The following is a 246,262-nucleotide window of genomic DNA, read 5'->3' as shown; positions in this document are numbered from 1 at the left end:
GGGCAGACCAGCGCGGCGGCCGAGGCGGGCGCGGGGCACCGCGGACGGGGCCGGCGCCGGCGAGGGTGGCGCGAGGCCCCGTAGCGGGGGCGCACGCGGGGCCGGGCGGGACCCTGCAGCCACTCAGAAGCGCGACGTCTCCTCCGACTGGGCGGAGCAGGCGGCGCGGCGCTGCCCCCCCACCCCCGTCGCCGAGACCGGGAAGAAAGAAAAGAAAACACAGCCCTCGTCCCCCCGCGCGCGCGAGCGGACCTTTCCCCATCCCGAGCCCCCACCGCGCCGGGCGAGCTGGGGCCCCGTGTGGACGCGGTGCCGCCCGCGCCCCAGGGCCCCGGCATCGCAGCCGGGCTCTTTTAAGCGATAAAGGAGGAAACGTGAATGTCGCGAAGGTTCCTCCGGACCCGGAGCTTGAACTTGAACGCGCCCGGGTCCTCGCACACTACCACACCGCCACCTCCCGGCGGAGAACCTACCTAGAGAATCCCTGTAAAGAGCTTCAGGTTGTGGTCAATTTTAGCCGCTATCCGTGATCAGATCAAACTGTAACTCCTCATTCCAGCCCTCGGGGCCTCCCCTGTTCCTTTACGGACCCCCTCGTGCTCCTCCATACATCTCTGTGTTCGCCCCCCTCGTGCAGAAACGTTCTCCCTCCAGCCAAACCCTTGCATCCAGTTTTTGTTTTTCGGAGCCATTTCCAGGGAGGCCAGCCAGAGGTCAATACCTTTCTTCCCTGCTTGATGAGGGATTAGAAACCGGAAGGTGAAATACAATCCAAAATTGCCTGTCATCTTTTTAACATATTTGCCTGCTCCTTTCTTCCTCGGGTAAGCAAGTATTATCTGACACCGTGTACCTGTGACTGTGTTCCGCTGGCCTAGGATGGTACAAAGACGAACGGGAGTTCTGCCTGCAAGCGTCCAATAGGTTTGTTTCTCTCTCTGCAATTCTCAAGGACATTCTTAAATAAATGCACGAGAATCCACCTGCCCTCCAGAAAGAAACGTAAAAAGGCTTCCATCTTCACCGAGTAATCTATATGAATGAGGGGGTCCCATGGCATCAGCCTCAGAGATGTCCATTCTTCCCCATCTAATCCTCTACCCACCACCCCCACCCTCATAGCCACCCAGACCACCTCTCCACCTGACCCTCATGCTGTGGAAACACAAATCCACAGGTGACCCTAGGCAGCTACTCAGCTGAACATGTGTTTAGGAGCCCAGGTAGCCTGGGTAAGAAGGTATGCCAGGATGGGACTGGGTACCATCCGGACGTGCCATCAGCCGTAGAACAGGTGATGAGAAGGATGTTTGCTCACCAGGTGGAATCTAGCGATGGAAATGAACACCCTTCATGGAAGTAGGACAACGTAGATGAATCTCTCCAAGGCTGAGTGAAAAAAGCCAGAAACCATATTGCATGAGTCCATTTATAAAAGTTCTAAAACTAGGCAAATAGAACTCCTTCATTCAGGGAAGCATCATTGAGCAGTAAAATGCTGAAGTAAGGAAAAGGTGGTTCCCTAAGCATCAGAACGGGGGTCCTGCTGGGGGTAGGGGTGCTGAGACCACCAGAGGCCTGGGGCTGTGGGCTGAAGCTGTCCTGCCCCTGACGGCGCTGGTCATTATGCAAGTCTCTTAAGCTGCCCATTTATTTTTATAGACTTTTCTGTACCTTCGCTATATTTCACCATAAAGACATTTAAAAATCATAATCATAAATGTTGTCATTCTAGTTAGGAACCCTTCACGCCCGGTACTGCTCCTTTCAGCGCGGCTCCCTAGCGTTCCCACCGCACTAGTTTCCTCTTTCCTGGCCTCACCACTTTGCTACAATTGCCGCCTCCCTTTGTTTCAGCTCCGCCTTCCGCTTCTTTGATCGCTTGTGTTTAGTAACTTTGTTGCAAGGGCTCCTCTGAAAGTCCGGCCAGACCAGGTCTCCTGAGCGCTTCTCCGCAGAGAGTGCGCAAGCCTGCCCACCGCTCCCACTCCTCGACGAGGGGACCCCCTCGCCCACCTCTCCCTGTGGCGGGAATCCGGCTCTCCTTTCTGCTCTCCTTCTCCCACTAGCTCCAGGCCTACCTCGTGAAGCCACGTCCCTCTCCTATCCCCTCCTCCCAGCTCTTTCTCCTGTGTCCCCAGTATGCCAGTATTCACCATCCATGGGAAAAAAAAAAAAAAAAAAACAGGCCCCTCTGCCTTCTGCCTCTCCCCCGAGGAGTGAGTTCACTTGACCCACTTAGTCCAGTCCACTCAGCTGTGTGTGAAACGCCTCTAGGCCCATCTCTGTTCCTCCAGGCTTTCATCCAACATTTGGGTGTTGACCACATGGGGTGGATTTGCAGGTCTTCTGGGGCCCAGTCTTTCTCCCTGATGTAATTCACTGCTCCGTACATACTTGAATCCTATATGGATCCCCCTGCCTGGCTAGACCTGCAGGGCTGTAGTCACAGCCAGGGGTCCCCCAGGTCTGCACGTGGGAGTCACTGGATCTGGAGCAGTAACCCCACAGGAAAGTAAAAGACACTCGAAAACACTAGGCTTGCTGCTGTGGTCATCAGGTCCATAGGCGCTCAATGTAGGGTTCCTTTGTCTCCTCAAGACTAAAGTGTGGGCACTGAAATTAAAGTTTCCAAAAACATGTTCTGCATGTGATAAATGAGGGGTTAGGAGGTTACATAGACTAAGAAGTACTGAGTTAAACAACACTGAATAGATGCGTTGGCTGCAGCCCTTCTCAGAGCATTTAACACAGTATTGAGTTTTGATTCTAGGGATTTCCCTGGATCCTATCATTTCAGGAACAAGTGAAACACATTGGTTTCATTTTGAGGGAAAATGAACAAATGAAACATTTCAGGAACAAATGAAATACATTTTTTTCATTTCAGGAAAAATGTGCCTACACTCCTAAGCAATTTCATCACACTAACCCGACATTAAACAGAAACCAGTTAGTGTGAATACATAAATCACTTTTGTCATTTATGCACTCAACAGAGGCTAAGTCAAGAATCCTGAACACACAAACAAGCAGGGCCACCTCCTTGAAGCACCCACTGCCAGCTGTCGTCCCCTGGAACCCGGAAGCCTGGGGTTCCTAATCTATGACCTAATCTATGTGCAGGAGACCCAGTTTACTGCGGAGTGTGTCTGCTCCTCCATGTAATGAGGAAAGAGCAGCCAGGATGCCACTGACATGAAAAAAACTCACTGAAAGTAAGAGGAAGGATTTAAATGTAAACATAAAGCTATAAAACTTTAAAAATAATGGAGAGAGAAAATCTTTGGGTTCTATGGCTAGGCAAACAGTTCTTAGGGACAATCCATAAAAATAAAAGTGGATACCCTAGACGTCATCAAAATTAAAGCTCTGTGAAAGCCTCTGTTAAAAGCATAAAAAGAGAAGCTATAGAGTAGGAGGAAATATTTGCACAGCACACATCTGACAAAGGCTAGGATCTAGAAATAGAAAGAAATCTCAACATTCCACTGTAGAGGAGCAAACAATCCATGTGGAACGTGGGCGATAGAAATGGAGAGACGCTCACGACAGAGGCGATGCCCATGCAAAGTCACGCGAAAAGAGGCTCAACATCACTGACCACTAGAAAAATCTGAATTCAGACCACAATAAGATAACAGCATGCACCTATCAGAATGGCTGGAATCAAGAAACAGTGACAGCAGCAAAGCTAAGGAGAACTTGGAGAAACTGGATCAGTCCTGCTTTGCTGGTGGGAACGTCCAATGGTAGAGTCTTCAGGGAAAGCAGTTTGGCAGTTTCTCAAAAATCAAACATACAGCTACCACATGACCCAGCAAGTCAAACTCCTGGGCATTTCTCCCAGAGATGTAACCACTCATGTTTACAACGTAAACCTGTATACGAATATTTATAGCAGTTTTATTTGTATAACCTAAAACTGGAAACAACCCAAATGTCCTTCAATGGATGAATGGCTAAACTAACTGTGGTTGGTCCACACTATGGAACACTCTTGAGCAGTAAAAAAGAGCAAATGATACACAACCACTTGGATGAATCTCAAAAATTATGCAGAAGAAGAAAAAGCCAATTCCAAAAACTTACATGTTGTATGATTGCTTTTATATGCCACTCCTGAAATGACAAAACAATAGAAATGAAGAACAGATTAGTGTTGCTGGGAGCTGAAAAGAGATGGGTGGTAGGGAAGATGGTGGGTTATGAAAGGGTGCCATGAAGGACCCTTCTGGTGGTCGAAAAGTTCTGCATCTTGACTTTGTCAAGGTTAATATGCTGGCTGTGATATTGTATGGTAGTTTTGCAAGCTATTACCCTTGGGGAGATGGATAAAGGGTACCTGGGATCTCTCCATTTTATTTCTTACTTAACTGCACATGAATCTACAATAATCTCAAAGCAAAAGGTTAATAATACAAACACTCTTGTGTGCTAGAAGCCCACCCCTGCAAACACACAGATACCATAGGACAGAATTATTAGATTAATGCCAATGCATCTTGCAAGAAACTTCTCTTTCCTGCCTGGAGAAGTCAGGTCCCAGACTTAAACCTCTAAAAAAAAAAACAGTTTCTAAGATGTTTGAAAGTACTTTATGGGGAGTTACAATACAAGCCGAACTCCCAAGCAAGGTCATTTTCCCGGAAGCTCTGTGCATGTCACCTGTGTGGTCCCCCTCAGGTTCAAGGTGGGGGCTGTAGGTCAACTACCAACCCTGTAACTCCCATTCTCTGTAACCCCTGTTCCCCACTGCTCAAGTAGCCAGTTCCATCCCTACCATCAAGGACTGTCAGAAAAAAAAAAAAAAAAACAGGAACATACGTGCACTGGCAGAGCTCTACCTGTTTATTTGTTGGTTTCCTTCATCTGTCATTGAAATACTAAACAGACACATTGAGTGTCTTATGGGATTACCCATTGAGTGCAAACTACTGATCATCTGAAAAGAGCTGAAACACCACGGAGATACCATGCACTCCTGGAAGAACGAAGTTAATAGCTGAGCTGCTTGGCGATTCAGGTGATGTTTGGCACATGTCTTTCTTTATACATGACATCCCAAAGTGTCGTGTGGCTGGCTACTTAGTATACTGTGCAGGCTGTATTCTCCTGACTGCCACCTTTATTGGGGAGTAAGAGAAGAGGCCAAAAGACAGCCCAGAGACAAGAGGGTTGGCGGTGGAACGGGAGCCTTCCAGACCCCTCAGCTCTGTCCACCCCACATGCCTGGAGGCGAGCCAGCAGGAGGGCCATGGAGGTGAGCACACGGTGTCATGGTGACCTGATGAGGGCCTCTTTCTGACCTGCCACCACCACCCTCTAGGGGTCTGATGGCCTGGCGCCTAGCGGGACGGGGTAGAGGGCTTGCATGTCACACTCTGTCCTCTGTGAGCTCACATTCTGCTTCCCCAGGCAAGGTGAGTCCTTTTGGTTTTATGAACAGTCTCTCCTTCAGCTGCTGCATTTTTGTCGTGGGCCTTGATCTTCGCTCATGTCCACTGATGTCCACTGACCTCCACCTTCCAGCAGGCACACTTACTTGACGCCCCTTCAACTCAACACAAGATCCAGGTCCTCCTTGAAGGACCCCAGGTCCCACCTGCCAGGGGTGGGTGACCCTGCCTCCCTTAGTCCCAGCCTGAGGACAGCCCAGGTGTCTGGAGAGGACTACCGCGGCCCCACCAGGCCACCGACTCCTTTCTGCTGCAACTTCTCCTGATGCATGTTCTCCCGAGACCTTGGGGGTGAATGAGGATGTGTATGCAACCTGCAGCGTTTCCTGGAGTCAAAAGAAACAAATACAAGCTATTTTTCCTATAGGGAGAAGCCATTAAGCAAACATGAAATCATATAAAGTGCTAATAAGTATTCATTTTTAACACAACAATAGCTTTATACTGTCATTCTTATCATTTAGTGTGATGTTTCTTCGAAATAATCTACCAATGAACTACCATTCACCAAGGATTTTGTCTGTAAGGTCAGTATTTTTAGATTGACCATAATTCTATATACTGGGTACAATTTTTAAAATTAAATGTAAGCAGAATGAAACAATAAAAAATCCAGGAGTTCATGTATTAAAAGATGTGCAAAACACATCAGAAATCTATAAAACGTTACTGAGACATTTAGTAAGACCTAAATAAACCAAGAAAGAGAGCATTTGCTAGACTCACTAATGTAAAGATGTCACTTGTCCCCACACTGGTCTATACATTCACTGCAGTCCCAGTGGGTTGCTTCTGTTGTTGCTGTTGGGGTGGTGGCAGGGGATGGGCCTCGACAAGCTTACTTGCAATTTGTATGGAAACACTAAGGGCACAAACAGCCACGTCACTCTTGAGAAGAAGAACCAGGTGACAGGGTTTGCTCTCCCAGGTCAGGACTTACTACGAAGCCGTAGTGATTAAGACAGAGTGGCACTGCCCTGTCAACAGACAGAGACGGATGGGAGAAGACAGAGGGCAGAGAGCAGCCATGCATGTGCAGGCTTGACTGATGAGGAAGCAGGCACCACGGAGCACCGGGCGACCACGGCTTCCTCATAAAAGGCGCTGGGGCAGTTAGGGATCCACAGGGAAAAATGCATCGCAGCTCAATTCCGGGGAGATTCCAGGCTCAAAAGAAAGGTGAAACAATAACAACTTTGTAAGACAGCACAGTGATGTTGGATGGCCTCACCGACTCGATGGACATGAGTGAGCAAACTCCGGGAGGTGGTGAAGGACAGGGAAGCCTGGCGTGCTGCAGTCCACGGGGTCAGAAAGAGTCGGACACAACAACACAGGAGGCTGCTTTCATGGGGTAAAGATTTTCTTTCTTTTTTTTTGACCACTCTGCACGGCTTGTGGTCTGTTCCCAGACTAGGGAGCAAATCCAGGCCCCCAGGGTGACGGAGTTCTAACCACTGGACTGCTAGGGAATTCCCCTAATGTTTCACATGAGACATTCCTCTCCATCACCGGCCAGCCCATCTCCGTGACCGAGGAAGTCAGCTCTTCAACACCAGAGAACTCCTGGCCTACCTGTAGACATCGGCCCCCGAGGCTCCTGGGCCTGCCCTCGTCCAGTCGCCACACTTTCCGAAGCGTCAAAAGCTTCACACGCCATCCTGTTGCTGGTGGGGGTAAAGACACAGCCGGGTGTGGCCTGCCTCCTTGGGAACAGCCCTCAGCCCTCCACCCTGCTCTGCCTGGTGCCATCCTGACTGCCTTCACCACTTGTCCTCATGCTGCTCTGAGCCTGGTGTGAGGGAGTTAGGAAAAGCGAGCCCAGAGGTAAATCTGGGTGTTCACACTGGAGGAAGTCACAGGCCCACATGCTTGTCTTCTGCCCACACCTAGAACCTCACCTCTGCTTCTGACTAGAACCAGGCTCTTTGTCAATGTAAAAGAACTGGTAAAGAATCTGCCTGCCAGTGCAGGAGACCTAGGTTCGATCCCTGTGTTGGGAAATTCCCTGGGAGAAGGGAATGGCAACCCACTCCAGGACTGTTGCCTGGAAAATTCCATGGACAGAGGAGCCTGGTGGGCAACAGTTGATGGGGTTGCTAAGAGTCAGACGCGACGGAGTGACTGACACCTTCACTTTCAAGCCGTGCTGGGGTTTCTGTCTCGGGAAGGTCATCCTGGTGAAGCTAGATGGCCTGTCTTCTCTGAAGAGGCTGTGCGTGGAGCCCCATGGACCCTGAACCTGCTGGGATTAGCATGGCATCCCCGTTGGGGCCTCCTGGGCTGGTGTGGTCAGTGGCGAGAGGACACCGTTCTTGTGCCTACTGTGGGGCCTGGAATGCCACTGGGTGCTCTGTCGTGGTCCCCCGGCACCCACAGATGGCCCTGTGTCCTCCTCTCTCCACGGCTGTGCACATCGGGCGACCAGAACTGAGCCACGTCGGACGCAGTACAGTCAGCAGAGGACGGGAGGGGGGACTCAATCCACCTTCTTGCTGGGCCTTCGAGTTGAGAAGAGTCTCCTTCCGCCTTTCCTGAGAAAGCAGAGCTGAGCGCAGCTCTGTTGTTCACCTCCCGGTATTTCGAGCTTCCCCCAGCCCCAGGGTCTGTTCTTGGCACCACATGTATCTCCTCCTTCAGTCCTCAGGCCAGGCTTGAACTAAGGGCTTCATCCGATCCTTGACAGCTGCCGCCTCCCGATCAGGCGTGGAGGGGCTGTCCCGCCGAGGGGTCCGTAACCGGTCTCCTGGTTTCCTCTGACCGTGAGGTTCACTGACGCACTGGTCCCCAGCTTTGTTCACATACTCCCTAAAGTCATTTAAAATATGTTTTATCCCCCTCACACATTAAGTTGACACCTAAAAGACTGCATAAGTTTAAATAGCGACAAAGAATACAATTTCTGGCATACTGTAAATATTGACACTTAAAAATAAAACTGTCGTATCACTTTTAAATGTAACCAGATGGGATATGAATACCATATCGATTTGACATTCACTACGATACGTTACAAACAGCACACGAGGAACCTCATCATCACTGAGACCCGCCACATCTTTGTCACCCACAGAAATCACCTCTACCATTTGAGAGTCGCATGGGTCACTCTACGACTTACTCCTCTACAACACAAACGTGTATATTAATTGAAATGTTGCATTTTTTTTAGTTCCTGTGAGGCTCTAAGTGTTAAAAAGAAACACACAATTCTTCTGGATTTATTGATCATCACAATTATCAGTTCACAACTGATCAAAACACAAGTATATCATACATTTGGAGGAGTAATTCTTAGCCATGAAAAGGAAACACGTCTTTTAAAGCAACGAATGGGGCTTTCCTTTGGGAATAGCTCAGGGACCCAGGAAGGACTGCTGGCCCGATTCCTGGAGACAAGGCTCGTTCCTGGAGAGGTCAGTGCCGACACTGCCCATGTCAGCGGTGCGACTGGAAAGCTCTCTCTCAGCAGCGTGGCGGCTCTGACCCCTCACAGGTGACATGCCGAAGTCGAGCAGTGACCTCCCCGCGACAGTTCTGTGAGATGGTCCGCGGCTGACCCTTCAATGAGCTCTGCCCTCAGGGTGAGGAAAGCCCCGGGCTGGAAAGCACCTGGCTTTCACAGGGGCCTTTACAACCCTGTCAGCAGAGGCTGCACGTAAGGCCTGGCAAGTCCAGACACCGACTGGAAGTCAGCACTCCCGGGCCTTCTCCCACGGGAACGGGGTGTTTCTCGCTCCGTTGAGGCCAGGCTCAACCACGTGACCCGCTTAGGCCACCAGGATGTCAGCAGAGCTGCGCTAAGAGGCCTGAGGTGCGGCTGTGGGGTTCGGCCCAGAGCTTGACCCCTGCCCCACCACGCACCCAGGTCACTGAGAGGATTGCTCCTCATCCTGGCCCCTGGGTGGCCGAGGAGCCTCCAGGCCAAGCGGAGATGGCTCAGCTGGCCGCCAGCTGGTGTGGAGCTGTGTACTGAGTGAGTGAGGTTCCACCATGAAAGCTGACCCAAAACCCCAAGGGGCTTTGTAAAAATGGGAAACTGACAAACTGATTTCTTTTTTTGGGGGGGGGTGGAGGGGCCACACCATGCAGCTTGCAGGATCTTAGTTCCCTGACCAGGGACTGAACCTGGGCTCTCGGCAGTGAAAGCCCAGAGTCCTAACCACTGGACTGCCAGAGAATGCCCTCAGATTTTATACATAACTGAGAATGAGTTAGAAGAGCCAGAGGGAGATACCCGGAAAAAAGGAGAACAAGGTTAGATGACTCACGCCAGTAACTCCAACACTGATTATAAAGTGAGAGTCATTCAGGTGACATGGCCCAGGCAGATTTTCTTATGAATGTAAAGAAAGAGAAAGGCATGCAGTGCTTAAAAACAATCAGTCTACCAGCTCACGTGCTGTGTTTTCTTTTTGCTGTTGGAAATGGGAAATAGCAAGGTTGGAGATAATGAAATGAGGTGAGGATTGATCAAAATTAGAGCAGGTCTTGAAATGATTTAATAAATTGGTTTTAGCTACCTCATTGACTAATGCCCATTCACGATGAAAGAGACTGTGCAGACATCCTATGCAATGGATCTTGAAAACTGGGATAGTTGCAGAAAATACTCCAGCTTAATCACAGACTGTCCCAGCTCTGTGAAGGGGCTTCTCTTTCCGCCTAAGGACATGACAACTGAGATGAGTCCTGAGGTTAGCAAAAAAAGAGAATTGCTAACATACACCTGCAAAGGCATTTTTGGCGTTTACACTCCTTATCAATGTCTTTGCTTTGCTTTCATGAGATGCCCCTCAGGGCATGTTGGGGACACCAGGGCAACAGTCCAGGTCATCCCTTCCCCAGCCTCACTCCACCACCGCCCTGGATTCAGAGCACCCAGACACAGCAGAGTCTGGATCTCAGGGCCCCCAGTCCTGGGCTGGTGGTGAATGGTCTCCTGAGCTCAGGTCCAGGCCCAGGGTGGACCTGGGGCTGGTGAGGGGCCTTCCTTCTTCACAGGGAGAAGCGTCTGGGGAAGTGGAGCCTCGGGAAGGGGACTTCAGAGCGCTGCCCCCCAGCTCGGAGACTGTGGTTCATCCAGGTTTTGGGACACAGACTAACGACGCCCTGCAGACACTGGACGGGGCTCCCTGGGTCAGGAAGCGCAGGAGCCACATGATGAGATGCAGGCTTCCGAGCCATTCCCACATCGCTGCTGGAAGGGACTGTGGTCCGTATCTCCCACACAAGATGTGAAGAGGGCACTTGTGTGTTGCGATGACCCACATCCAGGAAATTTAACTGCTAGCTTTCCGCCTCCAACTTTATCCACAGGACCAGACAGGGCTGGGACAGCTGTGCCAAGCGCTTCCAAGATGGTGGCGGACAGAGAAGGGGCCTGGTCTGGGCCACGCAGATGGGTCGGTTCCCCGGTCAATCCCTACGGGATACCCGAGATCGTGAGCCTCAGTGCCCCGCACTTGCTCTCTTTTTCTTATTGTGGTAAAGTGCACAGTATATAAAAGCTCCTGCTTCGAAGTCCACGTCCAGTGGCTTAGGCACATTCATCACGTTGTGCTGCCATTACTCCGTCTAGGCCCAGAACTCTGTCAGCGCCCCAGACGGGACACCCTGTGCTCAGCAGCACCCGCTCCAGCCCTGCAACCGCTACTCTGCTCTCTGGGTCCGGCCTCGCAGAGCAGGTGTGCAGACGGAGTCGTGGAGCGTGGCCTCGTGTGCCTGCCTCCTTGCACTGACCATAACTTGACCCTTGGTGTCCTGAGGGTCCTTTTTATCTCTAGGGTGACGTGCCCATCGTTGGTTTCCAGGTGCGGCTGTGATGGAGGTGAAGGTGGGTCCAGCACCCAGAGCCCCTCACCCGTCACACGCCCAGGACCTCCAGCAAGGGCACTATCCAGGGGCTGGGAACAGCTTGGCCCCAGCTCTGGAGTCTCTCTGGCCTTTGTGAGGGAAAACGATGCTGAATGAGCCAGCCTGAGCGCTCAGGTTTTCAGCCCCAGGAGCCAGGGATTCCCGTCATTTCTTATTCAGGGCCTGTTACTAATAAGACCCAGTGTGGCAAGTGTCAGGGACATTCCTGCTTGGATGTGGATCAAGCAGCTGCAAAGCAGAGCTTCCATCCCTGAGAGTGGAATCTGGGCCCAGTGAGCTTGGGGGTGGGGCTGTCCTGGGTCCACAGTCTTGGTAAGGCCGGGCCTGGCTTGCTCCTGCCCAGAGGAATAGGGACCTAAGTCTGGCCGCATCTGACCTGTCCTGGGGTCACAGGAGGTGAAGCCCCTCACCTTTGAGCAGTGTGCACTGGATATGACGCTGCCCTCTCCAGACCTACCCCCGATCCCAAGGGACCCCAACAACAGGGGCAGTGGTGGAGCCCCACAGGCTCCAAGATCACCCTTGTCCCCTGAGACACCTGCCCCTGAGGGTTGTCTTAGAGAAAGATCCCTCAGAGCTGAGCAGCCGGGTCCATCAGGCAGGGCCAGGCAGAAGGGAGAGGGAGGCAGCGGCAGTCTCCGTGGCCTTGAACGACATCTCAGGACCACCAGAAGGGAAGGTCCTGGGAAGTCTTTCAGAGCAAGACTGGGAAAGACTTGACATGGAGTTCAAAAAACTAAGATTCCAAGTAGGAATTTTGAAGCTGAGTAATATCTGAAAGTAATGGAAGAATAAGTAAACAGAAAAATCAATGATTTTTGACCTTAAAGAGCTAAAAAAAAAAAAAAGATTTGGGACTTTGAATTCCAATAAATGTTCCACCAGGAGCAGAGAAAACAGCGCAAAAGACAGACGACGCAGCAGAAGGAAGAGGCACCGCTCATGTGCTCACAATGACCCACTCATGCCCTCACAGCTGGCATTGGGTTTGCAGTGACTGCGTGTGTGTGTTTGGGGGTCACCCCCCGACTCCCCGCACCTCGTTTCCGGTGACTCACTTTGGCAGCAGACTTCTCATGATTTCCTGGGAAGTGACTCATTAGCCGTCTTCTCCAGATTACTTCCCAAGGTTGGGAAACCGACAAGCCAGGGTCCGAGCAGGAAGCGGGGCAGTGGAGGTGGTCTGGCTGAGACCAAGGGAGGTTGACTTATTCTTCCATTACTGAGGCTTCTTGCAAGAAAGGCAATTTGCCAGGAGCCCCCTCCCTTGTCGGGACAAGTTGTTGGAGGTCTGTGACTCTAGCTGAGGGTGAGATGGGAAGACAAAAGATGGAAGTGAGGTCTCTTTTGAGAGTATCTGAGTGTCCCTGGGGGATCCCTGGGGAGGTGAGGGCTTGGGGATGGGGAGGTTTGGTCCTTTGGGGACCGGGCCTGGAGAAGGCACAGCAGGGAGGGGCTGGGCTGCACTCCCCCCACCAAGGGTGAGGCTGGTCCAAGGGCAACTCTATTCATCACTTCCGCTGTACAGTCATAAGGGATTTGATTTAGGTCATACCTGAATGGTATAGTGTTTTTCCCTACTTTTTTCAACTTAAGCCTGAATTTTGCAAGAAGGAGCTCATGATCTGAGCCACAGTCAGCTCCAGATATTGTTTTTGCTGACTGTATAGAGCTTCTCCATCTCTGGCTGCAAATATAATCAATCTGATTTTGATACTGACCACCTAGTGATGTCCACGTGTAGAGTCTTGAGAATCCCTTGGACTGCAAGGAGATCAAACCAGTCAATCCTAAAGGAAATCAACCCTGAATACTCATTGGAAGGACTGATGCTGAAGCTATAATACTTTAACTACCTATTGGGAAGAGCCAACTCATTGGAAAAGACGCTGATGCTGGGAAAGATGATTGAGGGCTGAAGAAGGGGTCGACACAGGATGAGATGGTTAGCTGGCATCACCAACTCAACGGACATGAGTTTGAGCCAACTCCGGGAGATAGTGAAGGAAAGGGAAGCCTGGTGTGGTGCAGTCCATGGGGTTGCAGAGTCAGACACAACTTAGTGACTGAACAAGCCCATGTGCCTTAGACTCCACGTGCTGCTGGCTTAGACCACCACAGGCTTTCTCCAACAGCGCAAGCCAGCAGTCTGCGCTCGGTCCTGCGGGAATGCAGGCCAGGCCAGCAGGGGCCCTTCGGGAGGCTCAGGGGAGAACTCACCCTCAGCTCTTCCAGCTCCCAGTTGCCCAGGATGCCTGTGGGGGCACCACTCCAGTTCCTGCTCTACCTGTCGCACTGGCTTCGCTCCCTCTCTAGACAAGCCCTCCCTCTCGTAAGGGCCCCTGGATTACACCAGGTCCAACCCCGCAGTCCAGGGTAATAGACCCGTATCAATACCTCTAACTTAATCGTAGGAAGAGTCCCAAGTCGCTCTTCCTTACAAATCACAAAATCACATGCAATCTCTGTGGCCTCCTGTCTGGCTTCTTTCACAGCCTGATGTGGTCTAGGTCCGCCCATGTTGTGCCTCTTCTTTCTATGGCTGAGTTAACACCCCACTGTGTGGATACAGCACGTGTGGATTATCCATTTGCTGAATTTACTGTCTTCAACAGTCCTTGCGGGCCTTTCAGGATGTTCTGTGTCTAAATCACCTGTGAGCTGGAGTGGCTTCCCCTCTCTCCAGCCGGGACGCCCTGTATTTCCTTTCTTGCCCAACCACTCTGGCTGGAACTTCTAGCCCCAGGTTGACCGAAGTCATGAAAGTGCCATCTTTGTTTTGTTCCTGACCTTGAGGCAATTAAACATTTTTTGATTTGGCTGAATTTTCTCATTTTCTTCAGTGCACATGCACCGCTTGTACACTTGTGTAATAACAAAAAAAGAGAGATGAATTTCTAAAAAGAAGTCGACGCCTAAAGTTTGGGTAAATCGAAAGACTGTTCTTCCCCCAGAGGGGAAAAGAACCTAAAAAACGACTGTCTGTTTTTATTGTCAAATTCAGCAAAATAACAAACTAATGTCAAGTATGATTTAAAAGCTTTTACAGATGTACAGCCCTCATCGGTGGTACACAAACCTGGCCAGACCTGGGCTCGGAACATGGCAGGCAGCCCCACCGAGGGGACCCCACATAGAGAGGCTGAGCTGAGCCCGCCTCCTCTGAGGGTGCCCGCTCTCTGGTCCGTGAGGACCAGCACCATTCCAGGCAGGGGCAGGCACTGACCCACTGAGGATACAGGGTGAATGACTGCGCACGTGTGAACCCAGCCGCCGACAACTGCAAAGTCCATGTGTCGCCACGTGGACGGGCCTAGAGATGATTGCTCTAAGTGAGCTAAGTCAGACAGGGAAGACCAACACCAGCAGGTACATGTGGGATCCCCCAAAATGATACAAATGTACTTATTTACAAAACAGAAACAGACCCACAGACTTGAAAACAAAGTTACGGTCGCCAAAGGGGAGATCGATTAGGAGTTTGGGATTAATAGAGACACACTGCTGCTGCTCCTGCTAAGTCACTTCAGTCGTGTCCGACTCTGCGCGACCCCACAGACGGCAGCCCACCAGGCTCCCCCGTCCCTGGGATTCTCCAGGCAAGAACACTGGAGTGGGTTGCCATTTCCTCCTCCAATGCATGAAAGTGAAGAGTGAATGTTAAGTTGCTCAGTCATGCCCGACTCTTAGCGACCCCATGGACTGCAGCCTACCAGGCTCCTCTGTCCATGGGATTTTCCAGGCAAAAGTGCTGGAGTAGACAACAAGGACCCACTGTTATCTGTTAGTTATACTCAGTATCTTATAGTAAACTGTGATGAAAAAGAATCTGAAAAAGAACACATATATAGTGATAAAAGAATCTGCCCGGCCAACGCAGGAGATGTGGGTTTGATCCCTGGGTCAGAAAGATCCCCTGGAGGAGGAAGTGGCAACCTTCTGCAGTATTCTTGCCTGGAAAATCCCATGGACAGAGAAGTCTGACAGGCTACAGTTCATGGGGTCAAAAAAGAGACACAACTTAGTGACTAAAAAATAACAATGTATGTGTATATATTGAATCACTTTGTTATACACCTGAAACAATGTAAATCAACCATACTTCAATTAAAAAAGGTAGAAAACACTATGTGCACACCCATGTTAAGTAAGAATAAGAAAATTTTAAAACAATAGCATCAGAAACATAGAACAGGAATACACTAACAAAAGATAATTTAAGACCTCTATTCACACTGAAAACAGCAACGCATTACTGGAATCAAAAATTTAAAGAAACAGAGATATATTAAGTTCACATTTTTGAAGACAAAATTCTCCTCAAACTGACCTATAAAGTCAATAAAGTTCCAATGACAATAATTCTTTCACTGAATTTTTGGGTAAGATGACACTGGAGTACAGTTAAGAAAGTAAACAGCCATGTCCCAGACTGGGAGAAAATGTGCGGAAAACAAGAATCTAACAGAGACGTGTATCCAGGACACCCGTGAATTCCTACTGCCCAGGGGCAGAATGACAAATGGCCTGATTTTAAATAGGGCGAAATATCTGAGCAGAGACTTCCTAAGAAAGATATATAAATGCCCAGTAAGTATAGGAAGAGACTGTTCGACATTATCGTACATGAACACAAATTAAAATGAGACGGAACACATTCACTAGAAAGTCTGAAAGCATAAGAGACTGATAATACCAAATCCTGGTGAGAAGGTGGAACAGCAGGAAGCCGTGCATGTATCTGGCTGGGGTGGAAAACGGTTTCTACACGGTAAACAGACTGGCAGTTCTTAATAAAGTTCACACTTAGCATCAGTTCCAGAAATTTCACTCATAGTTGTCTGCCCATGAGAAGTGAAAACACACGTATGTATGTATGAAAACACACCTATGTTTGTATGTAAACATCCACGGCGGCTTCATTCATAGTAACCAGAGACTGGGAGTTCCCTGGTGGTTCAGGTTAGGACTCCATGCTCCTGATGCAGAGGGCACGGGTTCCATCCTGGTCAGGGAACTCGGGCCTCACATGCCGCGTGGTACAGCCAAAAAAAGAACTGGGAACTGAAAACAACTCAGATGTCTCCTCCACCAATAGGTGAACAGGTGAACTAGCTGTGAGGCTGTCAGACCACGAAGCATCATCAGAAATAGAACAAACCCTGATGAATAGCGACAGGAGTATCCTAAATCACAGTTCTGAGGAAAGAAGCCAGGGACCTAAGGGCAAGACATGCAGGGCAAGACCAGCTCTCCGGTGCGGGAGACCCAGCCAGCCGCTGCCTCAGGGGTGTGGGGACCGGCTGCACGGGGGGCTGGACATGCTCGTCTGAAGACAGTGCTCCAGTCATTCCCTCAGTGGGCTGACAGTGCGCAGTTGTCTCAGTAGAGTCGAGAAGGAAAACGGGGCTGTAACCACTCTCTAGAGGCAGTGGCTGGGGGGCGGGGGGCTGGGACTTTGGGGTGCTGTCCTGCTCCCGAGTCTGGGTGTCAGTGACACCAGCGTGCTCCTTTGTGAAGAATTCAATAACCTCAATGTATTTGTGCCCTTTTCTCCATCTAAATTACTCAATTAAAACAGCGTTAAAACACACGCATTTGGAGACAGATGGAGGGTGACGTTGTGAGCAGGTGTGTGTTCACTTCTTTCACTGCTTCTCCTGCCCAGTGTGGACCAGCGTCAAACTGCCTGCTCAGGCAGCGATTGCCTGCAGCATGGTGAGGCTGAGTCCCAGGACAGGCCTTCCGACCTCAGGGCCCCAAGCCGGTGCCCAACACATCCACTGTCTGTCTCCACCCACTCTCACAAACAAGATGGATCTCCTGACCGAAAGGACCTCTCCAGACTCACCTGCAGCTTGTGGTGCCGGAGGGACGGAGAGTCAGGCCAGGAGGTGGAGGACAAGCACTGCAGCCGGGCTCACAGCCCCGCAGCTGAACCCAAGATGCAGGCAGGGCAGCTCACTGACCACCCCAGAGTGTTGTATTCAACCTTACAATCACCAGCTTAAAGATGAGGACGCGGGGACTCAAGATCCCAACAAAGACTTGGGAGGGCAACATCCCCGACCTTCCTTCCAGGTGCGGAGGCCCAGAGGGAGGGGCTGCGCCCCGGCCTTCGGGTCCCTGCACTGGGAGCTGGGCTCTGCCTTCCCCCTCAGGGTCCCTGGCGGTACAAACCCCAGTCTGGCGGCCCACAGGCTCCAGGAGATGAGGCTGGGCCTGGGGCCTCATGCTGATGGTCTCCTTAAGAGAGCAAGGCTCCCGACTCTGCTAACCAGGTAGCAAGCACGGCGCGCCTGCAGAGCTTGATTTCCCATTTCACCGTGAAGATGGAGGGAAAGCTTGACTTAGGCTGGGCAGTTCTTCTGAGTGGTGTTCTTGACTTGTCAAGAGGACAGAGAGTAAGATGAGTAATTTTGGGGAGCTTGTCTATATATTACTTGATCTGACAAGTTATCTTGAGAAATTTCAAATGATCTAAAGGAACAGAACCAAAAGAAAGGATATTACGCCAAGAACTTTACTGGCAACACCTTTTTAATAGGTCAAAGTAACTGTACAGTTCATTATATTCTTCCTGAGAATAATTTATATCCCCCAACAAACTAAAGGGAGGGTGTATTTTTCAAAATTATTTAACAGAATGGATGGTAAAACTGGACATCAAAGGAAAACCAAATCTGTTTCGCCCAATTCTCTCCTGGGAAGACAGACACAATGAAGGGTTAGTTAACTCCAGTGGCTGTAAAATAGTCAACATGGCTTTAATCTTTCTTTATAAATTATATAAAAATGGAAAACAGGGATGGTTCCAGAACTTCTTCTCAATGCAGTTTGGAGGTGCTCTGGTACAAAGCATTTCTGCTTCCGAGAGAAATAACATCGCTACAAAAAACTGGCACATTATTCTGGTGAAAAAAGACAAAAGTTTTTAGTGTGTTCTACAGCTAGTTTCCAACCAAATGTTTCACACACCCACATGAAAGTAAAAGGCAGGAAGGAGGAGAGGGTTGTAGTTTTTTTTTTTTCTGAAATGACTCAAGTCTTCAAAATATAGCTTTTATATTCTTCCTCTGTAAAGTGGTATTAGCATATTGCAACTGAAGAGTGTTCTGACGACAAAAATTCCAGTCTGGATCGCAAGTCTGCGGTTGGCAAAGGGATTCTCAGCCCCGTGGTTCCTGGAACCCTCCGCTTCCTCCTCTTCTTCCAAAGCAAGGTCTGGCCAGTTCAGGAATCAGCACGTCACCGCCTTGGCCATTTCCACGAAAGCATATCCTGACAGAAGCGCAGCCTGTCCTTCATCATTCTTTAAGAGCTTCTCACGTACGGCTTTTACTCTCAGAAAAACGCCACACTGTGGATCCCGGACTTTTCTGAACACCATGATTAAAGAGCCGAAACAAAAACAACCCAAATCAAAACACAGTTAAACTTATGTGAGATTTCCAAGCAGCCGTCAGTCAAAACGTTGGCGCTGGGCCTCGAGGCGGGTGGGGCGGGGGTGGGCCGCGCTCAGTGCGGCCTCGGCTGCCCCAGGGCTTTCAGTCTGGCCTGGTCGATGACGTCGAGCAGGTTCTTGGCGTCCACGGCCAGCGCGTGAGCAGCCGTCAGCATCTGTTTCTTGTACTCCTGCTGCAGGCTGGTCATGACGTACTGCTGGGCCAGTTTCATCTTGTTGATGAGCTCCCCCAGGTCGGAGTTCAGCAGCTTCTGGGCCATCTCGATCTGCAAGGACAAGAGGGTCAGGAAAGCTGCCTGTGGTCACTGCTCAGGGGTCTTAGGCGCTCTTCTTAGCTGCCTCCTAAGAAAGAGACTCTCTTCCCTGGAAAGAAGACAGAACTGGGTCTCTACCTCTAGGCCTGCATGCCTCTACTGCACCTGCCGCAGGACCTTCCTTCGCTACACGGAAGGTGGTTCAAGGGTGTCAGGAGGCCCCGCCCCACTTGGATGTCAACTCCAGACCCTTCCAAACAGATCAGAGGGCGAAGTGGGGGTCGCTGTGATCTATCTACCTGCTCTTTAAACAGTCAGCGAGCACTTCTGTGTACAAGGCCCCCGGAGCTGTAGACACAGAGATGATCAGAGAAACTACCCCACAGAGACGGACCCGGAGAAGAGCAGGTCACAGCTCTGAAGAGCAACAGAGATGCCACGGGGGGCACGCCCCAACAGCTGGCCGGGACCTCACCCGCTCGCTGGCTTCCACCGTGAAGGGCCTCATGGGCCCCCCGCTCACCGTGCTCCTGTGAAACGCAGCAGGGGGAGGCCCGAGGGGTTTCAGGAAGGGGAATGCCATAACCCAGAAGGGGCGCTGGTATGTGAAGGGACTGAACCGAGGTGGGGAGAGCTTGGAGGCAGCGCAAGCAGCTGAGAGAGGCTGTGGTCCCTCAGGGAAGAGGGGCGAGGCCATGATGATGGAGAAGCAAGGCCTAACCTGAAAAGTGACAGCAAACTGTGCGTGCGTGCGTGTATGTGTACATGTGTGGTTCATGCTGGGCAGGGTGGTGGGTACACACTGGTCCCACTGACAACCGCAGGAAGAACGTGCGGTAGGGGTAGACTCCCGCAGAGAGCCGGTGCCCAGGGCTCAGGGTGAGGGCCACTGACAGCAGGGGGGCGGCCCTGAAACATCGCGACCTGTAGGTGTTGAGAGAACTGCGGTGGAGAAAATGTGTCTGTGAACACTGGGGGGCACCTTGGGGTGGTCACACTCAGGGCAGCAGAGAAGAGCTGCAGGGGGTGGCAAGGGAGGCCGGAGGGAGGTTGGTTCTGAAATCTGGGGTCCTCACCAGGGAGTGAGGACTTGGGGTGGCCTCCGGGACCCCTGGCAGGAGAAGTAGAGAAATGCTAACACTGGGTCCAGAGGGACCCGGCCAGGGAGACGGGTGAGAAGGCGGGAGGAAGCAGGAGAGCAGGAGGCAGGGAGCCGTGCGCAGGAGAGCCAGCGACAGGGCGGGGCTGTGGCAGGCCTGGCAGCTACGGCTGCGGTCAGACCTGGTCATGCTCAGTCGGTAAAGAATCTGCTTGCAATGCAGGAGACTCGGTTCAATCCCTGGATGGGGAAGATCCCCGGGAGAAGGGAATGGCCACCCAGTCCAATATTCTTGCCTGGAGAATTCCCATGGACAGAGGAGCCTGGCGGGCTACTGTTTCCTCACTTCTGGTACCTGGAGTTTCCTCATTCTGGTGCCAAATTGTTAATTGTAGAAAACCAATTTAAGTTCTAATAAAGCAGACAAAGGCACTAATCTCCTAACTGGAGAGAAACATAAAGCTACACGGTGACAACCAGGCAGAACCATTTTCCAAAATGACGTTAAGTGGTGTCGTGCAAGGGAATTGATGTCACATACAGAAGACCCGCGCAGAAGCTATGCCCAGCTGCTCCGCGTGTCCCGACACTGGCTGGGCGGGCTGCCCAGGACACGGCCTCCCGAGGGGATGCAGCGGGGAGGGGGGACCCAGAGCCTCGTGGCCTGGTCCCATCGTGGGGGACAGCGAGCGCCTGAGCAGCTGGCCCAGAAGAAGCACAGAGACACGCTGGTGTCAGGGGCCCCGTGAGCCCTGGGCTGTAGCCCACCAGAGGGAGAAGCCGGAACATGACCCTGCCAGTCGGTGTGAAACCCCAGTCGTGGTGACTGTGCCGAGTAAGAGAACAGCCCCGAGCGGAAACACCACAGGCAGGGGCATGACAAGCACAGCCCCTCCCAGGGGGCACCGGAGATGCAGATGCTGGTGAGCAGACACAGAGAGACTGCAAACATGGCCCAATGGGGCAGGCGGCAGACTGGGGCGGGGGGGACCTGAAAACTCATGGTGCTGTTCTGGAAACTTTCTATAAGTCTGAAATCACTTCAAAATAAAAAGTAAAGAAAAAAAAACTAAGAAAACAAAAGCAAGGCCTGCTGGGCTGCAGGACAGACCATGGGCCACCAGGGAGAAAGCAGCAAAGTGGACGCAGGAGACAGGGGTGGCGAGGCGAGGGAAGTGAGCAGGGCCAGGTATGGGCTGCAGACGCTAAACTTACTTACTGGTCACAGGTTTTCATAGCACTGCTTTCAGTGGGAATTCGGGGTTGCTCACAGAGGAACTCAAGGAAGCGAGCAGGAGGCCTCTCTCAACCCAGCCCGCTGCTCCGTCCATGCTCCCGAGGACTCCACGGGGCCCGCAGTCCCACACCCATGCTCCCACCTGCCCTCAGGACGCCCTGTTCTTCAGGGCACGGGCACCATTCACCCCACGCGGGCCCCAGGGTGGACGGCTGGTCCTCAGAGTCCCTGACTGGGGCGCTGGCCAGAAGGTCACACCCAGCAGAGCAGTCACCGCAGCCCCCAGGGCCCACACACTGCCCCCTGGATGAGGCCCTACCTCTCGGTGGGTGCTGGCGGGCAGGACAGGAATGGTCTCATCCACCGTGGCCAACAGCGTCCTCAGGGCCAGGCCGACTTCCTAACAGACAGGAGACCACACCAGCGTTAGGACGCACACCAGGCAGCTCCATGCCAGCCATGACAGTGTCTCCTTCCAGCGACAGGACTTTCATTTCCTTTTCACTACTTTGGGGGAAATTTCTGTATTTCTTTTCCACAGTCCTGAGCCTGATCTCGTTATGAGGCAGATTCAGATCTCTGGACACCCACTGCTCTCCTGTCCGGGGAACAGGGGATCAGGCAGGGAAAGCGGGCTGCGTGTGCATAGAGACTCTCTTCTCTCTCTGGTGTTTTCCGCAGCCTCAAGGGGCAGCTGGGAAGGCTGTGGCTGTTGCTACATGTGGGAGCAAACGCCAGGTGGCACCAGCTCTGGGGCCCACGCTGACCCTGGGGCTTCGTCCACTATGCACACGGGGCACAACAGCCCTCCCCTGGTCACTCAGGGTTTAAAGGGACCAAGTGTAATTAAAAATGGTATGACGCCATGGGGGTCAACTATGTAAGGACTCAGGTGCTAAGTTATGCCTGCAGCATGGATAAGACCAGTAAGGACAAGGTGCTTATTACCACTTGATCAACTGACAAAAAGTATCATATAGTTAAAAAAGCAGCTTCTGTAAAGTCACCCTGAAAAGTTTTATTATGTACAAAATCCTGACTGCTTTTGTATACAGTTGAGTTTATTAGTATTTAGAAAAAAAAATGCCTGTGGTTCCTGCAAGTTGACCCTTAAGAACTTTGGTTACAGTTGCTATGGGAGTAGGCTGCAAACTCAACCAGAATGGATTAACTGGGCTGTCCACAAAATAGCATGGCTTCCGAGCAGCTATTCCACACTGGGGTTTAAAAACAGCTGTTCCAGAGATGGCTCACTGGTACACTAAAAAGGTTGTTCATTCCTGCAACTCTACAGAAAAAGGAATAATCCTGTTGAAAAGACAAATCGGAAACAGGATGACCACGTAGTCAAGCAGTTCCGCTTCTGGGTGAACGCCCTGCAGAGCTGCAGGCAGGGTCTCCCCGGGGTGCTACAACCCAGGGAGACCCTGCCTGCCCTTTCAAACATAACTGCCTCCCCTGCCCTGGCGGCACCAGACTGTTGGCGGTCTCCTGCAGCTGTTCTCACCCGAGACCACCTGAACCAGCCGCCACCGTTGATGGCTCTCCTGCACAGGACACTCTGGGACCGAGGTCGGGAACGGCAGTGGTCACTGGGAGGCGCAGGCCTTCTGAAGCGGCGGGATGGACGGGCCTGAGGGGCGTGGGGACCCGAGGCCATGTGCATGACGGGGCTCAGCTTACCTTCACCATGGGGACGTACTCCTCTGGCGGGGCGGGCTGGATCTTGCTGGACATTTCGATGACCGCTCTCACCAGGCCCGTCACGTTCTCATACACCCTGTCGTTGGACCGGTCCAGGTTGGCAGTGGGAGGGGGGCTGATCTCCTGAGGCTGAAGCTGCCAATACAGAAGCCGGTTATCTTTCCCTCGTCCAGCAGATGGCGACATATCACCGCAACGCGGCTAGGAAGGGTCTTTAAGAGAGATCAGAGTGGATCACTTAAGGGGTCTTGTCTTAGGGGACACACTTCAGTCTGAGGATGACGGAAAGCAGTTCATCCAAGTGACAAATGACTAAGGCACAACTTTTTCTAACTCTGAGCTCAGTTAAAGGAAATGAGAGGGAATCGCACGTGCTGTACTCGAAGGCCCGCTTCATTCAGAGAGGTGATTCACAACTCTAAACCCCCAAAATCATTCAACAGAAGAGGAAAAACCCAGGAACCCCACGCCTCTCTGAGGACTCATGGTGTAACAAGTGGACAAGTGCAAGTCCTCTTTAAACGGACACCCTCTGTGTGCTGGGCGCTGCTGCAGCGGGGGCTGCGCGGGTGCTGCTCTGTGCGGGAGGCCCTGCTCCCTCACCCACAGTCGAGATGGGGTGAAATGAAGGAACACATGTGAAGGTGCCTACCGCAGGGCCTGGGCACACAGGCTTCAGCAAGTGCTACCCAAGACAACCTGAGCCCTGAAGGCTGCACCGAGGCCCCAGAGCAACCGCCAGTGCGTTAACAAGTCCAACTGGCCGCCCAGGCATGAAAGGACAGCATGCCTCTATCCTGACAAGACCCAGGCACAGCAGCAGCACTTGTCCTTGTGGACCTGCTGCCAGCGCTCAGCCTCAAACTCTGGGGGCCATCTCTGAGCCCTGGGACAGAAAGTGACAGGAGTGCTCCACCACGGCACAGACGCTCGTGGCCCCCTCTGCGGCAAACACACGTGCTGCCCTGGGGAGAAACCAACCAAACGTGTCCTCCCTGGGCTCCCTGCCTCCTGGTCCAGCTGTGCGTGCAGAGCAGGGTGTGACGGAGAGCTGGACAGACACACAGACACCATGTGCTTACCCTCCATGGCTATTGTCGAACGGAAGGTGAGGACAAGTTAGAGGAATTTGTCAGAGAAAGGGAAAAAAGAAAAACAGTATTAATAAAGGTAGCAGACAAAACCCCCATAAAAACACACGAGCAGAACAAGAGGAGCAGGTTTCCGCCTGTTGGCTTGGCTCGCTGGCCAGCCAAGCGTAGCCGCCGGGCGGTCTGTTCAGGGCACCCGCGTATTCAGCAGGGGTCTGCCATGCACCATGCTTGTTTCCATGAATGAATGAGGAAAACAACATGCAAAGCCCGAGCGTGACAATCCAGCAGCCGTGCAAGGATCCATAGAACCAGGCTCTTTTATAAAGGAAGGAGGCCTATCTATGCTGTGTTCACACAACACTGCCCACTGGACTCCTGAGGTTCAGGAGGAACGGCACACCCTCAGTCCCTGAGTGGCCCCCAACACCCGACATCCTTGGAAACGGGCTTCAACCCAGCCATCCCGCTGTGACAGAGATGCCTGGCTGGGGGCTGTATTTAAAGATACCAGGAGCTTCATTTAAAAACAAACGAACAAAAAAATACCCCTCATTTGAACCAGTTCTTATGGCTGGGTTCTTCCTTTATTTTAAGCCTAGAAATTTTATTTAATGTTTTCTTTTCTCTATAGTTTTAAAGCTATTCTACTGTAATATGACCGACAAAGTTAACTGAGAGAAATATGGGTTTCTTGACTTTTCTTTAGAATTGTCTGAATTCTATATCCTTTGGTATAGAAATTTCGCGGAATCCTAAATTCTGAGGTCCAATCCTCCACGCTGTGTGTGCTGGAAAGGGGGAAGTTGTTACTAACAGCATCACTTCTGAGAGCAGAGGCACTGGCACTGAGATGCTGAATGTGGCGGGAGAGCCGGCTCAAAGGGCATCAATCAGTGTGGAGAGGGGGGCTTCCTCAGGTGTGGCGGCCGGGGCTCCGACAAGGAACCACAACTGGACTCCCGGAGGAGAGGGTGGTCTGTCCTGTCTGAAGCTCTTTCTTCTGTGTTCATCCTTTGCCAGCTCTTGTGAGGGTAGCACCACGCTGCCAGGGGCCACTCCCGGGGACCCTCCCAAAGCACCAGCTTGCTTTGCAGACAGCTGACACTGGCCTCCTGTTTTCTGGAGCTTGACCACTTGGAGGCCCCTGGCAGAAGGTTAGGACACACCACCAACCCACAGAGACACAGGTAATCCAACCACTCGTGGTGGGAGGGGTCGTCCTGGAAGACTTGGGTAGTTCAGAGCCGAAATGTAAAGCCACCAAGCAGAAACTGAGACTGGTTTCTGGCTATTATTTGGATGAATACCAATTATACCAGGTAAAGGTAAGCGTTTCTGTATTAAAGAGAGCGCTTCTTTCAGACTGGATTTGATAATAGAGATAAATACTTCACACTTATCAATCAGAGTGTATTTTAAGTAAGCACACTCTTTCCACAAAGACTTCTACTTGTTCAATATCCTATATATACCCTGTAACAAGGGTATTTCCCCATTGTATTTATTCATATGTTAGTCCACATGTTAAAAATGAACACAGGTCAGAGGTCTAAGCTGGTATCTGATCTACTTTTAAAGTTGGCTTTTCACCGCAATACAGACCATTTTGAGAATTTCTTGTTTTGCTTATGAAAATGAAAAAATGTCACTAACCCAATTTCTCTCTTCATTTTTAAAATGTATGTGAAGAAACCACATCAGGAAAGGGTTTGTCCTCTTCTGCTCCTCTGTGCTGCTAGCAGAGTCACAGGCCCGGAGGCCTGGCAGCTGGGAAAGCCAAGCCCCACGCCGTCCCCAAGACGAGCACTCTGGTTTCTGGGAGCTGGTGACCTGCTCTTGGACAGGGGTGCCTCTGGGCCCGTGCTAACCTCTGTGCTGCCCCTGCAGGGGCCAGGCTGGTCTCAGAGAGCGGCCTCTGGGCTGCAGGCTGATGCGTGCCTGGACATGACATTTTCTCTGCCTGGACAACCTCTCTGACTCTCCTGCCTCTATGAGGAATCAGCCCCTTGGCTTCCAGTGTGAACCTGAAGGGGCAGCACACAGCATGTGGACGGAAAGCCAGGTCTGCGGCTAAATGCTGGGTCAGCTACAGGGAAGCTGTACCTTTGAAATGCCCTTTAACCTCTGGGAACTGGGGTGTCTCATGTGAAAGCTGAGAAAAACAGTAAGACCACCAATCCCGTGAGGCTGATGTGAGCTTTAAACTACACAGGGGCAGGTTCTGCCACAGCAGCTGGCACTCAATAAATGGTGGCTGTCAATGAAACACAGCTTCTCAGTACTGATCACAGCTACTGGGTTCTATCATGTACCTTTTTCTAGGCACCATGAAAAAGAAAAAAATACCAATCAAATCCACACACCATCTTGATTTTAGAGACATATTCTGAGAGAACTGGCCTAATGAGGAGTGGAGGTGCCCTCCCCTTGAGTGCGCACACAGCAGGGGCAGCTGGAGCCCAGCACATGCTGCTGGGCACACCCAGTTGCGGCCGCAAGGGGAGGGTCGAAACCTGCACCCCTGCCCCAGCCACGAGGCCGGACTGGGAGACACTGCGCCTGCTCAAGGTCTTGGTCCCCCAGGCGTCGGGCTCAACCCACCTGTATCATCAGAAGGTGTCCTAGCACTTCACCTCAAAGAAACATCCCGTCTGATTAGAAAACTCTCTTCAGATAGGATCTGACTGAGGCCCTGGACTATCACGTGAGAGAACACAGGCAAAGAGCTCCCAGTAAGGCTGGTCCTGACTCCAAGTGGGGTCTGGAGCCGACGGAGGAGCCCGCCCGCCCCACCGCACATCACTGCAGGGCCGTCACCTGGGATGGAAGGCGCTCACCTTGATGCCCTCGTTGTAACTGTCCCCGGGGCTGCCGAGGCTGGCCAGGCTGCCCAGGTGCCCGGGGGCTCCGGGACGTGGCGGCTTCTTTGGTGGCGCTGCAGGATCTGGTAAAGGAATAAGCCCCGTTGAGTAACGTCTGTTAATGGAAAGGATGGAAACGACTCCCAAATAAACGGAGTTATTACAACAGGCGCTAGTCTCAGAGAGGGCACCCTGCGGGGGTGGGGGCGGGGCATTTCTGGTGCATTAGAGCCGTAACTGCTGTTTTCCAGTACTCTGGGCATGGGCTGAATTTGGTAAACATCACACATGCTGTGGTCTGCAGCGGGAGAAGCGTGAACACATCACGAGGCATTCCAAAGCTAAGAAACTACACTCCCTCCAAATTACACAAACTGCGTGATGTGCCGGAATCCATTTCTTAACTTACCTGGTTTGCCCACAGGCTGATATATGTGCTGGTTTCCAGTCTGTGGGGAAAAAAGACACGGGGTCAGTGCAGTAGGGCGCATCACAAGGCAACAGCCGCCCCGCCCAGGACACCTGCGCGAAACACTGGGCTCAAAAGCCAACGAGACAGGGGAGGGGGCTGCCTGCACGGCCTCGGGCGGGGCGGGCGCTTAGGCTAATAAGCACAGAACACCCAGGGGGTGTGGGGTCAGGGCCGTCACAATTCCAGAATTTCTTTAAAGAAATTATGTCCACAGACGTCTCCAGTTGGCTCACAGGAGTGTGAAATCTGTGCCTGCGTCTGGATGCGCCGCCACCCCACCCCCATTACAAGAAGGGGAGCCACTGGGGACAGCAGCGAGAAGAGGCTTCGCAGCACTGGGACGTCTACATTGTCACTATCGCCTGAAGGACCTGGGGTGACACCCCCTCTGATCTGCACTAGCCACAGGCCAAGCCAGGAAGCCAGAGCACCCCAGGCAGGCGCACAGACGACTAGCCCTCGTCTAGGCTGTCGTGCCTACAGCTGCGATCAGAGCCGCCTATCCTAGGCTGACTGAATGAAAACAACTATGTTCAGAACCCTACCCTACTTTTGAAGAGACTTGCCTTGCTTACTCTAAAACAATAAACTGGTTAAAATACAAGTATTTTAAGGTGCTTTACTTTTTACTGAGCAGAGACCCACTTCTTTAAAACACAAGGACCATGAGACAGCACACACAGACACAACTGCTCCTTACCCAGGACCACAGCGGCTCCCACCAGGTCGCTGAACACTCCCTGTTTCAAAGACTATTGATCACAGTGTGGGGGTTTATCTCAGGGTACTCTATTCTGTTCCACTGACCTATGTGTCTGTTTTTGTGCCAAGACCTTACTGTTTTGATTACTGCAGCTTTGCAGTACAGTCTAAAGCCAAGAAGGGGGATTCCTTCAGCTCTGTTCTTTCCCAAGACTGTTTTGGCTATTCAGGGTCATTTTTATTTCCACACATATTTTAAATGTATTTTCTGTTAAAAATGCCATTAGTATTTTGACAGGGGTTGCGCTGGTCGTTTTAGCAACGTTACTTCTTCCAGTCCAAATCCACAATGGATCTTTTTGGGGATCTGTGTTGTCTTCAGTTTCTTCCATCAGCATCCTATAGTTTTCAAAGTACAGGTCTTTTGTCTCCTTACATTAAGTTTATCCCTAGGTATCTTATTCTTTTTGATGTGGTTGTAAATGAGATTATTTCCCTAATTTCTCTTTCTGATAGTTCATTCTTAGTGTATAGAAATGCAACAGATTTCTGTATGTTAATTTTGTATGCTGTAACTTTACTGAATTCATTGATAAGTTCTAACAGTTTTCTGGTGGCATTTTTAGGATTTTCTATGTATAGTATCATGTCATCTGCAAACAGTGACAGTTTTACTAATCTGAATTCCTTTTATTCCTTTTTCTTGTCTGATTGCTGTGGCTGGGACTTCCAATACCATGTTGAATAAATGTGAGCAAAGTCAGCATCCTCGTCATGTTCCTGATCTTAGAGGAAAACGCTTTCAGGCGTATGGCATCTTTTCAGCATAAGGAAGGAGCACTGTGTGTGGAGACATTAAATGGGGGACCGTGTGATTCTGCACACATGGACTAAAGAAGCCCAACACTCTGTCCGTAAAGCCCACCGTGTGCGTGTGTGTGTGTGTGTGTGTGTGTGTGTGTGTATGTTTGAACACCGAACACTCTGTAGAGCCCAGTGTGTGTGTGTGTGTGTGTGTGTTTCTGCGTGCAGGCATGCAGGTGTATGATGGGAAAGGTGATGGGAAAGGCCAGACCCTCACATGTGTGTGTGTGCACGCGTGTGTGTGATGGGAAAGGTGATGGGAAAGGTGATGGGAAAGGCCAGACCCTCATGTGTGTGCGTGTGCACGCGTGTGTGTGATGGGAAAGGCCAGACCCTCACATGTGCGTATGTGTGCACGTGTGTGTGTGTGATGGGAAAGGTGATAGGAAAGGCCAGAACCTCACGTGTGTGCGTGTGCACGTGTGTGCGTGTGTGATGGGAAAGGTGATGGGAAAGGCCAGACCCTCACGTGTGTGCGTGTGCACGTGTATGTGTGTGATGGGAAAGGTGATGGGAAAGGCCAGACCCTCACATGTGTGTATGTGTGCACACATGTGTGTGTGATGGGAAAGGTGATGGGCAAGGCCAGACCCTCACATGTGTGTATGTGTGCACACATGTGTGTGTGTGATGGGAAAGGTGATGGGAAAGGCCAGACCCTCACGTGCTGGTGACTGGCCACGTCTTCCAGGGGCCAGGTCTTAGGGGAGCTGGATTTTATAGCACAGACTATGGAAAGCTATGCATCCTGGAGCTGGCTGACAACCTGCTCTCATGTATGTATGTTTTAACGTATGTATGTACATATGTATGTAGGCAGGCATGTGTGTCTAGAAATGAAGTGGTTTATATCTACCCAGGAGCCTTATTAGGGTGGAAATGTATCTCCTTAAGTCCATTACCCAGCAAGTGGCAGTTTCCCTTTTTTACTGGCAATTTAAGTTTTTTCTTTTTTTATTATTTTTTTCTTAATTTATTTTAACCAGATATCCATTGATGGAAATCCTAATAAAATAATTTTAACTACTCTCACCTAAAGAACAGGGAATATTTCTAGCAGGCTTTAAATGTATTTAGAATAATAAGAAGCTAGGTCTTCAAAGAGAATTTCAGGCATTTTCTCCTACAACATCCAGGAGAAAAATCTGCTTGAACAAATTTTCTGTGAGTGTGGAAACGTTTATAAAACATGAAATGAGAGCATACAAATGCGGCTGGACGACAGCTTGTACGTGTTTCAATATTTCAGCTTACTACTGAAAAGACCATGTTAGTAATGGGGGAGAAATTTTGTGTACTGTATGTTTTAATAACCTTGGCTGGAATGCCGGTTTCAGTTATGGAACGAGTTATTGTGTTCTGTACGACAAATACTAAAAAGTATGGACATCCCATGACACAAAGAGGTCCAGGTCCTGACGAGGATGTGAGCTGCTTACCGGGGCCTGAGGACCTCCGTCCTCCCTGTCAATGCTGCCTCGAGAGAGCCGCACATCAGGTTTCTGGAGAAACAAGAGCAAACCATACAGTTTCATTCTTGGCTTGAAAACCACTGATGTATTTCTGTACTAAGCATCTTGAAGAGGCGAAAGTTCCACAGTTTCAGAAACACTCTCAAAGCCCAGAGGTGACAAGTGCAGGTCAGCGGGCCCAGCAGAGGCCCCTTCTCCGCACGCATGCACAGCTAGCAGAACTGGCCTGTGCCCTGCCCCACGTGACACACGAAGATGGGCCTCACCTCTCTTCCTAGCAGCACGCTCTCTTTCCTGAGAAACCCCTGCCCTGGGAGCAGGCACCGATGCTGTCTTCCCAGCAGGTGGAGGCTTACTCCTACTTGGGTGTGTGGCCAAACCAGCAAATGGTCCGATGACGGGTACCCCCCTCCCATGGTGCATCCAGAATTCAAAACCAGACAGAGGAATCTCGACTTAATAAGAGTGGGCAAATTTCACTAACAGAAGACTAAACAAAGTAGGCAGCATGCTGTCAAGGTGTGGAGCTTGGTGGGCTTCCTCCTCATGAAAACAACACCAGGCAGTGGCCCCAGCCTGCCCCACAATGGTGCGGGTTTCACAGAGCCCACAGGCAGCCACACCAACACCTGCCTCTCCGTGCCAGACACACTGGCCAAAGCCCATCCCAGGGTACATTCCCCTTGCCCTCTCCAGGCTGACCACTCATTTCTTGGTCTCCGCCAGTGAACCGTCTCTTTCAGAAACCCTGTATTTGGCAGAGATCACACAGGAAAATGGCAACCCACTCCAGTGTTCTTGCCTGGAGAATCCCAGGGACGGGGAAGCCTGGTGGGCTGCCGTCTATGGGGTCACACAGAGTCGGACACGACTGAAGTGACTTGGCAGCAGCAACACAAGAAAAACTACTCTTGTGAGGGAAAGAACGTCCTGATGAGGGCCGGGCGCTGAGGACACTAGCCACAAGCGCCTGTTAGAGGTGGCGACGGAGGAATGAGCTTGTCCCTCACTTTACTTCAACGTGTTTTCAAAAGTAAAACCATCTCATATAATTCCGTAGCCTACCTATGGCACCACACCATGGAAACAGGCAAACATGGGATGATGTCGCACAGTATTCCAGAGCGTGAATGCTGTCACACACCGAACAAGGTGGAGGCAGCCCGGGGGGCTGGCACTAGCCATCTGATGTGCAAGTTCATTCTCAAAAGGAAAAAAGTACTCACCCTCCACTGTCCTCAGGGTAGAAAATGCCACCAAAGCAGAGCAATGCAGGTACGTAGGGTGTGGGACTTGGGTCAGGCCCCTGCCCTCACGAGCTGTGAGACCTGTGCCCCAACCTCTTCATCTGTAGCACGGGTGGTAGGTGACACCACTCGCTGCGTACCACCCCAAGCCTCGTCAAGATTAAGCCGGGTAACGCTGGCAAAGCACTGAGACCGCCACGCATGCGTGAAGCACAACAAATGGCTCACCTGCCGTTTGGTGAACATTTGGGCCGTTTTCAAAATTTCACCTGCATGAGCAGGCTCTGGGTGAACAGCTCTGTGTACAAACCTTTGACTAAATTCCTGAGCACTTCCTGGGCACATGTTTCTAAGAGCCACAGGGTTTGAACACGTGAAAAGCTGTACGTGTCAGCCACCAGGCTGCCTCTCTGTCCCGCGCCTGCCTCTGTCCATGAGGCCCTGTGCCTCAGCACCGCTGGACTTCACTGAAAACCCGCAGCCAGTCAACAAGCGAAGTGCTACCTGTTGGGACTCCCCCGCCCCTTCCCTACATGGCATAATGCCTGTTTCTTCTTGCCACAGAGGTGCTAAGCTGCCGTGGACAAGGGGCTTCACCTCTCCTGATCCAATTCCTCACCCATATGATTATTACAAGGATTAAGTAAGTGCCTGGCACAGAAATGGTTTTTCCAGTAGTCATGTATGGATGTGAGAGTTGAACTACAATGAAAGCTGAGCACTGAAGAATTGATGCTTTTGAACTGTGGTGTTGAAAAAGACTCTTGAGAGTCCCTTGGACTGCAAAGAGATTCAACCAGTCAATCTTAAAGGAAATCAGTCCTGAATATTCATTGGAAGGACTGATGTTGAAGCTGAAACTCTAATACTTTAGCCACCTGATGTGAAGAACTGACTCCTTGGAAAAGATCCGGATGCTGGGAAAGATTGAGGGCAGGAGGAGAAGGGGACGACAGAGGATGACATGGTTGGATGGCATCACCGACTTGATGGACATCAGTCTGAGCAAGTTCTGGCAGTTGGTGATGGACAGGGAAGCCTGGCGTGCTGCAGTCCATGGGGATGCAAAGAGTTGGACACAACTGAACTGAACTGGCACAGAAATGGGCACATATGAGATGTTTAGCAAATATGTGCTGAAGGAAGGCTTCCAACTTGAAGTCCTCTCCCCGTGCACCACCCTGTCTTCAGACCTGGACCATGGAGGAAACTCGGAGGGCTGTGGCCTGGCTGGGAGCAGAGTCCCGTCTGAGACCCTCTGACCCCATCCTGACGCTTATCTTTCACTCCCGCTAGCTGACTCTGCCACGAGGGGGAAAACAGCTCCAACATTCATTTCCTTTCTCAGAACACAAAGTGGCCTTTATATACTCAAAACGTTCTCATTTTAAAGTTAAAACCCTGCCTTCAACACAGCCCTGCATTAGAGAATGACTGTGCGCACAGCAAGCAAAATAAACAGGGAGCAAAGCTTCTCTCCTTGAAAGCAGCACCCAAGAGGAAAGCAGGACCGCCCAGCGCACTGAGGTACCAGTCAAGGCTGATGGCTCTCTCTTGCCAGTTTGCAGAACAGCTTTCATCGCCGTGGAGCCATCTCAGAAACTGCACGGGCTCATGACATCAGAGAAGGAGGTGGGGACACGCCACCAAGATCCCACTGTAGGTCGCGGCCCTGTGCTCCAGGCAAGAGCCTGCCACCCTGACAAATGTGTGCCGACAGAGGGAGAGGGACCTGAGGGATGCACCACTCTCCAAAGTGCTCGAAAAAAAGTCACATCACACAACGAGGTAGGGGCCTAAAATTGGATGCTTCGATAAACAGCTGCTGATTCTGATCTATTAGAAAAAAATCTGGGAATCACTACTGACAAATCAACGTTAAGTTTTCAAAGAAGAAGGTGACTCCACCAGGATGCAAGCTGACCTCCCGAATGGCGTGGCAGCTCTGCACCCAGCACAGCCCAAGGACCAGGGCGGGTCAGAAAAGACTTGTTGGTACCAAGGCGTTATGAGACAGAAGCAGAGGACGAGCATCTTTGGAAATTTCTAGAGCAATCTAAATAGTAATTTTTAGGTCTTTTGGAGCTCATAATAAAAGTTTCTATATCTTTAAAAATTTTTCCTTTTTTCTAGCAACTGCTTTTTATTTTACTAGAGTATCAGGTCTATAATGGTTTAGAAGAAAAAAAAAAAAGGTTGGGAGCGGCTCGCAGGTATTCTGGCTGAGGTGCACAGTCCAGACTCTCAGCAGCACTGCCTCCCGGCTGATAGAGAGAGAGAGAAGGCCTTGGAGAGACTAACGGTGTACTCCCCATGCCCCTACTGTTTACAGGTTACACATTTAATCCTCAATTCCACCCAACAGAAAAGTGCTCTCGCCCTTTACAGAGGACATTATAACTACTTCACAGATGAATACATTAAAGCATAAAGCGGTAAACAGTTATGTGGGTCACGACAACTAGGACTCTAAGCCCTCACCCGGCTGACCCCGGAGTCTGGGTTCGTGCACTGTGTGCCCTTGCCCTGGAACGCTCTTCAGCCGCTAGGCCGGCCCCGCACGCCTCCCTGGGCTCTGTCCTCTCTGCCACTATCGGGGGCTGACCTGGGGGGTAGGCCCGGACGGCAGGAAGGATGGAGGGCCCCGGGTGGTCAGCCGGTGGCGGCCACTGGCAGAGTCTGAGTCAGAGAAGGACAGGATCAGAGCCGAGTTTTAGAAACGTCACCACAGCTGGGGCAGAAGACACAGCTGGGAGGGGACAGGACTGCAGAGAGGCCAGGCGTGGCATTCACTCCCCCACCTCCTCACCTTGCTCCCCAGTCGGTGGGGCTGCGCTTCGTCCACCAGTCACCCAGAATGACGGCTCGCTTGCTCTCGGCTCCCCCGCCCCGACCCTGGCTACCTGACCCAAACCTGATGCGGCAGCGGTTAGTCAACTTGTCTCATGGCACCAACACTGTTTTGATCTTGAAACCATAACAATGACAATGATAAACCATTCTTGCTTATGAAGATCAACAGGAAACCCCAATGAAACATCATGAACAAGATAAACCAGGACCTTAAAAGGATGTCAGCCATGACTTACTGGGGACTCCTCTCTGGAATGTGATTCCAGCATAAAACTAAGCAAAATGCTTCACACACTTCATCATGTTAAACCTTTTAAAAGGTTTTAAAAAGTTATTTTTTGAAATATAAAGCCAACAGTATACTTAATAAACTATTATAGACATTAACTTTAAAAATAAAAACAAGAAAAGCAGGCAAGAACTTATTTAATACCAAAGTTGGCAAGAGATGCTTCAGGGGCAATATAAGATACATAACTGAAAATGAAGGGAAAAAATGTTTTTAAAAAGTGACAACGGTGTATTCAGATAGGCCAAGGAAATCAGTCAAAAAGATTTCATGTGATAAATATTGTTGTATACAAGGTAATTTCCTAAAATTTAATGCATATTCATATATAAAAACAATAACTAAGAATGACTCAGATGGTAAAGAATCTGCCTGCAATGTGGGAAACCCAGGTTCGATCCCTGGGTCGGGAAGATCCCCTGGAGAAGGAAATGTATTCTCACCTGGAGAATCCCACAGACAGAGGAGCCTGGCAGGCTACAGTCCATGGGGTCACAAAGAGCTGGACACGACTGAGTGACTACAACAACAGTTAATGAGAATGAGACACCAAGCTGTCAGTGAGGGAAACTGAATGAACAGGCAGTGATTTAACGAGGGAAGAGGTGGACTTAGAGGAGATTACGAAGCTGTACGGGAGGAATAAGGGTCAGGAACAAACGACGGAAATGTCATGAGTTCGGGGGACAGGGACACCACGCCTGTCACAGGACACGGCACTGACTAGAACCCCGTGGCGTAGGTTACACAATTCATTAACACGAGTTGGAGGTTACTGGAGTGACAGGAAAGTTCTACATCCGGAGAGTAGGTTGTATGGACTCACACATTCATCAAAACTCATCCAACTGCACACCTAGGATCTCTGTGTCTGTGGTATGTAAGTTATCTCAGAAGGAACAAGCCCAACAGCTGATAGCCGGCAGAGTCTCCAGCCTTGATTCTGGACACCTGCCATCACTCAGACAGCGGAGTTGGGCTTAGGCGGTCAGTTTCCCCACAGACCAGCTCTTCGCGAGGCCTCCCGGGCCTGTCCACCTTGAAACCCCAATCTGTGTGCACCCGGGCACCACAGGCACCCAGCTCCACAGAGCATCCCCAGCTCCCTGCACTCAGAGCAGCTCACAGCCTTGGCCTTCCTCAACCCCCAGGAGCAGCTGCAGACCAGACACCGGTACTGCAAGGCGTTCAGCCTAATCTGGAGAGTGTGTGACAGTCACTTTTAAAATACAAGTCAATGAGGGAAAACAGGCTATCTGTCTTGTAAACCACTGGCTGTTGATTGAACTGTTTCTGTGCCTGAAGGACTCCCAGAGTCCTGAACATGGCTGTACCCCTCACCAATGGTGTCCGGTCCCTCAGCACAGAGGGTGACAAGAGGCCCCGGGGGATGTTTATGGCCCAAGGGACCAGCCCTGGCCCCCTGGGTGTGGGGCTGTGTGAAGGCTCCCTGAGTCCTGCTCCATCCAGCCATCCTTCCCTTCCACTATTTCAGGAAGGAGGGCTGACGGGGGAGGGCTTGGGAGACTGAGGACCCTGTGACACGCAGAGACCGCTGTCACCACTCCTCTGTCCCCAGGGACTTCTGAGGGGCTATCAGCAACAGCTGTCCCAAGAAGACACTTCCTGCCAGGAACCCCAGAGGCGTGTGGGCAGAGGGCTCTGCCCCTCAGACCGTGAACTCAAGGACCCAGGAAGGCAAGCCTGGGGCCTGCCCATCTAGCCACCGGCCTGTAGTGGCAAGAGGCAGTGTCTTGTGGGCAAGCGGCCACTTCAGTGGGAGTCGTTTCTGTATGAGCACGGCAGCCATGCAAAGCCACAGAAATGGTTCTGTGTCTGAGCCCACAATGCCACCGCTGACGTCCTAGAAATTTATCCGGGAAAAGTCAGTTGGGAAAAGCAAACAACCCACTACTACAAGTCTGAGGGAGCCAACGCTCCTGCTCTGGACAAGATGAACCCTGCCGCCATCTGGCGGGACAGCGGGTGCCCCGGGGCTCGAGGAGCGGAAGCACCCAGTGTGTGTCAGTTACCAGAAACCTCTCCTCCTTCTCCAGCCAGCGCTGGTCCTCCTCCATCTCCTGCTGCTGCCGGATCAGCCGCTCCTCCATCAGGTGCGTGGGCAGCGCCTGCCCGAGGCCGCGCAGGTCCAGCGCCGCCGAGTCCTGGGTGGAGGGGGGGTGGGGTTGAGGAGGGTCACTCTCAGGAGTCCACGTATGGTGCTCTTACTTTTTTTCTGTGTGTCTTTCCAAAAAAAATTGAGCAGAGCAGCAAGGGTGGTAGAAATAGGCTCTCGTAAGCTCTGCTTGTGGGAGCCGCTTTTCCTTGGGCTTCCAGTTAACATGGGTGACACAACTTTAACAGGTATACAACTGTTCTCTTGCAGGGATATGTTTAAAGAAGTAATTCAAGATGTGTGCAAAGAATGCATCACTAAACAGAGCAAAAAAAAAAAGTGGAAACGATCTGGAAGTAAAACAACGGGAGGAGGGTTAACTGTGACACATGCATGTTATGGAGTGTAAGGCATGTTTACTCCAAGGAAAAGACCACGAATAGCAGACAACAACAGACGTTCTTGGATTCAAAGAAGTGTTTTTCAATATCACAGGAATGGTTCTTGGTTTCACCAGGAAAACTTGGTAAAAATTAACACGGGCAGCTGAGCTGGAGGCTCTGTCTGTCCACTGGCCTCATGTAGGGCTCTGGTTTTCAAATGAACGGACTAATGATGGTAGCATCTCTTTATCTTTTAGTTAAAAAGATTCACAGACCCAGAGAGCATCTGATCTTAGAATCAGGTCATCTAAACCAAGAAATCTTAGGATTCAGAATGAAAGGTGCCTTGGGTACAGCCTCATCAATTAACAAGGCAAAGCCCAAGGATATCCAATTTACCTCCACGCTGGGCTGCCACATGGTTATCTCCTGTGGTCTGTGATTCCACGAATCTGTTTGGTCCAAGAGAGATGCCTGACCTGGGTAGATGCTGCCAGCCATGGCTGTGACTCCATGTGGGCCAGGGTAGCCAGAGACCTGCGGATGAGCGAAGTGGCTAGGTCACGCTCTGACACAGTGTGGCTTCTGCACAGTCCGGCTTCCAGGTGACAGGAAGTAACTAAGACTGCAGAGGACAGTGTGGCAGCAGAGAAACGGCTCTCCAAAGATGTCCAAGGCCTGATCCCTGGGACCTGTGAACACTGCTCGGCAAAGGGATTGCACAGACGTGATTATAAGTCAGGACTCCTGGGATGGGGAGGTTGCTCTGGACTATCCCAGTGGACCCAAGGAGATCATAAGGTCCCTAAAATGCAAGTGGGAAGCAGCAGGGAAAAGAAAAGGGGGTGTGACTACTGAAGAAGGGCCAGAGAGATACTGGAGTTTGGAAGATGGAAGAATGGGGGTCATGAGTCAGGAGTGCAGGCACCTCTAGAAGCCAGTAAAGCAAGGAAATGGACTCTCAACTATGGCCTTGAGAAAGGTCATCTGTTAGCTTAGACAGCCAGTGCAAATGTACACTAGGAAAGCACACATTCTCTACTTTGCACACTTATTACAATGCTGAGTGCAGACCATCCTCAGATGCAGAAGCAACAGGAGGCCAGAAACACGGCTAAGCTGTCGCTCTATAGGCCCCTTCCTGCCCAGCTCACCGTGACGCCCCCAGCGAAGAAGAAACAAGACCCCCGCAGGCCTGTCCTCTCATGAACCAGGGAGGTGGTGGGAAAGACACGGCTGCACAGTCTGACAGTGATGGTGCGGGCAGAGAAAGAGCGTTTAGTTGGATGTGGAGAAAAATGGCAAGGCAGAAAGGAAGTAGGAGGCGTTTCTCTGTACAGTTCTTGCTCAGTCAAAAGAAGAAGAGAGAAAGGAATCAGAGTTTGCTTCCCTAACTCATCAGGCTGCTTCTGGATGGCAGGACTGTCAGCTACTTTTTAATGAGATAAAGTGCAGTCAAGTCTGTATTTCCAAACATCAACACACCTCTCAGTGAAGCTCTCTATGCGCTGATTTATACCAGAATTCCATACTGATGACACACAGTAAACTTTTAAATAACTTATATAGACAGCTCTCACAGTTTATTTGAATATTTTAATCAAAAAATATTTTACTAAACATGAAATGCTATTATCAGTTACTATGTTTCAGTCAGAAGGGATATATTACTGCCAGAGAACTTTTAGGAATTTTCACAGCAAACAGATTTCCAACCATCTAAGGCAGTTTTTCTATGTAACTCCCAACCACGTGAAAGGATCAAATGAGCCTTTCAAGGCAAAAATGCCTGCGGGAAATGCCTTATCACTGTCCGTATCAAGGTGTGGAAACCTGCGCTTGACAGAGAATTGTTCCTGTTTGATGAAGACACACGTGTTGATTTATCAGTATCAGCATAGTGTTACTGCCCCACTCTGAACGTGAAGAACAAAGGAACACACCTTGCACCTGCAGCGGATACATACCTGGTAGTGGTTGGTCTGTACCATGTGCTGTGGGCTGGGGTAAAATCCTTCACTGGACCTCGGACTGGGATAACCAGGTCTGCTGGGCTGTAGACAGATCAACAGAGCATCATATGAATAGTGTTTTGATTGTTTTGGTGAATCTGCCTTTTGTTAAAAAGAATAGAAAAAACAATTTTCTCTAAGAGCTTAGCTGGAAAGAATGATACAGGGTGTGAAGACATTTCATTGGGGTAACAGTCTCAACAAATAATGCTGGACATCAGGATACCACAAGTGAAAATGAAGCTGGATCCTGTCCACACAACATACACAGAAATTCATTCTAATGGATCATATCTCTAAACCTAAGAGCTAAAACGACAGAACTCTTTGAAGAAGAAGGCTCAGGGGTAAATCTTTGTGACCCTAAAGTGAAAGTGAAAGTCACTTAATCACATGCGACTCTTTGTGACCCCATGGACTAAACAGTCCATGGAGTTCTCCAGGCCAGAACACTGGAGTGAGTAGCCTTTCCCTGCTCCAGGGGATCTTCCTGACCCAGGGACTGAACCCAGGTCTCCTGTGTTGCAAGTGGATTCTTTTTTTTTGTTTGTTTGTTTTTTGCAAGTGGATTCTTTACCAACTGAGCCACAAGGGAAGCCCTTTGTGACCCTGGGTTAGGCAATGGACACCAAAAACTAGTCAACAAATGGAAAAAAGATAAATTGAACTTGGTCAGAATTAAAAACTTTCGCATTATAAATAACTAGGTTAAGAAAGTGAAAAAACAACTCATGAATGGAAGAAAGCTTGTGGGATCTTAGTTCTCTGACCAGGGATTGAACATGCCAGGTCCTAACCACTGGACTGCCAGGGAATTCCCACAGAGTAATTTTTTAATCTTTTTGAGCCACAAAGTAACTGGACCACTTAGGTTCGACTGTGTAGGGGGACCTAGTCATGAATAAACACAAGGGAAGGGGTAAGTTCACACAATAAAATGAATTTTCATCAACAGAAAACAGGCAGTGGGGTAGTCTGCTGACCCATGTTAAAGGCTAGAACAATTTCTGATTACAGAAAAGAGCCTCAAAATATACACTTTGAAAATGTCCTAAAGAAACAAACGTGAGGCTATTTAAAATTTTAAGCTGGCTTCACCTTTGTTCTGTAATACAAGGAAGCCCAACTACCTCCACCTCCACCCATGAACTTATTTAATAGCAGAGCTTTCAAAACTCAGTCACATGAAAATTATTAAAAATCATAGAGATTGAGATACAAAGTCATGTTTAGATGGAAAAGGTTCTTCAGTTCTGTGAGTTTTAGGGGACTGCTATATCACTGGTGCTCACCACCAACCACACAGAGTTCCTCACACTTCTGGAACCAAAACACGTGCTGTGAACTCACAATCTCATCTGGTCGTCCCAATACCCCTAAGAGGCAGGGAACACTGGTACCCCCATTTCACAGATGAAGAGAGTGAGGCCGGGAACCAGCAGGGAACCTGCTCGGTCATCTAAGCCACTTGTGAGTAGATCCACTTGACTTCTGGGCCTGAGAAATGAACTCCGAGTCTCTCCAGTGCCAAACCATTCCACAGTTGTGGCTGAGAAAACAGGCAAACCTGTATACACGCAGGAGCCTGTGGAGGCCGCAGGACCTGGGGTTCATAGCTTTCTAGTGGGGACCTAGGGATTCTATTGTTGCTAAATGAGGAGAGACAGAGAAATGTTCTGCTCTCGTCACTAACTGGCTCAGAGACCCCTCAGAATAAATAAAGCACGTGGCCCTCCTTCCCTGGGCCTCAGTTCTCCCACTGGTGGAGGAAGCCAGACTACAGAAACCTTCACCTCTAAAGTTCTGAAGAACTTGGTCAATAACCTGCATTTACTCTAAATGCATAATAATACTTCCTGTTACACAGTTTAAAACAATGACCAAGAAAAAAAATGGGTACAATATTTAATAGCACTTTGTGTTAAAACAGATTTCTGAACACTTTTCAAAAAGGGAATGAATTGTCAGAGTTCTTTTAATATATTTTTAGTTCATCAAATGTCAAATAGCAGTTAGCCATTAACTGCAAAAAAGCCTTTTATGTATACTGTCCAGAAAATGATCTGAACTGGATTATTCTCTGCAAACAAGCTGGTGTGTGAAAACACCATCCTGTCCACGGCAAAAGGAGGACAAACAATCCTGACCTGAGGGGAACGATCAAGGGCCTCCCGGCCCCAGCACGGCTGTGCAGCGCGGAGGCCTGGCCACCGGCTGCAGGCCGGGAGGACGGAGGACAGGGCCGGGATTCTGCTGACCGACGTCAACAAGCGGATGTAACGCACTGCCTGCTCCACAGACAACTCAGCCGCTGGCCACAGGCGAGAAAAGGGCAGAAAATGTGTTCCAGGTTCTCAGCAGAAGAAAACCAAACCCCAAAGGACAGAGTCAGGTAGAAGCAGACTCCTTTCAAAACAAAACAAACAGTAAAGCATTTATGGCTTAGGTCCCCAACTTCTGCAAAGAGAAACCCCTGAGCCAGGCGTGTTCCTTTCAGTCTGATGATGGGGGCGGGGGGGGGGGGGGGCGGTTGTGGCACGGTGGGGGTCAGGGAGTTGGGAGGTCACATCTAATCCAATCATCCATGGCTTCAAACAGCTGGAGGCTGCAGCACAGATTAGGAAAATGAGTGCACAGGAGAGTGGTACTCAGAGAAGCAAATAAAAAACCAAAGTTGCAGTGGTCTTAGAATAACCTGCTGTTTGGTTTTCTCCACACAGATAGCACGCAGCTGCCTACACCAAACCCTCAAGAGTCAGCAGGAGGAATGCCAAGGTCGGGTGGGGGCCTCGCTACCTTGGGTGGCGCTTCATCGGACCCTCCGGAGTCCCAGGATGCGGTGACCTGCCTTCTGGACTCCATCCTCATGCGCTCTTCTTGCTGGACCTTCTCTTCCTCCAGGATTGTGCTGGGGAGACAACACAGGATGTGAGGGAGCTGCTGCCAGGAGCTGGAACACTCGGGACCCGCCCTGCCACCAGGAGCCCCAATGAGAAAGGGAGAGGGGATCGGGTTTCCAGCTTCCCAGAAGGACTCCAGAGAAGCCTGGATGCAAAGGGCAGGTCCGCTCACAGCCACAGCCCAGGTAAGGAAAGACAGCTGGCTGGGAAGGGAGAAGCTGAAACACCAAAGCGGAGCCAGGATGGACGGTCTGGACGCCCAGCTCCCTTCAGCAGGACCGTTTCCCAGAGCAAGCCCCACGGAGGCACCACATCAGCGCTATAGGAGACACGCCCCAAACGGCCCGGACTACCTTCCTGCCAGCTTTCACTTTAACCAGCACTTCGTCTCATCAGGAAGAAAGGAAACTCTTCTGAAATTCCTGCTGCCTTCACACACGCAGCTCACCACCAGGTCTCGCGGCTGCTCACCCACCAGGCAGCTCAGGGCTCGGCGCCCAGGCGCCGGCACCCACCCAACCCCAACCTGGGCCAGCAGGGACCTCTGTCCTCCGGGCGCAGAAAGCTGCCCCCACCCACCGCCCCACAGCTGCATACTGAGGCTGCCTCAGCCCCAGCCTCCCAGGGAGGCGTCCATGAGAGAGTGAGGTCAGCTGCCCCAGAGCCTCCCCTTCTAATCTGGGAATCGCCTGTTTGCAGAAGACGCTCTGGCTGCCGGAGGCAAGGGCAGGCTGCTTCTCACGCAGCTATAGCAGGAGATGATGCACAATCCATCTCCCGACCACCCTGAGTCAGCAAGCCCTCACTAAACATAGGAGGCTTTCTTTCTTTTTTTTTAAAGGGAAGGGAATGTTTTCCTCAATGACCACATCAGCACTTAAAGAAAAGCAAAATTTAGTCAGAATAGCCCATCCCCTTTTCAAAATATGATTTCGGTTTCCTTCCCACTCCATGTAGACAATCATGGCTGAGAAAACAACACAAAGCTTTTAAACGACAAGGCAGGACCGGTGGCACCCTCGAGGCAGCGCGCTGTGCCCGAGCGCCAGCACCGTGGGGACCTGGCGCAGATCCCATGATTCATGGGTCAAAATGTGCCGTGTATGCCTGTCTGAGAGGCTGTGGCCCCCACTGCACTGAGAATTGCCCGTTCCCACGCGCCCAGCATGAGCACGGACCCTGGATCACACTGCTCCAGTGACGACGGGACAGCGGGCACTGAAGCCAGCATGGGCCGAGCGTGCGCGTGGGCTGCCAAGGGAGACGGCGCGCCTCAGGCCCACTCCTCACAGGGGACACGGGCAGGCCAATGAGAGCAGGGGTCCATCGGCCTGAGAGAGGGGCCCCCTCCAATCACGAGCACCCTGCTCTCAATCACCTGACCCTCAAAATAAGTAACAGACTCCAAATCAGAATTTCCAAAATTTCTGTAGTTTTAAACAACTGAAAAGTCCCAAAAATCAAAACAAAAACTTCCTCAAATTGTTAAAATACAGGCAAGCTGTGAGGCGGCCAAGTGTGACATATTTTTAAAGGCAATGGGAACTCTACTTCAAACAGCCCCCATGAAGGCACTTTAACCCATATGGCCTGTCTTCTGAACTGGGTCACCCTGACCTGAAGGTGACTGGCCCCCACAAACACCTCCAAATGGATCACGGGAGGCCCTTGCCGTCGGGAGGCCCCTCGGGCTCCCCTAACCCCGACCCTTGCACCCACACTCACGGTGCCCCTCTTCTCTGACCCACTGACTCCCTTCTGAGTCTTCCTTCTCAATCCTTCATCACCTGCTACACTGGGCACGAATGCAGGGGTAACCAGGCAGCCTCACAGCCAAGATAACATGTCAGAATGTTTCTGAAGAAGTAATTTGTTGCTTAGAGCAGCTCAGAATATAAATAACTCATAAAGAATCTGGTTTTACAAGGGGAAGACTCTTCCATAGATGGAGTAAGAGTGCCCATGGAGACATTTCTGAGCTTTTCTCTTTACAATCACTGAGGAACCCAGAGCAAAAAAACTGGAATGTGCAGAGTGTCAAGGAGGTCAAATTTAAACATATTTTCCCAAACTACAAATATTTTTAGTAGCAATACATTCCATTTGAGAGCTTTTAGCTGCCTAATGTGAACTGGCAATGAGCCCGCATGGTTCTTCCTGGGACGGTGGTTTCTGAGTCTCAAACCCGCCGAGAGATAAAGCAATAGAAGATAGTAAGACTTCTCATTTAACAAACATTAGAGCACGTGGTAATCATTCTTTGTTTTATCCACGAGCCTTATTTAGGAAGAGAATTGGGCAGAGAGGGAAAAAACTATTTAACGTGAGTTTTGTTTTTACTTTCCTTACTTTAGGGAAAAAAGTCAAACAAGTCGTCGGCTCAGAGTCAAAGGACGTGAACATGTGAAAGCACGCTCTGATTCCGGCAGCAGCACCCCTGGGAACCTGGCCTCCCAGGCTCCGCAAGCTGCCGTGGAGAGGTTTCCCAGGATGTGACTTCATGTCTAAGGTATTTTCATGGAGAGCAAGAAAGAGGTCTGACAGCTTCTTCATTTCCACCACGAAGCAGAGATACTAAAGCAAATCTCCAGTGCAAGCTTTTGAGTGGACGGGGCAACCGGTCCTGAGGGGGTGACCAGCTGCTCCCACCGTCCCAGTAGAAGGGACAGAGCTGGGAGCTGGGTAACCACAGGCAGCCGGGCCATCTCAACTTGTGTCCTCGTGTATAAAGAACAACGACACTGTCCGTCCCATTCACTGTTAGGATGGAGAAATAAAGTAGGGGAAGGAAGCCAGTAGGACATTTCAGTAAATGCTATCTAGTTCTGTACTTTTAACATGCCTTGGGTTTTTTTTTTTTTAATCTATTTCATTTCTGCAGTGTTTTTCCTGATAGCGATTATACTGCTATTCTTTCCTTTGAAACCACACTTCTTCTATGCTTAAATAACTTAAAAAAATAAAAGAAAAAAGATTGTATTTTGATCACCCAAACATAGTGATTTTATGATGACATCACAAAATTTGCTTTGGATAGAAAATCAGTCTGGATTCATAGCTACTTAGGCTAATCTGGAAAATACCCAGAGAAACAGCAGCAAGAAACTGAAGGGAAAAAAAAAAAAAAAAAGCCAAGAGGGAAATGGCTTGTTTTAGCAAGTTCATGGGAATACCAGTTTTGAAACATGATCTCTTATAATTACCCAACACTACCTCACCACAAAGGAATGGAATTGACCTTTCAACAAGCACTCCCCCCAACCCCCGCCCAGGGATCTTTGCAGAAAACAAGTCTGGAGGCCTGAGACGAGGCTGGGATGGTGGGATGGTGTCTCTGCAGCCACAGTAACCTCCGTGCTGCAGCACAGGGTTCTCCCCTTTCTCTTATAAACACACACAGCAGACCCAGCACCTTGTTTCACGAACACAAAACCTGCATTTCTCTCTACTTACTATGTGTCTCAAACTTCAGGAAGTTATGCACTTCTGCTTGGCTACGGTGTCACACATCTCAAAATTATTTTTAAGTTATTTCTACTAGAATCTTACTTTAAAATGGTGACCTCTCTGGTATTTTGGGCAAGTTAGAGAAGCTCCTATGTGACCCCTCCTCTTGCAGACTAGGACAGAAGAGACAACCTAGACAACAACTAGGGCCTGAGACAGCACTGAGCAATCAGGCTCTGGGGGGAGGGGCACTAGGAGCAAAGAATGGCACTGGGCAAGGTCCCACTTTGATGGCCACTGGCCAAAAAGCTGGCAGCCATCCTACTGGTTTGGAGAACCAGAGGACTGAGTTTGGGTCACCACAGCTGGTGGAAAATGAGGGGGGAAAAGCCAGGAAGAAGAGAGCCAGGGAGGGGGTACTTCAAATTCTGAGTATAAATTCTGCCTGAATCACTTGCTAACCTCTGTACCATGCACATATAGGGCAGGCTCCAGGCGGCCCAGCTGAGACCGAACTCAGCTGAACTGAGATTGGAGCTCACAGAATGGAGACAGCTTGCAACTGAGACCTGCCTAGTTAGCTGCCTGCTAAATCAACCAACCAACCAACCAGTCTTCAGAGGAATGACATTGAATCCAGAGTTGCCAAGACTTATCAGCCACAAGTCAAGGGCATAATCTAAAACCGCTTGATACACAAACACGCAAAATGTAATCCAGTCTCAAGAGGAAGAGAAATCTAAAGGAAGCTGACTCCAATGGTGACTCAGAAATTGGAATTAGCAAGCAAGGACTTCAAAGAGCTGTTATTTTCAAGGACATATAGGAAAATTCGTTCATAGTTAATGAAAAGATAGGAAATGTCAACAGTTAAATAGAAACTATAACAAAGAGTCAAATGAGAATTCCATAACGAAAACCAGAATATCTGAAATAAAATCTCCATGGGACTGGATGATCAGTAGGATGGAGATGAGAGGAGAGTCAGGGAGACTAAGGATAAATATATCAACAAAACTTATCCGGTCTGAGGGACTTAGAGAAAAAAGACTGGGGGAAAAGAGAGGGAAAACAGAGTCTGTAGACTGTTGAAGGATGCTATCAAAAGATTTAACATACACAGAATGCGAGTTTTAAAAGTAGAGAGAAAAATTGGAGCAGAAAAAAATAGCTGAAGAAATGACACATTTACAGACTCAAGAGGTTCAGTGAAGCCCAAATATAGTGAATAAACCACACCCAAGCACATCCTAGTTATAAACTGGTGAAAACCAGAGATAAAGAGCAGATCATGGAAGCAGCCAGAAAAAAATGACACATGACATAAGATGAAGAATAAACTGAAAGGCCAGTGACTTCTTGGAAGACAGTGAAAGAAAGTTTTAAGGTGCTGAAAGGGGAAAAAAAAAAAAAAAGAAAAATGCCATCAGTTCAGAGTTCTGTATACAGTGAAATGAAGCTCAATTCATTTTCAGATAAAAAAAAAACACCACCACCACCCCAAAATAACCAATAGGTTCACACCACAAGAAATGCTAAAGAAGTTCTTCAATAGATAATTCAAGAAAGGTCTTCAGGGAAGAACAAAGAGCACTGTTGGGGGTTAAATATAAGATTACCCCCTTACTTTCCTTAAAAGGCTATTTAAAACACAAAGTGGAATCTTATAAGATTACTAACATATATGAATATATATGATATCTAGAGCAGAAAGGATTGAGGCAGTAATTTAAAGTGAAATACAAAGATTAAGTCTAAGTAGACAGCATCACCAACTCAACGGACAAGAGTTTGAGCAAGCTCCAGGAGATGGCGAAGGGCAGGGAAACCTGGTATGATGCAGTCCATGGGGTCACAAAGAGTCGGACACAACTGAGTGACTGAACAAGAAGATGGTGAAAAGTTAAAGATGTACAGTTTAATACTTAGAGCAATCACTAAAGTCTGACACAAATGGTATTTCTAAAGTGCAAGTTTGGCGGGGGTGGGGGGGGTGGTTAAACGAGAGGAAGAGGTGCAGAAGGTAAGCCCGTGGCTTCGCAGCACCAGCCCCCTTCACCGAGAACGGATTGGGTGCCCCAGGGGCTGCTGCGTCCTCCAGTCTAGGTGAGATGCCCAGGGACTGGGGACCCACACGGAGCCAGCGCTGCTCCCGTCGGTCCCGGAGCCCCCACACCCACCTTGCCTGCCCGCCCCCTTAACCTGCAGCCACTGGTCCTCCACTGTCCAGATGGGAGGGCAGCTGTCCACGTCTGCTCCACTCTCTCCAAGCTTTCAGGGAGAACCCTGAAGACGACATTCAGGGAAAGGGGATTAGGAACAGAGAGAGAACTGTGCCAGAAACGGGTGAAGGGAGGAGTGATGGCAGCTGCCTGGCGAGTGTGAGGATTTCGCTGTGGGCGCCGGGGGAGGCCTTTGGATGGTAACTGGCAAACGTGTGGATCCTAGCTGCAGGGGGAGCTTCATCCAAAGTTCTCTTACAAACAAGACAAGGCGGGGAAGCCAAAAGAATGAGGAGGAGTGCAGGGGCGGGACAGCCAGCGACCCCCCTAGTGGGGAGGGGCTACCCCGGAGTAGAGACCAGGACACTCGTTCTGGGCTGGGGAGAAGAGGGCTGGGGTCTTGCACCCACCCTGTGTTGGCTGCATGATCCAGGCAAGTCACAGGGTGTTTTGAGCCTTGAGTGAAAAGAGCAACAGTATCTCATCCTTGAGAATTATTGTGAGACCGGCAAGGTAAATGGTCTGTGAAGCCATGAAAGTACAAAGGGTTAACTTTTATGAAATTTAAGTTTAAATCTCCCTAGAAATTTGTTTACTTCATGCAAAACCAAGCTGCACAGCTGAAGGTAAAGCAAAACCACACCTGTAAAGGTCTCAACATCAGGGTCTGGGGTCCCCACAGGGAAGGAACAGGTATGAGGTAATTTTTCATGGAAAACAGTTTAAATTGTACATTAAGTTCCTATTAAATTTATACGCACTATTTATTTTTTATTACTGGGAAGGCTAAGGCCCCAAACATTTTACACTGTAAATACAGGAATAACTGAAACACAGGCTACTCTTCTAGATAAGATCGAGACCAGCAAGATGGCAACGAGAAGGAAAATGCTGATATGATGACTAAGGGGGAATTCAGACACCACCTTTGAGAGGAATTTTGGGAGCAGATACAAAACCACCTGAAAAATACAGCGAAGAAGCACAAGTAATCTCATGTTATTAGTCAAACCTAGAGTTTTTAATCTAGAGTTCACATTTTAGGATAAATGAAGAATCAGAAAGGATTAAAAAAAAAAAAAGCCCATAGAAAACGTCCATAAGATATCTACAAAATGTCAAAAAGATGTGCCTTGCATTTTGGTATCTGGACAATAATAGCAACCACTTTTAAATGTGAATAATTAGCTTTTTTTAAAACAGCAATCATTTTCTGTGCCCAAGACTTCCAGGTCCCCTGTGGATCTTCAGATGAAGCTTTGTTTTCATTATTACTTACCAAGTGTGTGTGCCCACCACAAGCATGAAAACTAAACGCATTTTAGATGACTTTATCTAGTCCTGGAGTGTAGGTAGGACTCATGATTCCACTCTTCCGGGGAGTCTAAGTCGTTCGCCCAAGGTCATGTGTGTGCTCAGTCGCTTCAGTCGTGTACGACTCTTTGTGACGCTATGGACTGTAGCCCCCCAGGCTCCTCTGTCTACAGGGATTCTCTAGGCAAGAATACTGGAGTGGGTTGCCATGCCCTCCTCCAAGTCAAACAGATTTCTCGAAGGCCAGTTTTGTATGATAAAGTTAAGAAGCAAACACGACACTATCAAGTTGCAACAACACACACACAACAGCCAGCACTGCCGCAGACCCAAGCTGAAGACAAGGCTCTGTAGTGCAGACACAGGGTGAGGACTCAGCAGGCAAGCCCAGGCCCTGGCTGACGCATGCTGGGCGGCCTGCCTCCGGCTGCCACAGGGCCCCTGGGAGACTCAGCCTCACGGAAACTGACAACACTGCTCCCACGGACTCGGGGACCACAGAGGGCCACAGCGGGCAAACGCAGCACACACAAGACGGACAGCACAACAGTGACAACCCTTCAAAGTCCCTGAGGGGGGCCCTGTGCCTAAGCCAAAGATGCTGCCTTTGTTCTGCAGGACTTTCTCTACCCGACATGCAAGCAAATTTAAGAAAACCAGCTGCAGAAATTCCATGTAACAGTGTTTTTCTTTCTTCTTTTTCCTTTTAAACTGAACAGTGTTGAGTTTGCCCACCAGTCATAATCATAGCCGGAGAGCTTACTGACTTTAGCTGGGTCTCAGATCAAAGTGCAGAGCGTGACAGTTGACAGCCTGTGCCCCGGACTCAGGTGGACTTGTCTTGAATCCCAGGTCGTAACCCGCGGTCAGTCAGCCACCTGGCCTGTTTCCATTTCCCCACTTGTAAACTGATGATGACAACATCATCTACACCTCCAAGGACCATGAGGGTTCAGATGAAGTACTGTGTGAGAGTTCACGGCACTCAGTCCACGCTGGTTTTCAACGCTGTGATTTCTACGGGTGACTGCAGAGGATGGAGACCTGCTCCCGGTGAACAGTGTCAGTTTACCGGGCTTCCTGAAGCGCCCAGGGACTGGGGGGCCTTCCAGGCAGACACTTACTAGGTCAGTGTTCTTTAGGATCGAAAAGATCAGGTAAATTGTTTACATTTAACCTACCCTTCACATGTGAAAACGACACGCTTAGAAACAAGGATCAATTCCCAAAGGTTTAAAAAAACCATGGCCGGAGCAACAGGAGCTTTCGTCACTGCCGGGGGTGCTGCACAGGCGCATCCACTTAGAAAAACAGGCGCTGTCGGTACATAAAGCTACAGCCTACACGCACGCAGATGCATGAACATGCACCCACCAGGCATTTGTGCACACATGTTCCCCAAAGACACATCTGGTATGTCCACACAGCAGCAGTCTTGATGCTGTTTGTGTTTCAAAGCTCCAAGATGCAAAGTAGTAGAGGAGAGAAACTACGGTAGTCATAATTGGTGCACGTACAGCAACGAGAATGAGGTACAATCAGCTGAATAACACAGTGATCTCAAACTAAGTCTTGTGCAAAAATAAGTCATAAACAAAAAAGTACACACTGAATGACAGCATTTACGTAAAGCTCAAAAACAGGCAGAACCAACCGATGGTGAGTGGGTACCCTTGGAGGGGGAGCACTAATTGCAAAGAGGTCTCTCTCTAGTGGGTTTCCGGGGTGCAGGCAATGCTGTTTTCTTGTTCTGGTTACTGTGCCCAATTTATGAAAATTCAATGAGTTTACTTCTTGGCATGTCTGTAAGTTCGCATCTTCGCATGTCAACAAAAAATTTTTTAAACAACAAAAACTAAGATACAAAATTTAAATGGATAACTATTTATTGCATTCATTTGTCTAAAAGGGATTTAAGAAGCCACATGTTAAATGTTTTCCTGAGATAAAGCTGACAATCTCTTCCTATAAGGAAGCACAGATGTCTTAAGTCACACAGAGCGCTGCTCAGCAATGCTGACTCTGAACATAACCTCCAAAGGGGAAAATACACCCGTGGTTTATGTGGTCTCCCTGGCACAGTATCTGCCACACGATGAACTGAATCAGCAAGGGACTAAATGATTCCTTCACTCAAAGAATATTCAGTGCACTCTTATAACTTGTCAGGAACACAGTATGAAACGCTAGCACACACACTATGAGAAAGTTCCTACTAAGGGATTTCTTACACTTGCCAACAGGCTGCTGAGAGTTGGACCTCATTCTCCTCAGTGAGGCACATTTACGAACAAGGACCAGGACAGGAGGGGGACTGGCCTTCCGGTCAGAGCTGACCCATCCCAGCAGGATCCTCTGCCAAGAGGAGTCTCTGGGAGCCACTATTCTTAGGACACAGTGAAAACAAGCGGTGGTCCCATCCCAGAGGAGAGGAGCCCATGAGAACTGAGTCTGTCTGCACTGTTTCTCTTGCGGCAGACAAGGAGAATGGGATTGGGGAACATTTTTAAGTGACCTGGGATGAGGATTCCCCAAAATTTATTATCTTCTTTGAATCTTGCATATAATAAATCTTTCAGAAAAGTCACTAAAAGATTCTATTTTCTTGTTTGTGATTCATTGTTATATATAGCTATCCAGGCAAGCTATTATGTTACAAAGTTATATTTTATTTGGTTTATTTGGTAGCCATATTCTACATGTTCAAATACAAAGTTAAGCTTCATTTCTGACTAATACAAAACAAACAGGATAAACTAATACTCAATGACCTGTGCTACCTGTTCACAAGAAAACATCTATAACCTAAGACCTGATGTTTTTATACGCGTGTGTGTGTGTAAATTACTTGCACTTTGCCCTAAACCCTCACCCGGGACACTCTGGGGAGCTACCCCACCTTCACGCCACCATCCTCCAGCCACGTCAGCACTGCCGTGTGCTGAGCATGGGCTCAGCGGCTGTGTGGTCCTCACTGGGTCCCGGCGCCTGGCCTGGGGGTCGGGCGACACCAAGGTGAGTATGACGATCCCTGTCCTCAAGGAGCTTCAGTCTAGTAGGGGATGAGACGTACTAGACTGTGAGCTCCTCGAGGGCAGGAAAAGTGTCTGGTCCTCCTGCCCAGTGGCCAGCACCGGCCCAGCCACGTGGTGCCCAGTGTTAGGGCAGCTGACTGGACCGGGCCACGGCCACCTGGGGCTGCGCAGGGCGAGCACGGCCAGAAGCAGCCAGAGCTCCGGGCAGCCTGCGGGCAGAGCAGGGAGGAGGCCAAGGAGGATGCCAGGGCCCATCTCAGCAGGTGCGGGCGGGCGCCTTCCAGGCAGAGGCGCAGGTTAGCGTGGCCACGGTGTGAGAAAGGGCAGGAGGGCACCGGCTGAGACTCAAGGAGCCCCAACTGCTACTCTGGAAGCCTCTAACTGACAGGGGGGCAGTAGGAACCCAGTGAAAGCTGTCCTGAGCAGGGAGCTCGGGTAAGACTGACGGGTGAGGCGTGCAGGGCTGGGGGAGTGGGTCTGCAGACACGGAGGTGAGGATTCCCTAGCGGGTCAGCTGGTGCGCGCAGGCAGGCAGGGAGTTACTGATGGCTTCCCGATGCTGGTGGAGACAAAGGCCCCACCATGACCCACAGAAGGCAAGGGCAAGAGCCAGGCAGGAGGAGCTGCAGCAGCTGTGCTCCAGGATACACAGTGTTGTGCAGCGGGAAGCCCAGGCCTGGGGCTGGTGAGAAAAGGTAGAACCGAAGCTAACAGCAGATGGAGCTGGGAGCAAAGCCACAGGGGGTTAAGACAATGAACCCAGAAGGGGCTGAGGGGACGAGAAGTTGGTCGATACCCCGAATGATGGGGAAGGACGAGCTGTGGCATCCAGCATCAAAGTGGAGAGGTTCAGGGACAGAAACTCAAACTCAGGAAAGGTCAACAAGGAACCAAACACACGCAGGAACAAACCATGAAATAAAGCATGCCCCAACAGGGGCAGTGCATATAGCTGAACTGTATGGAGACTTTCAGCCTGGAGAAAGCGGTCTCAAGAGACCTGAGGGGCCATCACAGGGAGGCCCTGCAGCAGGATAGAGGTGGTCGGGTGGTGGGTGTCGCGGGAGTCACGGTGCGGCCAAAGACATCGACCCCTGCCTCCTCTGCCGGACTTCAAGATCCGGGGTCAGGACTGTGCATGCTCCCGCTGGACCCACAGAGCCTAGCCTAGAACGAGGAGACGCAGCACAACAGCTGCTGACTGGACAACTGGCTCCCACCTCGCACCCAGGCCCTGCTCCCTCCTGGAATCATTTTCTGTGTTGAGCCGCCTGTGTTGAGCTGGCTGGAGAGGGTTCAAGCTCTGGGGGTGTGGGCAGGCTACAGGAGCTGCCCAGGATTCTGCACCCTGACATTCAGTGATTTTGTGAAATATAGCAAATAAAGAAACTTACCTAAGATCAGGGAGTACCCCAAATAGGAGCCAGGTGATTTGGCATATTAAACCATGGTACTGGCTGGCTGGGTTATGTATTATATTGAAGTGTCCTGCTGATTCAAGTATCAAGCCGCAATCTAGACTTAATTCAACAACTGGTTCCTGAGCACAGACGAGGTACTGGTCCTAAGCTCTGCCCCGGGGCTACAGGAATGCGTAACCTGGACGAAGGCCGCCCACTGGCCGGTCAGCTCTTTGCAGCGCCTCCGGACACTCAGCACACTGAGGAGCGCCGTGTGCTCTCTCCGGGGACGGGGCTGCTGCAGGCTTGGGTCTAGCGGTGCCTGGCACAGAGCAGGGGCCGCAGAAGGCAGTCGAGCAGGCGAGGTGGGCGTCTGAGCTACGGTCACACAAGCTCTGAGAGGGCACCACACGGATGAGCCTGTCTCTTTTGGGGGCGGGTGGGATTAGGGAGGTGACACCTGAACTGGGCTGTGAAGACTGAAGAGGGGCACCCCGGGGGCAAACGGGGCGGGGGGGGCAGGGGGTGGAAGGAAAGGCAGCGAGCAGTGCGGGGAGGTCCAGGTGGTCAGGGGCTGGGTGCAGCTGGAGCGGAAGGCGCAGTGTGTGCATAGAGATGGAGAGCTGAGCGGGAACCAGGTCAGGAAGGACCCGGGAGCGGCGCCAAGCAGTCAGGCCAGGGAGATTTGATCACCTTTTCAACTTTAGGAAGACTCTAAGACACGTGCTTCTTAAGACTAACGAGGTGTAAATAAACACAAATCAGTAACGTAATCATGCTTGCCCAAGATGTACTGAGTAGAGGATCTGCCAGGGAGAGGCGGCCAAGGCCTGCCCCCACCCCTGCCCAGGCCCGGCCCCCAACCCCACTCCTACCTGAGCTGAGCTTTGAGCTCAGTGAAGCGGGGCCGCCGGCTGGGGTCGTACGCCCAGCACTTGGTCATGAGGCTGTAGAGAGTGGGAGGGCAGTTGGGAGGCATGGGCAGTCTCTCCCCATTCTCAATGCGCCCGATCACATCATTGTTCTTCACACCTTGAAAGGGCTTCACGCCATGCATTAGGATTTCCCACATACACACACCTGTGGGGCGGGAACAAAAACACAGCCATGAACTTGGCAGGAGGAGGGCAGTTCCCACATTTCAGGAGTGACTTCAGAGCTGGCACACGGGCCAAGTAAAGCAGCGTTCAGTTAGCTCTGCTATCAAACAGAAACAGAAACACTAGTTTAGTAGGATGGGAATAATGAAACAGTATTATCAAGAAAAAAAACATCATTTGTCTAAGAGGTTTATCCTTTAAAAAAATCTACACTAGAAAACACACCAGCCCCCAGCTACGGTGATATTTCACAGCATACCTCAGTGAACTAATTTTAAAGAGGCTGAATGCATTTTAGATTCCCCTCCACTTTAGTCCAACCTGCTCACGATCACAGCAGCTGACCCAAGGCCTGACAGAGAAAACCCTACAGTTCAAGTCTTAACACGTTCAGACTCTCAGATTTCTCTCAAGGCCCCGTCACTTGGCACGCTGGCCACGCAGATGTGCCCGAGAACATGCCCCTTGGAGCTTCTGCTGGTGCTGAACTCTCTAGATTCAACACCGCTCATCATCTTCATCACAGCTCTCCTCTTGCAGGTGCCTTTGTGAGTTCCTTGCCCTGCCCGCCACCCCCGACCCTGGAAGCTCCCGTCTGCCCCACCACAAGCGTGCCCTGTGCACCTGGTGCCAGGGCAGGGGCAGAGGGGCTGTGACTGTCTTTCGGCATCTTCAGCACCTAAGCTGGTGTGTGCCTCAGACAGGAAGGCACAACTTCACGTCAATGTGAATTAGATCTGAAATTAGCCAAAAGCCAATGATTTCAAAGAGTGTATGACCACCCCAACCCCCCAAAAAACTGCCTTACTTCTGTTTTTTTTCTCACCAGTAATTATGACAATATCACTAGTAATGACAACACCAGGTATCATTTCTTGAGACTTCAATGTGTGTCTGGAACTCTTCCTTGAAATTTACATCATCCTTAATCCTCACACCTTACATCTTTTTAAAACTGTTGTTTATGAAATCTAAGATGCTATGGATTTTAAGATGCATTATTATTTTACATTACCAGAAAGGGAAGGAATATGCTGCCAACTAAATTATAATGGGATCCTTTGTTACCTCTTAGAATTATTTTACTCTTACCAAAGAGCTCTTTTAAACTCATTCAGACAAGAAAGTAGCACCAATATGAACAAAACCAAGTCTACACAAGAATGACACCAAATATGAGATGCCACTGATGCGTCACAAAGCCTAGCTCCAGAAATGCGAAGAGGAAAAAAAAAAACAAACAGGCATCGCAGACCCTGAAATGTGGAATTCCCCTGAGAGGTTAAGCAACCTGCTCCATGGGTCGCAAAGCAGACAGTGAGGTCTTAGGATCTGAAGCCAACTGGACTGCAGCCCCTTCTCCAATCTCAGGGCACCGTTTCCTGTCTGACTGAATTCCTTCTTTCACCTAATATGGGTTAAGGCACTAAGTGGTTGTTGAAAGGCAACAACAAAGAAGCAGAAGAAAAAATGAGAACACATACTTGAGGAACATAAAGTTGTTTTTCTTTACAGGAAAAAGAAGGTGCATAAACTTAACAGAGCATCTCCTGGGAAGCTGTCTGAGATCCAGCAGAGGAAATATGCACAGAGGACCACGCATGGGATCGACGTGGGCGTGTTGTGACTGAGAGAGGAAGTGCAGGGAGAGCGGAGAGAGGGAGCCCACGTCGGGGTGGCACACCTGCTGCACATGTGGAAAGGGGACAGTCAGGTGACGCTGAAGCTCAGAACCAGTTTCAACGGGAGGAAAGGATGTCAGGATGAGATGTCTGGAAAGTAGGGCGGAGACGGAGCATCATCCACACCAAAAAGGTGAGTCATTTAAAAATGCGGGTGGGAAGAGGGAAGAAGCGCAGCAGGATGAACGTCAGCCACACGCACACACGCCTGGGGGCTCTGCAGGGACGCAGAGGGAAGGAGGGGGATGGCAGGGGCCACCAGAGCTGGTGGGGGCGAGCAGCAGCGCTGCAGGACGCAGAGGGACAAGGCTTCCAGCCTTGAGACAGGCTGGGAAGGAGGCCAAACTCCAGAGAGAGGTGAAGGGCAGTCAGTCTCAGACACGCTGGATTTGGGGGCCATCATGTCACCTGACGGGCAGGTCAACCGTTTATATCACTCACGTAAAAGTGACGCCACACAGAAGGCTGCAGAGAGGAGGAAAGGGAGCAAAGAGCTTACCCCCGTGAGGGAGGAAGAGGCCCGCATTAGATGGGTGAGGACAGCGTGTGATGAGGGGGGAGGGCAGGGGAGGGCAAACCAACTTCTGACTCTGATCAGACAGTGCAAAGTTTATTCCGTAGAACATATGAACTGTAATTTTAACCACAGAAGTTCTCAAATACTCACCAAACATCCACACGTCACTAGCTGAGGTAAAACGTCGAAAATTGATTGACTCAGGAGCCATCCATTTAATAGGCAATTTTCCTTTGGAAGCTGGAAGATTAATTTCAGAAAGTAAAACCTCCCTGCTATCTGCTTAGGGACCTCACAGTCAGAGCCAGCTGAGATTTCCACTATGGGGTCTTTGGGAGAACCACTTTCCCCTTCCTTTCAGTGCTGGTCACGCCTCACAAACAGCTCACAAGTAACTCGCCTTGCCTCCTCCGTGTCCCCAGTGTTCCGTGTCGCCACTACTGTGGCTATGGCCACCCCAACAGTGTGCCCAACACCTCCCAGTGGCTCGCTCTGCACTTCCCCAGGGGTAACATGCCCTGTGCCACCGAACAGCTTGCGGAGGAATCTCTTTTCATATCTTTTGCCCCTTTTCTGCCCATGTTCTTTCCCTTTTCACCTGTGAGGTTTGAGCATTCTCTCTATAGCCCAGGTAACAGTCTTTTGTTGGGGATGTGGTTAGCAAATATCTCCTCCCACTCTGTAACTGGTGGTCTTTCCATCCATCTGCCCAGGTCTTTTGCAGAACAAAAGGTTTTAACTTCTGATGAGGAACAAGTTATTACTTTTTCCCTTTTATGCATGTTTTTGGTGTCAAATCCAGGGGCTCTTTACCTTGCCCTAGATTCAAAAGATCTGCCTCTATTTTTCTTCCTAAAATCTCACAGTCTTAGGTCTTATAACTAAGTCTATGATGGGTCTGAGTTAATGGGGAGTGAGTGTAGGTTGCGGGCCGTTTCTTGCCCAGGGATGACCAATTGCTCTAGCGCCTTCACTGAGAAGGCTGTCCTTGCTCCATGGACCTGACTACACACCTACATCAAAGCTCAGCCGAGCACACTAAAATGTAGTTTTTTTAAGAGCTAGAAATCACTGAACATACTTCCTACTTGACACTCTGGTTTCTTACCTTTGTAGTAAGTACTATCTTCCATGTATCGGGATAATCCAAAGTCTCCTAATTTTACGCAATCATTTGAGGACACCAGAACGTTCCGAGCAGCAATGTCCCTGAAAAGGAAGAATGTGGAACAATAAATTTTAATATGAGGGGAAAACCCCACAAATTGATCTGTATTATATAAAGACATATAGGTACTTTGAAAGACAGCTTATATATAATACAAACAGGAACTTTATTATACACTGAAAAAGAGAGATGCTTTTATTGTTTTATTTCAAATATATTCCTTTTGGCAGATATTTACTCACTCAATGATATGGTGATTAGTATCCTGAATAATGGCAAAGAAAATTCTTAAATAATGAAACCACTTACTACTTTTCATACAGTCACACTGCCCACTGCAATAACTGATGGACAGTATAGGGCCAGGGTGTGTAACCCTCTGGTTCTAACAAATCTCATTAAATACAATTAAAATGATCTTCAGAACACTAGCAACACAAAATACTAGGCAAATGAATTGTAAGGGCTTTCACTTGTACTCAAATGAGAGACCCAGATTAAGAACAGAAATTCTGCAGAAGGCCAACAGATAGTTACTCATGACGCTATGGTGTCCTAGAAAGTTCCACAACAATACGTTTGAGGTCCACAGTGCCACATAGAGGCTGTCAACAGTATCTCTGGAAGGAACCAGTGATCTGCTTCAAACTCCATGTGAGGAAAAGCCCTCAACTCCATGAGGTCCCATGCCATGGCACTACACAGCAGGACTTTCAGCGCTGTCTGTGTAGGAGTCAAGAGGGGCAAAGGGCCTCAGGCACCGTGAGAACCTCTTTCCGCCCACCCCCCCACTCAGAGGCAGCTCACCAGCTTCATGACTGGTCTCACCTGTGTACAAATCTTTTACTCTCCAGATACGCAAGGGCTGTACTAAGCTGATAGGCATACAGGATCAAAGACGCTAGATCCAAACTGTATTTCCTTACTTGCAGAAACGACCGCAGCTTTTTCAACAGTGACCAAAAGGAACAAGAGAAATAATTAGTGTCAGAGACTAAAAATCAATAGCAGAAGAGCTACATTCAACAATGATCTGGAAAGGTCCAAATGCATTTTTATGAGAATGCCTTCAATTCTATCCTAAAAAAAAAAAACAGCCATAATGAAAGAGACACATCATCTCAGAAATCATACTTAATTATTCTTCATTTGAGATCCAATTGCAAAAATTAAGAGTCCTAAAGATTACAGACACATTTCTGAAAAAATACAGAAAGATGGTTCCAGAATAAAGGTGTGGTATAAAATACCACCAGATAATGAGAGCTGGAGAACAAAAAAGAGAATCTAGTTACAAAACAAGCCTCCTCCACAACCACAGTCAGCCCACCTCCCCAGGCCACCCCATGCCCCAGGCCGACCTGAGCACAAGGGGATGAAGACAAAGGGGAGGCAAAAAACCCCCCCTTCGCCACCAGGGAATCTTGGGTGAAGAAGGGTAAAATGGTTACGTGTTTACAGGTGTTTATGCACTAGGCTTACGGGTCCATACTATGCCCATCAGGACTAATTCAGCTAAATGCTAATATAGCAAAGAAGGCAGATGAACTCCAATCCTACACAATCTCCCTACACATAAAGTGAAGTGAAGTGAAGTCACTCAGTTGTGTCCGACTCTTTGCGATCCCATGGACAGTAGCCAACCAGGCTCCTCCGTCCATGGGATTTTCCAGGCAAGAATACTGGAGTGGGTTGCCATTTCCTTCTAGCATTATTAATGATCTAAGCCAGAAGAATTAGCAAATTCTCCAAAAACAAAAGCAGAAAAATAATGTGAAAAAAACAATTTATGTAAACACTCCATTTTATTTGGAAAGGTGTGGGAGAGGAAGAAGAGAAATCCTAGAGGCCTTAAGATATTTCCTTCACCAAAAGTTTTGTCAGGACTGGAAGTGGCAGGTGACCAAGTGGTTATTTTTTCCCCTCTCTTGCTGTTGCCTAAAGAACATGCCCAGTGATTTGAGAGCAAAAGAAGCAATGTTAGAGAGGTTTGGGTAAATGAAGGCTGAATTTAGGTAAATAAATCAGAACCATTGTTTCACCTTTGGGGCACTTCACTTTGGAGTGTCTTTTAGACCATCTAATGTTCGCCACAGTTTCTTCTTAGAGCCTCACAGAGCTGTCATCAGAGCTGGGGAGGAGATCAGGGGGGCCACCAGCAGCGCCCTGTACCCAGAAGGCAGGGCCAACACCATCGTGAGAGGATGATGGGCCCAGGCCATCTCTGATTCCCCGATTCTCACTAAAAGCAAAACTGCCTGGTGTCCTTCCAGAAACAAGTAATGTGCACAATGTGTTAGACGGTTAACCTATTAGGTTTCAGCACCAATGTCACACGCAGACATCTGGAAGGTTCACCCCAAGAGGGCCCATGGAGCCACCTGGAGACGGACAGAGGGCGGGGCCCTGCCGGCCCACCCATCTATGACTCAGCGGCCTGGGTGGGGACCCGTGTCCAGGTGGCGGTGACACACCGACTTCTGCGCTCCAGAGAAGGTCAAATAAGGACATCTGCCCACACTCTGCTACGTTTTAAGAAACTGTGACTCACATTAGTTGGTCTGAAAGACACTGCAAAGTGAATTCCCCCAAAGATGAAGCAGTAGTTCTGATTTACCTGAATTCAGCACTCATTTACCCAAACTCCACTAACAGTTTTTTCACACTCAAATCAGTGGGTGTGTTCTTTAGGCAACAGCAAGAGAGAGGGAATAAAGAGAACCACTTGGTCACCTGCCACTTCCTGTCCTAACAAAGCTTTGGGGTGGGAAGACCCTGCCACCTCCACTGAGCTAGGGGACTACTTGGGAATTTAATGAGGACGCTATACTACTATAGTATGTATATGCACACATATACACACTCTATGTATACTATGAGAGTGCACGTCACACACTTCCCTGCGGGTGCAGGCGCAGCGGGTGGGGGGCAGGCACCTCTCCGAGCATGCACTATGTATATGCACACATACAGACACTCTCCTATGTATACTACGAGAGTGTAAGTCATACACTCCCTTCCAGGTGCAGGCGCAGCAGGTGGGGGGATGGGTACCTCTCCGAGCGTGCACAGCTCCATGATGATCCAGACTGGGTTCTCTGTGATGACTCCGATCAGCTTCACAATGTGAGGGTGGTCAAACTGACGCATCGTTACTGGGGAGAAACAGGTGTCCACCGTCATTGTTTTGAAGATCTTTCAGTTTCCTGAAGATGAGTTCAGTTAAGACTCGGGGCTAACAGGAGTTCCCTGGGGGTCCAGTGGTTAGGACTCAATGCTTTTCACTGGCTGAGAAAACCTCCTTTTCTTTTCCAGGGACAAATCTGACCTGAGGCTAACTGTCCAGGTTTTCCTCTGGAAGCTGACCGAGCTGGAATGTGTGATTCATTCTCTAAGAAATACCCTTCATGGTAAAACCACCTGATTGGTAAATTGCTGGTGGGGCAGCAGGCGCTTTCCTGAGTGTGAGTGCTGCTGGGCGTCCCCTGCAGGGCCCCAGAGTCCATGCCGGTGGCTTTGAGAGGATTTCTCCTTGACCCGAGAGGCTCTGGCACCCACCACTGTGGCCGTATCACCTCCCAGCACTTTCAGGGCTAAGGAAGCAGTTCCTGGACCACTGTGAGGACTTCCCTGTGGGGAAATGCCAGCATGTGGCTTCCAGTCCTGAACTCCTCTCAGAAAGTCTGATGCCAGAAGTGGCCTGTGGCCGTCATGTGAGTGTGACTGCTTTGCTGAGCCTAAGATGACCAAGAGGGCCCTGCACAGGTACACATACTTAGATGTGGGGACCTATTTTTAAGCATGTACACATTTCTAACATCAGGTTAAGGAAGTCACCTGCCCAGTACTCTAGGATGACTGAGACGCAGGACAACATTCCTAGAACTATAGAACCTCAAACCTGGAAGCAACTTTATAGGCAACCTAGTGCAGTGGTCCCCCCAAAGCACCTGGATTTCACAGACTACTGAAATGAAAAAAAAAATTGTTTTAATTTTGGGGACCAATTCAGGGTTGATTTTTCTGTTGCTAAGCAAGGACACGAGCAACAGCGCAGGAGAAAACATCTCGTCATACCCACTCTAGTACAGAGCCCAGTGTGGACTGCAGCTCAGTGCCGGGTCCATCCAGGGAGGACAGGCCACTCTGCTTTCACTCTAGACACCACACAGCTGACCCTCCACATCCACAGGGGACGGGGCCCAGGAACCCCGGGGGGAAACCAAACTCTGTGGACGCTCCAGCGCGTCTAAAAACAGCGCAGCATTTGCATGCAGCCTGCGCACAGCCTCCGTGTACTTTGACTGTCTCCTGCAACACCTAATACAACGTGAACACCATGCGTACAGATGCCAGAGTATAGCAGAGTCAAGGTTTGCTTTTGGGGACTTTCTGGGATTCTTCTCAATATTTTCAACACACGGTTGGTTCAATCTGTGGATGTAAAACTTGTAGATAAGGAAGACTGTATATCCTACCATCGCACCCAAGGACTACAGTAGCTCTTCTTGCAGACTGACCACTCCCTCACTTAAGAGAACTCAAACCCTTAAGGTATTCTCCCCTCAATTTTTCCCACACATTTCAAAAATAGGACCTGTTAGTTTAAAACAAAGAAACAAACAGAAAACACCACACACATCAATACCTGGCACAAAATCCAAAATGTACCACTGAAAGTCATCCCGTCAGTACAGTTCATCACTTCAGTATAGTGTGATGGCTTGGGATAGACATTCAGGAACTCAGTATATTTACTCTTATTTTCAATTGACTTACCATCACTTTCGGTTTTGTTACCCTTAACATATAGTTAACAAGCTTTTCTATTTCCTTGGGAGTAATTATTGAGAATACTGCACAGAGCAGGGCTAAGAGGAGACTGCGGCCGCCAGGAAACTATCTGCGGGACTGAAGCCCACCAGGCGCAGCAGTCTGACTCATCACCCAGGGCCAGGCGCACGGGCCAGGGTGGCTGCTGGCTTCCACAAACCAGAGCCACTGCAACACAGTCTTGCTCGCTCTTTTTGAGTTGTTTGTGGCTCTTCCACACACTGATGGCAGAGCTGAGCAGCCGTGACAGGGACCACCTGGCCTGCAGAGCCCAGGATATTTACTACGTGGTGCTTTATAGAAAGAGTTTAATGACCCCTGATCTAGGACATACTGCCACACTTACATATATAGCCTGTCAAAGCCCTGCAGGATTTTAGGTATACTGCCTGTAGCATGTTTCTCTGAAATTACAGCCTTTCAAAAAGAAAACAAGGTTAGTTTGACCTGACTACTTACAAAATGCTAAAACTGATTTTTGTAATGATGATTCCAAAGTCTTACAAAAATCACAATACCTACTCGGAAAAATTTTAGAGAAAGGTAAGCAAATTTTAAAAGTGTACATTTTTGAAATATATAATGCACTTTACCACCAAAGGAAAAGCACACAGGCTGTTAGGTAATGCTGGCTGATACACAGTCCGAGTTTTCTCAGCCTCGGCGCCCTGCAGAAGCACACTAGTTGAGGCGGAAGTCATCGCCAGGCCCTGTCTCGTACTCCAGTCAAAGACCAAGGAACAGGATCAGGACTTGCTCTGACTTGACTGATGAAGTGACCATCTGGTTTACTCCATGACTTATCACTTATTGGGCCGCTGGGTGGTAAATATTTATCGAAATTCCATGTACATGTGACGAAAGACACCAAGATTCATTCATGCGACCAACAGCTACAACCAACTTCTGTGAGTTAAGCGCTGTGCTGGCTCTGGGGCTGAGCTGTGAGCAAAACAGGCACGGTCCCTGTCCCCACTGAGACTTACAGTCTAGAGGGAGAGAGAGGCATCGTGTATTTAATTATGGACACTTGGGAAGGGAAAGACCAGGCTCCCGCGACAAAGCCTCTGAACAAGAGGCCCTTCAACTCTGCTGGTCGGGAGGAACAAGCCCCGTGGAAGCAGGATGAAGGACCCAGCCGGAGGCAGGGGAAAAGGAGCTGACGTGCACACAGGCAGGACCAGGGCCTGCTCTCCACAGGGCTGTCCTCAGGAGAGGACCTGCCACACACGACTCTCTACGGCGGCCCCTCAGGATGGTCTGGGCCCTGCTCCCCACTCATTCTCGGGTTCCATCCTGCAGGGACTGTGTCTGTCCTGCTCATCGCCCAACTCCAGGACCTGCGGGCATCACTACGTCTGCCCAACCCCAGTGTGGAGATAGTTACGGTACAAAGTGCCAGGGGATGAAGGGGCAGTAAGTCAATCTGCCTTCACACCCCAAATGTGATAGCCCCCCTGGAGAACTCTGTACCCATGAGCCTCGACAAATACAGATATGAACTGCATGGCAAGAGAATAAATGTAGCTGCCTCATAAAAGTCAAAACATTGTTTTTCTTCTTCAGAGACCGTTTGGATTTCATAGACAGAAAGTCAAAATGGAGTCCCACAGAAATGTCTACAAACTTACAGGCTTCTTGAAGGAACTTCTCTCTCACACTGTCCGAAGTACAGTTTTTACATGTTTTAATTGCAACCGCCAAAGCTGGATTCTCCTGTGATGGGGACACATGGAACAAGAGGTCTCTGTGTTAATCAGTGGGCACATTCAGGAAGGGCAGTTTATTCTGCACCTCTGTGGATTCTGGATCAGACAGAATCAGAACTATAAAATCTTAACAGTGGGAGGAACACTTAAAATCCTCTGTAGAAAATCCCCAGAAAGCAGACATGTAAGTAAAATGCTGCAGGTGACTCGTGTCCCACAAACACCCACCCCCCACCCGTGGTGCCTCCGGGACTCCTGCAGGGGCTCAGGCTGCATCGGGAACAAGGGCCGGCAACCCTGTGCACCGCCAGCTGATGTCCCAGCGGAGGATACGGACAGACACCGTGAGCGAGACACTGAGACGTCGCAGAGCAGGTTAGAAGGTAAGCTCCTGGAGAGAGAGCAGAGAGGGGACGAGAGCAAAGACCTGCAGGAGGGGAGGGGGCGGCCCTGTGGCTTCTACCCTGGAAATGTATGTGTTTATCCTATCCTTGGCTTTGGGTGGTCCCTTCCAGAACCATCTATTTCTTTTATTTCAGGTGCCCTATTCACCAAAAAAACAAACAAACAAAAAAAAACCACCTCATTAGAACAGCAACCTGATTCATAGTATGTGTTCAATAAATATTTGTGGAATTAACAAACACTTTCAATATTTTTCTTTTAAATGGAGAGGCACACTTACAAGTCATGGCCAGGGTGCGTCTTTATTTTGCGTATCTTAAAAGTATCCTCAATTGCATTAATTTGTTTTAGATTTCATGCTAACTGTACACTGTGATTCTAGGACACGCTCTCAAGCAAGAGCAACATAAATGGCCACAAGACTAACATAAGCCTGGGGGACTACAGTCCCTCTCCAACCCTGTGGGAGGTGTGCCCATGTGGCAGGACCACTCTGCAGGGAGCGGTCGCCAGGCCCCCAGAGGAGAGCAGCTGGCTGGCACAGAGGTCTGTCTGCTGAACGCCTGAGCTCGGGGCCCTCTCACAATCTCCAGCGACACACCACACTGCTCTGAATTTGAGATGGCAAACTTCTAGGACAGCACCATGACTTCTACCTCTGTGTGAACCTAAGGCTGACTGATGCATTTCAGAAATGACATAAAATGCCCATTTTTACAAGAGATCTGAATAACAACAGAAACTTCCGTAAGACCATAAATCAGTCGCTTCTGTCAATTCACACTCAAATATTGAACATGGTGCTTTCATAAGACAATAGAAGCACTGCTCTCTAAAGATGCATGGCTTCAGATGGATGCTAAGCCAGAGATTTCGGGGCACCCTGTGGGCAAAGGGCTATAGAATGGTTACTGATGACACAGGCTGAATGAAAGATGAGAACGAATAAAAGACAGACCAGCTCTCAGGAGCTAACTTTGCCAGTCTGGGTTTCTGAACATAGCAAGTGAACTGACGTATATGATAAGCCTTGCAGAGGACAACGGGAAACACCCTAAGGAAGCAGGGCCTCACGAGGACCGACAGGAGCAGGCCATGCAGGAGGCGGCGCAGGCATGGGGGTGCCGCCCGACAGGACCTACCGGGCTCGTGTAGGTGCCCTGGTGCACGTCTCCAAACTGGCCCTCTCCAATGCACCGGCCGAGTTCTATTCTTTCTCTCTGAATCTCATAGTCCCTGGCTGCAAAACACGATCCACACACCAGAAGACACTTCAGTGCAACATCCCCAGTGCAGAAAACATGGGACACATTTCATTTCATCATCATCGATGAGTAAGAGTTTCATTTGTGGCACGTCATTCTATGAAAATGCTTTAAACAGAGTGGAATTCTCTTAAACGAGTATTTTAAAAGGAATTTATGTAACTGTTATGGCACTGCTTTAATTATAAAAATGATGAGTTTTTTACAAGGTAGGTTTTTTTCAATATTTTTGAATGTCTGATTCAGTTGATTAATTCGACAGTCTGCTAAATAATTGCTCCGAGTTTGTATATTTAATTAATATATACTATTAGTTCAGGTATTAATATATGAAGTCTACAAATGGTTATTTAAAGCAATTATTTCACAAGTAACTAAAGTCTGTAGACATGGAGGGAAAAAATTGTGGCATGAGTAAGTTCGTGTTTTAAAAGTTTAAGAGTGTTCCACTTCATTATAATCCTATCTATATTATTCACGGAGCTAAACGAGTTTAAAGAGGTAGCTTCTAGGACCAGCTTTAAGTCAGAAGATTTGGGAACAAGGTTGAATGTATCACATAACAGATTACGAGTATTTTATATTTTTGAGAGCATCAGCCTCAAATTAATGTATTCAATTGTCATGATTTATACAAACCCAATTATTTGGAGGCACATGGAAAGAAACTACCCACTGGGACCCTAGGAGATGATTTTAATCCAATGACCTGCTTGGTATTTTGATTTCTTCTAATTTGTCAAATTAGAAATCACATGGAAAATTCAACCCAAATTTTAGATGGTCATTTTCCTCTTTAAAATCACTTTAGCTGGTAGTTCCATTGATTTAACAGCATGAGTAAACCAATGAAAAAGTTTAAAAATAAAAGTTAACTGGAAACTGAGACATCCCATATCATTCCATGGGTTGCAATTGCAAGCAAATGCAGTTATTTTAAAGGAATCCTGTTACCTTCATCTATTCCATAGCTTTCTGTATCGCAATTAAGAGAGAAAAAAAGTGAAGACCTTGCTTAGAAATAACTAATAGCAATCAGGTTAAAAACAACAAACTCGGAGAGTACATTTCTATATTTACTTTGTCAAATATTTTGACTACTAACATGAGTCAAAAAAGAGGACCAAACACAAGTGACAACACAACATCCTCAAGCTAACGCAATGTGATGTACAATGCTTTGCATTTCTATCCCATAAGCTCCTTATACGATAACCCATTTTTCTGGGGTTTAGATAAAAGTTAGCATGTTGGACATTTACTACTCAACTATGAATAATATTCAAATAAAAATATGGATAGTCTGCAAGAACGTACAAAAGACTAGGTGGCTAACCGAACCTTGAAACCAAAATTTAAACATCTCTCCAAATTGCTACTGTGAGTCACAGTAAACACATTTAAGTCTCAACTCTTGCCTCCGTTTCAAATCACCAACCCGGGAGCCCTTAGAAAGAAGTTCAGCCCCCCCACCCCCACCTTTTTCCCTGCAGGATACCCACGGGGTTGAGTTGGACTGGGCTATTTCTCTTTATTTTGGTAAATCTCAACATGTGTAGGAAATCTATTGAGAACAACTTTCAAAATATTTATACAACAGGGTAAAGAATCTGAAACATTTTACAAACACACAGAGCTTTACTAAAACCAGGATATTAGATGCTGAATTATTAGGCCTCGAAGGCTTAAAAGGAGGACTCCTAATCAGGCCTCTTTAAGAGGTAGGGTTAACTTTTTTTTTTAATTGAGACATGCCCTTGAAATTTTCCAGAGCTGGGACTATACACACTCCACCTGGAGAGCTGGGGCTCCCAGGCTCTCCTCACCAGCATGCCGCATGGCAGAGAAGTAGAGGGTGACACTGCCGGGCTGCTGGGGGGCGAGGGGTGGTAAGGAGTCCTGCTCTCCCCACACCTCCCACCCCAAGCTGGAAGGACTGGATGCAGGAAGCTCTTTGTAATTGCTTAGCCAAGGGCAATAAGAAATGAAACCTCAGAGGGGAAATGTGACTCATTAAAAGGTGTGCATTCAAAGAACTGTATGTGTGTGTGTGTTTAAATACTAATTTCCTACAGACAGGAAATGCTTTAATCATTAAAGGTTATATATTATCACAGAGCAAGAGCACAAGATTACAAAATCCCCATAACTGAACTGACTTACGATAGATATTTGAGTTTCAGGCTTCTGACCTGGCAGTGGGCACGGAAGGCTGCAGAGAGTATTTCTACTATGAACTCAATAAGGTAGTAAAATGACAATAAACATCTAAAACATTTAAACACAAGATATTTAAAACTCTGTCAAATCTGAACAGGAGCAAAACCAAAGCTACTCACTGGAGGGCATGGTGTAAGTGTCCTCTTCATCTATGATCTCGGCATAATCATCTGTTTCTGTAGGAGAGGAAACACGTATGTTGGAAGAGGTTAAATCTCCGACCCCCTGGCCTTGAACTAATTTGAAAAGGCAAAATGATCTGCCTGCATCCCCTGCTATGCTGACATATTTTTAAAACACTATTACTCAATTTTTGCTCACACATGAGTCATTTATGGAAATAAAGGTGACATCACGGTCCACCATGTCATAATACACAGACTTGTTCCTCGGAGAGCACACAGACTGACACAGAAAACCCTTGTGGAAAACAGAAGACAGGAAATGACTGTGTGCACAACTCAAATGCACCAAGTGGTTGGGGCTGACCGTGAAGCCCCGCCTCCCTACACGGAGCACACGCGCAAAGCCGCACCGCCGTCCACTGGGGCTTCTCCAAGCACAGCTCAGACTTCATTCGCAATCAGACCTCACAGCATATTCTGCATGTTCTTCAGAAAACAAAATGGCACGCGGACGTTTGAGATAACTTACTTATCTGTTCAGAGTGAAAGCAACCCAGGAATTGCTCTTGTAACTTTTCACTCAAATATTTGAACAGTGTCTATTCATGTCAAAAGGGTAAAAGATGTGTCAAAAATAATAAAATCAGAATAGCATAGAAATCGAGTTCTTCTCTGGTATAAATTCCAATGCTTCCACTAATTCCTCTCAGTAATGCAGGAACTTAACGACCCATCTCCATATTAATGGGGGGAAAACTCCTTTCGAGGAAAACACACACTCACTTGGATAATAATTACACTGAAAAATCACTCGGGTCTTCTCTGTTTTTCTCGTACTGGAAAGACAAAAACCTTGAGTACCTCTGTGCACAGGGTTTAAGCCGCTGGGCCAGCAGAGGAGGCTATAAGTTCTAAAGAATTGAAAGTTCTCTCTTCTGTGCTGCCATTATTACTTCACTCAGATATTAAAATTATAGAAACCAAAGACAATAGAGACTATATACTGTTTATGGCCACTAGAACGTCAACTGTTCGGCATACTGCTATGCTAACAACTGAGATCAAATGTAAAAGTAGTTCGAAGAATTCATTTCTTAATTTGTCATCATCATTAAAAGTAATTCAAGTAACAACAAATTCAACTGGCAGAACATAAAGTCCATAAACAGGCATTCCTTTAGGTATTTGGCAAATGTGACCTATTCCTAAGCCCTGTATGACAGGTGGATAATTTATGTTATTCTTCCGTGTTTATAAACATTACTACTTTCAGAATAAAGAAAAAAATTATTTAATCTATCCCACACCTTACATTCCTACATTTCTCTCCCCTATCTTGTTCTTAGGACATCCTGTTCTCAATGGATGCCAGGAATGGTGGTGGTTTCTAGGTCTGAAGCCTTGCTTTTGTATAAGGTGGCTGAGCAGAAACTGAAATGAAATTTGGGGACAGAGTGTGCCACCAAGGCTGGGGTGAGGAAGAGGACTAAGTGGGGGACCGTGTCAGGCTAAGGCCACACAGGCGGACCCTCAGCCATCCACACTGTCGGCAGTGTGGCGACTTGATCTCCTGCACCCACAGACCCACCCCCATGGTCCTCTTTCACATACAACACACACCCCCTTAGAGGCAAAACACATTAGCTGACCCTGAGGTGGCTGGATTCTGCTACAAAACTGCCCAGAACTCTGGCCATGCCTCCCTCCCCTAGCCGCCCTGTTACCAGAGCTGCCCTGGAGTCATCATCAGCCCCTGCCCTGGGCTCTCGGCTCCACTAAGATGTCAGGGGCCCAGGACTCAGCGGGCTTCCCAGGGCCACTGGGGTCACTGTCTGCCCGTCCTTCCATCTCCCTAAGTAACAGTGCCTGCCGCCTGGGTGCCACCTGCTCAGAGAGCCCTCCTGGCCCCCAGCCACTCTCAATCACGCTGCCCAGCGTGCTCTGCTCAGGGCCCGTCACTACCAGCTCTCTGCTGGTCCCCTGGCTCTTGGGAGCAGAGCCCCCGGGGCAGCGGGCCCTGCTGCAGCTCATCTACAGTCCTGTTCTCAGCCTGCAAACAAGAGCCGGCACTGGGGAGGCACCCGGTGAGTGCCCACTGAACAGAAAGAAGGCGTGCACTCCAGGTACGCAAGGGGGGCCGTGAGCCTGAGGCGCAGGAGCCAGGCCAGGCAGAGATGCACGCGGGCGCCCACAGCCCCCTGTCTGGGCTTCAGCGGTGCCCTCACGTGTCCAATGAGAACACGTCCGCCTGTGGGGGTTGTCAGGATCACAGAGACGCACGTCAAGCTGTGGTGGGCCCTGCAGATGACAGGTGACTGAGGGCTGCGATCTCCTTGGTGCCCTCTGCTCCTGAGGCCTCCCTGGCAGGAGCCCTCTGGGTGGAGCTGCAGCAGCTCCCAGGACTGCCTCTTTTTATAAAACCCTCAGCAGAGAGACAACCTCTGAACTGCTCGCAGGGAGAAAAAAGAAGATGGCTCATACATCAGGCTGGCACACAAAACTGATCTGGGAAAAAAACAAGCTGCATACACTTTAGTTTACACCATCACAAGAAAGAGTCTGCAGTTTCTGTCTTTTGGTGCTATGTGAATGCTACAAAAAAAAGCTCTGGGGATTATCCCAAACACCCGGGCGTCACTCGTGATCAATGTGGGTGTGGATACTGTGACGCCAGGTGAACAGGGAGTTCTTGCTGCTGTGTTCTTCTCAAGCTGGTTCTCACGTGGCAGGGTCAACACTGGTGAAGGCACGTGCACCTACAAAGGTTTACCGTGACCTTCTATAGATAGAAGGGCTTTTCAGGTGAGAATACTTGGCGTATTTCTCCAAGAACTCTTGATATGGATTTGGTTCTAGTTTCCATTTTTCTTTCCTGGTTTTTACGATGATGGGCTAGTACGACACTGATATCAGAGGTACTTTTACATACTCATCGGTCCCTGAACAACTGGAGTCCACCCTGAAACCACCTGTCCCCCAAATATGGTAGGAGGAAAACATAAGGGAAAAGGAGGCAGGTTGAAAGATCTCAGCACAAATGAAGGGAAGAGCTGTGTGTGCTCCACTTAATCATGGTGGTCACGACTAACGGAGACCTGGGCACCTGCCAGACACCATCACGAGCAACTACGCGCACCATTGCTTAACCTCAGGAAAATCGTACATGGAGGGTCCTGCTCTCATCATCCTATTTCCCAGGCTGGAACCCGAGGCCCCCAGAGGCACTGGAGGGCCCTGCAGTAAGGCGCCCGAGCCACCGCGCTCCGAGCTCTGCTCTTTGTCACCTTCTGCGTTTCTGGGGGCTTCATCTTGTGAGACCAGACCCCCTGCGTCTTGAGACCTCAGCACGCTCCCCTAAGTGTGCTCGGGGACTTCACCCCCAATGTGGGTCCAGCTTTGCTCTGGGCTGTGCCCAGGTAGGCTTTTGTGGGTCTGTGCACTTGGGAGACAATTTCAAACCATGAGTTGAATATTTCAAAATGAACACTCTGAAAAATGGAGGCCTCTGAAACCATGCATAACACTGTAATCTGAAAGGTTTTTCAGACCATGATTTGAATATTTCAAAATAAATACTTTGAAAAATGGTGACCTCTGAAACCCTGGATAACACTGTAATTTACAGTGTTTGGTGTCACAGTATGTGGTAGAATAAAAATGATGGGAAGACATGTTTTAAAAGGACAACTGAAATGAGGAGGGAAAAGTATCAAGTTCTCATTTTCAAAGGTGGTGAGCCAGACCTAGTAAAGTCGCTCCGGAAACCTGGACACGCACACGGGTTCTGCTCTGACACCGAAGGGCCTGATGCCTCTGGAGTCCCTGGGAAGGCCCAGTCTGCAGAGTGGGAGGGACGGAGCAGCGGACACTTGGCTGTAAATATCAGAACTGGACCAGGATCTGCAGCCCACCAACCTCCTGGGTGCCCTCGTCCCCTTGTGGGGAAGGGGGCGGGCGGTGAGAGTCTGTCCCCACCTCCAGGGTGGGCCTGCTGCCCTTGGCGGGCCTGAGGACGCACCGCCCCCAGAGCAGCGCATGCACGGGGACGCCACTGCCCAGCAGTGCAGTGCGACCAAGCGATCACAGCTCCTCACGCCACCTGGACAGGCGAACCTGCGGTCAGCCTTGGAGGCTGCAGGGACGGCAGGCGGAGTGGGTGGGGGCAGGGGGCGGAGGGCTTCAGGAAGCCAGGAAGGGTGCTGCTTTGCTCTGTGACCTGCGCCAGGGTCAGCACACTTTTCCTGTACAAGGTCAGAGAGTAGGTATTTTAGACTTGCTCCTCACAGTCTCCACTGCAACCACTTAACTCTGCCGCTTAAATTGCAGGGGTGAGCAGACTGGTCATGACCGAAGGTATGACTGTGCTCCAGTGAAACTTACTGATGGACATGGGAATTTCACATAGTTTTGATGCCACATTCTTTGATTTTCCTCTCAACCATTTAAAAAAATATAATAATCCTGTTTAGCTCAAGGAGCAATACAAAAACAGGTGTGGGCTATAATTGGACTTTGGGCCTTCGTTTGTGGATCCCTGCCTTATACTCAAGGATTAAATCCTTAGGGCTCAGCAGATTCACCTGTAAATGAGGATAATAATACTCACCCTGTTTCATAGTACTGGGAAATCCAAATGTGAGGAAAATGCAAAAAAAAATGTTTTCTTTAGATAAACAATGTGGTAATAACTACTTGCTTGTACTCATCTGTTTAAATTTGTATGCTTTCACAGTAATTCTTCAACAACCACCGAGGCCTTCTACACATGAAGACTCCAGGGAGCAAGTGCTTTGCTGCAGTTCACCCAACTGGTCAGCTGGCGAGGCTGGAGCCTGGGCCCTGGCCACTCACCCAGCAGCCCTGGGCAGTCAGTCTCTCACCCCTCTGCTCACCAGTGAAGACAACACCTAGCTATGCTCGGAATCCCTGCTGGGGGACTCGGCAGTCACACAGATAAAGGGCAGACACACGGGGAACCCTCCACGGAGGATCTTCCAACCAGCCTCCACCAAGCAATCAGCCGGGACACAGAGCCCAGAGCTTCCGGCTCCAAGTCCCGGGAGGCAGACACATTTGCCCCGTCACACTTAGTTCAGACCTTTCACTGCAAGTACTTTGCTCGTAAGGATCACGTCACTGACCCGACAGACAGGAGCACAGACGGAATCTTCAGTCAAAGTATTTTTCTCATTGAATAGTGAGGAAAGGTGTAATCCCCCTTAATTTTATTTTATAAAATCTCACTCCTTATTATAAAAGAGTACAAAGCTTCATGCAGGCAGCACACAAGGGAAATGAACAACAAGGCACTGCACGTGACTTTTAAATTTCTAGTTTATGGAGTGGTGCCCTCAACTGCCTGAAAAACAACTGCTGACAGCTCCTTAATTGCTTTCGTCTCTGTGACTCTTAAAAATCACTCTTCTTTCTTTCCTTCCTGCCATGCCACTCCCGACTAAAAGTCACTATACACATAAATGTGGGAAAGTGTGTGACTCTCTCCCACTTAATGAGGAATGAAACAGTTTTGACAATTTCCATTAATCTATAGTTCTAATAATGAGATCTCTAAAATTCTCTATGAATATACACGACTCAAGTTTACCAGTGAGACGTGGTAAAGAAACTGATGGTGACCCTTCTTGGGCTGAAACCCTGAGCAACTCTAAAGAGATCACCGGTTCACACCATCACTTGTTTCATACATACTCTGTTGGATCTAAGCCACATTTTGCCTTTCATTAAAAACTGAGTGGTATTTATATCCATAAATAATCATCTCACATTAGCAACACAAACGTGAAAATAAATATTACCGTCCCCACTAATTTCATCTGTGGATCCAGGTGGCATGCAAAGAAAGGGAGAGGAAGGGAAAGGGGAGGGGAGGAGAAAGAGGAAGGGAGGGGGAGAGAAGGGAAAACACTATTAAAATGACAAGCAAATCATAGTGTAAGGAAAACACAAAAACCACCCCCTCCCGGTCTAATTCAGAAGGTAAAAGAAAGACTGCAGGATGGAGGAGTCAGCATGTTTACTTGACTTGAGGGCATTAGTGCAAGTTTGAAGCCTCCTCACATTACCCCAGGTAAACAGCAGTTTAGGTGGGTTTCTGCCACATTAAGCAAGGCTAATTTGATTGCTTCTCACTGTTAAATGTTAAAGACAAGTCTACTATCCTCATAAGGAACGTGCATCCTCTTGGACAGAAATGAGAACCACGGGTCATTAGTGTGTGCACAGGGACAGCCCTCAGCAGGCCTCCTCAGGGGGCCCCGGGGCTCCCGCCGCTCCTCCTGGGGCTCTGCTGATGCACTTCCGCTCATCTACACAGCATCTGCAGAAGGACCGTCCTGGCTGCTACACCCGCATCATCTCCCTCTCCTAAATAACGCTTCCGGGGCCCTGGCTGCCCGTCCTCTGCAGCATCCCTGCATATCTGCCCACGAAGCAGGTGAGGAGACCCCGGGGCTCACTGGGACCATCCTCCTCCATCACTCACATGCCATGTTAGGAAACCCACAAGGGAAAGGTGTGGTACCTGCCGGCCCCTTTGAGAAAACACTGAGATCACACAGGAAGAGACTTCTCGCCCTGTCATGCATTGAAACACCAGCGAACAGGCAAACAAAGAGTCTTCTATCAGGACGGCCCACAGACAGTCACCTTGAACCCCAGCCCACAGGCCCTGGCCAGGCAGCACTACACTGACCCCGGGGCCGGCACCATCTACAAGCATCGTTAGACTGCCGCCTGGCCGCAGTGGTCAGCTGTGGTTAAGAGGAGAGCCTGTGCAAAAGCTGAGTGCAGTACCCGCAGAAGGAGGTTCGTGGGCACAGAAGACCAAGGGGAGGAAGCGCCTAGCCTTCTTAACCTTAGGTTGGCAGTGACTGACTCCTTATACAGAGGCAGGAGGAGGGAAGAGAAAAACAGAAACACATTATTTCAATACCAGAGAAAACTTATGTTACATTGTAAGGCATAGCTATAAAGACAAGTACAAAGTTGCAATGCTTTTATGTGACTACTGGTACACTTGATTTCTTAATATAATTGACTTGAGAAACATATTAATATTTTAAAATGCAGTTTTCCCTCTTAGGAAAGAGTAGCACTAGATATTGAAATTTTAAGCAAGACATGAAGAGATCAGCCAGCTCCACAAAGCCAGCGGAGCGAGCAAAGGTACAGATGCCTTTATGAAGAATAAAGCTGACACACAATGACACAAGTAACAAAGACCCATGGACACAGGCTCTCATGAGCAGCTAACGTCAACCGCAAAGAGAGCAGAGCGGACAGAGAGCAGTGCGGAGAGCTAGCGGCTCTTGATCTGTAAAAGAGCTTTATCAGCACTTTCCCCCAAACCATCAGCAAAGACGCAGACCTTCAGTGTACACCTCAAATAAACTGCTTTCACATAAAAAACTGCAGCCAGGGTAGCCGAAAACAAGGCTTCGAAGCCCTCCGCCTACCAGTATCCGCTCCTCATTCACTGTCATTCATGTACTGAAAACTCTCTTGAAAGCCAACTCTCTCTCTATTAGGCACTTGCTGGATGAATGAGACACATGCCAGCCCTCCTGGACCTGGAGACATGGCAACTGCAGCACGGTGAGGGCCACAGCAGACACGTCGCAGTGGGGTCAACACAAGGGCGGACCAACCCTCTAATATGCATAGGCGACACCACATGACAGAGAAGACGCAGCTGGCACACACAGCTCAACTGCAGACCACAGGGCACCGTCAAGAAAGCTGAGGACCCAGGGTGGGCCCGAGAGGGCAGGGCTCAGGGTGAGAATGGCGGCAGCTTACTGCCACGAGTCCACACTAAGAGCAGAAACAAGAAGAATGGAAACAACTTGGTCACATTTCCGCAGAGTGTGCTGTGATCGCAACAACGTGAGTTGTGTCATTGAGATCTGCCCACCTGCCTCCCTCAACCCACACCCAACTCCCTGACCAAACTCCTCTCAACCTTAACGATCAGAGTACAGGAAATTCAGGAATACAGGGGCCAGAGAGGGACCCGCGCAGCACAGTGTCACACAACTGCAACTGGCCAGACTCAGGGCATGGGGCACGGAGCGAGGGACACGATTTCCTCCACAGATAAATACAGATAGCGCACAGAGATTGGAGGGGCATACAGCCAAGCTCACCCAGCACCGCTTGTCTGACCCCCAACTGGACGATACCAAGTGTGACAATGCCTTAACCAAGGAATCGCAACACGGACTGGACAGTTGGCATTAAGGAATTACTGTTAACTTTCTTATAGCATAATGAAACTGCTTTTAAAGTCTTCATCTTCTAGCAACACTTATAGATGACTATGCCTTAGAGGTGCTTTAAGACAATCAGAGGTGATGGTTTAGTCACTAAGTTGTGCCCGACTCTTTGTGAGTCCATGGACTATAGTCTATCAGGCTCCTCTGTCCATGGGACTCTCCAGGAAAGAATACTGGAGTAGGTTGCCATTTCCTTCTCCAGGGGATCTTCCCGACCCAGGGATCGAACCCGGGTCTCCTGCGTTGCAGGCAGACTCTTTACCAACTGAGCTATAAGGGAAGACAATCAATGAAGAGTAAGAGGGTTGAGGCAGGGATGAAGCAACTAGATTTTAGTTACTGAATCTGGGCGATGAGTATCTGGAGATTCACTACATAAGTTCTACTCTCTCTACTTCGTATTGTATTTGGAAATTCCCAGGATAAAGAGTTAAAAAGCTAAAAATTCAAAAGTACAACAATATCCATTCATTCACATGATCCCTTGCATGTAAAAATATCATATACATTTTATCTTATGTCATGCAGTGTGATTTTTAATAAATTCCACAATTATTATGCATCCATGACACACGACTAGAAAGCCATGAGGTCAAATTCCGGAATTTATATTTTAAAAGTTTCAAGCCTTCCTTTAAAATTTTTCTCTGTGAATGAAAAAAAGAAAAAAACAACCAATCCCCAAAACTGGGTCTTCGGACAATATCTGTTTTTATATTTCATACGATGATACTTGGGCTTCTTGTATTAACAGCAATAAATTTTAAGGTTATCAAAGTTTATTCATTCAGTTCAGTTCAGTCGCTTAGTTGTGTCTGACTCTGCAACCCCATGGACTGCAGCAAGCCAGGCCTTCTTGTCCATCACCAACTCCCAGAGCTTGCTCAAATTCACGCCCATCACATCAGTGATGCCATCCAACCATCTCATCCTCTGTTGTCCCCTTCTCCTCCTGCCTTCAGTCGTCTCCAGTATCAGGATCTCTTCTAATGAGTCAGTTCTTCACCATCAGGTGGCCAAAGTATTGGAGTTTCAGCTTCAGCATCAGTCCTTCCAATGAATATTCAGGACTGATTTCCTTTAGGACGGACTGGTTGGCTCTCCTTGCAGTCCAAGGGACTCTCACAAGTCTTCTCTGACACCACAATTCAAAAGCATCAATTCTTTGGTGCTCAGCTTTCTTTATAGTCCAACTTTCACATCCATACATGACTACTGGAAAAACCATAGCCTTGACTAGACGGACCTTTGTTGGTAATGTCAAGTCTCTGCTTTTTAATATGCTACCTAGGTTGGTCATGCCTTTTCTTTCAAGGAGCAAGCATCTTTTAATCTCATGGCTGCAGTCACCATATGCAGTGATTTTGGAGCCCCCCAAAATAAAGTCTGTCACTGTTTCCATTGTTCCCCCATCTATTTGCCATGAGGTGATGGGACCGGATGCCATGATCTCAGTTTTCTGAATGTTGAGTTTTAAGCCAACTTTTCACTCTTCTCTTTCTCTATCATCAAGAGGCTCTTTAGCTCCTCTTCACTTTCTGCCATAAAGGTGGTGTCATCTGCGTATCTGAGGTTATTGATATTTCTCCTGGCAATCTTGATTCCAGCTTGTGCTTCATCCAGCCTCGCATTTCCCATGATGTACTCTGCATGTAAGTTAAATAAACAGGGTGACAATATACAGGCTTGACGTACTCTTTTCCCAATTTGGAACCAGTCTGTTATTCCATGTCCAGTTCTAACTGTTGCTTCTTGACTTGCATACAGATTTCTCAGGAGCAAGGAGAATAAGATGGCTCATCAGCCAAATACTCCCAAACCCTGGCCACCATGAGGGACACTTTCCTACCGACCAGAGCTCGGAACATACAGGTCAGAGTGCTCTTGAGGAAGAAGCAGTACACAGCCCCTCACTGACTAGGGCCAACAAGGAGCAGCAGGGTACACTCTACTCTGGAAACTATATCCAAAGGGCCTGAGTACAGATCTGTGGCCTGGAAGGAGTTTACCCGAGTAAATATCCTCTGTAAATTTCTGTTGCACTCATGATTGCTCTGATCTCATTCGGATTCTTTTTCATCTGAAAGTGTCCCCGCTGGGGGTCCTACATGTGTCTGCCCATCTCCAGCCTGCAGCTGAGGAGCAGGAAGCCAGCCTGGCTCTGGTGCTTCTTTAGGGCATTAGCCTAAAACACACGCTGTGGGTAGTTCAGAACCCATGGGACTCCTGTAGAAGCAAGAGAGGAGAGGGCTGCAATCAGGCAGCAGCCTCAAATCTCAAGAGAGGCAAAGGAGTCCAGACGCTGTAACAATGGTGCGAAGAGGGAGAGTCCAGATGCTGTAACGATGGTGCGAGGAGGGGTGCTGGGAGAAGGAGACAGCACGGGGGGTGGGGGGGGCAGGCGTTGAGGGCAAAGGTATTCTGCCGATCACAACTTCCTCCTTCAGGTACAACACGATCAGTCACCCTGCCGCCACCCAGCCAGAGACCGCTAAATGTCTCTCCTAACCCCACACTGACCACAGGACTCTAGTTATGATTGTCGGAATCAGAAGCGTTTCCACTAAGACAAGTACTGTGAATAAGTCAAACCCCCAATACTTACCACATGAGTGGGTGAGTGAAAGTCACTCAGTCATATCCGACTCTTTGTGACCCCATGGACTTCTGTACATGGAATTCTCCAGGACAGAATACTGGAGTGGGTAAGCCATTCCCTTCTCCAGGGGATCTTCCCAACCCAGGGACTGAACCCAGGTCTCCCTCACTGCAGGCAGATTCTTTACCAGTTAAGCCACCAGTGCACATAAAAACCATCAGTAGCATTAGTTTGATTAAATTATGTCATAAGGCACATAATTTACAAAAATTAGCCTCACATGTAATAGGCCAGCAATCTCCAACTTTTTTGGCAACAAGGACTAGATTTATGGGGGATGGTATTTCTATGACTCAAAGGGAGGGGGTGACTCAGGCGGTCATTTGAGTGAAGGGGGGCAGTAGGTGAAGCCTGGCTCCCTCACCTGCGGCTCACCTATTCCTGTGCAGCCTGGTTCCTAACAAGCTGAGGACCCAAGGACCGGTACTAGTCCACAGTCCGGGGGCTTGGGGACCCCTATACTAGGCGACAATACTCTAAATTAGGGCACTTAAACAATTCCTGAAAGCTTTCACTTAAAATCAAGCTTTCAGTATAGACGGAGACTACCTTCTAAATCAGTTACCAAAAGTGAAACTAGGCTGTAAACCAAACGAGAGAGACTCATTCAAACTTGAAGGCAGGGCAGATATTTGGATTCCAACAGAACAGTCAGAAATGAGTCAACACTATGCTATTGCTATTCCTGATAAACGGAAGAAAAACCACTCTGAAATCGGACTCAGACTCTTCCAGGAAAATACTCCTCCATTCTCACACCGACACCTCCTGCCTTCCAACATCTCCGTGTGGTTTGATGAGAAGACAGTGGGTTTCAGAGCCCAGATCTGGGTTTGCACCAGGCTCTCTGCTTTGGCTAGCTACGTGAGCCACACCTCACCACCCCAGGTCACCTGTGAAGTGGGAAAGGGAGGAAGACTGTCCTGAGGCTTAAACAAGACAATGCTTGTGCGTGTGCATAATCTCTGAGCCTCACTCGTACGTAGGTAACTACTTGTATTTACAAAGCAGTGGCAGCGCAGCCAATGAATAGCAGGCTTAGTGCTTCAGAGACCGTGAGAAAAAAGGAGAAAAAAAATGCAATTATTATAGATAGCATCACTGACTCAATGGACATGAATATGAGCCAACTCTGGGAGACAGTGGAGGACAGGGAAGCCAGGCGTGCTGCAGTTCATGGGGTCGCAAAGAGTCAGACATGACTTAGTGGCTGAACAACAACACATATACCACCTAATATTTTACAGAACTTCACAAACTACTTCTACATATATTAAGTAGCTGCTTTAGAATTTGTTAACGAAGCAGCTTAATGCAAATAACATTTATTTTGTCAACTTTTAGTTTAGGGTAATTTTTAGTCACTATATGTAATTTTGTTTTATTATTATTTTTTAATTATAAGACAATTTTTAAATAATTTTTTTTTTAAGATTTAGCATCCTCATTGACAATCCAGAAACAGTCTGTGCTCTTTGGATACACACACATAAAATGGTTAAAAGTGATTCCCCAATTTTCAATGACAAGGTAGGAAAAATGAACATGTTCACAGTTAGAGCTGAATTCTTCTGTCCTTTTTACCAAAAATCTTATTTTGCTACTAACACACTCACCAAACCATAAGGAAAGACAATTTTTCAAAAAGCTAACAAAACCCAAAAACAGGGATCTAGGTATCAAGCCAAAATCATCCCCTGAAACAGTGCTGATGCCAAAAAAAAAACCACGGATAGGAAAACGAATTTCCATAGCGCATTAGAGAAGCCCTTTTAAATAGCTGGAATGATGCTGCAAAGTTAACAACTAAACCAGAAGAATCTGTTACAAAGCAAAAAAAAAAAAATTTTTTTTTAAATTATAATAAACATCCCATCGCAAAGTATCACTACAGAGTGATACATGTGTTCACCACCAAGAGCTCAGCAGAGACAATCAAACCAAACATTTCTAACAACAGGAAAAGGTCATGGCCTTGGTTGTGGTGACGGACACAGGAGAGAGAACACGGTCTTCTGATCTCCAGCCCCGTCACCACAACCCAGACGTGCGACAGGAGCCCCGGGCACAGTGAAGTGGTTGTCACAGGTCACCAGCATTTCTGTCACACTTAAGGTCCCTCTGCTTCACTAGAGGCCTGGTTATTTAAAACAGACAAACAGAGCCTTGAAACACAAAAACCAACCGAAAACCAAAGTTTGTACCTTTGGAATATTTAAAATTCAGCTTCGTTCAGTGAACGAAGCACCTGCATTCCGGGGAATCTTCATCCACACAAACGTTGCTCAACCCCCCACCCACTCAGGGTGCCCCTCTCTGACACACACAGACCCCTTAGGACAAGCGAAGGACTCTCCAGGTACTGCTAACTGCACTCCAGAAGAAACACGTTTCCTAAAATCATACACAGAGGCTAGATAAACGAGCTCATTTCACGCTTACATTAGAGCGAAACTCTAGATCTCAGAGACAAGACTGCATATACCGGACATGGACTGTCAACTGGACCCTACTGAGGATGGTCTGAAACTCCCACTTCCTCACCAAGAGATACACAGGAGGGCCTGGAACCCCTGATCATGAGCTGGGGACTGTTTGTGCTGACACCCAGACTTCAGCCTTCCCACTGGCTGGCCTCCAGACCCCTTGCCCCAAACTGCCTAGGGGTGCATGCAGAAGGGTTCACCATGATCAGTGCTTGGAGAGTCTGCGAGCCCAGCGGCTCTCGAGGCCACTATCCACTCAGAGGGTCCCTGCCTTTCTCCCTCTGTTCCCCCACCAAAGCGCAGTCCTCCAAGCCCTAGCACCACTCCGCACCTTGCTCGGGCACCCGATTCACCTAAAAACAATCCCTGTCCCAGACAGTAACGACAAATAGAATATGTCTTTGTCTATGATGGAGTTGTGGTCAAGGGGATAAGAAGGTTTCTAAGCTTGTATCTATTTAAAGATTATCCACAATAGTGGCATGTATGGCAGGCGAGACAACTCTGAGGAAGGAGAGTCCTGGAATAGGCAGGGAGGGCTTCTAGAAGGGGGTGGCATCTGAAGCCAGCTTTAAAGACTGGGGAAGAGCTTCTCTGTTGTGACTGTATAAAAAATAGGAGAATCAGGCAAGTCCCAGTTTCTCCATCTTCCCAGCTGATTCTTCATCTGTACTTGGGGTCATCTCCCTTAAACTGTTACTGAAAGGCAACATAACCTAGGGGGCAATAATGACCTGAGCTCAGCCCTTGCTCCATCGTTTTCAAGCTGTGTGATACTGAACAAACCCTCTCTGAATTTCTTTCCTCTTGTCTGTGAAATGGGGAGATAATAAAGACCTTGGGAGGTCATCACAGGGTTAACAAGGTAACATCTAATACGATGCACAGCCCCTTGAGTGCCTAATAAGGAGAGAGCTGTCACCTCGTCGCTGCATGTGCCCTCCCCTGCCCTGCCCCAGCCTCTCAGAGCTCTCTGGCTGGTGCTGAGTTTGCCAAGCTCCTGCTGCAGGGCCTGGCGCTCACTGTCCCACAGTGTCTACAGGCCCCAAGTCTCATTGTATTCAGTCAACTGCTCAGAGGGACGTCCCTGGACCCCTACCCTCACTCTCCATCTGCCTGCTTGATTTTAATTCAGCGTCTCTGTCCCCTGCACAGAACATCAGCTCTACATGGGAGCAACCTGGCTCTGTCCACCAGTGCACCCCAGCATCTGGAACAATGCCTAGCACAGAGCAGGCACTCAGCAGCACCTGATGATGGAATTTCTAAGACTGGACTAATAGCCACCTTGCAGGGTTTGCTGGGGTGGGACAGGATGGACTATGACAGAAAAGCAGGTCACGACTGCTGGCCACAGTCAGTCTGAGCCTCAGCCACCACCCCACCATCCTGGAGACAGATGGCTTATGGCGTGGGGAACAGGCATGGCGCTCCACTGAGTCTGCGGGTGGCTGAGGTTAACCACAACACACCCAAGTGGTTTCCAGGCTACCAGATACGAAAGAATCTTGAGGTTTGGCAGAAGTCCTGATCATCTAGGTGTCACCTTAACAGCTTAAGAGCTAAGTGCAAGGCGCAGCTCTTGGCAAGCCATACTGCTGGGATGGCGTGTTCAAGAGTCTTTGCACACTGTGAGTCCAACTCCACGGAAGGGAGCAAGTCATGAGTGGGGTGACGAAGGAGTAACAGGAATCTAAGAGGTAAGTCCAGTCACTAAATATTCATGGGACATGGAACGTTCTTTGTGGCCTGTGAATGGAACAGCTTCACTGACTCTGAAGAATGGAAAGGTTCTGACGTGTGATGATGAAAAGACTGTACTGGCCGGTGGAGCAGTCTGAGCAGAACTACAGGGGGAAGGAGGTGGGCAGAGGGGCTGGACACCCGACAGAACTGTGCGAAGACCGTGTGGAGGATGGGGGCAGGCTGGATAGGTGGGCTGTGCAGAGACGTTGGGGAGCCTCGGGGCCGAGCTGAGAAAAGATTCTGCCAAGGGAATCGCCTACCTACATTCAATAAAGGGGGGAGCACCCTGAGAGCTGCTGTAGAGAAGGGGCTGCAGGGTGAACTCCAGTCCAGGGTGCCCGGGGAGGACAGTGAAGGCGGATCAGGACTGGGGGGTTGGGAGAGGTGACACCCACAGTGTCTTAACGGGCAGCTGTGGAAAAAACGCTGAGGACATGAGGAAATGGAAGAAATGAGACCCGAAGCTTCCGTGAGGCCTGTCGTTTTCATCACCACGCGGAGTCGCGATGAGCCCAGCACGGTGCGTCAGCTCAGCATCGCACAGAGTGGCTGCAGAGCATGGGGGCGCCCAGGTCGGTGAGGACCACCAGTGCCTCCCAGCCTGTCGCCCAGGCCCACTTCCAGTCCAGCGGGGGAGGACTGGAGTGCTCAGGAATGACTCAGCGCTGGCTTGATAGCTCCTCTTCTGTGGAGCACGGCACAAAACACCCTCTGATGCCAGCAACTGACAGAGTCCTCCACCACCGGGCCACTCGGGCAGGCGGTAGCCTCTCTCTCCAACTAGATCACAACCCCGGAAGGCCTGCTCCCCGCCTGCCGAATCTCCGGCGCCGCCGCAGACTGGAGATGCTGAGCTACTCAGCCCCCGCACGTCACCCTGGGCTGAGGGGAGGCTGCCAGCGTCCGGCACCACCCGGCAGCACAAGCTGTGGCACTGAACAGGCCTCTCCCCACATCAGAGAGGGGTTGACTCCTGAGCCGCAGGGCTCCCCCACACACCTGCCCCACGAGGTTCCTCACTAGAGCACCTCTGCTAAGCATGAAAGCATGAATACCAACACAAATATTTCTTGACAAGGGGGTTGTGGGATGTTTGTGGATGATTAAAAAAAATAAGCAATTATATTTGTATGCTGGAACATTAACAAATAATTCAGTCATCAACTAGGCAAATACATAAAACTAAATTATAGGTAAAAATTCACTCAAGGTAAATTAAACTAACAGGAATTAGACTTCTTTTAAGTCAGACTGTCAGACAGTAGAGTTTTAGGAAACTGTTATTTTAGAAATGTGACATAGATGAGAACATACTATATATATGTGCATATGAATATACATGTGTATATATACATGGATATATACACATGTATAGCATATGTATTTTAAGATGTCAAACCTGGGTCCATAGAAGATGCTTTTTCCCACCTTTCCTCTATTTTCTACATTTTTAAATGGGGGGAAAAGGTACATGTATTTTGAGAAACATATCAGAGAAAGCACACCATGCTCATCACACCAGTAAATAGTTAAGATAATGTTTATGTCAATATCTTAACTATATTTTTTAAAAAGCAATATTCAAACACCATTTTATGTTAACTGTTAACAAAAAAAGCTGTTTAAAAATATTCCACATCTCTTGAACTTCAAAAAATAATAAATATACAAAGCATATCACGTTAACTTCTGAATTGCAAGCATAAATTATAATGGCAGCTTTGAAAGCAAACATTTTCACTCTAAATATAATTAACATGGCATTAAAACTGAAACATAACTTGAAATTCTAAGTAATTTGTGAGTAATCTACTACTGTAAAATTATACAAATTTTAAAGTTATTTTTAAGTTTTAAAAATTAAATAACTTTAATCCTTAACGTTCATAAGCTAGCCTAGAAAGATGTAATCCTCATAAGAATGAGCAGAGGTCAGACACATGGGGCCCCCTCCCACCGCTGTGGGCACCCCCCTGCCACCCGCGCGGCCTCTTACCTGACACGGAGACCGCATGGGTGCGCACGCCCTGCTTCTCGCTGTTGGCCAGCCTGGAACAGAGGTGCAAAGCGTGAGCGCCCCACTCTCCAGACTACGCTGCTGGCATTCACGCGCACGCCAGCTGCCCAGAACCAGGACGGCTGTGCCCTCTCCCAGGGAGACAGCACAGTCCCGAGGGTGACTTTGTGAAATACCAGATTCTACCACCCGAGGTCCTTAAAGCCTGCTTCAATGTTTTAAAGACCAGAAGTGCAGACCGACGAGGAAGGAACGCTGAACCACAACACTACTGAACGTGGTGCACGTGGCTTGAATTACTTTAGATGCTGGGCTGCCAAGGGGAGACGCCCGCGACTGAGGAGTGCTCTGGACACAGCACTGGCCCTGCCGCCGTTTAGAGCGTGTCCAAGAGCAGGCAGGACGGTGACACATACCGTCATTATTTACAGACTGGCACAGGTAAGGTTAACACATCGGATTATTTGTTTCATGACATGGCTCAACAAAGGTAGTGTTTTACACATACATCCACATAAAGTAACATTTTGGCCAAAGGTTTTAAGCACATTAAAAAAAAAAAATCCAAGTATGGTTCAATTCAAACTTTTTGAAAAAGCATAAAACAGAGAGGAAAAAGGAACCCTACAGTCTTCAGGTGTCAAAATTATTTTGCTCTTTTCATAAAAGAAAACTTTTTTTCTGATACATAAACATTGACTCTAGAAGTACTGAACAGGAATTCTCCTTAGTAAACAGAATTTATATTGGAAATCTTGGAGCTTAATATATCCCTTTTGAGAACTAGAAATAGTCAATGTGCAACTGTACAACCTCTAGGAAGTGTCAGTCGCTCAGTCCTGTCTCACTCTCTGCGACACCAGACTCTGCTGTCCATGGGGTTCTCCAGGCAAGAATACTGGAGTGGGTAGCCATTCCCTTCTCCAGGGCATCTTCCTGACCCAGGGATTGAACCTGGGTCTTCTGCATTGCAGGTGGATTCTTTACCAACTGAGCGACCAGGGAAGTTTATGGCACAAAGCCACACACTTCAGTTCTTTTACTGAATTTGCCACACATTTGAAGTGGTATGTCCATTATGAAAGTTTAACCAGAGTGTTCTAACAAACCACCAGCTCCTCCTCCACTGCAGCCACCTGACTGACCGTAACTCCCTCTCAACTGCATTTATCCGGAGGTCACAAGTGCGCGTTCCTAACACACAGGCCACAGTCCTCTGCCTCTGTCCCACAGACAGCATGCCGGGTCGTCCTCTGCTGTGGGCTGAGGCACTCTTCTGAATCAACCTGCTCACAAGCACCTCTCTGATCAGTGGTAACAACACAATTCTGCTCCTTTCTAGTATCTGTTAGCACTTCTAACCTACTCCCTTAACTCCTCACTTTTACGTCTCTATTTACAATTCCTGTGCATTTAATCCACAAAGTCATCTCTCAAAGACTTTCTACAACTGAAGATATCATGAGCACCCTTGCCTGATTTTAATAATAAACATTAATAATTTTAATAAATTAATATTCATTAATTCATAACATTAATACATATCTATTAAATGTTGTTGGGTTTGTGAAACAATGCCTAAAAGCTGAGAGACATGGTCTCACCCACCCCACCACTCGCCTGCCCAGCTACTGTGTACTTACTGGGTGCCAGATACTGTCCCATGTCATGTCTACATGCCCTGTGGCCCCGGCCATCAGTGAAGCCCGAGGGTGAGAACAGCAGAGAGGTGACTGTTACTCCAGATAAGTTACGGAAAAACACAGGGCTGCTTCCGGGACTGGGGTGATGGGGGTTTTCAGATGAGGTGTTGCGGGGTGAGACCTGAGCAGGGCCCTGCTGAAGGAAGGACGTGGGCTCCAGGAGCCAAAGGGAGTTCAGTGTGGCTGAAGCTTGAGCGCAGGAGCAGAAGCGAGGCTGGAGAGGCCACACAGCCTCTCCCCAGCCAGCTGAAGGATGTGGGCATTTATCTAAGAGCAGCAGCATCCACACAGGGCTTTGAGAGGAACGCTCTCTCCCAATACTGCAGAGAAGACCGGCAGAGGCGTGCAGAGGATGGGAGCCAGGGGTCTGAGGCGCTGTCCTCTGAGGGTAGCCCCTGGCTGGTGTCAAGGAGGGCTGCCACCATCCCTACTCATCAGGAAGGCTCCCTGTCCTGAGACCAATGGTGCAAATCATATGGCCCATGATATGGGCACACGGCAAGCACAGGGTGCACACGTGACCAGGCCCACATGAAGGCAGGGCGCCGAGTCTCTCACGAGCTTCCCTGGGAGACCACTCTCTACGTGTCCTGCCTGCGCCCCTGAGAGTGGGCCCCTGGGGCTGCCCAGCCCCTCTGGGCCCCACGCTGTTGCGCTCTCCCTGGGCTGTCAGGCATCGCAGCCACAAGAGCCTTTAGGCACCGAGTCCTGGGCATTCCTTCTAGAGAATCCATGCAAGAGGTGGTCCAGGGGACCCCGACACAGGAATCTGCTAGCAGAGCCCAGACAGGTGCTAACAGCTGACAACCGGGGACGGCGGTGGGCAGGTGAAGCACGTGGGCCTGACAGTTCAGAAGCAGAAAGGGAGAGACTGGTAGGGACTGGCGGTGGAGGAGAGGGAGTGGCAGGTCAGAGGTGCCCAGGCTCTGCTCCCTTAGCCCTCATGCAGCTCCAGGGGCGTCTCCTCAGGTCCCTCCCTCTGAGCTCTCGGCACCCAGCTGCATATCTGACTGTGAGCGTGCTGCCTTTCATCTGCTCCCCAATCCCTAGCACACTGGCTGAGGACAGAGAAGCTCAGGCCTTCTGTACTTTTACAGATTAAAATATCTACTATGAAATCCGTGACACAAACACATTTTAAAATCAACATAAGTTGCATATCTTTAATTTTCTCACTTGTAAAATAGCCAGAATGGTGCTGACTTTCAGGTCTCTATGCAGACTGTCATCACTTACATAGTAACCACCTGAGAACAGACCTCTCTCCTGTTATCACTACTATTCTTGAGCTTCTTACTGAACTTCAGGGGAAGATTCACTTTACACTTCTGACTAAACCTAAATACTGGTAAAGCAATTATCCTTCAATAAAAAATAAATGAATTAAAACAACAACAACAACAACAAAAAACCTAAATACTTTAGATGATTCACAACTGATTTCTTTCTGGAAATACTTGTTTCCTGATTTCCTAATCATACATGTAGAAATTTGATTACTCAGGCAAATGTAAAATACAGCATGGAGACTTTCAGTCTCTAATGCAACGGAGTAACAAGGCACTCACAGCGGTACTTACTTTGGTATCGATGGCAAAGCCCGTTCACCTTCTGTGGGAAAAAATGAAAAGAGAGAGATGAAGCTCCCTTGGAAAAGACTGCATGTAGAAACTAGAGAAAGAAGACGAGTCCTCTCCCAGAATTTTAGCGACAACCCCTTAAAAGAAGCTGTTATATGCCTGTGATGGGTTATCACAGCTTTATTTTCAGTATTTATGACAAACATGCTGTCTACAGGTGCAGACTACAGGAAAGGCATTGCCTCTCAAAACCAGGCTAAGGGATAAACAGAAGAAAGCTGTTCTTCCCAGGAGATGTTAGAGAAGAAAGAATTTTTCATCATCAAAGCCAACATTCTTTACAAAGACTGAACACCCTGCATAGGTTTGGCTACTCCAAAACCTATACAGGGAACACAGAAATTCAAAGGAAACAAACCCACCGGCTCTGTAGCTGCCAGAGGAATGTGGGTCCCGGGCAGCCGAGGGGCCAGCAGCCTCAGAGCCTGAGGAGGCCCAGGGATGCAGCTGGGGGAGGTGCTGGGGCCCCTACATGGGGGCCGACCCCCCGCCATGATGGCTGGGCTCCGGCCAGGGCATCACAGGGGAGCTCAGGACTTGCTCAGGGGCTGAGGAGACATGCTCTCCACCCGTCCTTAGTGAACCAGGAAGCACGGAGCCCCTGGTTTAATCTTTCTTATCTGGATTAACCTGGTGGTAAAGCTGTCCCACCAGTCCCTTGGCTCCCCGGGAAAAGGGTTACTCTTGTCTTGGTAATATGAAATTATGACCCTAATTTGCATAAGTCTTTCCTCTGAGGAGAATTTAACCAAAAACTGAAAAACTGCCACTGAGTTTTCTCTAAATTAAAGGAAAAGTTAGATAAGGCCCCACAAGAAGGCCAGGGGTCACACAGCAACTCTGGTGGAAGCTGGTTCGGGCACGTGGCTTGTGACTCTTAAGAGTTTTCTGCCCCAGTGATACCACCTATAAAAGCACTTTCTAAATTGAAGCAATTATGGCGGATCACAGAGCCTTTTAACAAAGCACACCTGGGCACATCAGCACTCATCTGTCGCACTTAGACGTCACTTAGAACCGTTACACTCACAAACACATGCATGTTGCTTACCATGAAGCAGTTAATAACCTAGAGAGAACAGATGTGTATGTATGCAACTGTTCCTTAAAGCATGTACCAGGAAAATGGTGCTTTAGAGTTGTAGAAACATATTTTACACTTATTTGAAATTTTAAGAAACTAAATTACAAAGTGTACATGTGCTCCTGTCCACATATTTCTAATTATAATCCATTAAAAACATGTGACTTTAAATATTATTTCAATTAGGCAATATAACTTCACTTTAGGAATCTATTATAAAATAGTCACAAGTACATATGCTGTGATTTAGAATAAAGTAAATTATCAGGCTTAACAATTAATTCTATAAAGACCACATAAAATTGATAAAAGCCTCGGACCTACTAGATTTTTATGAGAAGCGATTTCATTTATGCTGTCTTCATCTGAATGAAGAATTTAATATGTCTCATTTCATGAGATTTGATATCAAAATATTTCTTCCAACAAGGGAAAAAAGTCAACTAAAAACCAACCCAAGAAGATGTTAAAGCTTCAAACATCTAATGCCTAATGTCTGAATGTTATTTTTTCATATACCAACAAATTGATGAACAATATTTTGGTAAATTAGGGTGAAATGAAACAATTATTTACCAAAAAGAAGACAGGTGCTATAGTACATTTAACATTTTTAACAGAATACTATCTTTATGTGAAGCAACTTTCCTAAAACATTTAAACAACGCTCTTCATTTAAAGCACAAAATGAAAACTCAAGAGCTCATGAATGCAAAAATTTTAAATGAGAGGAGTCTTTAGATATCTCCAAACGCAACTTCATTACTGTATTTCACATTAAAAAAGCTATCATAACACACACTCCATTTTAGGGGGAAAATAAATAAATAGATTTTATTGGTTTGATCATGGTGGAAAAAAAGTTCTGCCAGATTATTTATGTCCTAGAATTCATGTACTTACTGGCCTTTTGGCTGATGGCTTTAGATACTGTTCTCAGAGTATGACATCCTGACACTAACAAAGGTTTAAACAAAGGTCCCAGCGATGCCTCTGCTTCATCCCCCACCCCCACGCCCTCCACCTGCTGTCAGCACAGAGAACTGGACCGCTGGGCTGCAGGACTCTGCAGTGTCTACACCAGGAGTGCGGGGCCTCATCTGTGTCCCTCATGTCTCCCTGACTCCTCCTCTGATCGTCCTTCCCACGGCGGGGGTGGGGGAGTGCTGGCAGGGATCTTGCGTCCACCTGCCCGGAGCGGCAGCATGATGGGGGCGACTGTGGACCTGGACCCACCTCCCACGCTACAAAGCAGGTGCTGCTCCTCCTTAAGGACGAGAAGTCCCCAAGCCAAGGCTCATCCAGTGCAGTCACGATCACATGGGATCGAGCAGCAGCTCCGAAGTCTGTGACACTGTAGGTGCCCTGAGCCACCTCCAACAGGAAGCCATTCCCACCCTGCTTCCCGCGGAGACCACGGAAGCAAGTACCACTCTTCTCGCCTTCCTGGATGGAACTGAGGCACAGGAAGCTAAGTACTTAGCAGATGGCACGCGCTCATGATGTGAACCCATCGGTCAATGTAATTCCAAAGCCTGGTTTTTTCCTGCTTTGTTTCAGAAATCCAAACCCTCAGAAACACTGTGTCTTAACCCTCTGCAAAAGGCTGCAGAGACTCAGCCCCATTCCAAGGATTCAACACATCATGCTTCAGACAGTTTGTTCTCTGACTGCTCTAAGCTTTTGAGAGCTTTAACAAAAAATAGGAAAGAGACTTTATTTATGAGTCATAGGGACTTAAAAAAAAAATCCCTTGAACATAATCCCAAAAGTTTATTAAAAAAACACTAATGGTAACTGAGACAATACTTTAAGGCTGTCGCTCAAATCAAAAGGGTCTGAACACAAACCATGTGTCCTTTAAGCTCTATCCAAACCCAGCTCGTAGGCTGTGAGCTGAGTCGCTGCCCTAGAAAAGCAGGAATACAGATTTGCTCGGCTGAATTATTTGTTTGCTCTTCACGTTCAGAGTGACCTGAAGGAAGGGCTCGGGCTGCGGGCGAGCCTGGCAGCCGCGTGGAGTAGGCTAAGGCAGGGGGCGGCTCACCTTTCTGGGGCCGGATGATGAAGGACTGTGTGGCCCCGTGCACCAGGCGGCAGTACCCGTCGATCAGGTCGGCCATGTTCTCGGCGATGGTCAGGGACGGGGCTGTGACCGTCAGGGGCTGGACAGGGGAGAAGAGCCAGAGAGAGCGGTCATTGTTCCTTCCGCTCCTCAGAGGGCCAGCTGTGCCGTGACATCAGATCGAGACGCACTTGAGCCCAGAGAAGAGTGGGAGTGAGACGAGATCTGTCATCAGGTCTCAGTGAGAAGGGAGCGTGGTATTTAAGGATCTTATTCCTAGAATGTGTGACAGAAGGCAAAGCCAGACAAAAAAAGAAAAAGACACTTAAATCGCTTAGAGTCACTTTCTAGAACAAAAAGAGGTGGGGAAAAAAAATGTTTCCTACAGAAGGTCTGGCCCCTTAGGCATATTCTAATTAAGAATTTAGAAAATTAGTAAGCTCAATTATGGCTTCTTTTAGAAACTAGACAAGTGTGGACTAGATTTTTATCAACCATCCATCATAATTTTTCTAACCTTAAAGAAAATTAGTGGAATTTCATTATTTTGAGCATGCAGAGCATGCTCTACCTAAGAGCTTAGAAATCACCTTTTTCAAGGCAAAACACACAATTATGATACATTTCCTAAAAGACCTGTCATTAAATGTTATCCAGGAGATAATCAGAGTGGTATTTTTCCTTTCAAACACAATTATGTCCCAACTCACATAGTCTTCATAACTTCCTTCTAAAGGAACAACTCAGCTCGCCTGCATCATCCTAAGTACTGTTTGGGGGCAGCAAACAGAAAGGAGGACAGCCTGAAAATCATGATGTGGAAAGGAAATTACTGAGAGATTTTCAGGAAATTTGAAGGTTTCAATATTTCATGGCATCATTGGTTTAATTCTGAGAATCAGATGTACTGCCTGGAGCCTCAGAAATGCCAGGATTCCAAAGCAGGAGGGGCAAGAACAAGATGAGAGAAGCCTCGCGAACAAACCCGCCTCAGCGGGGGTGGCAGCAGTGTGGAGCCCAGGGGTGCGAGTGGGGCCAGGGGAGCGCCCACATGGGCTTCATGCAGAAGCAGCCCTGCGTGCGCCGCTCCCCGCCCCGCCCCCCACAGTGAGCGTCACATGCAACACCGTCCAGGAGATAAGGCAGTAGCACAGCTTACAGAACTTATATAATTTTAAGAGGCTGACTTTCATGATAATATTCGTTTTTCCACAGAAAGACTACATTAGTTTTTAAGTGAACTGACGCTTTTGAACTATGGTGCTGGAACAGACTCTTAACAGTCCCTTGGACAGCAGGAGATCAAATCAATCAGTGAATTCTAAAGAAAATCAACCCTGAATATTCATTGGAAAGACTGATGCTGAAGCTCCAATACTTTGGCCACCTGATGCGAAGAACTGACTCACTGGAAAAGACCCTGATGCTGGGAAAGATGAAGGCAAAAAAAGAAGAGGGCAGCAAAGGATGAGATGGTTGGATGGCATCACCAACTCAATGGACATGGATTCAAGCAAACTCTGCAAGACAGTGAAGGAGAGAGAAGCCTGGCATGCTGCAGCCCATGGGGTCACAAAGAGTTGGACACAACTTAGCGACTAAACAACAATTTGTTATGCAGGGTTTCCTAGGAGGTTCAGCAGTAAAGCATCTGCCTGCCAAGCAGGAAACACAAATTTGAGCCCTTGGCAAGATCCCCTTGAGGAGGAAATGACAACTCACTCCAGTATTCTTGCCTGGAGAATCCCCATGGACAGAGGAGCCTGGCGGGCTACAGTCCTTGGGGTTGCAAAGAGTCGGACGTGACTGAGCAACTGAGCACAGACACACACATTTGTTATGAGATGCTCATTACGTAAGAGAAAGCTGTGATTCTGATGATCCATGAAAACTTCATCTGTATCCTGAAACAGTCATTTCAATAAAGGGCTAGTTTAGAAATAATGATTGTTTCAGGATATGGCAATCCACTCCAGTAATCCTGCCTGGAGAATCCCATCAACAGAGGAGCCTGGCGGGCTACGGGCCTAGGGTCGCACAGTCGGACAGGACTGAATAGACACAGCATGGGCAGAGGCTATCTCCTTTATCCCCCCTTACCTCAGGTGCCCCTGCGATCTTCAGCTGCAGCGTCCCTTTCCTGTCCTTGTCTTCACTGTTTGAATACTGGATGGTCTGCACTTGGTTGAAGTCGGCCAGGTGCGTGGGCTTTGGGAAGAAAAGGCAAACATTTGACCACAGATGCCAGACACTCATGCACTATCCCGTGTAATTTCCGTGGTCCCCACCCCACCCCACTGACAGGGTGTCTGGGGAGCCTGACTGTCCACCTCGCCCAGGAGGAGGGGGCCTTTCTCGCTCTGAGGAGTTGGCAAGGACCTGCCAGGGCCGCCTGCTCACCTCACGGTCAGGGGTGTGTCTGTCCTCTGTGCTCGTGGAGGCAGAGGGGCGCTTCCCCTTCAAGAACTGGACGAGGGGGCGCCCGTGCCCCAGCACAAAGACACATAGAGGAGGAGGGAGGGAGCCCCTGACCTGACTCTCCGGCTGACAGTCTCGGTCTCAGGGAGCATTCTGCCCTGCTTCTCTCAGCAAGAGGGACCCGTGCCCACTCCCAACACACCATGAGCAAGGAACGTCTCTGACCTGTTCTGGGGTTCTTCTGAGGGTTTTGGTGCTAGGGAGACAGTGGGCATCTGAAGGACCCTTCCACATGGACACACCACCAGAGACTCTGCTCGTTTCCCAAGAGGAGTGGGCTTTTCTTCTCATGCAGACACAATGTGCCCATCAGTCCCCACCCTCCAGCATTTCATGACAGCCGTCAGTCTGCAGGGCCAAATCCCACTCATTTACTCAAGACTCTCAGCCCACACAGGGCCATCTCTCTCAGACACCACAAGTGCCAGCCCCTTCCTGCCGAACTGAAGCACACTTACATTGCAGCCCTTGTCTGTGAGGTAACTGATTCCTTCCTCAGGGCCAATCGCCAGCTCTACTGAAATAATCCAGCTTGACTTGAAGGTGAAACAGGTGACGGCAAAGGCACCAGGAAGAAAAAGAGGTATTTTAGAGAAAGAACCACTGAAACATTAAAGGACCGAAGCGGGGGCTAGACACGCTTCTATTCATCTATGTAATCAAATAATACAAAACGTGTACAACTCCAGGCTTTCCTGGTGGCACTAGTGGTGGAGAACCTGCCTGCCAGTGCAGAAGACACAAAGAGACTCAGGTTCGATCCCTCCAGGGAAGATCCCCTGGAGGGGGGCATGGCAACCCACTCCAGGATTCTTGTCTGGAGAATCCCACGGACAGAGGAGCCTGGTGGGCTACAGTCCAGGCACAGAGCGTCAGACACGACTGAGCGTGTACACGTGCGTGTACAACTCCATGGTGCAGCATCTGCTGAGCCTGAGCAGAGACAGATAGACTGAGCTTCCGGTGAGCCTTAAGCCAACAGTTTCTTTGGGAAGATTATCTGAGTAGGTAAACTAGCCCTGAGACAACAGTTAATCAATGAATCGCTGGGCTGGGATTAAAATAAATCTAAATATGAACACAGGCATGCTATTAAAAAAGGATTGTTTTAGTCTCACGTTGACACATTTTCTTTTTGTATTGTTTTCCCATTCTACAGTGGTAAAATATTCTCATGTTAAACACGTGAACAATTAGATTCCAATCAGAAACTGAGGTATTCATGGAAAAGACGGAGAGAGCCCACCGAGTCCCCTACTACAAGTCCCCATACTTACACCAAGGGCACACTTGAAGCATTCTTTATCAAATCTGTACACTGGGGAGAGGATCTCAAAGAACTTCAAAATACTTTCTTCTCTGTTAAGATTGGCAAACTGTCTAAATGTTTGTTGGATCAATTTTCTTAGTGTTTTGGCCTGTGTGATAAAATCACAAACATCTTTTCAGAGTCAACAGTAAGTGAAGACCACAGCAGTAACCCCTAACACCCAGGAACATCTCTTCCCCAGCACCACGTAATACCACCTGCATTCACCAAACATCATTATTTATCAGAGCTCTGTTTCTTTTTAAAAAAATAATTATAGTAAAATACACACAACATATAATATACCATCTGGTGGCTAAGATGGTTAAAAAAAAATGTGCCTGCGATGCAGGAGACCTGGGTTCAATCCCTGGGTCGGGAGGATCTCCTGGAGAAGAAAACGGCAACCCACTCCAGTATTCTTGCCTGGAGAATCCCATGGTCGGAGGAGCCTGGTGGGCTACAGTCCATAGGGTTGCAAAGAGTTGGACACGACTGAGTGACTAACACTTCACTTTCAGCTGTTTTAAAGTATACAGTTCAGCTCTGGCTCATCGGAACAGGGGGGTCCTGTGGTCAGCAGAGGAGGGGGATGAAAGCCCTCACACACCCCGCACTGCCCGGGGAGTCGACACGTCCTTTCTGAAGCAGTCTGGTAACAGAAATCAAATACCTTAAAACCACAACCTTTGAGAGGTTATTCTTCAGGAATAATGAAAGAACTAGGTGAAGACCCAGCAATGAGGAGGTTCCGTGCAGAAGTGTGCAGAGGACCCCAGGTCGGGGCACACACACACACGCACGTGAAAATAAGACAGCCTGGCGTGGTGGAGATGCCATCACAGGAGCACACAAGAGGCAGGCCTCACGCAGGGGGCCACACACACCACGCGTGAGGGAGACAGGGCGGGTCGGCATGTCCGTCCCAAGAGCTGTAGTTACAGGCACGGGGCCGAGGTGCTCCCACAGGTAAAGCAACTGTGGGAGAGCTGCGTGGGCAGAAGCCTGCACAGGAGGCCGACAGCTGGCTGTAGCCAGAGCCAGGGCTCGGACAGGCAAGACAGGGGTGGGATCCAAGGCGATCTGAAGAGACCACAGACGCTAAACTGAGGAGAAGCATAGTGAGTTTCAGGGCAGCAAGGACTGAATCTCAGATGTTGCCTAGAACGTGAGTGGTCAGCCAAGGACGCTCTGCAAAGAAAAATCCAGGGAGCGCATTTTGGAGAAAACTCGTCCAAGCTCTGGCCACGAACCCAGGGCCTGCAAAGGGCCGCTCTCACCATGGCTGAGATGGTGTCCAACCACCGTTCTGACTCCAGGCTGTGCAAACAGTCTCCGACTCTCCTCTGCAGGATCACATTCACCCACCTGAGATCTCCACGACACCTGAAACCTGATGGGCTGCCAAGAGAACCTCCCTCCCCCGTGGCCGGGCCAGCGAGACCGTGCTGATTGGCTCCGCACCCCGACGTCCCTCGAGGTGCCCAACCTCTCCAGCTCCACCCCTCTCGCCATTTCCGCTGCGGTGTCCCCATATCAGAGACACAAAGGGCCGTGCGCTGCCCCCGGCAAGCAGGGGTGAAGTCACCTGCCCCACACCAGAGCCCAGTCGATGGCTTGTCCTCTTTACCAAAACCCTCGGCCACAGGATGTGCATGGGGTCAACTAACAGCACACCTGATCACTGAGCCTGCAGGAAAACTTCCGAGTAACTGGGCAACTGAAAGTAGTAACTATGCAGTGTTAGCAGTCTGAGCTACAGTTTTACGAATCTGTCTCGTCCAGCTGAATCTGGGGGAAACACGTCACGTTTACTGAATGCCCATCCCAGTTTTCGCTTTGGCTCCCTGTGCATTTTACGTGCCACTAGGCTAAGGTGCAGGAAGGCACAGTGCCGAGCAGCAGCTGCAGGAGCTGCAGAAGCTAGCGTACCCGCTCAGGGCTAACTTCCTGGGACACAGGGCCACACCCCAGCTTCCCACCAGCCAAGTGGGGCACCTGGTCAGGAGTGAGTACCTAAGCTTTCTCAGGGTCTCTGCTTCAATGTGGCCACCCAAGAGGACCAAGAAATCTCACAGACAGCACCAGTGCTGGGCAAGAACTAGAAAACGCTTGCTGTCTGAGAGGAGCCCCAGATTCATTTCTAGAGAAGATGCCTTAGAAAGCATCAGTTCTTTCCTTCTTTCTCAATAGGGAAAAAGTTTTACAAAAACTGACTCCCTAGAGTCTCTTGATATTAATAAATATACCTCCCTATTTACAAGGTTTCAATATCCTCTCTGTGTTTGAAACAAGGCATCTATCAATGACAGCTAGTTGGTTTTCAACCAGTCCATATACAGAGAGAATAAGGCAGTATTACTAGGATGAAGCATCAGAAATTGTTGCTATTCAGCCTTCTGAACAACAGAAATAATCCCATGTTAGTCAACCTAACATTTATCAGATGCTGCTCTTAGTAGAACAATGGCCTCTGAGGGCCTCCTGGATGAAAAGGTCAGTATAATCCTAAAGAAAATATGCCAGAGAAGAAAAATACACTAAGAAACAGGAATCGAGGAGTTACGTTATCTCCCCCTCTCCCAGATGCTAACTGTAGATCTGTAAACAAGTGCGTGTCAAGTGTGTTTTTCTAAATTGAGTTGTAACTGACATACAAGGTTGTATTAGCTTCAGGTGTACAACATAACGATTCAATATTTGCATACATCTATACTGTGAACTGACTGCCACAATGTCTGGTTAACACACCATCTCAGTTACACTTTTTTTTTCTTGCGATGAGCACCTTTAAGACCTACTCTCCCAGAAACTTTTAAGTACGTGACACACTGCTAATAACTACAGTCAGCGTGCTTTACATCACATCCTTGGGACTTACTTGTAACTAGAAGTCTGCACCTTGTGACCCCTGCACCCATTTCACTCTCCCCATGTCCCACCACCTGTTCTCTGTATCTATGAGCTTGATGTTTTTTCTTTTTCTTTTCATATAAGTGAAGTTATATAGTATTTGTCTTCTCCGTCTGACTTCACTGAGTACAACGTCCTCAAGGACCATCCATGTTATTGCAAATGGCAAGACTTCCTTCTTTTTACAGCTGAGTCATATTCCAGTGTGTGTGTGTGTCTCTAAAGCATACCTCCTTTCCAGCTTCCGTGTGTGTGTGTGCGCGTGTGTCTAAAGCATGCCTCCTTACGGGGGTCCAGACCAGGGGGGCACTCTCCATGCGGAGGCCAGGACTCAGAGGCTGAGTGAGTGCTGAGCTGGGTGCTTCTATGCTCACCACCGGAACGAGAATGGTGACTAACTTAAGTGCTCCTGGGAGGGGCCTAGGAAATCACTCTATTACTCTGAAGTACAGATACTTAACTGTGGATCTCGTAACATTTCTAATCCTGAAATGAGATTTCTACTGTGAATTATACTCAAATAAGCTGAAATCTGGCTCTTTTATTTGTGACACAATTTTAGATTTACAGAAGAGCTGTACAGACAGTGCAGAATTCCCATCGAACGCCCCGCCCCAGGCCCTGAAGTAGACAACTCGCACAACACTGGCACATCTGTTAGGTAAGAAACCAGCGCTGCCAGGAGGCCCTCACTGAGATGCTCCCGTCTGCCCACGGGTGTTCCCGCTGCTCCAGGACCTCACGCCACACATGCTCACATCCCCCCACCTGCCCCCGCAGCTGCCACAGCTCCTTGATACTTCTGAAGAGTAATAATTACAGTTTTGTAGACAGTTCCCTCATGTTGCGACTGACTTAGTTTTACTGGTCCGGTGTTTTTAAAAACGTGCCTCTGGCACTAAGATCAAAGAGAGAGAAGTTTTACCTATCTTATAAATTATTCTTAATAATCAGGCACATACACCCCAATCCTATTTGCCATCAATCAATCAATCATAGCTTAAGTTCCATCAAATATAAGGTAAACTTTTGACACTTCAGGGTCATCATTAACTACAAAGGATGTTCTAGAATCCAGATATGAAGGGGAAAGGCATAGAAAACAAAGTGGCTCTTGGAGCAGCAAATATTAACTGATCAGGCCATCCTATAGGTTAGTCTGGAATAAATAAGAAGCTGCGTCACGGGGGTCTCTCACCTTGGCCACACTTACACCGCAGCACCTGAGGCCGGCACCTGGGGTGGCCTATTTTGAGTATGAGGACCCATTTTAAAAGTAGGATAACTTCTTGAACTCCCAAATGCCAGCAGCCATACCTCTTGGGGTAACTGCTCACCTGCACACAGCTCTGAGCACGCTCTGCACGATTCTGAGGCCGCCCCAGGACTCACACACGGCCACTGGAGGGCCTACCAATGTGACACAGCCGCTTTCACACCCCTTCCTGCTTCCTAAGGCTACACTGGGCAATGCGCTGTTCTGTCCAGTGACGGGGCAAACGCCCTGAAAGATGGTGTCTGACATTCGTGAGCGCCTCCCCTCCAGTCCACCCAGCAAAGGGCAGACGGGCGCACAGGGCAGGCTTCTGTGCCCACACTAGGGCCTCAAGCTCCAGATCAAACTGAGCCCCACGCGACTCAAGGTGTCAGGTCAGAACCTTCACCAACGCAGGCCAGCTCCAGAGCCAGCTTTCTGAACCACTGTGCTTGGGCGTCAGTGGACAGGACGGTGTACACGTGGCTGCCCCAGTGTGGAACGTGACCTCTGTGACACAAAGTCACAGCAGCAACAGCCACAGTTCCACAGTTTATAAATTAGACAGTGACAGGTGCTTGTGCTATGTGTGTGTAACCCCTGGGTTGGGAAGATTCCCTGGAGGAGGAAATGGCAACCCACTCTAGTATTTGCGCCTGGGAAATCCCATGGACAGAGGAGCCTGGCGGGCTATAGTCCATGGGGTCACAAAGTCAGACACAACTGAGCGACTAAACACACACACACATATATATGCACACACACACACACACACACACACACACACACACACACACACACACCCCGATGTGCTAAAAAGCCACACCAATCCTACCTACCCTATTTCCTTTGTTGTGGAAATAAGAAACCAGGTCCAAACCATGAGGCTAGGAAATGGCAGAGCTCTTCTGAGCTTGACTCTAACTTGACACAAAGCTGTATTCTCACAATGTACTCGACCGTGTTCTAGAAGGGCTGGGGAGCCACACATCACATCCCTGATGTCCCCTCCCCTGCGGTGGGAGCTGCAAACAGAGGCGGGAGCTGGCACTCTGCAAGAAGTTACTAACAGGAAGGAGCGTCCACCAGTCAAGAGAAGACAGACCTTCAGAGTGCATGTCTATGCAAGCAAGCACGCACACACGCACATGTACACACACACGCGTGCACACACACACACAGAGCATCGCCTATGGCTGCTTCACATGCTGCTTCTTTACTTCTCTGAGTTGAACCTGAGACTATAAAGACTGAGGTGATGCGTTCACCACTGTGAACACAATGCTCCTGGTTTTGTACTTAGCTGAGTACACACACAATCAAGACACAAAACCACGATTTTCTGGGAGAAAGCTCCATCTTTAAAAGCCTACTTCCCATGAATATGACTAGAGTAACTGTCAGCTTCTTGCATTAAGCCTTTTACAGGTAAGAGGGAAGAGCATGTGGCACGGGGGAGGTATCTGCCTAACACGGTCATCTGATTATGACAAAGACAATGCTAATTACCTTGACTGAATCCAGTAAACTCCTAGGGAAAAACCGCTTCAAACCAACATCTTTCCTGAAATACAGAAAGAAGTGAATTAACAAACAATACCACCAAATCAGTAAATATAATGACATTGTTGCTAGAACATAAAAGAAGTTTAAATTATCATTCCACACATTATTTGAGAAGGAAACACATATATTAAAGCTCCAAATGACTGGCATAGTCATGGAACAGTTGGGACAAGTATTCTTCTAGATGTGTGCAGAAAACATTGAGACAAGTTGGTTTGTGTAACCATTAACTATTACAAACCCTCTAAAATATTGCCTCTTTTACAATGTGTAAATAAACTGGGTTTTTAACACTCTTTGAAAGTTAGCCTTATAAACCTCAATTCCAGCTGTGTAATGCTATATTTGTATAGAAAGTAGGCTGGCCTGATTAGAAAAAGATTTGAGTTATACCAGGGATGCTTAAATTACCTTAATCCTAAAATCTGATGATCCTTAAAAATAAACATTAGTCAATGTTTAAAATCTAAGTTTCACATAGAAAGCAAAACAAAAAGAGAAATTAAGTGATTGGGCTAAGGTCAAAAAACTGAATGTGAGGACATGTTGGAAGTCCCAGTGATTTTCTTTAGATCAGGCTACAAAATCAACCATTAATAACAAGTGCTTCTGGGGAGGGAGGTGGGAGGGGGGTTCATGTTTGGGAACACATGTAAGAATTAAAGATTTTAAAATTAAAAAATAAAAATAAAAAAAAATAACAAGTGCTTCACGGCATTCTAAGCGACAAAACAGGTGGAGAGAATGGCTCCTTCTCACAGGAAAGACTGAAGGCTAAAGGAGGAGGGGATGACAGAGGATGAGATGATGGAGTGGCATCACAGACTCAATGCCCATGAATCTGAGCAAACTCTGGGAGACAATGAAGGACAGAGGAGCCTGGAGTGCTGCAGTCTCATCAGTTCAGTTCAGTTCAATCGCTCAGTCGTGTCCGACTCTTTGCGATCCCATGAATCGCAGCACACCAGGCCTCTCTGTCCATCACCAACTCCCGGACAAAAAAGTCTGACATGACTGAGCAACTGAACAACAACAAAGTTTCTACTTATTGATACTTTGGATATAAGTGAGCCAGGCTTTTGGCCACTAGGTGGCAATCATCGGCTAGTAAGATGAAGCGAAGCCCCTGGACATGAAAGATGATCAGGAGACACAGAAGATATAAAAGGATCATGGAAAAAAGTAAAATACAAGTATCTTTTACATTAAAAAAATAAAATGAATATAAAATATAAAAAAATAAAACAAGGATGACTTCCCCCTTAACTATAAGTGAGCAGGTACTACAAACAAAACCACAGAAAACAAGTCAGAGTTTATGTGGTTGACTCCACATCCAAACATTTTAATCCCCTATTTCACACTCTACTAGTCAGAACCTAAATCAGCGAACTCCTTGCTAAGTCCTGGTCTCAGATCTCATATCCTTTTATTATCCTATGATGATGATGGTGATGACAATGTTTAGCACATCCATACAAAATCCTTGCTCAGCTCCCATGACACACTGTTAACTGGTTTTACTGATCAGCAAATTCACGTAACTCTTGGCTTGCCATTCTTCTAATCACTCTTGCTTATAACTTCCCTTTCTTATCTTTTCAGATATGAACAAGGGGAAAGTGTCCACCCAAGTTCTTCCCTCTCTTGCTGCCTCCTAACAAGACAGGAACTTAGCATTCTAAGGATTTGGGAGCTAATCACTATGGGAAGTGGCAAAATAAGGACATAAAAGATAAACTAACACCCCAGAGTCTTAAGGGCATGGCTCCTGAGCATTTTCTTCCCCGTTTCCCTGGTCAGGAACTTGCTTTATGCAGATAGTTCTGCCCTGGAATTTCGGCTTTGCAGAAAGATAGATCTTAAAGGCTGTGATGTAATGCCTGTCAACCTCAGGTGACACCTATGTGTAACATGGGGACGCTAACTCCTACTGAAGACAGTGGTGTTGAGAGGAAATGGGGAGGTGTCAAGGACCTAGAACCCTATGGGGGCAGTTTCCCCTCCTCTGGAAATACCACGGCTACCCCTGCTGTCTGGTGAGAGTCTGGTCTACATGCCTGACCAGCCGTGGTCTTGAGCAGAGGCAGGTGTGACCTGATGCTGCCGTGAGCAGAATGGGGAGGAAGTGGGGACACAGGCAGGTGGGTGGGTGGACAGCAGACTCGGGAGGTGCTCTGGATGCAGAGCAGTGCTCAGGAAAAGGTGATAAGGGAAGGCTCATGCATGGAGATGGGGAAGGCCAGGGCCAGCTTCGGGAGGCCCAAGGCTGGAAAAACTTTATTCACACATATATATATATAAAAGTGAAAGTGAAATTGAAAGTTGCTCAGTCGTATCCAGCTCTTTGCATCCCCATGGACTGTATGGTGCGTGGAATTCTCCAGGCCAGTACACTGGAGTGGGTAGCCTTTCCCTTCTCCAGGGGTTCTTCCCGACCCAGGGAGCGAACTGGGGTCTCCTGCATTGCAGACGGATTCTTTACCAACTGAGCTATGAGGGAAGCCATTAAGCTTATTATAAATGAATTCTCATGTCAAGGATAAATTTGTTTCTCCTTTGCCACTACTTCTGAGAAGATTCAGACCCTGTCTGTTGCTTTAACTAATTAATACTTCGTGGACATTATTCCTCTCAGATTTAAAGCTCAGGCAAAAAAGCAAACCAAAATCAACTTTAAAATATAACTGTAATGCACGTTACCATACAGTATCCCTATCTTATCCTCACCCCCAAACTCTCAAGAATTGAGTATCATTAAGAATACTACTAAGGTCCCTTAACCTCTAGAACGATACCTTTCAGTCTCTTACAAACAGATAAATGTTAAAATTCTCTAAGTTCAGGAGAAACTGTCATTGCTTCCTAACAAACCTCTCACCCTAGGCTACCAGGTGGAATCTATGCATGATGGATGGGTGGCAAGATTCAAGGAGCCTGGCGCCCTGGTGATGAGGAACACCGACTGCCTGGCACAAAGAGAAATAACCTTCTATCCTGGTTAAGCCACTGTCCATCAATTCATGTCAAGTCTGTGAGCTTTCCCTTCATCACTGTATTATCACAGGCAACTAAAGAAAGCACTAGATCACTAATGACAAGAAGGACAATTAAAAAAAGAAATGAAAACAATGCACCATTGGAATCAACCTCAGCTAATTTTAAATCAATTTACTGAGGAAATACCAACGGAATATCTAATAAGCAGGAGATACTGCTAAGTGCCCGAAACATCAGGAGCTCCCTACATCAACAGAGCTTACTCTAACAGAGAAGAAACAGTTACACAAACAACTACAGCAAGACACCTTTCTTTAAAAAGCAAACCACTTCATGAGGAAACGAGCAGAACTGAAAAGTGACATGGTTTACTTAAAATACTTTCACAGTACAATTCTGTACTGTGGAGAAGAATCATCAGTACGTAACTCTTCCTTCTACAATGTCACGTTAGGAACCATAATTCTAACACTGTATTATTAGCTTATTTTGGTTTCATCTATCATCATTAGCAATGGCATTTTTAAGCTGGATAACAAAACATTTTTCTTAACACATCCCTTCTGACTCCTGTCTGTGATTTATAAGAGACATAAGTAAAAGAACCATCTGTGTGCACTCCAGAATGTGCCCTTGCACTGTGAGACCCCAGGAGGCCAAGTTTTGGGGTTGGGGGCTAGGGTTCCCCTCTGCCTACAGAAAACGCACCATGGTTCTTCCAGAGTGGGAAAGACATAGAAAAAAAAACACTGATAACTCTTTAGTTGATTTAAAAGTAAAGTACAAAAAGTTCTAGATAGTGTTTTTCCCACTCTCCAAAGTTGGGCTGATTTTTTTTTTTGCATAACTGAAAATAGCCATTTTGAAATGTGGTAAAGGTGAAGGTTCACTATATTACAGATTACTGATATTGTCCTTAAATTTTCTGGCAGAAACTAAGAAGCTATATGGACTATTTCAGATTTTCTCCTTATGGGCAAGGAAAAAGAGAACCCAGAATAAACTAATAAAGAACAAGTAACATTCTGCACTCATGTGTAATTCTTTTCCATACCGAGAAAAAATATTCACACTTCTAAGTGGCTCTAGGCTACTAGCAAACACAGTAGAAAGGACGGTGTGGACCCACTGGATGCCCTGGCTACCCATCCCCAGGCAGGACTGCCTCAGGGAGCACAGAGCACCACCCCCGGCCACACCGCGCCCGCAGCCCTGACGGGCCTTTCAACAGCTGCACCAGAAGACAGAACAGAGGGAAGACCACAGTTAGACTAGACTTGTGAACAGAGTGACGACACTGTGAAAGGCCTGCACTCAACACGCAGGCAAGTTTGGAAAACTCAGCTGTGGCCACAGGACTGGAAAAGGTCATTTTCATTCCAAACCGAAAGGAAGGCAATGCCAAACAATGCTCAAACTACCGCACAAGTGCACTCATCTCACACTAATAATGCTCAAAATTCTCCAAGCCAGGATTCAGCAATATGTGAACCGTGAACTTCCAGATGTTCAACTTGGATTTAGAAAAGTCAGAGGAACCAGAGATCAAATTGCCAACATCCACTGGATCATCAAAAAAGCAAGAGAGTTCCAGAAAAACATCTGCTTCATTGACTCTGCCAAAGCCTTTGACTCCGTGGCTGTGGAAAATTCTTCAAGAGACCACCTGACCTGCCTCCTGAGAAACCTGCATGCAGGTCAAGAAGCAACAGTTAGAACTGGACAGGGAACAACAGACTGGTTCCAAATCGGGAAAGGAGTATGTCAAGCCTGTATATTGTCACCCTGCTTATTTAACTTATATGCAGAGTACATCATCAGAAATGCTGGACTGGATGAAACACAAGCTGGAATCAAGATTGCTGGGAGAAATATCAATAACCTCAGATATGCAGATGACACCACCCTTATGGCAGAAAGTGAAGGAGAACTAAGGAGTCTCTTGATGAAAGTGAAAGAGGAGAGTGAAAAAGTTGGCTTAAAACTCAACATTCAGAAAACTAAGATCATGGCATCTGGTCCCATCACTTCATGGCAAACAGATGGGGAAACAATGGAAACAGTGACAGACTTTATTTTGGGGGGCTCCAAATTCACTGCAGATGGTGACTGCAGCATGAAATTAAAAGATGCTTGCACTCTGGAAGAAAAGTTATCACCAACCTAAACAGCATATTAAAAAGCAGAGACATGACATTACCAACAAAGGGCCTTCTAGTCAAAGCTGTGGTTTTTCCAGTAGTCATGTATGGATGTAAGAGTTGGACTATAAAGAAAGCGGAGTGCCGAAGAATTGATGCTTTTGAACTGTGGTGTTGGAGAAGACTTTTGAGAGTCCCTTGGACTACAAGGAGACCCAACCAGTCCATCCTAAAGGAAATCAGTCCTGAATATTCATTGGAAGGACTGATGCTGAAGCTGAAACTCCAATACTTGGGCCACCTTATGCGAAGAACTGACTCATTTGAAAAAACCATAATGCTGGCAAAGATTGAAGGGGGGAGGAGAAGGCAATGACAGAGGATGAGACGGTTGGATGGTATCACTGACTCGATGGACAAAAGCTTGAGCAAGCTCCAGGAGTTGGTGATGGACAGGGAGGCCTGGCGTGCTGTGGTCCGTGGGGTCACACAGAGCTGGACATGACCGAGCAACTGAACTATGAATAGAGTACAGATGCCCTCCAAAAGCAAGGCAAAATAAAGGAGATGACAAGATGGCAAAAGCAGAGTTTTACCTCCAAAGACACATTAAAAGAGAAATTCTAAACAGTGTGCTTTAAGAAAAAGGGCCCTGCTATCAGAAAACAGGCTGAGCTCCAAGACAGTGTTCAGGCAACACAGTGATAAACAAGCAGGCCTGCAGGGCTCCTGCCAACACACCCACAGAGCTGGAGGCGGAAGAGACCCTACAGGCGGGGATGCGGCGCCAGGGCTGAGCAGGCACCCAGGGAGGTCCAGTCACGCCGCTCACATCCTGGCTCCCACGGGAAGCCCCCACCCCCACTGGATCCCCCTCAGCAGCCACCTGGGGGCTTCAGGAAGCAGAGCGAGACAGTCCAGCTCCCCACAGTCACTATCAGATACAGAACACAAAACGGCTGGCATGAAAAGCTTGAAGAAATAAAGAGCACAATCCTTATCTGTCCTTATTTAATTTAAGAGGCACAACATATGGGACATGTGTATCCAAAAATACACAACCACAAATATTTAGTACACCATGTTAATATATTAGGTTCAGAAGTCAAGTGATGAATTCAAACTATAACAAGACAGACCGCTCGGGGTGCTAACTCACTTGTCACAACTGATACAAAAAAGGCTCCTGTAATTGCAAAAGAAACTATCCCATCTACTACCACTAGCTATCATCTCAAACGGTTCTACCTGCTCAAGATTAATTCCCCCAAACATTCACCTCTACTTTTTTTTAAATGAGCATGGCTCCCCGTAAAACCTTGTTTCCAAAATGATGGCAGATTACATTTTCACAGTGTGATACAGCTTGGCTGACCTGCCATGTCAAGTCTTATGGACAACCTTTCACTTCACTGCAGTAACATCCTCCAAATAGCACAAGAATTTCAGTAATAATAAGGCAGGAAAAGGTGCTGGCAAAAAGTTGTACCATTGCTAATGAAAATAAAACTGGAAACAACAAAAACCAAAAATTTTTGGTGAATTAATTATCAAGAGACAATTTGTAGAACTTTCAGTCTCCCAAGATATAAGCCCCACTTTGTCTTTTATGCATTTTAAACAGTCTAACAATCTAATGCCCACTAATTTCACTACTGGAAAAATGTTCAGTTATCCTAAATACCCTGATACACGAGCAACAAATAACACCCACATTTTAACTAAGCAAAAAAAAAAAAAAAAAAAATCCTCAATAAACTTAGAGAATATAAATAATAATAATTCAGTATAAATTAGAAGTGAAACTCCATCCCAATATGGTTAAATCTACAGAGCCAGAGAAGTTTATTATTTATGTGTTAACAAGCCAGAGACTATTAGCCTTAAGACATTTATCAACAAATTTAAATGTTCGCTAACCCAATTAATGATTAATGTCATCAAGAATTATTTTCTTAATAAAACCTTCTGTTTTCAGATACAAAGATTTTAGACAAGTACTGTTTAGATTCAACAATACATTTTTTTCTAAAGTAAAGATAAACTAATAAAATCTAAGTCTGAAAACGACTCAGCTCTGAACACGCACAGGCAGACCTCAACGCCACACTTACTCCAGCACTTCGTAGTTAGACTTCTTTTCCAGGGCGTTACCGCGCATCTCCCAGTACGACCGCCTGAAGCAGAGAAGAGAGACACTCACAGATCTGCGTGGAGAGCGTCTGCGATATTAAATGACTAAAAACTACTGCGCAGCTCAGTCACAAACATTCTGACAAACTACCAGTAGACAATAAACTTGATTCTCCACATTAGTCCTCCTTCATCAGGCAGCAGAAATCAGTTAACACACTGAAGGAAAGGGTCCAAATTCGCTTTCCAGAGAAAACTGTAAAGGAGGAGACCAGTGAGAGATGGCTTTTTCCCCCTCTGGGATATATAATTAAGGTTGAAAACAAATGTTAATGAAGTTGCTGAGAGTTATACTTAATGATCTGTGGGTCTTACAGGAACTGTTATTTCATAACCTTATACAATATAAAAAACAGGGATCTCCTGGGAAAATTATCACTGTTTTGAGTATACATAATCAATTTTTAGCTAATTTAACCAACTCATCTTAAACTGGCAGCCTGGGGTAAATTTTAATTAAAATCATAGCTGACAAAGGTAGAAATATTCTTTTATTCAAAGTTTAAAATGGTGACACAGAATACATGACAAATGCTACCAGAAATAAATGCATTCTCAGCTTCCCATTCCCCTCAATGGTAGCCATCGGACACAGGTGATGGTTCACGTTCAAGTTTATAGCAGTAACACTGCACGTCTGAGTGCTCAGTGTCTGCCTCAGCTAGTGGCTGGCACAAGGATCTCACAGACACTTCCTGCATCACAGAAGGTCCTCCTGGGGAGCTCAGCCTTAGACTTGCTTACACACTTGTGCTCTTATCACTGCATTCTAACTACCACAAAGTATCATCTTAAAAGATTCTAGAATCAGCGATTTAACCTAATTCAGAATATTCTTAAATTTTACCTAAATTTTTATTCAGTATTTTATTGATAATCTTTACAAGGAAAAGGAAAATACCTAGAAAAAAATAAAGGAAAACATTGCTAAATAAAGACCTCAATGTCTAGTTATCTTCTTACCGTATTTCTAGACAACCCAACTTCAATGCAATGTCCTGGTCCACTTGGTCAGCGATCTCTAACATATAATCGCTCTTCACCTACAACAGAAAGGAATGGGTAAAACCATGTCGTTGTAAGAGTACGCTGTAGACTTAGCAAATGTGTGCTGGGTGTCATCCCCATACTTCATATGCACTGTGTCCATAATGACACTCGATGCTGGGTGTAAAAATGAGCAATATCAGAGAACAGTGAGTCAGTCTTCTTTTATGAAGAACTTTTATCATCCATGAGCACTTAAACGTCATCCGAATCACGGACCCTCAAGCAGCTCTCTATACCCTCCCATGTTGTTGAAGGTCCCTTTCCATGCAAACTTGTGTTCAAATTTTCTGAACTCAGAGTGCAGCCCCAGCAGCATTTCTGGACCTCAACACAGGCACAAGGAAAACTGACATTGTTTCAAAATCCATTTAATCCTGCAACTGACATGCTTCCACCTAACCATCAATTGTAACTCGTGAACCTGCAAAGTGACAACGTGCTTGAAGTGGGACATAAAGAGAAGGCTCTAACAGAACATTGACAGCTGTCTTCCAAGCAATGACTGTGAAGGACTGAGGTCAGTATCTGAGGGTGCTTATCAGTGGGAAAGTATTTTCAAAGACCAGACATGTAAAATCTCACAGACGAGCATCAAGAGACCAACATCTGCAATTGACTTTGATGGCGGAGAGCACGGATTTTGAACCTCAGTTAAGAGAAATGTTCTTCTCCCCTCAAAAGGAACTCGTTCCTCTCGTTAGTAGGCCTATCTTACAAAAAACTGCACTCCATTATTAAATTATGAATTTCCCCAGTACAGAACTCAGTGTAAATCAGTCTTGTCTAGTTACACAAGTATTTCAGGATACCCTCCACTTTGCCTCTTGATCCTCAATCCTAAAACATTCACTCTGGCCCTTCCCAGAAAAAAGAGTGCTGATCTCTGCTCTAGGAAAAATGCCAAAGATCCTCTTCTTCAACGACTGCTACCCAGCCTGTCAGTTCACCTGCTCAAAAGATTTCTACTGCCCAGTTAACTACTCCGTCCACCTCGTACTGACAGTTCATCATGATAACTCCCCTTGAAAAGACCCCCAACTCCCCAGTCTCCCTTACCCCTTCATTTTAACTGCTTGGTAAAAACAGTGAATACTGAAGCCAACCACCCCCTCCCTCTCCACACTTACTGCTGTGCAACTAGAGAAACCCTGCTATGTGTTTTGCTTTAAATTCATGATGACAGACCTCAAATGGTCACCAGAAACTGCCTGGAAACTCTGCGATGCCTGCCCACGAAGCTTGGCAACACACAGATCTGTATTTTTTCCAGTCAGCCTGCCACATCCCTTTCTTACAGAGAAAACGAAAGTCTTCTCTTTAAAGCTCCAGAACCTACAACCTGAGGGGCGCCTATGCTCACCTACTCGCCCCCTCTCCCAGGACGGGAGCCAGGCCCACTCAGCCAGCGGCGCGCAGCCACCTGGCTCTGACCTAAACGCCATTTCTGCTGAAACCTCTGCTCTGTGTTCTGCCTTAGCACCCACACCTGGGTAGTCAAGAAATACTGAATGACTGAAGAGAGAGCCCATGAACAAAAGAATAAAGCCATCAAACTGGCATGTGGATACCTCTGTGTGTGAATGGTATTTTCCAGGTAAGAGTTACAAGCATTGATCATTTCTGTTCCTTATACATAGTAGGCATTTAACGATGCCTACTATGATTCAATGGAATGAATCAACGGAAATGAATTACTCAACATCTCACTAAATCAAGTAAAAAGCTGTGATTCTAGAATCACTCTACACTTCAGCTGTCTTCTTCTATACAGCAAAAAATAAGTCTAAATTTTAAAGCTAACTTTTTGCATCATAAAGAGTTTTATTACTGAACACAAAGAAAATGAAGAGATAAAAACGGTATCTATGTGAGTTAGAGAAACACCAGTTGTTCTGAGCGACGCGTTCACTGGGATCTCAGTTTACGGTCTGGCGCAGACCTGGAAGCAACCAGAGCAGAGCATCAGCTGCCTGCTGAAGAAAACACGCGGTTACAAAACTGCCCTAAGATTAACTACTAGGACTTTTAAACGCTATTCAAAGGTGGGAAAGTGTAATCACGTTTTATTCATTCATCAAAACCATGCTCATATTAGCTGCAAAAAAACAGAGGTAAAATTACTTTAACCATCTTTATGGAAAACCCCTTTATGTACAAACATGACGTGAAACGTCTGAGAGTTGTTTTTCCTACAGCAACGACCTACTACTCTTGACTGAGAGCTGTGTGCCCACAGCCTGAGGTCTGTTTGTGTCTGTGTTCTCTGCAAGGTGTGCTGATCCACACGGAATGAGCCGTCTCGGCAGAGCCTCCCCCTCCCCCACGCTCCAGAGGGCGTGTTCTCTGAACCACTGTGCACATCACGACCTGATGCTGTGCTCATGAAAATTTCTGCAAGATGTAGGGTTTTTAACACTCAGTGCTCATTTCTTTACAAAACATTTCTTGACTAACTTTCACCTCCTACTAACTACCGGGAGAATTCATTGCTTTCTTTTGTGAAATAAGTGCAATTTATTGAAGATTTACATGTGTGTGATATATAGTTGCTTTGAGTAAATATACTCATTGCCACGTCAGATAGATTTATGTATGACTCTCATTTAACCTTCACAGCATCACTGTGAGCAGGACAGAACTATAATCCCCAATTTAGAGCCTTAGAAAGGGCCTAAAAAGACTGACGGTGACAGCAGAGGTACTGTATTACTCAGGGGCTAGGTAGTACACTGTTTTAGATACATTATTTGTAGCCTGTACAATGACTCTTCCTTAAGACAGGCTTCGGTCCTATTTTATACATGAAGACCAGAAAACTTAATTACTCAAAATTAATGTACTCAAGGTCACACAGCGAACACTACAGTTAAAACGCAAAACCCATCCACTGACCCTCACTACTCAAGCTGCAGTGTGTACCTACACCTTCTTGTGAACTCTGAGAAAGTGCAGACGTTCTCCACCAGAAGGAAGATTAATGGCCAGTGAGGACCACAGCACATCGCCCCAGTAGCCCAGAGTCTAACACAATAGCTTCACACGCACCTCCTACTCCATCTTACCACTCGCTTTCCATCGTGTTCTCCTCTTATACCACGGATTACTACTGTTTACGAACGCCAAATCCAGCAAATCTGCAAGTGTTTTCCAAGCAAAGACCTTTGAAAGTTGTTTACTGTATTAAATTGTTTCCATACTGATGTCAATTTCCTACTTAAAAAATAGGATGTATCTGGACTTCCTTCTGTGGGCAAGTATTATATTTACATTCATGAGCTTTCTCATCATATTAAGCACAGGTTTTACTATAAAAACCTCTCACAGCACTAATAAAAAATTCTAATCCTAAATTACTCCATAATTTATTCCATGTGCCACATCAATGCTTTGGCTTTTGAGATTTTTTTGGTCTTATTTTGGTCTCATGAGATTTTTTGGTCTTATTTCGGTCTCTTCTGAATGCTTTGTCAGCTACATAAATTTATCACACAGACCTGAAAGTCCTCAGTAGTGTGTGTAAAGAAGATGGGGCTGAGGGCAGACAAACGTGTATATAACCATTATTGCCTGCTGCACATAATCATTTATATGCTACGCCACCTGAGTGATCCCAGGTCGTCGGGCAACTTGGCTCGACCGTCAAGCACTCCTGCCTGTGTTCTGCCAGTTCGCAGAGTGGAGAGTCTGTGTACAAAAGGAACTCAAAGGCAGTTCTCAACCAAAACAAACTCTTTGATCTTTCTCTTCCATACATAAGCTTTAAAAAAATATAAAGAATTATGCTATCTTATAAGTCAAATGCTTTTTCAACAACTCACTAAGTTATTTCACATAGCATTTATTAATAATAGGTATTTGTTCAAAAGGCAAGCTAAAAATATCAGCAGGGAAGAGTGACTGACCAAATAATCATTTCTGCTTCCTATTTGTAAAGTCTTATATAGAAAAGATAAACAAAAAAATATGGGTTGAATAGTATTGGGTTGGCCAAAAAAGTGCTTCAGTTTTAAACTAAAACTAAAAGACACATTTTCATTCTCACCAAGAACTTCACTGAACAGCATATTCACCCTTTTATTTCACAAACTTCTACCATTTTTCAAGCAACTTCATAATTCCATCTTCCCAAAACTTTTTATCTTTTTGCGCAAAGAACTGTTCCAGGTGCCTTTTACAGTCTTTCAGGGAATTAAAATTTTTTCCAATAAGGGAATTTTGTAAAGGCTGAAATAAATGGAAATCAATGGAAATGCAATGTCTGGTGAATATGGCAGATGAATGAGAACTTCCCAGCCAAGCTGTAACTGTTTTTGCCTGGTCATTAAGAAACATGCAGTCTTGTGTTACCCTGATGGAAAATTATGCATTTTCTGTTAACTATCTGGTTGCTTTTTGTCCAATGCTGCTTTCAGTTGGTCTAACCAGGAGTAGTACTTGTTGGAATTAATTACTTGGTTTTCTAGAAGAAGCTCACAATAGAAAAGTCCCTTCTAATTCCACCACATATATAACATCACCTTCTTTAGATGAAGACTGGACTTTAGTGTGGTTGACGATGTTTCATTGTGCATGCCCCACGATCTTGTCCATTCCACATTATTGTACAGTGTCTACTTTTCATCACCCATCACAATTTGTTTTAAAAATGGAACACTTTTCATTACATGGAGGGAACTGCACGTGGAAATACAGTCAAGGAGGTTACTTTTGCTTAATTTATGTGGAACCTGAACACCAAGTGATGAACATAACTGAGCTGGTACAACTGACTTTAAATGCTTTATTTGGATATTTTGAGTATGCTAGCTAACTCCCATGTGGTATAACATTGATTGCTCTCAAATAATGTCTCGATTTAATCACTATCAACTTCAACTGGTCTACTTGACCGTGGAACATTGTCCAGAGAGAAATCTCTAGCAAGAAACTTCACAAGCCACTTGTGACACGTTCAATCAGCCATAGTACCTTCTCCAGACACTGAACAAATTATTTTCTACATTTCAGTTGCATTTTTACCTTTCTTGAAATGATAAAGCATAGCATGCTGAGTGTTGCCTTTTTCCTTCCATATTCAATATTAAAATGGGTACACAAAAATTCACCAACTTGGCTATCTTTTTTTAAATGCATGCTGATATGATAGCTGTCACATAAAATATAACAAAAATTTTTCGAATGAAGTTAAAAACTACTAAGTGCTACTAGAGCCATCTTACGGAAAAAACCAAATGAACCTTTCAGCCACCCCAATATAAGCATGACAGAGTTTACCTAACGACAACAATAAAACTTTCTGAATCACCAAAAACATACAGGAGTGGAAAAACAGGAAAAAAACGTACGTTATTAAATCTACTTAAAAACACACATCTTTCACTTTCATGCACTGGAGAAGGAAATGGCTACCCACTCCAGTATTCTTGGCCTGGAGAACCCCAGAGACAAGGAGCCTGATGGGCTGCCGTCTATGGGGTCGCACAGAGTTGGACACGACTGAAGTGACTTAGCAGCAGCAAAGACGTACAGAAAATACATCTTCTAATGAGTCAGGCTTAGACTTCAATTTAATTTTAACTTCTTTCTGGAACAGGACAGCTGATAATTCCCACATTGAAAATTTCACATTTTAAACTAAAATTTCCCACTTGGAGCTGCCATTTCAAAACGTTTTAACTGACAGAAAGCTTTACACCCAAGAAAGTACAGTTAACGAAATGTTTCTGATAGCTATCTGAATAAAAATGTGTAAAAACTAAAAATTGGAGTAAAAATAACAGAAAGGTCGATCAACGAAAAATAAGTGCGTCTTGGCCCCTCACACCTTTCTGCAGTTTAGGTTCTAAGCCATAAAGTTACCATAAAGCTTCCCACTGCAACTCTTCTTGCCAAACAAGCCATGAGCTCTGTTACATTTAATGTTTCCTAAGAGCAACTAGATGGATACACTCATTTTAAATCTTAACATACTTGTAGGAAGAAACAGTGACAACAGACGCAGGCATCTCAGAAGCTCAAAGTGTCAGTGGTGCCAAATGGGTCCCACATGACTTCAGCATTGTTGATGCAAACCTAGTTAATATAACTTCTTGACCAAACGGGGACATGGCCCTTCAAACTAATGGCCACCACGATTTGCAAAAGGTTGCCGGTCAAATACACTTTTAACAAGTCAGAGAGATAAAGAAGAATAAAATGTTATATGGCAAAGGAAAAACTCAAACTCAAGGCAAAACATACTTTTCGTGCTTTATAATAAGTCATTAGCTTTGGCATCAAAAAAATTATTTGTTTAGAAATAAACAATAAAAAAATCTCTGGTGGGGTTAGGAGTCCACACTAAGATCCCATATGCCACGCCGGGCAGCCAAGAAAACTTATTTTTTCAGACTCCTGCTCTACAGTGAATAGGGTTATAGCAAGATTCTAGTTTATTTTTAGAGTGTGCTGATTAATATCTTTCAGAATGTTCTAAAATGGGTCAAAACACATAGTGGCTCATTTGTGACATATCTCACTTGTAGTCACATTTAGGACATCTTTAAATGTAACCATGTGCATCCACAGACCAATCTCCCATCAGAAAAGCGGCCCTCTATGCCCACTGACATGTCGTGTTCCTCACAACTCCACCCAAAATAAGGAGCGTGATGAGCAGGGGCTTGGGCGAGGCTTCAAAACAGGAATAATAAAATTACAGTAGTTTATTAGAAGCTTTCTTTCTCTTTCATGGGCTGGAACTGATACAGAGGAATTCTTAACAAAATTCTTTTCTTCCTATTCTGTTAAAAGAGCCAAAATAATTAAAAAATAATAATAATAAATAATAAAATAAACCAGACCACCTGACCTGCCTCTTGAGAAACCTGTATGCAGGTCAGGAAGCAACAGGTAGAACTGGACATGGAACAACAGACTGGTTCCAAATCAGGAAAGGAGTACGTCAAGACTGTATATTGTCACTGTGCTTATTTAACTTCTATGCAGGGTACATCATGAGAAATGCTGGGCTGGATGAAGCACAAGCTGGAATCCAGATTGCTGGGAGAAATATCAATAACCTCAGACATGCAGATGACACCACCCTTATGGCAGAAAGCAAAGAAGAACTAAAGAGCCTCCTGATGAAAGTGAAAGAGGAGAGTGAAAAAGTTGGCTTAAAACTCAACATTCAGAAAACTAAGATCATGGCATCTGGTCCCATCACTTCATGGTAAATAGATAGGGAAACAATGGAAACAGTGACAGACTTTATTTTTGGGGGCTCCAAAATCACTGCAGATGGTGATTGCAGCCATGAAATTAAGAGACGCTTGCTCCTTGGAAGAAAAGTTATGACCAACCTAGACACAATATTAAAAAGCAGAGATATTAGTTTGCCAACAAAGGGCCATCTAGTCAAGGCTATGGTTTTTCCAGTAGTCATGTATGGATGTGAGAGTTCGACTATAAAGAAAGCAGAGTGCCGAAGAATTGATGCTTTTGAACTGTGGTGTTGGAGAAGACTCTTGAGAGTCCCTTGGACTGCAAGGAGATCCAATCAGTCCATCCTAAAGGAGATCAGTTCTGAATATTCACTGGAAGGACTGATGTTGAAGCTGAAACTCCAATACTCTAGCCACCTGATGCGAAGAACTGACTCGTTTGAAAAGACTCTGATCCTGGGAAAGATTGAAGGTGGGAGCAGAAGGGGATGACAGAGGATGAGATGGTTGGATGGCATCATCAACTCAATAGACATGAGTTTGAATAAACTCTGGGATGGACAGGGAGGCCTGGTGTGCTGCAGTCCATGGGGTCAGAAAGAGTCAGGCATGACTGAGTGAATAAACTGAACTGAAATAAACTGAATTCCTGGAAAACACAAGAACAAAAAACACTCAGAAGTGTTCACTATTTCCCAGTGTAGACCCTAAAGACTCCCACACGTGAAGTTTAATAAAATACCAGGTTCATAAAACACATGCACGAAAACATGCCACTGTGATAAGAGCCAGCACAGGTCACACAATGGTCCCGAGTTCCTGTTTGTCACTGACATGTGCCAACAGCACCCCTGCACATATGCACACAGGTGCATCTTTTTTCTTTAGAATGAATCCCCCAAAGTGGAATCATTAGTTCCAATCTTATGAAACTGCCAGTATGCAACTTAACTTACAAAACTGTCAATGTCAACGGTGTCACATACAAATCTGAACCTATTTAAAGCTCTTGGTATTCTTGCCAATTCATTAGTTCCAACAAATCATAGCGTTTTTCTTTTTTCTTCCCTCTTGGTAATTCTGGCATATCTACCTGGCCCCACGTAGTGTCAGTTAAGCCTGATACATGGGCCAAAGTGAGCAGTAACACCGGCCATCAACACAGGAAAGGGACATTACTATGACTACACTTCTATTTTCCTTTAAATCACAGGTACTTGGTAGGACATTATAAAAGCATACAGGAAACAAAAGAAATTCTCAGGATCTTCCCGACCCGGGGACTGAACCCAGGTCTCCTGGACTGCAGGCAGATTCTTTACCACCTGAGCCACCTGGGACTAATTATTAGGATGAAAGTGAAAGTCGCTCAGTCGTGTCCAACTCTTTGTGATCCCACGGACCATACAGTCCATGGAATTCTCCAGGGCAGAATACTGGAGTGGGTAGCTATTCCCTTCTCCAGGGGATCTTCCCAACCCAGGAATCGAAACCAGGTCTCCCACACTGCAGGCAGATTCTTTACCAACTGAGCTATCCTGTGGCTTAGTTGGTAAAGAATCCGCCTGCAACGCGGGAGACCCCAGTTCAATACCTGGGTCGGGCAGATTGGCTGGAGAAGGCATAGGCTACCCACTCCAGTATTCTTGGGCTTCCCTGTGGCTCAGCTGGTTAAGAATCCGCCCACGATGCAAAAGACCTGGGTTCAATCCCTGGGTTGGGAAGATTCCCTGGAGAAGGGAAAGGCTACCCACACTCCAGTATTCTGGCCTGGAGAATTCCACGGGCTGCATGGTCCACGGGGTCGCAAAGAGTTGGACACGACTAAGCGACTTCACTTCACTTCAGGCTGAAGAGAAACTCTAGGAATGGATGAAAGCAGAGGAGGGTGGCGGGGCGGGAAGGTGTGCACGCAGAGCACACGGCAGGACGAGGTGTGTCCCATCCCACAGCAAGCTGTGCACACTCAGACCGGGACTCGCACGTGATGTGCTGAGTCCTCAAAGCTGGGTCCTGTCTACAGGCCGGAATTCCAGGGTGGCAGACAGTAGTGTCTCATTTCATCAACATAAAGACTCTCTTCAGGAGGTGTTATATACCCCCTGTGAAGAAACTCATGGAGGCACCTGGCACCATGGAGCTGTGACATGTATGACCAGCACAGCACACCTCCAAGACGCCTCACACCCCTTAGGCTTTACAGGGACCACTCGCCTGAGTCACAGAGACTGCACTGAGACACATCCCATCAGTAAGGGAAAATCTGGGATAGGCCGGCGCGGGTGCTAGCTTTTAATCATATACACAGAAGCAAGGGCTTCTGAAAGGAAAAACTAGGACAACCTAGTAACAGTGTGAAAGGAACAAAAACGTTGCTGACTTTCAGGTTAGCCTAGAAAGTATAAAAAGGAATAACTGAGAGCTATTTAGGCCCGTCTCAGGCATCCTGGAATCAATGTCACTAAAGCAGTCACAGATGTCTTCAGTGGGTGGATTTCTTTTTCAAAGAAATTACACCAGTGATTCAAATCATCTACAAGAGAGAAGAACAGAAGTATGTCGCCTATCTAAACCCATCAGCCTCTTCCTTCCTCACTTTCCTGCTCCAGTTTGTTCAGTCTGAGTCCATCAGATCCACCCACTAAATCTGCTTACTACCACACCATTCTACCTCCCAACTTTCTAACTTCTTGCCTAAACCCCTAAAGAGCCCCCAACTTGCTCGCAGCCTTTTTAAGATCCAATCCACCCCGAGTACTGCCACCTCATTAGGGTGGGCTTATTAAAAAAAAAAAAAAAATTCCAATCAAGACATTCCTTACTTAAATTCTTTAAATACTCTCAACAATCTGCAGGAGAGAACCTAAAACCTGCTCCTTACACGGTGTGGTCCCCGCTCTCTCGCCCATTTCCTTTCAAACCACTTTAGCACAGATCTCAATGTACTTTGTTTTATAAAGTTCATCTCTTCCTCAGCTACAAAGTTGCTTAGACGACATCCTGCAAGGGAGCCACCTGGACTCGACACCTCCCCTGTGTCAGCACCCCTCCAAGGTACGTCACATCACTTGTGCTTGCAAACAGCATAGGACCGAACAGAAAGGAACTGTTTACAGGAAGCTCACTAGATGGAGAATTCAGAATTTATGCCACATGTATTTACTGTCTAACTAAAACCTTACAGAGAATTTAGAATTTATGCCACATGTATGTATTATCTACCCTTATGGGTAGTAAGAAAGCTACTTTTAGTTTAAAAAGTCACTTCTGGTTTTACACAAACTGCTACTGAAATTATATGGGAACAGTTGGCTCTGGATAAACATCTGACAAGTTTGTTGATATTCAGGCATGATAATTATACTTGAATTAAAGATAGAGCAAAGGTTGTATCACTTAGGACTTACTGTTTCTACTTAAAGTAAGCCTTAAGATTTGCCCAAGTATACAAAAATTCACAAAGAAACAAAAACTCCTAATTTCTTATGAGGTATAAGAATCTCACTGCCATACAGTGACAAATTCATATTCTCCCAAATGTTAGACTTAATCTAGTTCTAAAATAAAACCATGAAATAAACAGGATTGAAAGAAACAAAGGAAAAAAATGCATTAAAGCACTGTTCTATACCTGTTGATAGAAGAAATTCAAAGTTGGCTTGTCTTCAGTAAACTGGTTTAGAAATCCTTTTGGCAAATAACGAATTCTCAATTCATATCTAAAAAATAATTAACAAAGGAAAACAATTAGAAATAAGTCATTTCTTCTTCACAGTCCAAACAATATTGAGTATGGCACTGCCAATTACTGAGATATTATTCTAAAAATAAGTTTAAATATAATCTGTAAATGTTTCCTTTTGCTGCAAAAAATAAAAAAATAAAATGTGCATGTGAGTGTGCTACAGCCCGAGGTTCCCGCAGGAGACAGAAGCTGACAAGATACCCAGAGTTTCGCCCAGAAGTCCCTCCAGCCCCACTGCCCGAGGGCAGCATCACGTTCTGCACTGGGAAGGCGAGCTCTGCCTGCCTGGAGTCACACAGGACATGTCTGGCTCCTTTCAGGAGACTCCTCTGTCTCTTCAGCCCTGCACTGTGCAACACACCCCAGTGACTCATCCACGTTACCCTGAAGGCTGTTGAGTGGTTTCCACCTTGGGGCTGTGAGGAATAATGCTATGAACACTTTTTATAGTCCTCTAAAAAGCAATTTTTCTCAGGAAGCCAAACCTCAAGAATGACCAAAACAAATTTCACCAGAGCACTCTCTCTGTTCCTCATTCTGTACGTATCTGTGTGTCCACCCATATGCACTCTCGCAAGCACGTACGCCATCTCTGCTGGGGGTACACCAAGAACACACCACTGGATCACAACACGCACACACGCTGTCCAGAGCAGACATGACCGAAAACAAGCTACAGGGCTGTAGCAGCGCACACTCCACTTCCACGCGCGGGAGCCGCACGGGCGCTCTGGTTCCACGTTCCTCACCTCTACTTGCACGTCCAGCCTTTTCGTGTTAGTCACCCTAATGTTCACTGCAAGAGCGCACACTTGCTTTAATCAGTACTTCCTTGATGAATAACAAGAATGGGCATGTCTCTGGCAGCCGGCCATTTTGGTTATCTTCTTTTGAAGTGTCTGTTAGACCTTTTGTCCTTTGTTTCTACTGAGCTGTCTGTCCCACCCCACCCCACAGATTGGTAGGTATTCTTTACAAATCTTGGATGCGAGGCCTTTGTTAGACTTAGTGAAGATATATCTTCTCCCACTCTATGGCTTGCCTTTCACTATTTTAACGATAATTTTAAAACCTATTTTTTTAATCTTCTAATTTTAATGGCATCTTTTGTTTTTATGCAGTCCTATTTATTTTTTTCTTTTCAGTAAATTCTTTTAGTGTTTTGTTTATAAAATATTTGCTTACACAAAAGTTAAGAGTTTTGTTTCTAAAAATTTCATAAATTGATCTTTTAAAATTGTATTAAGCTCATGAGGAAAAAAACCGCAAAGGAGTCGATACAATTCTTCTGGTTCAGTTAAGGGTGGTTCAATGCAAGGTACACATACACAAGTTTTGCTGAGATTTTCAAGGGTCTATCTTATTAAAATATACAACTGTCAAACAAAGTTCCACTGTACTTTGAATCTCAGGAGTTCAATAACTTTCTGTAGACATTCTCACTGGACAACTGTTGATAGACGCAGAATAATTTCATTTTGAGTTTAGGACTTAGCACGCACCTTACAGGCACCATTTCTCTTAATCAACATAATAATCAGAGAACAAGAGCATAACTACTCATATTCAGCAGAGTAGGAGAATGACGCTCAGCAAGAATAAGCAGTAGGCAGCCAGTTTCCAGGCTGGAAGCTCCAGGATCAACAGGCTGCAGGAGGCTTTGGTATTAACATTGCCCCATTTTAATGATTAAAGGAAAAAAAAAAAAACAAAACTGGCAGTCTGTTTTGGCCTGCTAAACATTTGGCAGCCTGGCTACACGTCCAGGCTCTTAACATCATCCCGACGATGATGATGATGATATCAAATAATGTTCAGGGACTACTCGGGATGTCACAGAAGTCGTGACAAGCATTTTAACCAGATGACCTCTTTTCATCAGCAACAACCCCCAGGAGAAGCAGAAAGAAAGCTCTACATCAAGACCACCTGTGCCTGGGTTCTGGCTCCACCCCTTGTTCTCTGTCTGCCATCACTTCTCTGCGCCTCAATTTCCTCACCCAACTCTTTGCAACCCCATGGACTATACACAGCCCATAGAATTCTCCAGGCCACTGGAGTGGGCAGCCGTTCCCTTCTCTGGCGGATCTGCCCGACCCAGGGATTGAACCAGGGTCTCCTGTATTGCAGGTGGATGGATTCTTTACCAACTGAGCCGTCAGAGAAGCCCTCACCAGGACGCTGGGAGAAGTGAAAGGGCTGTCACTGCACACATCACAGCCGTCTCGACGGCTGATCCACCGTATTAGCCATTACTCAACAAATATTTCAGCACCAGTCATCTACAGACGCAGTTCCAGAGTGGAAGACACTGGTGAATAAAACAGGCAGGAAGTACCAGCCTTCGGAAAATCCCTATTTTTGTGGTGGCAGCCAGACAGCAGATACGTTGAGTATCCCTGAGGTGGTAATGTGGTAAAGACAAAAGCAAGGTAAGGGGAGTAACAGACGACGAAGCAACATTCCGTCAAGGGCGCCAGGGAAGCAGGCCGACTCCGGACATCTGAACAGAGACCTAAAGGAAGACAGGAAGGAAGCAGGGCAGTATCGGCAGGAAGAAAACAAGGACATGCCCTGCGGCCAGAGGCTGCCTGGAGGAACGCAGCCACAGCCCCTGTGAGTAAAAGGGCTTCAGGGAGGTGGGGAACAGAGGCGGGCAGGCCACACAGGACCCTGCTCGTCACAATCCCGGGCTCGTCCTGGTGGGAAAGGGGGCCGCAGTAACAGCACAGTCCTGGCGCCCAGCCAGGCGGGCTGTGACGAGCAGACAACAGGGCCACAAGGAGGCCGGGAAGGGACTGGTAATAGTGACCAGATGCCCAGTTCACCCCATCTTCCTAGATGGGGGAGACCAGACTTTGAGGACATCCGCTAATAGCCAAGGTCCCACAGCTCTTAACAGGCAGCCCTGGGATTCCACTTCAGCAGAAACACGCCTGAAGGCCCAGAGGCAGCATGAACCTAAGACACCTATGCTTAGAACAGAGAGGAGTGTACGTGGGTTGGGTCTTGCTTGTGGGGTTGGGCAAGGTCTCTAGATTGTGATGGGGTTTCCTGGTCCCTGCTTCAATCCACTACAATCTAGCATTTCCTCCCTCACAGCCCTACTGGAACTCCGCTCAAGTCTCTGAGTTCAATTCCAGTCTAGTCACCTCACCCCAGTCCTTAAACCCCACGCCTGGCACCCACAGGGTCCTGGCCCAGCCGCGCCGGCATCCCCTCTCCCTTCTCCTCCAGGAAACTGTCCATTTTCCTCATAGTGAAACTTCTGCTACTATTCTAAGAGCCTGGCTGTGTCTTGATAAAACATTTCCACGTCTCTGCTCTAGGCCACTCCATGATTTCTGAACAGCGGCTAACTACAACACGCCCCAGATAAGATCATCCTTTCGCTTCTGCTTCTAAGTAATTGTTATTGTTCAGTCACTTAAGTCATGTCTGATTCTTTGCGACCCCATGAACTGCAGCACGCCAGGCTTCCCTGTCCTTCACTATCTCCTGTAGTTTGCTCAAATTCAAGTTCATTGAGTTGGTGATGCCATCCAACCATCTCATCCTCTGTCGCCTAAGTTAATATACTACCATTGACGCTGCCAACACCTAACTTCCTCAGTCTTATCTCCAACTATGAGCACCAAGATACCCACAAGTTCACCAAGATACCCATTAGTTCATTAATGAACTAATGATGGGGAGGAGTAGGAATTATTTTTGAAAGCTGAGTTGGATGAATATTCAGATAACCCTGATACTGAGAAGGCTCAGCTAGTCAGACTGTGTGTACTGAAATAAATAAAAGTACAATTTCAGGAAACTACACAGATGACCCTTGGAAACAGTGGGGTGTGGGCAGCTCTTCTTACACAGACTTTCCATTTTAAAAGCCTAGAAGGGAGGACAGAAATTCACCACTTGGCAGAAATTACACTAATAAATACTCCAATAAGAATCATCAATGATGTAGAGTGGGCGAAAATACAATGAAAGAGAAACTGCAGAGTCTCTATATTTCCTCAGAAGATATTACTTAATTACAAAGAGGGGGGAAAACAACCTTCTAGCAGAGAAGCCTGGCCACCACCTTAAATCAAACGATCCAAGTTAAAGTTAAGTCGCTCACTCGTGACCCCATGGACTGTAGCCTACCAGGCTCCTCCCCCCATGGGATTCTCCAGGCAAGAGTACTGGAGTGGGTTGCCATTTCTTTCTCCAGGAGATCTTCCTGACCCAGGGATCGAACCCACGTCTCCCGCATTCCAGGCAGACGCTTTAACCTCTGAGCCACCAGGGAAGCCCAGTAAAATGAATCTTATCATCATCAAGGACTCACTGATAAAATGCTAAGTGAAAACAACAGCTTGACTGTGGTGCTCTTCCCCAAATGCTTAAACTCAATATAATCATGGGGAAAAATAAAACACCAAACAAACCCAAACTGAAGAACACAGCACAACCACCAGCCAGCGCACTTCAAAAGGGCCAAGGTCACGACAGAGAGACAGCCTGAGGACCTGCCACAGATCAGAGGAGAGCCAAGGCGACAGGACACAGAGGTGCACGATGCTCTGGTGGGGATCCCAGGCTGGAAGACGGACACCCTGAACCCTGATGACATCTGTGGATCAGTTAGTACTACCGCAGCAATGCTAAGTTCCTAGTTTCAACAACTGAACTGTACGTAACTAAGTTTTTAACATTTAGGGGAGGAGGGCTGAAGGGTACACAGGATTTCTGTGTACTGCTTCTGCAACTTTTTGATAACACATTAAGAATAAAAATAAATTCTCACAAACTTAAGACTGACTGTCCTGTAGCTGTGTTAACAAAATACCCACCAGAGCCAGTTTTAAACCAGCCTGGTCAATGAACATCAGCTTTTTGTAGCCACAGACCAGCCAGAAATCTGTTCATTTTTGTGCTGTGTCTGGTGCAGATGTATCCAGTAAACGTTTAATTAACCAATCAGCAAATTTGGAAGTCTATCCTGTTTTTCTAAAAGGTGTCACTTCCAAACTTGTCAGAATGTTCCTCTATTTACTGTCTTACTGATTTAAATATTCTAAAGAATTCTTGTTGAATTCAGTGTCATAATAAAAAACTAGCCTTTCAAATTTAGGTATATGTGCACAGATAATATCATTTCAAGATAAAATAGGAAACTATCAAAATACAATCTAAAACTTCCTCAGCTATCATTAGTCATTTTCTTTTGTCATCTATGAAAAAAAGATACCTTTCCTCTAAATAAAGGACTTTTTTTTTCCCCTCCTGCAAAAGGTCTGAAAAAAGAATCATGTCTCTGCACATCGAGGAGCTGTTCATCAGCCGTGAACAGGAGAATATGAACCACATCTGATAACAAAGAAAAGGACTTTCTTTTTCACTCGCTCTGCAGAAGCCCCACAGTTCTCTCACAAAGGCCAACAGAGCCTCCTCTCAGGCCTGGCTCTCAAAGCCCTGAATCCCACACCAAAAGGACCAGGCTGTTTATCTGATTAACCTGCTCAGAAGTCAGACCACTCAGTGTAAGTGCTTTCAGAACACCAAAATTTAGCTAGCTAGAATTTAATTATCTAGGTACAAAACTTTTAAAGTTTAAATCTGCTTGGGGTAAAGCTCAAAACTGCATGGCACTTATGGCTACAGGACAAACTAGGAAGGGCACTGTATTCGAACTTCTCTGGCTGACTCCAGAGCCTAGCAAACACCACCTACTCAACCGGGATCTCCCAGGACCCCGGGCACAGGCGAGCAGACTGGGAAGGAAGCAGGGTGCATGCAGTGCAGGGGCTGTGGGCTCTGCCGCAGACCTGAGGCTCCGCAAAGGCTCCTGAGGGCCCTCACAAGGCTGGAGGCTGGGTGCGGTCCCCGCAGAAGCCCTGGACTGACCATCTCCTCCTGACCCTGTATCTACAGGTCCCATATTGTCTCACCCACCTCATGTGTTCCCAACAATATTCTTTTATGTTTGTTTTGCTTTTTACTTGTATATGATGCTGTATGTCATCCTCTGGGACTTACTTTTTGTTTTTTAACTGAGGTAAAATTCACATAAAAAGCAACCATTTCAGGGAATTCCCTGGCGGCCCAGTGGTTAGGACTTGGGCCTTTCACTGCCAGGGTCCAGGTTCAATCCCTGGTCAGGGAACTAAACTCTCACAAGCCACATGGCATCCCTAACTCCCCCCAAAGCAGCCATTTTAAAGTGTGCAATTCAACAGTATTTAGTTGCATCCACAACACTGCCCCAGGACTGCCTTTTGTCACACACTGTCACCTGGCTAAGTTTTATCCAGAGTTCCAAGTCTCGATGCTTTCCTCATTCTGACTCGCACAACATTCCACTGGGAATATTCTGTCACTGGCTATTCCATGAACGTCCTTGGGTCTCCAGCCTAGTATAGAAACGCAAGTCTCTCAAGGACAGAACCTGAAGTGGAACAGCAGGACCAAGGCCATGTCACGCAGAGGCTAAGCTGCAGGCAAGATCTTGAATTGTAAAGAGCGCAGCCACGCGCGGCCCTGAGCATGCAGCTGTGGTGACTGATGCTACTCTGCACCCACTTTCAGGCAACGGTTACTGGGCCCACTCAGCCATCAGTCAGTGCTTCAGCGGGCCCCTGCCCAGGTGACCAACCATCAGTGAGCGACCTCAAGGGCCTGCTCAGCCATCAGTCAGTGCTTCAGTGGGCCCCTGCCCAGGCGACCAACCATCAGTGAGCGAACTCAAGGGGTCCCGCTCAGCCAATGGTCAGTGCTTCAGCGGGCCCCTGCCCAGGTGACCAACCATCAGTGAGCGACCTCAAGGGGTCCCGCTCAGCCATCGGTCAGTGCTTCAGTGGGCCCCTGCCCAGGCGACCAACAGTCAGTGAGCGACCATTAGTGGTCCCGCTCAGCCACTGGTCAGCACCAGATGGTGACCTAGGGGGCCCAGGGGGCAGGCCACAGGCTGTGTCCTGCAGGGTTCCAGAGCCCTCGTCAAGGACACCCACTGGCCGGGCCCAGGTCTTGAGGTGGCAGCGACCCTCTCTCCCATCCCTGCCTCCACGACCTAATGGTAACAGCAGCCTGCATAGCAAGCCATCTGCAGGACCTGCCCCTCCCTGCCTGTTTGGGTGGCCTGAGGAGCCTGAGGGCCCTTTGGGTCCTGGGCACCTGGCTCCCTCAGTGATGACAGCTGGGCAGGGTGTGGGGGCCTGGCACTGAGGGAGCCACCAGCTGGGCTCACCTCCTCTTAGCCAGAACTGGACCTCGGAGAGGGAAAGCTGTGCCTGGGGACCTAGCCCTTTCTTGTCAGAACAGAGAATAACATTCGTTTGGTGGAGACTCACAGGAGCATCGTTACCTGGCCATGACCTGACCTTAGGAACAAAGGCTCTGACCCCTAGCAGTTTGCAACAGCTAGCCCCGCCCCTCCCTCACCTTTCCTAAAGAACAGCTTTGCTGAAAGCTCTCGTAGAGCTTGGGGTTTTAAAGGCTCGAGCCAGCCATCTCCTTGCCTCACCCTCAATACGCCTTCCTATGCTCCAAACTCTCTGACGTTTCAGTTTGTTTGGCTTCACAGTGCATTGGGCACCCAGACTGGTGTTTCGGTATCATCATCAGATCCTTAACCTTTCCCGCTATTAATACTGTTGGACAACGTATTAATACTTTTTGTCAACCAAACAGTGTAGATGGAATCTACTGGTCCAGATCCATACCTCCCTGAGCACTAAGGAAGCTGACGGTGTCTTCCTGTGATGACAGGTCAAACCTGTCTACTCTTTTATGAAAATACCTTCATGTTTCTTGCCCATCTGTTAGGGAATTTACCGTCCTTATGTTTATCAGCAGAACTCCTGACACCATCTTCTGTCAATTACACGAGTTGCAACTTGTTTCTGCATTTTTCCTTTTGGCCACACCTCATAACTTGTGGGATCTTAGTTCCCCAACCAAGGATTGAACCCAGACCCTCAGCAGTAAAAGCAGCTAAACCACTGGAACACTGAGGAACTGTCCTTTCTGCACTTTCTAAAAATACATCTTTTGATGTACAGAATGCTTTCATCTCATAAAGGGCAAATTTGCTATTCTCGTCTTTTAAGAATGAACGTTTCTGGGTTACTAAGAAAATCTTCCTGCTCTAGGGCCAAAGACACATTCACTGTATGTCCCATTAAAGACACATTCACTATATGTTTCATTAAACTTTTTTTAAAAACTTGATCCACCTCAGGTGGACTTCTGTGTATTGCTCAAGGCAGGATCTAATTCTGTTGTTCCTCTTCCTATGAGGACATGTATGAAACCAGCCCTTCCCTTCCCCAATGACATGTCGTGACAACTCCGTAGGGCCACCCTGCCTGAGACAGTTACTACCAAATGTGTGCTGTACGTGCTTACAGAGGCATTTGAAGAAATGAAGACTCAATTAAATAAGCTTAGCTCTCAGATTTACTTAACAATATGAATAGATGCTATAGCAGATAGTGTGAAAAATAAAAATCTACGCTCAAAAACGTCACAGGAGTAGAAACTAACGTCATTATTCTGATGAGTCCTGGCACTTTCGTTTCAGTGTTCATATCCTGCTCAGAACTAAAGCCAGAGCTGCAGCTGCCCTCACGGACTGAGGGAGGAGATCTCCACGTTCTGTCTCCTTGTAGTCACATACTGAACACAGGCAGGGAGAAGAAAGAGCTGGTGCGTGAAGCCAGTTTCCACTCTGCCACCCACTGAAGCTGTGTGACCGTGGGCAGGTTATCAAGCCTCTCACACAATGTCTGACATCCAATAAGCAGCAAGCTAATATGAGAAGACTGTTACTAAGTAGTACTATTTGGTTTCTAGTTGGTAATTTCATTATCACTGATTCACTTCCCCTTAAACTGTATTTTACCAGGTGCCTACTTTATCCCAGGCATGACCAGAACCCAGCAGTAGAGCAGTGAATACGATGGAGGCCCTGAGGGAGAAAGACTGTCCCAGGCAGGCAGGGGGCTCTGCAGACAGAAAGGCTGGAGAAGGCCCCGGGGAGGAGGTGACGGTGGAGCACTGCCCTAAGAGGAGAGGGCCGAGCCAGGCCGGCAACAGCAGAGCAGCATATGCAGCAGCGGAGCATCGAGTTCAGAGGCACTAGGGACAAGCCGCTTGGGGTGTTTAAGAGCCAGTGTGGCCAAGGCTGAGCAAGTGGAAAGCTGGAAAAGATAAAGGCAAAGAGAGAAATGAGACAAGAGCTGTTCTGTTCAACAAGAAGGCAGGCAACAGAGAAGAGACCATCAAATGAGACCCCAACCTGAGCACCTATGAAAACCGAAACTTCAAAGAGACCACAGCTGCTCCAGTGAAGGTAGGGGAGCAGGAGGTGGAGAAAAGACCAAGAGGTAACCACAAACCTGGAGTGAGCTCCGGGTGAGTTGGGGCCGGGGGAGGGGTGGGGGGTAGCTCCTGGAAATTTCTGAGTGGGAATGGTTTACACATTTCTTTGGATGTTTACATTTTAAAAGATTTGTTCACAAATTCTGAGCTCAACCTTGTAACGTATCTCAGTATAGCTCCTTCTCGCTCCTCCAAGTACTACTCTCCTGGTCCATCATCTTCTGTGACTTTTTCCTGGGTTATTGTGGTAACCTGTCCATTGGCTTCCTGAGGTTATCCAAGTAAAGTGTGAATTTGACGCCAAAGCCAGGTCTAGGGAGGCTAGGGAGAGGTCAGTGGAGCAGCCCCAAATATCAACGTCAGCAGAAGACAAGACAGTGATGGTCAATGAAGCAGGAGGAAAACCTTCACCAGAAGAGTCTGGTATCCAGAAGGCTGAGTGAAGAATGCATGCTTGGTATGCACAGGGGCTTGGTCCCAGAACCCCACAGACACCGAGATCCCGAAATTCTCGTGTAAAATGGTACATCTGTGCACAAAAGCTGCACGACATTGCACAAACTCTCATACACTTGAGAGCATCAGGATTATTTACAATGCAGTGTACAATGTAAATGCTATGTAACCAGTTACTGGCACAGCAAGTTCAAGTTTTGCTTTTTGGAACTCTCTGGAATCCACCCTCACACCCAGAACTTTGGATCTGTAGTTGGTTGAAGCCTGGTTCCCTGGCTGCGGAACCAGGGAACCCACAGACACTGAGGGGCGGCTGTACTTAGACAGGACTACGTGACTGGCTGTAGCCAGGAGGTTCTGCAGAGGGCAGACTGGACGGTGAAGGGGCAGAGCCCATTAAAGCCAGGCTGTCAGGAGGCTGGGCCTTTTCCTTTGAACCATAAATTACTTAGAAACATGTTTTTAAGTTGCTTAATATACAGTTATGTGCAGGATCCTGTATTTCTACATTAGAGAAAACAGTTAAATACATAACTTAAAAACTACTGTTTACTAACTATTGTTTGTGTTCTTCCCTTTATTAGAAAGGTGAGTCCTATTCCTTTAAGACTAGTTCTGCTTTATATATTTTGAGGAATTTATAAGTTTAAGAGCTACATCTATTTCTATGCTTATTAAATTATTGGTGAAATGAGCATTTTACTGTTACATGGTTGCCCTCTACATCCATAATAAAGCTTCTTTGCCTGAAAATTTATTTCACAGGGTGTTAACAGCACAATACTGATCTTTTTTCCTGGTTATTATCTGCCTGGTATATTTATACTCAAGTTTTATGTGAGTTTTTCAAATTGAAAGTCAGGACTCATTAGAAGGCAGGAAAATTCTTTTCACTATTCATTTATTAATTCATTTTACTAACGTAGAACAAAACAGAACATTGCCGAGAAAACCGTTTGACCTCAACGTAAATAATAACACTGATTATAGTTTGGTGAAATGTGTAGGTCCGGGACATATAAACAGCTCTGAGACACACATACAGGCATACACGTGTGCTAGATCTCATGGTAAAACACATGGCTTCCTCCGAGTCAAAGAAAAATGTTTGAACGTCACTGTTTCGGATACATCCTGTGAACAGCAGACAGCTTGGCCTCACGTTCTAATCCACTCTAGCAGCCTCTGACAGTCATCCACTGCTAGCACCTGTGCATCTCACTTGTGACTTCTATTCATCTTGCTTCCCCACGCTGCTTCTGCTTCTTTCCTTCTTTTTGATCCCTACATTTCTCTAGTATCTACTTGCCCAATGACCATTTAAGCTGTACTTCTAATGTTGGAGCTGTTACCCTCATATTTAGCTGACAAAGCTTTATTCTATCACCCCTGTTCCAACCTGCACCCAGTACTGAGCTCTACTTTTGTTAGTATAAAAAAATCTGTTCTCATTAGTTTTCCTTCATGAAGCCAGTGCTCACTGGTATCTGTTCTTGAGATAATTTAACCACGCAAACAAATATAGACTGCCAGTTACATTTCCTCACGACTTTGAAGATATTATACCACCGTTTTCTTGGCATTGATGATGCTGTGAGAAGTCTAATTTTTCTCTGCTTGTTTTTAACATCCTTTCATTTTCTTTTATACAACACTATTTTGCTATAATCTGCCAAAGTATGCATTTAGATTTACCCAATTTTTTTCTGTTAATCCTACATTTAAGGACTCATGTCACTCACTGATTCTAGAAAGTTCTCAGCTATTTTCCCTTCAGATTATTTCCTCTTCCTCATTCTTTCTATTCTCTTCTTCAGAGTTCCTGTTAGAAAAGGGCTGACCTCATTCTTCGTGTTACATAAATCTGCTTTCATAATTTCCATCTGTTCATCTCTGTGCTATGTTTTGGGCAAGTTTTCTCAGATCCACCTTCCTGTTTACTAACTGTTCAGCTATGTCTAATCTGCTGCTTTATCTATCCAATGACTTCCAGAACTTCTGTTTTGTTCTTTTTCAAGTATGCTTGATTATTTTAACAGCCTCCTATTCCCACTGTTAGAACAGTTTGTATTAATCCTCACGCTACTGAAGATATCACACATGTATCACCAGTATCTCTGATCACATTTCCTTCTTTCATCACCTCTACCGACAACCCATGCACCTTCACTCATCTCGTAAGCCTAGCTACACTCTCAGTTTTGAAGATCACATTATTCCCATGGAGATGGGCATGTTGATTTAAAAAACCCATACTGTGAAGTCAGATAGCTAAATCCAAATGGAAACTGTACCACAAACTATGTGAATGCAACTTAAATCCATTTTGTTGTGCCTCTGTCTTCATCTACAAAGTAAGGATAACAAGTCTTTACCTCCTCGGGTTTGGGTAAATGAAATACAGAGTTTACGAATTATAAACAGCACGCAGCTGGCACAATGCCTGGCTCCTAACAGCCACTCAATGGTGACAACACATCAATGTCATCATCTTCACCACCGCTCATTCAAGAGGGTCAGTCAAATCTTCCTTACTTATGAGGATCCAGGCTCCACTAAATAAAACAGTGCCTACATCCTTATTACTAAGGTTAAATAAGCTGGCTTAAAAGAATGAAAACAAAGCTTAGATACCCCAGGATGTGCATTCAACAATTTACTGAGGACTAAGACTATTGCTATAATGAAGGCTGCCTCTGACATGTTTCATAAATTCAGAACGTTAACAGAATTGTTTTAATTAAAAATACCTAGAGATATGTTCAGGTAACTTTTAGCTATTCTTAGTTTTTAAACACTTGCTTAATTAACTGAACAAACAGATGGAGGTCAAATCTTTTTCAGCCATTGTTGAAAAGTAACCAAACTATATTCTTACAGACTATTTTGTTAGGTCAGTTCCAGCTAACTTGACAAATTTGAAAATTATATTTCTCTGATAAGCTGTAATTGGGATAGTATTTTTATTCAACTAAAGATTTACTCACCTAAATATGTTTGTTTTTCTTTTTAAATGTCTAATCTTATCTATTTAGATCCTTGAAGGGAAAGTAACTGACATTTGAATGCTCTCTTTACGGGACAATCATCTTTATTTCTGCAGCATTATCTATAAAAACAGGGGCTCCTGTGGAAGAGCTCCCTTATACTTCTCGCAAACATTAAGTGTTTTAGGTGTACAATTTCCTACAAACACCATGGTTTACTGAAAAGTGAAAAATAATTATTAGGAGAGAACCAGGGAAAGGACAACTATAGGGACTTCTTTTATTTCACCTTGAATGACTTTAGTTTCATTAGAGTCAGCATGACTTCACTGAGATCACTTCCCAGCATCAATGCTGCATGTGAACATCACACAGACACCGCCTCTCTCAGGTGAGCTGCGATCACTGGGCATGACGGAGTGAGCTCTGTAGCACATTAATACGGCCATCAGGTATGGTCACTTCCAGGCACGAAAGGATGCCAGCAGCACAGGGAGCAGAAGCACTAGGACTCGGGAAGCGCTCAGCGCAGAGGCTGATGGGGCAGCACTGGCAAGAGAAGGGTGAGGGGCCAAAGGCCATCACAGAAGAGCGGAAGCAATGAGATGGCTCCAGCAAGCCCACACCGGGGGCGCCCGAAGACGGGCTACACCGAAGTGCAGAAGAGAGCGCTGGCTAACAAGTGCCGGCCACCTCTGTGTATACAGGAGTCCCAGTGACCATCAGTGAGAAAAGTAAACACAGATAATCATCCTCTCATGTGTGTTTCTAATACGCAAAACAAATCACGTCCGAGTCACCCCAAAGTAGGTTTGTAATCTTACTTCCACTCCTCTGGTGGGTGGGCAAGTTCATACTTCTCCCTCACATTGGAGACACCCATATCCAAATGGAGCCAGTGAACCTCCTCTGACCGCAGGTGACTCAGGCGAAATCCATAGCAGGCCACGTGCTTTACTTTGTGACTGTCCACTATCTTCTGAATGATGCCCTAAAACATACCCCCCACAGAAATGACTGTTATAAACAAAAACTGCATGCTAGAAATTAATGCAATGTTCATTTCTTTCAGTTAATCACCAGAAATCTTTGGTAAAAAGAGTATCAATTTAAATAAATCACTTAATTTTACTTAGGAATTTTTCACAAATAATATTTTTATAAACAAAGAAAAGTGTTTTTAAAACCACAAGAAGAGGCGCTGCCCCTTTCTTTACTGATTTCTGCAGCTCCACCACTGCATCACCCCAACTCATCCACCCACATAGGCCACCCCTTGGGGGGCTTCCTAAGAATGAGACCTGGGGAGGGTTACACTTTCCAAACCAACAGTATTGCTGAGAACAAGCTGCAACCTTAGTATCATTAAAAAAAAACAACACATACAATTAGGAATACAAAATTAAAGTCATGTTTCTGATAATATTGATGACATATAAAAAGCTACCTCAAGTTGGGCCTAACCATGTGCTCTCTACTGGTTAATATACAGCAATCCACAAGAGCCCCCAACCTAATGCTTCCAACATGTGTGTCCATGAGTTCAGAGGAGATGAGGGCAACCTCTGAAGGAGGGCATCAGAGAAGGCTCCCTAGAGAAGGTGGCATTTATCCCAAGCTGTGGCAAGGTGCTCTCAGAGGTGTGGTAGTCATGTGTACACGTCTGTAAGTGGGCAGCACACGTGGGAAGACCCACTTGGGAATACGACGGAAACCACAGGCCATCCTCCCGTGAGGGCGTGTGAATCATAGTCCACTGCACTCTTCTCAATCTTTTAGGCCATTAATGTTTTCTTAAATGATGCAGATATTAATAAGAAAATGTCTATTAAGAAAAATCAGTACTGTCTACTAGAGAAAGCACTGAATTCTAACAATTAGCAATTAACTGAAGTTATCATATAACTTACAATGTAAAAGTTCTGCACACACTAGTATTTCTTTTCTGTGACACAATGCTGTTGATAAACAATTAAGGGTGTTCCCAACCCTACCCCAAAGAAGAGATAAATAACGTGTCCTGTATACAAAACTGTCAGGGACCCAGGGAGTCCACACCACGGGCAGGGTATGTGCCATGCTCCCATGCCTGCTGACTGCCCTTGTGGACTCCTCAGTTCCCAGCACAAGGCTGTGTATGCAGCCCAGGAGTGGCAGGGGGAAGACGAAGAGAAAGGACCCGGCTGGAAGAGCCATCCGCAGCTTCAGAAGATGAACTCTCACTGGATCTATAGCCTACAGAACACAGGCAGGGGGACTAAAAGAGAAAATCGCATCCCACTCCTTGCGACTCCATGGACTATATGTTCCAAGGAACTCTCCAGGCCAGAATACTGGAGTGGGTAGCCTATCCCTTCTCCAGGGGATCTTCCCGACCCAGGAATCGAACCGGGGGCTCCAGCATCACAGGCAGATTCTTTACCAGCTGAGCCACCAGGGAAGGGGGACTGGGATGAGCATAAAGCATCCCTCTGGCTTCTGGATACAGGGCCACTGTGAATTCAGTGCAGGCTGAGCACTACCAGAGGGCGTCCTGCAGGGCGTTGGGGGGAACTGGGAGGACAGAACCCAGATCCAACCCCAAGCTCGCCTGCAAACCTGTACTCTGGGGTGTGAGCTCTGCCTACAGGAAGGGACATCTTTTTCTGCTAATTCTCTGAAAGGCGACTTGTGCAGCCTCTCCTTGCCAACATCCAAATCCCTGGACTGCAAAGGACAGGAGCTGGCGCCTCTTTCAAGCTCCCACAAAAGCGCCTTTGTCTCCTGCTGCTGCTCTGCCAGCTCACTACCGAGAGCACACAGACTCTGGTCACCCGGCCATCCCTCCTCGACCCCACGTCCCCCAGCGGCAAGAGCTCCAGAGCAGCCCTGCTCCTGCGAGGGCTCCACACCACGCCTGCGCCTCTCGTTCTGTTGCTGTGCTCCCGGTCGGGCAATCCCTCCACGCCCAGATGCAGGCAGGTAAGGCAGGTGCAAACCATTCCTTACACTCGTGCTTGCTGTCGACACCCCAGGAAGAACCCCACCTTCTCTGGGTGTCTGCCCTGGTGACCTCTCACACAGGTTACCCTCATGTCTCTGACTTGTGGGCACAAACTGGAGCCCACCTGTAGAGAAGCGGTGTAAATTACAGGGATTTGGTCCAAAAAATGTGGCGCTGACTAGGGGGGAAAGTAGGTTCCTAGTCTTGAGGTCTTAATGGAACAGACAGTATTTCTGTCAGTTCACTTGATCACACTGCCAGAAGACACCAGAATAATTTTAAGTCTGGGTTTGTGTAACCAGAGTCCCCATACTGTAGGATCTGGTACCTAAACCTGATCCTACAGTTAGCAATTTCACTCTCCACTAAAAAAAAAAGCAATAAACGTAGACATTTCCTTTTATTTCACTTTTCATTATGCTTCCATATTGATTTCGGTTCTACTTCTCATTCTCCAGGACTCTCAGAAATGTCACTTCTCACTCCATAGGGACAGCAACCAAGACTGTGAGTATAGGAGGTACTGAAGTATTTGATGCCGAGTGCACATAAGCACTCAGTAACAAGTAATTCTGAGAACCAACTATGCGGTCTGGAGAACTGAACAACTTGAGAACTAAATGCTCAAACACTGCCACATCCACAGAACACACGCAAACGTCAGTGTATGTCTATGATTTCTGGGATACGTATCTTTAGAAAAGGGACTGTCTCTAGAGCACTGACAGGATGAGGGCTTTTAATACGCCACTCATGGGATCCAAATTAAACTTCTCATCCTGGCTTTAAAGGCTCATGATAAACTATTCCTACAATACACAAAACAATACTTAGCTACTCTGTAACCTCTGCTGACTCATTTATATCACAGCCCAGGCCTTGGAAACACATAAGTTTTCCTGACTGAATTCTCACGTTAGACAGTCACAGGAAAGGGTTCTTCCCAAATTTGAAAGGAAACGGTTCTTCCCAAATTTGAAAATAAAAGAAGCCAGTGTCTGCATGGTGCTCACATCTCATCACGAACACAGCAATTCAGCCATTTTACTGCTGGGGGAGGCTTATTTTCTTTTTTAGCTTCCCTGTTCTAGGGCAAAATGGGGATGGAAATGCAGGTAATCCGGCCACAAGCACCCTTCCAGCTGTCATCACACATGTACAAGCGCTGCTCAGAAACAGATGTGCGGGGTCCAGAGCTACTGACAGTGTGACATTTTGATAAGTACAGCCAAACTGCACACCAACAAAACTATACCAACCACAACTGACAACACTACAGACTGTCCTTCATCTTATGCCAACACTGGATCTTAAAATGTTTATCAATTCATCTGTCAATGGACATCTAGGTTGCTTCCATGTTCTAGCTTTTGTAAATAGTGCTGCAATGAACAATGGGATACACGTGTCTTTTTCCATTTTGGTTTCCTCAGGGTATATGCCTAGGAGTGGGATTGCTGGGTCATATGGTGGTTTTATTCCTAGTTTTTTAAGGAATCTCCATACCGTCTTCCATAGTGGTTGTATTAATTTACATTCCCGCCAACAGTGCAAGAGCGTTCCCTTTTCTCCACACTCTCTCCAGCATTTATTGCTTGTAGACTTTTTGATGATGGCCATTCTGAGTGGTGTGAGGTGATATCTCAATGTAGTTTTGCTTTGCCTTTCTCTAATGAGCAATGTTGAGCATCTTTTCATGTGTTTGTTAAGTCATCCGTAGGTCTTCTTTGGAGAAATGTCTGTTTAGGTCTTTTTCCCACTTTTTGACTGGATTGTTTGTTTTCTGCATTGAGTTATATATGTATTTTGAAAATTAATCCTTTGTCAGTTGTTTCATTTGCTATTATTTTCTCCCATTCTGAGGGTTGTCTTTTCACCTTGCTTATAGTTTCCTTTGCTGGGCAAAAGCTTTTAAGTTTAGTCAGGTCCCACTTGTTTACTTTTGTTTTTATTTCTGTTACTCTAGAAAGTGGGTCATATAAAAAGGAATGCATTTGAGTCGGTTCTGATGAGGTAGATGAACCTAGAACCTATTATACAGAGTGAAGTGAGTCAGAAAGAGAAAGATAAATATCATTTTCTAACGCACATATACAGAATCTAGAAAAATGGTACTGAAGAATTTATTTACAGGGAGATACAGCAATGGAGATATAGACATAGAGAATAGACTTATGGACATGGAGAGAGAGGAGGAGTGAGTGAGATGTATGGGAAGAGTAACATGGAAACTTACACTACCATATGTAAAATCGACAGCCAACAGGAATTTGCTGTATGGCTTGGGAAACTCAAACAGGGGCTCTGTATCAACCTAGAGAGGTGGGATGGGGAGGGAGAGGGGAGGGAGGTTCAAAAGGGAGGGGATATATGTATACCGATGGCTGATTCATGTCGAGGTTTGACAGAAAACAGAAAAAAATCTGTAAAGCAATTATCCTTCGGTAAAAACAGAAAAAGAAAAAAGAAATTCAGAAAGGCAAGGGTGTAGTGTGAAGATGAGAAAAGAAACAGATTCTGCCAGAGAAGCAAGAGCAAAGAGAAACGCCCAGGTACACATTTTAGAAACATCACTCTGGCTCTAGAGAGGAGGAACAGCTAAAAAATCAAAGTTAAGGACACCTAATAAGAATAATTGCAGTATTTGGGGGAAAAGTAAATGGTTTGAATAAGGGGACTAGACACAAAAATGGATAGAAATAAATGTACTTTAAAAATATTTTGTAGGTAGAATAACCAAGATTTGGTGACCTTGAGAAGATATCCAATACGAGGATAAAAAAAAGGAGATTAATGCATTCTGCCTCAGATAGCTAAGTAGATGTTTATGTCATTCAGTGAAACACAAACTCACGTGAAAGCGGTTTGGAAACAGGACGGCAAAATGACAAGTACACTTCAATGGATTTTAGATTCAGCTTTTTAGACTATCCAAGTAGAACTGCCCAGTAAGCACTTGGTTATATGCGTCTGGAGTTCAGGAAAGTATGTTAATCGATTAACCACAGGGTAGCATCAGTATACTCTTATTAAATAGGTTAAATCAGGGCATTGCTAGTCACTCACTCATTTAATAAGCATTCATTGATAGCTACTTGGTCTGAACATTCTTGCAGATTTGGGGTTCTGAGGAAGGTAGACACAGTATCCATCCTTATAAGGCTTGGAAATTGGAGACAGAAGGTAGGAACCAATGGCAGTGGTACCTGAAGCTCTAACCATTTCAGTAAGTGGACTGAACTTGGTAGTGCACAATCAGCAAACAGCATTATTATTTAACCACCATTTCCTTCAACCATATTCTGTAAAATTTCCCTTATTTTTTTCTTTTACAACAGTGAACATCTTTGCTAGGTCCTGTGGCTTTTAATCATTTCCATTTATATAAGGAATTATATACTCCTTTAAATCATATATGGAGACTTTTTCTGTAATTCTATAAGTGTATTGTATTATGAATCTAACCTAAACAGTGTCTGCTTCTTATTACAAATGACACTGAGAGAGAAAAGAGAACACTGAAAAACTTTAAAAAAAAGTTTATCAATTTGATGGACCAAGATGGGGGGCGGGGGTGGTTTGTTGTTAAAATTTTAATTTCCATGGTTACTAACTAGTGAGATGAAGCTGTCATTCAGTTTTTTTCTGGAAGTTCCTGTTATGATTTGCTTGGTTCAATGTGGCCACTTGTCTTTTAGACAGTGCTCTCAAAGGAAGTGACCTTCTCCTTCCCTGGGTGGAGAGCACTCATGCAGCTCTGCCCTTCACATCCATTTACTCACGATGTGTGCCCCTGCCCTATCATTCAGTGACCACCTGCAGAGCCGGGTGATCTGGTCTGGTGCCAGCGATGCAACCATGGCAGGATGTGAGCCTGACCCTTGAAAGTCAAAAGCTGAGCAGAAGGACGTGACAATGAACAATGCAGCAAGAGAATTTGTCTGTGAAGGTGGTGAGGCAGGGGACAAGAGAAAAGGGATATTGGATGCGTTCAGCTATCTCCTCACGGATCACTGGTAGCACTTCGCTGTTTATTAGAGGAGATATCTGAGGCCATGAGCGTAATTCTCAACACTGTCCATCTCATCATTTCTATGAACATCCAAGTGCACTCATCAGGATGACGTGTCTTTTATTATGTCCAGGGGTCACTGTTCTCAGTGCGCTCTCCTTCAGATGCTCTTCACATTCAGGAAACCAACAGGTTCCTACCATCTTCTCTGAGTACACCCGTACAGGTCGGAACCTATCATCACTCAGTTACCAAAACAAGATGCAGAAATCCAGCCCTGCTCTGGGGAAGGCAGCACATCTCCTGCCCCTGGTCCGGCAGCAGACGCGGGGCCCTCCTAACAGTCCTCAGGACAAAGCAGGCACTTCTGTTTTCACGATCTACAGTCACCCTTGGTTCCTCGTTGCTGCCATAACAAATGGCCGCAAACTCAGGGACTTAACTAACACAAGTGTGTGACTGTCCAGCTGTGCAGACAAGTCTGAAGTGGCTGTCACTGAACTAAGACAAGGCATCAGCAAGGATGTGCTGTGTTCTGGAAGGTCCGGGACAGGTGACAAGGAGCCAATCCCATAGGTCCCTGGGGGCCCCTGAAGAACGGGGAGCTCCTGGGGCTTTTGAGCAGATTACTGACAAGGAGACTGGCATGTGAGAGGAAGAGACAGGAAGCAGGACGCAAAAGGGGGTGGTGCCAGGACAGACGGCCACAAGGCACAGTGGGAGAGGAGCAAGCGGGGGCTCCTGCAGGGCTGGCACGCTCACTCCAGAGAGGAAGGTGAGGAAGGCTCCGAGTGCAGGACTGATGCGCTCTGGCTCTCGTTATCAACAGGATGGCTCAGGTGGCCGGGCTGTGAACAGACGGGGCAGGTACAACGGGGAAGGCGAGCGTCAGTCAGGAGACCCAGGGCTCCGAGAAAGGTGTGCAGGAGAGGCCCTGGGAGGTGTGGGCTCCAGGTACGTATAAAGACAACATGGACAGGACAAGCTAACATACTGGACGCTGGGTGTGAGCAAAAGCACACGGCAAGAAAGACACTGCAAGGGGCCTACTTACCTAAAAGAAGGGGAAACCCTTCATTTGAAGCACGGGATGGATCTTCTGGAGGAACAAAAGTGAAGACAGAGAAGAGAGGCAGAGATACAGTGTGGGAGCGTCACGTCTTCAACTGAAGATGAGACCAGCCAGAACGGGGTGCCGTGTGGACTAAGCAGAGCGCAGGATGGAACGACGCCCATGGCTGCAAGGACTTACAAAGACCCAAGAGGCCAGAAGGGGCTGGCAGGTGGGGCCTGGGCCAGCCTCTGGCATTCACTACAGGACTTCCTTCCAGGTCCACATCTCTTTGCGCTCCAATATGTCATTTACTTGAGTTTTCAAAGGCAGCCTACAGAATGAACTTTCCACACCCTTAATGCTCTTACAGACACCTTCATCCCACATGTTGGTGGCTGACAATGTATCTGGTTTAGACTTCAGAGACACAAGGTGTTTCCCCCAGGGCCTCTGAAGACCCTGTTTCAGTGTTATCCTGCATCTGGCATCGCTGAGAACAGTCTGATGTAAACACCGCCCTTCTTCCTAAGCAGGAGACTTCTCCGGTAGAATCTGGATCTTCTCCATACACTAACCTTGGCTCTTCTGCACTGACCCCAAATTTGTCTCCAGAGCTGCCTGGAACATGGCGCTGACACTAGCCTATGGTCAAGAGGAGTGATGTTTGTGGCCATGGGCTACTGATTACAGGCAGGACACAGGAGCCTGGATCCCTGTTGAGGAATCATGACTGGATTTACGACTTGCACCTGATGTTGGTGGCATGTGGCCACAGGGCGAGGCTGGTTATGGAGATGGAGCGTGCCCATGTGCCCATCTCACAGATCCTACCTCCTCACACCCAGGCACTGCACACATGGCTGGTGACGGCCGGGAATGTAAAGGCCACGAGGCCCAGGCCTGCGATGCCCAGGGCCCTTCAATGAGCACGGTCCTCCTACTGCGGCTGCTCTATACACTCCAGCTATTCACAGCGGAGGCCTGTGAATCCTATCAGCAACCACTATGCTATTAGTGTGTAATTAGCATATATATGTAATAGGAGTAAAATCTGTTAATTAAAGAAAACTCTGTGATGAATTATAACAAGAATTCTGAGTTTTCTTGGTAAAAAGGAATCTGCAGAGGTTTTGGTTCTCCTGAGCCAAGCAGCCTCTCAGAAAACTACTTTCTACAGAGCACAGCTGTCCAGCAGGAACATAAAGCAGGCCACGTACACCGTTTAAAAATTTCTAATGGCCGCATTAAAAAACTATAAAAAGGTACAAGTGAATTTAATTTTAATGATAATTTCCTTTAACCTAGTATGCCAAGAACAAAACCAACAGATTCCTGATGAGGTATTTTACATTCCTTTTTCATACTAAATCTCTGAAATCCAGGGTTTATTTTTACTTTGTTGTTCAGTCGCGAAGTTGTATCCAACTCTCTGTCACCCCATGGACTGCAGCACACCAGGCTCCCCTGTCCTTCACTATCTCCAGGATTCTGCACAAATTCATGTCCATTGAATCAGTGATGCTATCTAACCATCTCATCCTCTGCCACCCCCTTCTCCTCCTGCCTTCAATCTTTCCCAGTATCATGGTCTTTTTCTACTGAGTCGGCTCTTCGCATCAGGTGGCCAAAGTATTCCAGTTACAGCTTCGGTCCTTCCCAATACACTTTTTTTTTTTTTTTCCCCAATACACTTAGAATACATCAAGTCAGACAGCTACACTCAAGTATTCAGTAGTGGCATACAGCTACATCGGGCAGTGCAGCAACAGGGTCTGAGACTCAATCTAATTACTAAGCAACTCTAGATAACGATAAGCTATCTCCTTTCAGAAAATGGTTGGCCTTTAGATCCGTCTTAATTTACATGAAAATCCTGCATTTTCAGATGTTACAGCACTAGATGAAAGTGGGTTATGAATAATTCCCACCTGCCATCACATTGATCCAGTGTCATGTGGATTTCATGCTACTCCCGGGGAAGGCTGAGGTCAATCCAGGCCAATCGAGGTTTCTTTGCCTCATGCTGAAAATCAATCACCAACTGCTAAGACTTGCTAAATTCTAAACACTGATCAATTACTGTGAAGTACAACAACTTGCTCTTTGGCCTCATAGATTTGCTAATATTGATCTTCATAGAAGTCTGAGAAATACGTTCTCATAACTTATGTGTTTTTATCTGATTTAAATTTTTCTTCACAATATGAATGTTTTGATGCCGGTAAGGTTCTGCTGCTGCTGCTAAGGTTCTAACACTGGCTAAAGGCCGACACGTGCCCAGTGATCACTGGTTCCGTCCACGGTATGAACCCTCTCATGTGCAGCACGTTTATTAAAACCACAGCACATCTGTCACGGAGCCTTCCCAAAGTGAAACTCCTGATGTAAGAAACTCTTAACATCTCCTAAATGTCTTGGGAAATTCATAACCTTTGAAAGGCTCCCCTCCTGCACAAATACTCTGAACTCCATTAAGGTTGATGCAATGGTTTAAAGAATTTCCTCTCTTGTATCTGAAATTTATACAATTGCAAAATGCCCTAACAGCCTTCCCATAAATGTTACATTTACAAGGTTTCCTCTCCAGAGATTGCATTTATAAGGTTAAATATGAAACAGAACTATAGATAAACTAGAAAAAGTCAGCAAGTGTCATAAAAAGTTTGTGAAAAGAGACTATTTCAAGTACAGCACATGGATAGATACTAATGCATATTTCAATCCTAAGTGAATGACTCTCCTTTTAATAATCCATTTGAAGAGTCAGTATTACAGTACCACAGAGGTAACAATATTACATATAATTTATATGTAATATATAGCCTTAAAGTCTAAGTTCTACCACTTCCTTTGTTGTGCTTAAAAATAGTTAAGGCATGTAAGTTAACGAGTAGTAAATTAATCTCGTTATAATAAAAGGGAAGGAGTATGTCTGATGGTCCTCCTCACTGGACGCCTGTCCTCCTTAAAGATGAATATGGACTAAGCAGAGGAGCAGCAGGGAGGAGGGGCTTCCTCAACACTGGATCAAATAAACATCCTGACCGCTTACATTCCGAACTCGGTTTTCTGAGATTCCTTCCTCCCAGCCCGCTCTGCCTACACAGTGCTGCCCCCACAGCTCTTCACCACCCACTCTCACCAGCACCGGGAGGAAGCCCCGACCAGCAACTCCCTTGTGCCCGTGCAGTGACGCCCCGCAGGCCCGGCCACTGGGGCCCGGGGAAGTGCTGTCCACACCGCACTGAGGTTAAGGCCCCTGGGACCCCACCCACAACAGACTGGGGGCTATCCAGGCAGGATCTTTCACATCCCCAGAACCTCGTCAGGCGTGTGTACACAGGAGACATTTGTTTTTTCAGAATCTGTCCTGTCTGGAATCGTGCAAACAGATTCAAAATTACACTTTCTAGAAAACAATTTATTTCCAAAGAATTTTAATTGTTTTGTTTCCTACATACTTCAAGAATTTTTTTCTAAAACACAGGAAAGAAAAACAAGTCAATGGCATTATATATGATGCAGTTATTTTTCTAAGAAATTTTACATAAAACTCTAGTCAGTCACATATTAACTCAGTAAGTACTACAGAGAAAAGCTAGCATCGCTGATCTACTGGAATAACAATTATTACCCTGCCTTTTCGGTGTGTGCCATGAACATTTAACCTAAACACACACTGAGGGTGTATCCTAGGAAAAGATACTCACCCTGACGTCGGTTGCATCTCCATGCCTGATAATACTGGCCCAAGTGGTTGGCTCACTGTTGCTTTCAAAATAATGAAAGACCTTTAATACTCGCTCCATGGTCCCAGGAGAACGCTCCACACCAGTTCCCAGGTGAGTCTTGGTACTTGAACTCGGCGTGTGATTCAAGTTTGGGTCAAGGTAAGCAGCAGCCATTCTTTTGCTCGATGCTAGGTATCTGTCATATTCTGGAAAAGAAAATAAGTTTTATCAGTGTACAATATTTGAAATTCACTGGTTAAAACGTATTGTACTGATACCCTAACATAACAACATTGTTCTTTGTTCTCTCCCTATAATGTGTTGTATGTAGGTGAGCCTGAGGAGACCTGAGACCTGAACCCGGATAATCACTGTTTTCCACCACCAGCCCCCTCCCACCACCCCCACCACCTCCACCCAGAGCAGCACCTGATTCACAGCAGCATAATAAATATTTGTTAAACAAATTACTACAAGTCTGGGAACCTTATTTCACCTCTGTTCAAAAGTTGCTGTTATCTATAAACAGTGTAACAACACCACCACCCCCTTTAAATCACAGACTCTAAATTTGTCAGAAATATCTCAAAGGAAAGCAAAATGTGTTAATTTTACTGCCTAGTTTCAAAATCTTTTATTTTAGTGATCTCTTTTGCTCCCCAAATTAGACAGTAAGGACGAATAAATATAGTATCAACTGCTTCCTGAAAAGAAACATTCCATCTTTGGAGTGGTCAGAAGAAATGATACACTAGTGATAAAAAATCACTACAGTTGACCCTTTAATAAGGCAAGTTTGAACTGCCCAGGTCCACTTCTATGCAGATCTTTTTCAATGGTAAATAAACACTACAGACCTACACAATCCCTGGTTGGCTGAATCCCCTGAAGTGGAAATGCAGGTACAGAGGAGCCCTCACACAGGGGGCTGAGCACAAGTTACACGTGGATTTTCCCTGCACGAGGGATGGCACCCTTACTCTACGCTGCTCCCGGGTTAGCAAGATGCGTGACAGGGAGCGTGTCAGGGAGGTGCTAAACCAGAAACAATGCACAATCCAGATACCCCTGTGGCCAAAACTCAATGGTAAAATCCTTCATAAACCTCTAAAAAAGTAGGTCTAAACTTTTTCAGAGGATAAACCATTGTGATGTCACCATAATAGAAGCTGCTTTCCATGACAGAATGTGGTTCTGCTTTATCAATTTGAGCTTTGACTTGCTTGTCAAAATTCCATTTGTGCTATGAACTCTCAAATTGGCTAACACCTCCACCTTATCAAGCCTTCCTTGACCTTTCTGGACAGTTCCATGTGCAAGTCTGTTAACCACCACCCACCCTTAGTGGTGGTGTTCCTATCTGTCTTTCTGCAGGACTGAGGATTCAGAGAGCCTGGCATGTGGGTTGGTCAGTCTGTGGGACGGTGTCCACTATGGAAAGAGAAGTCCTAAGTGCTGCTCTCTGCTATACTGACTCCTCTGCTTCCAAACAATTAAGAGAATTCTCTGCTGTTTGTGTGGTTCTCTACTTGGTTTTGGCCCATGGCTGAAGACATACAACTGGGGCTGCCAACTGTCTGTCTGCCTGCGCCCTCCTTCAGCAGAGAGGTGGGCTCCAACTGGAGTTTGTATCTGTAGCCTTCTGCAATCTGTGGCTGGCTGCATTTTTCAGACCTTTTCAAGATTAACCAGTTACAGGCACCTGCTACTTATACACACTATAGAATATCTTTTTTCAAAAAACTATCAAGGAAGAAGAAATGAAAAGGTTTTTAAAGTTGGCTTACTTGTGTAATTTAGACCCGTTCTTCAAACCATCAGTGGTAAATGACCAGCTCTGTTTTCATTTCCAACCTGTCACAAACCAATACTTTGTAAAATACAATGGGGAGGAATTTCTAGAAAAATGAAATTTAAAAATAGAAGACATACAAAAGCCAAGCACAAAACTCCTATCATTAGAGTCAATGAACATAAAACTACCATCAAGTTGCTATGGTTTCCAGATGCCTGTGCCAGATTCTGCCCTTACTTGGTCCTACACTGTGGACAGTCCCAGCAGAGCCCCAGTCTGTGGGCCACCGCCAGTCAAGTCCCCACTCATGCACCAGGCTGCCTGGGGCAGCAAGAAGCCAGTGCCCACTGGACTAGGAAACGGGAAAGCGGACAGACTGTCAGTGGCAGCTGCTGACCTTCCAGCTTCAGGACTCCCTTTCACTCGCACACTAACTTCTTTCTTGGGAGAAGCAAGGCAATCCCAAGGCAGGTAGGTGTTACGACACAGGAGCTGACAAGCCTTGGCACTGATCACGAGGTTCACTGCACAATCCAATATTAATGCTCCATAAGACAGCATAAGAAAAAGGAAGAAAAGTACGAGGACCACAAGAATCTTACTCCAGAGCTGCCTTGCTTATACTCACTGTACCTACTAAGATCCCACCAAGAGAGTAATCTCAGTAAGCTTGTGATGAGCTGGCCCTTTAATAAAACTGGAGATGCTTGCCAAACTATGAGAAGCGAAGAAGGCAAATTGCTACAGCTAAATTTTTTTTTTTAATTAATGACATCAACTAGTTTGAAGAGTTTTAAGAATTTGATAATAACCCTAAAGTAAATCCTTAAACAACCTAGACAAGTGTGAAAATTTTCTCCTTAATTTTGTTCTTTCACCCATGATTTGGGTTTATTTTCTCATAAAATGACTAACCTGAGTATCCTAAATGTCCCACAGTGATTTTACTAGACAGAGAAGCTAACATTATTTAAATGTTTGATACTGTAACATGGAAGGATATATATGAAACTCCAATACTCTGGCCACCTAATGTGAAGAACTGACTTATTGGAAAAGACACTGATGCTGGGAAAGATTGAAGGCAGGAGGAGAAGGGGACAACAGAGGATGAGATGGTTGGATGGCATCACTGACTCAATGGACATGAGTTTGAGCAGGCTCTGGGAGTTGGTGATGGACAGGGAAGCCTGGTGTGCTACAGTGCATGGGGTCACAAAGAGTCAGACACAACTGAGTGACTGGACTGAACAGAACTTGGTATTATAATGTCAGTGTGTTACAGTTTATATTTTCAAACTCACCCCTTTCCCAGTGCTCTTCTTCCAATGTGACTCTGACACCTCTTTCAAGAGGCATAGTCTATGTTCCTTCCCCTCAAACTTGAACTGGCTCAAGACTAGGCTAAGATACACCCTAAGCTAGGTCATTAAAGGCAACACCAAAAAAAAAAAAAAAAAAAGGGAAAGAAGGAACCGAGGTTCCTATGGTGCCCTTAGGATGTTCACTCACGAATTCCACCACCACACTAGACAGAAGTTCCAGCAAGCCAAGATCAGAGCTCCGAGAACCACAGCTCCAGCTGAGCTTCCCACTGATGGCCGGCATCACCTCTGGAAAACTGAGACAGAGCCACCTTGAAAGACCCCCATGAGCCAGCCCTGCTGAGCCCTGCCCAGACTGCAGACCTGAACAGAACAAAAAACTCGCGTCATCTGAAGCCATTACGCGTCAGATGTCTTGTTTTCAGCAACAGACAAGTGATTCAGTGTATGTTCAGCTAACGTATGCAGCAGTGCTTCTTCCTTCACCTGGAAGTATGGGACACAAAATGACAACCAGAAGCTGTGTGGACAACGCTGGCCTCCTTCTTTGCACTGTTAAAGATACAGAGTGAGCGTCTTTTCAGTGCCTGGGCAAACGCCACATGCCTTCCCAAGTCTGGGTCACTTTCCTTCTACATTTTATTCTTTGTAATTTCAATGTCATGAAACACCTGAGTTTCTCTAACACAAACTTTTTGCCACGTCACTTCCTTAGTGACCTCTGTTCCTGTCACAGTTCTTTTCTTCACTTATGTCAATAAGACATAAAAGACACCTACCTTTACTAAGTTCTGTTGGCTGCAAATCCAGAACATCTGGCTCAAAAGCAAAGTCAGCATTCCTAGAGTTGGCTGTTTTTTTCTGTAACTTCATGTATGTTCGATTAGAGTCCTACAAAGTTATTTCCACCGGGTAGTAAAAGTTTTTGCCACACTGTGTACTTAATTTCTAAGATCCCTAATTAGTTAGAGATATTGGAGACTTAAAAAAAAAAATCCTAAGGAAATCAAGAATGGCAAAATATAACATATATCTTCTTTATAAAACACAAGTTAATAGTGTGCTGATAAGATAAATGTATTTCAGATGGAAAATTAAGAGCATTCAGAGTATGATAACCTATTTGTTTATATTTTAACTGTGACCTGTCATGGTGACAGAAATCAACTCAGGTTTCCTTTCCGGGGGCACCGACTGCAAGGGGCCAGAAGGGAGGCTGCTGGGAGTTGATAACCTTCCAACACAGATTCGGAAGGGGGCAGAAAACCTGGGCCAGGCTATGTAAGATTTATGTACTTTACTGTATGGATGCTGTAACTTCAATTACACATCTTTATTTACAAATATGAGAACAAAAAAGGTTTGTCAGAAGACTCTTATCCAACAACCGACCAAAAGAAAGATGCAGTGCCAAAGCACACTAGTTAAAACTAATTGCCCAAGCCACCGTTACCAGCCCAGCACAGAAGCAGTTCACACAGACACACCTTATAAACGCCGACTGTTCCCGACATCTGCGTTTCTGCCTCTGCCACTCTCTTACTGGCACGTGCATGTGCTATTTTGAAAAACAAGTAAAATGTGTGATGTCTGCAAATATGAAGGTACTCATTTACCATCTTTTATGAAAGGAGTTTTTAACTGCATTTACGATATATGGCCATACATATGCACATGTATGCATACTCAAGACAGATGTCTTTTAAGACTATTGAAAAATATGGGACATTATCGCCAAAAAATGCAAAGACACTAATAAGCACAAATTTTTACACGTGGCTGCAAAATTCATTTTTCCTTAAAACTGACATATGAAACCTAGCTCTAAGATTAACAGTCTAGCCAGTACCAACATTCATTACAAATAATTAAAACTGCCACTTACTGAGTGGCTCTACATGCAAGGCATACACACACACTGTCTCATTTAATTTCACTTTCACCACAACTGTTAGAGGCGCACAGTCCTAACTACATTAGCAGGTGTAAAGTCTAAAATAAAAGTCACTATATTCCAGGAACACAAAGCTACTCAGTGGCTGGGTTGTGACCGTCTGAGACTGAAGCTCTGAAAACTCTTTCAGGTCAGGTACACTGCAGGGGCCCATCAGTCTGGCCTGACGACATTCTCTGCCCCAAAAACCCTGAAGCTCAGTGACACGGCCCACTGCTCTCAGCACGCGTGGCTCTTCACCACTGCGTCCCAGCAACACCGGCAAGCGCTGAGTGCACACGATGGATCACGAGTGACAGGAAGAATGCTGTGTGAAGCAGGTCCCCGGCCTGCACAGGGACTGTCAGGGAGAAAGCCTGTGAGCTGCACGTCCTGTCGCAGGCACACGTCTGCCTCAACTTCTCTGGCGTTGACTGGCCATGGTGGAGTCACACGACAGGAGGAGGGCCATCTCCCCAGCGTTGCTGGTGGCACTCAGTAAGCAGCTACTGGGATGAAAAGAACGGACGGCAGTGTGGCTGGCTGGAACGCTGGACAGAATGGGTGCCTGGGTGAACCTGGGCCACACGACACAACCCCCCGCAGGTCTCCTGGGAACACCCTGTCTCCCTGGAGCCAGGTGAATCCCAGTTACGAATGAACACATTAAACACGATAGACTTTCTCAAACACTTCTTTGTCACTAACTAAATCTCCCAGATGAAAGAAACATAGTTACAATATTTTTCTGTATTATTTTATAATTAAAATACTTAACGATGTAAATTAAAGTAGAATTCATCACAGCAGATGATCAAAATCAACGTAGAAAACCTACATTAAATTATTCCTTCAGCGCTTCTAAGTTCACGTCTAATACACTACATACAGCATCAAAAAGCTTCACCTGTTTAGGAAGAAATTCCTTCAAGGAGTCCTTCACACAGTAGGACTGCCACTACCTGATCGCCCCTCTCACACAGTTGACTCGTCTCTTTCGCACGGCAGCCCTACGCGGTGGCGCCCATCAGTCACCTCACTTACACGTGTGGTCACTAAGGCACCGAGGTTAGGCAACTGCCCCAAGTCACACAGCTGCGAGTGTGCACGCTGACTTCCACACCAGATCCCAGCCGGTCCAGGGGTGAGCCACAGAGCCTCAGCACAGCACATAGGGGGTGTGGAAGCCCCTGCACAAATGGACCCCACGCCAACCCCTAGGCAAGTTCGGTCAGCTAGGTTACCTGCATCAAAACCACTGAACTACCTTATAATTTTATTTAGTATGTCCTGTACTTTCCACCTACTACTAACTCGGCCTTCCCCGGCCCTGCATGTAATGCACTTTTCCAGGAACCCCTAATGAGAGGTCCTCCTGAGAAAGGCCAGCAGACAAGTGCACTGAGCACATAGTGCTGGGAGAGGCCAGGGAAAGGAAAGGTCCAGCTCAGACGTGGGACATGGCCAGGGTTCCTGCACAAGGTGAGTTCCAAGCTGGGATCCTGAGAGCGGGTGTCAAAGCCTAAACCTGACACAAGACAAGGCGGCTGGTGTGGGGAGAGCGCCCTGGAGGCCAACACGAGGCCAGCGTGGCTTCAAACTCAATCAGCAGGGGAGCAGGACAAGGCCCGGTGGCAGAGGCAGGTTCAGAGCCTGGCCGGTGTTGGGGTTTGCACCTGGGCAGGCATTTAAGTCTGTTTGGACCAATCTGAAGGCTTCTGTTATAATCCAGACAGGACTGACTATGGCCTGAGACCAAAGATTTGAAAGCTATAAAAATATCCAAGAGGACAGGATTGATCAAACTGCATTTGTAAGACTGAAGGAGACAGCCGCCATTTTTCTGGCTTGGCCAGCTAAGTGGGAAAGTGATAGCACTCCACTGAGATAAGGAACACAAGAGGGGCAGACCTGTTGGTGGAGGGAGCTGGGCAGGAAGGAAAAGATCAATTCCACTTGGTATTTGTTACTGGGAACAACTCGGGTCCAAATGACTGAGCTCAAGCCAGATGAAGGAGGCACTTCATGCCTCCGGTTACAGGAGGGAAGCGGGGAGCCGGGACTTCTGGACGTTTCCTCTGGAAGCAGGATGAGGGGCGGGCCGCCACAGCTGCTCGCAGGCTGGGGAAAGGGGGCCTGACACACACACCTTGGACATCTTGATGCGCGTTCTCTGAAGCCTTCTAAAACACAAACAGGACTTCCCAGCTGCACTCCTAAGAGGAGTAAACCTGCCTTGGGAAAACACCCCCGCTGGTACATTCTCTCGGGGGGGTTGGGGGGGGTGCCGGCACTGGGCAAATCAAAGCAGCATGAGGTGAGCACTCCCCATCTAGAGCTGACCTGCTGTTCACAAATGAAGAGCCATTGTCCTAACATGCAGAGATTGATCTCAACTGTCTTGATTTGAAACATGCTATTGTAAAGGCCACTCATGAGACAAGGGCCACGGCTCAGAGGTTTACTTCAAGAATTATTCATGCCGCATTTATGCCAGGACTGTTCTATGCACTTAAAAATGAAATCATTTAATCCTCACAATAACCTTCTTTTACCCACTTTCTGGATGTGGGAAGAGAGAAGCAATTTGCCCAAGCCCACAGGCCTGGTGAGCAGGGCTCAGCCAGGCAGGGGAGCTGCAGAGGCCAAGCCTTTGCTCAGCAAGGCCTGCCACCCAGGGTGTGCTGAGTCTGCACCTTCACTTGACAACTCAGTCACCAGCAGGCCGCAGCGCTGCCTGGCGACACAGCAACACACAGCCCTCCTTCGTGGCCACCCCCACGGTGTGTCTGCCGAGAGCCAGCCGCAGGGGGCTGCTGCTCCCGCCTGCTCTCTCACAGCCAGCTGCCCCAGCCACTTGTTCCTGCCGGGCCCCTGTGGGCAAACGCAGGGGACACATCTCCCTGAGAGTAACGGGTTCTGCACAAACATTTACTGAGCCAGCTTCTAGTATGGATTAAAAAAGCCTTAACCCTAACCTCAAGAGCGTTCAGCCTAATTAGGAGACAGACAGAAAGACACACACACACACACTCTCTCTCTCTCTCTCTCTCTCTCTCTCTCTCTCTCTCTGTCTCACAGGTGTGGCTCATGACAACTATAACAAGTACAATTTAAAAATTAATTGTAAACACTTTTTAAAAAAATCAGTATCACTGACCATAAAGCCACTATAAAGAACTCAGTAGTTATTTACTTTTCAAAAACTCTGCACCACCCTTCTCAAGGCTTCTGGCCACGCAGACCTCAGTCACCTGCCCTGGAGGCGCCTGACCTCCTGAGTGAGGAGGCCGAGAGCAGGACAGACCGGTTCCCTCCGAGGTGTGCATTTCACCGCAGGGGGGCAGGGGAGTACTGCTGGTGAGAAGCGCGAAAGGGGAAAGGCGGGGAGCAGCAGGAGGGTCCCATTCCACACAGGGTGGTCAAGGGGGTACACTCAGGCCTTACTGTCCAAACCAGGAGAGCTGGCAGGGCCGGGGGGTGGCGAGTGTTAAACGGATAAACTGGGGCACACGCTTTCCCCACCTTGCCGAGAAGGCCGTATCTAAGCAAAAACCCCATGTCCCGCTAGAGATCTAGGGCCACGTGTGGAGAAAACCCCGGGAAGAACGAGCAGCCCCTTCTCCAGACACAGTGAGCATGAGTGAAGGGTCTGAATCCCCACTAGACTGGCCCTGTGGGTGAGGGAACCACCGCTGACAGGACTCTGAACAGGAGAGAAGAGGGTTCACGGCGGTGCTCCGGTCACACCAGTATCCTGGACACAGAACGCACCCCTGCTCCTCACCGTCCCCTCCCTCCCTGCAGCAGCAGAAACCTGTTACTGTCATGTTCCTGGTTCACCATAAACCCACACACCAGACACACCTGCTCCCTGCGGGGGACACAAACAACTGCACCAACATTTACACAGTGAAGTCCCTGCGAAGTGAGGAAAGGGACCAGCACCAGGGAGACACGCAGGGAATCGGAGCCGGGTGTCTAGGGCTTCCTTCACAGAGGGAACTGTGACCGGAGAGGTGTCCTGGGAGGGGGACTCGCATCCACACCTGAGGAGGAATTCAAGGAACTGGCGGATGGCGCCCGAGGCAGGAAGACGGCGAGGGGCAGAGGCAGAGGACGTGTGCCTCCCGTGGGGTCGGGTAAGAGGAAGACGGTGCCCGAGGAGGGCGCAACAAGGCCCAAGGCCCAGCCATGGAGACCCAGTCTTCAGAGGTGGGCAGAGAATTAGCAAGGAGTGCCCTCAGAGAAACAGGGTGCAGGGCAAGGCTTCCCTCCTCACCCCTTCCAGTGGCCTTGCACAACTCAAACTACCATCAGTGGAGAAGCCCAGGCTCTCCAGAACAGGCCCACATCATTCTCAGTGCCTCAGCGTGCAGATCCCTACAGCACGGAGGACCCTCCCCACCCTCTCGGCCGGAATCAAAGATGCCCCAGACTCTACCAATTCAGGTTTCTTTTTCACTCAGCAAACAACTGCTGAGTGCTGTTAATATGTCCCACCATGGAGGATCAAAAAATAATGAGACCCGAGCCTGGCGGCAAGAACCAGGTAACAGGAGACAAGCAACTAGGCAGAGCTGTGTGAGTCACCAGCCACACCGGTGAGGGTAGGGCCCAGCCCTGGGGCCGGCGAGAGACCGAGGGCCACACACGGAGCAGAGGCCTGAAGGCTTCATGGGTGAAGAAGGAAAGTTCCAGCAGGAGCAGCAACATCACAAGAGGCCGACAAGGCCAGCCCAGCAGGGGCCTCTCAGAAAGCTAAGTGCGCACAGAGCTGAGAGGCTGGGGCCTGCAGGAGCTGGGGAGGGGAGAGAGGGCGGAGGAGAGGCGGGCAGGGCCTCATGCAGGCGCAGGGTGGACGGGACCCACTGAGGTCAGTGTGCCCTGGGGGCCGCTACATGGAGGCACTGCTCCCTGTGCTGGGCACTCAGAAACTCAGGTGTCCTCTGGAAAGCATCTGATTTCTTTGACTGTAAACATGCAGATATCTAGATAGCTACACGGTAACTATAAAATGGTTCATACACTTATATAAAAATATACTTTTAACCTGTCTCCCCCACAAGTCCATTAGCTCCTCAAGCTGTCAGACCACATGGCTGTGGTCCCACAGGCATGGCAGAGGACCAGGAGGTAATTCCCAGCGCAGCCATCAGACCCTGGGAACCGACCTGGACCCATCTGTTGAGAGAACTAGAATGCAGCACGTGTGCTGCTACAAGAGGAAACGCAGAGACAATTCACTGTTTTTGTTGAGCAACTTTTAAGGCAAGTGGATTAGCCAACTCTACATAGAATTTGCTCATTCATTAGGTAACATTTATTTATGCCAATTACTTGTCAAGCAGAAAGAAACTTGACACAACCCCTGACTTTGTTAAGTTTACCATCCAGCAAAGAAGAGATCAAACAAGTGTAATATACTATGATCAATAACAGTAAACACAAGACAGAAGCAACGACTCAGGAGGGAACATCAGAGAGAAGTTGGTTTAGCGGAGACCTAAGGGTAGGCTGGAACTGGCTGGGCAGAGGAGGGAGCAAGGAGCCAACGGCAGGTGCAGGAGGCCTGAGAAGAAACTCTGGGTGTCCTGGGCGCTGAACAGTCAACAGGGACGGGAGGCCAACGGCCCAGAGCTGGAGACGAGGGCAGAGCCAGATGAGGCGCCCTGCAGGCCAGGTGAAGGGGCTGCAGCTTCACCTCATTCTAGAGAGAAGCCACCAGGCAGTTTTAATAATAACACCAGATTTATGTTTCTACAAAATCCCTCCAGCAGGTATGTGAAGGATGAACATGTGAGAACACAGGAAGACAAACAGGAAGCAACTTCCACAGCCCAGAGTGGAAGAAGGTGAGGAACCGTCAGGATAAAAAGATGGATCCCTTATACATGGAGGAAAACATCAGAGAGGCACCCTGGGTCTGGTGGTATGATGATGAACTGAGTAGATGGAGCTTTGACACGTTTATTAGACAGAGGATTTGGGGAGGAACCGATTTCAGTGGCAACAAATAAGAAGTTCCTCTGTGGCTGGTATCAGATGCTTATGAAAAACATGTAGGTATCAAGAGACAGCTGACCCCTGGACTCTGAGACACAGAAGAGAAGAGAGGTTATACTCAGAGATGGACAGATGGATGGATGATGTTTAAAATACTGATACAGAAAAAAACATGATTTTAACCACAGGATCCAGAATCACACAAAGGAACTATTAATAGTATACTCAATTTCAATCTACCACTGAAAGACGGCGGGGGGGGGGGGGGGGGGGGGGGGGGGGGGTAGCGCGGGGAGGGAATCAACAGCACATTTGTTCCTGACAACCAAATCTGACACCTCTCAATCCTTCCTAGTCTTTCAAAAGAACAAAACAAACAATGCACACATTGATATAATCAAAGAACTTTCCAAGGAGGACTTTCTGCACTTAGTAGCCCTGCAGCCAATTACACAGCACTGTAAACATTTACACTTACTTCAATAGTCTGAATTTAAACTGTCTTCAAGCCTAGGAAATTATGACATAGTTGAACACAATTTATAACTACGTCTTCTTAAATATGTTAAAACATGTTAAAATACACGCTTCCTCGGGTGCAATCTAAGGCGGGTTCCCTAACATTAAGTTCATCAGTACGATAATGTTATTATAGAAAAGACTCCAGACTCTTTTAAGGATAAAGGTTTCAGTTCAAAGTACACAAATATGGGTCCTATTACTTTTAGCCTGTTCTAGTAAGGATTTTACACATCTTATATCTGGCCATGGCTGTTCTATGAAGTTAACGTGACCGATGAGAGCCAGTGTGAGCTTCAGGACATCCAACTGCAGACCGAGCTTTGGATACACAGTCTCTGGGTTTGAGGTCTGTCTCTATCTAAAAGAAGTGATTTTACACTTGAAAATAACCAATTCAGCCAATTCCTGGATAGGAACACCGCTGTATCACACAGCAAAAAATAATTGGGATGAACACCTAAGGGTGAGAGAGTAAGCAGAGAAGGCAGAGGGGCCTGTCCTGAGACCATGCCTTCGCACTGACACCCACGGGGCCCTGGACTCGGTCCCAGGAGTGGACAGGGCACAACCCCCCACCTACCCCACCCCCCGCGCTGTTAGAACCTGCTCTGCAATGGTCCACCTGAGAAGACACCTGTTCCAGCCCTACAGGCAGAGGGACCTGACCTCAACACCCTCTCTACCTTTTCCCTCTTGTGTATAGGTGAGCTCCTTTCTCACGCCCACAGCCCACCTCTATCACAAGATATTCCAATAAAAATGTCTCTATTTATTTACTCTGCAGTCAGCAAACATAATGGAAAAATAACTGCCTGCAATCGACTGCTTTGGGACAAGCAAAAACACTATAATCTCTTCCAAAGTTCATACTTCTAGTAAGATATTTAGATTTTTTTTTCAATAATAAAATATTCACTACTAAAGTAAAGCAGCCTACCCATTTTGGTCTTATTCATATGTGAATTATATGCATTCTTAACTTCTAAACGTGTTCCTCAAACACATGTTACAATGAAATGCTACATTTTGTGTTTTTATTTTTATATAACTGAAGCCTCTAACCACATTACAGGGGAAAATTATTTATTCACAGCCCTGCCGATCCTTAGAGACAAGCCCACCTTGCAATAACAAGGGGTTTCCAAATAAATAGACAATCTTCACAGTAAGTAAAGGAAACCAATTTTTGAAATAGTAAAATCTATGTTATTCCTTTTCCTATAGTCCTGTTTAAACTAAAAATTAGTCTCTTTATCCTTTAAAAACTTCCACATGGCAGAATGAATGAGGACATCTTGATTAAAACTCAAAACATGAAACTTTAAGAAACATAGGACAGGTTATAGAAAAAAAGTATTTTACTCACTTAAATGCATTTTCATAAAAACAATCTTATTTACTATTTGAAATGCTCTCTAAATGGTTTTATGCAATATTTGCAAACCCATACCAAATATTTTCCATCTTTCCTTAAATTTAACTGTAAATCTATTCGAAGTAAGTCCTGACAAACTCTTATCCACCTTTTTAGTGCAAAAGCATGTATCTCAATGAAACTTAAACTGAACAGATTTTTAAGTATTTATACCTTTAGCCCAACACACTGGAAACGGACTACAGCCGCTCTTCTCCATAGACAGCGCCTGGGGTTCCAGGGCCCCTTGGCCCACCACTTCCAACAACATAAGCTCAGTCCTAGAAAGACCACGCCAGGAGTCCACGCACCAAGTCCCCGGTCATCACTCCCACCGGACTTGCTTCGATCCACATTCAAGACTAAGCTTCCCCTCTGCGCTCCTTTTTTCAGAGCTTGAGGCAAAATTTGGGAGGTGTTCCTTCTGTAATATTTTCCAGCAGCTTGAAGAATGCCTCTCAGTTACAGAATCTTCTCAAGCTTCCGCAATCTGAAACACAGACCGTCCTGGCCGGATTAAGCTCAAGTAACATGACCCCAAGGATCTCTGTTCCTAGATTCATTCAGGGAAGGAGGGCGAGAGGGCGGGGAGGAGGGGGACAGAGAAGGAGGTACAGAGGGAGGAGCCCTGGGCGGCTGGGAGCCTGCGCCTTATTAATATGCTAATCTCACCCTTCTGTTCAATTCATCTGGCTGACTTCTGTTTACAGAACTGACAGGCGATTCTAAAACTCGGTAAGCTGCAAATCAAGTCTGACCCAGATCAGGTCTGAAGGCGCCTGTGCAAACAATTTTTGTTTTCAAAGTCGTGCTTCTGGCATTTTACCAGCCTAATTCTGACCTTACAGTTAAAAATAATTACCTTAATGAAATTAGAATAATTTTGAAAATAAAATCCTGATCAACACTAAAAACAAGTCTGTAAAAACTATGTCTATAGGAACCCAAATATATTTGAGGTTAAGGTATTTCTTCAGATTGATACTTGAAAAGTAAGTTTGTAAATTTATAAAAACTATCTAGAAAACATATAAAAACAAGAATGTGAGGTTGCCAGATACTTTCAAAATTAGTTTAATGGAATACTGAGGGATCCAAGATGCATTTTTTTTTTTAGCTTTAAAATATAATGATAAATTCATACTGAACAAGCAGGAGAGAAAAACAGTCTAATAATCTGTAAGAGCAACTTTCTTTAAAAATGCAAAGCTACTTACTTTCTTCATTCAAACTCAAAGATAATCAAGGTCATCTAAAAAATTCAGCTATCTGAACACATTTCACACTTAGTATCTGAGCAGTGAGATAATATTATCTTAGCAGGAAGATAATAAATAACTAGGCTCCTAGAACCTTGCCTGAGCACAGTTTAGCCCTCCTAATATATGGGTAATTTTGTTAGTAGAAAACCCCACACGCTAATAAAAAGACAAGTACTCTACTTAACTGTGAACAGGATCTTATGACTTCACTAACTTCTGGGGGGTGGGGGGTGGGGACTGAACACAGGCTGTGTCCAGGGATGCCTCAGGGCCGAGTGTTAAGCTTCAACAGCTCGAGATGCTGCTCTGTCCGCAGGCTTTACCTTCGGGCTCCTAACTGCAGGCCTAACTCAAGTGACTGCCCCTACGCCACAGTGAAAACTATCATTTACCACAGAAAACTCTGAACTCAGGCAGCAGTGGGAAGAAAGGGGGCTCCAGAAAACACAGGCAAGCTGGCCAGAAAGAGAGCAGAAGAAAGAGGCAGACAGATCCGGTGTTTGTCCTGAAAACCAGCCCAGGCTGCCCCGCTACCGAGGCACCGAGGACAGAAAGGCCCACTGCCGCCACGGGGGCATCGAGGCACATCCCAGGTATCTGGGCGTCCGGTTCAGCCCCATAAGCAGGGCTCAGGGCTTAATCTGAACCATCAACCAACAGACTACAAATGGCCCGAGCAAACTGGGAGTCTCTGTTAGAACGTAAGATTCTCAAAAATGTAAAAAACAACTCAAAGCTACCTTTCCTTGTCACCAACTGTATTCCACACAGCAAATACTGATTACATCTAATTTTCACATCGAAGCAAAAACAGTGCCACCACCGCTTCAAAAAATGAGTCAAGACAGGGCCTTTCAACCAGGCAGAGGCATGGTCACTAAGACCACCCACCGTCCTGAACAGGGTCTCCACCCTCAGCCCAGAAGGCGAGGTGGCAGCTGTCCAGAGCATCGGGTGGGCCAGAGCACATTGGGGGGAGGGAGTGTAGCGCAAGCGGACGGCGCCCAGGGAGAGCGGGCGTGATGGGGGAGCCTAGGGTCCAGATGAGGTAACCAGCCAGCAGCAGCTTTCTCTCCCTCCAACCAAGCTAACTGATACTTTATTTCAGTATCTGAATGTCACCTTCTGGTGTGCAAGGTCGAAAAGCTGGAAAGATACAGAGAAGCAAAACTTCTCCAGGACAGGAAGACCTGACGAAGCAGCAGCTACAAGGAAGTTCAGCGCCTCTGGTGGTGGTGGGTCAGTCGCTAAGTTGTGTCCAACTCTGTGACCCCATGGACTTGTAGCCTGCCAGGCTCCTCTGTCCATGGGATTCTCCAGGCAAGTATAATGGAATGGGTTGCCATTTCTTCCTCCAGTTTTCCAAAGCAAGGAATTGAACCAGGGTCTCCTATCTTGCAGGCAGATTCTTTACCAACTGAGCTACAAAGGAAGCTCTCAGCAGCCTCGGGGCTGCTGAAAAGAAAAAGAAAAAGCCACGGGTGTGAGAGCAGAGAAGGATGCAAGTGCTCTGGGAACGGCAGGGCAGCACCTGTGAGTCAGCCCTGTGCCAGCTGCTCTCACAGGAAACGCAATCCCAACAAAGCATTTCTTCCCCCGTGTCTACAGAAGAGGATCCTGAGGTTCCAGGTGGACCTGCCTCAGGTTGAAGAGCTGAAAAAGGACGAGTCCCAGCCAGGTTGGTGTTATCTCTACTCCTGTTTTCTTTTTGCTAAACATTAAAACACTTCCTGCTTTTAAACTCCCAATCCAGTGACATCTTGAAAAGAACAGGAAAGGCCTACAGTTAATGGCAACAGAAGTGAAAAAAATAAGCAATCCCTTTAAGCTCTGATTTATGAAATTCTACATGTTAATATAGAAAGTTCTTTGATATTTAAAACAACTTCTTTGTAGTATCTGTCTAGCTAAGAACAACTAGTTAAGTGTAAGTCCACTTAACAAGTAAACTCTTAATTAAAATTTACAAGAAAGATTACTATTTGCTCAGGCCCCAAGCCTTAGTCACCCTGACTCCTCTCTCTGTCTCTGAGGATCAAAGCAATCCATCAGCAAAACCCATTATCCTTGCCTTGAAACTATACCTGGGCCGTGACCTCTCCCTGCCCACTGCCCTATGTTTGCTGCTGTCCTGCACATGGGTCAAAGCCATAGGCCAACCCCGCTCCCCCATCTCCAATCCGGCTGCCCCATACTCCACTCTCAACCCAGCAGCTGCAACTGACCCCTCCTTTCAAATCAAGCAAGCACACCATTTCACTCCTTTGCTAAAACTCAACGAAAGTTCTCCAGATCCCCAAGCAGGTAACCTACACACTGAGCATGGTCTGCAAGGCCCTGAAGGCTGCCCTCCCACCCACACCTGGGGTCCTCACCAAGCCCAACCCCGGGGTCTTCTCAGCTCCAACCACACTGACCTCCACTCTGCCTTGAGCCCACACCAGGCATGCACGACCGCAGGGCCTTTACACGGCCTGTCCCTCTAGGTGGGACGCTCCTGTCTCAGATAACCACAAGGCTCAAATGTTACTCACTCCACTCACCTCGTCTAGAAGTCCACAGCCATACTCTAATCCCAGTTCCATCTGCCCCAAAGCACACGCACCTCCTACAGCCCCCCATGATTTATTCCTGCCCTTTGTCCCCTGTACAGCGTCCCCTGCCTAGCTGCCCCACCACAACGCGCTCCATAGCGGGAAGGACACCACTGAGTCTGTGCACTGTCCCCAGGGCCTCACTAATACAGTCAATACAATGTACAGGTCGCACTCCACACCTCCTTCTCACCCCGTAGGTAAGGAGGAGATGGCAGAGGGCAGTCTAGGTTCTAGGTGTGAGAGCCCGACACTAAGCTCCGTGACAGCATGGCCAGCCTTGGTCCTGGGCACTGCTTCACCTCCAAGATCCAGCAAAGGAGTTTGAAAAAAACCCACAGAATGAATACGTTCATCATACTTGTTGCAAACCTTGCTTTTCCTCCCAATAAGAATGGAAAAAGAAAAACTGATATGAATTTTAGGAAAACCATATGGAAATGCCCTTCCCCATCTGACATAAAAAATAAACCACACTAGTGAAGTATTCTGATACTCCGAACAGAACTTCCACTGCAGATGTTAAATAGAACCAAATGATACTAGTGTGTAAGATTAGAGAAAACCACTGGAAGGCTAGCAAAGAATGCTATGAACAAAGTTAGTGAGCAAAAGAACACTTCACATACTGTGTAGGTCTGCCCACTCTGGCTTCCCTACAGAAACCTGGCCTGAAATAAGAAAGTCACCGGGGGGACTTCCCTGATGGCCCAGTGGTTAAGACTCTGCTCTTTCGATGTGGGGGGGGGGGGGGGCGTTATTGCTCAGGAAACCAAGATTCTACATGTCCCATGGTGCAGCCAAAAAAAGATTAAAAAAAAAATTTTTTTTTAAGAAATAAAGAATCTTTAAGAAAGAAAAGAAAGTCACTGGGAAAGAACTATTAAGAAACAAACTGCTTACAAACATAACAACAGCGGCTCACAAAGATACAACCCGGATGTTCAAGTCCTCATATACTTCTCACGGTTTCCACAGTTTGCCTTAAGTTAGACCAAAACTCCTCGGCAGTACTTCTTAGAAGAGTAAAGCACTGGTAAATGGTTTTATGTCAACCAACAAGAAGAATTTATAAAAACATATAATGTACTTCACATTATATACACAATTCAAAATTTATCTTCTCTTGCCTTTCTTTATGCCTCATTAATCAAAAGTTACAGATTTAAATAAAATCAACACTTTTACAACATGGTACGTCCACTAGCAACTGATAGGTACAATATACCCAACTTCTGTCAGTTGGGTGCCTGTTCTAAGCTTACTTCCATTCAGACTCAGAGAATTACCTGTTCAATGTCACTGTGACTCAATGTCTCCATCACAAACACAGAAAAAAAAGTTTATGGAAGTTTTAATATCAATAAAAATTATGACTTGGTAAGAACTAAAGAAACTTAGTCTTAACAATGGATATTAATTACCTTCTGAAGACAAACAAACAATAGGTCTCAAAACACAACATACTCCAAAAGGTGATGGTACTGGTATTACTTGTTTTCCCAGCCAAGTTTCGTGACAATTACCATACCTCCCTTCTGTTACTCTGGAGGAGCCCTGGGGAAGTTGAGGAAGGCACTGACTTGCAACTGGAAGATGCAAAGGAGCCCCAGTTCTACCCGTGGGACGAAGAAAGAATCATTTCACCATCCTGAACCTCAGTCTGCTCACCTGGAAAACAAGGACAATGACTATCACTTACTGAACCATGAAAATGTTAGTCACAAAACAGCACAACAGCAACACTAATAATAAGGAAAATATGATAATGATGATGCCAAGCCAAGCCCAGTGCCAAGTACTTTTAAAATACTGAGTTATTTAGTTATTAAAAACCACTCCCACGAGGCAGACTCTATCATCTCCACTGCACAGATGAAGAAACTGGAGCACAGAGAGAGAACTTGTTCCAGGTCACAGGGCTTCTAGGAGCAGAGCTGGAAATCAAACTCGGCCAGCTAGGCCCACAGTCTGTGCTCCCTACCGATCTGCTCAGTGTTCATGCGTGCTCAGTTGCTCAGTCATGTCCAGCTTTTTGTGATCTCATGGACTGTAGTCCACCAGGCTCCTCTGTCCGTGGAATTTTCCAGATAAGAATACTGGAGTGGGCTGTCATTTCCTTCTCCAGGGGACCTTCCTGACCCAGGGACTGAACTCGCTTCTCTGGCATTTCCTGCACTGGCAGGTGGATTCATTACCACTGTGCCGTCTGGGAAGCCCAACTGGCTAAGTGCCTTACACCTATTTTCTCAATTCACACAACCAATGATGTAGATGCTGTTAAAATTCACAAGTGACACGTGAACAAACTGAGGAGCAGAGAACTGAAGTAGCATCCCTACCATCAAGCTAGCTGGGTGGAGCTGGGATAGCACCAGCCAGACCACACCCTTCAATCACCACCCCAGGGATGCTACCTGCAGAGGCTGCAAAGCTTTCCAGAGAGGGGTGGGAGGCAGGCCCCACCTGGCCTCTGGAGGATGACTACTGGGTCACGGTGAGGACCAAAGGGACAAAGAGGAAAAGAAGAAATGTGCCTGAGGACAGAACACGAGACAGACAGGCCACTCTCTCCCCAACACAGCCCCCCACGGTGGTCCCTGGTGTCAGCAATCCTGCCCAGCACACACTCAGACAAGATGCTGAGCCTGCAGCTGGTAGCTGAGAGACACATCCAAACCACCAGGAGACACCCATCCACCCTAATGGATGAACCCACACTCGAGAGACGAGACAGAGGGAAATGTCTTCTGAACAGGCAGAAAGCCCTGAACCTGTTATTAATCTACATAATTCTGAACTAGAGGATTCCCAGAGACGCTGCTGCTGCTGCTGCTAAGTCGCTTCAGTCGTGTCCGACTCTGTGCGACCCCATAGACGGCAGCCCACCAGACTCCCCCGTCCCTGAAATTCTCCAGACAAGAACACTGGAGTGGGTTGCCATTTCCTTCTTCACCCAGAGACACTAGTTTATAGCCATTTCTTATTTATTTTGCCACATAAAAGATCAGCACTAAATTCCAGGTTAAGAATCAGTTGAAAGTTTATGAGGGGAAAAAGGACCCTGAAATGTGTGAGAAGATGCTGCTATAGTTTTTCAAAATACAATGGGCAGCAGGGGCACAGTAACACAGGGTGAGAGAAGACATTCACCGAACCAGAAGTTTCAACCTAAATGTATTTAACATGAAATAGAGAGCAGTTTTTGTGTATATTGACCAAAAAGACACAAATAATCAAAGGCAATCAAGTAGTTAATTAATATGTTGAAATTGTTCAACTTTGAAACTTTTACTGAACAGGCATATACATACCCAACTTACCTGATCATTTCATCACCATATATTTTTTACCCTACAAATCCAATTTATCCATAGTTTGACCACTCACCTTACTCAGCAAACAGTGACAGTATCAAAGCACTGGCTCCCCGAATTAGGTAACTGAAGCGGAAAGAGCCCAAGAGAACCTCTGGCATCTGGTTAAAAACCAGGCCGTGCGGCTGCAGGTTGTAAGCAGACAGCTGTAGCTAAAAGGGGCACTGGGGCCAGGGGGACCCCTGCTGGTAAACGAGCCTCTTCTACAACCTACATTCCTGAGCTATAAAGAGGAACACATCAACCACCTACATTTCAAATTATCCCTCACAGTGGCCTGGAAAAAGAAGGTGTTTCTACAGTGTAATCCAACAGAAGCACCCAGCATGGATCCAGTCTTTCCTCTAGTCATGCTCCGAGTAAGAGGCACCAACGAGGCTTCTCTCTGTCCAAACACAGCGGCACAGTGGCTGGCTTCGTTTGTCCATCTCCCTCCTCCATGCCTCTCGTCTTGTCACACTGGTGTCAACAGATGCTATTCCAACTCAGCCAGAAGCATATAAAGTCACTTTTTCAATTCTACCCCAGAATTTTTTATCATTAAAAAGTTATTAAACTCAGCCATAAAACAAGGAAGAAACGATGCCATTTGCAGCAACGTGGATGCAACTAGAGATCACCACACCAAGTGACGTTAGAAAGAGAAAGACAAACACCATATGATATCACTTCTATATGGAATCTAACATACGGCACAAATGAACCCATCTATTAAAGAAAAGACTCACAGGGAACAGACTTGTGGTTGCCAGGGAGGAAGGGGAGAGGGGAGGAACCGCTGGGAGTCTGGGTTGGTAGATGCAGACTGTTACATTCAGAATGATAAACAAGGTCCTACTGTACAGCACACAGAACTATCTTCAATATCCTATGAAAGCCGTAAGGGAAGAGAATACTAAAAAAAGACTGTATGTATGTGTATAACTGAGTCACTTCTCTGTACAGTAGAGATTGGCACATTATAAATCAACCATACTTCAATGTTTTTTAAGTTATTAAAACCAACACCACCCTTAGGATGATTATTACTATTTTTTTAAAAAAATATGAAAATAACAAGTGTTGACAGAGATGTGGAGAGACAGAAACTCTTGGATACCATCAGTGGGAATGTAAATGGTGAAACTGCTACAGAAAAGAGAGGAGGTTCTTCAAAGGAGTCAAAACTAGAACTACCACATGATCGAGCAGTTCCACTTGAGGAATCCTACATCCAAAAGAACGGAAGGCAGGGTCTTGAAGAGATCCGCACACCTCTGTTCACAGCAAGTATCCACAACAGTCAAGAAGCAGGACACAACCCAAGTGTTCATCAACGGCTGAATGCAGAAACGCAGTGCACATTACAGTGGAACATTATTCAGCCTTTGAAAGGAAGGGAATCCTGTGACCGGTGAAATAAGCACAGGTACTGTATGTGTACTGTATGACTCCACTTACTCGAGGCATCTAAAGTAGTCAAGCTTATAGGAACAGAAAGTAGAACAGTGACTACCAGGAAGCGGGGAAGAGGGGAAAAGGGGTACAGAGCTTCAGATTCGCAAGATAAGCCGAGAGATCTGTTTCGTAACGATGTTTATACACTTAACACCACTGACCTGCACACTTAAAAACAGCCAAGACGGCAAATTTTATGTTCTGTGTTTTTTGCCTATCCCAATAAAAAAATGTTAAAACCACTTTAAAAGAACGCATCTCACGTTTCACAACAAATCTGCAAATACGACACAATTATGTCTACCTGTATGGACAAGGGGGAAAGCCTGGAGACATCAGAACGAGCCTGCAGTGCAAGAGGAAGGAAAAAGAGAGACAACAATCTATCCTGGACTAGGCTAGATACCGGCCCAGCACTGCTGACACTGGCCCGGCACTGGACAAGGGGCTTTATGTGGCTCACAGAAATTAACCCCTGAAGAAAATCTGAGATCATCACTAGTATCGCCATTTTCAAGAAAAAGGAAACAGGCTTACAGAGGTACAGGACATAAGATCCGATGAGACTCTGTAAAAGTAAGGCCACACATGACTCCAAAGCCAAGACAGTCACCTCTCCATCTCCTTAAGCCTGAAAGCCCCAAGCTGTCCATTCAGTTTGTTTGAAATAGTCCTTGAATTCTGACCTTGCCACACAGTAGATATGTGACCTGGGGCACTTTTTTTCTTTTTTAACTTCTCTTTGACTTGGTTTTCTCATCAGTTAAATGAACTTTAAAATGACATCTACCATTCACAGCTGTTGGAAGAATTAAATATCGTAACATAAAGGACTTTGACATCATCAGGGTATTATTTTATCTTCCGGGCTGGCACAGTGACTTAATAAGCACAGAGCCCGGGTCTCCAGCAAGCTGAGAGCTCACAGAGGACAAATACACAAGTCCCAGTAACCATGCTCCCGGCAGACTGATCGAGGAAACCCCCAGTAAACTTCCTCTACTGTTTGAGGCTTAAAACGATTCAGAGGTTTATCTGAAACACTGAAAAAACTGGGAACTGCCTCCATGCTGACAAGAAGGAGAATGAGCAAATAAAGCCTGGAACATTAAGATGAGTGACTACATACATGTGTTAAAAAAAAATGGTGTTTGCTAAAAATTTTTCACTGATACTGGAAAATACTCATTAATTTTAAAAAAAGGAACATATTCTATAGCGTATTAGGTAACTCCCAGTTCTAAACTGCAAGGATTTTCAAGAAATATATTTTAAGTAATAAAAATAATAAATGAACACAAAAAATAACTATTTTAAAGAAATGATATCTAGTAAAGTTCCCACTATTTTTCTAAATAACACACAGTCAAACACATCAAAAGAGAAACTGAAAAAATATTCAGCACGGGATTGACAGTTAAAAACAAAGATCAAAATCTTTAGGATGGAGTTGAAAGAGTATACAGAGGAAATTTTTAACTTTAAGCACTTATATTTAAAGGGCGAAAACATGAGTTGTCTGGGTTTTTTTTTACCTTTAAATAAGAAAAAGCATTAGCAAATTAAACCCAAAGTAAGTAGAAATTAAGAGAGAACAAGGAGCAGCGCTGGGGCAAAAGGAAAAATGAGTAATAATGACCGTGTCTTCATTAAAAGTTTGGTTCTATCCATCATGGACCTTTTGCATTGATTCTTGACTTCTAAAAATACTGCTAAAACATCACTTATCTTGATAACTGAGTGTTTTGGGGTCCCTGAGAAATGCCTTGCCAGAGTCCTGCCCACACCTTCCCATTCCCACACTCCACTTCCACCCACTGGCCCATCCGCCACAACCCCAAGGCTCCCCACACCTAGTGCAATCACCTAGAGCTGTGTGAAACCAGAAACATTTCTGCCCAAGGCGTGTTAAGTACAGTCACTCAACTTTAAAAGTTCCCTCTGAGAACGATAAACGGATTCAATACTTCTTTTTAAACACGAGAATCACAGTAACTAAACTGTAAAAGCATATCTATTTTCTGGAAACAGTTGCGATGCATTTTTTACACTGAACCAACAAACTCCTGAATTCATTAATGTCTGACCTTAAAAGGAGGCGGCAAGCCCTAAAAATGGGTAAGCAAAATCCATGCTTGTTTAGGGCTATTTGCACCTCTTAAGAAACAGCAGAAACCCTTCTTATTTAGGTCCTAAGAGCTGGAATAAGAGTAGCAACCACTCAAATTCACAAGCCACATGGGCAGAGCATGACGGCTTCACAGGAGAGGACAGTCGGTAACAGCTCATTTATTCAAAGATTCCTCCTTCCCCCTTTTTTTGAGATGTCTGAATCCAAGGGAGGTGCAACAGCATGTCCCCTAGAAAAACAGGAAAAGTGCATAAAGTACAATAATCAGAGAGATGCTGGGGAGTGAGAACAAGAGGGCCTAAGACTTCAGAAGGCGAAGAACCACAAAACCGAGCGGGTCTCCTGCAGCTACTTTGAACTTTGGTGTTTACTTGCCAATCATGTGAACAAGGAGGCGGCTGAGAACCCTGGCTCGGCATCCACAGAAAACTGCCGCCAGAGGTCAGAGAAGCATGAGAGGCGTTGGCAAGCTAACAACCTAAAAGCCAATGTAGCATCCTTCCCGCCACACATTACTCAGCAATGAAAGGAAGGGCACTGACGCAGGCTGCAGTGTGGACGAAATCAGAAAACATTATGTTCAGTGAGAGAAGCCCAACATCAAAGTGTTTAACGTGCATATTAAATAAACACTATATAAAAGTTTCAACCTAAGTCCCATGCAAGTTTTAAATCTAAAAAATGATTTAAACATTCTACCTTTACCTACAGTTCTTCAATCCATTATAAGATATTCCAGAAAACATTTTTTAAAAACTTCCTAGAAAGATCGTCTTTTAGAGAAGAAATTTCTTCAGTTACATAAAACCATTATACAGCTTATTCTTCTTTGGGGATATGCCCTCTGCACGCATCTTTAACTAATAATTAAGTGGTTCACTCAAAAGCAGGAAGCTAAACATCAGAAACAGATGAAAAGGTATCTAACAAGAACAACTGGAAACATTCAAATTCTGACTGTAGGGGAAAAAATGAGATCTAATTATAAAACACAGGAACATGGGTCTCCTATAATATAACAGTTACTTAAAATATATACATCAAATTTACACATTTTAAAAAAATCTATTTTGCCTCCCATTACGTGATTGGGAGAAGAAGGGCCAAGAATCTGCAAAAATGCTCTAAATTTTCTTTTTATAACATTACTGCATACTTTTATAGTTATTTCCTGGGGAAATTGCAATTACTCCAGTTGTGCCTTTGCTGCTGCTGAGTCGCTTCAGTCGCGTCCGACTCTGTGCAGCCCCATAGATGGCAGCCCGTGAGGCCCCACCCCACCCCCCGTCCCTGGGATTCTCCAGGCAAGAACACTGGAGTGGGTTGCCATTTCCTTCTCCAATGCATGAAAGTGAAAAGTGAAAGTGAAGTCGCTCAGGCGTATCCGACTCTTAGCGACCCCATGGACTGCAGCCTACCAGGCTCCTCCGTCCTTGGGATTTTCCAGGCAAGAGTGCTGGAGTGGGGTGCCATTGCCTTCTCTGAGTTCTGCCTTTAAGTAACTCCAAATCTGATTTTGCTTTTAAAAAAAAAAAGTTATGAAATAAATATGTCTGTATAAAATGCATTTAAAGAATTTGAGAACATGCATTTATTTTTTGCTCTACATACACAGTCTGGATATGATTACAGGTGGTTTAAAGCACGGTCCTCTCACTGGGATCCTTGAATTACCACCTAAGAACTCAGAGTACAGGAATTTCCTAATGTATATTTCCCAACCCTTAAATGGAAATCAAATATTATCTTTAAGTAAAACATAGAAGTATGAATTCATCTAACAAGAACAAAACAGAACACAAAAATAACAGCATCACCACTCGCAGGGTTTCCTGTAAAATGTAATTACACATTCCGAATCCCAAGATTTCCGGCATTTACAGCTCTTTCCATGTGACCTCGAAGTTACCACCTATACTTGCTACAATATGATCTCTACATACAGTTGCTGACTGAAATTCTTTCTTCTGCTGAAAACTATACTCAGAACAATCTCATTCCAACATCCACAAAACTTAGTCATTCTCCACCTCATTCTCACAATTGTCTAAGAAACCCAAGTCTCCTTTCTGTACACAATCTCCTCTCTGTACATCTATCACAATCCACAGTAAACCCATTTTTGTCTCCTTTACAGAGTCAGGCACTGCAAAAAGGCAGCACCCTTGGAGTCTGTTGCACAGCTAAGGAAACCACCCTGCCCTGCCGTCTGGGAAAGCTCCCGACAGCAGCCACAGCATGTCCTGGACTGGCACCACCATCCTGATCACTGCACAAGTGCCATGCAAACACCATGCCTTCTACCCTCTTCCAGATAAAATCCACTTAAGAACTGACACCACTTTCACAATCAGAATATCCTGCAAGAAAAGCTACATCCTGCCCCCTTTCCCATCTTCTTACCTGAATAAAAGTAAGGTCTGGGGAACCGGGGGTTTTGGAAGCAAAGAGAAAGGCAGATACATTTTCTTCAGCCATCTAGAAGTATGAGTCACACACAAAACTCCTCAGTATGCTGAACTTCGCACCTAAGTCAGGTCAAGTCAAAGTCGCTCAGTCGTGCCCAACTCCATGGAATTCTCCAGCCCGGAAAACTGGAGTGGGTAGCCGTTCCCTTCTCCAGGGGTCTTCCCAACCCAGGGATTGAATCCAGGTCTCCCACATTGCAGGAGGATTCTTTACCAGCTGAGCCACAAGGGAAGCCCAAACTAAAGATTTACTCTAAAGATTAAAAGTCACACTCAAGAGAATAAGCACATTTTTAGTGATTTTTTAAATCTTTTATAAATTATGACAAAATTAAGCACATATGTGATCCGTTTTCTCAAATATGTTAAATACCCCTCTTACTGACATACAAGGCAGTGAAGTTCAGCTTTGAACAGTGAAAATGCAGCTCTAAGACTGACCAAGTCTCACTTGCCCTCAGCTACCAAAAGAGGATCAATTTAGGATCAAGAGTTTCCACATAAACGCGACAGGCAGCCTGCATCAATGCTGCAGGTCCAGAAGAAAACTACCACTTGAGGACACCCAAATCTTTCCCATTTAAATCTGAAGAATGAGTATGATCTTGGTGCCTGGAAAGTAACATTCACCTCTTGTTCCAGGTTATGTCTAATGTGATACAGAGGTTATGAGAAAATGTCATACATACACCCAAACACCACTATTCTACCAAGCTTTTCCATTTCAAAACCACTGTCACTAGCAGGTAGAAACTGCGTAGTAGGCACACACTTCATTTTATGCTGCGTCACTTCATAAAGGCTTACGTAATGAAAAATCAGTATTTACGCTGTACTAATCTCAATTTCATAAACTAACAAAGATATTTTCTTAAAGGAGACACTGTTACTAAAATGTACACAAAAAACAACAAGAAGAGCCAAAAATGATTCCAAATATTCAACCAACCATCTGCAAGACTGGGGAAAAACCTCTCCTTCAGCAGCGCAGAGCACAGGGCTGGGGTCACGCAGGTGCTGGGTAGTCTGCGGACTGATGACGATCTCAGGCATCTCCCCTCTCAGGCTCACTCACCATGCCCCAGCTACACTCACTGCTCGTTACACTAACACATCGCTGATGGATGGCAAGTGGCTGGAAGACAATGACCTCTGCTTGAAGAAGCTGGGATTAACGGTTACGTTCAGGACAAACAACACAGCCTGTGGTAACCCAGACAAGAAAAGCTATTTTGCATGAAACACAATGCAGAATACACCAAATATCCCGTATCAGTACAATAACAAAACAAAATAGAAATTAAACCAAAAGAAAGAACAGGCTTCCCTCTGTCAAAATGGAAACTGCCTGAGATTCTGTAGATAGTAAAGTCAGTAACTAAGAGCACACAAATGCTGTAAATGTCACCCTGCTTATGTAACTTATATGAAAAGAGGACATCATGCAAGACGCTGGGCTGAATGAAGCTCAAGCTGGAGTCAAGACTGCTGGGAGAAATATCAGTAACCTAAGATATGCAGATGACACCACCCTTATGGCAGAAAGCAAAGAGGAACTAAAGAGCCTCTTAATGAAAGTGAAAGAGGAGAGTGAAAAAGTTGACTTAAAACTCAACATTCAAAAAATGAAGATCTTGGCATCCGGTCCCATCACTTCATGGCAAACAGATGGGGAAACAATGGAAATAATGACAGACTTTATTTTTTTTGGCTCCAAAATCACTGCAGATGGTGACTACAGCCATGAAATTAAAAGACTCTTGCTCCTTGGAAGAAAAGTTATGACCAACCTAGACAGCACATTAACAAGCAGAGACATTACTTTGCCAGCAAAGATCCGTCTAGTCAAAGCTATGGTTTTTACAGTAGTCATGTATAGATGTGAGAGTTGGACTATAAAGAAAACTGAGCACTGAAGAATTGATGCTTTTGAACTGTGGTGTTGGAGAAGACTCTTGAGAGTCCCTTGGACAGCAAGGAGATTCAACTAGTCCATCCTAAAGGAAATCAGTCCTGAATGTTCATTGGAAGGACTGATGCTGAAGCTGAAACTTCAGCTGAATACTCTGGTCACCTGATGCGAGGAAGTGACTCATTTGAAAAGACCCTAAAAAAAAAAAAAAGACCCTAATGCTGGGAAAGACTGAAGGAGGGAGGAGAAGGGGAAGACAGAGGATCACCGACTCAATGGACCTGAGTTTGAGTACAAACTCTGGGAGTTGGTGATGGACAAGGAAGCCTGGCGTGCTACAGTCCATGGGGTCACAGAGAGTCAGACACAACTGAGCAACTGAACTGAACTGATAGAGAAAGACTGAATAGACAAAACAGGATAGACTCTTGCAAGGAAACACTACTCAGCAATAGAAAGGAACCAACTACACAGCAGTATAGATGAATCTCTACTACATCGTGCTAAAAATCACCTTTCACAGTTTATACGCAGTGTGCCATTCTGCTGACATAAACTCCTAGAACAGGCAAAAATGACCTGAAGTGGAAGGAACACAGTAGTTATGGCGGGAGGAGAGCAGCGAGTGACTGGGACAGGGACTGTGACCATGGAGGGGCATGAAGGAACTTTCTGGGGCCCTGGGGCCCTCCCAGGCACTAAAGCCTTGCTGTGTCCTCCATTTCTTGTTTCAGCCTCCAAGACCTTACCTGAGTTGCAAAGGGCAGATTCAAACAGTTACTAATTAGAGGGGTAAGGGAATGCAGAAAGAGAGGAGGAGCAGCAGAAACACCAGTGCATGAATAAAGCAGGGTCCTGGTTCCTCCTCAAAGGGTAGATAACGTGTAACCATCTGATACAGGTCTTCTACAGCAACTAAGGGCCCCACCCAGGTGGAGGACCGTAACTTCAGGCTGAGCAGAACCCAAACTGGATGGAAGCGGAAGACTGATGATTGAGGTTCCTTGAACACAACCTGTTACCTCTCACCAGCCAATCAGAGGAGGGTCACATATCCTGCAGTCACCCCCTCCCCTGGAATTTTGCCTCAAGAACCACCCAGGATTCAGGTCTTTTGAGCATGAGCTACCCATTCTCCTTGCTTGGCCCTGCAATAAACTTTTCTCTCCTTCAAATTCCAGCATTTTGGTTTGTTTGGCCTCCATGTGCGTCAGGCACACAAACTTGAGTTCAACAACAAAATGAAAATGGTGTCTACATTTTGATAAGTGTATGAGCTGCAAAGGCAATGTTAACTTTTGTAAATGTGATAATTCCATGAATTACATCATGGTCATTCTGTTCTTTTCCTACTGTTCATGGGGTTCTCCAGGCAAGAAGGCTGAAGTGGTTTGCCATTCCCTTCTCCAGTGCACCACGTTTTGGCAGAACGCTCCACCACGATCCATCCATCTTGGGTGGCCCCGCACGGCACGGCTCACAGTTTCACTGAGTTAGACAAGGCTGTGGTCCATGTGATCAGTTTGGTTAGTTATCTGTGATTGTGGTTTTCATTGTGTCTGCCCTCTGATGGATGAGGATAAGAGGCTTATGGAAGCTTCCAGATGGAGGGACTAGTTGTGGGGAAAACTGGGTCTTGCTCTGGTGGACAAGTCCATGTTCGGTAAATCTGTAATCTTCTGCTGACAGGTGGGGCTATGTTCCCTCCTTATAGTCTGGCTTTGGCAGAGGTAACGGTGACCTCCTCCAGAAGGGCCTATGCCAGCACACTGCACCTCCCAGGACTGCTGCAGTCAGTATCCCCAGCCCCACGGCAGGTACTGTGGGCCCACGCCTCCACCGGAGACTCCTGAACACTCACAGGCAAGGCTGGCTCAGTCTCTTGTGGGGTCACTGCTCCTTTCTCCTGGTGCACACAAGGTTTTGTTTGTGCCTTCCAAGAGTCTGTTTCCCCAGTCCTAACTCATCGCAGTATCTAAGTGGTAAAGGGTGTGACCGCTGCAACCTACTCTCACAGTAAATACACGTGTACATGTACATGGAAAGACAGAAAGAGAGAGTGGGGTGGGGGAAGGGAGAGAAGAGGAAAGCACGGTTGGGGGAAGGCATCCAGGCAAATGTAACAGAATGTTACTTTAACATCTGGTGAATCTAGGTGAGAAATCTGTATGCAGGTCAGGAAGCAACAGTTAGAACTGGACATGGAACAACAGACTGGTTCCAAATAGGAAAAGGAGTACATCAAGGCTGTATACTGTCACCCTGCTTATTTAACTTCTATGCAGAGTACATCACCAGAAACGCTGGACTGGAAGAAGCACAAGCTGGAATCAAGATTGCCGGGAGAAATATCAATAACCTCAGATATGCAGATAACACCACCCTTATGGCAGAAAGTGAAGAGGAGCTAAAAAGCCTCTTGAAGAAAGTGAAAGAGGAGAGTGAAAAAGTTGGCTTAAAGCTCAACATTCAGAAAACGAAGATCATGGCATCTGGTCCCATCACTTCATGGGAAATAGATGGGGAAACAGTGGAAACAGTGTCAGACTTTATTTTGGGGGGCTCCAGAATCACTGCAGGTGGTGACTGCAGCCATAAAATTAACAGACGCTTACTCCTTGGAAGAAAAGTTATGACCAACCTAGACAGCACATTCAAAAGCAGAGACATTACTTTGCCGACTAAGTTCCGTCTAGTCAAGGCTATGGTTTTTCCAGTGGTCATGGATGGATGTGAGAGTTGGACTGTGAAGAAGGCTGAGCGCAGAAGAATTGATGTTTTTGAACTGTGGTGTTGGAGAAGACTCTTGAGAGTCCCTTGGACTGCAAGGAGATCCAACCAGTCCATTCTGAAAGAGATCAACCCTGGGATTTCTTTGGAAGGAATGATGCTAAAGCTGAAGCTCCAGTACTTGGCCACCTCATGCGAAGAGTTGACTCATTGGAAAAGACTCTGATGCTGGGAGGGATTGGGGGCAGGAGGAGAAGGGGATGACGAAGGATGAGACAGCTGGATGGCATCACGGACTCAATGGACGTGAGTCTGAGTGAACTCCGGGAGTTGGAGATGGACAGGGAGGCCTGGCGTGCTGCGATTCATGGGGTCGCAAAGAGTCGGACACGACTGACCGACTGAACTGAACTGAATCTAGGTGAAGTGCGATATTCAGGAGTTTCCTATACTACATCTTATAATTTTTCTAAAAAGAAAAAAAAAATTTTCATCTAAAAAAACAAAATACACTGTACACTTGAAACACTGTAAAGAAACTATACTTCAATTTTAAACAATTAAAAAAACAAAAAACAAGGAGCAGCAAACTAGAAAGGGTGCTGGAGGGGCTTTCTGAGGCAGTCAACCCAATGTAGACCACTGTCATTCTGCTGCTGAACCCAGTTCATGTACTCAAAGCACAAGGAGGCCCAACAAACCAAAACACTGGAATCTGAAGGAGAGAAAAAGGTTTATTGCAGACAAAAAGGCAAAAGGCAAAAGCCGTGTTACCGCATACTGAAGGCGACAAGCGTTCACACTGCAGATCCCAAGTCACCCAGAAAGGCTAAAAGTGAGTCTGGTATCTTTCAGTACATTTTGTTTAAGAAGACCTGTAAGTATCCTTTGAAAAATATAGGAAAATAAATATGGTTACATATTTTAAAGTGTATAGTCCACTATTTTTTTCCTATTCTGCATATACAATAACTTTAAGCAACTCATACGAAAACTTCTCAGGAGACACTGCATGGTACCCTCCACACGAGTTGGCAACAACACGAGCCAAATCAAAGCGAACACCCCGCAAACCGACCCCAAGTTCATGCAACAGGAGCCCCGCAGCACTTGGAAATGCCGTCAACGTAAGGAAGCACCCCAGCCTTCTCAGCCTCTGGACCAGGATTAAGTTAATGCGGGGTCCAGAGGAAAACACAGCGATGGAGCCAGACAGCAAAACGTAAGCAGGACAACTTCACCCTCTCTTCTGCTCCTCAATACGCTGCCAAGAGGCCACTAGCGGATCTTGGCCATGTGCTCACTGTACAGAGGACAACAGGCAGGAGCTGCCGTGAGTGGGGCTGGACTCACAAGGTGGGAAGCTTTATGTGTCCAGGGGAGAGCAAGGAGGGCTGCGACACAGAGGGGCATGTGCAACAAAGGGGCAGAAACCAGCTTCACTGTACCACTGACTCTGCTGTAACCACACAGAGCGGCGTCCTCCCATCATAAAATCATGAAGTCATCATTTAAAACAGTGGCCTTCTGTCTTTCTAAAGTCAAACAAATTTTGATTTTTAAATAAAAATTAAAACCCTCACATACAACCTTCCACTTTTATTTCCTTCCCCACTCTATACATAAACAAGGGCCTATTGGGAAAAAATGCTAAATAACTACTGTGGAGGACATCAAAAAGCATCACAGAGCAGTAACAAGCACCCCTCCTGCATGCTTCTAAAAAACTGTACTTACAATTGCAACTGAGTCTTGAGCTCAGTGAAGCCTATGTGTATCACTTTCTGTGTGCACTCTTGGTATTTCTAGCAGTGTGAAATATACCTGTATCCTACAATTACAGATGACTAAACAAAACAGCTGAAGACTGCATAATTAAATTTGTCTCATTAACCAGAGAAAACATTATTTATTAATTGTAAACTTTTCTCCAGAGCTACAAGAACTTGAACTCCCCTAAAATAATTTAACTTTTAAAACATCTTTTACTTATGCTAATTACACAACATCTGTAATGTACAATCATGTTATATGAAGATAAACTACATTATTACAAAGGCTTTAGAGGTCAGGAATAAATAAGCATACAAAACTCAGCCAAGGACTTCAAGGTTACATGGTTTCAGAAGCTGTGTCTATGGCTAAAATCTACTTCATTTAAACTTCCAGGGTAACTCGTCCAGAAAAATAAAATTTAATACAGCCTGAAAGAAAACCTGAGCTCAAGTGTGTGCAGTATCTGTGTGTATACACACAGAAGTCACCTAACTTTGAAGCCTGGGGTATAATTTCCATACAGGAAAACCTCCGGTTCAGGAGCTCTGACGAATGTCCTCTGTGGCGTGGCCACCACCACGTGAAGGAACGGCCGCTTTCCGTCACCCCGAGGAGTGTCCTCATGTCCCCGGAAAACAGGTCTCTCTCCGGCAGCCCAGGCAGCCACTCAGCTCATCTCTGCTCTCAGAGCTCTGCCTTTACCAGAATGTTACCTCAATGGGAACCCCAACAACACGAGCGCTTCCTGTTCTCAATGGGCAGAATGCTTTGGAGACACACCACTTTGCTGCCTATGTGGTAGTTAATTCCTTCCTGTTGCTGATGCTTAATAGGATTCCACTGCAGGGGTGGACCCCAATCTGCTCATCTGTTTTCCAGCTGATGAGCATTCAAGTTGTTTCCATTTTAAACGATTATGAATAAAGCTGCTATCAACATTCATGCACACGACGTAAATTTTCATTTCTCTTGGATAAATACCTCAAAATAGGATTACTAGACTGTACGATAAGTATATATTCAATTTTATAAGAAACTGCCAAATTGTTTTCCGAAGTGGTTATACTTTGCATTCCCACCAGCAAAGCAAGAAAGTCCTGTTTCACATCTTTGTCACTGGACACTGTCCCCTCACGTTGTCTAGTTTTAATGGTAACCATTCTAACCGCGTTGCAATGGTACTTCAATGTAGTTGCCGTCTGCTCTTACCCAATGATTAATGATGCTGAGCATCTTTCTGTGTGCTTATTCTTATCCATATGAAATGAACAAAATACCTACTCAAACCTTTTGGCCGTATTTTCAATTGAAATTTTTACTGAGATCTTTTCTTTAAAACTGAAGTATAGGGACTTCCCTGGTTGTCCAGCAGTTAAGACTCGTGCATGCCTAGCAGGGAGTGCAGGTTCAATCCCTGGTCAGGGAACAAAGAGCCCACATGTCATATGGTCAAAAAATAGAACTTTTTAAAAAAACTGAAGTATAGTTGCTGTACAATATTACCAAAGTTACAGGTATACAATACAGCAATTCACAATTTTTAAAGGTTATGCTCCATTTATAATTACTATAAAACACTGGCTATATTGCTCATTTTGCAACTTACTTTATACCTAATAGTTTGTACCTCGGAGAAGGCAATGGCACTCCACTCCAGTACTCTTGCCTGGAAAAGCCCATGGACAGAGGAGCCTGGTAGGCTGCAGTCCACGGAGTCGCACAGAGTCGGACATGACTGAGTGACTTCACTTTCACTTTTCACTTTCATGCACTGGAGAAGGAAATGGCAACCCACTCCAGTGTTCTTGCCTGGAGAATCCCAGGGACGGGGGAGCCTGGTGGGCTTCCGTCTCTGGGGTCACACAGAGTTGGACACGACTGAAGGGACTTAGCAGCAGCAGCAGCACACCCCCACTCCTCTACTGTCCCTCCCCAATACCCTCTCTCCAGTGGTAACCACTAGCTTGTTCTCTGTAAGTCTGCTTTTTTTGTTGCTATGTTCACCAGTTTGTTGTATTTTTAGGTTTCAAATATAAGTAATAACATACAGCACTTGTCTTTCTTTGACTTATTTCATTTAGCATAATACCTCTCAAGTTCATCCACCTTGCTGCAAGTGTTCTTTAAAGAGACATCTACCCTTTGAGGAAACAGTGGAAACAGTGTCAGACTTTATTTTGGGGGACTCCAAAATCACTGCAGATGGTGACTGCAGCCATGAAATTAAAAGACGCTTACTCCTTGGAAGAAAAGTTACGATCAACCTAGATGGCATATTTAAAAGCAGAGACATTACTTTGCCAACAAAGGTCCGTCTAGTCAAGGCTATGGTTTTTCCAGTGAAAATGTATGGATGTGAGTGTTGGACTGTGAAGAAAGCTGAGCACCAAAGAATTGATGCTTTCGAACTGTGGTGTTGGAGAAGACTCCTGAGAGTCCCTTGGATTGCAAGGAGATCCAACCAATCCATTCTAAAGGAGATCAGTCCTGGGTATTCATTGGAAGGAATGATGCTGAAGCTGAAACTCCAGTACTTTGGCCACCTCATGCGAAGAATTGACTCACTGGAAAAGACTGATGCTGGGAGGGATCCAAAGTCTATAAAAATTTCCACAGGAATAGTTGTCTCCCCACTTCTAGGGACAGGAACGGACCCATTTCCCTAATTTTCCCAGTATTTGGTGACACCACCTCTCTGCTCAGTCTGAGCCGGGAACCTCAGACTGTGACCAACCAGCAGAGCTCTGCACAAACAGCGGCGATGCAGGTCAGCACAGGCGACACCAACACGCCAAGAACGTGCACCACGGTCGTGCAAAGCCATGCACCGCGGTCGACGGCAGCTGACAGCACAGAAAGGGAGTGCAGCACTGAGGGAGGGCCTGCGCCTCTCCGCTGCAAAAGCAAGACCCACAGCAGGACCATCAGGGCAAGGGTTTACAGTAAAGGAACTTGAAAGCTTGATGACCACCATATGAAACCTTGGGCAAGTTTCTTAACGTCCCTAAGTCCAGTTTCTCTACCTCACTGAACTATTATAAAAAATTAAATACTAATCTGACACAATGACTGACACATAAATGGCAGCTATATGATTATGACTATTTCCTTCACCCAAATTTCTGAATCACAATGTAAGACTGGAAACAAAGACACACTCTTCACAGGGCTATGAGCATGAAACTGAAGCCTCACACAGCAGGTAACGTGCACGCAGAGGACTCACTGAACTCAACATAGGGTCCTCATCATACACGAGAACCGCCAGGCATTTACAGAAGAGCTGCCTGGAGCTGGCAATCACTGAGAGTCTTTGTGGACCTTATTTGTCAAGATTTTGCCTCAGTACTTCAAATGCAGTGATACTTCTTTCAAAAGGATCCAATCTAACCACCCTGGGTCTTGCATGGCCTCGTCACGAATGCTTCCTTCCTCCAGGATGCTAAGACTATGCCACACAGGTGGGACTGGTGCTCACACACCTTGGTGACATCTCCAACCCCTCTGATGCCCACATGCCCTGGTGAAGCCAAACATGGAGCAGCTTCTTAAATGCCCTGTTCATGCCTGACAACCAGAGCAGCTCGACAGCACAGCCTGGCTCCACTGACTGCTCTGCACAGCCAGATAGATGCCAACTGTGTTAAGTTTTTGTGTCAGGTGTTCTATAAGGACTTTTTCCCCATGAGTCAATACACGAAATCAACAGTTTCAGATTATCACTTGGATTCAGGAGTTCTGGTGTCTCCTAGGCTCAGATTTGGGGACATTAAAAATGTACAACAAATGTTAAACAATCAGAATGCCACATTTCCCATGAAGCCTCCTTACATCTCTGAAGAGTGCAGTCTCCACACCGTCCAGCTCCACCTCTGTGCACGTTCTTCCCTGGAGCGCCCACCCCTGCTACAGCCAGCCCTTCCCATACTCCTGCAGGCCCCTCTGGGAAAGCACTCTCCCGCACTGCACACAGCGCCACTAGGCTCAGTCACACACCTCACATCAGAAAACCAACAAACCACCTAAAGCTGAAGCCGCGGATGACATGGTTCTACATGGAATGCAGCGTCTGGCAGGTAACTTCCAGAAAGTCCACAAGGGAAGCGGTTACAGAGGAGGGTGATGCAGAGTGGAGCTGGGGCTGGGGAGGCTAGGGAACCACTGCTTCCAGCAGGATCTCGCCCGCTACCATCTACCTTGAATGGTAATTACATGAATTAACAAAAATCCACCCTGCAGTCCTTCCCCACAGCCCTCAGGATAAAGGTCCGGCTCCTTACCTGGGTTCCGCACCCTCCTTCACAGTCAGGCTGCTGACTACCCTCTAGCCTCACCTGCGAACATGTCACCTGTAAACACCTGCAATCACTGCTCTAAGTAAACTACACTCACATATCCGCAAAGGCCAAGCTCTCTTGCCTGGGCCTCTGCATGAGACGTTTTCGCTCCTTGAACACTTGTGTGCTGGGCCACACACTCTCATCCTCCGGGGTCCACATGGGCACTGCAGCCCTGGGGTGCCTGTGCCAACCAGGCTGGTCCCGGCCCTGTGAGCACGGACCCCCCGCACTGTCTGCACACTCTCTCCCCACGGCAGAGGTCGGCACCCCAACAAAACCAACGTCATACAAGAACACAAACCATGTCCATCCTGCTTAGCACCTAGGGAAGTCTCAGGACAATGTCTGGAATTCCAGAAACTAAAAGACAGGTTTTTTGAGTAAACGGCCCCAAGAACTCAGAGTCCAATCTATCTCAGTTGTACTCAGTTGTCCTGATGCTTAAAAGACACCTTTATTAACAAAATGGGGGTCTTCAGAGGGTCTTGAGGCACCCTTCCTTCCTGTCTACCACCTTCCCACAAACGTTAACCCTGAAAATAATCTCCACACATATTTCAGTGACTCAACTCCTCCAAAACTTTGCTGTGCTTTCCTAGAATTAAGGTTGCAAAACACCTCCATCCCAAGTTCCTGCCCTCCAGCACACACACCAAATCAAACAAGAACCAAGAACCAACACTGGCAAAGCAGCTCCAGAAGCAGAGCTGCTCTGCAGGGGCCAGGAGGACCAGGAGCTTACGACGGCACACTCAGGGGGATGGGGGTCTGGCGCTTAGCATTGCAGCTCCAGGCTGACTTTGGGGGAGGCCAGACTGACTCCTTCTGTCTGACTATCTGTCTGGAGGAACACCAGTTAGACAGTTATCTTTCTGGGCTTAAGTATTTTCAAATACTGGTGGGGAGGGGACAAGCCAGAATCAGTAGACTATCAGCAGTCCTGGTGCTAAAAGCTCCACTGAGCTGGGGAAGAGGCCCCTGGCTCATCAGGGCTGGCCTGCCTGACGTCTCACCGCCCTCCTACCAGGCCTTTCTTCCGCTGCATCGTATTTCAAGAAGAATTCTGAGTGCCTTCGACTAAATATTGCCCCGCATGTACACATCACTCCCTGTGCTGTACCAAGGCGAGGTGTTTTTAAGCGCTAATGTTGCTGAAAAGCTACGCTTGATATTCTGCCTTGCTTGGATCTACTAAGAGAAGTTATTTTGTGGCAAGCATTAAACATTCCTTCATTCCGCATTTAGTAAAAACCACCTATGAATCAAACAAAAGATGCAGAGGTGAAATAAAAAATTTCTTTTATTTCCAAGACTCTCAGAAACAGACTTGCACCCAAGTGGATGTTACAGTCACAGGAACAAACGTATCATCTGGATGGAGGGGGACGCAAAGAGCTGGGCTGTGACTTCATGGCCTGCAACACCATCACAGCACACAGCCCAGGCTCCTCACACAGCCAGTCAAGAGTGGGGTGAACTGGAAAACCAGGACTAAGACTTCCGGCCCTTGCTCGGAAATTGAAACTACATGACATAACTTCCCTTCCCTAGTACCTAGCCTCTGTACAGACAGAGCTGCTTGGGGGAAAAGAGAACAAAGCAGGAAAGTGAGCTGACCCTCAGAAGGAAGTAGAAAAACTTTAACCAGGGCCCTGCCACCTGGACATCCAAGACAAAGACACTGGCCAAAGTGAAATTCAACACAGTTATAAACTGTCATGAGGTCTGAACCCATCAAGTTCAAGTTCATGAGGCTTTTACCAACACAACATATTGGTACAACAGAGTGCTGACCAACGCCAGCACCCCAAGAGACACACATTCATTTTCTCTGGCTGCCTGTCCTCAATTCACCACCAGACTCACCAGAGAGCAGTCCTCAGACATCAGACAAACTGGGACAGAACCTCAACTCTACCACTTCCCCACTGTGGGGCATGAACCAAACCCCACAGCTACAAACGGCCACATCATAAAGAGCCCAGTCTCTCGGGCCCACCTTCCCTCCCAGGAAGTGACCACTGCTGACATCTGTGAGCACGTCACATACCTCTCACCGCCTGTGCCCGGGGAAGAGCTATCATAACGCCCTGCTGGATGGGAAAGCCAGGTGTAGGCAGTTAGTAAAGCGTAAGTAGCTAAGCTGCCATCTGAATGCAGAGCCCCTGAGAACCAGGTATCAGAGGAAAGGGCACAGGCCCTGAGTCAGACACAGTCTGCATTCCAGCTCTGCACTGGGACCTGCAGCCGCACTGTCCTTCAGTGACGCACATGTGGGAGGGGAGTGGACCCGTCGCATACCCTGGTATTTATCAGGTACCAGACCCTATTCTAGGCTGCCCAAGTGACGCTAGTGCTAAAGAACTTGCAGGAGACGTAAGAGACACGGGTTCGATCCCTGGGTCAGGAAGATTCCCTGGAGGAGGGCGTGGCAACCCACTCCAGTATTCTTGCCTGGAGAATCCCATGGGCAGAGGAGCCTGGCGGGCTACAGTTCATGGGTTTGCAAAGAGTTGGCCCTATTCTAAACCATGTGCTGTTATTGTAGCTGTTAACCATATATACAAAAAGGTATATAAAGTATAGAAGGTATACATATAGAAGGGACTAAATAACTCCTATTTTTCCTCCCACCTTCTCTGTAAAATTCACTATCTCTTGTTTGTTTCCCCTGTGTGTCAAAGAAACCCTATGACAGGGGAAAGAAAAATCAAAACAAAACAAAACATCAAGACACAAGTGTAGCAAGAGAATCAGACTCACAGTTCAGAAGGCCACCGAAACTCCGTGAGGAAGTCGCAGGGTGATTTACAAACCCTCCTCCTCTCTCTTTCCCCTTTCCATAGCAGTCACAGAGAACCTGACAAGGAAAGACAACGCGCATTTATAAAACCACCTCTCCACCACTTTTTCAAAGAGCCACTGTGTTCACCCCTCTCAGAGCCAGTCTCATCACCTACCACACATGCAGCGCCAGACCTGGGATGAGGGGTAAAAACATGCCATCAAGTCCCTGTCTTCAAACCTACATTTCAGTCAAGAAAACACATGTGAAAACCTGGAGACTACTAAAACGTATCAACAAGCATGCATTAATATGACACAGAGTTAGCTAATAAGCTCAGGGAAAGATCACAAACAATATATACAGCTACTTCACCCTCTCCCGCTAAAATTATACTAAAGAGACATTAAAAAAAAAAAAAATTGAAAACAAAACACAGCTCAGGCAGAACTGACAGTGGAAAAAGAAAATTCTGGAAACTTTGAGAAAAGCTTCTCACACGGAAGATAAAGACGAAAACAAATTTTTTAAAAAGAGAAGAAAGAAAAAAAACTTGGAGGAAACAGAAACTATGAAAGATTGGAAGCACAGTAAATGACTCAGCAGGCCAAGAAAGCCAGGTCCTAAGCCAGCAGTGGAAAAACAAAGACCCGATTCCACGTCCACAGGCATGTCCAGAAGGCTCAGAGCGGGCAGCACCGGTGTGGGCAGGACAGGGCCTGACCACAGGGAGCAGCAAGTCCACTCAAGCCGCAGCCAGAGCCTCAGCCCCAGGCGTCCAAGTGCTGCCCCATCCCTGATGGCCACTCCCAGGAAAAGCAGAGTGGCTCTCGACCGAAGGCCTCCTGCCCAGCTGGACTACACACAGGCGGACTTCATCACCGTACAAAACTCAACGGTGGGTCCTCACGCTCCCCACCCCTCACCCACACACCCAGCCCTCAGATTTCTGTAGTCAGAATTCCACACGAAAGAGACTAGAGAATATTCTTGAGGAATATAATCAGACCAAGAAGAAAGACCTGAAAATACATTGGGGATTCCCCAGCAAATCGTCCACCCATAATACCCTGATGTAAAAGTCAAAAGGCCCTCCCCATGTCAGACAGAAGGAAGGGGTTCTGGAGGGTTGGGAGGTAAGGAAATAACTTGAGAGAAACAGAAACTCTACAGTCAAAAACCTAGAGATAAGAAGATGCTGCAATCAATAAACAAAAATAGGATGCTCATGAATATTCAAGAACCTGAACATAGAAGTAAAAAACTAAAAAGAAGGTTAAGTTAAATTCAAGACATCTCCCTGAGAGCAGGATAAAAAAACGAAGGAAGAAAGGGAAGGACGGTGGGACAGAAGTATACTGGAGAGAAAGAATAAGAAAAATACGACAGCCAAGACAGTTTCGTGGGTAATAAGACTTCCGGAGAGAAAGAACAAGGAAACAGAAAGGATAAAAACATCAGCACAATCACTTGAAAAAATTTTCCCAGAGGAATGAAAGTTACCAGAATGAAGGTCCCCACTAAATAAGCAGGACAGTAGATGAAAAGAAACCCACACTTTATGACATTTTAAGAGAGCTGGACAAATTTTTAAATTCCTACAAGCTTCTAAAGATGGGATGGGGAAAAGTTACATTGAATAAGAAATCAGAATAAGTTTCTGAACTGAAAACCAGTAGCATGGAGCACAGGAAGCAATGGATCAGAGCGATGCCGACAGAACTCCACACCAGCCACACCTTAATCACACCAGCCACACGTTAATCACCCTCCTCAATCACGCTCACTCCCTAACCTTCTGCTCCAAGCGTCCTACCTCAGGAGGCCACTGGAGAAAGTCCTCCACCGAAATGGAAGCATAACAAAGTAGGAGGCAGTCACGGGAGAACACGAGCTTCAACAAGGACATGACGGTGGAGGGAGCTTCCAGAACAGGAGCTGTGGGCCAGGAGAGGAGGACGGTCGGAGCAGAGAGGCTCTGGAGGAGGGAACACGGGAGGCGGCCTGGCCCTGCCCAAGACCCTGATCATCCTTCTCAAGTGATTCACCTCTGGACGCAGTGCTCGACCAAGACAAAGAAGTCAGTCAAGGAAGATGAAGACAAGGGGTACCCCAAACACGAAACCCAACCCTGGAGAGAAGCCCAAGGGCAAGAGCAAAGCACGACCGGGCAACGCTGCAGGGAAGGCATGAGAACAGCCAGCTGAGAACACGGGAGAACAGAGACCTCCAGGAAGCTGAGCCCAGAAAGAGGACGTGAGGTTCCGTGTGCCTGACCCTGTGGAAGGTTTACTAAAAGGCTACCACAGAGAATGTGAAATTAAGCAGCATGTATAAAGAGAACTAAGAACCCGGGGGCTGAGTGCTCCAAGGGAGGCGACAATCCCTCGCACTCCCTGTGTTCTGTCCACAGAACGCACCCCGGTTCCCGTCATCAGTGACCCGCTTCCCTCTGCCTCACTCACCTGGAGACCCTGCCAAAAGCCATCTCTCAGCAGTCACCTTCCAGAACCCACCACAACGCTTGCTACAACAGTGCACATGAGAACCAAGGGTGTTTTTCGTTTATTCACATACTGAGAATCTACTGAACATACCTGGCATTCTTCCAGGGAACTAGAAGTCAAGACATAGAAATAGAAGACTCCTGTCCTTCAAGAGCTTAGACTATTTTTACTCCTGAGAAAACAATTATTTATCCTATATCCTCATCTTCCCCCAATGATTAAAAGTTCACCAGTGGCTCACAGACTTTCAGTACTCCAGCTACCACTAACAGAATGGGACCCCAAGACACAATGGAGCTTTTCTGACACGGCGTGCACCGTGTAATACGAAGTGTCGACCTGAAGTCGGGAACGTGCTTCCTGTATGTTAGGGCCCGAGGCCCTTCTGGATCAAGCCCAGTCTAACTCTCCAGAGTCTAACATCTTTCACCGGTGTCTCTGAAGAAGCCTACATTCGAGAGAAGTTAAACTACTTCAGTTTACAGAGCACGCATGCCCTCCCTCACACCTCTGTGCCACTGGCAGTCCCTCTGCTGGGGCCTTCCTGCCCGGACTGATCGGGAGTGTGTCTGGAGGGGGCCACACCCCAATCCTGCGCTCCCCCAGTCCTGTCACTCACCAGAGGGGCCTCTGGAGTCACTGACACGTGCCGTGCACAGCACCAGGCACTGGAGCACACATCAGTGAACAGGAGAGACACAGCTCTGCCCCCAAGCACCCTTGGGGTGTAGCTTCTGGTTTAACACGTGTGTGTGTGTATGCACGCACGTGCACGCACACATCCACACGCATGTGTGTTAGTCACTCAGTCAGTGTCTGATTTCTCTGCGACCCCATGGACTGTAGCCTGCCAGGCTCCTCTGTCCATGGAATCGTACAGGCAAGGATACTGGAGTGGGTTGCCATTCGTTTCTTCAGGGGATCTTCCTGACCCAGGCATTGAGCCCGGGCCTCCTGCACTGCAGGCAGACCCTTTACCATCTGGGCCACGAGGGTTCACCCACTAGGGTGGATGTCAAATCCGACCCCACCTGTCGGCCCCTCCCTCCACTCAAACACAAGATTCTAGGAGCAAGACAGCCTCCTTCAACTCTGCAGCCTCAGGACCTACACACTATTAAATAAAGCCAGAGTGAAGTTCTGACTCCAGCTGGTTCCAAGAGGTAAAAAAAACTATGTGCTCTTTAGAAGCTCTCTGCGTTTTTTTTGGTGGGGGGGGGCTTCTCTTCTATTAAAGGAGCACAAACCTGAAAACACCATTCATTAAAATGCCAGTCTCTTGCAACTGTCTTTCTCCTGCTTGCTGTGAAAGGCAAAACATCCCAGTTACTCCCCAGAACTGGGTTTTGCTCCCCACTGATACCCCAATAATATACACTGTATCAAACACCTAGAGCACTTAATCAGTAAACATATACTTGATGCCTGAGTGACAATGCATGGATAAATGAATGGATGCACTGACTTCTGAGTGCTTTACAACTGCTCTTTGCTTCATTGTAAGGAAAATTCAAGTAGGTAACAACATTCCATTTTATCAACAGGAGGGCTGCTCACTTGCCATGTTAGCAGTGGGCGACTCAGTGCCTGCTGTGTGCCAGCACTCCTATTTATCCCATGAGCTAATCTATCTTTATTAAGAATATGAAGTTCTGTGTCTTAGCAAACACACAAAACTGATAAAATATAAGCATAAAAACTGGACTAGTTCAAAAACAGTACAAAATCAAACATTTCCCAAGCTGTATAATTAAAATGCATAAGTAAAATCTTTTGCTCCAGACAGATGAAGAGAAACTAAACTTGCCTTATTATATAATAAAATATACTACCAGGTCCCTGAAGATGGCTGTAAGGTGGATAAGCTCCACCTTTCTGGCATGAACAGTTGTGTTTTAAGATGGGTATAAATAGACACCCGGGCTACTCTGAACCCCTTTCCCTTTCTAACAATGTGAACTAAAATTTTCCACCAGTCACACACTCTAAACCTATGTTTCTTTCACTAACAGGTAAAATATTTCCTTCTACCACCTTGCTCATCTTGTTCTCATTTCAATGCACAATCCAACCTGGCCAGCTTTCTGACACCCATCTCTCACTAAGTCTCAGAATCAACCCTGATCATCATACAGTTTCAGCCTTTCTCCTGAGCATTTTGCAAGTACCAGCTAGCTCCTCACAGTCCTAACTGGTTACTATCAGTGTTTCCATTTCACACGTAAGAAAGCTACGTCTTACTGAAATTAAATTGTCCAGGTCACACAGCAATCAAGGGAGGAATCAGGGATTCAAGTGTTAGCTAGCTTGAAAGTGTTAGTCACTCAGTTGTGTCCAACTTTTTGCGACCCCATGGACTGTAGCCCACCAGGTTCCTCTGTCCGTGGGATTCTCCAGGCAAGAATACAGGAGTGGGTTGCCATTCCCTTCTCCAGGGGATCTTCCCAACCCAGGGATCAAACATGGGTCTCCTACACTTCAGGTAGATTCTTTACCATTTGAGCTACAAGGGGAGCTCAAAACTAGCTTACCAACACTCTTAAAATCATGGTGCTATTCTGCTTTCCCAAAGTAACCAGATAATTTACTGTTAAAACAATGAACAAGATCTGGGCTTTCCAAAGCAATCACAACAGAAAAATTCTTCCTAAAGCTCAGTAACATTCAACACTTCACAACTGACAAATAATAGTTGGCTCAAATTGAGCATATAGGCTGAACCCCTGGAGAAGAATTGGTCTTTTTGATGCTAACTGTTAAATAAGGCCCAAACTCACCATTTCTTAGCCCACAACACTGCAATAATGTAAGTTAACTGTGAAGGTCTCCAATGTCCAAAATACACAACCTCTTCATGTACATCGCCCTTCCTCTAAGTTCAGTCTACCAACAGTTTCATACTTAGGCAAGCTGGAACCTGTATTCTTAAAAAAAAAGGTCAGAAGCAACTTTCTAAAAACCAAAAATATATAAACAATGTGAAAATATTATGAAAATCATCTGGGCAAACAAAAGCTTCTTTATGCTTCAAACTAGCTTTCTAGCCAAAAATACTCTAATACTGCACGGTGGCGCTGCTCACACAGGTGGGCATGCCGTGTCTCGGGCATCTGAGAAAGGGCTGAACACAGGGTTTGCCATCCATCTGTACTAAGCACTGACTAAGTGAACGCAGTAACAGGAAAAAAAGAGGGGAAGTTACTAAGTTCTGAAAAACCAGCACTCACACCACCACCAACAGACTGCCCCACTTTCTTCTCGGGGCTCAGATGGCTCCTGCTCACTCTAACCAGTCCATTCTAGAGCCCCCAAGGCTCTGTCCTTTCTCCTGCTGGCCGAGCTTACCTCCCAGGGAGCTGAACGGAAGTGCTGCCTCCTGCTGACAGCTCTACCATGTGTTTCTCGCTCAGGCCGCAGCCTGGCTGTTGTCCTGGACCAACTGCTGCCACCCTGCATCCAGCACCACAGAGAAGCCAGAAATGCTTCCTGCCCCAATTCAGGGCTGGAGGAAACTCTTGCAAGACTGATGAGATGAAGGAGAAAAGTACTCCCCAGAGGCAGCTGTGGCCAGGAGCATAGCTGCAGGTTGACATGGCAGCCAAGACCTCGGGTAGGTTCCAAGGAGAATTTCAGCTGCCCCAGAGACAGACCTCAGGAACCATCTGCTTCAATGCACTGAGATTAGCGGCAGCAGCACCAACTGTCCATATCACCGCTGAGCCCAGAGGGACCTGAGGATGCACTCAGTGTGAGGGCTGCTTCCCCGACGTTCAACCCTGCCAGCCCTTCCAACACAACGATGGATTCCTATGTTGAAAAAACCTCTAGAGTGGCTTCTGCGTTCCTGACCAAACCCTGACAGATATACTGGATCTGGGACCAGCTGCAAGCCTGCTCAAAGAAGTGAAAGGTTGCCCAAGGGAACTGCACCAAATGCCCAACAGAGCTCAGGCCTGATCTTCCCTCACGAACCGCCTGTGCAGGGTGCTCCACGTTTATGAGGCCCCCCATACAACGGCCAAGGCCACAAACAGTGGACGCCACCCCTGATGCTTCCTCCCACGCTGCTCACCCAATCTTGTCGGCTTTCCCTGCAGAACATGCCCAGAAACTGCCCCGGCGCCATGGCCACCAGCACCATGCCGACCTGAGCTGCCGGCATCGCTCACCCGAGCACGAACAGCCGCGGAACAGAGGACCCCTGCACCTGCCCCAGCCACCCCAGCACCTGTTCTCAACACAGCAGGTGACTCGGATCTATCTGACACACCACGCCTCTGCTCACAATCCTAGATGGTCCCTCAGTTTACATCAATGTTTGCACGGCCAAAGAAATGCGCTGAGAAAAAATCTGCTCAGGACTATCAGTAAGAACAGATGCTCAGAGTTGAGGGTGCAGGAAACAGCATCAACAGTCAGTCACAGAACAAGGCAAACGACTCTGGGGGCTTTCCCTGGCTGTTTGTCAACAGATGTTATTCAAGGAGTCGATGGTCCTGAGGAACTGGCTTTCAAGAACAATGTATGTGGACTACAGGGGAGAATATTTTCAAAGAACTGGACAAAACACTAAATTTAGTATTACCTGAAGCAGAATACAAATGCTGAGTGAAAATACATGGGAAGCAGGAAAAGGGTTGGCTAGACAAATTTACAAAGATCGTGAAAACGTTAAGATGTTTAAAGCATTTAAACATGGTTATTTAAACTACAGTTATTCACTGGGTTCTTCATCAGTAGGTATTCTGTGCAAAGTTTTCTAATCTCCTGCATGTTGCTGAACCAGCAGCATCAACAGCAAAGTTCACTGAAATATTCTGACTTGTCCTTCCACACAGCACTTTAGCAGTTTGGGGTAGGTTTTGTTGTGACTTGTTGACCTCAGAAGCGTGACTGAAACTGCTCTGAAAGAGACCCTCCGTCGACTACTACTATTACTGAACACTAGTCAATGAAATTAGCTTTAACCAAAGACTGGCTAAGGGCTTCCCAGGTGGCGCTAGTGGTAAAGAACTCACCTGCTAATGCAGGAAACAAAACAGACAGGTTATGTCTGCATCAGGAAGATTCCCCCAGAGGAGGGCATGGCAACCCACTCCAGTATTCTTGCCTGGAGAATCCCATGAACTGAGAAGCCTGGCGGGCTACAGGCCATGGGGTCACAGAGTTGGACACGACTGAAGCTATTTAGCACACACAAAAGACTTGATAACATTTCTTAGTGAACCCAACTTAAAATTCCTAAGCTGCTTATATGAGGCCCTTCTACTGCAGTAAAGTCATTTCAATGACAGCCAGCATCTGAATCACCAGGAACACCACGCTTCTTTACACACTCCCCAAGCTACCAAAAGTTATGAGAAGTGAGATTTCCATTCCCACACAAATTCACAGCAGATATATTTTCTGAGTTTAAGCTACAGTTCCAGAAGCATTTTTTGAACCTTGATGCAAGTATAATGAAAATTTACATATTTCAAAATCCATTTAACTATGCAGTTGAGCCCCCTCCAACCATCAACCGGAAGTGATTAACATGCAATACGATGACACGCTAAAAAGCAAATATCAAGAAGAACCTAAGAGAATTCTATAAATGCCTTCCAAGCAATGAATATGCTCAATTGAAATGATATACTCCTGCACAGATATCAGGATCTGAGAGTACCGATCGGCATAAAGACATTTTCAAAGATGAAATACCTCCTCGTTAGATCAGCATTAGGAGACGAACATGTGTGACTGACTCTGATGACAGGCAGCACTAGCTTTAAAACTCCAATTAAGAAAAGTGTTATTCCCCCCTGCTTCTTCCCTCGAAAGAGAATCCCATTCTCTCATCAGGGGACCAATATGAAAAATCATGCTCAGTTATAATTTGGATTCTGTCCAAGAAAAAAATTCTGTCTTCTCTCTTGTTATAGAAGTATTTACATAATATCCTTGCTTTTGTCTATTAGTCGAAAAACCTGAACTATTTCTCATGTGCCCATTCACATAAAAGCTTGACAATCCTGGTTTTAGTCAACCAACATCCCCCACCACCCCGTCTTCTGCAAACAGGTACAGTTAGGACATATCTCACCCACCCTCAACTTTCTCAGTTGATTTTCTTTTTGATTTAAGTCTACCATTTTACATTTATCCCTAATAAATGCTAATTTTACCTTATTGATTTTAGCACTTCATTACAACCTGTCAAAATATTTTAAAATTCTGATTCTAAAAATGAGCTATCTCCCAGCATGACTCCTGATCTTTATTCAAGTTCCAAAGGAAAACATTAGGACAGGTGTCAAGTGTGACACACTTCTGGAGACATCTTCACTTAGGGGTAGAAATTCTGATTTTTTAGTTTTGTAGTAAATTATACCACGTGTGGTCGCAACATATATCGTATCCCTAAAAGCAGTAATTTCTTGAACTCCCTAGTCATGACAGAAATAATTAACTTGTCTAGCGATAATTAGGCTCCATGCAGTAAAGGGTGAACTTCGCCAGAGGAAAGGCCAGGGCCACGTACAGCTCCCAGGAAGTCACCTCTGCGCCCTGGCACCTCCTGCCTGATGAGGCCGCCTCGGTTTAGCTGGGCCTGAGGTCACACATTTCTAGGTAGAAACTACCCTCAATTTTGGTAATGGCAAATCCTACTTAAAAGGGACACGTGCCCACCTCTCACAGGCATGTGACTATGAAGAGAAGCCTAACTGTAAACTTCAGCTCTGCCTACCTTACAACAGCGTGCTGAAAACATTCCATGCCTGTCAGAGTCCCACACACCTGGTCGACCTCCTATGTACCAAATACGTGTCTTGCTGTTTGTCTCTGGAGGAGAGGAGAGGTGGGGGAAACATTCTAATAGCCAGTTGCTGCTGCTAAGTCACTTCAGTCGTGTCTGACTCTGTGCAATCCCACAGACAGCCCACCAGGCTCCCCCGTCCCTGGGATTCTCCAGGCAAGAACACTGGAGTGGGTTGCCATTTCCTTCTCCAATGCATGAAAGTGAAAAGTGAAAGCGAAGTCGCTCAGTCGACTCTTAGCGACCCCATGGACTGCAGCCTACCAGGCTCCTCCGTCCATAGGATTTTCCAGGCAAGAGTACTGGAGTAGGGTTGAGATGGCTCTAAATGGAGTCTAATGGGACTGTATGCATTTGGGGTTACCTAGCAGTTTGGGATGTATTACATGGAAAGTAAAGCCCATGATTCGGATGATCAGTCTAAACCTGTGCAGAGTGCCAGATGTATACAATCTATTAAGGAGTGGCTCCCCTGGGTGCTGGGCTCCTTCTTAGTAATCCCACAAGAGCCCTGAAGTTCTCTCCACAGGGAAAAACACACAATTCTGCTTACACCTTAATTTCTGGGGCTCATGGACCCAGGAAAGGATGTTTCCTCCTCAAAGCAACCACAGCTACTCGTATTTCAGAGCAAACAGAGCTTCATGAGCGGGTCACCTCAGGAGAGTTACCTGGGACCCCTCTTGCCGCCCAGCCACAACATGAGCCTGGTCAGGACCCAGAGATTAACTCAGAAAGCAGCTTCAAATCACCCCCTTCTCTCCAGCTACTCAGCTGCACCCTTGATCGAGGCTTTCCTCATTTATTTGGACCACATCATTATATGATTAAAGGAGCGCAGACTGTGAAACTGAACCCTGTGCTCCGCCGGTTCCCCTCTGAGCAAGCCAACCGGGCAGCCATTTCCTGAGTGACAGGCGCCTGCTTCCTGCCTCCCCTCCAGAGCACATCTCTGTAGGACCACAGCACTCATCCCATACCAGCCTCCTCCCGCCCCACACATCTGCTCTGGATCAGAAGCAAGTGCAAACATCCTGCCTTCCACACCAAGCTCACCGCCCTCCTCCCCAACCCATGCTCAGCTCCAGATCTAACAGGAACAGCCCACTCCACCCCTGCGGCCCTCATACCTCCACGCCTCTGCACAGGGCGCTCCTGCTTCCCACTGAACTCCTACAGATCCTTTCAGACACTCAGAACCTGCAGAGGCCACTGCATCTGGTCCACAGCCAGGTTTTGTAAGGTCCCTGCACTAAGAATGTACTTTTTTACCTTTGTAAGAGGAAAATTCAAGAAATATGTGGCAGGCCATCTGTGGCCTGCAAAGCCTGAGGCGTCCACTGCCTGGCCTTGAACAGAGAAGTCCACCGACACCGGAGCCTCACCCGCACTGGGGCCGCATCCTCGGCCCTCGGAGCACCGGCTGTGCCCGTCGCTGACCTGAGCCTGCCCCACGCCGCCCGCCTGCATCACCAGGGCTCAGTGCTGCACGAGGCACAGGCAGGGGTTCACAAATGCTAAACAAACGAATGAGTTCACCTGACCAGTTCAAGAAGAAGCCAGGGAAACATGTGAGTGGGAAAGGCTAGGCCTGTAGTAATCCAGCACTATGTAAGTCTGAAAAAGACTCTGATCCTGGCACTTGACATTTGCCTACACTTTACAAAGTAGCCCCACACATACCCTCAAAGGCAGAGATTATAAACACTAGACTTTATAGATAAGGGCTATCTGAAACTGAGACTCTGAGAAACTAAACAACTTGTCAAAATTCACAAGACAAAAGGCAGAGGGGTAACATCTGAACCCAGGCCTTCTGCTTCCCAGATGAGAGACTCCTGTTAAAAGAGCTGCCGCTCTACACAAACCATGATGCCTAAACCTCTCAACTAGCAATACCTGAGACATCAGGGGAGGAATAAAATTTAACTTCTGACCTATTATTTAATTTTGATACTTTTCAAGTCAATGCTACTTTTCGTAAACAAAAATGAAATGAATACCCAAAGTAAGCACTTGGCTAAAAGACCCTGCTATAACCACAAACTAAAATTTTCTTCCTTTTCTTATTTTCAGTCAGTCTTGAGAAGGTAAAATTAAACAGCTTAATTAACAAATGCCTGAAAGGAAGCAGCTGCAGGCACAGCATGAACCCCCGCCGGTGGGCTAAGCTGAAACAAACTGGCAGTCGAGGCAGTCACCTGTCCTCCAGCTTCAGAGTCCAAGAGCTGCTAACATGCATTAACACCTCGACTTCAGGCTGGAAATAAAACAAGCGTTTCCCAGAGGCAGAAGTGAGATGTACCTAGGTGTCCAGAACTTTGAGAGATAGGGTCAAGATACAGCCAAACTGAACTAGGATTTTGGGCTTCCCAGGTGGTGCGTGTGGGAGGCAGGAGACACAGGCTCCATCCCTGGGTGGGGAAGGCCCCCCTGGAGGAGGGCATGGCAACCACCCAAGTGTTCTTGCCTGGAGAATCCCAGGGACAGAGGGGCCTGGCGGGCTACAGTCCACGGGGTCACCAAGACTCAGATATGACTGAAGCAACTGTGGGCACACATGGATCTATTAGAGATGACATTAATTTCAGAGACATGATTCCATACAGAACACATTTTCTTACTAGAGTCCCATTTTAGAAATAAGTCGCAAGGTACATCAAAGAATATTCATTCATTTGGAATTTATCAAACACTAAAATAAATTATGAGTTATCAAAGGAATCTTTATGGAAGTCAGAAAACACAGGGACGTCCCTGGTGGTCCAGCAGCTAGGACTTGGCACTTTCACTGCCAAGGCCCTAGGCTGCATCCTTGGTGGAGGAGCTAACATTCCACAAGCAGTGTGGCATGGCCAAAAAAAAGAAAAAACACCTAAATATCAAACATATTTACTGAATGGAACAATACATGCTTTATGAATAAATAATAAAAATATCTCATAACAAACTGTAAGCCTTCAGTATAGAAAGATTCCTTAAATAAGACAAAAAAACTAATCATAAAGAAAAAGACTGGGACTTCCCTGGTGGTCCAGTGGTAGAGACTCCGAGCTCCCAGTGCAGGGGGCCCAGGTTCAATCCCTGGTCAGGGAGCTAGATCCCACTTGCTACAACTAAGACCCAGAGCAGCCAAATAAATAAATAAAATTTAAAAAAAAAAGAAAAAGACTGATAGAGTCAACGATGTTAAAATTAAGAACTTTAGTTCTAAGACATCTCAAAAGTAAAAAGATAAAACATAAACTGGAAAAATATATTCACAGCTTACAATGACAAAGGATAGTAATCCACACATACAAAACAGCTACTAGTCAATAAGAAAAACATAAGAAGAAAATCAGGCCAATGTCTTCTCTTCATAAGAGAGACATATAACCAATATATTAAAAGACTGTTAACCTAATTAGTACTAAAAGAAATTCAATGTAAAGCCACAAACAGATACTATTACATAACTACCAAAATGCCAAAACTGAAGAAAACAGAATCAACTACAGAGCACTGGCAAGAATGCAGAGCAGCCAGGAGCCACTTCCCTGCATCAGTGGGATGCGAGCTGGCAGGGTACCCTGAGAGCAATCTGGCAGGAAGCAGGCAAGCTGAAGGCTGGCCAGCCAGAACCGGCATCACACCCCACGTGGGCAGGCGAGACATCCACGCACGTGGGCAGCAGAGGCTGGAAACAATCCAAATGCCCATCAACTGGAGACCACATTACACAACAGAGAAAGTGAACCAACACTGACCACGTACAGCCCTCCAACAGGTCTTAACCACAGTGCTGAGCGGAAAGAAGGCCAGTCGCAGAAAAACAAATGTAGTGTGATTCCCTAGTAGAGAATTCAACACAAACAAAACTGACACAAAGAAATGATAAATGCAGTATTCATTCAGTGACCCCTGTTTTCAATGTTGGGGATATAGTAGTGAACATTTTGCTGTCAGATTTTCTGTCATAGTCAAGTGACAAAGAAAACAAAGGTGAGTAAAATAAAAATGATATCAGGGCTTGAAGAAGGAGGTAGCTCAGGGGGCTGAAGGAAGATGGCTACACAGGCTTCAAAAAGTAAGAGGGGGGCCATGGTAGGGAACAGGTGGGCTCAGGGCAGGGGATTCTCCATTGTTGCAGCTGGCCCAGGCTAGCTTTCTTCTCTAAACCAGGGTGGCCGCATTGTTTGTTTTTGTACGGCCCATGAGTTAAGAACAGTTTTTAACTGTGTATGATTAAATAAATTATTAAAATAATAACAGAACAAAAAATAAGAAAAATTTAAAAAAATAAAAAAGAAAACAAACAAACAAAAAAAAAAAAATAAAATAATAACGGGCTTCCATAGTAGCTCAGTGGTAAAGAATCCACCTGCCAATGCAGGAGACGGGGGTTCAATCCCTGATTCAGGAAGATCCCACATACTTCAGAGCAACTAAGCCCAGGAGTGACAATCACCGAACCTGCACCCTAGAGCCCAGGAGTCACACCACTGAGCCTGCTCTCTAGAGCCCAGGAGTCACAACCACAGAACCTGTTCTCCAGAGCCCAGGAGACACACCTCTGAGCCTGCGCCCTAGAGGCCGGAAGTCACAACCACTGAGCCTGCTCTCTAGAGCCTGGGAGTCACACCACTGAGCCTGTTCTCTAGAGCCCATGCTCTACAACAGAAAAACCTGCACAGCAACAAAAACCCAGCACAGCCAAAAGTAAACTTCAATTTTAAAGAAAGAGTAATAACATTTTGTTGCATGTTAAATTACATGAAATTCAAATTTCAGGGTCCAGAAATAAAACTGTATTGGAACACAGACAACTCATCCCTTTGCCCAGAGTTCACGACTGCTTTCGCATCACAACAGCAGGGCTGAGTCCTGGGCACAGACAGAAGCCCTAGGTGCCCTCAGAGCCTACATGTTCCCTGCCTCGGCCTCTTCTGCCGGAGCTGGCCAGCACCTCTGTGGCCTCACGTACCTTTCTCTGTGAGGTCAGAGCACTCTTGGTCTACAACTTACTCACATCTCACACATGTTCTTCTGTATCTCTTCAATGTTTTAACGAATCATCTCCTGAAAAGGACTAACATACTAAGCGCACTTCTCTGATGAGTTTTGTTCTATTAAAGCTTCATGCTGCTTCTCCATCCTAATGACTGTTTAAAAAAAAAAAAAAAGACATATTGCTATCAGGGGCATTAAACAAACACTGCAAAGCAAGCGACGTTTCTTTTGACTCAAGTACAAGAAAAACAGAAAGAAAGAGAGAAAGGGAGGGAGGGAGGGAAGAAAGAAGGAAGGGCCTTTCCACTTCAGGTTCTGAGGCTGTGGAGAGATCCAAGGCCTTGCTTAACACCCAGCTGGTTAGGACTATTAGATGCCTCTGAGCATCATCAACTTTCAAAAGATGTACAGTGACACTTGATCCATTCCCGTCCCAAAAGAAATGTGTCATAAATTGTTATGTCACATTTCAGCAAGAGCCATGATATCTGGCCAACATAAGCACATATGTTCAAAGCAAGTTCCTTCATGGCTTTTAAATGTAAACCAATACCACTGATCGAGTTAACAATCTTAATGAAGACCATCATTAACGGTGGTAATGAACATGGAGAGTTCATTACAACATTGTTTTCGCATATGTCTGAAAACTTCCACAAAGTTTTCAAAATAAAATTGAAAACTCATATTTTAACTTGATCACTGGGAATTAAGTATAATTCCCAGTAATAAACTGAACCACAATAAACTTAAGAATGTCTCAGGACTTTCCCAACAGTCCAGTAGTTAGGACTCTGCGATTTCAATGCCAAAGGCCAGGGTTCAAGTCCTGGTCGGGGAACCAAGATTCCACAAGTCGTGCGGTGCGGCCAAAAAATAAAAAAGAACTTCTCTTTATTCAAAAGACAAAAAGAAAAAAAAAAAAGGAAAAAAAATCCACCGTGTCAGTGAAACTGCACGACAAAGTGGGAAGAGACAGTGGAAAAATATATAACCAACAGAGCACCTGTGTCCTGAACATATAAAAAAGTCTATGAATAAATTTTTAAAAACTAACATAAAAATACAGGCACTCCACAAAACAGTGAATCCAAATGGCCGGTAAATGTATAGAAAGATGTGTAACCTCATTATAACCAGGAAAAGGCTGTTTAAAACCACAAGGCGATAATACTGTGGGAGCCACCAGGAGAGGCAGGCAGGGGAGCCTGCAGGAGCCCACGCTGTCATCAGAGGGGAGGCTGCTCGGGGGCCCAGGAGGGCCATCCACAGACACCCACTGAGAAGCTGCTCTCGGCCAGGCATGCCAAGGGCAGTCAGCCCTCCACCACCTCAGGTCCTCCATGTGAGGCTGAAAACACTGGGGAAAAGCTCAGGAAGTTCCAAATAGGGCAACTTGAACCTGCTGCACTGGCAGCGATTTACACAGCGTTCCACTGTGCCAGGTATTGTAAGTCATCTAGAGACGTTTATAAAGTACACAGGGCAGTGTGCACAGTTGTATGTAAGGGACTTGAGCACCCAAGGAACCTGGTATCCGAGGAAGTCCTGGTCCCAACCCCTCGGACACCAGAGTCACATTAATGGGAGACTACTAACGAGAACTTTAATTTCACTTGGCCAATTTTAAGGAGACAGAGATTGTTCCAAAGAGCTCTATCCACCAGCTCATTTCTATTATTTTTGCCTTCATGGAGCTACACAGCTGACTGAAAGATCGGGGAGGCGGGCAGAACTCACATGCAAACAACCTCCTCAGTGTTCTGAGATTACATTTAATTCCATCTGCCTTTGACAAGTGCTTCTCTACCTCTGTAACAACTTTCACAGTTATAGACCCCCTTCCCACAAAGCCCCCACAAGAGCTACTTGGTTTAGTCTGGGTGATTGACTCCTCCCAGGACCCCAGCAGGAGGTTCCTTTCTTCCATCATTACACAATTACTGACCGACCACGTAGCACGAGAAAAGACAACACAGAATCCTTGTTCCCAAGCTGACAATATGCTATTTACCAACGCGTGCATCTAACTCGGCCCATGGTCGATCCCACTGTGGTACACTAACTTTTACTCAGAATGCCTCTCAAGAAAAAAGAGAGGCAAAACCAAATTTATGAAATTCAGGTACAAATGTAATGCTAGGCATAGAATCAATTCACACAATACCGCTTCATCAGTCACCCCAAGACTTGGCAATCACCCTGACTCTAGCAAAAGCTAGCCAATTCTTCAGCACCAAAACAAAACCACCAGGGAACGTGTGCCTTCACACTCACATGCACACACTCCCCTGCTATTTGCCAAAAGGCACAAGTCCGGGAGCCATACAAGCTGCTACTGCAACATGAGATTGTTCATTTAAAATCCACACCAGGATTCAAAAGAACTGAGTGGGCTCAGCAGAAAACCTTCAAAATCTCTACACAAAAGGAACTGTGAGGTCTTCTCAAGACTCCAAAAACATATTTAAGAGTACTGTTCGGAAAATAACCTTCTTAGCAAATCTAAAGAGGTCAAAGAGACCACACTCATACGTACCTCTGCCATCTCTGACTTATGTTTGCCTGCTACAACTTGTGTTTCTCTTGAGCCCTCTAAGGCAATGGCTCACAAACAGCATGCACCAAAAGCACAGCAAGCTGGGACTGACAGCCAGCCCCGCCCCCAGAGCCAGAGTCAGTGGGTCAGAAATCAGGCTGGAGCCTCTGCACTTCTGACCTGGGACGACCCTGAGAACCACTGCCAACACCCTGGAGCTCCCTGGACTCTGCAGGTGTGTGTTTCCCCACATGGTACAGCAGGACTAAGGGGGAGCTCGATGAAGCAGAACAAACTACTCTCTGCTACCCAAATGTTGACACCCCAAATGACCGAAAGGTAAGGGACCTGTCATGGCAAGGAAAAGCTGGCACACCGTATAACTGGCATGCAGCAACAGGAAATGGGTTTTTAAAAATTGTTTCAGGGCATAATGTAAAACTCTTGTATGGCAGCCAATGAAGCCAGCTGATTAGTAAAAGACACACTAGAGCTTCTGGACCAGTAATCAAGGAGCTTTTATAAAGCCCACTCATTTTGTGTCACCTTGATTAGTCTTCTGTGTCTGCAGAACTTAGGATGCCTCCTAATGAACACAAGATCAATGAATACAGAATCAGTTTCTAGAAAAGAACACTTCAAAATCATAAAGGGGAAGAGCAGTATGTTTTCCCTAGTTCAAATATGATGATAGCAGTAATCTAAAATAAAGCAGACAGAAGTGAAAACAAAGATAATCCAATTCTTCCCTAGTATCAAGTTTTACATGGTTTTAAAGAGAGGTCCCTCACCAAGGCAAGTAAAGGCACAGATGACCTGCTGATGTAATAGCTGTCCTCCAACCCGGGTGGCTCAGTGGTGAAGAATACGGCTGCAATGTGGAAGACCCAGGTTTGATCCCTAGGATGGGAAGATCCCCTGGAGAACCGAATGGCAACCCACTCCAGCATTCTTGACTGGAGAATTCCATGGACAGAGAAGCCTGGCAAGGTACAATCCATGGGGTCGCAAAGAGTCGGACACAACTGAGTGACTAACACAAACACACAACCATTAACAAGTTTCAGTTCTACTCGATAAATATTGTGCTAGGCACTGGTGACCGAACAGTGTGAAAAACCAAGTTTCTGCCTTCATGGTGCTTAGATTCTCATGAGAAGACACACAAGCCACTAAACACATATAATGTGTAAAACTGTAAGCTCTTCCTTCAGGCCAGCAAAAACAATTACATGGTGCTTTGGTCACCAGCAGACACAAGCACCACGGTTCACAGCAGAATCCAAGCTACAGGACTTTCAGTATAGACAATGGAGGCAGAAGGGAGATTGCAGGCACAGAGAGCCCACAGACAGGAAAGCTTAGGTTCTTCTAACCCTTGGTTTTGGTTCACAGGCCGCAAATAAAGGAGCAGAGTATGTGCCGACTCTTAAAAGAATGGAAAATTCTAAGTTGGTGAGTATGAGCACATTAATTTCAGAAACATTTATAGAGCAGCAATGTGTCAGAGATTATAAATACTAGGATTACCACAAGGGGCTCATACCTGTGTGAGAAATGTGCAATTTGTTTTTCCCTTACATACCCCTTGCTTCCCACAAAACTGTCTTCAAACAACACCCACCCTCCCAAAAAGGTCACCAATGAAAAAACTGTAAACGTGAAGGTTACTAACACACATCCTTTGACAAATAAGAAGGATCAGTCACTGCATCATGCATTATACATTTTATCTACCTGATTCTAAACAGATGTCAAATAATGAAACAATCTTGGTATACTCATCACAATGGTTACCTACACTATGTTGACCAGATGAGAACTTCATAATCCAAAGTGTCAGGCTCAAGTGAAAATATAATTACCTAGACTTTCCCAGATGTGGTCATTACACTAGCACTCTACTCCCACCGCAGGAGACCAGGTTAGGGTTTTACTGGCTGCCGCCCTTCCCACCCAGGAGGCTGCACACAGGCTGTCAGGAGCTCACACTGCACAGTCCCCCAGGTCTGGCCAAGCTGGGTCCACCCTGTGGGCTGAAGACCCAAGGTGAGCGACTGTAACTCTAGGCTTCCAGTGTTTCATCTGCAAAAGGAGGATGCAGACCGAAGTACCGCTCCAGTTTTCTCAAGGAATAAAGCAGATAGAGCACTACAGCACTCGGCTCTGCCCTGGCACAGGGCGTCTAACACATGCAGCTTACAGGGCAGAGCTTCTCCAGTACTTAACTCATCTGTAAAAAGGCAGTGACACCCACCACCAACACGTGGCACCCACACAGGTGCCCAGCGATGTTCTTCCCCTCTCACTGGATAATAGTCAAATATATAACTTAAGTCATTCTTCTTCATCTGAAAAATGAGTTTACAATAAATGGCAAGGTATATAAGTAAGATTTAGGTAGGGCCACTTCAGTTAAATGCAAAGTTTGTAAGCAAAAACCTTCATGTCCTTCATGTCCTTGTGGTGATGCCACTAGCGTTTCCCTCTGAGGTTTCCAACTGCTGAAGAGTGGCGATGGTGCCACTTGGGGAAATATTTCCTACTTCTGTCTATAAATCATTTCCTTAGTGTTTACACAAATCACACTATAATTAACAGTTTTGCTAAAATATTACTTTTTTTTTTGGCCACACCATGTAGCTTGCAGTATCTTAGTTACTTGACCAGGGACTGAACCCAGGTATTCTGCAGTGAAAGCATGGAGTCCTAACCACTAGACCACTAGGCAACTCCCTAAAAATTCTATTTAAACTGAAATTTTCACTATATTTGTGCATCTGAATTTAATTTTCATCATTGAGCCTAGTCAAAAAAAAATGCAATTGTTATAGATATGAACAGAGGGGGTTCCTCTTTTGATTTCCAATCAGAAACACACTTGTGCAATTATAAATGGTAAGATTTGGCAGAATTCCTAGAAATTAATACCAGAAACTGGTAGACATGAATTTCATTTCTCTTGCACTGAGTTGTCTTTTGGGAGTCGTGAAAAGAAGGCGGAAAAAAAATCTGCCAAAATGTCAGTAGAGAGAAAAAGCAATAAAGGGCTCAAATAATCCACTAGTAAACACTGAAAAGAAGGGGAAAAAAAGCCCTAACTCCTGAACGTGGCTGGGTGAGCAAAAAAAACACAGGTGGCCTGAGGGGAGCCACACCTGCTCTCCCTTCTCTCCCTCACCCAGGGTCCTTCTGAGGATGGGTGAGCAACTAAGCATTTGAAGCCTTCTGTGCATTCATAAACTTCTTGGAGCTTAGTACTATCAACTCAAATAAGGCCATTTCCTTTGCCCAAACTTTCTTAAGTGAACATTTTAAATAATCTATACAGACGGCATTGAAAATTCTCAAAGATTCCTACAGTAATTTCGTGATAATTATTTCAGGGATTTTATAAGGAGAAAACTAATGAAAATATGTTTTTAAACTAGAGTATTAAGGCAAAGTAAAGTACTTCAGAAACTAAATTTTTCTGATTTACTAGCCAAAAAAAAAAAAAAACAAACCTCATTTCACAAATATGATAAAAATAACAGAACTTTTTACCAATGGCGTTTTTTGCAGATCTAGAACAATAACAACAACAAAAATTCTAAAAATCTGTATGGAAATACAAAAGACCTCAAATAGCCAAAGCAATCTTGAGAACGAAAAACAGAGTTGGAGGAATCAGGCTTCCTGACTTCAGACTACACTATAAAGCAACAGTAATAAAAAATAATAGAACTTTTCATGCCACTGAAATTTAAAACCAGATTTATTCTAGATGAAAATATATCTAAACTGAAAATGTTTTATTTCAAAAGTTAAAGATTTATATATTGTATCTTTTGTTATCCTTAAAACAATATTATCCACAATATTTTGTTTAAAACAATTTTTTGTTATCCTTACAACAATATTTATTTTTTTGAAAATTAAGACACCTCAAAGTACATGAAAAAAGGTTTCCATAAAACCTTTAGAGATATGAGCTAAGATCCCACCTTGCTAACTCAAAATAACATGCAAAGATAGTAACTTTCAAAGTTTTCTTTTATTATCCATACCACTTTATTACATCACAGACTATATATGTATTCACAAAATACAACAGAGTAATTTCTTCTGAGGGAACTCACCAGTATTTCTCTTAAAGGGCTAGGCTTTAACAATACAATTTTGTAATTTAGACAATTTTGCCAACCTTCTAGTAAGAAAAGTTATCTAGCTGAAGAACCTAGTTTTGAGAATTGGAACATTAATGTCTATACTTTCCAACAAAGGACACAGCGTTACAGAAATGAGTTTAGTTAAAAACTAAACTGGGCTTCCCTGATAGCTCAGTTGGTAAAGAATCCACTTGCAATGCAGAAGACCCTGGTTCGATTCCTGGATCAATAAGATCTGCTGGAGAAAGGATAGGCTACCCATTCCAGTACTCTTGGGCTTCCCTTGTGGTTCAGCTGGTAAAGAATCCGCCCACAATGCAGAAGTCCGGGGCTGAATCCCTGGGTAGGGAAGATCCCCTAGAGAAAGAAAAGATTACCACTCCAGTGCTCTGGCGTAGAGAATTCCATGGGCTGTATAGCCCATGGAGGTCGCAAAGAGTCGGGCAGGACTGAGCAACTTTCAGTACTCACTAAAAACATTTTCATGATCCTTATTGCTACTCCTAACTCCCACCTTTCCCAGACACTTTATGACCATCACACTAGTGGAACATCACTCCTGAGCTAACACTTAACTACGCACTTTCGGGGACCCACAGCCTCAGATGGGCTCCTGTAAGAGTGCCAGCATTCTTTGCCTGGCTTCATGAATACTAGGTTTTGGATTCAGGGTCTTTACTTAGCCAAGCACTTGCTCCTCAGTGCATCACCTCTGAATAATGTACAAGTCCTTCTGTTCAGTCCTTTCCTGAAGTCTTATGTGCGGGCGCGTTTAAAATGGAACATGTGTTTTAAACAGTACTTTCCGGTGCTCATCATTAAACTGGATTATTTGATAATGACCTGAGAAATTCTCCAAAGAAGAATCCATAATATTTATCTTTAGTACATGAGTGTTCAGAAGATGCTAATGGTAAACTAGCCTAGCTTTTCACCTCCAAAGATAGCCAAAAATATGAAACTATATACTCATAAAGATACTGTCTCAGTATCTTTATGAATTGAAAGTTGAAACACAAACTTCCTCTCAAAGTTTCATGTGTTTAAATACTACAGGGTTTTAAAAATTAACTGAACAGCACAATTGGACCAAAATATTATCGAGACTACAGCTCAACAAAATAAGCTGAATGCTAACTTACTGTGAACCTTAAATCACGTCATCCACATACTTTCCTCCCGCTTTTCAGAGGTTGTCAAAAGACAGGACGACTAACCTGAGGGCTTGGCTGCGTCATTTCAAAGAAGAGAGTTATTTTCATTACCCGTTTGACAAAAAGTTTTAAGGGTGAGGCTCTGGTATTTCATCTCGAACAGTGATGGCCTGTTTTTCCAACCACGAAGAAGTTCACATCCTAAGTAAGAATCCCAATGATGGCCGTGCAGATTCAGATAAGTGCAGATTCTCAAACTCTGACACAGCCTTCAACTTGACCGTATTTCAAGCGGTTCCCATATTACCACAATATTACTATTATGTTAGTCTCACTGCCAAAAACCCAGCTGCAGGCTAACTGAACAAGAATAAGACACTGTTGAAATGGCTCAAAAAACAACAGGAAAAAACCTTTACCCTTAGTGCATTAAGCTACAAAATGCTGCAGTCAAATAAAAACAAGTATTAATAGCAGCGTACACGTATACACACACACACACACGCATCCATCCTCCTCTGAGGAAGAAAGAGGTACCAGGGAAGGACCCGGAGAGAGAGACAGAGCCAGCTCGCAGCGGAGTTGGGGGCTGGGGCGGGAAGAGGAGGAAACTTGGGAAGCGCAGCGAGTCCGGCCAGGTCTACGGCGGCCGCCGGAAAAGCTCCGGGCGGCAGAAAACTTGAGCGCGGGTCGCGGGGCCGCGGGCGGCCGGCCGCCCCGCACGCGGGCTCGAGGCCCGCCCGGCCCGGCCCCGGCCGAGTCCTCTCCCGGCCCTTTTGTTGTGGAGGCCCTCGGCCCGCTCCGGCAGAGGCCGGTGGCCTCCCCGAGCCCGCGGCCTCCAAATACTCGGACTCTCGAGCCTCCGGACCCCCGGCCTCCTTGCGCCGCCCCCCCCCCCCCCCGAGACCCTGCTTCCCGGAGCCCCCGGCCTCCCCCACCAGCCCCCGGCCTGGAGACCCTCAGACTCTCCGGGCCCCGCACGCCTCGGCCCGCCGGGGTGCCCCAGCTTCCTTCACGCCCCTGCCTCCCGGGGCCTCGGCCGGCGCGGGAGGGGCCTGTCCCCGCCGCACCCGCCGCCGGGACAGGGCGGTCGGGCCCCGCTCGGCCCCTCAGCCCTCAGGCCGCCGCCCTGCCAACCAGCAGCTCCGCGAGTCGGCCCCGCGCCCCGGCCCCGGCCCGGGCCCCTCACTCACTCCGACCGCGGCGGTGCTGGCAGGCGAAAGCGAACGACGACCGGGCGGCGCCGCGGCTGACGGGCCGCGCTCCCTCCCACGCCTCACGCCGCGGGCGCACAGCGGTCCCGGCCGGCGGCGGCGGCGACGGCGGCGGCGGCGGGCTCGCGCCCTCGGGGCCGTGCTGCGTCGGCGCGGGCCGCGCGTGCGCGGCGTCCGGCTGAGGCGCGCCCCCGCCCCACCCCCGCCGCTGCGCGCGCTCGGCCGCGTCCCGGGAGTACCGCGCATGCGCGCCTCGGCCCGCGCATGCCCAGCGCGCGGCCGGGCTCGGCCCTCCGGGCTCGCGCTGAGGGGACGCCGGAGCCGGGCTGCGGGCGGGCGCGGGCGTGGCTGCGGCCCCGAACGGCGGCCTCGGGGGAAGCCCTGGCTGGGGGCGGGAGCGGCACCCGGCCAAGCGGACGCCCCGAGGCAGCCGCTCTGGGCCGGCGGTGTTGAGCGGACTACGGGGTAGCCCTCTCACCCCTTCCCTGCCCGGAGCCCCAGACGCGGCCCTTCTGGAGGCACCGCTCCCCCGGTCGGCAGCCCCACAGCCGGTCTCCAGGGGCCGAGGCACGAGTGTGGAGCCCCGCTGTGTGCCCGCGCCGGCCCGGGTCCCCTCCAGGCTTCACGCCCACCCTACTGGGTTCGGTGTCCAGGACCCTTTGCAGAGAGGGAGCGGGTTCAGGGGCGTCAGAGCTAATGCTGGGCGGACCCAGGTTTGATCTTGGAAGGTGGACCTCTGCCTGAGCACCCGCGGGGCGCTGACCTGGGCCCGGAACCCCCAAGGCGCGGTCCCCGAGGGGCTGAGGCTTGAGACTCACGAGGGGATGGCAGGGGGGCAGCTGCGACGGGAGCAGGTTTTGCCTGGAGTACGGTGGGGGAGTGGGGTGGGGGGCGGGGTGCTGGGTAAGAAATGCAGATGGCTAGGAGCCTCGCAGTCTTGCTCAGGTGCCTGGATCTTCTGTACTTCAGGCAGCAGGGATCCTTTGGAAGATTTTAAGCGGAAGTGATATCTGATTTGTGTTCTTTAAAAAAAAAAAATCACGGGCAACCTTGCGGTAGGAAACGAAACCAGAAGCAGAGCAACTTTCATTTTTCATAGTGTCACTTTGATCCCCGCCACAAGGCGAGAGGCGGGATAGGCACACAGTTCTCCTTTTGAAAGGTGAACTCCCTGAAGCTCAGAGAGGTGACCCTCTGTTCCCTTCTGAGAAGCTGTAATCCGGTTATAACTAAATCAGGGAGAATAAAATGCTTTCGCTTAGCAAGAGTTCTGCAATTTTTAAACGTTTCCTTTTATCGTTCTTTCGTTGACTATGTAAGGTTGTTTTTTAAAAACTACATTTAAGATCTTAAGAAATAGTGTCTCTCCATGTTAGCCCCAGGGCCTTTGCACTGGCTGTTTGCTCTACCTGGAAATCTTCCCCTCTGCTTGGGTCTTCTTACTCCCTCACTTCCTTCAGGCTCAGATGTCATCTCATTAGATATCAACCATCACTCTATGTAATAGGAATCACCCACCACCCTCCACCCTTTCACACACAGGCTCCACCCCCTCATCTGCTCTGTTGTTGTCCAAAGCACCTATTGTCCATCACAGGCCTACACTGTGTGCTTGTTTATTTCTGCATCATCTCCTGCCTCCACTAGAATATTAGATTCCCTAGAGCGGATTTGTTTTGTTCACTTCTGGGACCCTGGCACATAATAAAATATTTGTTGAGTGGTGAATGAAGCTTTGCGTGGTGTGAAGCAAGGAATTATTTTCAGAAGTATAAGGATGGAATGAGAATAGAAGAAGAGGACTGAAGGACAAAAAGGAGTTATATTAATGATATCTTTGGGGGATTGTGCTTAGTGTGTAGGCTAAAAATGGGCACCAAATTTTTTATACTTCTCCCTGAAAGAAGTGGAATCTACTTTTTCAGGTGGTACTAGTGGTAAAGAACCTGCCTACCAATGCAGGAGACGTAACACACGGGTTCAATCCCCGGGTCAGGAAGATCCACGGGAGCCTCCTCCATTGCAACCCATTCCAGTATTCTTGCTTGGGGAATCCCATGGACAGAGGAGCAGGGCAGGCTACAGTCCACAGAGTCGCAGAGTCGGACACAACTAAAGCTACTGAGCATGCACCCATTTGGACCGATCTTGGTAACTTGCTTTGACCACTAAAATGTGTCACAGGTGATGTATGATTTCTGAGCTGAAGCCTCAAGGGGCCGTGCAGTTTTCACTGTCTTAAACAAGCCCAAGTGAGCCTAGTTAGTGGTCACTGAGGCACCCGGGCCAACAGGCTGCCAACCACCAAGAAGATGAGTGACGCTGCACTGGGCCACCCAGCCCCAGAGAAACTGTCTGCCAATTGCAGCCACCTGAGACCCAGAGAGACCTAGAACTTCCAGCTGCACCCAAACTGCCTAGCCAGACAGTTACAAGCGAATAAAATAAAATCTTGTGGTTGTAAGTCTCTCATTTTGTTACACAGCCATAGACAACTGATACCTTGTTTCCTCAACTTTACCATGATATATTTGAACTTGATGCTTAATTCTTTCACTTAATAAAGAAAATAGGGAAAGGGTGAGAGGAAGAAGCAATGCAAATGAGAAGGGCAAAGAGGTACAAAAGGAGGAAGGTAAACAGTGAGGAACGCACTGTCAAACAGACCCTGCTTATCCCTGGAGCATGCCTGCGGTGCCTAAGTGCTCAGCCTCTGGAGATGGAGGAACAACAGAGCTGACCCAGGCTCAAGTTCACCAGCGTCTGATGCCGTAGGTTGCATAGCATCTCTGAGCCTCACTCCTCTGTAAATGGGGCTTGCAAAGGATGGGGAGCAAATGGACCATCCCGTAAAACATTCAGCAAAGTGCTTGGCATTGTATACCCTCAGCAAGTGTTCTTGCTTAGCTGCAGCGTCAATGTACAGATTACCAATCTTGATCACAGACAGGATACCCAAAGGACCCCCCCAGAGCATACTGTTGCCAAAAGTCAACTGTACTTGGGCTCTGTGAGTCAAATCCTGTAGGCTCTCTCCAAACCTCCTAGCAACTCTGCCCCATGGATGCTGTGATCATCATCCCCATTTTATTGATGTGAAAACTGTGGCTCAGAAAAAAAGCGAAACCATCAAGACAAACAGCACGGCTGGAATTCAAAGCCCCAATCTGTCCAACTGTGAAGTCTGTGCTCCTCCCTCTCCCTGCAAGCCTCTGCTGCACTCAGGTCCAGCACAAAAAATAAAACACAGAACACCATTTGGCTTCTCCCTTTCTGCGCTGCGCCAGATGGGCCGAGCGCTGACCTTGTGTGGGAAGCTTTCAGGAAGGGGTTCCTGTGTGGTGGCAGAGCAGCTGCTCCGACCCTGGCAGCAGGTCCCCCTGGAGAAGCCCCTCGGCTCTCTCATCTGGAGGGGGCTTGGCCCCAGGAGGGACTCGCTCACCACAGGGAAGCAGAAACAGATTTAAGGTCAGAAGGTGGATGCATGGTAGCAAGGGTGTGCAAGCTGATGACTGAGTCCCAGGTTACTGCCCACTTCATGGCACTGACCCGCCTGCCATCTGCCTAAAGAGGCTGCTGTGACAAAAAGTGGGACCCAGGAGACAGGTGCCTGGCCCACAACTAGGCCCATTGAGATGTGCCCCTGGGAGCTGTGGGCTTGGCCCTGGAGTGTCAAGGATCAGAGACTACTCAGGGACCAGGCAGCAGGAAGCAGGGGAAGAAGAGACGAGGCCAGGAAACCTGGGTTCAAATTCCAGCTCCCCCACATGACTACCCAGTGGTCCTAAAGTAGCCACTCAACCTCTGAGCCTCAACCTCTTCATCTGTAAAATGGGAAGGGGAGGCGACTGCAAGAGCAGAGGAAAGGGTCGGGGGTGTCCCTAGGGAAGATGCCCCGAGGGGAAGCAGGCCGGAGGAGAGGCAGCACGAGTGGCCAGAAAGCAGAGTTCCTCCTCCATGCTTCCCTCCTGCACGCTCTGAGCCAAGTAGAGGCGAGATGGGCCCCGACCACAGGGTGCGGCTCTCCTGCAAGCAAGCTTCTGGGCTCACAGGACGCCTAGACAGTGTATGCGTGTTTCACTGCATGTTTGAGGTTTCACTTTCCTAGGGAATTTAATGTAGGAAGTAGGCATGTGGGGTTCTTCTCGCCCACCAAGGGTGGGGAGAAAGGGTCACGCCCCAAGGGTGGGGAGAAAGGGTCACGCCCCCCAGCAGTGCCTGCAGTGGGCACGTCTCTCCTGTAAACATCTGAGAGCAATTTATCCCAGATGGGAGGAGTGTCCCCAGCTGAAGTTAGGGGCGCCCCAGCCCCCCTGCTCATACAGATCACCCTTCCCACCCCACCCCCAGGCTGTTCCTCTGATACAAGGAGCACTAGCAGGACCTCTTCCAGGCACCGCCTCCGCGCCACACCCTCGGCCTCCCCCATGAGTGAAAATGAAGGGACCCTGCTTCCAGCAGCGGATACAGCTGAGGTGCCGCATCCCAGGGGTTCTGCTCCCAGGCCTGGGCCCCCTGCTCACTTCCCAACCCCCACCCCCACTGCGCACACACACAGAGGGGACACCCTTCCCCGGTACGGTGCTGAACAGATCCAGGCCAGGGACAACCCCTTGCCACTCCTGACCTGAGGTAGCCCTTTGGCCCAGAATTTGCAGTTAGAGCTCAAATCAGAGTGTCCAGGGCTCCCATGCACCAGCTAGGGCCCCTCACCAGCCTCCACAGAAGAAAGGGAGCCATATTTCCTGGGAAATTCTGCTCCCAGACTATCTATTATCTCATTTAATTCTCACAACCACCTTGGATGCATCCCAGTAAGTGCATTTTATAGATGGGTAAACTGAGACTAGAAGGGGACGGCTACCCAGCTCAAGTCTACCCAGCAAGTAAGCGACAGACGCAGGATCCAAACCCGCTTATGTGGCTCTGAAGCTGCTCTCAGGCACTGAGTTCCCAGCTCCATTCTCATATTTTCCGTTTCCATCGAGATCTTGACTTATGCTAATTCTCAGTGATCCAGAGCAGTAGTTTGGGAAAACTACCTGAAGTAAAAGATCAGCTTTTTTTTTTTTCTTCCAAATCCATGTGAACTGATACTTTTGTAAAATGCAACAAAAATAAATTATTAGAAATCAGTGATTAACAGATACATGTGTGTGCATGCTCAGTCATATCTGACTCTTTGCAACCCCATGGGCTGTAGCCCACCAGGCTCCTCTGTCCATGGGATTGTCCAGGCAAGAACACTGGAGTGGCTGCCATTTCTTACTCCAGGGGATCATCCTGACCCAGGGAGGGATCTAACCCGCATTTCTTGTGTTTCCTGCATTGGCAGGCAAAGTCTTTTCCACTGTGCCACCTAGGAAGCCCAATTAATAGATATATACTACTGTATATAAAATAAACAACAAGACCTACTGTATAGCACCAAGAACTATATTCAAGATCTTGTAATAACGTGTAATGGCAAAGAATCAAAAAAAAAAGTACAGTTTTCCTGTTCTTCCAGTCACCAGTATAAACAACTGGTATCTCTTTTGATATGTAGTGCTTCTGCATCCAAACAACATGTGTGATATCTATCTGCACATACACACATCTACACATTTAGAGTAACAGAAATGATGGAAAATATGATGCAAAATATTCTTCAACCTCTCTGTGAACCACTGTGAATACCACGCTGAGATGGAGAGATGATCGCACAACTCTGAAGGCACTAAAAGGCATTGAATTATACTTTTTCACGAAAAAAAGAGGGACCCGACTCACTTCAGGTCCTGAAACTGCATATTCAGGCTGATGAGGCCTGACTCTGCCTTGCAGCTCCAGGTTCTGGTCTCACGTAGTTTTTCCGTTGTAGTAGCAAAGTGGTCCCCTCCTGTCCCCTCAGCAATCTCTGGAGAAGAGTCAGCTCCTTTTCCTGTAGTTTCAACCCAAGTCTCAATGGCTCTGGCTGGCCAGGCTTTGCCAGGTCCTATGGCTACCATGGAACTGAGAGGAAGCAGCCTTGCTCAAACCAGGCCTAGAGGTGGTGCGAAGGTAGGGGCTGTGAGCAGGCAGAACAGCAGCTGCGTCCTCCTCATCCCTCCCCTCTGGTCATAGGACCCCGCTGGCCCCTCAGGACAGGTACTCCCCACATTTCACATGGTCCAGGGACTGTGGTCCCCTCTTCCCGGGCGGGTGGCTGTCTCCCAGGATATAGCCCTGGCATCCAACAGAGAGGAAAGCAGGCCCAGCCTAGGAGACAGCTCACTGCTGACCAGCCTGCCATTCCTCTTTCAGTTTTGGGGATGTGCTGCTCACGCCTCCCTTACATGACTCAGAGTCAGCCTGTAAAACTACGGGCACACAGCAAGCCCTCAATTAGAAATAAATATTAACAGTACTGTCTCTTCCCAAAGTGTCTTTTGACATTGTTTCTTCTTTGGGTCTGATTTTTACAGTTTTAGATTTACAGAACAATAGTACAGAGTTCCCATATGCCCTGCGCCCAGTTTCCCCTGTTATTAGCATCTTACATTAGTATGATATATTTGTTGTAATTCATTAACCAACACTGATGCATTGTTATTAAATGAAGTCCATAATTCATTCAGATTTCCTTTGTTTTCTCCATTTTTCTGTTCCAGGGTCCCCTGTGGGAACCCACATGGCATTTAGTTATCGTCTCCTGACCCTACACTGGAAACTTGAATTTGGCCATGGTGCAAATAGTTACACCGTGAAAACTGGCAAAGCCTTATGGCAGAAAGTGAAGAGAAACTAAAATGCCTCTTGATGAAAGTGAAAGAAGAGAGTGAAAAAGTTGGCTTAAAGCTCAACATTCAGAAAACGAAGATCATGGCATCTGGTCCCATCACTTCATGGCAAATAGATGGGGAAACAGTGGAAACAATGTCAGACTTTATTTTGGGGGGCTCCAAAATCACTGCAGATGGTGATTGCAGCCATGAAATTAAAAGACGCTTACTCCTTGGAAGAAAAGTTATGACCAACCTAGACAGCATATTCAAAACCAGAAATATTACTTGGCCGACTAAGGTCCATCTAGTCAAGGCTATGGTTTTTCCAGTGGTCATGGATGGATATGAGAGTTGGACTGTGAAGAACGCTGAGCGCCGAAGAATTGATGCTTTTGAACTGTGGTGTTGGAGAAGACTCTTGAGAGTCCCTTGGACTGCAAGGAGATCCAACCAGTCCATTCTGAAGGAGATCAGCCCTGGGATTTCTTTGGAGGGAATGATGCTAAAGCTGAAACTCCAATACTTTGGCCACCTCATGCGAAGAGTTGACTCATTGGAGAAGACTCTGATGCTGGGAGGGATTGGGGGCAGGAGGAGAAGGGGACGACCGAGGATGAGATGGCTGGATGGCATCACGGACTCGATGGACGCGACTCTGAGTGAACTCCGGGAGTTGGTGATGGACAGGGAGGCCTGGCGTGCTGCGATTCATGGGGTCGCAAAGAGTCACACCCGACTGAGCGACTGAACTGACTGACTGACCAGTCAGGGTTCTCCCCTTCCCAAGAGCCTGTAGCTGAACACTTAGCAGCACACCACTCTCTATGTATACGCTGTGTCATCTGATGAGATGATATTGTCAGGATTTGGAAACAAATAATACAAGGATGTAATACACAAATCTTCTTTTTAGTCTGACAAAACAAAATTCATTCTAGGCACCTGTCAATTGTGTACCTACTTTTTGCTTTCTCTTAGTGAGCCTCTTAATAATCACGCTACAGTTTTGAGCATCTGTTAGGTACTAGGCATATGAATCCATAATCTCTTATCATCACTTTCAAGTTAGATGTTATTATTATCCCGGTTTATGGATGATAGAACAGGCCCAGAGAGGTTACGAGGCTGCCCAAGGTCAAATCTCCTCCTGCCACAGGGCCTCCCATCTGGCTTGGCGTGTACTTGGGCCTTTCTAACCTGAAACCACCTAAAAGTCATCGGACGTGTTGCAGCTTTGAATTACAATGGGTCTTCATATCTACCGCTTCTGCTTTTCCTGAAATGTCACTTATCCTTTGGTTGGGGCTCTTTTCCTCTTCGTCGGCTCTAGCTTTGTGCTCTTGCATTTAACTGTGACGACGATAACGGCTTTTTCTGCAAAGTTATCAAGCCAAAGTCAGTGGTATTCTTTAACCTTCAATGGATAATGAATGTGTGTGACAACCCACAGGCCCTGCACACACTTCAGCAGCGGGGTTGGAAGGTATTTACAAGCATCACAGCGAAAACTAAGTAACAGGAGAAAGGCCTGCCCCCACCCTCGGAAGACGCACTCCACAAACATCATCACGGTGGTTCTTACAGCCTCCTTGTCAACAGTATAGGTGGTAGTGAGGTCACTCTGAGCAGAGGTTGAGGCCGGGCAAGGTCCGTGGCTCCCTGAGGGCATCAGCAAATTAGCACCAGAGACATGAGGGGGATAAAAGAAATGGGCAAAGCCCAACCAAGAACGGGGATCGCTTCATGCTGAACCCAGTGTTTCCTGAATGAAGGCTTCCCTAACTACTCCCTTGCCTTTGGTGCTCTGACTTTGTATTTCTCAACTTGCCTAAGCTGTAAACTCCTTAGGAGGAGAAACAAAGTGACTTGAGCATTTCCTAAAAAGAAAATGGAGTTCCTCTGTCTTCACAATGGAGACCGTTGTCCCAGGTGCCTCCGAGGTGTGTTGTAACAAGTGGACCACCTGTGCATGGGAAAGAATTCCTGGCTTCCTCACGGTACCTCTCGCTTGCATGACATCCTCTGATAGGTGGTGGTTTAGTCACTAAGTCGTGTCCGACTCCTGTGACCCCATGGACTGTAGTCCACCAGGCTCCTCTGTCCATGGGATTTTCCAGGCAAGGATACTGGAGTGGGTTGCCATTTCCTTCTCCAGGGGATCTTCCCCCTGGGTTGATCGTCCCAATCCAGGAATCAAACCCAGGTCTCCTGCATTGCAGACAGATTCTTTACCGACTGAGCTATGAGGGAAGCCCCCTGATAGGAGGCACCTAAGATACCTGTTGGATGGACACAGGAATGCTCAGTGTTAGCAATCATCATTTTTGCTTTACTGTGTCCATAGTTTGTCCACAGCGCCCAGGACTCTGACCACGTACAAATGGGCTCTGAAGATGCATTTTGACATGGAGAGGCAACCCAGAGATGCCTCCACTAGGGGCTGAGGAAATCCAGGCTTGGCTGGGTTGGTAATTACCACCTCCACCTGGAAAAAACCCTGATGACTCAGCTGGGTGGAGACACCACCTATGCCTTGGGGACAGGAAGAGAGCTGGGACCTTGGCCAGCTTCAGGACCAGGAGGCAGCGCCCTGGGGATGTCAATGCGGGTTCCCCGTGCTTTGCAGGAAAGAGCACAGCGTGGGAGCCACCAGCTGCTTCTCCCGCCCAGGGATCCCTCAGCCCCACTCTGTCCATGGACTTCCGTGAGCTCCAGGGTGGCGGGTGGCGCTTGAGCTCTGAAATCCTGTGAATTCACAAAAGGGTGACATTTAGTCTGTGACAGGCATTAGCGGTCCCCCACAGGGAGCTCTCTGGGGGCAAGGACAGCCTTGTTCTCACACAAATCACAAAGCTGGCAGTGAGTGCTCCATAAATAAGCCATTTTCCCTGCTTGAAAACAATGCTCTAAGAAAATTCCCACACCTCCAGCGGACTGACTTGCGGCAGCGGGCAGATTTCGAGGACAAACAAATCACGAGGCACTTGATGTTACAAACCAGCTGAGGTCTTATGCAGATTAGACCGGAGCCCCAAATCGGCCCACGAGAAGGCAGCCTTGACACGGGCATCTGGAACAAAGGATGCTGAATTAGGACCGTGGCAGGCCAACAAGGCCGTGAATGAGGGATTGTGGGAAGGACTTTGATGTAAACCCAGGCAGAACCGTGTGTACTTATCTCCTAGGGGATCCACCCACTCTGATGCAAGTGGGTGGCCTGTATTTAAATATTGGGATTTGTTTGCATTTCTCAAGAGAACAGAGGCTTTGAGAGCTGGAGGGATATGTCATCCAGTGTCTCCTCTCTGGGCACTGATAACACCAGGTCGAGGGCTCCCGTTCACATAAGCTTGGTCATTTGCCTTGAAGGGTCGGGAAGCAGAAGCTGTGACCTCAGAGGACCCCAGGCACCACTGAGACGCCACCTTCTGTGTCATCCTTGAGGCCTGTCAAACCTGGAGCAACTTCTGCTTCCAGCTTTCCTTCCAACTGTTAAATTGAGCCACAAACATTCATTGAACACCTGCGAGGTGTGAAATGCTAGGCCAAGTGCCGTGGAAGAACAAGGAAGTCCGCTGCCTGCAGTGCTCAAGGCCTGTGCGGACCACAGGGGCACCAGCTGGTGGGACGGGGTCAGGCGGGAGCTGCTCCTAGCAGCGTGGTCCTCGGCCCAGCCCCTCCCCCTCCATTCTGTGGCTTCTTGTGGGTTCTCACTCAGCCTTCATGGACACCCTGGATGGGTGACCCTCATATCGACACCTTGGACCAGGCCCTTGGCCAGAATACCTAGCTGCGGGGCTGAGGGGTATATCAAACTCGACGTACCCCAAAAGGAAGCCCTCCTCTCACACCAGGTGATCCTTGCTCCTGGAACAGCCTCTCTTCACAGCCTCTGTCCTGCATCCCCAACTCCTCCCTCTGCCCCAGTTCCCTCCACCCCACCCATTACCAGTCTGTCTCTTTTACCCCCAAAATCTTCTCTCATCCATCCCTCTGTTTTCATCCCTAAGTGGTCACCCACCTGGATCCCCAGGGCCTGTGTGGTTCCTGGCCTGGGTCTTTGCATCTTCCCCTGACATGAGGGATAATCTGTATCTGTCCAGTACACTCCTTTTGCACTAAAATCATCCAGAGCCCCTTTCTGTTGCCTGTGCCCAGATGACCAGAATCGGCTCCCTCTCAGGCCCCCTGCACAGCGAGCCCTCACCAAGCTTGGCCACCTGGCAAGTCTCCGTGTCTCCTGGCAGACTCAGGGTTCTCACTCTTTGCCTCACTCTTCCTCCTGCTTCCTTAGGACAGCGATAGTCACTCTGTGTCCAGATCTCAAAGGCAAAAAGGCTTCTGAGACTCAGTCTGGTCAACTCAGTGGGGGACTCTGCCTCTCAGGAGCCCCGCAAGGCCCTACAAGGACCCCTCCCGTCAGTCTGTGCCCAGACATGCCTAAGGCACAATGGCAGTAGATAAACACCGTCACCTGCACCCACCTCATGCCTCACAGAGCATCAGTGCCCAGGCAGATTCTCCCAAGGAAACGGACAGTCCCTGCTGCCGGGTACCAGTTACTGAAGCCACTGCCTCCCCTAGAACCATAGCTAACAGGCCTGCACAACTGTCCAGGGAGCCAGAGTCAGCCTGGCAAAGGGGAAGAGTGCATCTTGTCTCCGCTGCTTCTTAACTGTGTGACCTTGAACAGTCATCTAAGGTTTCTGAGTCCCATGAAAAATTAGCGGTGCTTCCTTTTAAGGCAGTTATGAGGAGGGAGCAAGGAAAGTCATATGAGGTGCACAGAAGGTGTTTGATAAATGACAGCAATGAGTGGTCCTTGGCAAATGGGAAAATTCCTCCGTTGCCTGCCTCCTACCCACCGCCCTTCATCCGGGCATTTGAAAGAAGGGCTGGGGCAACTCTGGCCTCTCTACAGCCTTTCCCGTTGAGTGGGGAGCGAGAAGACTGGCTGCTGCCTTGAGCAGGCTTGGTTCCCACTCTCCTTCTCTGCCTGGCCTACCCTGCCCTCTGGTCACAGGAGACGGAGGAGTGGACGACACAGGTTACAGGACAGGTCCTGGGAAGCCTGGGGCGTGGCCAAGTGTAATTTACACCGGGGTGTATAATGGTGGCCGTGAGTCAAGCCTTCTACCTACGTTCAGTCTTACTCATAATAAACCTGCTATTTGAATCTCCAGTGTCTTTCTCACTTGGTCTTGAACTCAGGAGGGAGAGAGGAAAATGTCACTGATTTAGCAACCACTTGGATAGCATTCATGTGTGCCAGGCCCTATTCTAAACACTTTAGCAATCTTAACCCATTTTTGGCCTATGAGGTATTAATAGTTAGTACTATAACCCCCATTTTACAGATGAGGACACTGAGGACCAGAGAGGGCAGCTGGCTGCAGGGCCCAGAGCTCAGAAGTACCTGAGCCAGGGTTTGAACCCAGGCAGTTGTGAAATGGAGTTACTTCCTGCCATATCAGTAAACAAGGATGTCACAGTCATCCGTGATTCCAGCCCTCCAAATGTGAATTCCTGAGGCCAAAGGGCAGTCTGGAAGGAGAATATCTGCGCTATCTGACAGCCAGCCCTCGGGCGGCAGCCACTTCCTACCGTGAACTCTGAGGAACTCAGGATATGAAAACACACAGGATACTGGCCCCAGGTAGCCGAAATGCATGTGCTTGTGTGACTGTTAGCCACTCATTCATGTGCGTTCATGTGATCACATGGACTGTGACCCGCCAGGCTCTTCTGTCCATGAATTCTCCAGGCAAGAATATTCCTCCTCCAGGGGATGTTCCCAACCCAGGGATCGAACCCAGGTCTCCTGCATTACAGGTGGATTCTTTACCACCTGAGCCACCAGGGAAGATGCACATGAGACGACCGATTTCACTGAGCCTAGACTCCTGCATCTTCCCATACATAGAAAAGCACTAAATTCCTCAACTTGAGATAGCTGGTTTTCTTTAATTCACAAAATACTTTTAATGTTCAGACACCCTTCCCTTTGTTGCAAACTTCTATGTAAACTGACCCCTCCCCTGCCTCCTCTGAGCAGTTCTCTCAGGGTCATTTGAGATGCTGTCTCCCGGACTTGAAGTCCGGAAAACTCCCACCAAATAAAACATAACTCTCAACTTTTGTTCGCTGCTCAGTTGTGTCTGACTCTTTGTGACTCCATGGACTGTATGTAGCCCACCAGGCTCCTCTGTCCTTGGGATTCTCCAGATAAGAATACTGGAGTGGTTTGCCATTTCCTTCTCCAGGGGATCTTCCCCACCCAGGGATCGAACCTGGGTCTCCCGCATTGCGGGCAGATTCTTTACAGTCTGAGCCACAGAGGAAGCCCACGACTTCTAGGTTGTGACTATTTTTTTAGTTGCCAGGCCCAGGTCCTGAGTCCACCCTCTTTGCCACTGCTTCTCTAACACTGATTCATTCCACCAAGCATTTCGCCCTGGAGAATACATTAGTCTTATATATATTCCTCTTTTAAGACAAAGCAGAGGCTGGGAGGAAAGAGATAAGGAACACGTGCTTCCTGGAGCTCTGGGTCTGGCAGACTCTGCCATCACTGAGATTCAGGGTAACTCTGAGCAGGAGATGGGTAGGCCCTGAGAGAGGGGTCACAGGAGCACGCGGGGGTCCCCCCTCATCTGCACGCTTGGAGGCGGAAATGACCCACTGGACATCAAGATACAAGTGCCACTGTGAACAAATTTAATAAACACATGGAAGTACAGCGGAAGAGAAAAGGGGGGAAACGTCACTGCAAACCAAAGGCCGGCAGCAGTGTGAGCAGGGGCCCGGGACCCCGCAGTCCTGGGAGGAAGCAGCTCAGAAGTCCTGATGCCACAGAGACAGGTTCGCTATTCAGAAGCATGTGCTCCTTTTCCCTCAAACAGTTAATGCAAATCGAGCGGCCGGGTGCGCAGACACGGGGAGGACTAGCAGCAGCCTCTGCAGTGAGAAGAAGCTGTGCCGTGACCTCGCTGGCCTGGAGCAGGGTGGGCCTGGAGCGTAGAGCTGGGCAGGTCTGACGGCTTTGCCGGTCCTGGCTGCGTGACCGGGAACCTCCAGGGTCTCCATCTGGGGGGAAGGGCCCTCTAGAGCGTGGTCCACACCGGCTGTCATTGTGGCCTCACTGTTCCTGCAGGTCTGGAGGGTGTGGTTCGAGAGGCGGGATGGAATCCGGTCAGACTGGGTGGGGATAAGAGAAGTGTTTCCAGCAGGACCTCAGACTCTCTGGTTGTTCCCCTGGAGCTAGAGAGGCCCGAGCAAACAGTGACCTCCCAGAGCATGTGGACGAGCCCGCACAGAGCGCCGTGGGGGCCTGGCCACTGGCCTGTCGCTGCCACCCTGACCGATGGGCAGGGCCACGGCCCCAGGAGGCGGGTGGCCCGGCCCAGGCCCACCCTGTCTGGGCAGAAGGCTGGCTGGAGGGCTGGCTTCCTGGGCGTGTGACCGGTCCAATCCCAGAGGGCCATGTGCACCAAAGGGGGATTCGTGCCTGGGGTTCAAGGCTCTGCAGTCACCGTGCTGAATTCTCAATAGTTTTATCTTTGAAGCTGTGTTTTGTAAGTGACGTCCAGGGATAACGAAGCAGGCTCCAGGGGAGAGGCTCACACAGCCCATCTCCTGCCCACTTCCCGCCCCAGGCCCCACGCTTTCCCACTCACCTCCCTGCCTGTTAGTGCCCAGGGCCCAGTCCAGCCGCATCCTTCCTGCCCCCACCCCCGAGGGTGGGGCACAGTGGTGGCTCTCCCTGCTCTCAGCTGGCAATACCACAGGATCCCCCTCTGCTCCAAGTACCAAACGTGTCCCCGGGCTGAGGGTACCTCCTGTGAGGGTTGGGGTGATGGCCCCTGGGAAGGGGAGAGAGATTTCCTGCCTTCATTTTGCCCTGGGCCCTGCAAATTACTTAGCCGGCCCAGTGTGGCTGGGGCGAGACAGAGGCGCCACCGCCTTAAAGGAGGCTCTGTGCTGTCCCCCTCAGGAGGGAGGGCTCACCCTCTGCCCCTCCGCAGGGCAACAGCGTGGCTCATCCCATCAAATTCTCAGGCTCCTCTTGGAGCCGCCACTGGGTGATGCCCACATGCAGAAGGACGCTTCCTAGGGCCTTTGCAGGCTACATTACAGCTTCCAAGAGGAGCAGTGCCTGGCCGGGCTGAGAAAGGTGCTCTCCAGGCTGGAGGAACACTTGCTTCGATTCCTAAGCTTGGCACCTTCCTGGTGCTCTGGGCTGGACCAGACTGAGGCTACATGGCAGGGGAAGCTGCTGACGGGGCGGAGGAGGACAGGCCCAGACTGCGTGGCCTTACACAAGAGCCACAGAAGTTTGGATTTTATCTTTTTGGCCAGTTCTCAAACTTCATCAGCCGCCCAGGAGCAGAGGCTAAAGTGGCTTTATTGAAACAAGACATTTCCTTGAAGTTTCATAATGTTTCCTGACAAATATGTGAGTCGTATTGCGTAAGAGCCCCGAGCTTTGTTTTATTATAAAAATATCTGGAGGGACAGAGTGATGCAGGTGGTCCAGGGGAGAAAAACCTTCCTCTCCTCTAGGAAACACTTCCTCTCATGGGAGAAGCTCAGGGAGGGGTAGAGGGATGGATGATCGACGCAGTCAGGAACTGGTAGACCCGTGCAGTCATAAACAGGTGTTTTAAAATATGGCCATGGACGTGCAAAGATGCATAAGACACAGCCTCTCCATAAGATGCTGACATTCTGGTAAAGGCACAGTCCCACGTGTGCTAATTATATTCATTTCTTACAGCTGCCATATCAAAGGACCACACATTTAGTGGCTTAGAGCATCACAAATTTATTCTCTTACAGGTCTGGAGGTCAGATGTCTGATATGAGTCCCAGAGGGCTAAAATCAAGATGCTGATTCCTTCTAAAGATGCTGGTTCATTCCAAACGCTGCAGAAGAGACTCTGATTCCTTGGCTTTCCAGCTTCCAGAGGCTGCCTACAGTCCTTGACTGATGGACTCTTCTTCCATCTTCCAAATGCGTCGCTCCAGACTCTGCTTCTGATCACATCTCCTTTGCTGACTGACCCTCTCACCTCCCTCTTATAAAGACCCTTGTGATGACACTGGGCCACCTGGATAATACAGGGTGATCTTCCCTTCTCATGGTCTGTAGTTTACTCTCATCAGCAGAGGCACTTCGTTCACTTAAGGCCACATCTCCACATGCCCAGGGATTGGGACATGGACCTCTTTGGAGGATTATCACTGTCTACTGCACTCAGTATGACAAACAAGTCAAAGTGGGACAAAGGGATTTAGTGGTCCAAAAAGGGAGCCATGACATTTGACTGTGGCGACTGGGAGGACTCCGTGGAGGAGGTGGTCTCCGAGCTGAGATGACAGCGTGGCGAGCATTCTGGGCAGGAGGCAGCCCACGAGCCGGGGTGCATGCAGAGGTGGGGAGGCCGAGACTGCTGTGGGATAGCGAGGCGCTGACTCTGTATCCGGAGAGTAGAGAGGATTCATAGCCATGCCCATCATGGTGCCTGTCAAAGCCCCAGCTGGTGAGAGCAGGCCAGGGTGGGCAGCTCACGTTCCAGGACAAACCCGTGGGCTGGCCATGCCACCAGCCTGCTGTACCTAGAGCTGTCCAAGCAGGCTGGCTGGTCTGTCCCAGGAGCTTAGGCTGGAGATATGGGAACAGCGCTGGCTCTGGTGGTGGGAGCAGAGTTCAAATGCTCCACAGCGAGCAATCCTGAAGCAGGAGGGGCAGATAGACCAAGAGGAAGGAGCAGGTGTAGGAAACCTGGGGTGAGAAGGCCGCTTTCGGCAGCAGGAGCCCTGGGAGGAGACGGGGTGCCTCCCTGAGTGCCCCTCCTGGCTCTGGAGAAGCCAGGCCCAAAGGTTCTGTGCTCTCCTCAACCTCCTGGCATTCCTGTGTCCCGTCCTGGTCCCAGCCCCTGGTCCCAGGGCGCTGGTCCTAGCGACCTGAGACACCCAGTGAGCAGACCAGGCCAGGAGGGAGAGCAGGAAACCCACGGGCAGGCTCGTCCTGACGGCCTCCCCGCTCCCCTGACACAGACAAGGCCGTCCCTGCTGCCCGCAGTGACCACCAAGGCCCTCCTCACTCACGCCCTTGGCTCGACGCTCTGCTCCATCCCTGGGTGTGTGCCTGGCGCCTCTGGAGCTGAGCCACACTGGAGCCCCGCTTCCTCCAGACAAGGCAAGGGGGCTGGTGAGCGCTGTGCGGGGGCCTCCGTGGGTGCTTTAGAGCCGCCTTACTGAGTAGTTACACTGTCCCCATTTTACAGGCTAGGAAATCAGGTAGGTGGCTCTCCCAGGGCCACGTGGCCATAGAGAAATCTCTTTCCGAGGGACCTGCCCGGAAACCTACTGTGATTTCAGAAAGTGCCAGTTCACTACTCAATTCACCCAACGTTATTAGTGTCTACGGCGAGCTAGTCGTGGAGCTATCTACACACACGCTGCGCAGGTGCTCCTGGGGCTTATGCAGATGGTTTCAGATACTACAAAGTGCTGTAAGAAACAGCAAAGGACTCTGGTGGGGACCGATCGGCGGTCAGGAAAGCCTTCTCTCAAATAAGTCTTTTGAGCAAAGTCCGGAATATTGAGAACAAGCCAGCTGTGTAAAACTCGGAGACAAGAGCATCCCCCGCAGTCCATTAAATGTTTATTCATCTATTTATTAGGGGCACATGTTAAATCAGTAGTATTTAATTCCTGGGCTGCACTTAGAGTGACTTTGGGACAGTAGTAGGAAGTGGCTGTCGAGGGAGGGGCAGCAAAGAACCGCAGAAGCCAGAGAGGGAGCCTCAGCCTGGCTCCCCAGCCCTACCGGCCTGTGCAGTGGAAGCTCCAGCCTGCCTTGCAGCCCCCCTGCCCAGTGCACCCTCCGCCTCCATGCATCTCTCCCGGTTCAGAGGCATCGCCCCTCCTTCCGCAGCTCCGTTAACACAGGTGCAGGGCCCGGATCGACTCCCTCCCACACGCCACGCCTCCCTCTTTCTCTCTGCACACAGACTTCCCACCACCTGATTCAAGGCTCAGGATGAGTGTTCCAGAAGCTGGCGGGATGCAGAGTTGTCTCCTGCACACATAGACTCCATGGCAACCGCAACTCCGTGACAATACCAGAGGAAGCCAGGCTGGAATTTGCCAGCCCAGAGAGCGGACCATCTGGGAGGCCAAACCCTCCACATGCTGCCCTATCTCAGTGCTCACGTCCAGGGAACTTCTGCACAAAGCAGAGGTGACCTTTCAGCGGCATAAGAATAAACAGTGGGCGCCTGTGAAATCCCTTGAAAGTATGCATTTACTGTCCCAGAGCAACAGAAGAGGAAGCAACAGGGACGAGATTTGCACTGACGGGCAAGGTAGGTTTTAGTGATGGGATTTTGTGTCATCCACAAGGGGAGGGATTCGCCATACAAAAATATCGGTCCAGTTAATTTATCTCCAAGCTTCCGTTTTCAATCCCCTACTTTCATCTACTTTCCACGGAGGCGAATAAATCTGTGTATATTTGAATCAAAGGCCCCAATATATTCAAACTTCTGGGGCTCCATAGGCCTGCCCTTCATTCTAACAATAATAATCATTTTCCTACAGAATATATAGCATGTTCTGGGAACTCCAAGAGGCCCCTTCACACGTATTATCTCACTCTTTGCAACAGACTTATGAGAAGGAACCACAATTATTTTCTTTTTAAAGATGAGAAAGGGTGCTAAGAGGTGTTAAATCCCCAGGCTCATCCAGCTGGAAGGAAAGGCAAGAAGGAGCTGAGGCAAGCCCACCCTGCTCTAGAGTGTGAGCCCTTGACTGTCACTAAGGGATCAAAGCAACCTGACTGATGTACTGGTACAAACGCACCTCTGAAGTTCTCATGTGTGTTGGGAGGACTTCCTGAACCAGGTGCTGCTGCGGATGGAGGGTCCAGCTGTCTGGGAATGCTGAAGTCCAGCCTGGCAGACCCCGAGGCTGTAGCACACACTGTAAGGGGATGGAGAGAGAATGCTAGGGTGGGAGTCAGTTGGGCGGTACTGTGGACATGATGCCCCACAGCAGTGATTTGCTCTGCATCAGGTCGCCTATCCCTTCACACGTGGCTCTCCTGGAGCCCACAGGCCAGCCCCGGCCCTACTTGGCGGTCTCCCCCTTCACCCTTCTCCAACCCTGAGTCCTGCTTGAGCTGCCAGAGCGAGACGAGCCGAAGTTGGGGGAAGGTGCAGCCTCCCAGGGCCCAGTCGGCTTCTTGTGCAAAAACAGGTGAGAGAACATGGGAAAAGCGAACCCCGCTTCTGTGTGCATGACCTGTGACCCCATCTGCTGGGAAATGCGGCCCCCAAGCAGACACAACCCAAACGTGAGAAGCACCCGCGAGCCCCTTCCACAGCATCTGGAGACTGATCGGATAGCAAGGTCTGGAGCAGGGGGTTGAGAACGACCCTGAAGTTGGAGCCCAAGGGCCTGCATATGTCCACATCCCTCCTCTTGGCCACCGTACCTGGCCCAGAGACAGACCAGGGGCCAGGGTGGGGAAGGGTCTTGGGAGTGGAACTGGAAGAGGGTCTGGTGAGGATCACCTCTGGGCACCAAGAGTGGGTGGGGCAGCCAGCCAGAGCCTGCTGGAACCCAGGACCCAGTAGTGGGGAGCCCACGGCCAAGTCCAAGCCTAGGGATTGGAAGGTTCTCACTCAGCACTCAGAACTTGCTGGAAGCAGGACAGAGGGAGACACCCAGGAAGGACTGTTTTCTCTTTGTGTGTGTTCAGTTGCTTCAGTCGTGTCCAACTCTTTGCAACCCTATGAAACTGTAGCTCACCTGGCTCCTCTGTCCATGGGAACCTGCTCCGAAAACCCTAGCCTTGGAGATGACACTGGGACCAGTCATAGTGAGCCCCGGGGGCAAGGCAGCAAGTTCCCCTCTGTTGGGAGAAGTGTAGTTGTGGATTTAGGTGCAAAGAGACACTCCCTGCAGGGCTGCGAGGCCCGGGTCATCTCCCCACTTCCTCCTTGCTCTGACCGCGACCGACCGCAGACAGCACTTTCACCAAGATTGCTTCCCCTCGAGGTGGGCAGGTCTGCAGAGGCGAGGAAGCTGGGCCAGTCCGGCTCACGGCTCGCTTGGCTGCAGCTGCACCAGCCTGGGCCAGCTTCTGTCCCGTGCAGGGTGCAAGGAAGGGAGCTGAAAGCGCGGTCAGGGACACCTGCATTCTGTCACTTGTTCGCAGCCTGGTGACACGGGAATGGGCCTGGGAGTCCAGGAGTATCCATCCTCAAAGCTGCTGTAACAAACCCTGAGAACTGTGTCCTGCTGCTGACCTGGAGGCCAGAATCCGAGACCAAGTGTGCACAGCATGCTCCGGCTCGGGACTCAGGCTCCAGGGTGGACTCCTGCCCTGCGTCACCCCAGCCTCTTCCCTGTCTTCACAGGTCTTCCTCCCTCTGGGTCAGCATCCTGCCCCTTCCCACAGGGACACCTGTCGCTGGATCAAAGTTTCACCCTAAATCCAGGACCGTCTCAAGATCCTTAACAGACACAGGCTTTTTCCATGTTCACGGGGACTGGGGGGTGGTTAGGACTTGAACGTATCTGTGGGGAGACACACTTCAGCCCACTGCACGTGGGGGCAATTATCTGACGCCTGGAGAATCCCACGGACAGAGGAGCCTGGCAGGCTACAGACACGACTTAGCGACTAAACCACCACCACCACCACCACCGTGGATGGGGAGGGGGCAGGGTGGGAGAGGTGAGGCTGAGAAGCAAGAGGGCTGCTCCACACCTGCAGGAGGAAGGGGTTCAGTGTCCCCCTCCCCCAGCAGCAGCCCCCTGCCCCCAGGGTCCGCCAAGCACGGATCTGCCTGCCCTGTCTCTCCCCTGCCCGTCTCTCTGCACAGAAGGCATGCTCCTGGGGCGTGGGGGGTGAAGGTGCCTCTCCAGGCAGCTCTGTGCAGGGGGTGGGGGGTGCAGCCACGCAGGGGCTCCAGCTCCACCCTCTCCCTGCTCCACACTGTCCCCCTTCCTCTGAAATTCCCGGCTGTGTCCCTCCTCCCTTCCTTGCCCCCTGCCCTCTCTCAGCTCCCCTTCCTGGCCTCTCCCCTTTTCCTTGCTCCAGGCAGAATGTGAAGGCTGTCCGCTGGGTGCCCTCTTGGGAGGACCCCAGTGGTAGTGAAGGCAGAGGGAAGGTCACCCTGTCCTGAGCTTCCGGCCACAGCCACCCACGGTCACTAGGATGCTGTGGGCCGGGCCGGCCTCCCCTCGGTCAGCACCCCTCAGCCTCACTGAGGCGCCTCCTCCCTCCATCGATGCATGTCTCCTGAGCCCCTAGCATGCCCAGCAGCTCCCTGCCAGCTCAGTGACCCCCTCCTCCTGCCCCAGCCCCCACTCCAGACCTCAGCCCCCCGAAGGCTCCAGCTCCTTTCTTGCACCTGTTACCCAGGCAGCCTCTCCCCTCCTAGGGGTCCATGGAGGTCAGCGACTCCACTCTTGGGGTGTGAACCCACCCTGTTTCTGCCCTTCCAGGCAGCAGGACTCCTGGTTCCTTCCTGGGGGGTTACCTGGAATGCAGGGACCCATCTGGTTCTGAGTCAGAACTTCCGCTTTGCAATGACAGAGCTGGCCCCTCTCTGCCTCCTGACTCAGGCTCTCAATTGATTCAGAATGCTGAGGGGAGGGGAGGTGGGGGAGTAATCACCTTCATCAGCCACCTCACCTTGGGATTCATGGCTATTTCTTTTTCTGTCTCTGTTTATTTTTATCTGTTTTCACTGTGGAGGAGGAAGAGGTTCAGGAGAGCAGGCCTGGGTCTGGGCGATTTGGGGTAGCAGCGCCTAGATACACAGTGATCACAGGGTGACGCCTGTCCCCTTCAAGGGGACGGAAGGTGCAGCCGGGGCGTGGGGCCACACAGCCCTCAACGGGGGTGCTGCTCACATCCCCCGGCCCTCCTGTGGTGACTCTGACCTCCAGGCTCAAGAGTCAGCGCTTCATAGGACGAGGGTGTCCTTAGTGCCCTGGGGAGGGGCCGCCCGCTGCAGCCAGGGGTAGTGGGCATCCAGGATTCCCCACCCTCCTGCCTGTCCTTCCGGCCCCTCTCCAGCTCGCTCCAGCGGAAGCCGCGCTCCCCTCCCTCGGGTATCTCTTCCTTTGGAGGAAGCCTGCTTTATCCGTGGAGGTGCAAATCCGGCTGGCTGCAGGGAGGCCTCTTGAGGACTATTGTTTGGCACTTCCGTCTTGGCAGGGGGCCTGGGTTGCAGAGCTGCCCAGGGGCTGGACTCTCCCAGAGGCTCCCAGGCGGGAAGTGCACTACGCAACCAGCCAGTTGGTTAGTCAGTCAACACACACGGGCTGGGGACCCTGAGATAACTGTGACTCAGTTCCTGCCCCCCTGGAGATAAGGCTGTGATGGAAGACCCTGAGGCTAGGTCACTTGGAAGCATCCAGAACTACTTGGGGCCTCTTCCCACACCCACGCCCACAGACCCTCCACACCCAGAGACCACCATGGCTGTTGCTGCTTTAATTGTGGTAAAATACAAATGACATAGAATTTGCCATGTTAACCATTTTAAGTGCACAGCTCCGCAGCACTGAGTGCGCTCATCTCGTGCAGCGGTCACCAGCCTCCACCTCCAGAACTCTTCCGTCTTCCCACACTGAAGTCTCCATTAAACACTGGCTCCCCACCCCCCAAAGCCCAGCACCCCCACCCTCTTTCCTGACTCCATGAATTTGTCTGCTCTAGGGACCTCACGTAACTTGGATCACAAGTATCAGTCCTTGGGTGACTGGCTCATCTCACTGAGCACAATGACCTCAAGCTTTGTCCAGCGCCAGCATTCCCCTGCTTTTAAAGGCTGAGTAATATTCCTCTGTGTGGCCCACTTCTGTGAGCCATGGACATTCGTGTTGTTTCACCTTTGGGTGTTTGTGGATAATGCTGCTGTGAGCACAGGGGTGCCTGTAGCTTTGAGACTCGGCTTTCACTTCTTTTGAGTATGTACCCAGAAGTGAGATTGCTGGATTGGATGGGGAAACAATGACAGAGGAAAGATGGAGACAGACAGACAGATGATGGGCTTTCTGTTGGTGTGGGAGGTGCTGGTGAGAGAATAATCTGAATAGAATAGCTTTGTTTCTATCTTAAGCTGGTAGATTTGGTGGAACCTGTTTAAGTAAGTAAATACCTCTCGGGCTTCCCTGGTGGCTCAGATGGTAAAGAATCTGCCTGTAACGCAGGGGACCTGGGTTCAATCCCTGGATTGGGAAGAATTCCCTGGAGAAGGGAATGGCAATTCACTCCAATATTCTTGCCTGGAGAATTCCAGGGACAGAGGAGCTTGGCAGGCCACAGTTTTGGCGGGTCACAAAGAGCTGGACATGACTAAGCGACTAACACTTTGCCTCTTACCTTTAAATACCTCACAGGCTGGTGCAGGAATTAAGTCAAATGTTGACAGCAACACCACAGTGCCTGGCTGGCTGGAGAGGGCAGCCCACACATTTTTTTCTTTAATGTTGATTTATTTGGCTGTGTTGGGTCTTAGGATCGAACCTGAGCCCCCTGCATGGGGAGCATGGAGTCCCACATTGGATCACCAGGGAGGTCCCCACATCTGTTTTCCATTTCTTCCTCAGGCTTCCACCACCTTGAGCATCCAGTCTGTGCCCCCAGGGCCGAGCCAGGGCTGACACACAGTAGGTGCTCAGGCAGTGTCTGTCAAATGAACAGCCAGCCTGGGTACTGACCAGCTCCGCTGACAAGGGAGAGCAGCGGGGCTCTGGCTGGTCACCTGGAGCGGCCCTGAGCCAGGCCTGGCTTTCCAGCTCTTGCAGGTGTGGGTGCAGAGAGAGAGGAGAGACAGACAGACGGAGAGAGACAGAGATGGAGAGAGAGGGACGGAGATGGAGGGAGAAGGAGTGAGAAAGACAGAGGGAGGGACGGAGAGACAGACAGAGGGTCCCCCTGTCGCTCTGGACTGCAGGCAGCAGACCAGCGCGTGTCCTTCCAAGCCCCCCTTAGGCAGCCTCGGTGGAAGGTTCCTTGTTTACCACTCCCTCACGTCTTGAGCTCTGTAAAGGCCTCCTTTAAGTCTTGGGGTGGAAGCAAGCACCGAACGCTGACATACAAGGTGATGATAACCACGTGTGGTTCAAAGAAGGCGCCCTAGCGGAGCCTGGCTAGCCCTCAAGCCAGCACCCAGCATGGGGTGTGTTGTGCTTGAGGTTGGTTTGGGCAGCTTCCAAGGGCAGTTCAAGTTGCTTTGGCTTAAGAGACCTGCTCATGCCTCTGTGTGTGTACATGCACGTATGTGTGTGTGTACCCTGTGCATATACACGCGACGTGTGCGTTATGTGCATGTGTGCATATATGCGATATGTGTGTTGTGTGTATGTGTGTGTTGTGCGAATGTGTGTATATATGCGATGTGTGTGTTGTATGTGTCTGTTGTGCGAATGTGTATGTATATATGCGATATGTGTGTTGTGTGTATGTGTGTGTTGTGCGAATGTGTGTGTATATATGCGATGTGTGTGTTGTGTGTATGTGTGTGTTGTGCGAATGTGTGTGTATATATGCGATGTGTGTGTTGTGTGTATGTGTGTGTTGTGCGAGTGTGTGTGTATATATGCGATGTGTGTGTGTTGCTGTTTGTTTGTTTAGAATAATCGACAAGGCTCTGGCCCCACAGTTCTTACTTGGGACATTGACAATTTCCATGTGTACAGCAGTCTTTCTGTCTCCAAATCTTTCCATATTGATTACCTCATCTGACCCTCAGAACCCCCAGGAGATGTTCTGTAGATGGAGACACAACTGCTTACAAAGATACTCAAGGTCACAGCCCTGGGACAGGGAGGCCAGGACTAGAACGCGAGCTCTAGGAGTTCGAGTCCTTGGGTTATTCCATGACCCAAGATTAAGATGTAAAATCTTACATTTTCACTCACCTGATAACATACCCTCAAGAGATAAAAAGGAAAAACTGGCACCCTAAGGTTAAGGATTAGATTATAGGATTAGAGGAGCCAGCAACTAATTGCTGCCAGGAGGTTAACAGAGGCTTCACTGAGGAGGAGGGGTTTCACCTGGGTCCTCAAGGCTGAGCAGGAATTTTCTAGATGGACTTGCAGCCGGAGTAATAAGAACTATTTCCTGAATCCTTTACTTAGCACCACGTCACTCAAGTCCTACAACAATCCTGTGATGTGGGCTTGTTAAATTCCAAGCATTTAAATGAGGATGCTGAGGCCAAAAGAGCTGAGGTAGTTTGACTAAGATGATGAAGCCAGTGAGTGATGAATCCAGGGTTTGGACTGAGATCTGTCTGCTTCCAGAGCTGGGTGCTTCACCTGGAGGCTACCCTGTCTCATGTGTAATAGGCGTCACGTTTGCTTGTTTTAATCACTTGTTTGACTTGTGTCTGAGAGTCCCTTGGACTGCAAGGAGAGCCAACCAGTCCATCCTAAAGGAGATCAGTCCTGGGTGTTCATTGGAAGGACTGATGCTGAAGCTGAAACTCCAGTACTTTGGCCACCTCATGTGAAGAGTTGACTCATTGGAAAAGACCCTGATGCTGGGAGGGATTGGGGGCAGGAGAAGAGGACGACAGAGGATGAGATGGCTGGATGGCATCAGACTCGATGGACATGAGTTTGAGTGAACTCTGGGAGTTGGTGATGGACAGGGAGGCCTGGCGTGCTGTGATTCATGGGGTTGCAAAGAGTCACACACGACTGAGCGACTGAACTGAACTGAACTGAACTTGACTTGTGTCTGAAGTATTTATTTGAGGAAGACAAGAAATTGAGTGGCCTCAACTGGGCTATCAGTTGTAAAGAAACTCTCAAAAAAGTCGAACTGTAATAGATGTCTTCTTACCTGAGACGCGGACAAAACTCACACCTTCCAGTATACTGATATGCCTACTGCCAACTAGTGGCGGCATATATAATTGCAAGGAAAGTGTATGAGAGCATTTTACCAAGTGTAGTAACCAAAACCCTAAATAAAGAGACAGTAAACGTTGGAACCTGGCATCAAGTTGGTCAGTAAATATGAAGAGATCATTGCCAAGTGGTCTGCCACTGGTCTTGTTTCACAGTCCCCGTGATTTCTTTTTTCCTTATTTTAAAAGCAAGTTGTTTTCTTTTAGAAATTAAAGGGGGTGGGGAGAAATAGCAATCAACCATCATCTCATCATCTCAGTACTCAGTTTCCACTATTAATTCTGGCTGACAAGCTTGATAAGTTTCCTTCCCATCTCTCTTTTTAAAGAAAAAAAAGTCACATTAAAAAATAAGTAACGCCTGTTAATTATAAAGAATTCAAAATACGCTGAAAATCCCAAAAACAGAAACAAAAAACCAACCCAAATCCAACCAGCTGAAAGTAACCATTAGAAGGGACTTCCTTGGGGGTCCAGTGCTTAAGACTCCTTATTTCCACTGCAGGGGGCATGGCTTTGACCCCTTGTCAGGGAACTAACTAGTACCCTGAGTGCTGTGTGGCATGGCCAAAAAAAAAAAAAAAAAAAAAAACCATTAACATTAGATGAACATCATTTTGAACAACTCCACAAATACACAAAAACCAGAAGGGTGAGTAAGGGACAGATGGGTGGAAATGATTTTATAAAACCAGAAGTCTCATATCTTGGATTCTATTTTTAATCTAATTTTACTTGAACAGAAGAAAAAGAGAAGGGAGTTCATAGAATTGCTGAATTCGTATAAATATTCCTTGTATAGAAGAGATGTTTTCCCTTAAACATCCCTGTAAATTTAAGAAAGGAAACCGTGGAGTTATTAAACGGCTGAAGTCCTTTATGACACCTTTCAAGGTCATATTTCTATTTCTGTTTGTATAGACTCACTGCTTGCTGTGAAAGATGGGCTAACTGGGCCAGACGCATGGGCTTGAGCACACAGTTCTGAAGATCCTGAAGTCCTTGTGTGCCAGTTGGGAGATGTGGGCGGTGGACTCTCTCTCCAGCACTCTCCCTCTGTCCTGGCCACCCTGATCCCACCCCCAGGACCAGTCCCAGCCCCCGTCTCCCCAGGATCCAGAGCTACAGAGCAAATGGGACCCTGGATCCTTCTCCCAGAGCCCCCTTCAACACCCCACCCCAACCCAAATAGCTTGGTTTTCATCTGTTTCAAGGGGTTGAAAGCAGTTGGAAAACCACTCCTCTGGGCTAGCACACAGGCCTTGCAGCTTTGCGTGGTCCCTGAGTTTCAGACAGCAGAGACCTTTCTGCCTAAGCCCACGTAGCTCATTAAGAAGTGGAAGAGCATGTCTGTAATCACGGTGTAATTACCTTGCCTCCTAATTGGTAGCAGACACAGGCCTGCGGGTATGGAAACTCCCCAGTGAGCTGGCTCCAAACAGATGAGGCAGAAGGTGCTGGCGGCCAGGAGTGTGTGGAGGCTGAAGGAAGGGGGTGAGCTCTGCTGGGGCTCCGCTCTGGCCAGCCCAGAGCCCAGGTCCTCATGCTCAAGATCTCTGATCCTGTGAGAGGTGTCCACTCAAAGCTGTCTCCTCTGTGAAGCCCTCCCGGACTGCTCCCACAGGCACACTCTTGCACCACCTTCACCAGAACCAGTTGCCTTATTTTGTGGTGTGTGGTCCTTGTGCTTGTCTCCCCATTAGACCAGCGACTTTTGGTGGGCAGGGGCCTAACACAGAGTCGTGAAAGAATGAATGATGGAAGGGATGAATGCATGGCCACCTTTGGGTCTGGGGCCTAGCTTGCGGGATGCACTTCCACAGGAGGTGGAGGGCCGGGGGAAGGCAGCCTCTCTGGGGCTTTGCCATGACTGTCTCAAGGCGCAGAAGCACCTCAGGGTCATTGGATGTTCATTTTCTTCTCATCCCTGGTGGCGCAGATAGTAAAGAATCTGCCTGCAATGCAGGAGACCCGGGTACAGTCTCTGGGTGGGGAAGATTTGCTAGAGAAGGGAATAGCAACCCACTTCAGTATTCTTGTCCGGAGAATCCCATGGACAGAGGAGCCTGGCAGATTACAGTCCATGAGGTCACAAAGGGTTGGACACAACTGAGCGACTAACACTTCCACTTTTTCTTTCAGTAATAACAATGACACACATTCTTGGTAAAATTCAGATAGTCCCAGAACTGTGCAAAGAGAGTGCTACGCACCGTCCTTTCCTCCCAACCCTGGTCCCGGTTCTGTCTTCAGAGGCGACCTCTGCTGGACCTACTTGTCTTCAGTGGAAAGTCTGGGGAGACCGATGGGTCTGACCAGTTCTGCTCCCCACTTGAGATGGGTCCAGCTTGCAAGAGGGCCTCCGAGGTGCATATATAACACCCTTTGCCTTGGCCCGTGTATCCCTCTCAGCGCTGCCTGTGCCCCAGCTGGCCGGCCCCATGGCCAAGGGCTTCTGGGCATAACCTGCTCCTCCTCTCCAGGTGGCTGGTGCAGAGTCTGCTCGTGGCCAGTGACCTTGCCTCCCGGACCCTTGGTCTCTTCATCTGTAGCTCCTCAAACTAACTGCCAGGGTGGTTGCGGGGGCTGAGAGGCACTGGGATTAACGCCCCGCTCAGACCTTGATAAATATCCATCTTTTACTCCCTTTTCCCACCTTGAGCCCACCTGTGACCTATGATGGGCTTGGAAGTAGCATACCTGCTTCTGCTTCGAGTCTTGAGGTGTTGATGAATGCGTGCGTTTACAGAAGCCTCCTGAACCCAGCGACGGTTTCAGTTCAGTTCAGTCGTTCAGTCGTGTCGGACTCTTCGCGACCCCATGGCCTGCAGCCCTGTCCATCACCAACTCCCAGTGCTTGCTCAGACTCAGGTCCATCGAGTTGGTGATGCCATCCAATGATGGTGACAGTCTGTCACCTGTTGATTCCACACTGGACCCTCAGGGAACAGAGCCCAGTGAGCTGGGACCAGGGAGGAAGCTGTTGTCAGCCACAGAGGAGTGAGATCTGTGCTGGGAAGTGTGAGCGGCAACGGTGAGCAGAAGCAGCCTGCCTGGGTGAGTCCGTGTGAACGTGGGAGGGTGGCCTGATGGACGTACACCTCCCCATCTCCCCTGCCTCTTTCCTGCCTCCCTCCCTTCTTTCCCACCTTGTGTCTTCACTGAGCATCTGCCTGGCCCAGGGGCTGGAGGTTCAGGAAAAGGCCGACATGGAAGTTTGTATCCCTAAGACCTCCCAGTCCCATGGGAGCATCAGGTCCACGTGCAACAAGGAAATGGCTGTGATGAAGACGGGTGTGGGAGGCAGCGGGAGCCTCGAGACTCAAGGAAGCCAGGACGAGGAAGGGCATTGCAGATGGAGGGAACTGCAGGCACAGAGGCTGGAACCAGCCCGCCTGCCCTGCAAACTGCCCAGGACTCTTCCCTGTGAGCAGTGATGGGGAGTCCGGCCAGTCCAGTGGGGAGGTTGGGGGTGGGTGTCTGGAGCCCTTGCTCCGGGAAGGGGCTGGGCTGGAGTCCTGCGACTCACGTCTGGGACCCTCTACCTCCTTGACCTCCTGTGCTCCCTGGCTGCTTGGGGAGGAAGTAGCCAGGCCTCAGCTGACAGAAGGAGGCTTTGATATTGGAGAAGGGAGTGAGGAAGGAGGGGCTGGGGTGAAGTTCTGGATGCGTTTCAGGAATCTGCTCCTCCTCCTCCGACACCATGGCAACCAGGCGCAGCTGGGGGATCTGCCTGCGGGGGTGGGAGCCTTGGAGCTGCTTGGATGGGGGTGAGCCAGGCTGGGGGCAAAGACCTCTTGCTCTCACTCCCGGCCCTCCCAGCCCCAGGAGAGGGAGAGGGCAGCTCTGGGGGCTAGGCATGCCGCTCCCCATGTCTGAGCCTCAGTTTTGGGGTCTGTTATATGGGGGTAACAATGCAGTATCCAGCCCAGGTCCTCTGGGAAGCAGACATCCCAGCAGGGTTAATTAGAAGAGCACCCTGGGCGGCCCTCCCCTTCCCTGAATCTCAATGTTCGCGGCAGGGGGTCATCGTCATCGGGGAGACCTTGAGCTACGTGGCCACGCAGAGGTCTCCACACCCGCTGGGCTCATCTCTGAGGCCCAGGAGTCCAGGGGAGATGGGGTGTGGCTTGAATGGAGCACTGGGGTTCAGAGAGGGCAGGCGGGTCCCGGTAGGCCACCCACAGTTGGAGGTCTGAGTGGGGGTCTCCTGGGCGCCCCACTGCCCAGATCTGTCCCCCTGGCCAGAGTACCGGAGCTGAGGAGATGGGATAGGGGTGAGCCCTGTGTCTGTCCCAGGGCTGCTGAACGAATGCCCGAGACTGACTTAAAAAGCCAGAAATTCATCCTTTGGAGGTTGGAATCTGAAATCAAGGTGCCAGCAGGACCCAGTTCTCTCCGGAAGCTTCCAGGGCACGGTCCTTCCTGCCCCTCCCTGCTCTGGTGGCTCCCCATGTCGCGTGGCTGAGGCCACCTCACTCGAGTCTCTGCCTCTGTCCTCACGTGGCCTCCTCCCGGGTCTCTGTCCCTCCTCTTCTTACAAGGACACTGGTCCCTGGATCCAGCTCCCGCCCCACCCTCTCTGACCTCACCTTAACCACTGACATCTGCCAAGGCTATTTCCAAATACAGTCACATGCTGCGGTTCTGGGTGATCATGAATTGTGGGGGCACACTCTTCAACCTACTACAAGCCTCATTTGGGCAGCATGGGTGGGAGCTCCAGGCCAGTGTGAAGCCAGGGTCCTGGGGAGGGGCTCTTGGGGTAATGATCAGGGGTCCCAGAAGGTGCGCTGGAGCCTGTTTTTTGAGGTGGGAGTGGGTCAGTGTGTGTCTGCGTGGAAAGAACTGGCAGACAGAAGGTGGGACTGAGCCAGGAGGGTCCCTGTCCCCACCTCCCCACCCTGCCACACACACTCATACACAACCACACACACGTATACACACATACACAACCACACATGTACACACACGTACACATATGCGCGTGCACATGTACACACAACCACACATGTATACACATACATGCGGACACATATGTACACGTATACACATACACCCATGTGCACATCTACACACATGTACACACATACACACGCACGTGCGTGCACACACACACACACACAGAGGCACACAGGGCACTGTCATTTCCCATTTTGCCCGCGATGGCCAGGACTTCCCTCCTGCTGTCCCTGGAGGCTCCTCCCAGGCCCCAGCGAGTGACCCTGAGGCCCAGCATGACCCTGGGCCTCAGAAATGTGGGTGCTTCCCCTGGACAGGGGGTGGGTGAGAAGGGGTGTGCCCCCCCAGGGTGCTCCCCTGGAGCCACAGTTGCCTCCTCAGTGAGATAGGGTAACACTGTGAGGGGTTGGAGGCTCCGCAGGGTGACTGGGGGTGACTCCAGTCCAGAAGCAGCCCTGCTCTAGGAGGGATGAGGGCCCTGTGAAGAAGCTGGGGACCCCCAATGCAGGGGCTGAGCAGGCAGAGCCCCGGGTGCAGCCCCTCGCCCTGGGGGATGCCACAGCCCCTCGGGAATCTGGCCTCCTGGTCGCACCAGCTCGGCACACACACTCACTCACACACTCACTTGCACATGTAGATGCCCTGTTACACTTATTCTCACATGGAACGCTTACACACGCAACCACACACACTCACACTGACCACTCCCTGGGATCATTCAGCCAGACTTCCAGGCAGCAAGTACAGAAACAACCCCTTCTCAGAGGCCCGGCCTCCCCTCCCCTCCCCCTCTCCCAGCCCCTCCATTGCTCCTCCCCCTTCCCGTCTCCCTTTCCCTCCCCAGCCCCCCACCCTGCTCTCCACCCAATCCCTCCCCAGCCCCTCCCCAGCCCCTCCCCCTGCTCTCCTCCCCAGCCCTTCCTGCTCTCCCCTTCTTCTTCGGGGCCTCTCCGGTCCTCCCATCCTCCTCCTGCCCCAGTTTCCGGTCTTCCCAGTGGAACTCAGAACAGGCAGCTCCCGGCCCACCCCACTGCCTCCCTTCCTCCTCCCTTTCCAGGAAGGTCTGGGAACCAGGCGGAATGAGGCAGGTGGGGCCCCCGTGAAGCCGGGCGGACGTGGGCTGCACACAGTAGGGTCACAGGAGTCCAGCTCCCGGCTGCCAGGCCCCTCCCAGGCCAAGTTCATTTGGGGAGGCCCGGGGCACCCCAGGTTCTCACCTGGCCTCCCACAGCCTCCCTACACCCAGCGCCCCCTGCACAGCCGCCCTCCCCCGGCCCCGGGCCCCCCTCCCGGTCAGCGGTAACAGTGACAGCAGCCCCCACCAGGGCCCACCGCTCAGCCCCAGGCGCACTGTCTGGTTCCTGAGACGCTCTCCTTGGTTCCTGTGCTGGAAGGCAGTGGCCAGGGCGGGGCGGCCTGTGAAATCCAGACCAGGGTCCCGCTCCCCACCCACCTGGAGCTGCACTCTCCTAGCAAACAGATACTCCTCCCCTGACGGCTGAGTGGGGACCTGTGTGCAGGCCTAACTACTGACAGTTTGGAGATACTGGGGTGCTGGGTCAGAGCAGGCCCCCGGCTTGGCCCAGCAAGGGGAGCCCCTCTCTCACCCTGGCACCTAGGAGTCTGCCCTCTGTCCCGCCCTGTGCCCCCAGCTGGTGCCCTTGGCGGGGCCACGCCTTGGTGAGTTGGGGGCCTCGCGTGGAGACTGCCTCCTTTCCTCTCCATCTGTGGCTCAGATGACGAAGGACCATTATTTATTCTTTGGCTTCCGCTTGCCTGCTGCTCTGGCAGATTTTTTTTTTTTTTTTTTACCTTGAAAAGAGGATCGATTCTGGATCCTGCACAAACCACCCAGCTGACTTCCTGCACTAACTGAGGAGAGATGGCGCCCGGTGGAGCTGACAGCCTGCTCCTTGGAGGAGCCACAGCTCCCGCAGGGGAGGAGAGGGTGGGATCCGCAGCCAAGAGGGTCCTCACACATTCTGACCCCTGATCTTGTTCCCAGGGCCGGCTGCCTGCTGCCCCTGGAGGTCCCCCTGCGGCCTCTCACTAAGTTGCCCTTGGCCGACCTCTCTGTTGCTGGTCACCAAGAGAGGCCTGACCAAGGAGCCTGCCGACGGCAGCTGGAGGGTCCAGAGGCTTCTCTGTCCCCCACCTGGACTGCACTGGCCTTTTCACTGGTCCTTCTGTCTCCTCTCTGGCCCCCTCCAGTCCCTCTCCAGCCCGAGGCCACAGGGAAGGTTCCAAGCCCAGCCCCTCCCTGTGTTCAGCTTGCCAGAGGTTCTCCATGACTAGCAGCCTCTGCATGCCCCCTCCAGAGCCTCCCCCTGGGGCAGCAATTCTGAACGCCCTGTGCCTCTGCCCACCCTTTCATGCCTCTGGGCCTCCGTTCATGCGGTTCCTTCTGACGGAACACCTTTCCTGTCCCCCTCGCCTCCTTGCCCATCATCAGCACCCGTCCTCGCAGCCAGGGCTGCTCCTACAGGGTATAAGGCAGGATGGTGAGTGTGACACCACCTGTGTGCTCACCCCAGCTCTGCCCCTGTACTGTGCCATCTCAGGCAAGCTCCCACACCTCTCTGTCTCGGTTCCTCACGGGTACACGTGAGGATGACTGCCCCCACGGGCTGCTGGGTGGCTGCGGTGAGTTAGGCGTGTGTTTGCACGTGGGCAGCTCTGCAGAGCACCAGGTGTTGTTACCATCAGAGCCCGTGGCCTGTGGCCCTGGGAGATGACGGCTCCGACGGGATGCCCCCGGAGGCAGACCCTGGCTTCCCCCAGCACTGTGCCCAGGGCCTGGTCCTGAGGCCAGCGGCACCCCAGAGCTCAACTGGGACCTGTCCACACGTGGCAAGGGGGACGGGCCTAGGGCAGCGCAGTGACCACCTGACTCCAAACCAGTTTTCAGCCTCCCATCCCCTCCCCACCTGCCAACCGTAACTGTTGCAGCCCACCCATGTCCAGTCTCTCCTGATGCAGCAGGGAGCGGCGTCCCCTGGTGGCTGGTGCTCCTTACTGCAGAAGGTTTTCACCAATGAATGAGGACCTTGGCCAGATATCCTCATTCCATAGGTAAGAACCAGGCCTTAGAGCCGCCAGCTCACACTCAGTTGGAAAGTGGCAGAGCCTGGGTTTGGAATCAGGACTGATGCCCCAGCTGATACGAGGGTTCCTGTTGTTGCTTCCCCAGGAGGCTCTGAGTCCCTCTGCCCTCCCTGTGTGCTAAGTCTTTTCAGTCAGACCCTGGGACTGTAGCCCACCAGGCTCCTCTGTCCAAGAATACTGCAGTGGGTTGCCTGACCCAGGGGTTGAACCCACCCACATATGTTACATCTCCTGCATTGGCAGGCGGATTCTTTACCACTAGTGCCACCTGGGAAGCCATCTGCCCTCCCTTCCTCTTGCCAAAGGTGCCCATCCCCAAGCACCCCCTCGAGTCGCATGCCTGGGCTGGGCATGAACTCAGGCCGACCCAGGGCTGCTAGGAGCTCCTGGAGAGTGGGGGTCAGTGCGGCCAGAGATAGATGAGGTGCTGTCCTGCTTCTGGGGCCACACTCTGGTGAACAAGTCAGCGCAGAAGCCACTCAGTATGCTGGCTGGATGGCTATATGGCTAAGTAAGTGTACTCAGCGACTGGCACCCAGCTGTCATTTCTCCAACTACTAAACTCTTACTCATCCGTCAAATCCCTGTTCAGGGTCACCTCTTCCAGAAAGGAAGCCTCTTCTGAAACCCTTCAAATAGGTCTCCGAGCGCATTTCACTCTAGGGGAAGACACTGCAAACAAAGTGCTGTGGGGGGCAGTCACTTGCTGAAACAGCAACGGAGGAGGAGGCGTGAAGTTGCTCAGGGGAGGCTTCTTGGAGGAAGAGGTGGGTTTTGGAACTATCCTGGAAGGGGGACATATTGGCGGGTGGTGATGCTGTGGAGGGGACTGGGTAAGGGAGCTGCTCACCTCGAGTTGCCCACAAAATACCACAAACCAGGTGGCTTAGGGCAACAGAGACTGACTGTGTGAAATCAAGTGTTGACTGTGTTCTCTCTGAAGGCTCTGGGAGACGATCCTTCCTTGCCTTCTCCCGGCTCCTGCCCGCTGCCAGCGGCCCTTGGTGTTCCTGCCTTGGAGCCGTTACTCCACCTTCTCTCTCCTCCATGTGTGCCTGTGTGCAAATCCCCCTTATAAGGACAAATCCCCCTTGTAGGGTCCACCCTATTCCATCTGTGCATGTGCATGCTCAATGGTTCCATCATGTCAGACTCTCTCTGGCCCCATGGACTGTAACCCATCATCTGCAAAGACCCTACTTCCCAATAAGGTCACACTCAAGGTACCAGGGCATACGTTTAGCGGGGAGGAGACACAATCGGACCCGTTACAGTAAGTGAAGTTAGTTCACATGTGAGAAGAGTGGGGGTCAAATTGGGGAGAGCCAAAGGAGGCAGAGTAGGTGAGTGAAGATGCTGGAGATGTTCGGGGGTCATCACAGAGGGCCTGATGCCCTGCGGCTGAGGCACTGGGGGGAATGGGGTCAGCTAGGAGCCCGGAGAGGCCAGACGGGGTCATACCAGCCCCAGGGCTTAAGCCCTGACACAGAGGTGGGCTTCAAGCTCATTGGTCACTTGGGTCTCCTCATTTAACCTTCATGACGGCCCCTTGCTGCTGCTGCTGCTGCTAAGTCGCTTCAGTCGTGTCTGACTCCGTGCAACCACATAAACGGCAGCCCACCAGGCTCCGCCGTCCCCAGGATTCTCCAGGCAAGAACACTGGAGTGGGTTGCCATCTCCTTCTCCAATGCATGAAAGTGAAAGTGAAAGTGAAGTCGCTCAGTCGTATCCGACTCTTCACAACTCCATGGACTGCAGCCCACCAGGCTTCTCCATCCATGAGGTTTTCCAGGCAAGAGTACTGGAGTGGGTTGCCATTGCCTTCTCCGATGATGGCCCCTTAGGTGGCTGCTACTAGGCCCCAGTTTACAGAGAATGGGGCTTCTCCAGTGACTCAGTGGTAAAGAATCCACCTGCAACGCAGGAAGCACAGAAGACCTGGGTTTGATCTCTGGGTCGGGAAGATCGCCTGGAGAAGAAAATGGCAACCAATGCCAGTCTTCTTGCCTGGGAAATCCCATGGACAGAGGAGCCTGGAAGGCTACATACAGTCCGTAGGGCTGCAAAGAATCGGACATGATTGAAGTGACTTGGCATGCACGCACGTACAGAGAAGAAGAAAAGCTCAAGGGCCCACACCTAGAGGTGCTAAACTGGGTTTGAACACGCCGAAACCCCAGGCTAGTGTGCTGTGTTGTACAGCTGCCCGGAAGAGTCTAGGATTTCATGGTTGACTTGAGGCCCTGTATCCTCCCGCAGCCTTTGCTTCTTCTTGGTTCACAGACCTGGAGATGTTGCTGGAGACGGTGGCCTCATATCCCATGACTTGGTTTATACGTCCTCAGAGGTGTCCCATGTGGTTGGTTTATTTTTAACCTGCTTTGTGGGCATTGGTTTTGTTTTGCTGGCTGAATTTTGAAGGAGATTCAACAAAATCAGCAACAGCTCTGGTCCTTGGCAGTGAGGGAGCCGGCTGGGCCCCTGCACACACCAGCTCGCTTAAATCTCCCAGAGCTGTGCGAGGTTGGAGAACCAGCTCCACGGAGCTCCTGGTTCCGAGTGGCAGAGCTGTGTACCAGGATCTGTGTGATGCCAAGTCCATGCTCATGGTCCTCATCCCTACAGATGACCTCTGACCAGCTTAGCCTGGCCGCAGGGGACAGTCCCCCTCCCCTCCTGCGAGGATCCAGGAGAGCTGCTCTGTCTGTGAAGCCCTCCATATCCCTTGGCTTCACTGTGGAAAACAGTATGGGAATTCTTCAAAAAATTAAATGTAGATCTACAGACCGCCCCCCCTTCTGAGTATACACCCAGAGTCATTAAAAGCGGGGACTCAATCAAATGTCTGTGCACCTGCTCACAGCGTCGTTATTCACAATGGCCCAAAGGCGGAGACAGCCTATTTACCCATAGGCCAATGAATGGATAAGCAAAGGGGGTCCACACACAGACCGATGAGTGGATGAGCAACAGGGAGCCACACACACTAGAAGATATTATTAATATTCAATTTTTAAAAAAGAAGTAAAAGAAGTTCTGGCAGATGCTACAGCCTGGATGAGCCTTGACGGCAGTATGCTCAGTGAGATAAGCCGGTCACCAAAGGTCAAATGCTGTAGGATCCCACTTACACAAGGGACCCAATGTAGTCTTGTTCACAGAGACAGAAAGCAGGATGGCGGGGGCCAGGGACGGGACAAGGTGGGGCTGGGGAGTTAGTGCTTCATGGAGACAGAGTTTCAGTTTAGGAAGATGGAAAGTTTCTGGAGGATGATATGATGAGGGCTGCACAGCAATGTGGACATCTTTTTAAAGTAACAGTGTGAATATACTTAATACCATTGAGATGGATACTTAGACATGGTTAAAATAGTACAGTTTGTGTTATGTGGCTTC

General features: G+C 47.9%; 1 protein-coding gene across 11 annotated transcripts; it reads right to left on the bottom strand.

Annotated features, from left to right (window-relative positions):
- Positions 1 to 17,869: 17,869 nt before the first annotated feature.
- Positions 17,870 to 209,191, bottom strand: PTK2 (protein tyrosine kinase 2). 11 transcript variants are annotated; one of them, XM_052651609.1, is made up of 37 exons: positions 209,080 to 209,191; positions 185,723 to 185,819; positions 164,320 to 164,459; positions 147,725 to 147,791; positions 145,917 to 146,143; positions 134,982 to 135,148; positions 121,238 to 121,325; positions 110,315 to 110,394; positions 109,273 to 109,335; positions 101,961 to 102,015; positions 96,252 to 96,392; positions 95,433 to 95,510; positions 94,597 to 94,704; positions 92,479 to 92,596; positions 89,288 to 89,318; positions 85,984 to 86,036; positions 75,616 to 75,699; positions 74,619 to 74,636; positions 68,797 to 68,853; positions 67,412 to 67,432; positions 66,335 to 66,432; positions 64,710 to 64,794; positions 61,300 to 61,400; positions 59,074 to 59,189; positions 58,186 to 58,286; positions 57,228 to 57,317; positions 54,654 to 54,858; positions 42,257 to 42,368; positions 39,416 to 39,502; positions 37,848 to 37,985; positions 36,983 to 37,114; positions 30,528 to 30,590; positions 27,460 to 27,499; positions 27,027 to 27,133; positions 23,075 to 23,230; positions 21,711 to 21,791; positions 17,870 to 19,067 (listed from the first exon to the last, which is right to left on the bottom strand). In XM_052651609.1, exons 5-37 carry the CDS (start codon positions 146,109 to 146,111, stop codon positions 18,855 to 18,857), a joined length of 3,282 nt encoding a protein of 1,093 aa, XP_052507569.1. In that variant the 5' UTR covers positions 146,112 to 146,143; positions 147,725 to 147,791; positions 164,320 to 164,459; positions 185,723 to 185,819; positions 209,080 to 209,191; the 3' UTR covers positions 17,870 to 18,854. The 11 variants fall into 11 exon arrangements, with proteins under 11 accessions (XP_052507569.1, XP_052507567.1, XP_052507574.1 ...); XM_052651607.1 differs by lacking the exon at positions 147,725 to 147,791; XM_052651614.1 differs by lacking the exons at positions 37,848 to 37,985; positions 147,725 to 147,791.
- Positions 209,192 to 246,262: the final 37,071 nt, after the last annotated feature.

The sequence above is a fragment of the Budorcas taxicolor genome, chromosome 14 (genome assembly GCF_023091745.1).
Source record: "Budorcas taxicolor isolate Tak-1 chromosome 14, Takin1.1, whole genome shotgun sequence".
Lineage (NCBI taxonomy): Eukaryota > Metazoa > Chordata > Mammalia > Artiodactyla > Bovidae > Budorcas > Budorcas taxicolor.
Note: the sequence above shows the minus strand (reverse complement) of the source record. Positions and strands in the feature narration are given on the sequence as shown.

Coding starts and splice junctions, on each gene's coding strand:
- PTK2 (XM_052651609.1), bottom strand. CDS start 146,111: ATGGCTGCTGCTTACCTTGACCCAAACTTGAATCACACGCCGAGTTCA. Junction 96,393..101,960: donor GTTTACTGGATTCAGTCAAG/GTAATTAGCATT, acceptor TTTATCACACAG/GCCAAAACACTAAGAAAATT. Junction 94,705..95,432: donor TCACAGACAAGGGCTGCAAT/GTAAGTGTGCTT, acceptor TTCTTCCCAAAG/CCCACGCACCTGGCCGACTT.